This window comes from Chiloscyllium plagiosum, unplaced genomic scaffold, assembly GCF_037043375.1.
Source record: "Chiloscyllium plagiosum isolate Xiang-an unplaced genomic scaffold, Cpla_swu_hap1 HiC_scaffold_48, whole genome shotgun sequence".
In the NCBI taxonomy this organism is placed as follows: domain Eukaryota; kingdom Metazoa; phylum Chordata; class Chondrichthyes; order Orectolobiformes; family Hemiscylliidae; genus Chiloscyllium; species Chiloscyllium plagiosum.
The window spans coordinates 36,101,944-36,390,301 of NW_028270186.1; positions in this window are offsets into that span (position 1 = coordinate 36,101,944).

A 288,358-nucleotide genomic window follows, 5' to 3' on the forward strand; every position below is an offset into this window, starting at 1 on the left:
CTGAGGAAAGCCAAGAGGGGACACAAAAAAAGCTTGGCAGGAAGGATTAGGGAGAATCCAAGGGCATTTTACACGTATGTGAGGAATACGAGAATGATCAAAGAAAGAGTAGGGCCGATTAGAGATAGCATAGGGAACTTGTGTATCGAGTCTGAGGAGGTAGGGGAAGCCCTAGATGTGTTTTTCGCTTCTGTCTTTACTAATGAAAAGGACCTTGTAGTAAATGAAACCATTGAAGAGAAGGTAAGCATGCTGCAACGGATAGAGATTGAGGAAGCTGATGTGCTGATAATTTTGATAAATATTAAGATTGTCTAGTCGCAAGGGCCAGACCAGATTTGTCCTCGGCTGCTTTGGGAAGCGAGAAATGTGATTGCTTCGCCGCTTGTAAACATCTTTGCATCCTCGCTCTCCACCGGAGTCATACCTGAAGACTGGAGGGAGGCAAATGTAATTCTTCTCTTCAAGAACGGAAATAGGGAAATCCCCGACAATTACAGACCAGTCAGTCTTGCGTCTGTCGTCTGAAAGGTGTTAGAAAGGACTCTGATGGATAGGATTTATGACTATATGGAAGAGAATGGCTTGATGAAATGCAGTCAGCACGGCTCAAACTTATTGAGCTCTTTGAGGATGTTAAAAGACACGTTGTTGAGGGTAGAGCTGTGGATGTAGTGTATATGGACTTCAGCAAGGCATTTGATAAGGTCCCTTATGGTCGGCTCGTTCAGAAGGTCAGGAGGAATGGGATACAGGGAAATTTAGGTGTCTGATACAGAATTGGTTGGTCGACAAAAGACAGCGAGTGGTTGTTGAAGGAAGGCATTCTGCCTGGAAGTCAGTGGTGAGTGGTGTTCCACAGTGCTCTGTTCTTCGGCCTCTAATCTTTGTAATTTTTAATAATGATTTGGATGGGGAGATTGAAGGATGGGTTATCAAGTTTGCAGACGACACAAAGATTGGAGGTGTCTTTGACAGTATCGACGGCTATTGTAGGCTGCAGTGTGACATTGACAGAATGCAGAGTTGGGCTAAAAGGTGGCAGAAGGAGTTTAACCTCGACAATTTTGAGGTGATGCATTTTGGAAGGTCGAACTTGAAATTTGAGTATAGGATTAAAGACAGGATCATTGGCAGTGTGGAGGAACAGCGGGATCTTGGTGTGCAGGTACATAGAACATAGAACATAGAAAAATACAGCGCAGTACAGGCCCTTTGGCCCTCGATGTTGCGCCGATCCAAGCTCACCTAACCTACACTAGCCCACGATCCTCCATATGCCCATCCAATGCCCGTTTAAATGCCCATAAGGAGGGAGAGTCCACCACTGCTACTGGCAGGGCATTCCATGAACTCACGAATCGCTGAGTAAAGAATCTGCCCCTAACATCTGTCCTATACATACCACCCCTTAATTTAAAGCTATGCCCTCTCGTAATAGCTGACTCCATACGTGGAAAAAGGTTCTCCTTGTCAACCCTATCTAAACCCCTAATCATCTTGTACACCTCTATAAAGTCACCCCTAAGCCTTCTTTTTTCCAATGAAAACAGCCCCAAGTGCCTCAGACTTTCCTCATACAATCTTCCTACCATACTAGGCAACATCCTGGTAAAACTCCTCTGCACCCGTTCCAGTGCCTCCATATCCTTCCTATAGTATGGCGACCAAAACTGCACACAATACTCCAGATGCGGCCGCACCAGAGTCTTATACAACTGCAACATGACCTCAGGACTCCGGAACCCAATTCCTCCACCAATAAAATCCAGTATGCCATATGCCTTCTTCACAGCACTATTTACCTAGGTGGCAACCTTCAGAGATCTGTGTACATGGACACCAAGATCCCTCTGCTCATCCACACTACCAAGTATCCGACCATTAGCCCAGTACCCCATCTTTTTGTTACTCTTACCAAAGTGAATCACCTCACACTTGCCTACATTGAACTCCATTTGCCACCTTTCTGCAGCTTATCTATATCCTGCTGTAACCTGACACATTCTTCCTTAAAATTGCCACCCAGGCGGACAGGGTTGTTAAGAAAGCAGATGGTGTTTTGGCTTTCATTAACAGGGGGATTGATTTTAAGAGCCATGAGATCTTATTGCAGCTCTATAAAACTTTGGTTAGACCGCACTTGGAATACTGTGTCCGATTCTGGTCGCTGTATTATATGAAAGATGTGGATGCTTTGGAGAGGGTTCAGAAGAGGTTTACCAGGATACTGCCTGGAATGGAGAGCTTATCTTACGAAGAGAGGTTGACTGAGCTCGGACGTTTTCAATCGAAACAAGAAGGAAGAGAGGGGACCTAATTGAGATGTATAAGATAATGAGAGGCATAGATAGAGTTGATAGCCAGAGATTGTTTCCCAGGGCAAAAATTGTTAATACCTGGGGTCATAGTTTTGGGCTGTTTGGTGGAAAGTATAGAGGGGATGTCAGAGGCGGGTTCTTTATGCAGAGAGTTGTGAGAGCATGGAATGCGTTGTCAGCAGCAGTTGTGGAAGCGAGGTCATTGGGGATATTTAAGAGACTGCTGGACATGCATATGGCCACAGAAATTTGAAAGTTCCTACATTAGGTTTACCTTACATGAGGATAAATGGTCGGCACAATATTTTAGGCTGATGGGCCTGTTCTGTGCTATATTGTTCTATGTTCTATGAAGTGTAGAAGCACTGTTTCAAGATATTGTTAGTAAATAAGTGTGTGAGAAAGTGGATACTTCCAAGTTCAGAATGAATTTGTCTGGAGCTATTGAACAAAAAGTATTAAGTCACACACTGTGAGGGACCGTCTGTAGTCCACCAACTAGTGAAAGGCGTACAGAAATGGCAACGTGATAGTGTTGAGAAACTTGCATTTCCTGATACAGACTGGGATACTGACCGTGTCTGGGCTGTGAAGGATTGCATGGAGGAGAGCTTACTGCAGGAGTATGTGCCCACCCCAAGACACCATGTAATGTTGAACCTTGGAAAAGAGGTGGGGAAATTGGATCCAGTATCAGGCGGGAACATTTTCAGGCATGATGATCATTTTATTGTAACGTCCAGAATGATGGAAGAGAATATTATGCATTGTCTGAGTTTGAGAAAAATCAATGGACTGGGATCTGCCTTCACTGGGGCACTAATGAATCTGGGATGGTATGACCGGAACACCAAGTTTGTCAGAAAAAGAAAAATTGAACAATTGGCTCCCTTCAATGGCTCGGCTCCATTGGAGAAAGAGTTCCTCACACAGGAGAGGGAGGGTAAATAAATCCAATGCTGCCTCGGTGACAGTGGAGCAAACTGTTAAGGTGAAGAAGAACAATTGAATAGATGACATATAGAGAAAAGAATTGTGAACCAGGAGAAATACTGAAGGTTTAGGGTAGAGATGGTAGAGGGAGGGATTTATGAGGAAACTGAGAGCCAACATAAAGTTGTCACACCTTTAGGGGAGGTGCGAAAAGGTGGAGTAAGGCTGGTTCAACACTTGAAAGAGGATTTATACTGAGAAGAAGGGGAATGGCTGGGTGTGAGATGAATACTTCATCTCTGTCTTTACGAAAGTGGCCGAATCCACCCAGGCCATGGTGACAGAGGAGGAAACACTGTCACTAGAAAGGTACAAAATTGATGAGGAATATCTTTGTGGCACAGGCAACAAACGTGTTTCACTATTTTTCCCTCGATATATGTGACATTAAATCATTCATTCATTCATGGAATAAAAGGGACTGTAACAATGTTGATACAAAATTGACTGATTGGTAGGAAATCGAGAGGAATGGTCACTAGATTTTTAATTCAGGCAGGAGAAAGATTTTCTGTAAAGTTCTGCAGGATTCAGTTTTGGGAACCTCATTCATTTGGATATGAATGAACGATGTACATCTGGTGTGCAGGGACCCATTCAAAGTTTACAGTTGACACAGCACTTAAAGAAATTGTAAACTGTGAAGAAAACATTATAGAACTCTAAACTTACATTACCAACTTCTTAGAAACAGTAGAGAGGTGATTGATGAGGTTTGGCACATTGAAACATGAGATAATGCAAATTTCCAGCACGAATATTAAAAGACAACATAAAATAGGCAGGAATACAGAAGCACAGGATGTGCAAAGACCATTGAAGTTTGTAGGACATTCATCATAGGCAAAGCATACAGTGTTCCTTTCTTTATAAATACTGACAGTTCAAGAGTAACGAGGTGATGTTGAACTTGCATCAAACACATTCGACTTCAACTGTGTCAAATGATCGGACGGATATGAACACATTGGAAATGATGAAGTACTGATCGAAAATAATATTTCCAGGAATGAGTAAGACCAGTTATGAAGTCAGACTGTTGCAACTGTTCTCACTGAAGTGAAGGTGGCTAAGAGGAGATCGGATGCATTTTTTCAAACTCATAGGCAGACTGAATAGATTAGATTGGAGAAAACTGTACCCACTCACAAAACGAAAGGACACATATTTCAGGATACGTACAACAGGAGAACTATGACAGAAGTAAGAACCTTTTCACTTGGCGAGTAGTTAGGATACACTTGGATGTGTTGTAAATGGATGTTCAATGGAAATGTTCAAGAGGGGATTAGATGATTATTGCGACTAAAAAAATGTGTTATGGTATGGGGGAAAGCAGGAGATCACTATTCTGTAATGAACTCAGATGAAGAGTTCGTGCAAACACCATGCGTCAAATGACACCCTTCTTGTCTTAAGATTTCTGTGTGGATTGGTGCAATGTCTCCAGAGTTCTCCAATTCTAATAATACTGTGTCTCCATAACTTCATTGATCCTGTGCAATGATTTTTTTACCTCTGAAACCTCTGTCATTCAAAGCACCTCTCCTTATCTCTGTAACTCATACAGGCCATTTTATAAACCTCCCTTCTCTGCAATCGCCTCTAAATGCTCTCTCCCTATCTAATAAATCTCAAGGCCTGACAGCTTTCCCTTTGTCTGTAATTACTCCGATACATAGAAAGCTCGTAATGTTCACCATCTCTTCCAGCTCACGCAATCATCAGTCTATCAATGTTACTAATTCCCTCCCGCTTGACAAATCTCACGATCTCCATAATTTCCACCGGCCAATATACTGTTCATTATTCAGTGCACTTTTCTCCGTCTCTTACAACTCTGCCCATCTGTTAAACCTCGTCAAGTCCCTACAATTCTCCCTGTTGTCTAACGTGCTCCAATGTGTAATCTGCTGTGTAAAATCCTGTTGTCCCTACAGCACTCTGTAACCACCGTCCAATGTGTAATCTGCTGTGTAAAATCCTGTAGTCCCTACAGCACTCTGTAACCACCCTCTGTCCCGACACAGCTCCCTCTCTCTGCAGCGCCCACATTCTAATTCCCACCCTATCTTTGGAAACCCCTCCAGCTCTCCTTATCTCCTTAATCTCCACCAAATCAGAAGAACCCTCTGTGTATCTCGAATCTTCATTAGCACCTTCAAATCTCATTGTCTCTGAAATTCCTCCAACTCCTCTCTATGAAATCTTTCAATAAAAGTCGCATTCTTTTCAGGAGAATCTCATCTTATTAATCTCCTGCAGTGCCAGATAAGGTTTTATTTTGTCTTCTGGAAGCTCTCTATCTTAAACCCTTTACCTATAACGTCCTTACTATCTCTAATTCACAAACCTAATCTGCCTGTATGTCTGTGATCTTCTGCAGGATGAGGAATGGTTTTTCGGGAGTAGGGTAGATTTTGTGTTTGGAGAATGTCGTAAACATATGACTGTTTGTAGAAATCAGAGGATTTACAGAGATGGGAAGGGTGACAGAACATGAGGGATATCAAAGACACTGTGTTTGTAGGCACAGAGAAAATAATCTGTGGTTTGCCTGTTTGGCTGTAGTTTGAAGAAGAAACATGCCATTAAACTGCAAATATATGGGCCTATTATTGAGTTTGGGATCTGCCTGTTCTAACTGTAGGATACTATACTGTAATAGGAGCGAGCAGCTGACCCTACAAAGTCTGTAAACTTCCAAATCGTATTTGGGAGATCAGTTCCAGGATAGGTGAGATCAGCTGTCAATATTCAGGCAAGGCAGGAAGCATGGGATTTTCCTGATCTGATTATACGACTCCTTTTCAGAACGGATGCGAGTAGCTATAAATACCTAATGCGCTGGGCTTGTTCAGTGCTGAATGTATTTACCTATTCTGTATCCATATCTGCATGTGATTCCGAACTGACATTGTTACAACAGAATGACTGCTGAAAGACAACAATTGCCAGGTAGGAATCCTTGACCAGGATCAATTCAACAGAGCCTCAGATAAGACTAAATTCTCACTTCCTGAAATGTTGCAATTGTAAATAATTTTATGAGAACAAAACGTGCTTCATCTGGTGTGAATTCAGTCTGCATCATTGACCCGAATCTCTATGGTAGAACAGATCAGTTTATCTGTCACAGTGTGGGCTCTATCTGTAGGCCTTGTGTGTCTTAACCACTTCTCACAATACCACCCAGCTCTCTCACCATCTCCCACATCTGTTGTATTTTTCTTCTGATACAGACAGACACGGATATAATTTTCATCAGGTTTTTGTGGAGAGTTTCTCTTTGTAAGTTTACGGTAGACAAAATATTGATCTGTATGTTCCAGCTCAATTTTCACTTCAACCAAAACCTAAAACTATCTTTGTCCTTGTAATGTCCTTCAGCCCCTAGAACAATCTATATCTGTGTAATATCTCACTGTTTTCGCACGCCTTCCTATCTCAGGAAACGTTTCCCAAATTTACATTCATCATGGTTTCTGGTACTTGGTATCATCTCCAAATTCCTTCCTGTTTTTGTTCAACAAGGCCAATGGAACAGTCGAACAAATAGAATGAAACAAGACAGATATGGCTGCAGTGTGTCCAAGACTGAGAACCGAACAATCAAAGGCTTTCAGCATTTATACAAGAAGAAAAAGGCCACCACAATGAAGCATCATTGTATATAAAGGCTGGGATCAGTATTTTTGTGATGCTAATCAATTTACACACTACTCCTCTCTGTCCTCTCCCTGATCCCTTTACATTGATTCTCTAGATATTGTCCAAATATCAGAAATTTCTACAACATCGATTACTCTCAAAATTGTATGCCCTGATTTAAAAGAAGGTGCCACCCAGCTTCATCCTTTCAAAAAAAAGTTATGATTTCACAGAGACCGTAGGACTTCAGGTTCAGATCTAGGCACGTATTTAAATTTTTCAGAGTTTCTGACTCGACTCTGCTTCCATGCATGACTCCCAGATCCCTTTCTTAATCTGGGTGAAGTAACAACTTTCCTCACCACTTCTCTAATATTTCAACCAATTACATTAAATATCTTCTGCTGGTAACTGAGCTCTCCAATAAGAACAAGACACCTCTCCCTCTCTATCCAGGCACTTGACAACATGTGCAGGTTAATCAAATCTGCTCTCAGCATCCTCCACTTCGACCTTTCCTCATAATTGCATTATCACTTTTCCAGGATAACAAATCTCTTCTGTACCATCTCCAAGAGAGCAACATGCTCGAAATTTCATTTCTCCTGGCACTCTGATGCTACCTGACCTGCTGTGCTTTTCCCACATCACACACTTTGATTACTGTCCCTAAATGACTTGACTTGCACTTCTCCAGTTGCTTGGTACATTCAACTGGAGCTCAAAGCTCCATTTTTAAGCAGACTGCTTAGTGCTCCCTCATTCAAATCAAGTAAGTCACATGAAATGTACGAGTCTCTGCATGAAAACCAAACAGCCAGATTAATTACATACAGCTTTCCCTGCAGAAATTCAGGCTGACAGTCCTGGATTTCTTTGCGATTTTCTAATGGTCTATTCTTCGTGACTTGTTGAATTCCGATCTATAAGTATTAAGTCCGCCCCTTGTTTCGTAATAAACTAAGCTACAATATCAGCAGGTCTCTGATAATTTGCCTCTATTCGGTGAGGAACCGAAAATGATGAACAATAAACAAACATGGCAGGGGATTTTTCTCCCCAGCTTCTTTTAAGGGTGTGAATCTCTTTTATAAGTCCTCTCTCTCTTTATAACTTCCAATACTTTGCACGACAAAATCTGCACAAAACGAGGGCCTGAATCTTTTGACTTGGCCAATTTCATTTCTGTCAGTTTCATGGTGGGTTTGCCTCCGCAAGTCTAAATGAATGTTCTCATAATAACAACATCCTGAATCTGCCTCATTAACTACCTGCCCTGCACCTTCGTCCCTTCTTTCATCTGGTACGAGCCCAATGAGTATTTTCCGCTTTGATATAGGTATAAAACCTGCCCACTGCCCAGATATCCCAGAATGCACCAGATTCCCTGCTACAATACTATTTTAAAAACGTCATTGCAGTCTTGGATTGACCGTCCGAAACTGCCCTGGGCGGGGAAGGGGGGGGCTGGTGAGAGGGATTGGGAAAGGTACTAAACTGAGGGTCCTACTTTGTGGCTGAGCCCCTGAGGTTCTGGTGGATGGCATGGTGCAGGACAGGGACATTATCTTCCTCCAGGATAAATAGACAAAGTCTTTTCCCTGGGGTCGGGGAGTCCAGAACCAGTAGGCATAGGTTTAGGGTGAGAGGGGAAAGATATGAAAGAAACCTAAGGGGCAACCTTTTCACACAGAGGGCGGTGCGTGTATGGAATGAGCTGCCAGAGTATGTGGTGGAGGCTGGTACAATTGCAACATTAAAGAGGCATTTGGATGGGTATATGAATAGGAAGAGTTTGGAGGGATAAGGGCTGGCTGCCTCCAGGTGGGACTGGATTGGGTTGGGATACCTGGTTAGCATGGACGGGTTGGACCGAAGGGTCTGTTTCCATGCTGAATATCTCTATGACTGGCAGGGAAAGCTATGACACGAGATCAGCTAGATTGTCTGAGATTGACCCGTGAGCCACTGAAGTGCCAGCCTTCTGGGTGAGCGCCCAACAGTGTAGGAACGACGTCAGTGACCAGGGTAAGTGCCATCATCTGCACTTTGTGACCTTGCCCTCTCTCTCTCTCTCTCACTGTTACTGCACCCACCTCCCACCAAGACCCATGTTATCCTACTCTCACTGAATGCAGCACCTTCTCTCGGTTTCTCTCTAACCTCTTCTCTGTCCCGCTTGCCAGCTCTGCCTGGTATCTGTGCTGCCCGCTCAATCACTCAGAACACCTCCCATTCTTTCTCTCAGCTGTCCCAGCACTAACAGCTGTACCACCCACTTCCATCTCCCTAATACCTCTTGATAATTCGTTCATTCCAAGTGGAACTATCCCACAATAGGGCAGAAAGAGCCAAGAGCGGTATGAGACAGCCCAACATTCAGCTCCTCACCCCCTCACAGGGGAAGGATCTGACCCTAACAACCAAGAGTGGCTGACTGACTGTATCCAAACTCCCGCACTGGGATCTGAGACTTCCCTTGACTGAGTGTGTTGGGCACCGTGACTGACTGTGGACAATGATATTCAGGTTTCTGGTTTTGTGTCTGTGCTAAACATCATGGCAATACAGCAGGCGGGTGTGCATAGTAGCTCGAACTTAGGGGAAGCACTGTTGAGGGCAGGGTAAGACAAGGCAATAATTCTGTGAGCATTCACGTCCGCTCAAAGTGAGTGTGTACAGAAACGGATTGAGCAGCCCAGAGGGACAGTCCATGAGCTGGGTGTGTCCCTGAGCATAGTGTCCCTGCAGCGGTATTGAGTATTTACAAAAAATGAGTGAGAAGCCCAGAGAGACAGTCCATGACCTGGGTGTGTACCTGAGCACAGTATACTTGCCGCAGTATTAGTGTGTGCAAACACAGATTGAGCTGCCCCGAGGGACAGTCCATGAGGTGGGCGTGTATCCCTGAGTACAGTGTCCTTGTAGCAGCATTGCACTGAGAGTTGTCAGTGCACCCTGCGCTGCAGCATTGAAGTACAGAAGCGTACTGTCAGTTCGTAGTAGATGTGCTGGGAATGCATGTTGAGGCTGGCATGTAACAGATGCCAGCATTCGTGGGTGTGGAGTACATGCAGCTTCTGTTCATGCTGTGTCCCCCGAGACGTTGATGTCCAGGACCGAAGACTGCAGGAGCGAGCAGCGAGATGGAGTCACCAGGTCCCAGGTCTGACTTTCATGTCAAATTCTCTATATTGAGTTTCCCCACATTGGGGGAGGATAAGAAGCTGCAAGTTGATGGGCGGGGATCCACAACAATGTTGATGATCATCAGTAATCGGTCAGTCAGCATTTCGCCACTCCCGCGCTCAAATCTTGACTTAAGGAATAGTCCAACACAGGAACAGGCCCTTCATCCCAGCAAACCCGCACTGGCACATGATGTCATTCCAAAGTTAAAACAAAAGTATTTGCTCCAATACGTTCTATGTCATTCTATTCCCTACTTCCTCATACTTGTGCCAAGATCTGTTTTGAACCTTGCTATAGTGGCTTCTTCCCCTCTATCAGTGCATTTCAGGCACTTTCATATTCTGTCTGGAACAGCAAAAAAACTTTACCTATCACATCTCCTGAACTTTCTCCATTTTACATAAAATCTACGGTCCTGAGTAATTGATAATTCTACCCCGGGGGAAAAAAGCCCCTTACTGCCCTTGTATCTATGCCTCTGATAACTTTTTAAATATTTATCAGGTAGCCCCATAGCCAATGATGCCCAGATGCAAAGAACCATGTGTGTTCAAATTCTCCTTCTGGTTTATACCCTCCAAACCAGACAACATCCTGGTAAAACTTTTCCGTACCCTCTCCAACTTTTCAACATCGTGTGGCAACCAGTACTGTACACAATATTCTAAATGTACCTCGATTTAAATTTCTCTACAGCTGCAATATGACCTGTTAATTTTCATACAACATGCTCCGATGCCTGTCTGCAAGTTTGCCGTCAGTCTTCTTGATCACCCTTTCCACCGTGTTGCCACTTTCCGGGAACCGTGGAGCTATACACCAAGGTGCCTTCGGATGTTGATGCGGCCAGTAGTTTTTCCATCCACTTTATACTTCTCTCCTGCAATGGACCTTCTAAAACGCATCACTTCACAACTGTCCATATAAAGTTACATCTGTGATTTCGCTGTTCAAGTCTGCAGCTGACCTATATCCTACTGTATTCTCAGGCAATCATCCTAACAATCTGCAAATCCGCCAATTTATTTACAGATCTCCAGTCACAAAATCGCTGTTCCATCACTACTCTGTCTTCTATGGCCAAGCAGTTCTCTATCCATCTTACTAACTGACTGCTGATCCCAATTCACTTCACCTTCTATACGAGCCTGCCAGAAGGAACCATATCAAAGGCCTTCCTAAGGACCAATCGGTCAACATCCAGTCCGATGCCCTCATCAAAGAATTTTGTTACTTCCTCAATTTAATCAATCAATTTTGTGAGATATGATCCTCCCAACACAACTGTGTTGACTGTTGCTAGTACTTACTAGAGTACTGTTGGAGCTGCACTCATTCACCCAAGTTATTATTGCATAATATTGCTGACTTGAACCTTGGAGGTAGATTACATTCCTGACAACATGGAAACAGGCCCTTCGGCCGAACCAGTCCACATCAACCCTCCTAAGAGTAACCCACCCACATCCATTTCCCTCTGACGAAAACACTTGACAATCTAGTATGGCCAACACATCTGGCTGGCACATTTTTGGACTGTGGGAGGAAACCCACGCAGACATGGGAAGGGGTGAGGGGGTGGGCAGTATGCAAACTCCAAACAGACAGTCGCCTAAGGCCAGAATCGAACATACGACTTTGGCGCTGTCAGGTAGCAGTGTTAAACACTGAGCCACGGTGCCTCTCTTGATGGCTCCTGTAGAGTGGGAGATATGTCGGGCGGTGACGGTTGCTGTACAGTCGGAGGTACGTCGGGCCATGACGGTTAGTGTACAGTGGGAGGTATGTCGGGCGGTGACAGTTGCTGTAAAGTGGAAGGTATGTAGGGCATTGACAGTTACTGTACAGTGGGAGGTATGTCGCGCTGTGATGATTACTGTACAGTGGGAGATATGACGGGCCGTGATGGTTGATGCACAGTTGGAGTAATGTCTGGCCGTGACGGTTAATGTACAATGGGACGTATGTCAGGCCGTGATGGTCACTGTACAGTGGGGGCTATGCCAGGCTGTGAAAGTTATTGTGAAGTGGGAGGTATGTCAGGCCGTGATGGTTAATGTACACTGGGAGGAATGTTGGACGGTGATGGTTACTGTAAAATGGGAGGTATGTCAGGCCGTGATGGTTACTGTGCAGTGGGAGGTATGTCGGGTCGTGATGGTTACGGTACAGTGGGAGGTATGTCTGGGTGTGATAGTTACTGTACAGTGGGAGGTATGTCGGGCCGTGATGGTAACTGTACAGTAGGAGGCATGTCGGGCCGTGATGGTTACTGTACAATGGGAGGTATGTCAGGCCGTGATGGTTACTGGACAGTGGGAGGTATGTCGGGGTGTGATAGTTACTGTACAGTGGGAGATATGTCGGGCCGTGATGGTTACTGTACGGTGGGAGTATGTCGGGCCGTGATTGTTACTGTGCAGAGGGAGGTGTGTCTGGCCGTTACATTTACTGCACAGTGGGAGGTATGCCGGGACGTGATGGTTACTGTACAGTGGGAGGTATGTCGGGCCGTGACGGTTACTCTACAGTGGGAGGTGTGGCGAACCGTGATGGTTACGGTACAGTGGGAGCTATGCCGGATGGTGATAGTTACCCGACAGTGGGAGGTATGTCGGGCCGTGATGGTTACTCTACAGTGGGAGGTATGCTGGGGCGAGATGGTTACTGCACAGTGGGAGGTATGACGAGTCGTGATGGTTACTGTACAGTGGGAGTATGTCGGCCCGTGGTAGTTTCTGTACAGTGGGAGGTATGTCTGGCCGTGACGGTTACTGTACATTGGGAGGTATGTCGTGCCCTGATGGTTACTGTACAGTGGGAGGTATGTCGGACCATGGTAGGTATGTCGGGCCGTGATGGTTATTGTGCTGTGGGAGGTATGTCCGATCGTGATGGTTACTGTACAGTGGGAGTTATGTCGGACCATGATGGTTACTGCACTGTGGTAGATATGTTGGGACGTGATGGTTACTGTACTGTGCGAAGTATGTCTTAACGTAATATATACTGCCCAGTGGGAGGTACGTCAGGCCGTTTGTTTAATGTACAGCGGGAATTATTTTGGACCGTGGTGGTTTTTGTACAGTGGGAAGTCTGTCGGGCCGTGACGGTTACTGTACAGTGGTAGGTATGTCAGGCAGTGATGGACACTGTACAGTGGGAGGTATGTCGGGGTGTGATGGTTACTGTACAGTGGGAGATATGCCGGGCCGTGATGGTTACTGTACAGTGGGAGTATGTCGGGCAGTCATGGTTACAGTACAGTGGGAGGGGTAAGTAGGGCCGTGACGGTTAGTTTACAGTGGGAGGATGTCGGGCAGTGATGGTTACAGAACAAAGGGAGGTACTTCGGGCTGTGATGGTTACTGTACAGTGAGAGGTCTGTCTGGCCGTGATGGTTACTGTACAGTGGGAGTTATGTTGGGCCGTGTTAGTTACTGGACAGTGGCGGGGTATGTCGCGCTGGGACGGTGACTGTACAGTGGGAGGTATGTCGTCTTGTGACGGTTATTGGACAGTGGGAGATATGTCATGGAGTGATGGTTATTGTACAGTGGGAGGTATGTCGGGCCGTGATGATCACTGTCTAGTGGGAGATAAGTCGGGCCGTGAGGGTTACTGAACACTGGGAGGTATGTCGGGCAGTGATGGTTACAGTACAGTGGGAGGAAAGTAGGGCCGTGATGGTTACTGCACAGTGGGAGATACGTCGAGTCGTGATGTTCACTGTAGAGTGGGAGGCATGTCGGGCCGTGATGGTTACTGTACAGTGGGAGGTATTTCCGACTGTGATGGTTACTGTAGAGTGGGAGGCATGTCGGGCCGTGATGGTTACTGTACAGTGGGAGGTATGTCGGTCCATGATGGTTACTGTACAGTGGGAGGCATGTCAGGCTTTGTAGGTTAATGTATAGTGGGATGTATGTCAGGCAGTGATGGTTACTGCACAGTGGGATGTATATCGGGCAGTGATGTTTACTGTGGAATGGGAGTTATGTTGCGCTGTGACGGTTACTGTGCAGTGGGAGGTATGTCGGGCAGTGATGGCTACAGTACAGTGGGATGTAAGTAGGGCCGTGATGGTTAATGTACAGTGGAAGGTATGTCGGGCAGTGATGGTTACAATACAGGAGGATGTAAGTAGGGCCGTGATGGTTACTGTACAGTGGGAGGTATGTCTGGGTGTGATGGTTACTGTACAGTGGGAGGTATGTCGTTGCCTGATGGTTACTGTACAGTGGGAGGTAGGTCTGGGTGTGATGGTTACTGTACAGTGGGAGGTATGTCGGGCCGTGATGGTTATTATACTGTGGGAAGTATGTCGGGACGTGATGGTTACTTTACAGTGGGAGGCATGTCAGGCTTTGTAGGTTAATGTATAGTGGGATGTATGTCAGGCAGTGATGGTTACTGCACAGTGGGATGTATATCGGGCAGTGATGTTTACTGTGGAATGGGAGTTATGTTGCGCTGTGACGGTTACTGTGTAGTGGGAGGTATGTCGGGCAGTGATGGTTACAGTACAGCGGGATGTAAGTAGGGCCGTGATGGTTACTGTATAGTGGGAGGCATGTCATCGTGTGATGGTTACTGTACAGTGGGAAGTATGTCGAGCCGTGATGGTTACTGTACAATGGAAGGTATGTCGGCCCGTGATGGTTACTGTACAGTGGCAGGTATGTCGGCCCGTGATGGTTACTGTACAGTGGGAGGTATATCGGGCCGTGATGGTTACTGTACAGTGGGAGGTATATCGGGCAGTGATGGTAACAGTACAGAGGCAGGTATGTCGGCCCGTGATGGTTACTGGACATTGGCGGGGAATGTCAGACCGTGATGGTTACTGTACAGTGGAGGTATGTCGGGTTGTGATGGTTACTGTACAGTGAGAGATACGTCGGGGAGTGATGGTTATTGTACAGTTGGAGGTATGTCGGACCGTGATGGTCTCTGTATAGTGGGAGGTATGTCGGGCCATGATGGTTACTGTACAGTGGACGCTATGTCGAGCAGTGATGGATACTAAACAGTGAGAGGTATGTCCGGACGTGATGGTTACTGTACTGTGGGAAGTATGTCGGCACCTAATGGTTACTGTACAGTGGGAGGTGTGTCAGGCCGTGTGTTTAATGTACAGCGGGAGGTATGTCGGTGTGGTGGTTTTTGCACAGTGGGAAGTCTGTCGGGCCTTGACGGGACTGTACAGTGGGAGGTATGCCAGGCAGTGATGGTTATTGCAGAGTGAGAGGTATATCGGCCGTGATGGTTACTGTACAATGGGGGCTATGACGGGCTGTGATTGTTACTGTACAGTGGGAAGTATGTTGGGGTATGATGGTTACTGTACAGTGGGAGGAATGTCGGGCAGTGATGATTACAGTACAGTGGGATGTAAGTATGGAAGTGATGGTTACTGCACAGTGGGAGGTATGATGCTGTGTGATGTTTACTGTACAGTTGGAGGTTTGTCAGGCCGTGATTGTTACTGCACAGTGGGAGGTATGTCGGGCCGTGATGGTTACTGTACAGTGGGAGGTATGTCGGACCATGATGGTTACTGTACAGTGGGAGGTATGTCGGGCCGTTATGGTGACTGGACAGTGGCTGGGTATGTCAGGCCGTGATGGTGACTGTACAGTGGGTTTTATGTCGGTTCGTGATGGTTACTGTACAGTGAGAGATATGGCGGGGAGTAATGGTTATTGTACAGTTGGAGGTATGTCGGACCATGATGGTCTCTGTATAGTGGGAGGTATGTCGGGCTGTGATGGTTACTGTACACTGGGAGGTATGTCGGGTAGTGTTGTTTACAGTGCAGTCGGGTATGTCGGGGTATGATGGTTATTGTACAGTGGGAGGTCTGTCGGGCCGTGATGGCGACTGTATAGTGGGAGGTATGTCGGGCCGTGACGGTTACTGAACTGTGGGAGGTATGTCGGGACGTGATGGCTACTATACAGTGGGAGGTATGTCGGGCCGTGATAGTTACTGTACAGTGGGAGGTAGGTCGGGACGTGATGGTTACTTTACTGTGGGAAGTGTGTCGGGACGTGATGGTTACTGAACTGTGGGAGGTATCTCGGGCAGTGGTGGTTACTGTACAGTGGGAGGTATGTCGGGCCGTGATTGTTACTGTACAGTGGGAGGTATGTCGATCCGTGATGGTTACAGTACAGTGGGATGTATGTCAGGATGTGATGATTACTGTATAATTGGAGGTATATCGGGCCGTGATGGTTACTGTGAAGTGGGAGTTATGTCGCGCTGTGATTGTTACTGTACAATGGGAGATATGTCAGGCCGTGATGGTTACTGTACAGTGGACGCTATGTCGAGCAGTGATGGATACTAAACAGTGAGAGGTATGTCCGGACGTGATGGTTACTGTACTGTGGGAAGTATGTCGGCACCTAATGGTTACTGTACAGTGGGAGGTGTGTCAGGCCGTGTGTTTAATGTACAGCGGGAGGTATGTCGGTGTGGTGGTTTTTGCACAGTGGGAAGTCTGTCGGGCCGTGACGGTACTGTACAGTGGGAGGTATGCCAGGCAGTGATGGTTATTGCAGAGTGAGAGGTATATCGGCCGTGATGGTTACTGTACAATGGGGGCTATGACGGGCTGTGATTGTTACTGTACAGTGGGAAGTATGTTGGGGTATGATGGTTACTGTACAGTGGGAGGAATGTCGGGCAGTGATGATTACAGTACAGTGGGATGTAAGTATGGAAGTGATGGTTACTGCACAGTGGGAGGTATGATGCTGTGTGATGTTTACTGTACAGTTGGAGGTTTGTCAGGCCGTGATTGTTACTGCACAGTGGGAGGTATGTCGGGCCGTGATGGTTACTGTACAGTGGGAGGTATGTCGGACCATGATGGTTACTGTACAGTGGGAGGTATGTCGGGCCGTTATGGTGACTGGACAGTGGCTGGGTATGTCAGGCCGTGATGGTGACTGTACAGTGGGTTTTATGTCGGTTCGTGATGGTTACTGTACAGTGAGAGATATGGCGGGGAGTAATGGTTATTGTACAGTTGGAGGTATGTCGGACCATGATGGTCTCTGTATAGTGGGAGGTATGTCGGGCTGTGATGGTTACTGTACACTGGGAGGTATGTCGGGTAGTGTTGTTTACAGTGCAGTCGGGTATGTCGGGGTATGATGGTTATTGTACAGTGGGAGGTCTGTCGGGCCGTGATGGCGACTGTATAGTGGGAGGTATGTCGGGCCGTGACGGTTACTGAACTGTGGGAGGTATGTCGGGACGTGATGGCTACTATACAGTGGGAGGTATGTCGGGCCGTGATAGTTACTGTACAGTGGGAGGTAGGTCGGGACGTGATGGTTACTTTACTGTGGGAAGTGTGTCGGGACGTGATGGTTACTGAACTGTGGGAGGTATCTCGGGCAGTGGTGGTTACTGTACAGTGGGAGGTATGTCGGGCCGTGATTGTTACTGTACAGTGGGAGGTATGTCGATCCGTGATGGTTACAGTACAGTGGGATGTATGTCAGGATGTGATGATTACTGTATAATTGGAGGTATATCGGGCCGTGATGGTTACTGTGAAGTGGGAGTTATGTCGCGCTGCGATTGTTACTGTACAATGGGAGATATGTCAGGCCGTGATGGTTACTGTACAGTGGACGCTATGTCGAGCAGTGATGGATACTAAACAGTGAGAGGTATGTCCGGACGTGATGGTTACTGTACTGTGGGAAGTATGTCGGCACCTAATGGTTACTGTACAGTGGGAGGTGTGTCAGGCCGTGTGTTTAATGTACAGCGGGAGGTATGTCGGTGTGGTGGTTTTTGCACAGTGGGAAGTCTGTCGGGCCGTGACGGTACTGTACAGTGGGAGGTATGCCAGGCAGTGATGGTTACTGCAGAGTGAGAGGTATATCGGCCGTGATGGTTACTGTACAATGGGGGCTATGACGGGCTGTGATTGTTACTGTACAGTGGGAAGTATGTTGGGGTATGATGGTTACTGTACAGTGGGAGGTATGTCGGGCAGTGATGATTACAGTACAGTGGGATGTAAGTATGGAAGTGATGGTTACTGCACAGTGGGAGGTATGATGCTGTGTGATGTTTACTGTACAGTTGGAGGTTTTCAGGCCGTGATTGTTACTGCACAGAGCGAGATATGTCGGGGAGTGATGGCTATTGTACACTGGGAGGTATGTCGGGCCGTGACGGTCACTGTATAGTGGGAGATAAGTCGGGCCGTGATGGTCGCTGTACATTGGGAGTTGTGTCGGCTCTTGACGTTTACTTTACAATGAGAGACATGTCGGGCTGTGATAGTTACTGTACAGTGGGAGGTATGTCAGGCTGTGATGGTTACGGTACTGTTGGAGGTATGTCGTGCCTTGATGGTTACTGTACAGTGGGAGGCATGTCGTGCCATGATGGTTACTGTACGGTGGTCGTGGTGTCGTTTCTTGACGTTTACTTTACAACGAGAGACATGTCGGGCTCTGATTGTTACTGTACAGTGGGTGGTATGTCGGGGTGTGATGGTTATTGTACAGTGGGAGATATGTCGGGGAGTGATGGTTATTCTGCAGTGGGAGGCATGTCGGGCTGTGATGGTCACTGTAGAGTGGGAGGAATGCCGGGCCATAATGGTTACTGCACACTGGGAGGTATGTCGGGTCGTGATGGAAACAGCACAGAGGGAGGGAAGGAGAGCCGTGATGGTTACGCTACAGTGGGAGGTATGTTGGATCGTGTTGGTTATTGTACACCGGGATGTATGTCGGACCGGAGTGGCTATTGTACAGTGGGAGGTATGCCGTGCCGTGATAAATACTGTACAGTGGGAGCAATGTCGTGACGTGATGGTTAGTATACAGTGGGACGAATGTCGGGCCGTTGTGATTACTGTACAGCGGGAGGTATGTCGGACTGTGGTGATTACTGTACTTTGAGAGGTATGCAGGGCCGTGATGGTTACTGTAAAGTGGGAGGTATGTCGGGCCGTGATGGTTACTGTACAGTGTGAGGTATGTCGGGCCGTGATTGTTACTTTGGAATGGGATGCAGGTCAGGCTGTGATGGTTACTGTACAGTGGGAGGTGTATTGGGCCACGATGTTTAACGTGGAGTTATGTCGCGCTGCGATGGTTACTGTACAGTGGGAGGTATGTCGGACCGTGATGGTTACTGTACAGTGGGAGGTATGTCGGGACGTGATGGTCACTGTACACTGTGAGGTATGCCGGGACATGATGGTTACTGTACAGTGGGAGGTATGTCGGCCGTGCTGGTTACTGTACAGTGGGAGGTATGTCGTGTCGTCATGTTTACTGTACAGTGGGATGTATGTCAGGCCGTGATGGTTACTGCAAGGTGGGATGTATGTCAGACAGTGATGGATACTGTACAATAGGAGCTTTGTCGTGCCGTGATGTTTACTGTACAGTGGGAGGTATGTCGGGACGTGATGGTTACCGTACTGTGCGAAGTATGTCGGGACGTGATGGTTATTGTACACTGTGAGATATGTCGGCCCGTGATGGTTAGTGTACAGTGGGATGTATGTCAGGCTGTGATGGTTACTGTACAGTGGGAGATATATCGGGCCGAGATGTTGAATGTGGAGTGGGAAGTATGTCGCGCTGCGATGTTTACTGTACAGTGTTAGGTATGTCGTTCCGTGATGGTTGTTGTACAGTGGGAGGTTGTCGGGTCCTTGACGGTTACTGTACAGTGGAATGTTTGTCGGGCCGTAATGGTTACTGTGCAGTGGGAAATATGTCGGGGAGTGATGGTTATTGTACTGTGGGAGGTATGTCGGCCCGAGATGGTCACTATATATTGGGAGGTATGTCGGGCCGTGATGGTGACTGTACACTGGGAGGTATGCCGGGTTTAATGGTTAATGTACAGTGGGAGATATGTCGGCGAGTGATGTCTATTGTACACTGGGAGGTATGTCGGGCCGTGATGGTCACTGTATAGTGGGAGATAAGTCGGGCCGTGATGGTCGCTGTACATTGGGAGTAGTGTCGGCTCTTGACGTTTACTTTACAATGAGAGACATGTCGGGCTGTGATAGTTACTGTACAGTGGGAGGTATGTCAGGCTGTGATGGTTACTGTACAGTTGGAGGTATGTCGTGCCGTGATGGTTACTGTACAGTGGGAGGTATGTCGTGCCATGATGGTTACTGTACGGTGGCAGTGGTGTCATTTCTTGACGTTTACTTTACAATGAGAGACATGTCGGGCTTTGATGGTTACTGTACAGTGGGAGATATGTCGGGAGTGATGATTATTGTGCAGCGGGAAGCATGTCGTTCTGTGATGGTCACTGTAGAGTGGGAGGAATGCCGGGCCATAATGGTTACTGCACACTGGAAGGTATGTCGGGTCGTGATGGAAACAGCACAGTGGGAGGGAAGGAGGGCCGTGATGGATACGCTGCAGTGGGAGGTATGTCGGATCGTGTTGGTTAGTGTACACCGGGATGTATGTCGGACCGTGGTGGTTATTCTACAGTGGGAGGTATGTCGTGCCGTGATAAATACTGTACAGTGGGAGGTATGTCGTGATGTGATGGTTAGTATACAGTGGGACGTATGTCGGGCCGTTGTGATTACTGTACAGCGGGAGGTCTGTCGGACCGTGGAGATTACTGTACTTTGGGAGGTATGCAGGGCCGTGATGGTTACTGTACAGTGGGAGGTATGTCGGGCCGTGATGGTTACTGTACAGTGTGAGGTATGTCGGGCCGTGATGGTTACTTTGGAATGGGATGCAGGTCAGGCTGTGATGGTTACTGTACAGTGGGAGGTATATCGGGCCACGATGTTTAACTTGGAGTTATGTCGCGCTGCGATGGTTACTGTACAGTGAGAGGTATGCCGGGACATGATGGTTACTGTACAGTGGGAGGTATGTCGGCCGTGCTGGTTACTGTACAGTAGGAGGCATGTCGTGCCGTCAAGGGTACTGTACAGTGGGAGGTATGTCAGGCAGTGATGGATACTGTACAATAGGCGGTTTGTCGTGCCGTGATGGTTACTGGACAGTGGCAGGTATGTCTGGACGTGATGGTTACTGTACAGTGGGATGTTTGTCAGGCTATGATGGTTACTGTACAGTGCGAGGTATATCGGGCCGAGATGTGAAATGTGGAGTGGGTGGTATGTCGCGCTGCGATGGTTACTGTACGGTGGGAGGCATGTCGGACCGTGATGGTTGTTGTACAGTGGGAGATTGTCGGTCCTTGACGGTTACTGTGCAGTGAGAGGTATTTCGGGCCGTGATGGTTACTGTACAGTGCGAGATATGTCGGTGAGTGATGGTTATTGTATTGTGGGAGGTATGTCTCGCCGAGATGGTCAATATATATTGGGAGGTATGTCGGGCCGTGATAGTGATTGTACACTGGGATTTATGTCGGGCCGTGATGGTTGCTGTACATTGGGCGGTATGTCGAGTAGTGATGGTTACAGTACAGTGGGATGTAAGGTGGGCCGTGATGGTTACTGTACAGTGGGATATATGTCGAAACGTGATGTTTACTGTACAGTGGGAGGTATGTCGGGCCGTGATGGTTACTGTACTGTGGGAGGTATGTCGGCCGTGATAGTTACAGTACAGTGGAAGGTATGTCGGTCCGTGATGGTTGTTGGACTGTGGGAGGTATGTAGGGACGTGATGGTTACTTTACAATGGAAGATATGTCGGGCCGTGGTGGTTACTGCACATCGGGACGTATGTCGGACTGTGTTGGTTACTGTACAGTGGGAGGTATGTCATGCCGTGATGGTTACTGTACCGTGGGAGGAATGTCGGGACGTGATGGTTACTGTACTGTGGGATGTATATCGGGACGTGAGGGTTACTGTACAGCGAGAGGTATGTCGGACCGTGGTGGTTACTGTGAAGTGGGAGGGATGACGGGCCGTGATGGTTACTGTACAGTGTGAGGTATGTCGGGCCGTGATGGTTACTGTACTGTGGGAGGTATGTCGGGACGCGATGGTTACTGTACAGTGGGTGATATGTCGGGACGTGATGTTTACTGCACGGTGGCAAGTATGTCGGTCCATGGTGGTTACTGTACAGCGGGAGGTATATCGGACCATGGTGGTTACTGTACAGTGTGCGGTATATTGGTCCGTGATGGTTACTGTGGAGTGGGAGGTATGATGCGCTGTAATGGTTACTGTACAGTGGGAGGTATTTCGGACCATGATGGTTACTGAATAGTGGGAGGTGTGTCGGTCTTTGACGGTTACTGTACAGTGGGGGGGGGTGTCGAGAGGTGATCGTTACTGTGCAGTTGGAGGTATGTCGGTCCGTGATGGTAAATGTGCAGTGGGAGGTATGTCGGTCCGTGATGGTTTCTATACAGTGGATGGTATGTCGGTGTGTGATGTTTGTTGTACAGTTGGAGATACGTCGGGACGTGATGGTTATTGTGCAGTGGGAGGTATGTCGCGCTGTAATGGTTACTGTACAGTGGGAGGTATGTCGGACCATGATGGTTACTGTAGAGTGGGAGGTGTGTCGGTCTTTGACAGTTACTGTACAGTAGGAGTTATGTCGGGCCGTGATGGTTACTGTCGAGTGGGAGGTGAGTCGGTCCTTGACGGTTACTGTACAGTTGGAGGTATGTCGTTGCGTGATGGTTAATGTACACAGGGAGGTATGTCGGGGTATGATGGTTACTGTACAGTGGGAGATATGTCGGGGAGTGATGGTTGTTGTACAGGTGGAGATATGTCGGTCTGTGATGGTCATTGTATAGTGGGAGGTATGTCGGGCCGTGAATGGTTATTGTACAGTGGCAGTTATGTCGGGCCGTGATGGTCACTGTATAGTGGGCGGTATGTCGGGTCGTGATGGAAACAGAATAGTGGGAGGGAAGGAGGGCCGTGATGGTTACCCTACAGTGGGCGGCATGTCGAGTCGTTATGTTTACTGTAGAGTGGGAGGTATGTCGGGGAGTGATGGTTATTGTACAGTGAGAGATAAGTATGGCAGTGATGGTTACGTTGCAATGGGAGGTATGTCGGGCCGTGATGCTTAGTGTTCTGTGGGAGGTATGTCGGGACGTGATGGTTACTGGATCAGTGGTGCTGGTAAAGCACAGCAATTGAGGCAGCATCCGAGGAACTGTACAGTGGGACGTCTGTCAGGCCGTGATTTTTAATATACTGTGGGAGTTATGTCGGCCGTGATGGTTACCTGCACAGTGCGAGGTATGTCGTGCAGTGTTGGTTACTGTACTGTGGGAGGTATGTCGGGACGTGATGGTTACTGTACAGAAGGAGGTATGTCGGGACGTGATGGTTACTGTACAGTGGAAGGTATGTCGGGACGTGATGGTTACTGTACTGTGGGACGTCTGTCGGGCGGTGATGTTTAATGTACAGTGGAAGGTATGTCGGGACGTGATGGTTACTGTACTGTGGGACGTCTGTCGGGCGGTGATGTTTAATGTTCAGTGGGAGGTTAGTCGACCGTGATGGTTACTTTACAGTGCGAGGTATGTCCGGAAGTGATGGCTACTGTGCAGAGGGAGGTATGTCGGGCTGTGGTTGTTATTGTACAGTGGGTGGTATGTCGGACCGTGGTGGTTGCTCTAGAACGGGAGGTTTGTCGGACCGTGGTGATTACAGTGCAGTGGGAGGTAAGACGGGCCGTGATGGTTACTGCACAGTGGAAGGTATGTCGGGACGTGATGGTTACTGTGCAGTGCGAGGTATGTCGGGACGTGATGGTTACTGTACAGTGGGAGCTATGTCGGGCCGTGATGATTACTGTACAGTGGGAGGTATGTCGGACCGTGGTGGTTACTGTACAATGTGAGTTATGTCGCATCATGACGGTTACTGTACATTGGGAGGAATGTCGCTCCGTGTACGTTACTGTGCAATGGGGGTTATCTCGGGCTGTGATGGTTACTGTACAGTGGGAGGCATGTCAGGCTGTGATGGCTACTGTAGAGTGGGATGTATGTCTGGCTGTGACAGTTACTGTACAGTGGGAGGTATATCGCGTCATGATGGTTACTGTGGAGTGGGAGGTATGTCGAACCGTGATGGTTACTGAACAGTGGGGGGTTTGGCGGGACGTGTTTGTCACTGTATACCGGGAGGTATGTCGTGCCGAATTGTATACTGTACAGTGGGAGGTATGTCGGGACGTGATGGTTATTGCATAGTGGGAGGTATGTCAGGCCGTTGTGGTTACGGTACAGCGGGAGGTATGTCGGACCGTGGTGGTTAATGTACAGTGTGAGATATGTCGGGCTGTGATGGTTACTGTGCTGTGGGAGGTATGTCCGGACGCGATGGTTACTGTACAGTGGGAGGAGTGTCCGACGTGATGTTTACTGCACAGTGGGAGATATGTCGGGCCGTGGTGGTTACTGTACAGCGGGAGGTATGTCGGACCATGGTGGTTACTGTACAGTGGACGTTATGTCGGGCCGTGCCGGTAACTGTACAGTGTGAGGTATGTCGGGCCGTGATGGTTACTGTACAGTGTGAGGTATGTCGGGCCGTGATGGTTACTGTACAGTGTGACGTATATCGGTCCGTGATGGTTAGTGCGGAGTGGGATGTATGTCGCGCTGTAATGGTTACTGTACAGTGGGACATATGTCGGACCATGATGGTTATTATAAAGTGAGAGGTACATCGGGCCGTGATGGTTACTGTACACTCGTGGGTATGTCGGGCAGTGATGGTTAAAGTACAGAGGGAGGTAAGTATGACCGTGTTGGTGATTGTACATTGGGACGTATGCCAGGCTGTGATGGTTATTGTACAATGGGAGGTATGTCCGGCACTGATGGCTACTGTGCATTGGGAGGTAGGGCGGGCCGTGATGTTTACTGTATAGTGGGAGGTATGTCGGTCCATGATGGTTACTGTACAGTGGTAGGTATGTCAGGCTGTGATGGTTACTGTACAGTGGGATGTATGTCAGGTTGTGATGGTTACTGGATAGTGGGAGGTATATCGGGCCGTGATGGTTACTGTGGAGTGGGAGGTATGTCGCCCTGTGATGGTTACTGTACTGTGGGATGTATGTCGGGTGCTGATAGTTACTGTACAGTGGGAGGTATGTCAGGCCGTGATGGTTACTGTATCGTGGGAGATATGACGGGCCATGACCGTTACTGTACACTGGGAGGTATGTCGTGCAGTGATGGTTACAGTACAGTGGGAGGTTAGTAGGGCCGTGATGGTTCCTGTACAGTGGGAGGTTTGCCAGGCACTGTTGGTTACTGTACAGAGGGAGGTATGTCGACTCGTGATGGTTGCTGTAGAACGGGAGGTATGTCGGGCTGTGATGGTTATTGTACAGTGGGCGGTATGTCGGTCTGTGATAGTTACAGCTCTGTGCGAGGTATGCCGGGACGTGATGATCACTGTAGAGTGGGAGGTATGTCGGGCAATGATGGTTACTGTACAGTGGGAGGCCTGTCGACCGAGATGGTTACTGTACATGGGAGCTATGTCGGGCCTGATTATTACTGTACTGTGGGTGGTGTATTGTCCGCGATGGTTACTGTACTGTGGGAGGTATGTCGGGCCGTGATGGTTACTGTACCGTGGGAGGTATGACGGGACGTGTAGGTTACTGTACACCGGGAGGTATGTCGGACCGTGGTGGTTACTGTACTTTGCGAGGTATATCGGGACGTGATGGTTACTGTTCAGTGGGAGGTTGTCGGGCCCTGATGGTTACAGTACAGTGGGTGGTATGTCGCGACGTGATGTTTACTGTAACCTGGGAAGTACGTCGGGACGTGATGGTTACTATACAGTAGGAGGTATGTCGGGGAGTGATGGTTACAGTACAGTGGGAGGTAAGTAGGGGCGTGATGGTTACTGTATAGTTGGAGGTACGCCGATCCGTGATGGTTACTATACAGTGGGAGGTTTGTCGGGGTGTGACGGTTACAGCACTTTGGGAGGTAAGTAGGGGCGTGAGGGTTACTGTATAGTGGGAGGTACGCCAGTCCGTGATGGTTACTGTACTGTGGGAGTTATGTCTGGCCGTGATGGTTACTGTACAGTGGGAGTTATGTCGGGAAGTGATGTTTACTGGACAGTGGTGGGGTATGTCAGGCCGTGATAGTTATTGTGCAGTGGGAGGTATGTCGGGCCGTGATAGTCACTGTATACTGGGAGGAATGTCGGGCCGTGACGGTTACTGTACAGTGTGAGGTATGTCGGGACGCGATGTTCGCTGTAGAGTGGGAAGTATGTCGGGCCGTGATGGTTACGGAACATTGGCGAGGTATGTCGGTCTATGACGGTTACTGTAACGTGGTAGGTATGTCAGGCTCTGATGGTTACTGTACAGTTGGATGTATGTCAGGTTGTGATGGTTACTGTATAGTGGGAGGTATATCGGGCCATGATGGTTACTGTGGAGTGGGAGGTATGTCGCCCTGTGATGGTTACTGTACTGTGGGAGGTATGTCGGTACCTGATGGTTACTATACAGTTGGAGGTATGTCGGGCCGTGGTGGTCACTGTATCGTGGGAGATATGACGGGCCGTGAACGTTACTGTACACCGGGAGGTATGTCGGACGGTGGTGGTTACTGTACAGTGGGAGGTATTTTGGTCCGTGATGGTTACTGTACTGTGTGAAGTAAGTCAGGCCGGGAGGTATGTCGGCCCGTGATGGTTACTGTACAATCGGAGGTAAGTCCGGCCGAGATGGTTACTGTACAATGGGTGGTATGACGGCCGTGATGGTTACTGTACAGTGGGAGGTATGTTGGGCCCTGATGGTTACTGTACTGTGGGGGGTATTTCGGGTTGTGATGGTTACTGTACATTGGGAGGTCTGTTGGTCAGTGATCGTTACGGTACATTGGGAGGTATGTCTGGTCCTGATGGTTAGTACTGTGGGAGATATGTCGGGTCATGATGGTTACTGTACAACGGGAGGTATGTCGGACCGTGGTGGTTACTGTACAGTGAGAGGTATGTCGGGACATGATGATTACCGTAAATAGGGAGTTATATCGGGATGTGATTGTTACTGTACTGTGGGAAGTATGTCGAGCCGTGATGGTTGCTGTATAGTGAGAGGTATGTCGGTCCGTGATGGTTACTGTACAGTGGGGGGTATTTCGGGCTGTGATGGTTACTGCACAGTGGGAGGTATGTCGGGCAGTGATGGTTACTGTACAGTGGGAGGTATATCCGTCCATGATGGTTACTGTACAGTGGTAGGTATGTCAGGCTGTGATGGTTACTGTACAGTGGGATATATGTCAGGTTGTGATGGTTACTGTATAGTGGGAGGTATATCGGGCCGTGATGGTTACTGTGGAGTGGGAGGTGTGCAGCCCTGTGATGGTTACTGTACAGTGGGAGGTATGTCGGGCCATGATGGTTACTGTACAGTGGGTGGTTTTTTGGTCCGTGTTGTTTACTGTACAGTGCGAGTATGTCGGGCCGTGATGGTCACTGTACAGAGGGAGGTATGTCGGGCCATGTTGGTTACTGATCACTGGGATAGAGGTTGGTCCGTGATGGTTGCTGTACAGTGGCTGATATGTCGGGCCGTTATGGTTACTGTAAATTGGGAGGTATGTCAGTTCGTGATGGTAACTGTACAGTGGGAGATATTTCTGGCCATGATAGTTGCTGTACAGTGTGAGGCATGTCGGTCCATGATTGTTACTGTACAGTGGTAGGAATGTCAGGCTGTGATGGTTACTGTACAGTGGGATGTATGTCAGGTTGTGATGGTTACTGTATAGTGGGAGGTATATCAGGCCAAGATGGTGACTGAGGAGTGGGATGTATGTTGCCCTGTGATGGTTCCTGTACAGTGAGAGGCATGTCGGACCGTGATGGTTACTGTACAATGGGAGGTATGTCGGGCCATGATGGTTACTGTAGAGTGGGAGGTGTGTCGGTCTTTGACAGTTACTGTACAGTAGGATTTATGTCGGGCCGTGATGGTTACTGTAGAGTGGGAGGTGTGTCGGTCCTTGACAGTTACTGTACAGTTAGAGGTATGTCGTTGCGTGATGGTTATTGTACACAGGGAGGTATGTCGGGGTGTGATGGTTACTGTACAGTGGAAGATATGTCGGGGAGTGAAGGTTGTTGTACAGGTGGAGATATGTCGGTCTGTGATGGTCACTGTATAGTGGGAGGTATGTCGGGCCGTGAATGGTTATTGTACAGTGGCAGTTATGTCGGGCTGTGTTGGTCACTGTATAGTGGGAGGTATGTCGGGTCGTGATGGAAACAGCATAGTGGGAGGGAAGGAGGGCCGTGATGGTCACTCTACAGTGGGAGGCATGTCGAGTCGTTATGTTTACTGTAGAGTGGGAGGTTTGTCGGGGAGTGATGGTTATTGTACAGTGATAGATATGTCTGGCAGTGATGGTTACGGTGCAATGGGAGGTATGTCGGTCCGTGATGCTTACTATACTGTGGGAGGTATGTCGGGACGTGATGGTTACTGGATCAGTGGTGCTGGAAGAGCACAGCAATTCAGGCAGCATCCGAGGATCTGTACAGTGGGACGTCTGTCAGGCCGTGATTTTTAATATACAGTGGGAGTTATGTCGGCCGTTATGGTTACCTGCACAGTGCGAGGTATGTCGTGCAATGATGGTTACTGAACTGTGGGAGGTATGTCTGGACGTGATGGGTACTGTACAGAAGGAGGTATGTCGGGACGTGATGGTTACTGTACTGTGGGACGTCTGTCGGGCGGTGATGTTTAATATACAGTGGAAGGTATGTCGGAATGTGATGGTTACTGTGATGTGGAACGTCTGTCGGACGGTGATCTTGAATGTACAGTGGGAGGTTAGTCGACCGTGATGGTTACTTTACAGTGCGAGGTATGTCCGGAAGTGATGGCTACTGTGCAGAGGGAGGTATGTCGGGCTGTGGTTGTTATTGTACAGTGGGAGGTATGTCGCGCCGTGGTGGTTGCTCGAGAACGGGAGGTTTGTCGGACCGTGGTGATTACAGTGCAGTGGGAGGTAAGACGGGCCGTGAAGGTTACTGCACAGTGGGAGGTATGTCGGGCGGTGATGGTTACTGTACAGTGGGAGGTATGTCGGGCCGTGATGGTTACTGTACAGTGGGAGGTATGTCGGGACGTGATGGTTACTGTACAATGGGAGGTATGTCGGGCCGTGATGGTGACTGTACTGTGGGAGGTATGACGGGCCTTGATGGTTACTGTACAGTGGGAGCTATGTCGTGCCGTGATGATTACTGTACAGTGGGAGGTATGTCGGACCGTGATGGTTACTGTACAGTGGGAGGTATGTCGGACCGTGGTGGTTCCTGTACAATGTGAGTTATGTCGCATCGTGACAGTTACTGTACATTGGGAGGAATGTCGCTCCGTGTACGTTACTGTGCAATGGGGGTTATCTCGGGCTGTGATGGTTACTGTACAGTGGGAGGCATGTCAGGCTGTGATGGCTACTGTAGAGTGGGATGTATGTCTGTCTGTCACAGTTACTGTACAGTGGGAGGTATATCGCGTCATGATGGTTACTGTGGAGTGGGAGGTATGTCGAACCGTGATGGTTACTGAACAGTGGGAGGTTTGGCGGGACGTGTTTGTTATTGTACACCGGGAGGTATATCGTGCCGAATTGTATACTGTACAGTGGGAGGTATGTCGGGACGTGATGGTTATTGTATAGTGGGAGGTATGTCAGGCCGTTGTTGTTACGGTACAGCGGGAGGTATGTCGGACCGTGGTGGTTAATGTACAGTGTGAGGTATGTCGGGCTGTGATGGTTACTGTGCTGTGGGAGGTATGTCCGGACGCGATGGTTACTGTACAGTGGAAGGTGTGTCCGGACGTGATGTTTACTGCACAGTGGGAGGCATGTCGGGCCGTGGTGGTTACTGTACAGCTGGAAGTATGTCGGACCATTTTGGTTACTGTACAGTGGGCGTTATGTCGGGCCGTGCCGGTAACTGAATAGTGTGAGGTATGTCGGGCCGTGATGGTTACTGTACAGTGTGAGATATGTCGGTCCATGATGGTTACTGTACAGTGGTAGGTATGTCAGGCTGTGATGGTTACAGTACAGTGGGATGTATGTCAGGTTGTGATGGTTACTGGATAGTGGGAGGTATATCGGGCCGTGATGGTTACTGTGGACTGGGAGGTATGTCGCCCTGTGATGGTTACCGCACTGTGGGATGTATGTCGGGTGCTGATGGTTACTGTACAGTGGGAGGTATGTCAGGCCGTTGTGGTTACGGTACAGCGGGAGGTATGTCGGACCGTGGTGGTTAATGTACAGTGTGAGGTATGTCGGGCTGTGATGGTTACTGTGCTGTGAGAGGTATGTCCGGACGCGATGGTTACTGTACAGTGGGAGGTGTGTCCAGACGTGATGTTTACTGCACAGTGGGAGGTATGTCGGGCCGTGGTGATTACTGTACAGCTGGAGGTATGTCGGACTATGGTAGTTACTGTACAGTGGGCGTTATGTCGGGCCGTGCCGGTAACTGAACAGTGTGAGGTATGTCGGGCCGTGATGGTTACTGTACAGTGTGAGGTATGTCGGTCCATGATGGTTACTGTACAGTGGTAGGTATGTCAGGCTGTGATGGTTACAGTACAGTGGGATGTATGTCGGGTGCTGATGGTTACTGTACAGTGGGAGGTATGTCAGGCCGTGATGGTCACTGTATCGTGGGAGATATGACGGGCCATGACCGTTACTGTACACTGGGAGTTATGTCGGGCAGTGATGGTTACAGTACAGTGGGAGGTTAGTAGGGCCGTGATGGTTACTGTACAGTGGGAGGTTTGCCAGGCACTGTTGGTTACCGTACAGAGGGAGGTATGTCGACTCGTGATGGTTTCTGTCGAACGGGAGGTATGTCGGGCTGTGATGGTTATTGCACAGTGGGAGGTATGTCGGGCCGTGATAGTTACAGCTCTGTGCGAGGTATGTCGGGACGTGATGATCACTGTAGAGTGGGAGGTATGTCGGGCCATGATGGTTACTGTACAGTGGGAGGCCTGTCGACCGAGATGGTTACTGTACATGGGAGCTATGTCGGGCCTGATGGTTACTGTACTGTGGGTGGTGTATTGTCCGCGATGGTTACTGTACTGTGGGAGGTATGTCGGGCCGTGATGGTTACTGTACAGTGAGAGGTATGTCGGGACATGATGATTACCGTAAAGAGGGAGTTATATCGATATGTGATTGTTACTGTACTTTGGGAAGTATGTCGAGCCTCGATGGTTGCTGTATAGTGAGAGGTATGTCGGGACATGATGATTACCGTAAAGGGGGAGTTATATCGGGATGTGATTATTACTGTACTTTGGGAAGTATGTCGAGCCGTGAAGGTTCCTGTACAGTGGGAGGTCTGCCAGGCACTGTTGGCTACTGTACAGAGGGAGGTATGTCGACTCGTGATGATTTCTGTAGCACGGGAGGTATGTCGGGCTGTGATGGTTATTGTACAGTGGGAGGTATGTCGGGCCGTGATAGTTACAGCTCTGTGCGAGGTATGTCGGGACGTGATGGTCACTGTACAGTGGGAGGTATGTCGGGCCACGATGGTTACTGTACAGTGGGAGGCCTGTCGACTGTAATCGTTACTGTACAGTGGGAGGTATGTCGGGCCATGATGGTTACTGTACTGTGGGTGGTATTTCGGGACGTGAAGTTTACTGTACAGTGGGAGGTATGTCTGGCCTTGGTGGTTACTGTACACCGGGAGGTAAGTCGGACGGTGGTGGTTACTGTACAGTGGGAGGTATTTTGGTCCGTATGGTTACTGTACTGTGTGAAGTACGTCAGGCCGGGAGGTATGTCGGCCCGTGATGGTTACTGTACAGTCGGAGGTAAGTCCGGCCGAGATGGTTACTGTACAATGGGTGGTATGTCGGGCCGTGATGGTTACTGTACAGTGGGAGGTATGTTGGGCCCTGATGGTTACTGTACTGTGGGGGGTATTTCGGGTTGTGATGGTTACTGTCAGTAGGAGGTGTGTTGGTCAGTGATCGTTACTGTACATTGGGTGGTATGTCTGGTCCTGATGGTTACTGTACTGTGGGAGATATGTCGGGTCGTGATGGTTACTGTACAACGGGAGGTATGTTGGACCGTGGTGGTTACTGTACAGTGAGAGGTATGTCGGGACATGATGATTACCGTAAAGAGGGAGTTATATCGGGATGTGATTGTTACTGTACTTTGGGAAGTATGTCGAGCCGTGATGGTTGCTGTATAGTGAGAGGTATGTCGGTCCGTGATGGTTACTGTACAGTGGGGGTATTTCGGGCTGTGATGGTTATTGTACAGTGGGAGGTATGTCGGGCAGTGATGGTTACTGTACAGTGGAAGGTATATCGGTGCAAGATGGTTACTGTACAGTGGTAGGTATGTCAGGCTGTGATGGTTACTGTACAGTGGGATATATGTCAGGTTGTGATGGTTACTGTATAGTGGGAGATATATCGGGTCGTGATGGTTACTGTGGAGTGGGAGGTGTGCAGCCCTGTGATGGTTACTGTACAGTGGGAGGTATATCGGGCCACGATGTTTAACTTGGAGTTATGTCGCGCTGCGATGGTTACTGTACAGTGAGAGGTATGCCGGGACATGATGGTTACTGTACAGTGGGAGGTATGTCGGCCGTGCTGGTTACTGTACAGTAGGAGGTATGTCGTGCCGTCAAGGGTACTGTACAGTGGGAGGTATGTCAGGCAGTGATGGATACTGTACAATAGGCGGTTTGTCGTGCCGTGATGGTTACTGGACAGTGGCAGGTATGTCTGGACGTGATGGTTACTGTACAGTGGGATGTTTGTCAGGCTATGATGGTTACTGTACAGTGCGAGGTATATCGGGCCGAGATGTGAAATGTGGAGTGGGTGGTATGTCGCGCTGCGATGGTTACTGTACGGTGGGAGGCATGTCGGACCGTGATGGTTGTTGTACAGTGGGAGATTGTCGGTCCTTGACGGTTACTGTGCAGTGAAAGGTATTTCGGGCCGTGATGGTTACTGTACAGTGCGAGATATGTCGGTGAGTGATGGTTATTGTATTGTGGGAGGTATGTCTCGCCGAGATGGTCAATATATATTGGGAGGTATGTCGGGCCGTGATAGTGATTGTACACTGGGATTTATGTCGGGCCGTGATGGTTGCTGTACATTGGGCGGTATGTCGAGTAGTGATGGTTACAGTACAGTGGGATGTAAGGTGGGCCGTGATGGTTACTGTACAGTGGGATATATGTCGAAACGTGATGTTTACTGTACAGTGGGAGGTATGTCGGGCCGTGATGGTTACTGTACTGTGGGAGGTATGTCGGCCGTGATAGTTACAGTACAGTGGAAGGTATGTCGGTCCGTGATGGTTGTTGGACTGTGGGAGGTATGTAGGGACGTGATGGTTACTTTACAATGGAAGATATGTCGGGCCGTGGTGGTTACTGCACATCGGGACGTATGTCGGACTGTGTTGGTTACTGTACAGTGGGAGGTATGTCATGCCGTGATGGTTACTGTACCGTGGGAGGAATGTCGGGACGTGATGGTTACTGTACTGTGGGATGTATATCGGGACGTGAGGGTTACTGTACAGCGGGAGGTATGTCGGACCGTGGTGGTTACTGTGAAGTGGGAGGGATGACGGGCCGTGATGGTTACTGTACAGTGTGAGGTATGTCGGGCCGTGATGGTTACTGTACTGTGGGAGGTATGTCGGGACGCGATGGTTACTGTACAGTGGGTGATATGTCGGGACGTGATGTTTACTGCACGGTGGCAAGTATGTCGGTCCATGGTGGTTACTGTACAGCGGGAGGTATATCGGACCATGGTGGTTACTGTACAGTGTGCGGTATATTGGTCCGTGATGGTTACTGTGGAGTGGGAGGTATGATGCGCTGTAATGGTTACTGTACAGTGGAAGGTATTTCGGACCATGATGGTTACTGAATAGTGGGAGGTGTGTCGGTCTTTGACGGTTACTGTACAGTGGGGGGGGGGGGGTGTCGAGAGGTGATCGTTACTGTGCAGTTGGAGGTATGTCGGTCCGTGATGGTAAATGTGCAGTGGGAGGTATGTCGGTCCGTGATGGTTTCTATACAGTGGATGGTATGTCGGTGTGTGATGTTTGTTGTACAGTTGGAGATACGTCGGGACGTGATGGTTATTGTGCAGTGGGAGGTATGTCGCGCTGTAATGGTTACTGTACAGTGGGAGGTATGTCGGACCATGATGGTTACTGTAGAGTGGGAGGTGTGTCGGTCTTTGACAGTTACTGTACAGTAGGAGTTATGTCGGGCCGTGATGGTTACTGTCGAGTGGGAGGTGAGTCGGTCCTTGACGGTTACTGTACAGTTAGAGGTATGTCGTTGCGTGATGGTTAATGTACACAGGGAGGTATGTCGGGGTATGATGGTTACTGTACAGTGGGAGATATGTCGGGGAGTGATGGTTGTTGTACAGGTGGAGATATGTCGGTCTGTGATGGTCATTGTATAGTGGGAGGTATGTCGGGCCGTGAATGGTTATTGTACAGTGGCAGTTATGTCGGGCCGTGATGGTCACTGTATAGTGGGCGGTATGTCGGGTCGTGATGGAAACAGAATAGTGGGAGGGAAGGAGGGCCGTGATGGTTACCCTACAGTGGGCGGCATGTCGAGTCGTTATGTTTACTGTAGAGTGGGAGGTATGTCGGGGAGTGATGGTTATTGTACAGTGAGAGATAAGTATGGCAGTGATGGTTACGTTGCAATGGGAGGTATGTCGGGCCGTGATGCTTAGTGTTCTGTGGGAGGTATGTCGGGACGTGATGGTTACTGGATCAGTGGTGCTGGAAAAGCACAGCAATTGAGGCAGCATCCGAGGAACTGTACAGTGGGACGTCTGTCAGGCCGTGATTTTTAATATACTGTGGGAGTTATGTCGGCCGTGATGGTTGCCTGCACAGTGCGAGGTATGTCGTGCAGTGTTGGTTACTGTACTGTGGGAGGTATGTCGGGACGTGATGGTTACTGTACAGAAGGAGGTATGTCGGGACGTGATGGTTACTGTACAGTGGAAGGTATGTCGGGACGTGATGGTTACTGTACTGTGGGACGTCTGTCGGGCGGTGATGTTTAATGTACAGTGGAAGGTATGTCGGGACGTGATGGTTACTGTACTGTGGGACGTCTGTCGGGCGGTGATGTTTAATGTTCAGTGGGAGGTTAGTCGACCGTGATGGTTACTTTACAGTGCGAGGTATGTCCGGAAGTGATGGCTACTGTGCAGAGGGAGGTATGTCGGGCTGTGGTTGTTATTGTACAGTGGGTGGTATGTCGGACCGTGGTGGTTGCTCTAGAACGGGAGGTTTGTCGGACCGTGGTGATTACAGTGCAGTGGGAGGTAAGACGGGCCGTGATGGTTACTGCACAGTGGAAGGTATGTCGGGACGTGATGGTTACTGTGCAGTGCGAGGTATGTCGGGACGTGATGGTTACTGTACAGTGGGAGCTATGTCGGGCCGTGATGATTACTGTACAGTGGGAGGTATGTCGGACCGTGGTGGTTACTGTACAATGTGAGTTATGTCGCATCATGACGGTTACTGTACATTGGGAGGAATGTCGCTCCGTGTACGTTACTGTGCAATGGGGGTTATCTCGGGCTGTGATGGTTACTGTACAGTGGGAGGCATGTCAGGCTGTGATGGCTACTGTAGAGTGGGATGTATGTCTGGCTGTGACAGTTACTGTACAGTGGGAGGTATATCGCGTCATGATGGTTACTGTGGAGTGGGAGGTATGTCGAACCGTGATGGTTACTGAACAGTGGGGGGTTTGGCGGGACGTGTTTGTCACTGTATACCGGGAGGTATGTCGTGCCGAATTGTATACTGTACAGTGGGAGGTATGTCGGGACGTGATGGTTATTGCATAGTGGGAGGTATGTCAGGCCGTTGTGGTTACGGTACAGCGGGAGGTATGTCGGACCGTGGTGGTTAATGTACAGTGTGAGATATGTCGGGCTGTGATGGTTACTGTGCTGTGGGAGGTATGTCCGGACGCGATGGTTACTGTACAGTGGGAGGAGTGTCCGACGTGATGTTTACTGCACAGTGGGAGATATGTCGGGCCGTGGTGGTTACTGTACAGCGGGAGGTATGTCGGACCATGGTGGTTACTGTACAGTGGACGTTATGTCGGGCCGTGCCGGTAACTGTACAGTGTGAGGTATGTCGGGCCGTGATGGTTACTGTACAGTGTGAGGTATGTCGGGCCGTGATGGTTACTGTACAGTGTGACGTATATCGGTCCGTGATGGTTAGTGCGGAGTGGGATGTATGTCGCGCTGTAATGGTTACTGTACAGTGGGACATATGTCGGACCATGATGGTTATTATAAAGTGAGAGGTACATCGGGCCGTGATGGTTACTGTACACTCGTGGGTATGTCGGGCAGTGATGGTTAAAGTACAGAGGGAGGTAAGTATGACCGTGTTGGTGATTGTACATTGGGACGTATGCCAGGCTGTGATGGTTATTGTACAATGGGAGGTATGTCCGGCACTGATGGCTACTGTGCATTGGGAGGTAGGGCGGGCCGTGATGTTTACTGTATAGTGGGAGGTATGTCGGTCCATGATGGTTACTGTACAGTGGTAGGTATGTCAGGCTGTGATGGTTACTGTACAGTGGGATGTATGTCAGGTTGTGATGGTTACTGGATAGTGGGAGGTATATCGGGCCGTGATGGTTACTGTGGAGTGGGAGGTATGTCGCCCTGTGATGGTTACTGTACTGTGGGATGTATGTCGGGTGCTGATAGTTACTGTACAGTGGGAGGTATGTCAGGCCGTGATGGTTACTGTATCGTGGGAGATATGACGGGCCATGACCGTTACTGTACACTGGGAGGTATGTCGTGCAGTGATGGTTACAGTACAGTGGGAGGTTAGTAGGGCCGTGATGGTTCCTGTACAGTGGGAGGTTTGCCAGGCACTGTTGGTTACTGTACAGAGGGAGGTATGTCGACTCGTGATGGTTGCTGTAGAACGGGAGGTATGTCGGGCTGTGATGGTTATTGTACAGTGGGCGGTATGTCGGTCCGTGATAGTTACAGCTCTGTGCGAGGTATGCCGGGACGTGATGATCACTGTAGAGTGGGAGGTATGTCGGGCCATGATGGTTACTGTACAGTGGGAGGCCTGTCGACCGAGATGGTTACTGTACATGGGAGCTATGTCGGGCCTGATTATTACTGTACTGTGGGTGGTGTATTGTCCGCGATGGTTACTGTACTGTGGGAGGTATGTCGGGCCGTGATGGTTAATGTACCGTGGGAGGTATGACGGGACGTGTAGGTTACTGTACACCGGGAGGTATGTCGCACCGTGGTGGTTACTGTACTTTGCGAGGTATATCGGGACGTGATGGTTACTGTTTAGTGGGAGGTTGTCAGGCCCTGATGGTTACGGTACAGTGGGTGGTATGTCGCGACGTGATGTTTACTGTAACCTGGGAAGTACGTCGGGACGTGATGGTTACTATACAGTAGGAGGTATGTCGGGGAGTGATGGTTACAGTACAGTGGGAGGTAAGTAGGGGCGTGATGGTTACTGTATAGTTGGAGGTACGCCGATCCGTGATGGTTACTATACAGTGGGAGGTTTGTCGGGGTGTGACGGTTACAGAACTTTGGGAGGTAAGTAGGGGCGTGAGGGTTACTGTATAGTGGGAGGTACGCCAGTCCGTGATGGTTACTGTACTGTGGGAGTTATGTCTGGCCGTGATGGTTACTGTACAGTGGGAGTTATGTCGGGAAGTGATGTTTACTGGACAGTGGTGGGGTATGTCAGGCCGTGATAGTTATTGTGCAGTGGGAGGTATGTCGGGCCCTGATGGTCACTGTATACTGGGAGGAATGTCGGGCCGTGACGGTTACTGTACAGTGTGAGGTATGTCGGGACGCGATGTTCGCTGTACAGTGGGAGGTATGTCGGGCCGTGATGTTTACGGAACATTGGCGAGGTATGTCGGTCTATGACGGTTACTGTAAAGTGGTAGGTATGTCAGGCTCTGATGGTTACTGTACAGTGGGATGTATGTCAGGTTGTGATGGTTACTGTATAGTGGGAGGTATATCGGGCCATGATGGTTACTGTGGAGTGGGAGGTATGTCGCCCTGTGATGGTTACTGTACTGTGGGAGGTATGTCGGGACCTGATGGTTACTATACAGTTGGAGGTATGTCGGGCCGTGGTGGTCACTGTATCGTGGGAGATATGACGGGCCGTGAACGTTACTGTACACCGGGAGGTATGTCGGACGGTGGTGGTTACTGTACAGTGGGAGGTATTTTGGTCCGTGATGGTTACTGTACTGTGTGAAGTAAGTCAGGCCGGGAGGTATTTCGGCCCGTGATGGTTACTGTACAATCGGAGGTAAGTCCGGCCGAGATGGTTACTGTACAATGGGTGGTATGTCGGCCGTGATGGTTACTGTACAGTGGGAGGTATGTTGGGCCCTGATGGTTACTGTACTGTGGGGGGTATTTCGGGTTGTGATGGTTACTGTACATTGGGAGGTCTGTTGGTCAGTGATCGTTACGGTACATTGGGAGGTATGTCTGGTCCTGATGGTTAGTACTGTGGGAGATATGTCGGGTCATGATGGTTACTGTACAACGGGAGGTATGTCGGACCGTGGTGGTTACTGTACAGTGAGAGGTATGTCGGGACATGATGATTACCGTAAAGAGGGAGTTATATCGGGATGTGATTGTTACTGTACTGTGGGAAGTATGTCGAGCCGTGATGGTTGCTGTATAGTGAGAGGTATGTCGGTCCGTGATGGTTACTGTACAGTGGGGGGTATTTCGGGCTGTGATGGTTACTGCACAGTGGGAGGTATGTCGGGCAGTGATGGTTACTGTACAGTGGGAGGTATATCCGTCCATGATGGTTACTGTACAGTGGTAGGTATGTCAGGCTGTGATGGTTACTGTACAGTGGGATATATGTCAGGTTGTGATGGTTACTGTATAGTGGGAGGTATATCGGGCCGTGATGGTTACTGTGGAGTGGGAGGTGTGCAGCCCTGTGATGGTTACTGTACAGTGGGAGGTATGTCGGGCCATGATGGTTACTGTACAGTGGGTGGTTTTTTGGTCCGTGTTGTTTACTGTACAGTGCGAGTATGTCGGGCCGTGATGGTCACTGTACAGAGGGAGGTATGTCGGGCCATGTTGGTTACTGATCACTGGGATAGAGGTTGATCCGTGATGGTTGCTGTACAGTGGCTGATATGTCGGGCCGTTATGGTTACTGTAAATTGGGAGGTATGTCAGTTCGTGATGGTAACTGTACAGTGGGAGATATTTCTGGCCATGATAGTTGCTGTACAGTGTGAGGCATGTCGGTCCATGATTGTTACTGTACAGTGGTAGGAATGTCAGGCTGTGATGGTTACTGTACAGTGGGATGTATGTCAGGTTGTGATGGTTACTGTATAGTGGGAGGTATATCAGGCCAAGATGGTGACTGAGGAGTGGGATGTATGTTGCCCTGTGATGGTTCCTGTACAGTGAGAGGCATGTCGGACCGTGATGGTTACTGTACAATGGGAGGTATGTCGGGCCATGATGGTTACTGTAGAGTGGGAGGTGTGTCGGTCTTTGACAGTTACTGTACAGTAGGATTTATGTCGGGCCGTGATGGTTACTGTAGAGTGGGAGGTGTGTCGGTCCTTGACAGTTACTGTACAGTTAGAGGTATGTCGTTGCGTGATGGTTATTGTACACAGGGAGGTATGTCGGGGTGTGATGGTTACTGTACAGTGGGAGATATGTCGGGGAGTGAAGGTTGTTGTACAGGTGGAGATATGTCAGTCTGTGATGGTCACTGTATAGTGGCAGTTATGTCGGGCTGTGTTGGTCACTGTATAGTGGGAGGTATGTCGGGTCGTGATGGAAACAGCATAGTGGGAGGGAAGGAGGGCCGTGATGGTCACTCTACAGTGGGAGGCATGTCGAGTCGTTATGTTTACTGTAGAGTGGGAGGTTTGTCGGGGAGTGATGGTTATTGTACAGTGATAGATATGTCTGGCAGTGATGGTTACGGTGCAATGGGAGGTATGTCGGTCCGTGATGCTTACTATACTGTGGGAGGTATGTCGGGACGTGATGGTTACTGGATCAGTGGTGCTGGAAGAGCACAGCAATTCAGGCAGCATCCGAGGATCTGTACAGTGGGACGACTGTCAGGCCGTGATTTTTAATATACAGTGGGAGTTATGTCGGCCGTTATGGTTACCTGCACAGTGCGAGGTATGTCGTGCAATGATGGTTACTGAACTGTGGGAGGTATGTCTGGACGTGATGGGTACTGTACAGAAGGAGGTATGTCGGGACGTGATGGTTACTGTACTGTGGGACGTCTGTCGGGCGGTGATGTTTAATGTACAGTGGAAGGTATGTCGGAATGTGATGGTTACTGTGATGTGGAACGTCTGTCGGACGGTGATGTTGAATGTACAGTGGGAGGTTAGTCGACCGTGATGGTTACTTTACAGTGCGAGGTATGTCCGGAAGTGATGGCTACTGTGCAGAGGGAGGTATGTCGGGCTGTGGTTGTTATTGTACAGTGGGAGGTATGTCGCGCCGTGGTGGTTGCTCTAGAACGGGAGGTTTGTCGGACCGTGGTGATTACAGTGCAGTGGGAGGTAAGACGGGCCGTGAAGGTTTCTGCACAGTGGGAGGTATGTCGGGCGGTGATGGTTACTGTACAGTGGGAGGTATGTCGGGCCGTGATGGTTACTGTACAGTGGGAGGTATGTCGGGACGTGATGGTTACTGTACAATGGGAGGTATGTCGGGCCGTGATGGTTACTGTACTGTGGGAGGTATGACGGGCCTTGATGGTTACTGTACAGTGGGAGCTATGTCGTGCCGTGATGATTACTGTACAGTGGGAGGTATGTCGGACCGTGGTGGTTCCTGTACAATGTGAGTTATGTCGCATCGTGACAGTTACTGTACATTGGGAGGAATGTCGCTCCGTGTACGTTACTGTGCAATGGGGGTTATCTCGGGCTGTGATGGTTACTGTACAGTGGGAGGCATGTCAGGCTGTGATGGCTACTGTAGAGTGGGATGTGTGTCTGTCTGTCACAGTTACTGTACAGTGGGAGGTATATCGCGTCATGATGGTTACTGTGGAGTGGGAGGTATGTCGAACCGTGATGGTTACTGAACAGTGGGAGGTTTGGCGGGACGTGTTTGTTACTGTACACCGGGAGGTATATCGTGCCGAATTGTATACTGTACAGTGGGAGGTATGTCGGGACGTGATGGTTATTGTATAGTGGGAGGTATGTCAGGCCGTTGTTGTTACGGTACAGCGGGAGGTATGTCGGACCGTGGTGGTTAATGTACAGTGTGAGGTATGTCGGGCTGTGATGGTTACTGTGCTGTGGGAGGTATGTCCGGACGCGATGGTTACTGTACAGTGGAAGGTGTGTCCGGACGTGATGTTTACTGCACAGTGGGAGGTATGTCGGGCCGTGGTGGTTACTGTACAGCTGGACGTATGTCGGACCATTTTGGTTACTGTACAGTGGGCGTTATGTCGGGCCGTGCCGGTAACTGAATAGTGTGAGGTATGTCGGGCCGTGATGGTTACTGTACAGTGTGAGATATGTCGGTCCATGATGGTTACTGTACAGTGGTAGGTATGTCAGGCTGTGATGGTTACAGTACAGTGGGATGTATGTCAGGTTGTGATGGTTACTGGATAGTGGGAGGTATATCGGGCCGTGATGGTTACTGTGGACTGGGAGGTATGTCGCCCTGTGATGGTTACCGTACTGTGGGATGTATGTCGGGTGCTGATGGTTACTGTACAGTGGGAGGTATGTCAGGCCGTTGTGGTTACGGTACAGCGGGAGGTATGTCGGACCGTGGTGGTTAATGTACAGTGTGAGGTATGTCGGGCTGTGATGGTTACTGTGCTGTGAGAGGTATGTCCGGACGCGATGGTTACTGTATAGTGGGAGGTGTGTCCAGACGTGATGTTTACTGCACAGTGGGAGGTATGTCGGGCCGTGGTGGTTACTGTACAGCTGGAGGTATGTCGGACTATGGTAGTTACTGTACAGTGGGCGTTATGTCGGGCCGTGCCGGTAACTGAACAGTGTGAGGTATGTCGGGCCGTGATGGTTACTGTACAGTGTGAGGTATGTCGGTCCATGATGGTTACTGTACAGTGGTAGGTATGTCAGGCTGTGATGGTTACAGTACAGTGGGATGTATGTCAGGTTGTGATGGTTACTGGATAGTGGGAGGTATATCGGGCCGTGATGGTTACTGTGGACTGTGAGGTTTGTCGCCCTGTGATGGTTACCGTACTGTGGGATGTATGTCGGGTGCTGATGGTTACTGTACAGTGGGAGGTATGTCAGGCCGTGATGGTCACTGTATCGTGGGAGATATGACGGGCCATGACCGTTACTGTACACTGGGAGTTATGTCGGGCAGTGATGGTTACAGTACAGTGGGAGGTTAGTAGGGCCGTGATGGTTACTGTACAGTGGGAGGTTTGCCAGGCACTGTTGGTTACCGTACAGAGGGAGGTATGTCGACTCGTGATGGTTTCTGTCGAACGGGAGGTATGTCGGGCTGTGATGGTTATTGCACAGTGGGAGGTATGTCGGGCCGTGATAGTTACAGCTCTGTGCGAGGTATGTCGGGACGTGATGATCACTGTAGAGTGGGAGGTATGTCGGGCCATGATGGTTACTGTACAGTGGGAGGCCTGTCGACCGAGATGGTTACTGTACATGGGAGCTATGTCGGGCCTGATGGTTACTGTACTGTGGGTGGTGTATTGTCCGCGATGGTTACTGTACTGTGGGAGGTATGTCGGGCCGTGATGGTTACTGTACAGTGAGAGGTATGTCGGGACATGATGATTACCGTAAAGAGGGAGTTATATCGATATGTGATTGTTACTGTACTTTGGGAAGTATGTCGAGCCTCGATGGTTGCTGTATAGTGAGAGGTATGTCGGGACATGATGATTACCGTAAAGGGGGAGTTATATCGGGATGTGATTATTACTGTACTTTGGGAAGTATGTCGAGCCGTGAAGGTTCCTGTACAGTGGGAGGTCTGCCAGGCACTGTTGGCTACTGTACAGAGGGAGGTATGTCGACTCGTGATGATTTCTGTAGCACGGGAGGTATGTCGGGCTGTGATGGTTATTGTACAGTGGGAGGTATGTCGGGCCGTGATAGTTACAGCTCTGTGCGAGGTATGTCGGGACGTGATGGTCACTGTACAGTGGGAGGTATGTCGGGCCACGATGGTTACTGTACAGTGGGAGGCCTGTCGACCGTAATCGTTACTGTACAGTGGGAGGTATGTCGGGCCATGATGGTTACTGTACTGTGGGTGGTATTTCGGGACGTGAAGTTTACTGTACAGTGGGAGGTATGTCTGGCCTTGGTGGTTACTGTACACCGGGAGGTAAGTCGGACGGTGGTGGTTACTGTACAGTGGGAGGTATTTTGGTCCGTATGGTTACTGTACTGTGTGAAGTACGTCAGGCCGGGAGGTATGTCGGCCCGTGATGGTTACTGTACAGTCGGAGGTAAGTCCGGCCGAGATGGTTACTGTACAATGGGTGGTATGTCGGGCCGTGATGGTTACTGTACAGTGGGAGGTATGTTGGGCCCTGATGGTTACTGTACTGTGGGGGGTATTTCGGGTTGTGATGGTTACTGTCAGTAGGAGGTCTGTTGGTCAGTGATCGTTACTGTACATTGGGTGGTATGTCTGGTCCTGATGGTTACTGTACTGTGGGAGATATGTCGGGTCGTGATGACTACTGTACAACGGGAGGTATGTTGGACCGTGGTGGTTACTGTACAGTGAGAGGTATGTCGGGACATGATGATTACCGTAAAGAGGGAGTTATATCGGGATGTGATTGTTACTGTACTTTGGGAAGTATGTCGAGCCGTGATGGTTGCTGTATAGTGAGAGGTATGTCGGTCCGTGATGGTTACTGTACAGTGGGGGTATTTCGGGCTGTGATGGTTATTGTACAGTGGGAGGTATGTCGGGCAGTGATGGTTACTGTACAGTGGAAGGTATATCGGTGCAAGATGGTTACTGTACAGTGGTAGGTATGTCAGGCTGTGATGGTTACTGTACAGTGGGATATATGTCAGGTTGTGATGGTTACTGTATAGTGGGAGATATATCGGGTCGTGATGGTTACTGTGGAGTGGGAGGTGTGCAGCCCTGTGATGGTTACTGTACAGTGGGAGGTTTTTTGGTCCGTGTTGTTTACTGTACAGTGCGAGTATGTCGGGCCATGATCGTCACTGTACAGAGGGAGGTATGTCGGGCCATGTTGGTTACTGATCACTGGGATGGAGGCTGGTCCGTAATGGTTACTGTACAGTGGGAGATATGTCGGGTCGTTATGGTTACTGTAAATTGGGAGGTATGTCAGGTCGTGATGGTAACTGTACAGTCGGAGATATTTCTGGCCAAGACAGTTGCTGTACAGTGTGAGGCATGTCGGTCCATGATGGTTACTGTACAGTGGTAGGTATGTCAGGCTGTGATGGTTACTGTACAGTGGGATGTATGTCAGGTTGTGATAGTTACTGTATAGTGGGAGGTATATCAGGCCAAGATGGTGACTGAGGAGTGGGATGTATGTTGCCCTGTGATGGTTACTGTACAGTGAGAGGCATGTCGGACCGTGATGGTAAACGTACAGTAGGAGGTGTGTCGGGCCGTGATGGTTACTATACAATAGGAGGTATGTCGGGCCGTGATGGTTACTGTACAGTGGGAGGTATGTCGGGACGTGATGGTTACTGTACAATGGGAGGTATGTCGGGCCGTGATGGTGACTGTACTGTGGGAGGTATGACGGGCCTTGATGGTTACTGTACAGTGGGAGCTATGTCGTGCCGTGATGATTACTGTACAGTGTGAGGTATGTCGGACCGTGGTGGTTCCTGTACAATGTGAGTTATGTCGCATCGTGACAGTTACTGTACATTGGGAGGAATGTCGCTCCGTGTACGTTACTGTGCAATGGGGGTTATCTCGGGCTGTGATGGTTACTGTACAGTGGGAGGCATGTCAGGCTGTGATGGCTACTGTAGAGTGGGATGTATGTCTGGCTGTGACAGTTACTGTACAGTGGGAGGTATATCGCGTCATGATGGTTACTGTGGAGTGGGAGGTATGTCGAACCGTGATGGTTACTGAACAGTGGGAGGTTTGGCGGGACGTGTTTGTTACTGTACACCGGGAGGTATATCGTGCCGAATTGTATACTGTACAGTGGGAGGTATGTCGGGACGTGATGGTTATTGTATAGTGGGAGGTATGTCAGGCCGTTGTGGTTACGGTACAGCGGGAGGTATGTCGGACCGTGGTGGTTAATGTACAGTGTGAGGTATGTCGGGCTGTGATGGTTACTGTGCTGTGGGAGGTATGTCCGGACGCGATGGTTACTGTACAGTGGGAGGTGTGTCCAGACGTGATGTTTACTGCACAGTGGGAGGTATGTCGGGCCGTGGTGGTTACTGTACAGCTGGAGGTATGTCGGACCATGGTAGTTACTGTACAGTGGGCGTTATGTCGGGCCGTGCCGGTAACTGAACAGTGTGAGGTATGTCGGGCCGTGATGGTTACTGTACAGTGTGAGGTATGTCGGTCCATGATGGTTACTGTACAGTGGTAGGTATGTCAGGCTGTGATAGTTACAGTACAGTGGGATGTATGTCAGGTTGTGATGGTTACTGGATAGTGGGAGGTATATCGGGCCGTGATGGTTACTGTGGACTGGGAGGTTTGTCGCCCTGTGATGGTTACCGTACTGTGGGATGTATGTCGGGTGCTGATGGTTACTGTGCTGTGGGAGGTATGTCCGGACGCGATGGTTACTGTACAGTGGGAGGTCTGCCAGGCACTGATGGTTACTGTACAGAGGGAGGTATGTCGACTCGTGATGGTTTCTGTAGCACGGGAGGTATGTCGGGCTGTGATAGTTATTTTACAGTGGGAGGTATGTCGGGCCGTGATAGTTACAGCTCTGTGCGAGGTATGTCGGGACGTGATGGTCACTGTACAGTGGGAGGCATGTCGGGCCACGATGGTTACTGTACAGTGGGAGGCCTGTCGACCGTAATCGTTACTGTACAGTGGGAGGTATGTCGGGCCGTGATGGTAACTGTACTGTTTATGGTATGTCGGGACGTGATGTTTACTGTACAGTGGGAGGTATGTCTGGCGTTGGTCGTTACTGTACACCGGGAGGTATGTCGGACGGTGGGTGGTTACTGTACAGTGGGAGGTATTTTGGTCCGTGTTGGTTACTGTACTGTGTGAAGTACGTCAGGCCGGGAGGTACGTCGGCCCGTGATGGTTACTGTACAGTCGGAGGTAAGTCCGGCCGAGATGGCTACTGTACAATGGGTGGTATGTCGGGCCGTGATGGTTACTGTACAGTGGGAGGTATGTTGGGCCCTGATGGTTACTGTACTGTGGGGGGTATTTCGGGTTGTGATGGTTACTGTACATTGGGAGGTCTGTTGGTCAGTGATCGTTACTGTACATTGGGAGGTATGTCTGGTCCTGATGGTTACTGTACTGTGGGAGATATGTCGGGTCGTGATGACTACTGTACAACGGGAGGTATGTTGGACCGTGGTGGTTACTGTACAGTGAGAGGTATGTCGGGACATGATGATTACCGTAAAGAGGGAGTTATATCGGGATGTGATTGTTACTGTACTGTGGGACGTATGTCGAGCCGTGATGGTTGCTGTATAGTGAGAGGTATGTCGGTCCGTGATGGTTACTGTACAGTGGGGGTATTTCGGGCTGTGATGGTTATTGTACAGTGGGAGGTATGTCGGGCAGTGATGGTTACTGTACAGTGGGAGGTATATCGGTCCATGATGGTTACTGTACAGTGGTAGGTATGTCAGTCTGTGATGGTTACTGTACAGTGGGATATATGTCAGGTTGTGATGGTTACTGTATAGTGGGAGGTATAACGGGCCGTGATGGTTACTGTGGAGTGGGAGGTGTGCAGCCCTGTGATGGTTACTGTACAGTGGGATGTATGTCAGGTTGTGATGGTTACTGTATAGTGGGAGGTATATCGGGCCATGATGGTTACTGTGGAGTGGGAGATATGTCGCCCTGTGATGGTTACTGTACTGTGGGAAGTATGTCGGGACCTGATGTTTACTGTACAGTGGGAGGTATGTCGGGCCGTGATGGTCACTGTATCGTGGGAGATATGACGGGCCATGACCGTTACTGTACACTGGGAGTTATGTCGGGCAGTGATAGTTACAGTACAGTGGGAGGTTAGTAGGGCCGTGATGGTTCCTGTACAGTGGGAGGATTGCCAGGCACTGTTGGTTACTGTACAGAGGGAGGTATGTCGGGCCGTTATGGTTACTGTAAATTGGGAGGTATGTCAGGTCGTGATGGTAACTGTACAGTCGGAGATATATCTGGCCATGACAGTTGCTGTACAGTGTGAGGCATGTCGGTCCATGATGGTTACTGTACAGTGGTAGGTATGTTAGGCTGCGATGGTTACTGTACAGTGGGATGTATGTCAGGTTGTTATGGTTACTGTATAGTGGGAGGTATATCAGGCCAAGATGGTGACTGAGGAGTGGGATGTATGTTGCCCTGTGATGGTTACTGTACAGTGAGAGGCATGTCGGACCGTGATGGTAAACATACAGTAGGAGGTGTGTCGGGCCGTGATGGTTACTGTACAATGGGAGGTATGTCCGGCCGTGATGGTTACTGTACAGTGGGAGGTATGTCTGGCCCGGATGGTTACTGTACTGTGGGCGATATATCGGGTCGTGATGGTTACTGTACAGTGGGAGATATGTCTGGCCCGGATGGTTACTGTACTGTGGGAGATATATCGGGTCGTGATGGTTACTGTACTGTGTGCGGTATGTCGGGCCGTGGTGGTTACTGTACAGCGGGAGGTCTGTCGGACCGTGGTGGTTACTGTACTGAGAGATATGTCGGGACGTGATGATTACCGTAAAGAGGGAGTTATGCCGGGCCGTGATTGTTACTGTACTGTGGGAAGTATGTCGAGCCGTGATGGTTGCTGTATAGTGAGAGGTATGTCGGTCCTTGATGGTTTCTGTATAGTGGTGGGTATTTCGGGCTGTGATGGTTACTATACAGTAGGAGGTATGTCGGGCAGTGATGGTTACTGTACAGTGGGAGGTATGTCGAGCCGTGATGGTTACTCTATAGTGAGAGGTATATCGTTCCATGATGGTTACTGTACAGTGATGGGTATTTCGGGCTGTGATGGTTACTGTACAGTGGGAGGTATATCGGTACATAATTGTTACTGTACAGTGGTAGGTATGTCAGGTTGTGATGGTTACTGTACAGTGGGATATATGTCAGGTTGTGATGGTTACTGTATAGAGGGAGTTATATCGGGCCGTGATGGTTACTGTGGAGTAGGAGGTATGCCGCCTTGTGAAGGTTACTGTACAGTGGGAGGTGTGTCGGACCGTGATTGTAACTGTACATTAAGAGGTGTGTCGGTCCTTGCTGGTTACCGTACAGTGAGAGGTATGTCGGGCCGTGATGTTTACTGTACAGTGGGAGGTATGTCAGTCCATGATGGTAACTGTACAGTGGTAGGAATGTCAGGCTGTGACGGTTACTGTACAGTGGGATGTATATCAGGTTGTGATGTTTACTGTATAGTGGGAGGTATATCTGGCCGTGATGGTTACTGTGGAGTGGGATGTATGTCGCCCTGTGATGGCTACTGTACAGTGGGAGGCATGTCGGACCGTGATGGTTAGTGCAGAGTGGGAGGTATGTCGCGGTGTAATGGTTACTGTACAGTGGGACGTATGTCGAACCATGATGGTTACTGTAGAGTTGGGGATGTGTCGGTCTTTGACGGTTATTGTACAGTGGAAGGTATGTCGGGTCGCGAAGCTTACTGTACAGCAGGAGGTATGTCGGTGTGTGATGTTTATTGTACAGTGGGAGATATGTCGGACCGTGATGGTTATTATAAAGTGGGAGGTATATCGGGCCGTGATGGTTCCTGTACACTGGTCGGTATGTTGCGCCGTGATGGTTACGGAACAGTGCGCGGTATTTCGGTCCTTGACGGTTACTGTAGAGTGAGAGGTATGTCGGTGTGTGATGGTTACTGTACAGTGGGAGGTATGTCGGGGTGTGATGGTTACTGTACCGATGGAGGTAAGTCGGGCCGTGATGGTTACTGTACTGTGTGTGGTCTGTCGGAACGTTATGGTCACTGTATAGTGTGAGGTATGTCTGGCCGTGGTGGTTACTGTACAGTGAGAGGTATGTCGGTTTATGACGGTTACGGTAAATTGGTAGGTATGTCAGACTGTGATGGTTACTGTACAGTGGGATGTATGTCAGGTTGTGATGGTTACTGTATAGTGGCTGGTGTATCGGGCCGTGATGGTGACTGTGGAGTGGGAGGTATGTCGCCCTGTGATGGTTACTGTATTGTGGGAGGTATGCCGGGACTTGATGGTTACTGTACAGTGGGAGGTATGTCGGGACGTGATGGTCACTGTATCGTGGGAGATATGACGGGCCGTCACCGTTACTGTACAGTGGGAGGTATGTCGGGCAGTGATGGCTACAGTACAGTGGGAGGTAAGTAGGGCCGTGATGGTTCCTGTACAGTGGGAGGTCTGCCAGGCACTGTTGGTTACTGTACAGAGGGAGGTATGTAGACTCATGATGGTTTCTGTTGGGGGAGGTTAGTCGGGCCATGATGGTTACTGAACAGTGGGAGGTCTGCCGACCGTGGTGGTTACTGTACAGTGCGAGGTATGTCGGACCATGATGGTTACTGTACTGTGGGTGGTCTGTCGGAACGTGATGGTCACTGTATAGTGTGACGTATGTCTGGCAATGGTGGTTACTGTACAGTGGGAACTATGTCGTGCCGTGATGGTTACTGTACAGCGGGAGGTATTTTGGTCCGTGATGGTTACTGTACTGTGTGAAGTACGTCAGGCCGTGGTGGATCCTGTACAGTGAGAGGTATGTTGGCCCGTGGTGGTTACTGTACAGCGGGAGGTATGTCGGATCGTGGTGTTTACTGTACAGTCGGAGGTATGTCCGGCCGTGATGGTTACTGTACAGTGGTAGGTATGTCAGGCTGTGATGGTTACTGTACAGTGGGATATATGTCAGGTTGTGATGCTTACTGTATAGTGGGAGATATATCGGGCCGTGATGGTTACTGTGGAGTGGGAGGTATGCCGCCCTGTGATGGTTACTGGACAGTGGGAGGTATGTCGGACCGTGATTGTAAACGTACAGCAGGAGGTGTGTCGGTCCTTGCCGGTTACTGTACATTGAGAGGTATGTCGGGCAGTGATGGTCACTGTACAGAGGAAGGTATGTCGGGCCATGTTGGTTACTGATCACTGGGAGGGAGGTTGATCCGTGATGGTTACTGTACATTGGGAGATATGTCGGGCCGTTATGGTTACTGTAAATTGGGAGGTATGTCGGGTCGTGATGGTAACTGTACATTTGGAGATATGTCTGGCCATGATGGTTGCGGTACAGTGTGAGGTATGTCGGTCCATGATGGTTACTGTACAGTGTTAGGTATGTCAAGCTGTGATGGTTACTGTACAGTGGGATGTATGTCAGATTGTGATGGTTACTGTATAGTGGGAGGTATATCAGGCCAAGATGGTGACTGAGGAGTGGGATGTATGTTGCCCTGTGATGGTTACTGTACAGTGAGAGACATGTCGGACCGTGATGGTAAACATACAGTAGGAGGTGTGTCGGGCCGTGATGGTTACTGTACAATGGGAGGTATGTCGGGCCGTGATGGTTACTGTACAGTGGGAGGTATGTCTGGCCCGGATGGTTACTGTACTGTGGGAGATATATCGGGTCGTGATGGTTACTGTACAGTGTGCGGTATGTCGGGCCGTGGTGGTTACTGTACAGCGGGAGGTATGTCGGACCGTGGTGTTTACTGTACTGTGAGAGATATGTCGGGACGTGATGATTACCGTAAAGAGGGAGTTATGTCGGGCCGTGATTGTTACTGTACTGTGGGAAGTATGTCGAGCAGTGATGGTTGCTGTATAGTGTGAGGTATGTCGGTCTTTGATGGTTTCTCTACAGTGGTGGGTATTTCGGGCTGTGATGGTTACTGTACAGTGGGATGTATATCAGGTTGTGATGGTTACTGTATAGTGGGGGGTATATCGGGCCGTGATGGGTACTGTGGAATGGGAGGTATGTCGCCCTGTGATGGTTACTGTACAGTGGGAGGCATGTCAGACCGTGATGGTTAGTGCGGAGTGGGAGGTATGACGCGGTGTAATGGTTACTGTACAGTGGGACGTATGTCGGACCATGATCGTTACTGTAGAGTTGGGGGTGTGTCGGTCTTTGGCAGTTATTGTACAGTAGGAGTTATGTCGGGCCGTGATGGTTACTGTACAGTGGGAGGTATGTCAGGCTGTGATGGTTACTGTACAGTGGGATATATGTCAGGTTGTGATGGTTACTGTATAGTGGGAGGTATATCGGGCCGTGATGTTTACTGTGGAGTGGGAGGTATGTCGCCCTGTGATGGTTACTGTACAGTGGGAGGCATGTCGGACCGTGATGGTTAGTGCGGAGTGGGAGGTATGTCGCAGTGTAATGGTTACTGTACAGTGGGACGTATGTCGGACCATGATCGATACTGTAGAGTTGAGGGTGTGTCGGTCTTTCGCAGTTATTGTACAATAGGACGTATGTCGGGCCATGGTGCTTACTGTACAGCGGGAGGTATGTCGGAGCATGGTGGTTACTGTACAGTGGGCAGTATGTCAGGCCGTGCCGGTAACTGTACAGTGTGAGGTTTGTCGGTCAGTGATGGTTACTGTACAGAATGACGCATATTGGTCTGTGATGGTTAGTGCGGAGTGTGAGGTATGTTGCGCTGTAATGGTTACTGTACAGTGGGATATATGTCAGGTTGTTATGGGTATTGTATAGTGGGAGGTATATCGGGCCGTGATGGTTACTGTGGAGTGGGAGGTATGCCGCCCTGTGATGGTTACTGTACAGTGGGAGGTATGTCGGACCGTGATTGTAAACGTACAGTAAGAGGTGTGTCGGTCCTGGCCGGTTACTGTACAGTGAGAGGTATGTCGGGCCATGATGGTTACTGTACAGTGGGCGGTTATTTAGTCCGTGTTGTTTACTGTACAGTGCAAGTATGTCGGGCCCTGATGGGCACTGTACAGAGGAAGGTATGTCGGGCCATGTTGGTTACTGATCACTGGGAGGGAGGTTGGTCCGTGATGGTTACTGTACAGTGGGAGATATGTCGGGCCGTTATGGTTACTGTAAATTGGGAGGTATGTCGTGTCGTGATGGTAACTGTACAGTGGGATTTATGTCTGGCCATGACGGTTGCTGTACAGTGTGAGGTATGTCGGTCCATGATGGTCACTGGACAGTGGTAGATATGTCAAGTTGTGATGGTTACTGTACAGTGGGATGTATGTCAGATTGTGATGGTTACTGTATAGTGGGAGGTATATCAGGCCAAGATGGTGACTGAGGAGTGGGATGTATGTTGCCTTGTGATGGTTACTGTACAGTGACAGACATGTCGGACCGTGATGGCAAACGTAGAGTAGGAGGTGTGTCGGGCCGTGATGGTTACTGTACAATGGGAGATATGTCGGGCCGTGATGGTTACTGTACAGCGGGAGGTATGTCTGACCATGGTGGTTACTATACAGTGTGAGGTACGTCGGTCAGTGATGGTTACAGTACAGTGTAACACATATCGGTCCATGTTGGTTAGTGCGGAGTGTGAGGTATGTTGCGCTGTAATGGTTACTGTACAGTGGTGGGTATTTCGGGCTGTGATGGTTACTGTACAGTGGGAGGTATGTCGGACCGTGGTGGTTACTGTACTATGAGAGATATGTCGGGACGTGATGATTACTGTAAAGAGGGAGTTATGTCGGGCCGTGATTGTTACTGTACTGTGGGAAGTATGTCGAGCAGTGATGGTTGCTGTATAGTGAGAGGTATATCGGTCCATGATGGTTACTGTACAGTAGTGGGTATTTCGGGCTGTGATGGCAAATGTACAGTTGGAGGTATATCGGTCCATGATGGTTACTGTACAGGGGTAGTTATGTCAGGCTGTGATGGTTACTGTACAATGGGATATATGTCAGGTTGTGATGGTTACTGTATAGTGGGTGATATATCGGGCCGTGATGGTTACTGTGGAGTGGGAGGTATGCCGCCCTGTGATGGTTACTGTACAGTGGGAGGTATGTCGGACCGTGATTGTAACTGTACAGTAGGAGGTGTGTCGGTCCTTGCCGGTTACTGTACAGTGAGAGGTATGTCGGGCCGTGATGTTTACTGTGCAGTGGGAGGTATGTCGGTCCATGATGGTTACTGTACAGTGGTATGCATGTCAGGCTGTGATGGTTACTGTACAGTGGGATGTATATCAGGTTGTGATGGTTACTTTATAGTGGGAGGTATATCGGGCCGTGATGGTTACTGTAGAGTGGGAGATATGTCGCCCTGTGATGGTTACTGTACAGTGGGAGGCATGTCGGACCGTGATGGTTCGTGCAGAGTGGGAGGTATGTCGCGGTGTAATGGTTACTGTACAGTGGGACGTATGTCGGACCATGATGGTTACTGTAGAGTGGGAGGTGTTCGGAATTTGACAGTTATTGTACAGTAGCAGGTATGTCGGGTCGTGATGGTTACTGTACAGTGGGAAGTATGTCGGTGTGTGATGTTTCTTGTACAGTGGGAGATATGTCGAGCCATGGTGCTTACTGTACAGCGGGTGGTATGTCGGACCATGGTGGTTACTGTACAGTGAGCGGTATGTCGGTCCGTGCCGGTAACTGTATAGTGTGAGGTATGTCGGTCAGTGATGGTTAATGTACAGTGTGACGCATATCAGTCCGTGATGGTTAGTGCAGAGTGGGTGTATGTCGCGCTGTAATGGTTACTGTACAGTGGGACGCATGTCGGACCATGATGGTTACTGTAGAGTTGGAGGTGTATCGGACTTTGACGGTTATTGTACAGTAGGAGGTATGTCGGGCCGTGATGCTTTCTGTACATTAGGAGGTATGTCGGTGTGTGATGTTTATTGTACAGTGGGAGATATGTCGGACCGTGATGGTTAGTATAAAGTGGGAGGTATATCGGGACGTGATGGTTACTGTACACTGGTAGATATGTCGGGCCGTGATGGTTACGGAACAGTGCGCCGTATGTCGGTCCTTGACGGCTACTGTACAGTGAGGGTTATGTCGGGCTGTGTGATGGTTACTGTACAGTGGGAGATATGTCTGGGGAGTGATGTTTATTGTACAGTGGGAGGTATGTCGGGCCGTGATAGTCACTGTATAGTGGCAAGTGTTTCGGGAAGTGCTGGTTACTGTACAGTGGGAGTTATGTCGAGCCCTGATGGTTACTGTATAGTGGGGGGTGTATTGGCCGTGATGGTTACTGCACTGTGGGAGGTATGTCGGGTCGTGACGTTTCCTGTACTGTGGGAGGTATGTCGGGATGTGATGGTTACTGTACCGTGGGAGGTATGACGGGACGTGTAGGTTACTGTACACCGGGAGGTATGTCGGACCGTGGTGGTTACTGTACTTTGGGATGTCTATCGGGACGTGATGGTTACTGTTCAGTGAGAGGAATGTCAGGCCGTGATGGATACAGTACAGTGGGTGGTATGTCGCGACGTGATGTTTACTGTAACGTGGGAAGTACGTCGGGACGTGGTGGTTACTATACAGTGGGAGGAATGTCGGGCAGTGATGGTTACAGTACAGTGGGAGGTAAGTAGGGGCGTGATGGATACTGTATAGTGGAAGGTACGCCAGTCCGTGATGGTTACTGTACAGTGGGAGGTTTGTCGGGGTGTGATGGTCACAGCACCTTGGGAGGTATGTCAATGCGTGATGGTTACTATACTGTGGGAGTTATGTCGGGCCGTGATGGTTACTGTACAGTGGGAGTTATGTCGGGAAGTGATGGTTACTGGACAGTGGCGGCGTATGTCAGGCCGTGATAGTTATTGTGCAGTGGGAGGTATGTCGGGCCCAGATGGTCACTGTATACCGGGAGGTAGTCGGGCCGTGACGGTTACTGTACTTTGTGAGGTATGTCGGGCCGCGATGTTTACTGTACAGTGGGAGGTAAGTCGGCCCGTGATGGTTACTGGACATTAGCGAGGTATGTCAGGCCGTGATGGTTACTTTACAGTGGGAGGTATGTCGGGTCGCGATGGTAACTGTACAGTGGGAGATATGTCGGGCCGTGATGGATATTGTGCAGTGTGAAGTTTGTCGGGCCGTGATGGTCACATTATAGTGGGAGGTATGTCATGCCGTGATGGTCACTGTACACTGGGAGGTATGTTGGGCAGTGATGCTTACAGTACAGAGGGAGGTAAGTATGACCGTGTTGGTGATTGTACAGTGGGAGGTATGTCGGTCTATGATGGTTACTGTAAATTGGTAGTTATGTCATGCTGTGATGGTTACTGTACAGTGGGATGTATGTCAGGTTGTGATGGTTACTGTATAGTGGGAGGTATATCGTGCCGTGATGGTTACTGTGGAGTGGGAGGTATGTCGCCCTTCGATGGTTACTGTACTGTGGGAGGTATGTCGGGACCTGGTCGTTACTGTACAGTGGGAGGTATGTCGGGCCGTGATGGTCACTGTATCGTGGGAGATATGACGGGCCGTGACCGTTACTGTACACTGGGAGGTATGTCGGGCAGTGATGGCTACAGTACAGTGGGAGGTAAGTAGGGCCGTGATGGTTCCTGTACAGTGGGTGGTCTGCCAGGCACTGTTGGATACTGTACAGAGGGAGGTATGTAGACTTGTGATGGTTTCTGTAGAACGGGAGGTATGTCGGGTTGTGATGATTATTGTACAGTGGGAGGTATATCGGGCCGTGATAGTTACTGCACTGTGGGAGGTATGTCTGGCCGTGGTGGTTACTGTACAGTAGGAGGCATGTTGGCCCGTAGTGGTTACTGTACAGCGGGAAGTATGTCGGACCGGGGTGTTTACTGTACAGTCGGTGGTATGTCCGGCCGTGATGGTTACTGTACAATGGGTGGTATGTCGGGCCGGGATGGTTACTGTACAGTGGGAGGTATGTTGGGCCCTGATGTTAACTGTTCTGTGGGAGATATGTCGGGTCGTGATGGTTACTGTACAGTGGGGGGGTATTTCGGGCTGTGATGGTTACTGTACAGGGGGAGGTCTGTCGGGCTGTGATGGTTACTGTACAGTGGGAGGTATGTCTGGCCCTGATGGTTACTGTACTGTGGGAGATATGTCGAGTCGTGATGGTTACTGTACAGTGGGCGGTATGTCGGGCCGTGGTGGTTACTATACAGCGGGAGGTATGTCGGACCGTGGTGGTTACTGTACTGTGAGTGGTATGTCGGGACGTGATGATTACCGTTAAGAGGGAGTTTTGTCGAACCGTGATTGTTACTGTACTGTGTGAAGTATGTCGAGCCGTGATGGTTACTGTACAATGGTAGGTATGTCAAACCGTGGAGATTACTGTACTGTGAGCGGTATGTCGGGACGTGATGATGACGTAAAGTGGGAGGTATGTCGGTCCGTGATGGTTACTGAATAGTGGGAGGTATGTTTTGACGTGATGGTTGCTGTACTGTGGGAAGGATGTCGGGACGAGATGGTTACTGTACAGTGCGAGGTATGTCGGGCCGTGGTGGTTACTGTACTGTGGGAAGGATGTCGGGACGTGATGGTTACTGTACTGTGGGAAGGATGTCGGGACGTGATGTTTACTGTACAGTGCGAGGTATGTCGGGCTGTGGTGGTTACTGTACAGCGGGACGTATGTCGGACCGTGGTGGTTACTGTACAATGGGAGGTATGTCGGGCCGTGACGGTTACTGTACATTGGGAGGTATGTCGGGCCGTGATTTTTACTGTACAGTGGGAGGTAAGTCGAGCCGTGATATTTACTGAATGTTGAGAGGTAAGTCGGTCCGTGATGGTTACTGTACAGTGGGGGGTATGTTGGTCCATGATGTTACTGTACAGTGGTAGGTATGTCAGGCTGTGATGGTTACTGTACAGTGGGATGTATGTCAGGCTGTGATGGTTACTGTACAGTGGGATGTATGTCAGGCTGTGATGGTTACTGTGCAGTGAGAGGTATATTGGGCCGTGGTGGTTACTGTGGAGTTGGAGGTATGCTGCCCTGTGATGGTTACTGTACAGTGGGATGTATGTCGGACCATGATGGTAACTGTACAGTAGGAGTTGTGTCGGTCCTTGCCGGTTACTGTACAGTGAGACGTATGGCGGGCCGTATTGTTTACCGTACAGGGGGAGTATGTCGGGCCGTGATGGTCAGAGTACAGAGGGAGGTATATCGGGCCATGATGGTTACTGTTCACTGGGAGGTATGTTGGCCCGTGATGGTTACTGCACAGTGTGAGATATGTCGGGCCGTGACGGTTGCAGTACAGTGGGATTGATGTCGGGACGTGATGGTAAGTGTACTGCGGGAGGTATGTCGTCCCATGGTTGTTACTGTACAATGGGAGGTATGTCGGGCCGTGTCGGTTACTGTACAGTGGAATGTATTTCGAGGAGTGATGATTTACTGTACAGTGGAAGGTCTATCGGGCCGTCATGGTTACAGTGGAGCGGGAGGTATGTCGCCCTGTGATGGTTACTGTACAGTGGGATGTGTGTCGGTCCTTGCCAGTTACTGTACAGTGAGAGGTATGTCGGGCGTGATGGTTACTGTACAGTGGAAGTATGTCGGGCCGTGATGTTCACTTTTCAGAAGGAGGTGTGTCGGGACATGATTGTTTCTGTTCTCTGGGAGGGAGCTTGGCGCATGATGGTTACTATACATTGGTAGGTATGTCAGGTTGTGATGGTTACTGTACAGTGGGAGATATGTCGGGCCGTGACGATTGCTGTAAAGTGGGAGGTATGTCAGGGCGGGATGGTTACTGTACAGTGAGAGGTATGTTGGGCCATGACGGTTACTGAACAGTGGGAAGTATGTCGTGCCGTGATGGTTACTGTACAGTGGAAGGTATGTCGGGTTGTGATGTTTATTTTTCAGTGGGATATAAATCGGGCCATAATGGTTACTGTACAGTGGACGATATGTCGGGCCATGACGGTTACTGTACAGTGAGAGTTATGTCGGTACTTGACGGTTACTGTAGAGTGAGAAATATGTCGTGTCGTGATTGTTGCTGTACAGTGGGAGGTATGTCGGTCCGTGATGTTTACTGCACAGTGGGAGTATGTCGGGCGTGATGGTCACTGTACAGATGGAGGTATGTCGGGCCATGATGGATGCTGTTCACTGGGAGGTAGGTTGGCCCGTGATGGTTACTGTACAGTGGGAGGTATGTCGGGGTGTGATGGTTACTGTACCGATGGAGGTAAGTCGGGCCGTGATGGTTACTGTACTGTGTGTGGTCTGTCGGAACGTTATGGTCACTGTATAGTGTGAGGTATGTCTGGCCGTGGTGGTTACTGTACAGTGAGAGGTATGTCGGTTTATGACGGTTACGGTAAATTGGTAGGTATGTCAGACTGTGATGGTTACTGTACAGTGGGATGTATGTCAGGTTGTGATGGTTACTGTATAGTGGCTGGTGTATCGGGCCGTGATGGTGACTGTGGAGTGGGAGGTATGTCGCCCTGTGATGGTTACTGTATTGTGGGAGGTATGCCGGGACTTGATGGTTACTGTACAGTGGGAGGTATGTCGGGACGTGATGGTCACTGTATCGTGGGAGATATGACGGGCCGTCACCGTTACTGTACAGTGGGAGGTATGTCGGGCAGTGATGGCTACAGTACAGTGGGAGGTAAGTAGGGCCGTGATGGTTCCTGTACAGTGGGAGGTCTGCCAGGCACTGTTGGTTACTGTACAGAGGGAGGTATGTAGACTCATGATGGTTTCTGTTGGGGGAGGTTAGTCGGGCCATGATGGTTACTGAACAGTGGGAGGTCTGCCGACCGTGGTGGTTACTGTACAGTGCGAGGTATGTCGGACCATGATGGTTACTGTACTGTGGGTGGTCTGTCGGAACGTGATGGTCACTGTATAGTGTGACGTATGTCTGGCAATGGTGGTTACTGTACAGTGGGAACTATGTCGTGCCGTGATGGTTACTGTACAGCGGGAGGTATTTTGGTCCGTGATGGTTACTGTACTGTGTGAAGTACGTCAGGCCGTGGTGGATCCTGTACAGTGAGAGGTATGTTGGCCCGTGGTGGTTACTGTACAGCGGGAGGTATGTCGGATCGTGGTGTTTACTGTACAGTCGGAGGTATGTCCGGCCGTGATGGTTACTGTACAGTGGTAGGTATGTCAGGCTGTGATGGTTACTGTACAGTGGGATATATGTCAGGTTGTGATGCTTACTGTATAGTGGGAGATATATCGGGCCGTGATGGTTACTGTGGAGTGGGAGGTATGCCGCCCTGTGATGGTTACTGGACAGTGGGAGGTATGTCGGACCGTGATTGTAAACGTACAGCAGGAGGTGTGTCGGTCCTTGCCGGTTACTGTACATTGAGAGGTATGTCGGGCAGTGATGGTCACTGTACAGAGGAAGGTATGTCGGGCCATGTTGGTTACTGATCACTGGGAGGGAGGTTGATCCGTGATGGTTACTGTACATTGGGAGATATGTCGGGCCGTTATGGTTACTGTAAATTGGGAGGTATGTCGGGTCGTGATGGTAACTGTACATTTGGAGATATGTCTGGCCATGATGGTTGCGGTACAGTGTGAGGTATGTCGGTCCATGATGGTTACTGTACAGTGTTAGGTATGTCAAGCTGTGATGGTTACTGTACAGTGGGATGTATGTCAGATTGTGATGGTTACTGTATAGTGGGAGGTATATCAGGCCAAGATGGTGACTGAGGAGTGGGATGTATGTTGCCCTGTGATGGTTACTGTACAGTGAGAGACATGTCGGACCGTGATGGTAAACATACAGTAGGAGGTGTGTCGGGCCGTGATGGTTACTGTACAATGGGAGGTATGTCGGGCCGTGATGGTTACTGTACAGTGGGAGGTATGTCTGGCCCGGATGGTTACTGTACTGTGGGAGATATATCGGGTCGTGATGGTTACTGTACAGTGTGCGGTATGTCGGGCCGTGGTGGTTACTGTACAGCGGGAGGTATGTCGGACCGTGGTGTTTACTGTACTGTGAGAGATATGTCGGGACGTGATGATTACCGTAAAGAGGGAGTTATGTCGGGCCGTGATTGTTACTGTACTGTGGGAAGTATGTCGAGCAGTGATGGTTGCTGTATAGTGTGAGGTATGTCGGTCTTTGATGGTTTCTCTACAGTGGTGGGTATTTCGGGCTGTGATGGTTACTGTACAGTGGGATGTATATCAGGTTGTGATGGTTACTGTATAGTGGGGGGTATATCGGGCCGTGATGGGTACTGTGGAATGGGAGGTATGTCGCCCTGTGATGGTTACTGTACAGTGGGAGGCATGTCAGACCGTGATGGTTAGTGCGGAGTGGGAGGTATGACGCGGTGTAATGGTTACTGTACAGTGGGACGTATGTCGGACCATGATCGTTACTGTAGAGTTGGGGGTGTGTCGGTCTTTGGCAGTTATTGTACAGTAGGAGTTATGTCGGGCCGTGATGGTTACTGTACAGTGGGAGGTATGTCAGGCTGTGATGGTTACTGTACAGTGGGATATATGTCAGGTTGTGATGGTTACTGTATAGTGGGAGGTATATCGGGCCGTGATGTTTACTGTGGAGTGGGAGGTATGTCGCCCTGTGATGGTTACTGTACAGTGGGAGGCATGTCGGACCGTGATGGTTAGTGCGGAGTGGGAGGTATGTCGCAGTGTAATGGTTACTGTACAGTGGGACGTATGTCGGACCATGATCGATACTGTAGAGTTGAGGGTGTGTCGGTCTTTCGCAGTTATTGTACAATAGGACGTATGTCGGGCCATGGTGCTTACTGTACAGCGGGAGGTATGTCGGAGCATGGTGGTTACTGTACAGTGGGCAGTATGTCAGGCCGTGCCGGTAACTGTACAGTGTGAGGTTTGTCGGTCAGTGATGGTTACTGTACAGAATGACGCATATTGGTCTGTGATGGTTAGTGCGGAGTGTGAGGTATGTTGCGCTGTAATGGTTACTGTACAGTGGGATATATGTCAGGTTGTTATGGGTATTGTATAGTGGGAGGTATATCGGGCCGTGATGGTTACTGTGGAGTGGGAGGTATGCCGCCCTGTGATGGTTACTGTACAGTGGGAGGTATGTCGGACCGTGATTGTAAACGTACAGTAAGAGGTGTGTCGGTCCTGGCCGGTTACTGTACAGTGAGAGGTATGTCGGGCCATGATGGTTACTGTACAGTGGGCGGTTATTTAGTCCGTGTTGTTTACTGTACAGTGCAAGTATGTCGGGCCCTGATGGGCACTGTACAGAGGAAGGTATGTCGGGCCATGTTGGTTACTGATCACTGGGAGGGAGGTTGGTCCGTGATGGTTACTGTACAGTGGGAGATATGTCGGGCCGTTATGGTTACTGTAAATTGGGAGGTATGTCGTGTCGTGATGGTAACTGTACAGTGGGATTTATGTCTGGCCATGACGGTTGCTGTACAGTGTGAGGTATGTCGGTCCATGATGGTCACTGGACAGTGGTAGATATGTCAAGTTGTGATGGTTACTGTACAGTGGGATGTATGTCAGATTGTGATGGTTACTGTATAGTGGGAGGTATATCAGGCCAAGATGGTGACTGAGGAGTGGGATGTATGTTGCCTTGTGATGGTTACTGTACAGTGACAGACATGTCGGACCGTGATGGCAAACGTAGAGTAGGAGGTGTGTCGGGCCGTGATGGTTACTGTACAATGGGAGATATGTCGGGCCGTGATGGTTACTGTACAGCGGGAGGTATGTCTGACCATGGTGGTTACTATACAGTGTGAGGTACGTCGGTCAGTGATGGTTACAGTACAGTGTAACACATATCGGTCCATGTTGGTTAGTGCGGAGTGTGAGGTATGTTGCGCTGTAATGGTTACTGTACAGTGGTGGGTATTTCGGGCTGTGATGGTTACTGTACAGTGGGAGGTATGTCGGACCGTGGTGGTTACTGTACTATGAGAGATATGTCGGGACGTGATGATTACTGTAAAGAGGGAGTTATGTCGGGCCGTGATTGTTACTGTACTGTGGGAAGTATGTCGAGCAGTGATGGTTGCTGTATAGTGAGAGGTATATCGGTCCATGATGGTTACTGTACAGTAGTGGGTATTTCGGGCTGTGATGGCAAATGTACAGTTGGAGGTATATCGGTCCATGATGGTTACTGTACAGGGGTAGTTATGTCAGGCTGTGATGGTTACTGTACAATGGGATATATGTCAGGTTGTGATGGTTACTGTATAGTGGGTGATATATCGGGCCGTGATGGTTACTGTGGAGTGGGAGGTATGCCGCCCTGTGATGGTTACTGTACAGTGGGAGGTATGTCGGACCGTGATTGTAACTGTACAGTAGGAGGTGTGTCGGTCCTTGCCGGTTACTGTACAGTGAGAGGTATGTCGGGCCGTGATGTTTACTGTGCAGTGGGAGGTATGTCGGTCCATGATGGTTACTGTACAGTGGTATGCATGTCAGGCTGTGATGGTTACTGTACAGTGGGATGTATATCAGGTTGTGATGGTTACTTTATAGTGGGAGGTATATCGGGCCGTGATGGTTACTGTAGAGTGGGAGATATGTCGCCCTGTGATGGTTACTGTACAGTGGGAGGCATGTCGGACCGTGATGGTTCGTGCAGAGTGGGAGGTATGTCGCGGTGTAATGGTTACTGTACAGTGGGACGTATGTCGGACCATGATGGTTACTGTAGAGTGGGAGGTGTTCGGAATTTGACAGTTATTGTACAGTAGCAGGTATGTCGGGTCGTGATGGTTACTGTACAGTGGGAAGTATGTCGGTGTGTGATGTTTCTTGTACAGTGGGAGATATGTCGAGCCATGGTGCTTACTGTACAGCGGGTGGTATGTCGGACCATGGTGGTTACTGTACAGTGAGCGGTATGTCGGTCCGTGCCGGTAACTGTATAGTGTGAGGTATGTCGGTCAGTGATGGTTAATGTACAGTGTGACGCATATCAGTCCGTGATGGTTAGTGCAGAGTGGGTGTATGTCGCGCTGTAATGGTTACTGTACAGTGGGACGCATGTCGGACCATGATGGTTACTGTAGAGTTGGAGGTGTATCGGACTTTGACGGTTATTGTACAGTAGGAGGTATGTCGGGCCGTGATGCTTTCTGTACATTAGGAGGTATGTCGGTGTGTGATGTTTATTGTACAGTGGGAGATATGTCGGACCGTGATGGTTAGTATAAAGTGGGAGGTATATCGGGACGTGATGGTTACTGTACACTGGTAGATATGTCGGGCCGTGATGGTTACGGAACAGTGCGCCGTATGTCGGTCCTTGACGGCTACTGTACAGTGAGGGTTATGTCGGGCTGTGTGATGGTTACTGTACAGTGGGAGATATGTCTGGGGAGTGATGTTTATTGTACAGTGGGAGGTATGTCGGGCCGTGATAGTCACTGTATAGTGGCAAGTGTTTCGGGAAGTGCTGGTTACTGTACAGTGGGAGTTATGTCGAGCCCTGATGGTTACTGTATAGTGGGGGGTGTATTGGCCGTGATGGTTACTGCACTGTGGGAGGTATGTCGGGTCGTGACGTTTCCTGTACTGTGGGAGGTATGTCGGGATGTGATGGTTACTGTACCGTGGGAGGTATGACGGGACGTGTAGGTTACTGTACACCGGGAGGTATGTCGGACCGTGGTGGTTACTGTACTTTGGGATGTCTATCGGGACGTGATGGTTACTGTTCAGTGAGAGGAATGTCAGGCCGTGATGGATACAGTACAGTGGGTGGTATGTCGCGACGTGATGTTTACTGTAACGTGGGAAGTACGTCGGGACGTGGTGGTTACTATACAGTGGGAGGAATGTCGGGCAGTGATGGTTACAGTACAGTGGGAGGTAAGTAGGGGCGTGATGGATACTGTATAGTGGAAGGTACGCCAGTCCGTGATGGTTACTGTACAGTGGGAGGTTTGTCGGGGTGTGATGGTCACAGCACCTTGGGAGGTATGTCAATGCGTGATGGTTACTATACTGTGGGAGTTATGTCGGGCCGTGATGGTTACTGTACAGTGGGAGTTATGTCGGGAAGTGATGGTTACTGGACAGTGGCGGCGTATGTCAGGCCGTGATAGTTATTGTGCAGTGGGAGGTATGTCGGGCCCAGATGGTCACTGTATACCGGGAGGTAGTCGGGCCGTGACGGTTACTGTACTTTGTGAGGTATGTCGGGCCGCGATGTTTACTGTACAGTGGGAGGTAAGTCGGCCCGTGATGGTTACTGGACATTAGCGAGGTATGTCAGGCCGTGATGGTTACTTTACAGTGGGAGGTATGTCGGGTCGCGATGGTAACTGTACAGTGGGAGATATGTCGGGCCGTGATGGATATTGTGCAGTGTGAAGTTTGTCGGGCCGTGATGGTCACATTATAGTGGGAGGTATGTCATGCCGTGATGGTCACTGTACACTGGGAGGTATGTTGGGCAGTGATGCTTACAGTACAGAGGGAGGTAAGTATGACCGTGTTGGTGATTGTACAGTGGGAGGTATGTCGGTCTATGATGGTTACTGTAAATTGGTAGTTATGTCATGCTGTGATGGTTACTGTACAGTGGGATGTATGTCAGGTTGTGATGGTTACTGTATAGTGGGAGGTATATCGTGCCGTGATGGTTACTGTGGAGTGGGAGGTATGTCGCCCTTCGATGGTTACTGTACTGTGGGAGGTATGTCGGGACCTGGTCGTTACTGTACAGTGGGAGGTATGTCGGGCCGTGATGGTCACTGTATCGTGGGAGATATGACGGGCCGTGACCGTTACTGTACACTGGGAGGTATGTCGGGCAGTGATGGCTACAGTACAGTGGGAGGTAAGTAGGGCCGTGATGGTTCCTGTACAGTGGGTGGTCTGCCAGGCACTGTTGGATACTGTACAGAGGGAGGTATGTAGACTTGTGATGGTTTCTGTAGAACGGGAGGTATGTCGGGTTGTGATGATTATTGTACAGTGGGAGGTATATCGGGCCGTGATAGTTACTGCACTGTGGGAGGTATGTCTGGCCGTGGTGGTTACTGTACAGTAGGAGGCATGTTGGCCCGTAGTGGTTACTGTACAGCGGGAAGTATGTCGGACCGGGGTGTTTACTGTACAGTCGGTGGTATGTCCGGCCGTGATGGTTACTGTACAATGGGTGGTATGTCGGGCCGGGATGGTTACTGTACAGTGGGAGGTATGTTGGGCCCTGATGTTAACTGTTCTGTGGGAGATATGTCGGGTCGTGATGGTTACTGTACAGTGGGGGGGTATTTCGGGCTGTGATGGTTACTGTACAGGGGGAGGTCTGTCGGGCTGTGATGGTTACTGTACAGTGGGAGGTATGTCTGGCCCTGATGGTTACTGTACTGTGGGAGATATGTCGAGTCGTGATGGTTACTGTACAGTGGGCGGTATGTCGGGCCGTGGTGGTTACTATACAGCGGGAGGTATGTCGGACCGTGGTGGTTACTGTACTGTGAGTGGTATGTCGGGACGTGATGATTACCGTTAAGAGGGAGTTTTGTCGAACCGTGATTGTTACTGTACTGTGTGAAGTATGTCGAGCCGTGATGGTTACTGTACAATGGTAGGTATGTCAAACCGTGGAGATTACTGTACTGTGAGCGGTATGTCGGGACGTGATGATGACGTAAAGTGGGAGGTATGTCGGTCCGTGATGGTTACTGAATAGTGGGAGGTATGTTTTGACGTGATGGTTGCTGTACTGTGGGAAGGATGTCGGGACGAGATGGTTACTGTACAGTGCGAGGTATGTCGGGCCGTGGTGGTTACTGTACTGTGGGAAGGATGTCGGGACGTGATGGTTACTGTACTGTGGGAAGGATGTCGGGACGTGATGTTTACTGTACAGTGCGAGGTATGTCGGGCTGTGGTGGTTACTGTACAGCGGGACGTATGTCGGACCGTGGTGGTTACTGTACAATGGGAGGTATGTCGGGCCGTGACGGTTACTGTACATTGGGAGGTATGTCGGGCCGTGATTTTTACTGTACAGTGGGAGGTAAGTCGAGCCGTGATATTTACTGAATGTTGAGAGGTAAGTCGGTCCGTGATGGTTACTGTACAGTGGGGGGTATGTTGGTCCATGATGTTACTGTACAGTGGTAGGTATGTCAGGCTGTGATGGTTACTGTACAGTGGGATGTATGTCAGGCTGTGATGGTTACTGTACAGTGGGATGTATGTCAGGCTGTGATGGTTACTGTGCAGTGAGAGGTATATTGGGCCGTGGTGGTTACTGTGGAGTTGGAGGTATGCTGCCCTGTGATGGTTACTGTACAGTGGGATGTATGTCGGACCATGATGGTAACTGTACAGTAGGAGTTGTGTCGGTCCTTGCCGGTTACTGTACAGTGAGACGTATGGCGGGCCGTATTGTTTACCGTACAGGGGGAGTATGTCGGGCCGTGATGGTCAGAGTACAGAGGGAGGTATATCGGGCCATGATGGTTACTGTTCACTGGGAGGTATGTTGGCCCGTGATGGTTACTGCACAGTGTGAGATATGTCGGGCCGTGACGGTTGCAGTACAGTGGGATTGATGTCGGGACGTGATGGTAAGTGTACTGCGGGAGGTATGTCGTCCCATGGTTGTTACTGTACAATGGGAGGTATGTCGGGCCGTGTCGGTTACTGTACAGTGGAATGTATTTCGAGGAGTGATGATTTACTGTACAGTGGAAGGTCTATCGGGCCGTCATGGTTACAGTGGAGCGGGAGGTATGTCGCCCTGTGATGGTTACTGTACAGTGGGATGTGTGTCGGTCCTTGCCAGTTACTGTACAGTGAGAGGTATGTCGGGCGTGATGGTTACTGTACAGTGGAAGTATGTCGGGCCGTGATGTTCACTTTTCAGAAGGAGGTGTGTCGGGACATGATTGTTTCTGTTCTCTGGGAGGGAGCTTGGCGCATGATGGTTACTATACATTGGTAGGTATGTCAGGTTGTGATGGTTACTGTACAGTGGGAGATATGTCGGGCCGTGACGATTGCTGTAAAGTGGGAGGTATGTCAGGGCGGGATGGTTACTGTACAGTGAGAGGTATGTTGGGCCATGACGGTTACTGAACAGTGGGAAGTATGTCGTGCCGTGATGGTTACTGTACAGTGGAAGGTATGTCGGGTTGTGATGTTTATTTTTCAGTGGGATATAAATCGGGCCATAATGGTTACTGTACAGTGGACGATATGTCGGGCCATGACGGTTACTGTACAGTGAGAGTTATGTCGGTACTTGACGGTTACTGTAGAGTGAGAAATATGTCGTGTCGTGATTGTTGCTGTACAGTGGGAGGTATGTCGGTCCGTGATGTTTACTGCACAGTGGGAGTATGTCGGGCGTGATGGTCACTGTACAGATGGAGGTATGTCGGGCCATGATGGATGCTGTTCACTGGGAGGTAGGTTGGCCCGTGATGGTTACTGTACAGTGGGAGATACGTCGGGCCGTGGTGGTTACTATACTTTGAGAGGTATGTCGGATCGTGATGATTACTGTACAGTGGGAGGTATGTCGGGTTGTGATGTTTATTTTTCAGTGGAATATAAGTCGGGCCATAATGGTTACTGTACAGTGGGATCTATGTCGGGTGTTATTGGTTACTGTACAGTGGGAGGTATGTCGGGCCATGACGGTTACTGTATAGTTAGATTTATGTCGGTACTTGACGGTTACTGTAGAGTGAGGGGTATGTAGGGTCGTGATGGTTGCTGTTCAGTGGGATGTATGTCGGCCCGTGATGTTTACTGAACAGTGGGAGTATGTCGGGCGTGATGGTCACTGTACAGATGGAGGTATGTCGGGCCGTGATGGTTACTGTTCACTGGGAGGTAGGTTGGCCCGTGATGGTTACTGTACTGTGGGAGATACGTCGGGCCATGATTTTACTGTACATTGGGAGGTATGTCGGGTCGTGATGATTACTGTACAGTGGGAGATATGTCGGGCCGTGACGGTTGCTGTACAGTGGGATGAATGTAGGGCCGTGATGGTTACTGTACAATGGGAAGTATGTCGGGCCGTGATGGTTACTGTACAATGGGAGGTATGTCGGGCCGTGACGGTCACTGTAGAGCCGCAGGTATGTTGGGCCATGACGGTTTGTGGACAGTTAAAGGTATGTCGGGCCGTGATGGTTACTGTGAAGTGGGAGTATGTCAGGCCGTGACGGTTGCTGTACAGTGGGAGTAATGTCGGTTCGTGACGGTTAATGTGCCATGGGGCGAATGTCAAACCGTGACGGCCACTGTACCGTCGGGGCTGTGTCGGGCTATGATGGGTACTGAGCAGTGGGAGGTAAGTCAGGCCGTGATGATTACTGTCCAGTGAGAGGTATGGTTGGGCGTGATGATTACGGTTCAGTGGGGGGTAGGTTGGCCCGTGATGGTCACTGTACAGTGGCACTTATGTCGGGCCAGGATTTTACTGTACAATGGGAGGTATTTCGGGCCATGGCGATGACTATACAGTGAGAGTTATGTCGGGCCGTGATAGTTACTGCACAGTGGGATGTATGTTGGGCCGTGATGGTTACTGTACAATGGGAGTTATATCGGGCCATGACGGTTACTGTACAGTGAGAGGTATGTCGTGCCATGATGGTCACTGTACAGTGGCAAGTATGTCGGGCCATGACGGTTGCTGTACAGTTAAAGGTATGTAGGGACGTGATGGTTGCTGTACAGTGGGAGGTATGTCGGGCCCTGATGGTTACTGTACAGCGGGAGGTATTTCGAACCGTGGTGTTTACTGTACAATGGGAGGTATGGTGGGCCGTGACGGTTACTGTACAGTGGGAGGTATGTCGGGCAATGATGGTTATTGTACAGTGGGAGGTATGTCGGGCAATGATGGTTATTGTACATTGGGAGGTATGTCAGGGTGTGATGGTTACTGTACAGTGGGAGATATGTTGGGCCGTGGTGGTTACTATACATTGGTAGGTATGTCGGGTTATAATGGTTACTGTACAGTGGGAGATATGTCGGGCCGTGACTATTGATGTAAAGTGGGAGGTATGTCGGGGCGGGATGGTTACTGTACAGTGAGAGGTATGTTGGGCCATGACGGTTACTGAACATTGGGAGGTATGTCGTGCCGTGATGGTTACTGTACAGTGGGAGGTATGTCGGGTTGTGATGTTTAGTTTTCAGTGGGATAAAATTGGGCCATAATGGTTACTGTACAGTGGGAGATATGTTGGGCCGTGGTGGTTACTATACATTGGTAGGTATGTCGGATTGTGATGGTTACTGTACAGTGGGAGATATGTCGTGCCGTGACGATTGATGTAAAGTGGGAGATATGTCGGGGCGGGATGGTTACTGTACAGTGAGAGGTATGTTGGGCCATGACGGTTACTGAACAGTGGAAGGTACGTCGTGCCGTGATGGTTACTGTACAGTAGGAGGTACGTCGGGTTGTAATGTTTAGTTTTCAGTGGGATATAAATCGGGACATATGGTTACTGTACAATGGGATCTATGTCGGGTGGGGATGGTTACTGTACAGTGGGCGATATGTCGGGTCATGATGGTTACTGTACAGTGAGAGTTATGTCGGTACTTGACGGTTACTGTAGAGTGAGAAATATGTAGTGTCGTGATTGTTGCTGTACAGTGGGAGGTATGTCGGTCCGTGATGTTTACTGCACAGTGGGACTATGTCGGGCGTGATGGTCACTGTACAGATGGAGGTATGTCGGGCCATGATGGATGCTGTTCACTGGGAGGTAGGTTGGCCCGTGATGGTTACTGTATAGTGGGAGATACGTCGGGCCGTGGTGGTTAGTATACTTTGAGAGGTATGTCGGGTCGTGATGATTATTGTACAGTGGGAGGTATGTCGGGTTGTGATGTTTATTTTTCAGTGGAATGTAAGTCGGGCCATAATGGTTACTGTACAGTGGGATCTATGTCGGGTGTTGATGGTTACTGTACAGTGGGAGGTATGTCGGGCCATGACGGTTACTGTATAGTTAGATTTATGTCGGTACTTGACGGTTACTGTAGAGTGAGAGGTATGTAGGGTTGTGATGGTTGCTGTACAGTGGGATGTATGTCGGCCCTTGATGTTTACTGAACAGTGGGAGTATGTCCGGGGTGATGGTCACTGTACAGATGGAGGTATGTCGGGCCGTGATGGTTACTGTTCACTGGGAGGTAGGTTGGGCCGGGATGGTTACTGTACAGTGGGAGTTATGTCGGGCCATGATTTTACTGTACATTGGGAGGTATGTCGGGTCGTGATGATTACTGTACAGTGGGATGTATGTCGCGTGTTGATGGTTACTGTACAGTGGGAGGTATGTCGGGCCATGACGGTTACTGTATAGTTAGATTTATATCGGTACTTGACGGTTACTGTAGAGTGAGAGGTATGTAGGGTCGTGATGGTTGCTGTACAGTAGGATGTATGTCGGCCCGTGATGTTTACTGAACAGTGGGAGTATGTCCGGGGTGATGGTCACTGTATAGATGGAGGTATGTCGGGCCGTGATGGTTACTGTTCACTGGGAGGTAAGTTGGCCCGTGATGATTACTGTACAGTGGGAGATATGTCGGGCCGTGACGGTTGCTGTACAGTGGGATGTATGTCGGGCCGTGATGGTTACTGTACAATGGGAGGTATGTCGGGCCGTGACGGTCGCTGTACAGTGGCATATATGTTGGGCCATGACGGTTTGTGGACAGTTCAAGGTATGTCGGGCCGTGATGGTTGCTGTACAGTGGGAGGTATGTCGGGCCCTGATGGTTACTGTACAATGGGAGGTATGTCGGGCCGTGATGGTCACTGTACAGTGGCAAGTATGCCGGGCCATGACGGTTGCTGTACAGTTAAAGGTATGTAGGGACGTGATGGTTGCTGTACAGTGGGAGGTATGTCGGGCCCTGATGGTTACTGTACAGCGGGAGGTATTTCGAACCGTGGTGTTTACTGTACAATGGGAGGTATGGTGGGCCGTGACGGTTACTGTACAGTGGGAGGTATGTCGGGCAATGATGGTTATTGTACATTGGGAGGTATGTCGCACCGTGATGGTTACTGTACATTGGGAGGTATGTCGGGCAATGATGGTTATTGCACATTGGGAGGTATGTCAGGCCGTGATGCTTACTGGACATTGGTGGGTATTTCGGGCTGTGATGGTTACTGTACAGTGGGTGGTATGTCGGTCCATGATGGTTACTGTACAGTGGGATGTATGTCAGGCTGTGATGGTTACTGAACATTGGGAGGTATATTGGGCTGTGATGGTTACTGTGGAGTGAGAGGTATGTCGCGCTGTGATGGTTACTGTACAGTGGGTGGTATGTCAGACCGCGATGGTTACTGTACAGTGGAAGGTGTGTCGGTCCTTGACGGTTAATGTACAGTCGGAGGTATGTCGAGCCGTGATGTTTTCTGTACAGTGAGAGGTATGTCGGGCCGCGATGTTTTCGGGGCAGTGGGATGTATGTCAGGCTGTGATGGTTACTGCAAATTGGGAGGTATATCGGGCCATGATGATCAATGTACAGTGAGAGGTATGTTTGGCCATGATGGTTACTGTTCACTCGGGAGGTAGGTTTGCCCGTGATGGTTATTGTAATGTGGGAGTTAAGTCGGCTCGTAATGGTTACTGTAGAGTAGGAGACATGTCGGGCTGTGACGGTTACTGTACAATGGGAGGTATGTCGGGCTGTGATGGTTAGTGTACAGTGGGAGGTATGTCGGAGTGTGATATTTATTGTGCAGTGGGAGGTATGTCGGGTCGTAATGGTTACTGTACAGTTGGAGGTATGTTGCGCTGTGTTGGTTACTGAACAGTGGGAGTTATGTCGGGCCATGATTTTACTGTACATTGGGAGGTATGTCGGGTCGTGATGATTACTGTACACTGGGAGCTATGTCGGACCATGACGGTTGCTGTACAGTTAAAGGTATGTAGGGACGTGATGGTTGCTGTACAGTGGGAGGTATGTCGGGCCCTGATGGTTACTGTACAGAGGGAGGTATTTCGAACCGTGTTGTTTACTGTACAATGAGAGGTATGGTGGGCCGTGACGGTTACTGTACAGTGGGAGGTATGTCGGGCAATGATGGTTATTGTACATTGGGAGGTATGTCGCACCGTGATGCTTACTGTACAGTGGGAGGTATGTCGGGCAATGATGTTTATTGCACATTGGGAGGTATGTCAGGCCGTGATGGTTACTGTACATTGGTGGGTATTTCGGGCTGTGATGGTTACTGTACAGTGGGTGGTATGTCGGTCCATGATGGTTACTGTACAGTGGGATGTATGTCAGGCTGTGATGGTTACTGAACATTGGGAGGTATATCGGGCCGTGATGGTTACTGTGGAGTGAGAGGTATGTCGCGCTGTGATGGTTACTGTACAGTGGGTGGTATGTCAGACCGCGATGGTTACTGTACAGTGGAAGGTGTGTCGGTCCTTGACGGTTACTGTACAGTCGGAGGTATGTCGAGCCGTGATGTTTTCTGTACAGTGAGAGGTATGTCGGGCCGCGATGTTTTCGGGGCAGTGGGATGTATGTCAGGCTGTGATGGTTATTGAACATTGGGAGGTATATCGGGCCATGATGATCACTGTACAGTGAGAGGTATGTTTGGCCATGATGGTTACTGTTCACTGGGAGGTAGGTTTGCCCGTGATGGTTATTGTAATGTGGGAGTTAAGTCGGCTCGTAATGGTTACTGTACAGTAGGAGACATGTCGGGCTGTGACGGTTACTGTACAATGGGAGGTATGTCGGGCTGTGATAGTAAGTGTACAGTGGGAGGTCTGTCGGAGTGTGATATGGTTACTGTACAGTGGGAGGTATGTTGCGCTGTGATGGTTACTGTACAGTGGGAGTTATGTCGGGCCATGATTTTACTGTACATTGGAGGTATGTCGGGTCGTGATGATTACTGTACAGTGGGAGATATGTCGGGCCGTGACGGTTGCTGTACAGTGGGATGTATGTCGGGCCGTGATGGTTACTGTACAATGGGAGGTATGTCGGGCCGTGATGGTTACTGTACAATGGGAGGTATGTCAGGCCGTGACGGTCACTGTACAGTGGCAGATATGTTGGGCCGTGACGGTTTGTGGACTGTTAAAGGTATGTCGGGCCGTGATGGTTACTGTGAAGTGGGAGTAATGTCGGTTCGTGACGGTTAATGTGCTATGGGACGAATGTCAAACCGTGACGGTCACTGTGCCGTCGGGGCTGTGTCAGGCTATGATGGGTACTGAGCAGTGGGAGGTAAGTCAGGCCGTGATGGTTACTGTCCAGTGAGAGGTATGGTTGGGCGTGATGATTACGGTTCATTGGGAGGTAGGTTGGCCCGTGATGGTTACTGTACAGTGCGACTTATGTCGGGCCAGGATTTTACTGTACAATGGGAGGTATTTCGGGCCATGACGATTACTGTACAGTGAGAGGTATGTCGGGCCGTGATGGTTACTGCACTTTGGGAGATATGTCGGGCCGTGAAGGTTACTGTACAGTGGGATGTATGTTGGGCCGTGATGGTTACTGTACAATGGGATGTATATCGGGCCATGACGGTTACTGTACAGTGAGAGGTATGTCGTGCCGTGATGGTCACATTACAGTGGCAAGTATGTCGGGCCATGACGGTTGCTGTACAGTTAAAGGTATCTAGGGACGTGATGGTTGCTGTGCAGTGGGAGGTATGTCGGGCTGTGATGGTTAGTGTACAGTGGGAGGTCTGTCGGAGTGTGATGTTTATTGTGCAGTGGGAGGTATGTCGGGTAGTAATGGTTACTGTACAGTGGGAGGTATGTTGCGCTGTGATGGTTACTGTACAGTGGGAGGTATGTCGGACCGTGATGATTACTGTACAGTGGGAGGTGTGTCGGTCCTAGCCGTTTACTGTACACTGGGAGGTATGTCGGGCCGTAATGGTTACTGTACTTTGGGAGGTATGTCGGGCAGTGATGTTTACTGTACAGTGGCCGTATGTCTAGCCGAGATGGTCATTGTACAGAGGGAGGTATGTCGGGCCATGATGGTTACTGTACATTGGAAAGTATGTCGGGTCGTGATGGTTACTGTACAGTGGGAGGTATGTCGGGCAATGACGGTTACTGTACCGTGGCAGGTATGTCAGGTTGTGATAGATACTGTATAGTGGGAGGTATATCGGGCCAAGATGGTGACTGAGGAGTGGGATGTATGTTGCCCTGTGATGGTTACTGTACAGTGGGAGGCATGTCGGACCGTGATGGTAAACGTACAGTAGGAGTTGTGTCGGTCCTTGCCGGTTGCTGTACAGTGAGAGGTATGTCGGGCCGTGATGGTAAACGTACAGTGGGAGGTTTTTCGGTCCGTGTTGTTTGCTGTACAGTGCGAGTATGCCGGGCCGTGATGGTCACTGTACAGAGGGAGGTATGTCGGGCCATGTTGGCTACTGTTCACTGGGAGGGAGGTTGGACCGTGATGGTTACTGTACAGTGGGAGATATGTCTGGCCATGACGGTTGCTGTACAGTGTGAGGTATGTCGGTCCATGATGGTTACTGTGCAGGGGTAGGTATGTCAGGCTGTGATGGTTACTGTACAGTGGGATGTATGTCAGGTTGTGATGGTTACTGTATAGTGGGAGGTATATCAGGCCAAGATGGTGACTGAGGAGTGGGATGTATGTTGCCTTTGATGGTTACTGTACAGTGGGAGGCATGTCGGACCGTGATGGTAAACGTACAGTAGGAGGTGTTTCGGGCCGTGATGGTTACTGTACAATGGGAGGTAGGTCGGGCCGTGATGGTTGCTGTACAGTGGAAGGTATGTATGGCCCTGATGGTTACTGTACTGTGGGAGATATGTCGGGATGTGATGGTTACTGTATAGTGGGCGGTATGTCGGGCCGTGGTGGTGACTGTACAGCGGGTGGTATGTAGGACCGTGGTGGTTACTGTACTATGAGAGATATGTCGGGACGTGATGATTACCATAAAGAGGGAGTTATGTCGGGCCGTGATTGTTACTGTACTGTGGGAATTATGTCGAACAGTGATGGTTGCTGTATAATGAGAGGTATGTCGGTCCGTGATGGTTTCTGTACACTGGGGGATATTTCGGACTGTGATGGTTACTGTACAGTGGGAGGTATGTCGAGCCGTGACGGTTACTGTATAGTGAGAGGTATGTCGGTCAGTGATGGTTACTGTACAGTAGTAGGTATGTCAGGCTGTGATGGTTGCTGTACAGTGGGATGTATGTCAGGTTGTGATGGTTACAGTATAGTGGGAGGTATATCGGGCTGTGATGGTTACTATGGAGTGGGAGGTATGCCGCCCTGTGATGGTGACTGTACAGTGGGAGGTATGTCGGAGCGTGATGGTAAACGCACAGTAGGAGGTGTGTCTGTCCTTGCCGGTTACTGTACAGTGAGAGGTATGTCGGGCCGTGATGGTTACTGTACAGTGTGAGATTTTTCGGTCCGTGTTCTTTACTGTACATTGGGAGAATTTCAGGCCGTGATGGTCACTGTACAGTGTGAGGTATTTCGGACAATGTTTGTTACTGTTCACTGGGAGGTAGGTTGGCCCGTGATGGTTACTGTACAGTGGGAGATATGTCAGGCCGTTATGGTGACTGTACATTGGGAGTGATGTCGGGTCGTGAGGGTTTCTGTACAGTGGGAGATATGTCGGGCCGTGATGGCTACTGTACAGTGGGAGGTATGTCGGGCGATGACGGTTACTGTGCAGTGGGATTTATGTTGGGCCGTGATGGTTACTGTACAGTGGGAGGTATGTCGGGCCATCATGGTTACTGTACTGTGGGAGGTATGTCGGGCCATCATGGCTACTGTACTGGGGGAGGTATGTCGGGCCATCATGGTTACTGTACTGTGGGAGGTATGTCGGGCCATCATGGCTACTGTACTGGGGGAGGTATGTCGGGCCATCATGGTTACTGTACTGTGGGATGTATGTCGGGACGCGATGGTTACTGTACAGTGGGAGGTATATCCGGCCGTGGTGGTTACTGTACACCGGGAAGTATGTCGGACCGTGGTCGTTACTGTACTGTGGGAGGTATGCCGGGCCGTGATGGTTACTGTACAGTGGGAGGTATGTCGGGCCGTGATGGTTACTGTACAGTGGGAGTTATGTCGGGGTGTGATGAATACTGTACAGTGGGAGGTATGTCGGGCAGTGATGGTTACTGTACAATGGTAGGTATGTCAAACCGTGATGATTACTGTACTGTGAGCGGTATGTCGGGACGTGATGATTAACGTAAAGTAGGAAGTATGACGGTCCGTGATGGTTACTGAACAGTGGGAGGTATGTCGGGCCGTGATGGTTACTGTACTGTGGGAAGGATCTCGGGACGTGATGGTTACTGTACAGTGCGAGGTATGTCGGGCCGTAGTGGTTACTGTACAGCGGGACGTATGTAAGAACCGTGGTTTCTACTGTGCAATTGGAGGAATGTCGGGCCGTGACGGTTACTGTACATTGGAAGGTATGTCAGGCCGTGATGTTTACTGTACAGTGGGAGGTAAGTCGAGCCGTGATGGTTACTGAATATTGAGAGGTAAGTCGGTCCGTGATGGTTACTGTACAGTGGGGGGTATGTTGGTCCACGATGGTTACTGTACAGTGGTAGGTATGTCAGGCTGTGATGGTTACTGTACAGTGGAAGGTATGTCGGGCAATGACGGTTACTGTACAGTGGCAGGTATTTCAGGTTGTGATGGTTACTGTATATTGGCGATATATCGGGCCAAGATGGTGACTGAGGAGTGGGATGTATGTTGCCCTGTGATGGTTACTGTACAGTGGGAGGCATGTCGGACCGTGATGGTAAACGTACAGTAGGAGTTGTGTCGGTCCTTGCCGGTTACTGCACAGTGAGAGGTATGTCGGGCCGTGATGGTCACTGTACTGAGGGAGGTATGTCGTTCAATGTTGGTTATTGTTCACTGCGAGGTAGGTTGGCCCGTGATGGTTACTGTACAGTGGGAGATATGTCGGGCCGTTATGGTTACTGTAAATTGGGAGGTATGTCGATTCGTGATGGTTACTGTACAATGGGAGATATGTCTGGCTATGATGGTGACTGAACAGTGGAATATATGTCAGGTTGTGATGGTTACTGTATAGTGAGAGGTATATCAGGCCGTGATGGTTACTGTGGAGTGGGAGGTATGTCACCCAGTGATGGTTACTGTACAGTGGGAGGTATGTCGGACCGTGAGGGATAAACGTACAGTAAGAAGTGTGTCGGTCCTTGCCAGTTATTGTACAGTTAGAGGTATGTCGGTCCGTGATGTTTACTGTACAGTGGGAGGTATGTCGGTCCATGATGGTTACTGTACAGTGGTAGGTATATCAGGCTGTGATGGTTACTGTACAGTGGGATTATGTCAGGTTGTGATGGTTACTGTATAGTAGGAGGTATATCGGGCCGTGCTGGTTACTGTGGAGTGGGAGGTATGTCGCCCCGTGATGGTTACTGTACAGTGGGAAGCATGTCGGACCGTGATGATAAACGTACAGTAGGAGGTGTGTCGGGCTGTAATGGTTACTGTACAATGGGAGGTAAGTCGGGCCGTGATGGTTCCTGTACAGTGGGAGGTATGTCTTCCCCTGATGGTTACTGTGCTGTGGGAGATATGTCGGGTCGTGTTGGTTACTGTACAGTGGGCGGTATGTCGGGCCGTGGTGGTTACTGTACAGCGGGAAGTATGTCGGACCGTTGTGGTTACTGTACTGTGAGAGGTATGTCGGGACGTGATGATTACCGAAAAGAGGGAGTTATGTCGGGCCGTGATTGTTACTGTACTGTGGGAAGTATGTCGAGCCGTGATGGTTACTGAATAGTGAGAGGTATGTCGATCTGTGATGGTTGCTGTAGAGTGGGGGGTATTTCGGTCTGTGATGGTTACTGTACAGTCGGATGTATGTCAGGTTGTGATGGTTACTGTATAGTTGGACGTATATCGGGCCGTGATGGTTACTGTACAGTGGGAGGTATGTCGGACCGTAATGGTAATCGTACAGTAGGAGGTGTGTCGGTCCTTGCCGGTTACTGTACAGTGAGAGGTAGGTTGGCCCGTGATGGTTACTGTACAGTGGGAGATATGTCGGGCCGTTATGGTGACTGTACATTGGGAGTGATGTCTAGTCGTGAGGGTTTCTGTACAGTGGGAGATATGTCGGGCCGTGATGTTTACTGTACAGTGTGCGGTATGTCGGCCGATGACGGTTACTGTGCAGTGAGATTTATGTAGGGCCGTGATGGTTACTGTACTGTGGGAGGTATGTCGGAGTGTGATGGTTACTGTACAGTGGGATGTCTGTCGGCCGTGATGGTTACTGCACAGTGGGCGGTATGTCGGGCCCTGATGGTTACTGTACTGTGGGATGTTTGTTGGGGCGTGATGGTTACTGTACAGTGGGAGGTATATCCGGCCGTGGTGGTTACTGTACACCGGGAGGTATGTCGGGGTGTGATGGTTACTGTACAGTGGTAGGTATGTCAGGCTGTGATAATTACTGTGCAGTACTCTACTTTTACCCCTTACCTAACACTACGGGCAATTTAGCATGGCCAATTCACCTGACCCTGCACATTTTTGAACTGTGGGAGGAAACCGGAGCACCCGGAGGAAACCCACGCAGACACGGGGAGACCGTGCAAACTCCACACATTCAGTTGCCTGAGGCGGGAATTGAACCCGGGTCTCAGGCGCTGTGAGGCAGCAGCGCTAACCACTGTGCCACCGTGCCGCCCACTGAAGTTGCAGACTCTATGAGCTTTTCAGAGTATGATTCTGCTGCTGCCAATGACCCTATACACCTCATAGCTGCATCAATCTGTGGTTATTCAATCTTGTAAATCTGTTCCATTCAGTTCTCACGGGGCTACATATCATGGTGAGGAGGCTCTGCAAATTGGGAAGCTAGCTCTTCCCCCCCCCCCCCCCCCTTGTGCAATGACCCATTCTTACTGATACTTTAAATTGAGAGGTGTATCCACAGCAGGCAGATCGGTGACGATGTGATCAATTGTATGTTTCCCTTTCATTGATTCCACCATAACCTGCCACAGAGCAGTCTCGCAGCCACAGTATCCAGCATCCATGTTGAGTACTATCATTAGATTAGATTCCCTACAGAATGGGAACAGGCCCTTCGGCCCAACCAGTCAACACCAACCCTCTGAAGAGCAAAACACACCTCTCTGACTAATGCACTGAACAATATGGACAGTTTAACATAGCCAATTCACCTGAGCTGCACATCTTTGGACTGTGGGAGGAAACCCACGCAGACACAGAGAGAATGTGCAAACGCCGCACAAGCAGTTGCCCACGGCTGGAATCAAACTTGGGACCATGGTGGTCTAAGTTACAATGCCAACCACTGAGCCACCATGCCAACTTCTATTGACTATTTACCAAGGAACTGTTCCCCTCTACCTGGCTGTGTCCTGTCAGTGGGATAGAACCTAACAGAGAGGGTGATGATGTTGCCTAGGACATATTCCTGTTCACAGAATCCTGCTTTACAGTCAATATCTGACTGTTTCTTGATTCGTCCATGGGAAATATATACCAGGTCACTTTCACATTTTCGATAATGAAGGGTTAATATCACTTTATTTCTTATTTATTTTAAAATAAACCAAATATCATTGTTTTTCAGTTGAAAACAAATGAAGTGATCAATAATTGAACTAAAAAGGGCACACCTGTTACACAATTCAGTAACTGTAGTAAACAGCCGCTTCATTTTCAGATCAGTGAATCCAGCATCTTGCAGTTCGTAATGTCTTCGAGGAAAAAGCTGAATTCAGATACAGTGTTACTGGCCCTCACCACTGACCATCTCCAAAATCTGTACAGAGAGCTCCCAAATTGGAGCTGGGCAGTTACTCTCACAATCCCTCACAATAGACTGGTTCGAGACATAGCTGAACAACAGGGATATGTGTGTGGGACAGACTGGTCAATGAACTAGAAAATGGCGCTGATCCAGACGCAGTTCAATATTTATAACAACGACCTGTAAACAGCCACGTCTTGCAAGTATATCTCTTCTGGTGTGCCACCTACAATCTGTAATTCTGAACCTTGGACCCGATCCTGAATGAAGGTGTTATAAATGTGACGGATTTCCGCAGCACATGGCATCTTACATTGAATCCCTCATAAACCATATCCAGTGTATGTTAGCCCCACAATGTCAGTATCCAAACAGAATTGTACAGGTCCATTGATGTCCAGCGTGATCCCAGCCCAACGTCCTTGTGTGTGACTTGAGCTGGAAATCTATGTGTAAATGTTTGCAGCATTGTTCTAACAATTAACAGCAAAGTCTCTTTAATGAAGGTACGATAACGTTTCATAATACTAACTTTTAGATTGCCCAATAAGCACAAAATCACCCATTTATTCAGTACACTACTATAACTACAACATGATGAAAACTCACAGTAATTAACATAGAAATGATGAGACTCATTGCCACACACAAGACCAAATTATTATAAAGTACACGGACTTTAAAAATATACAATCATTTTCCCTTGCATTATTATTGTTAACTAATAGTCGATTCTACTGCTCCTCAGATGCTGCCTGAACGTCTGTGCTTTTTTTTCAGAACCACACTTTTTGACTCTGATCTCCAGCATCTGCAGTCCTCACTTTCTCCCTGCTAATATTCACTCACAATTATTTTCGTGGCTACAATGTCACTGTTTGTTTAAACATATTCCAATCAGATATGAGTAAGTTTTCAGTTGCTTCTGTCTGTCTCAGAGCTCAGTAATGTGGGATGAAAATGCCTTTGTCTGAGTGCTCGGTATGTAGGCCATGCTTCTGAGAGACTGACAGATTGTTTCAAACATCCCATCCCTTCAGCTGTTCCCCACAAGCAAGATACTGCCTGGACCAACCACCCTGAGCTCACAAAACCCAAAACACAGTGTCCAAAATTGAATAGATCTAGACAATATTTTTTGTGTTAATTTATTCATGAAATGTGATTGGGATGGCATGTATTGATAGATAGGGAACTTGAAGCAGTGACACTGAAGGAACGGCAATATACTTCCCAATCACGATGGTAAATGGCTTGGAACAGAACGCGAACATAGTGGGGGTCCCGTGTATCTGTTTTCCTTGTCCTTCTTGGTGGTCGGGGTTTCAGAGGTACGTTGTAATGAGCCTTGGTAAATTTCTGCAGAGCACCGTATAGATGGAAGTTATTGCTGCTACTGAGTGTCAGTGGATGAGGGGTGAAGCTGCACTCACCCAGCCAAATGGAAGTATTTAATCAAAGACATTCAACATGTGTCTTAGCAATAGGGGCACAGGATTTCGGAAATTTTGAGGTGAGTTATTCCTCCAGAATTTCTAGCCCCGACATATTCTTTTAGCCAAGGAATTTATATGCTTCAAACAGTGCCGCTGGAAAAGCAAAACAGGTCAGGGAGCTTCTGAGGTACAGGATAAGTCAATGTTTTAGTATAAGCCCTTTACAGGACTGGGTAATGAAATCATATGGCCAGTCCAGTTCAGGTTAACGGTAATCCCCGCGATATTGCTTGGTGTGTGTTCAGCTATGGTGGTGGCATTGAACATTAGAATATGTGGTTCAATTTTCCATTGCTGGAAGTAATCGTTGTCTGGCACATGTGTAATGGACATGGTATTGTCACTGTTACGCACATACCTACATATCTCCAGGTCCTGTTACATTTGGTTAAGGACTGCTTCAGTATCTGAGTAAATACCGAATGCTGTTGAACACTGTGCAATAATTGGTAAAAATCCCCAGTTGTGATTTTACTGTCATTTATGAAGAAGCTGAAAATTATTGGGCCTAGGGCGGAGAGCACTCTAACAGGTCACTGATGCTGTCCCTCTCTCTGAGCGAGGAAGCTTGCTTCTTGCTCCACCTGCTCCAGAGTTGTCTAACAACATATCTGAATGGAATAATATTATAATATCGACCACAAGGAGCTGAGTGAGGACTTAGTTACCTCAATAGGTTGGACGGCTGGTTTGTAATACAGATTAATACAAACAATGTGGGTTCAATTCTGCACTGACTGAGGTGACTGAAAAGGGCTATCCTATTCAACCTCTCCCTCAATTGAGGCATGATAACTGTCCAGTTAAATTACCGCCAGTCGTCTCTGTCTAAAGGGAGAGCAGCCCCATCATCCCGTATGAATATGGTGTCTTAATTTTCCATTTCTAATCTACAGGCTTACTCAAACAACAACACAGGGGACCTGCTGCGGAGCTGTCCTGGAGTTGAGATGGCTGCTCTCTTCCAACCCCAGCCACTTTCCTTTATACCAGGTATAACTTCAGCCAGTGCAACCCATTCCTATTTGCTCCAGTTTTGCCGTTAATCCTGGATACGACACTTGGTCAAATGCAGTTATGATGATGTTAAGTGCTGTCACTGTTGCCTCACCTCTGGAATTCAGCTGCGTAGTCTCTTGTTGTACATCGTTAAACCAAGGCTTCAATGAGCCCAAGGGATGTGAACCCAAACTGAGCTTCAGTGGGCAGGTTATTGCTGAGGAAGTACTGCTTGATCCCACTGTGTGTGACATCTTCCATCCCTTTATTAATGTTAGCGATGAGAGCAATGGGGCAGTCATTGATTGTCTGATGGTTTGGCTGTGTCTGTACAGGACACACTCGGATAGTTTACCCCATTGATATTTCGATACCAGTGCTGTATCTCAGCAGGAACAGCTTGAATGGAATGTTATCAGAGCCCACAGCCTTTGCATTCCCTATCCCTCCAGCCATTTGGAATTACCACAAACAGCGAATCGAATTAGCTGAAGACTGCCATCTGGAGATGACTAAAATATATCATCCTATCGATACATATGTCTGAACATTGTTGTGGTCGTTTCAGTCTTAGCTTTTCTATTGCTATGTTGGGCTCTTCCATCATTGAGGAAGGAGATATGTGGGGATCCTCATCCTCCAGTGAGTTGTTTGATTGACACCATCATTCAACCTGACTGCATGTGACAGGATTGAGGAGATTAGGTCAGATTTGTTAGTTAGATCTGTCTGCCATTAGCTGTTTATGCTATTTCGTGAGTAAGTGGTGCTGTTTGGTAAAGTCACCTCATTGTAAGGTGCACCTGGTGCTGCTCTTGGTCAGCCCTCCTGTATTCTCAATTGAACAAAGGTTTATCGCCTGGCCTGATGGTCAGGGTAAAGTGGACCATATGCCAAGCAGTGACAGTGAAAATTATGCTGAGGTACTATTTTGCTGCAGTTGGTAATGACCCAAATCACCTCACCTAGGCCAGCGCTGAGTTCTAGTTCTCTTCGAAATCTGTCCCGTTTAGCATGGTCATAGCATCTCTCACATGTGCGCTCACGTATGTGTACACTCACACACTATTCACAATTGGTCTTTATCTCCAGAAATAATGTGTGCAGTAGTCATTGTTCTCAATATGGGCATCAATCAATGTCTCTGCAGCCGTGGTGAATATGAGATCAAGTATGTTTCTCCCTGTCAGTCGTTCCCTCCCCTCCTGGTGCAGACCCAGTCTCGCAGCTATGTTGCTTTGGACACGGCCATCTTATAGAACATAGAACATAGAACAGCACAGAACAGGCCCTTCGGCCCACGATGTTGTGCCGAACATCTAACCTAGATTAAGTATCCATCTATGTACCTATCCAAATGCCGCTTAAAGGTCGCCAAAGATTCTGACTCTACCACTCCCACGGGCAGCGCATTCCATGCCCCCACCACTCTCTGGGGAAAGAACCCACCCCTGACCTCTCCCCTATACCTTCCACCCCTCACCTTAAATTTATGTCCCCTTGTAACACTCTTTTGTACCCGGGGAAAAAGTTTCTGACTGTCTACTCTATCTATTCCTCTGATCATCTTATAAACCTCTATCAAGTCACCGCTCATCCTTCGCCGTTCCAACGAGAAAAGGCCGAGAACTCTCAAACTATCCTCGTACGACTTCCTCTCCATTCCAGGCAACATCCTGGTAAATCTTCTCTGCAACCTCTCCAAAGCTTCCAAATCTTTCCTAAAGTGAGGCGACCAGAACTGCACACAGTACTCCAATTGTGGCCTAACCAATGTCCTGTACAGCTGCAACATCACTTCACGACTCTTGAATTCATTCCCTCTGCTAATGAACGATAATACTCCATAGGCCTTCTTACAAACTCTATCCACCTGAGTGGCAACCTTCAAAGATCTATGTACATAGACCCCAAGATCCCTCTGTTCCTCCACCTGACTAAGAACCCTACCATCAACCCTGTATTCCGCATTCTTATTTGTTCTTCCAAAATGGACAACCTCACACTTGGCAAGGTAGAACTCCATCTGCCACTCCTCAGCCGAGCTCTGCATCATATCTAAGTCCCTCTGCAGCCGACAACAGCCCTCCTAACTGTCCACAACTCCACCTATCTTCGTATCATCCGCAAATTTACTGTCCCACCCTTCGACTCCCTCATCTAAGTCATTAATAAAAATTACAAACAGCAGAGGACCCAGAACCGATCCCTGCAGAACTCCACTTGTAACTGGGCTCCAGGCTGAATATTTACCATCTACCACCACTCTCTGCCTTCGACCGGTTAGCCAGTTTTCTATCCGATTGGCCAAATTTCACTCCATCCCATGCCTCCTAACTTTCCGCATAAGTCTACCATGGGGAACCTTATCAAATGCCTTATTAAAATCCACGTACACTACATCCACTGCTCTACCCTCATCCACATGCTTGGTCACCTCCTCGAAGAATTCAATAAGACTTGTAAGGCAAGACCTACCCTTCACAAATCCATGCTGGCTGTCCCTAATCAAGCACTGTCTTTCCAGATACCCGTAAATCCTATCCCTCAGTACCCTTTCCATTACTTTGCCTACCACAGACGTAAGACTAACAGGCCTGTAATTCCCAGGGTTATCCCCATTCCCTTTTTTGAACAGGGGCACAACATTCGCTACTCTCCAGTCCCCTGGTACCACCCCCGTTGCCAGTGAAGACGAGAAGATCATTGCCAACGGTACTGCAATTTCCTCTCTTGCTTCCCACATAATCCTAGGATATATCCCGTCAGGCTCACGGGACTTGTCTATCTTCAAGTTGTTGAAAATTTCCAACAGATCTTCCTTCCTAACAGGTATCTCTTCTAGCTTACCAGTCCATTTCACACTCTCCTCTTCTACAATACGGTCCCTTTCGTTCGTAAATACTGAAGAGAAGTACTTGTTCAAGACCTCTCCTCTCTCTTCCGACTCAATACATAGTCTCCCACTACTGTCCTTGATCGGATCTACCCTCGTTCTCGTCATTCTCAGGTTTCTCACATAGGCATAAAATGCCTTGGGGTTATCCTTGATCCTATCCGCCAAGGATTTTTCATGCCCTCTCTTAGCTCTCCTAATCCCTTTCTTCAGGTCCTTTCTGGCTATCCTGTATCCCTCCACTGCTCTGTATGAATCCTGTTTCCTCATCCTTATGTAAACCTCCTTCTTCCTCTTTACCAGACATTCAACCTCTCTCGTCAACCAAGGCTCCCTCACACGACCATTTCTTTCCTGCCTGATAGGTACATACATATCATGGACACGTCGTATCTGCTCTTTGAAAAAGTTCCACATTTCCACCACATCCTTCACTGACAGCCTATGCTCCCAACGTATGCTCCTCAAATCCTGCCTTACAGCATTGTAATTTCCCTTCCCCCAATTATAAAATCTACCTTGTTGTGCGCACCTCTCTCTCTCCATAACCAAGGTGAAAGTCACAGAATTGTGGTCACCATCACCAAAATGTTCACCCACTAACAAGCCCAGCACTTGTCCCGGTTCATTACCGAGTACCAAATCCAATATGGCCTCCCCTATGGTTGGACAATCTACATTCTGCATTAGAAAAGCTTCCTGGACACACTGCACAAACACCGCCCCATCCAATCTACTTGATCTAAAGAGCTTCCAATCAATATTTGGGAAATTGAAGTCGCCCATGACTACGACCCTGTGGCTTCTGCACCTTTCCAAAATCTGTTTCACAATCTGTTTCTTCACATCTCTGCTGCTATTGTGGGTCCTATAGTAAACACCCAACAAGGTGACTGCACCTTTCCTATTTCAGACTTCAGCCCATACTACCTCCAGAGGCAGATCCCCCTCAAACATCCTTTCAGCAGCCGTTATACCATTTCTAATTAGCAATGCCACCCCCCTCCTTTTTTCCCACCCTCCCTAATCTTACTGAAACACCTGTAACCAGGAATATCCAACAGCCATTCCTGTCCTTCATCTATCCACGTTTCCGTGATGGCCACAACATCGTAGTCCCAGGAATGCTGCTGCTGAACCCCTCTTGGTGGTGATTTTGAAATAGCCCACTCAGTATGCATTCTCCAGCTCATTCACTCTGTCAGTGCGTCGTCCAAGTATCGTTAAATGTAGAGGGACACTGATCCATCAGCTGAGGGAAAGGTGTCAGCAGGATGTTTCCGTGTCTGTGTTTGATCTGACATATGAGGCTTCGTTATGTCACTTTGTTGCCTGAGGAGTCTGGAGGACGCCTCTCTCACATTTAGCCCTAGCCCCCAGACGTTATGAAGGAGGGATTTCCAGTGTCTGCAGGGCTTTTACCTTTTTGTCACTATCAATCGAAGGGCCTCTTCTGTGCTGTATGACACTCACTGTATAACTCTTGTGATTGGACAGTCCAATGTCTCACTCCTTCAGTTCCTTCAAGTGCCTTGTCTATTCCACAGATTTCTACAACATTTTCTCGATTAAGACATTGCACAATTCCATTTTTAAACTATCCACGTGTATCTCTATATCTTTCCCTGTCATCTCCTCCAGCCGCTATATCCATCTGTTTCTCAGTAACTCTCCGTATCACTACAACCTTTATATCATACTACAGCCCCATCTATCACTGTAAACTCTGCCAGTCCCTACACACCTACATATCTCTCTAACCTCCAACTGCTTCACCTTTCCCCATATCCCGTGAACGAGTTCAGAATTATCTCAGTAACCTATTCTATCATGTACAGATCACACTATTTCTGTAAAACCTCCAGCCTTGCTTTCCTCTCTCTGTAACATTTCAAGCCTTGCTTTCCTCTCTCTCTGTAACATTTCCATCCGTTTTATCCTCTCTCTGTAACGTGTCCATCCTTTCTTTCCTACCTCTGCTGGATCTCTAATCTTGCTTTCCTCTCTCTATAACATCTACAACCTTGCTTTCCTCTCTCTGTAACATCTCCAGCCTTGCTTTCCTATCTCTGTAATATCTACAGCCTTGTTTTCCTCTATTTATGTAACATCCCCAGCCTTGCTTTCCTTTATTTCTGTAACATCTCCAGCCTTGCTTTCCTATCCCTTTAACATATCCTGCCTTGCTTTCCTATCTCTGTAACATCTCCGGTCTTACTTTCCTGTCTCTGTAACATCTCAAGCCTTGCTTTCCTATCTCTGTAACTTCTTCGGACTTGCTTTCCATCACACCTCAGTTAATTGGGTTTTACACACCTCAGTGAATTGGTTATATATTTGCTCCTGCATTTTCTTGTGTCTGGGGCTCTTTAAAATATCCCCAGCAGTGTGTATGTCATCGTTTGGACCCTAACCTCAACACCTAAACTCTCATTTGAAGACATGTACAAGGTATTGTCCCTCCTCACTGAAGTAACTATTCCTTAATTAATAATGCAACACCACCTCATTTTTAACACCCTATCCTGTACTGTCCTGCGTGTAGTTCCAGTACAACAGAATATTGAGTTGTTAGCCCTGACCCCTCTCAAACACGTCTCTGTGCTGGCAAAAACGCTCTAACGCCACATGTCAACTCATGCCATTATCGCATCAGTCTGTCTGATAATACTCCCTGCATTAATGTAAGCTGGAATATAACAACTGGAATACTCTGTACCTCGGAGTTCCTCAATCATTCACTATTTGCTATCAGGCTGCCCAAACCGTGAACCAAAATTGTAACTCTGGGACTGACTGAATATTTGTTGAATTGCAATTTCTTTTTTCAAAAGAATGTAATCGTCAAGTACAACTTTCCAGAACTGAGAAGTCAGTCTCTCATATAATGAGTCCTGACGGTTAATTCCCTGTCAGTGTGCAGTAATGGAGAAACTGAGGACTGCATTTGTTGGAGATCAGAATTGAAAAGTGTAGTGCTGGAAAAGTACAGCAGGTCAGGCAGCATTCGAGGAGCAAGAGAGTCGATGGTTCGAGCGTGAGCTGTTTACAGGAAGGGATTGGTGCATTCCTTTTTGTTTGATTCCGTGATTTGCAGGGCGTTGGGAACTGTACTTGCTCAGGAAGGCAGCACTGCGTATAGCACTGAAATGGAAAGCATTCAATCAGTTGGTTGGACAGGGTGTAGACAAGTTGTGGGGAAGTACAAACATAAGGACAGATAAATCCCTGGGTCAGATGGGGTATACCCTAGCAAATGATGGAAGAGATTGCCGTGCCTTTGGTGATAATCTTTGCATCCTCACTGTCCACTGGAGTAGTGCCAGATGATTGGAGAGTGGCAAATGTTATTCTCTTGGTCAGGGAAGGGAATAGGGATAACCCTGGGAATGAGAGAACAGTAGTCTTACACCAGTGGTGGGCAAAGTATTGGAAAGAATTCTGAGAACAGGATTTACAATTACTTAGAAAACGATAGTTTGATTAGAGATAGTCAGCATGTTTTTTTTTGAGGAGCAGGTCATGCCTCGCAAACCTTATTTAATTCTTTGAAGATGCGAAAAAACACTTTGACAAAGGTAGACCAGTAGATGTGGTGAACAAGAATTTTAAAAAAGCAATTGATAAGATTCCCCATTGTAGTCCCATTCACAAGGGAAAGAGGCATGGGAAGCAGAGAAAATTCTTTGTCTGGATACAGGCGTGTCTGGCCCATGAGCACAGAGGATGGTAGCAGATGGAATGTATTCAGCCTGGAGCTCAGTGACCAATGGTGTTCCACCGAGATCGACTCTGGGACCTGTGCTCTTTGTGATTTTTATAAATGACTTTGCTGAGGAAGTGGAGTGGTGGGTTGGTAAGTTTGCCGATGACATGAAGGTTGATGGAGTTGTGAATAGTGTGGTAGGCTGCAGTAGGTTGCAATAGGACTTTGACAGGATGCAGAGCAGGGCTGATAAGTGGCAGATGGAGTTAAAACTTAAAATGTGTGAAGTGATTTCTTTTGGAAGATTGCATTTGCATACAGAATATAGGGTTAAAGGCAGAATTCTTGGCAATGTGGAGAAACAGAGGTATATTGGGATCCATGTCAATAGATCTTATAAAGTTGCCACACAAATTGATAGGGTTGTTAAGAAAGTAATGGTCTGTTGGCTCTCATTATCAGGAGGATTGAGTTTAAGTGCGGCGAGATTAATGCTTAGCTCTATAAAGCTGTGGTTCAACCACACTTGGAATATTGTGTTCCTTTCTGGTTGCCTCATTGAAGGAAACTTGTAAAAGCCTCAGAGAGTGTGCAGAGGAGATTTACCAGGATACTGTCAGGACTGGAGGGCATGTCTTAGGAAGAAAGTTTGAGGGAGCTAGGACCTTTCTCCCTGGAGAGAAGAAGAATGACAGCTGACTTGATAGAGGTGTATAAGATGTTGAAAGACAAAGATTGGATAGCCAGAGTCTTTTCAACATGGGGCGAAATTTAAGTTGATTGGAGGAAGGTTTTGTGGGGATGTCAGAGGTATGTTCTTTATACAGAGAGTGGTGGAGCCAGTGTGCAACGCCAGTGATGCTAGCAGAGTCAGATACATTAGGGATAATTAAGAATACCCTTGGATAGACACATGGAAGTTCGTACATTGAGGTTATGTGGGATAGTCTGATCTTAAAGTCGGATAAAAGGCCGATAAAGCATTGAGGGCTAAAGGGCTCTAACTGTGCTGTACCGTTATATATTCCAAGTTTCACTCATTTTGTGGAATCTCGTCAATTGGTGAAAGTGTGAGGGAGTGAGGTGTGTGAAAGAGTGAGGTGTGTGAGGTCAGGAAGCTGGGGAGGGACGTTGGACCAAGACTTCCAGTTATGGTGTGCATGGTTACATTCCCCTGAGTGTCAACACAATATGTGCGATTACGTAGACCAGACAATATCCCTGAGGTTCAATTATTAAACTGATTTTTGACTTGCCGTTAGCTCCTGGTTTCTTCAGATGCATTCTGTTTGGTGACCCAATCATTAATATCTCACCATCCACAGACATGTACAAATTTATTTTGATACTGGTGAATGTGAAGGTACATTTACTGGATATAATTTCAGAGGGTTCACTGTGCGACACAAAATGCTGCCAAATACTGTCAATTGTGAACATTTTCACCCAGTGTCTGGACCAGGGAGCAGATGTATGGAGTATGGGGGACATGCCAGGTGTCAGCAGCATAAGCATAACCATGTGATTCTGACACTCCATGTCCATAAAACTGCTGTCTGGGTCTGGATTTCACTGGGGATGACATTGTAAGATCTAGTTCTTGGTCAATCATTGGTATCTAGTTTAGACAGTATTTGTAACTACACTGAGAACAGTGATAACCTGTTGGCTAGTTTGCTACTGCCCAAGGTGGAATCCAAATGATTTACTTTGAAGGAATGTTTGAATGATTGCCCTGACCCAGGTTGGAAAGATTCAGGAGCAGGTCAGTGTCTCACTGAGTGCCACAGGCAGCTGTGAGATCCAGTAGCACTGTGTCGGAATTGAAGCCATTGGAATCCACTTTTAATGTCGGACATGATTGTGACGTGGTGGGTTTACCGACCTGAACAATAATCAGGTGTTTGCCATGTTTGTGATTGGGCAATGATGAAATATTAAATGCAATTATTCAAGTGAACAATAATTGCATCATCTCTGAAAACCATTAAGTTGACTCTATATTGATGGAACTAAAATATAAACACTTAACAACATTTCATGACGCAAAAGTAAAGAGTGTACATTTTGTTTTGTACTGCAAAACAGCATGTTGTCTGACTAGATCGCCTGAATCCTTAGAAGAGTACAAAGGCAGTAGGAGTATACTTAAGAGGGAAATCAGGAGGGGAAAAAGAGAATATGAGGTAACATTGGCAAATAGAATTAAGGAGAATCCAAAAGAAGTTTACAAAAACATTAAGGTAAATAGAGTAAATAGGGAGAGAATAGGGTCCCGTCAAAAATCAGCAAGGAGGCCTTTGTGTGCAGCCGCAGGAGGTAGTGGACCTAATAATGAGCATTTTGCATCAATGTTTAATGTGGAAAATGACATGGAAGATATAGAATGTAGGGAAATAAATGGTGACATCTTCGAAATGTTTATATTACAGAAGAGGATGTGCTGGATGTCTTGAAACGCATAAAAGTGGATAAATCCCCAGGAACTGATCAGGTCTACCCGGGCAGCAAGGGAAATGGTTGCAGGGCTTGTTACTGAAATATTTGTATCATCGATAGTCACAGGTAATGTGTCAGGGGACTGGAAGTTGGCGAATGTGGTGTCAAAGTTAAAGACGGACGGTAAGGACAAGCCAGGGAACTATAGACCATTGAGCCTGACATCGGCGGTGGGCCGGTTGTTGGAGGGAACCCTGAGGGACAGGATGTACATGAATTTGGAAAGGCAAGGTCTGATTCGGGATAGTCAACATGGCTTTGTGCGTGGGAATTCATGTCTCACAAACTTGAGTGAGATTTTTGCAGAAGTAACAAAGAGGATTGATGAGGGCAGAGCGGTGGATGTGATCTATATGGACTTCAGTTAGACGTTCGACAAGGTTCCCCATTGGAGACTGGTTAGCCAACTTAGATGTCATGGAATACAGGGAGAACTAGCCATTTGGATACAGAACTGGCTCAAAGGTAGAAGGCAGATGGTGGTGGTGGAGGGTGTTTTTTCAGACTGGATGCCTGTGACCAGTGCAGTGCCACAAGGATCGGTGCTGGGTACTTTACTTTTTGTAATTGACATAAATGATTTGGATGCGAGCATAAGAGGTACAGTTAGTAAGTTTGCAGATGACACCAAAATTGCAGGTACAGTTGACAGCGAAGGTTACCTCAGATTGCAACAGGATCTTGAACAGCTGGGCCAATAGGCTCAGGAGTAGCAGATGGAGATAATGTACATAAATGCGAGGTGCTGCATTTTGGGAAACCAAGTCTTAGCAGGAGTTATACTCTTAATGGCGAGATCCTAGGGAGTGTTGCTGAAAAAAGAGACCTTGGAGTGCAGTTTCATTGTTCCTTGAAAGTCGAGTCGCAGATAAATAAGATAGTGAAGTAGACGATTGGTGTGCTTTCCTTTATTGTTCAGAGTATTGCGTACAGGAGTTGGAAGGTCATGTTCTGCGTCAACAGGGAGTTAGTTAGGCCACTTTTGGAATATTGCGTGCAATTCTGTTTTCCTTCCTATCAGAAGGAAGTTGTGAAACTTGAAAAGGTTCAGAAAAGATTTACAAGGATGTTGCTAGGGTTGGAGTATTTGAGCTGTAGGGAGAGGCTGAATATGCTAGGGCTGTTTTCAGTGGAGCGTCGGAGGCTGAGGGGTGACCGTATAGAGGTTTATACAATCATGAAGGACATGGATAAGGTAAATATATAACGTGTTCTCCCTGGTTTGTGGGCGTCCAGAAGCAGAGGTCATATGTTACGGTGAGAGGGGAAAGATATAAAAGAGACCTAAGGAGCACCTTTTTCATGCAGAGGGTGGTATGTGTATGGACTGAGTTGCCAGAGGAAGTGGTGGAGGCTTGTACAATTGCAACATTTAAACGGCATCTGGATGGCGATATGATAGAAAGGGTTTGGAGGGATATGGCCTGGTTCCGGGCAGGTGGGAGACTAGTTTGGGTTGGGATATCTGGTCGGCATGGATGGGTTGGACCGAAGTGTCTGTTTTCCATGCTGTACATCTCTTTGACTCTGTGACTCCAATTTAGAAATGACAATAATTTAACATGCACTGTCAAATAAATAAATGTTTTACGTTTTTAAATTGTAGCATACAGTAAGTTGAAAGCTTGCAATTTTGAAAATGAATAATAAAGAACGAAGAACAAAGAAAATTCCAGCACAGGAGCAGTCCCTTCGGCCCTCCAAGCCTGAACCGATCCTGATTCTCTGTCTAAGCCTGCCGCCAATTTTATAAGGATCTGTATCCCTCTGCTTCCTGCCCATTCATGCATCTGGCTAGATATATCTTAAATGATGCTCCCACAAATACTCCAAATATGCTCCGATTAGAGCCTTGTAAAGACTCAGAAATCTGTCCCTGAGTTAATATTCAAGTCCTCTCAAAAGAAATACCATCACTTTATTTGTCTTTCTGACCGGATAGGCTACCCGAAACAATGAACATATGATGGACATTAATAATCTTATCATGGAGTTACAAAAACAAACAGTGATTAAAGCATGCTGGCAAATGGATCCCAGGCTGCTTGTCTAAAGTCTCTGTGTTAATCCACATGCTGCAGAACCCAGACAGGCTGCAGCTCCCTATAGACGCTTTGCAAACAAACCTGACAACGAAAGACCCTGCAATACCCTCCTGAAGATGGACTTTAATGGGACATTGGAATGTCGCCCTTGGATCATCAATATACCAACCCCTGGTTGAGTCTGATTTATCAGGGTAAATTAACCTGATCAGTCCACTGGCAGATTATCCATACCCTCCCAAGGGATTGAAGACTTGGAAGGATAAGAATCACCTCAAAACCCCACAGAGTGTGGCAACTGAAGAATAACCACTGAGAAAGAAGACAATTCCAAGACCATCCGAAGAATAAGAAGGCATCACCAAATCTGTCTCTATGCTATTGGTTTCCTTAGAATAATGGTGTCAAACAGCTGGAATAATGTTAGTGCTTTTGATGGACGATGCTTGCACTGAATATGTGAATTATCCTGGATGTTTTCAGAGATGGCTGGGCTGTCCTAGGTTGAGTAAGTGCTGATAATCCATGGGATGATGCTGGTTAGGAATCTCGCCACTGACTGAGCACAGTTCGATGGAACAAACCAACAAGTCCCATTGGCTCGTGTATCACAATATAACAAAGCTTTCATGGCTGTAACCACATGGAATCATGTAATAAAGACAAGGCCCATCGAGTCTGCACCATCCAGTACTGATACAGGTGTTTTATACATTTTGTGAGGTTACATTCCTAAACCATCCTCCCAGGCAATGCATTCTTGACACATATCGTCCTCTGGGTTCAAAACAGACATTGCTCCACAAATCCTCTCTTAGTATCTTCTTTTTCATTTCAAACCTATGTGCCCTTGTTTTTGACGTTTTGACTAAGGGGAACAGCTATTTTCTGTTCACTCTGCTCATACCTCACATGCTCTTATACACCTCTGTTAGGTTCACCCCTCACCCTTCTCTACTACATAAGAAACTTTAGCCTATCTTCATGGTTTGAGTTCTCTTTTGTCTTGTTACATCTTCCAAAGTTCAGTATCTCACATATTTCAGTGTTACCGTTCATCAGTCATTGATCTGACCATCTGACAATCCATTTGTACCTTCTTGTAACCAACGCGTTTCTGCTCACTATGACCCACGCGGCTAATCATTTTGTCATCTACAACATGGTTTATAATTCGCCAACATCCCCTCCATCTCCCACATTCTTATCATCATCATTTATGAATGTCAGAAACAAAGCTTGATTTTCTTCCTGTTCGACAGATGTTGTTGCAGAATTAGGAATTCCAGTCTCTTGTTTACCCTATTTTGGTGAATTTACAGCGTGAATCAGTTGTGGTCTTTTGTGAGGGAGCCACAAATAGTATTTTGGACATGGAGCTGAATTCTGCTTTAATACCCCGTCCCTCCGCATGTATTTTTCTTAAGGCTTGGAAATCATCAACTTTGGGCTAGCTTTTGGCACCTTGCCCTGCAAAATGTCCATTTGATGTGGGCCTGGAGCTTATTCTTTACAATATTCGCTGCAGTAGTCAGAGCTGAAAGATCTTTTTCATTTGCAGGATGGACACAGGCTCATTCATTAACTTTGTTTGAAAGAGATAAAGCAATGATGATAGAGGTTGATTTAAATTCTGGATTATAAACACATTACAGAAGATCAAGTCACGTTCACATTTCTACGTTGAATTGGAAGCAAATTAAAAGAACAAACACCAACCGATTTGAACATTGTTTAAAAAATGATGTCATGAAGTAATGCATTAAGGAAGACCATGCATCAGTTTTCTTTTGAATATTGTGAGCATATTGTTCAAACGAACAGTGTTCTTGTATTTTGCTCCTTATTCTTTCAACTGATCTTCCAATGTAATTTGAGGTGAGATCAGAGTGACTTCCCTTTCAGTTGAAACAGGACTTGACTGAGACCCTGAGTAAAACTGTGATTAGTGGGAATTAGAGAACATTTTGCACTGGTTCTTGGAACAAAGGGAAATGCAGGCTCTTCAAGGTATCTTCCAAGTTGCATGTCGTCCTGAATAGGGAATAATTTGCTGTTCCTTCACAAGTATATGTTAAAAATCTTGGAATGGTCCTACAAACAGTTCTGTGTGAATCTGCATCACTTTGGATTGAAGAGGTAAAACAGGGCAAGTCTGTGTCGCTTAGTTCAGAGCCACTGGGGAAGACAAATAAACTCTGCCATGCTAGTGCTTTCCCAAACCCTGGATGAATATATCCTGTGACATCAGGAGCATGATAACATTTCGGATCAGTACTTCAATCTGTTACTTTCAGATGATTGATCGTATGAAGTCATGACCACCGAGTTCATCATTTTCAAAATGCATTATGACAGTGGCAATAAATTATCGGTAGTTATGAAGCTGTCATGCAGAGTTTTTAATTTGTCATTCAAAAACTATAACCAAATACTTGAGAGTCAACAGAAATGGTAGCTTCACTTTTCCCTTTCAGATCAGACAAGTATCCACAGACCAAAAGAGTAACTATGCTGAAAATGCTGGTTCTGAGCAGAGGGAAAAACACTTAAACTTTTGAGTCCGATACGAGTTTTTCAGAAGAGGATCCTGTCAGACTCAATATGCTCCCTATGCTTCTCCCTTCAGATCCTGAAGCATCTGTGGGGTTTTGTCACTGTTTACTGTTTGCATTTCACGGTTACATTTGCCACAGTATTCCCAAGCACAGTGACTTCGTTTGTGGGGGGAGGGGGAGTGGGGCATGGTGTATCAGTGGTTCGCACATCTGTCTCACAGTACCAGGGACCCCATTTGGGAGAGTGGGAGGGGGACATGGTGTCACAGTGGTTAGCACGGCTGTTTCGCAGTAACAGGGACCCAGTTTGGGGGAGGGGGACGGGGGGGCATGGTGTCACATTGGTTAGCACGGCTGCCTCACAGTACCAGGGACCCGGTTTGGGGGAGGGGGAGGGAGGGCATGGTGTCTCAGTGGTTAGCATGGCTCTCTCACTGTACCAGGGACCCAATGTGGGGGGAGGCAGACCCTCTCTCCTCCCCCCTCAGGACTGTTTGTATTGAGTTTTCACATTCTCCCTGGGTCTGCAAGTATTTCCTCCAGGTGCTCCATGTTCCTCCCAGAGTCCAAACTGGTTCTGTAGATTGACCATGCTCAATTACCCCTCGTGTACAGCTAGGTGAGTTAGCTGTGGGCCATGCAGGGATAGGGTAGGAGGCAGGATAGCCATGGGAAATGCAGGAGGAGGGGATGAAGTGGCTCTGCGTACAATATCCTGCAGAGGGTCAATGCAGACGCAACGGGCCAATGTCCCGTAAAATAACACAAATAGAAGTTAAAACAAGCTAAGAAAGATTTTGGAGATCTGAACAATACAGTAACAAACATCTGGGGAAATGGAGCAGGTTTGGCGGCCTCTGTCGAGAGAACAACCTAGTTAACATTTAGAGTAAACTGACCATGTATCAGGTCTGAAAGCAGCTGGGAAATAGTATATTGTGTGTTGGTGGAGTGAGGTAACTAGATGGAGAAATAGAGAGATAGAAAAAAACAAAGGGATCATTGATCATCAGCTGGGATAGAAATAAAATGTGAGATCATTTTCATTTATTGTTCACCTTTTCCCAGATTCCTGAGTATTATGCCCACATCAGTGTATATCAAAGTCCTGTTTGAAATGCGTTCTGTCCCCTCTGTCTCTCTTTCCTGAAGGTGGTCATCTTCATTTCTTCATAAATGGGACATGGGTTTAGTTGGATGGGTCCCTTTCCTAATTGCTCGTGAGAAGGTTTTGGGGAACTGCCTTTTGTGGACCACTGCACTTCGACATGCTTTTGGCTGCCACTGCTTGGGTCTGTCTGCTTTTACATCTTTGAGACCTTTAGTGTTATAACTGAATGGCTGGTTTGGCCATTTCAAAGGACACTTGAGAGTCTGCCATTGTTGTGGGTCCGGAATAACATGTAGGCCAGAACAGTGAAAGGAACAAGTTTCCTTCCCGGAAGGGCACTAGTGAGGCAGGTGTTCTTAGTTTTAACAATCATCAACATTTCATTAGATTGTTAGTTCCAAATACTTATTGAATTCAAATTCCACCATCTACTGTGGATCAATTTAAGTTCGGGTTTGGGTCATTACCTGATTCCCTGGATTTATAGTCTATAGAAAATACCACTAGATCATCACCCCCCTAGTATCTCCAGCAGCAATATCAGTGTTGCTATTATCGTGACTGAGGTACAGAAAATTGTCAACTACTTTCATGGAGAGCAGAACTATTCATATTTCAGGTCACTGACCCTGCACAGTCACGTAACGGTTTATCGGCTAGGAATAGAAATGGGGGAGATGTAGGCATTTTCAACACTGAGTGGGTGTGCCATGTATATAGGTATTGACTTGCTCCTGTCAATGGAAAGTCAGTGGTGGTTCGGTGGATGGTTTTCTCGGATTTGTGTTGTTAGCTGCTACATTCATTCAGCGAGAACTGAGGGCCTGGTGCCCCTACTCTGTGCAAGGTATGGGGATAGCTCCCTATAGGTCTGTACATACTGCATAGGGAGGACCAGGATACTGCAGTATCCTTTCTGAGATTTCCACAAATATTTCCCAATGTTGAAGCTTTTCCAGTGCAAAGTGTGAAGCCAGTTTATTTCAAAAATGCGGAGGTCACAGAACTGTGTAACCTCCTCCAGCATAACCTGCAGTCTCACATCAGAGAGAGGATTTTATTCAAAATGTCCATCATCTATTTTGATTCTGGAACTTGCCAGGCAGGAGTGGGTGACATATCTATTTTGCCATAGTCCCATCCTCTCATGTATTCACGAGGTGACAGAGGTCATTTCTTTCCTGTGAGGTGAATACGTTGGTTCTGTCCAAACAGAGGAAGCAACAGAAAATATTTTTTGTAAATATTAGAGAACAGGGTGACGGGTGAAAGTGAGGAAGTTAAGAAATTTAGAATTAGTAAAGTCGAAGTACTGGAAAAAACTCATTGTGTTGTCGATTGGTAAGCTTCTGGACCAGATGAGTGACGAATTTATAGGGTTGCAGAGATAGGGTTGGAGAATTGAGCTTGCTGGATAACTCTTATCGGAGCTGGTGCAGACATGATGGATTGATGGTCTCCTTCGTCCTGCCTTTTCCTTGAGTATATAAGGAGGTCAAAGCTCTTTAGATTATGCAAAGTATCCTGAAAACTGGAACGCAGCTATTGTGACCATAAATATTTTAAAAAGGACGGAGGTTGAAAACAGAAAATCAACTGGTGGATAACTTGATGTCAGTTGAGAGGAAACTATGAACATTTTTTGTAATTAATGATAACTAGATTCTTGAACAATAATGATATGATTGAGCAGCGTCAACCTAGATTCAGGACTGGAAAACTATCTTTGCTAAATGTACCGGAGTTTGTGGAGGATGATGGTTGTGACATTGATGAATGAGTACTGCTAGAAATGGTGCAGTTGAATTTTCAGAAGATTGACATGGTGTCATACAGGTGAGTGAACAATGTTACAGTCCTTGGTTAAGTGGGAATATCCTACATGGATTGAGAATTGGGTGATCGAGAGAATACGGAGACTAGGGTCCTCCTTTTTACAGAAGGCTACTGCCCATTGGGTATCACATGTATCGGTGTTTGGAACACCGATATTTGTAAAGCAGAGAAATGATTTCAACGTGAACAACGCATACAGTCTTTTTCATGTTGCATTTATTAGAAGGTGAGAGGTTGGGTGAGTGCTTTTTGCAAAAAGAACTGGAATGTCCTTGGTCACAATTCACAAACAGGATTCATGCAGAGCATCCATTAATCAGGACAGGAAATGGATTGGCAGCGTCCATTACAAAATGAGTCATATGTCGGTGTAAAAACACCTTCCTGCAGTTGTGGAGTGTTGTTGAGGCAGTATTTTGGCTGTTGTGGACAGACGTTCTCTCCTTTATAAGCAATGATCTCCTAATCATAGAGACAGTACAAAGGAGTTTAATCAGAATAATATCTGGGATGATAGTAATATGAGGAGAGTGTGTAGGAAATGAATGTTTAATTGGTAGCACGGTGGGAGAATAAGAGTTGACTGCATTGCAACTTGAAGATTATGGACAAACACACATTATGTCCAGAGAAAGACATTGATGGCATAAGGAATTACATTTTGCCCATGATACCTACATGGTAGTCAATGTAACTCTGTGGAGCTCCCATGTTGATTGACAGAGAGCTTCAGGCTCTGAATAAACTCTCACCACCTCAATGTGCAGTTGGTGTGTGACCCTGCACTGAGCGTCACATTGTTCACAAGCCTGTCAGCAGCTGCAAAGCCGAGCTCCTAAATGATTTAGCGATTCCCAACATCTATTGACCTCCATAGGGAATATCGGTCTGCCTTCTCGGAGATGTCCTCCCTCCTCACTGTCAACAAACCACATTAATGTATTCGTTGTGTACCATTAGCAATGGAGCCAGGAGGAACGGCATGGAGCAGTCTATCCGTGCAGTTTCTGTTTCATTGGTTTGTCATGTTGGGGCGTCGATAACACCCTCCTATTTCTGTACAAGGGGCTTCAGTGGCTGAATGACCGTCTCCCGATCTGTTTAGCCTTTTCTAAGTATTGGCTGAATCTTCTGACTAGGTTTATGTCGCTCATGTACCGGAATGCACAAATCTTTCTGTACCAATGAGTTTTACATTTTTCTCCCCATTTAAGTATGTTACTGTTATTTTCTCTGTTCAACACAGCACTGATTTCTCTGAACCCATATTATACTGTTTTCTGCCAATTCTTTGCTCACTAACTTCCCCTGTCACTATCCCATTGCAGAGTCTCCAAGTCCAGTCAAATAACTATCTTGGTAAATGATCAAACTGATCTCCAATCGAATCAGTCCTCTCAACCAAGTCATTGGTATAGATTGTAAATAGTTGATAATCTCACACTGATCCCCAAGGAACTCCAATAGTTACAACTTTACAACCTGAATATAAACATTTATCCCTAATGTTTATTCCCTATAGTTCACTGGGTTTCCCCTGTTGCTGGGCAGAAGGCTTGAAAGGTTAGATGGCCTCATCCTATACTTTGTAATGTACATAGTAGGCTGAATGACTTCAATCTATTCGTGCATAAATCCTTAGAGGGCAGAATGGTCTCCTTCTGTCTCATTATAACGATGCTGACTTGCTGAATGGGATATTTCTTTATCTCTGTAGCATTACTGAGTGCTTGAGAGAGCAACACATAGGTTATTTGCAACAACTGGCCATTCAGCCCTCGAGACTGCTGCACCATTCAGAATGTTCATTGTTGATGTGATTGTAACTAAACATTACTTTCATGTCTGTTACCAATAAATATGGATCCTCTTGTTCATCAAAGATTTATTGAACTCAACCTTGAGTGTTTTCATTAACCTAGTCTTCACTGCTCCCTTTGGATGAGAACACCACAGTTTACACAACCCTAAAGATAAAAGGAATCTCACTGCCTCAGTCTGGAATCGGACGGTCCTTATTCTCAAATGTGTTCCCCTCAAACCAATCACCACTCTTTTGATATATAAGGAGTCGACAATTAGAAGCAGATATCGACCACTCAGCCCCTCAAACTTGTCCACATTAATTCTCCTAAATCAAATACTTATCAAATTCAGTCTCTACTGACCTCGTGGAAAGACCATTGCAGGCACCACAGGATCATATGAACAATGAACACTAGAACAGAATTAGGCCATTCAGTCCATCTAGTCTTCATGACATTTGATCGCGGCTAAAATATTTCTGAATTCCATTGTCCTGTCTTCTCCGACTGACCATTGATCACTTATTAATAAACAACATATATATCTTTGTGTTAAAGACCGTGTATGCCTGTATGCGGGGGTAGGTTCATGTATTTTTGTGTAAATATCTATGTCTGTGTGTGTATCTCTATCAGTGTTATGTATATTAGTTCCCGTATCTAGGTTTGTGTGTACGTCTGTCTGCATCGCTGTGCAATTCTGCTTTTGAAGTAAATATATTGAAATTGGATTCAAAGTCTCCCTTCTCCTTTCTCTCTCTCTGTCCCTAGAGGTTCATAGAGTTCACAGAATCGCTACAGTGTGGGAACAGGCCTTTCAGCCCAACAGGTCCACACTGACCCTTAGAATAGTAACCCATCCAGACCCGTTCAAATACAATCCTACGTTTACCCATGACTAATGCCCCTAACCTACGCATCCCTGGTCACTACGGGCAATTTAACATGGTCAATTCATATAACATCCACACAGTGTGGGAACAGGCCTTTCAGCCCAACAGGTCCACACTGACCCTTAGAATAGTAACCCATCCAGACCCGTTCAAATACAATCCTACGTTTACCCATGACTAATGCCCCTAACCTACGCATCCCTGGTCACTACGGGCAATTTAACATGGTCAATTCATATAACATCCACACCTTTGGACTGTGGGTGGAAACAGGATAATCCGGTGGAAACCCAGGCAGGCAAGGGGAGAATGTGCAAACTCCACACAGATAGTCGCCAGAGGCTGGAATCGAGTCCGGGTGTCTGCCGCTGTGAGGCAGCAGTGCTGAACACTGAGTTTTGTGATTAGATTCATACAATACTACACTCTGCTAGCCTCCCCACACCACTGCATCAGTGGTAGAGTTTTTTTTTACTCTCTGAGAAGACAACAAATATTTTACTGTAAATCTCTCACATTGCACAGATGTTTGGTTTCTCAAATAATATCTTTGAAAACATAGAGCAGATTCGTCTCATGCTGAGCGATGTTGCTCCTGTGATATTACCACCACTACTGGGCCTTTTTCAGGACTATTCAATACTTTCTCACATAACTTGTAAGCATTGCAAGTCACAAAACGAGAAATAAATTCATCACATCTCTTGACAAAATGGTTCACTCGGAGGTGAGAATTTCCATTCTGACAGGCCCAAGTATATTTGCAACCCTCCATCTACCAGCATTGTGTGTGTGTGTGTGTGTGTGTGTGTGTGTTGATGATACTGTCAATGTGGATGGTGCTGTGAGCTGCTGCTCTCTCTCCGTCACAGACTGAATCCTCGAAGGTTATTATCCTCTGCCACTGTCGCTGCATCAGGGTGGGGAGGCCAGCTGAAGGAAAGGTTGTGTCATTTTAAACACCACAGATGCTGTCAGACCTGTACCTACACATGGATACTCACGGATACAAATAGAGACACACAGGTACAGGGGTGGGGGCGAGATTGATATTGGGCATTCCACCACCCGACTTGGCCCTTTCTGTCCTATTCCAAGCTGTTTCTCCTGGAATGCAAGAAAGGGAGGGAGTGGAGGGTGGAATGTGTAGCCCTGTTATTAGCGTGGTGTAAGTGGGAGTGGGGATATAATGATGTGTCCAGAGGGAGTCAGTCCATAGTGTTGCATCCATGCAGTGCTATTAGTGAGGGAGATATAGTAGAGGCGAAGGAGACAGAGAGGGAAGTGAGTGTGAAGGAGCAGAGAAAATACGATGTACCTTATCCTGACAGAGTGGGAAGGTTATTAATGCTTGTCCGGTATTGCTGGACATTTCTTTAGACCGCAGATACTGCACTGAGCTGGTTGGTGAGCTCAGACCATGCTCGGGGGGTCTGGTGGTATGGCCCACTCTGGGTGGAGAATGGCCCCCCCCTCCGTATTAGCTCACCCACCAGGACTTTCGTGCTCCTGTCAACACACCGTGGTGTAATTGCCCCTTATCTGCCATGTTCAGAGTAAGCTATGCAGGGCAGCTCCAAACTGAGAAAGCTAAACCGCGTGAACATTGGCCAGTTAATGATGGCACGAATGCCAGTGATCACAGATTTTTCAAGGGCATCCGAGCGATGGTGAGTACCTCCAGCCATGAAGGGTGCGTTAATTGGGCTGGCATTGAATTAGAGGGACACCATGGGGCGGGGTAAATAGTTAAAGAGGTGGGTTCGATAAGATAGCACCAGCACACTAGATCGGCCTTGTGCAGTCGATCCCTTTGTCACGCTCAATGAAAATGACACAGAGACAGTTTTTATTGTTAGATTCAACAGCCCATTGAGTTGAAGACTGTACTAACCCCATTCCCAGTTAGATATCTGCAGCTGCTTGACCAACGCTCTCTGTCACAGAGAAGGAGCTTAACATGACCTCCGCTTGGGAAATAAGGCAGTGGGGAGAGAATGGTTGAGATATCAATGAGGGATTTTGTGGCAAGTCATCGCAATCCTATTAGCTTTTAAGAAGAAATGAAAAGGATGAAACGGGTCTAAAACTTAAAGTTCTAAATTTTTGAACAGCCAATTCAATAACTTTCCAAAGTCGGTTGGCATAGATATTGCCAGATAAGGGGCCAGCTGAGAAGTGGGAAGCCTTCAAAAATGAAATGTCAAGAGCACAGAGATGGTATCTCCCCGTTAGGGTGAAGGGTAATACTGATAGGTGTAAGGAATGCTGGATGATTGGAGAAATTGAGGCTCTTGGTCACGGATAAGAACAAAGCATATGTCCGGGATAGACTGCATGAATCGAAAGGCTTTTCTTAATTCATTCGTGGAATGAGGGCGTCACTAGCTAGGCCAGCACCTATTACTTATCCCTAATTGCTCAGAGGGCAGTTAAGGGTCAACCACATTGCTCTGCGTCTGGGGTCACATGTGGGCCAGACCAGGTATGGATTACAGATAGATTCCTTCAAGGACTTTAGTGAACCAGATAGATTTTCCCACCAATAGAAATGGTCAAAATTAGCTTCTTAATTCCTGATTTAAAGTGAATCACTAGAAGTGTCTGAAGGCCACATGAGTATAGTTAAGAGGGAAATCGGGAGCGCAAAAAGGGGGCATGTGATAGCTTTGGCAAATAGGGTTAAGGAGAATCCAAAGCAATTCTGCAAATACATTAAGGACGAAATAGTAACTAGGGAGAGAATAAAGTCCCTTAATGATTAGAAAGGCCGCAGATGTGCAGAACTGCAAGAGGTGGGGTTGGTTCAGAGTGAATATTTTGTGTCAGTATTAACTGTGCAGGATATGGAAGCAAGAGAACTTGGGAAATAAATACTGATATCTTGTAAAATGTCTGTATTACAGAGGAGATGCTGGAGGTCTTAAAATACACAAATGTGGATAAATATCCACGACGTTATTAGATGTATGCTAGAACTTTGAAGGAAACTGGGAAGTGATTGCTGGGCCCCTTTCGGGGATATTTGTGTCATCGATAGCCACAGGTGAAGCGGAAGACAGAGGTTGTCTAATATGGTGCCACTACACAAAGGATTTAAGAAGGGTGATAAAGAAAAGCCAGTCAGCTTGATGTCAGTAGTGGGTACGTTGTTGGAGGGGATTATGAGGCATAGACTCTGCACGTATTTTGAAAGGCAATAACTGATTAGGGATTCTCAACATGTCTTTGTGCAAATGATATTGTGTCTCACTAAATTGTCTGAGTTTTTTGAAGCAGTGACTAAGAAGATTAGTTGAGGCAGAAAGGCGTACATTGTCGATATGGACTTTGGTAAGGCGTTTCATAATGTTGTGCATGGGCATGGCTAAAAAGGTTGGTTCATATGAAATACATGAAGAACTAGCCATATTGATACAAAATTGGCTCAAAGGGAGGAGAAGAGGGTGGTTTTAGAGGTTTGCAATATACTGACAAAGGTTTGCAATGGTCCTCATGTTGGGCAGATAGTCCAGTTTAGGGAGTAATCCACTAGCACGGTCGGCACAGTTCTCCATCCTGGCTTTTACCTTGTCCCAGTTTAGTGCCTGGGCTGGTTCTGTGCAGCAGATTCAGACTTTGAGGCAATGGACCATTTCAGCTGAACTGGCAATGTCTTTATTCAATGTTTGAATTCTTGTGATTTGACCCATAATTGTCTCCCTTCTCCAGTTACTTCCTCTCCCCTGTCTCCGCAATCATAATTTCACGAAATTATCAGTTACGTTTTTATTTATTTTTCTGTTTCTTTCCCGGGCCTTTGTTCTTGGTTCCCTCATGCCTGTTTTTGGTCTGTGCCTGTCCACTGAACACCTGTGTTTGTCCCGCTCAGCTGATCGTGCGGTCAGTAACACGAGGAAGACCCTTGCGTATAATTGTAAAGGACCAGGTCGCTAAATTGTTGCTGAGGGGCTTCTGACTGACTCCTGTTATTGAAAGATGAGTGGAGGGGCTGGGAATGGTTTGCTGGAAGGTGTGCTGTGAGCTCCCTCAGATATTCAGGGAGACCTGAGGATTTGGTGACCTGGCACTGGATGGAGCATGGGGACTGTACTTACAGCATCTGGGTGTGTAACATGAACAACAAATGGAGCAAAGGCTGCAGAGAGGGGAAGCTCTGAAACCAGGCAGTGAGTGTGTGTTTGGGGAAAAGGATTGCCAAATCTGTCTGTGTCTTAGCCTGGACAAGCACACATTCTCACTCTCCCCTTTACATAGATTGATGGACACTTTCCTATCTGCTCCACACACACACAGACTCACAATCCTCCTCTCTCACATGTGCACACGCACACTCTGCTCTGTCACACCCATGCCCACACCCACTCTGTTGCCCTCCTGTACTCACACACACACACTCCCCCTTAGTCTGTCTCCCTTACACACATTGTCTCTCTGCCCTTCACACGGACACCCTCCTTCACACACACACGTATGCACGTATAAATTTCTGGGGTGAATTTGCATGTGCATATTTGTATTTGCAAATACACTTTATTTTGTACCAAAAACATACAATTTGGAGACAGTCAGTCAATGCTGTATTTTATGAACTCGTACTTTGGGAACAAGCCAATCTGACTTCAGGTGAAGACACAAACAGACTCCAAACACGACCCCTCGCCTGAAATACATTGTCTGACCGGAGAAGTGACCTCTTTTACATCAATAATGCCTGAAGGTATCTCCAGGAAGTGACTTGAAATAAATTCTGCAATTTGCATTTTAATCATTCAAGACCTGAACCTCGATTCTAAGTGATTAAGGATTTAAGGCTCATCTTAGGTGCATACCTTTCATGCACATGAGTTGTACAATCCTTTTAACTTCTGTGTTTAAGGTATTTCTCTCTCTCTAACACTTAACGAAGGAGCAGCGCTATGGAAGCTTGTGTTTTCAAATAAACCCGTCGGACTCAAAACTACTATCGTGTGAATTTTGACCTTGTCCAACCCAGTCCAAAACCAGCGGCTCCATATCATAGCTTTTTATTGCATAGCCAATCATCTTTCTTAACAAATAAATCTTTCCTTTCCCGATGTGATCTTCTCTTGGAAATGCATCTTTTGTGAAGCACGTTACACACTGCTGTATGGAAATCCAGCTACAATACATCAATCTTATCCCCATTATCCAACTTGTTTGTCAATTTTTAAGAAAGCTAGTCAAATCTTTCAAACATGATTTATCCTTCATAAAGTTATGTTGACTGTGTTGGATTGTGTCTTGACTTTGAAAATATCTTGCTATTAATTCCTTCATAACGGATTCTAACAATTTGTTTTCAATATCAATAGATTTCTCATTAATTTTCACTCTCTAGAGTAGCTGGTTATTCTAAGTTCTTTGCTTTCTATCACCTCTACGTTTCCTTTCACAATTCCCATGTAACAGGAACAAGGCTGTAAAAGATCTGCTCCAATTGCTGTGTAAGAGGCATGAGTGGCTGATTGGACTCATTCTGTTCCTGCATTACAAACTCACTAGGCTGAATGTCCTCCTGCTGTCCCTATATTATAGTCTCGATGGCTTGCATGCCCTGCTCCTGTTCCAAACCAAGCTGTTCAAGATTTCAATGCCCTCCTCCTGTCGCTCAACTACAGTATTGGGGACTTATGCAATCTCCCTACTCAACTGTCACTTTTCAAGAGCTGACATATGCAGGCAAGTTGTGTTGCTCACATTGGGTAGCTCAGTGGTTAGGAGAAAGTGAGGACTGCAGATACTGGAGATCAGAGTTGAAAAACGTGTTGCTGGAAACGCGCAGCAGGTCAGGAAGCATCGGAGGAGCAGACGAATCAAAGTGTGCTGTCGACGGGAATCCTGAAGAAGTGCTTATGCTCGAAACGTTAATTCTCTAGCTCAATGGTTTACACTGCTGCCTCACTGCATCAGAGATTCATGTTCAAATACGTCTCCAATTTCCTCGCACAGTCCTAGGATATGCAGGTTCGGTGGATTGGCCTCGCTAAATAATGCATAATATCCAGGGATGTGCAGGCTAGGTGCATCAGTCACGGAAAATGCCAGGTTATAAAGATTGGGTGGGGTGTGTGGTGGGGTTGGGATGGGATGGTCTTCAGAGGATCATCGTGTTGTCGATGGACCAAGTGGCCTGCTTACATACTGTAGAGAATCTTGCACAAATCAATTGAGGGAACAATCTTCGAGTTAATTCCGATATCCTTTCCTTAATGAGGAAATTAACTCTGGACACACTACTCCAGATGTGATCTCACTGAGACCCTATACAGCAGCAGCAAACTTTACCAGCCTGCTGTAAGGTTCCCACCCAGGTTAGAGCTGTCTCAGCTCTCTGGGGAATACACAGCATTGCTGAAAGATTATTGTCCTTCTTAACTCCACCAGCATAACGGGAGATCTGGTGATAAAATCACAATGACACTTGAGAAGAACAGGTCAGGTGTGTTGAGATGATATCAATGATGAGATATGCCTCGCCAAACTTTTACTGCTCCTCTGATGCTGCCTGAACTGCTGTGCTCTTCCAGCACCACTAATCCAGAATCTCGCCTGAATCTACCGTTAATCTCCCCAGAGCCCACGTCACTCAGATTCCATGTAATCAGCAAGGTGAAGCAAACATTGATGAGAGTTATACATCAAAGTCAAAATTGTGATACAAATGTTCGGTACGTTATAAAACAGGAAATTAGATACACAAGTTTGTGGGTACTGCAGGAATAATGGACAGCTTCAAGTTACACCTGAACAAGTTCACCAAAGTGAATGTTAATGCTGGGAAAATGGATTGCGTGACCATGCATGAGATGGGTTGTTTTGACAATATGTTGAATTGATGATGTGTGATCAGAAGAGGTCATTAAAGACTTTGTCGTAAAAGAGGTTTTGTGAATAGTAAGCTTAATATTCTGAATTTTAATGACATCTGAATACAAAGCAGTTTTTTTCTTATATTACTGAGTCATAGACGCTGTTAAGATACAAGGATAAAGTTGGTTTCAGTGAATTTGAAAAGTATATTAAAATGATTTAATAAAAGACAGACAATGGCTGTTATTTATCTAAAAATTGTAAGGTGTGTAAGGACATTCTCGGGATTAATCCCTCAGGTAGCAAGATTGTCTGATGAGGGAAGTCCGGCTGTGTTCCAGAGAGTTTCAGAGAATGAGAGGTGATCTAAATGAAACATTTTTAAAAGTTCAGACAGAGGGGAGTGATGAACGCAGAGGCATTGACAAGTGAGAGCAAAAGTACCGAGAATCCCAAGGTATTCCACAAGGACATCAAGCAGAACATAATAACCAGGGAATGTTTGATCGGGGATAGTCAGCATGAACTTGTCAGTGGGTGGTCGCGCCGAGAAGGTGGTTTATATGTTTTTCTTTTCAGCAATGCCTTGGACAAAGCCTCACATGCAAAACTGATAAAGAAAGTACAATTTCATGGTATCAAGGATAATTTGGTAATTGTCTTCGGGGCAGGAGATAGAGGGTGGTGCAAAAAGACTGTTTATGTGACTGGAGACCTATGACCCCTGGTGTATACCAGTGCTGTATCCTTTATCATTTGTGGTATTCATAAATGATGTAGATGTGAATGTGGTGGGGGTGTTAAAGTGTGATAAATAAGTGTATGTTAGACACAAAGATTGACCAGGTGATTGGCAGTGAGGACGAAGGCCTAATCTTACAGGAAGATAGAGATGGAATGGTCAGATGGGCAGATCATTGGCAGATGAAATGTAACCCTGATAAATATGAGGTGATGCACTTTGGAAGAAGGAACCAGGCAGGGGAGTACTCAATGACTGGCAGCTCACTAAGAAACTGAGTTAGTGCTTCTCCACACATCTCTGAATGTGACTGGCCAGGGTCACAGTGGAGTTAAGAAGACATTGGGAATTGTAAATAGCCTTGACTCATCGGGACAGAGATTATAAGAGCTATACAGGACTTTGGTTGGGCCAAGATGGAATATTTTGCGGTGATCTCGGAGCCACATTACAGGAAGGATGTGGTTCCACTGGAGGGGGTGCAGAGGAGATTCACCAGGAAGTTCCAGGGAATTGAGCATATCAGCTATGGAGAGAGGCTGGATAATATCGGGTTATTTACTTTGGAGCAGCGAAAGTTGAGGGGACGTGATTCAGAAGGATAAGATTACGAGGGGCTTCAACAGGATGGATAGACAGCAGCTGTTCATTTTAGTCAAAGGGGCAAGAACAGGGGAGCACACTTTTAAAGTGAAGGGTTTGAGGATTAGAGAGGATTTGCGGATTGTTTTTCACCCAGAGGACGTTGGGGTCTGCAATGTACTTCCTGAGGTGGAGTTGTCATAGTAACCTCATAACTTCTAAATCGGACTTGGACAAGATCTTGAAGTGTCATAACATTCACAGCTATGGACTTCATGTCGGAGAGTGGGACTAGTGTAGACCATGCTGTATTTCTGAAGGTACAAAGACTATGCTCCAGTGATTCTATGGTGTTGACACAAATTGATTGGTTTCTGAAGAGAATGTTATCAGAATTATAAGAGTGAAATGTCAATCGAAAAGGTTAGAGAAAAGAAGTGCACCTTCGTTGTAGTCTGAACCCAGAGGAAGGAGAATAGAGAACAGGGCAGTAGCAGAACTATGAAGCAACTACTTCAGTTCATTCTTCACAGACGAAAACAAACCAAACAAATCAAATCTTCCCAGCAAGACTAGAAAACCTAAGTCAAGAGTGAAAAATAATGCAATTAGTAAATAAGTGTTTTAGGAGATATTAGTGGGACTGAAAATATGGTTGAATTTAGATTGAAGGTGAGAAGATAAAGTCCAATGCCAGGGTCCTATGCTGAAACAAAGGAGACTACAATAGGATGAGAGAGGTGTTGGCTAAGGTTGGCTGGAAGCAAAGACTTTAAGGTGGATTCATTGATGAACAGTGGCAGGCTTTTCAAGCAGTTTTTCCAAATGATCAGCACCAGCATATAACTGTGAAATGGACGGACTGTCGGAAAAGAGTAATCTGCCATGGATGTCTCATGAAATAAGGGAGGCTTTCAAAATAAAATAAATGGCATAAATAATGGCAAAGACCAGTGGGAAACTAGAAGATTGGGAAAAAATATAAATGTTAAAAGAAAGCAACAAAAAATCTATCTAGAAACATAACGTCGATAGATCATGAGAGCAAACTACCTCAGAATATAAAAACAGATAGAAAAAGATTCTAAAATTATATAAAATGAAAAGAATGGCTAAGGTAAGCATTGGTCCTTTAGAGGGTGAGAAGGGGTTTTCAGTGAGGAAATGGCCGAGGAATTGAACAGATATTTAGTCGGCTTTCACAGTGAAGGACACCAATAACATGCCAGAATTGTCAAAGAGTGGAAGGTAGGTTAGGACCTGGAAACAGCCATTCCCACGAGAGAGATACTGTTGGGGAAGCTAATGGATCTAAATGTAGATAAACCTCTTGGCCGTAATGGAATGCATCTCAATGTACTGTCAGAGGTGGTGAAAGAAATAGCAAACGCATTTGTGGAAATTTTTCGAAATTCACTGGACTCTGGTGCAGTTCCTGCAGATTAGAAAACAGGAAATCAGACACCATTGTTTAAAAATGGTAGAAAAAAGTGGGGGATTATAGAGCGGTTAGCTTAATATGTGTAGTGGGGAAAATGCTTCCATCTGTAATCAAGGAAAAAATAGCAACGCATCGAGTTAGAAAAAATTCCGTTGGACAGGCACAGCATCAGTTCATAAAAGGTAGGTCATGATTAACAAATTTCCTGGAAATCGATGAAGACATTATAACCAGGGGGATACCAGACGATGTGGTGTATCGACATTTACGAAAGGCATTCGACAAGGTGCCACCACAAAAAGCTGCTGCATAAGAGAAAGATGCGTGGCGTTACTGGAAATGTATTCACATGGATTGGTTAAGTAACAGGAAACAAAGAATGAGATTAAATGAGTGTTTTTCTGGCTATTAATCAGTGACTAGTGGTGTGCCTCTGGGATCAGTGCTGGGACCACAATTATTCACAACGCATGGACGATTTGGAGTTGGGGACCACGTGTAATGTCTCAAAGATTGCAGATGATATGGAAATTAGTGGCAGAGCAAATGTGCAGAGGACTGATAAACTTTACAAAGTGATATAAATAGTTTAAGTGAATGGGAAAATGTCTGACAGATGGAGTACAATAATAATAAATGTGAAGACATCCATTTTGGCCAGAATAATAGTAAAAAAGACTATTATTTGCATGGTAAAAAAATGCAGCAAGCATCTGTACAGAGGGACCTGGGTGTCCTTGTGCATGAATCACAGAAGTTGGTCTGCAGGTGCAGCAGGTTATTATCACATCAAATGGAATGTTGTGCTTCTTTGAGAAAGGGATTGAGTTTAAACACAGGGAGATTATGTTGCTGCTGTACAGGGTGCTGGGGAGGTCACACCTGCAATACTGTGTGAAGTTTTGGTCTCCCTACTTGAAAAGGTATATCCTGGCACTACAGTGGAAGCAGAGGAGGTTCGCTAGATTGGTTCCGGAGTTGAGGCATTTGGTGTATGAGGAGCGACTGAGTACACTGGAATTATATATTGATTGGAATTTGAAAGAATGAGGGAGGATCGGATAGAAGCAGATGTAATTATGAAGGGAATGGATAAGATAGAAATAGAAAGGATGTTTCCAGTAGCAGGTGAAACTCGGACAAAATCTCAGAATTAGGTGGAGCAGATGTAGAATTGAATTGAGAAGGAACTTCTTGACCAAGTAGGTTGTGAATCTGTGGAATTCTCTGCCCAGTAAAATAGTTGAGGCTTTATCATTGAATGTTTTTGAAGCTCAGATAGATATTTTTTGAGCAGTAAAAGAACAAAGGGTTCTGGTGAGCAGGCGGGTAAGTGGTGCTGAGGCCATGGAATGATCAGCCTTGATATCATTGATGCTCCTAATTCTTATGTAATGGGGGGGGGGTTAATATGTAATGAGAACCGTATTTGAGAAACGGACTGGTTGATACATATGGAGAATCAATGGATGCAATGCATTTGAGTTTTCAGAAAGATAATTGTACAGACTCTGGCTTATTGTGCAAAGTCAAATGTTACAGGATTGGGGCTAAAATACAAACATGGTTTTAGAATAGGAGAGCTGACAGGAAACAGTGAAAGGAATAAACAATATGTTTTGAAGTAAAGGAACATGGCGTGTCGCAGGGATTTGTGCTTGGGCCCTTACTGTTCCCAATGCATGTCAAAAATCGAGTTGAGGGAATCATATGCAATATTTCCTAGTCTGCTGACAGCACTAAATGAGGTCGGATTGTGAGTGAGTGAGGAGAATGTAAGAAAATCTCCAGGGTGATTAAGACAAGTGGCAGATGGAGACCAATGGGGGTGGATGTGACGGTGTGTACTTTGCTGGGGGAACGATAGAACGGCATTTGAAAAGGGATTAGTTGAAACATGTTAATCTTTAAAGGTATTTATTCTCTTCTTTTGTTTCTTCCGTGCAGACCTCCGAGGTCAGTGCAGGGCAGTGAGTTCTTAACCTCGAAATCAATACTGGAAATGACATTGGCATTCTGATCAGTGTGCAGAGACACACCAAATGGGGAGTGTAACATTGAAAATGATCTGGATCTCCCTGTACATCAGTCACTGACAGCAATATTATCGCAAAGAAAGCAGGTAGGAAGATAAATAGTTTATTTACCATCACTTCAGGGATATTTGCGTCCAGGAGTAAGGGTGTCTCACTGCAGCTGTACAGGGCCTCAATGAGACCCCATCTCGAACATTGTACTGTGTTGCGTGCAAATTTGGTCTCCTCACTTCATAAAGGACAAACCTGACATTGAGGGAGTGCAGTGAATGATGACCAGACTGATCTCTGAGGTGACAGGCTTGTTGTGGGAGCAGAGATTGGGGCAACTGGGCCTGATTTCCATGGTCTTTAGAAAAATGAGTGGCGAGCTCAGTGAAATGTGTAAAACTCCGACAGATTGGAAGTAGAGCTGATAATTTTCCTGTCTTGGACGTCTAAAACAAAGGGACACAGTATTACGTACAGGCAGTTCACTCTGCATTGAGATGTGAATAAATGTTTGTACTCAGAGACTGGTTAACCTGGGGCGTTTTCTCCACATAAGGTTGTGGAAGCCAGGACACTGAACATAAATAAGAATTTCTGGACACTAAAGGGATCAGGAGACATTTGGAATACAACTGTCACATGGTCTCAGATGTTAAAAAGGAGATCTCTGCAATGTCAACAGGACTGTGTTTCCGTTCCCTTTTCTGATACCGAGTTTGCTGTCTGTTTTATACTTCCAAAAGTTTGATACATTGGAGTATCTTGCTTGACTGTTTTAGCGACCATTGAAGAGTTTATCACACGTCTATGTGTCTGGAGTCACTTTTAGGCCAAACCAAGGAAGTGCAGAAGATTCACTTCCTGAAAGTACATTCAGGAAGGAAACTGATGTTTACAATCAACATTGACTTCAAGGTCACTATTAATGACACCAGATTTTAAATCTCGATATGTTATTAATTGTTTTTAACTTCCACCAGCTGCCAGAGCATTATCCTGGACTGGATTAGTAATCCAGTGACATTTCCACGACAGCACCATCTCCACATGGTGACCCATCGGAAACCACAATGGGCAGGTTATTTCTGTGCTGCTTGACAGCTCTGTCAGAAAAACAGCCACTAATTTGACACTTATGATGGCATTGAGTGTGTGGTAATTGGTCAGATTGAAACTATTCCTCTCTTTGTGAATTGGACATAGCTGAGTAATTTTCTGCTTTGTGAGGGAGATGTTAGAGTTGTTAGCTTGGTGGTACTGGTAGACTGAGGGATTATCCCTGTCAAAAAGTTACAGATTGTGCTTGAATATAGTACTGCTTCTGCTATGATCTACAGCACCACATCAATGTCATTAATTGTGTATTTAAGAAAGTTCACAGAGTTATATCATTGAATATATTTATAGAGAGGTTTGACTTGGAAATGGTTTGAGTGCAATGAAGAATTAGTGTTGAAAGAGGAGTTTGCAAGTCATAGACTCTTAGTCATACAGTGTGCAAACAGACCATTCGGCCCACCTCGTCCATACTCACCAGGTTTCCTAAACTGAACGAGTTCTATTTTTCTGCTGTTGGCACTTTACCCTCCAAACCTTTCCTATTCATGTACACATTAGATTGTCTTTCAATTGTTGTAATTGCACTCACCAATACCTCTTCCTCTGACATCTCGCTACATATACGTACCACTCACTGTAAGACACAGCTGCCCATAGATCTCTTTTAAATTTCTTCCCTTTCACCTTAAACCAATCTTGTCTAGATTTGGACACTCCCACCCTGGGATAAAGACCTTTGCTATTCATCCTCTCCATGCCCCTCAAGATTTTATGTAAGGTCAACCCTCAGCCTCCTACGCAAAAGGAACAAACTTCCCTCCTTTCTATATATCTAAAAACCTCCCGTCTCCGTCACATCATTTTAAATACTTTTGTCCCCTTTCCAGGTTATAACATCCTTCCTATAACATGGCGACAAGAATTGTACTCAGTACACCAAATGTGGCTTTACCATTCTCTTGAACAGCCACAAAATGATGTCCCAATTTCTGTAGTTAATGCTCTGACCGATGAAGGTAAGCGTGCCTAACGCTTTCTTCACTACACCGTCCACCTGCGACTCCACTTTCAAGGAACTATGTACCTGCACCCTGGGTCTGTCTGTTTGATTACATTCCCCAGTGCCCTACTGTTAACGATATAAATCCTGCCCTAGTTTGTCTAACAAAATGGAACATCTCACATTTATTTGCATGAAACTCCATCTGCCAATCCTCAGCCCATTTTCGCAGTTGCTCAATATATCATTGGACATTCCTCAAGTTAAATTGGACAATAAGGAAGTTGTCTAAAACTGAGATAAATTATTGTGTTACCTTCCTCAGAAAAATCGAAATGAACGAGTTATTACTATAACATGGCGAGCTATGCGGAAATTGACTGGGAAGTACTTACCTAATTGTGCATAGATATAGGAGATGCTGTTATGATTAAGACACATCCTTATAGGCATAACCCTCTAAAGTTGGCACAGGTTCAGAAGGGGTTTGAACACATTCTCCAAGATGGCAGAATCGAAGTGAGTTACAGTGACTGGAACTCACCCTGAGCCATGGTGCCAAAGCCAGATAGTGCCCAACCGTTATGTGTGGACTATCGCAAAGTCAATGCAGTTACAGAATTGGTTTGACAGTAGGAGGTAGATGGTGTTTTCTTTGTTCTAATCAGTAATACCTTCTCCTCTTGCTTTCCTTCCCTGTCAAAATACCTTTTGAGCATATTCACATGACACACTGTAAGATTTCTTCCTGTCTGGAGTTACTATTAAATTACCCTCACTCAATTTCCTTTGCATTTCATAAGGTCCACCAAACCTTGCATTTCAAGGTTCACCTATTACTGGAAGTAACACAAATTCATTATCCCCAATAGCAAAATTGCAAATTTTGATTTCCTATCCGCTTCCTGTTTCATTGAATGCCGCAATACTTCTAACTTCTGACGAGTCAACTCCCCAGCGCTATTATTCGTTCCCCGTAAAATTTGAGACCTATTCCAAATGTGTGGCCTTTGAATTCTTATTTACTAATTTCTCCTTAACCAATTTTATCGGCACCCTCACTTGATTCCCAAAACCTTATTCCAATGGACAAAATTTGGTGCATACAATTGATGCATCTCTGATCGCAAAAAACACACGTAGAATTCCCTTACCCGAATCATCAGGATAATCCTGACCATAAGCCCTCAACATGGTCTTCAATGTTTGATGTCACCTTTCTAGTGCTCCCTGCGATTTTGCATGGGACGCAGTCGATTTTAATTCCTTTATTCCTAAGCGGCCCTTATCTTCCTTGAATAGTTTGGATGTGAAATTTGAACATTGATCTCACTGTATCTCTATTGGTAGACCTCTACAATTCTTTTAGCTGTAATATTGCATCTGGGAATGGCCTCTGGAAATCTAGTCGATACATCCATTATTCAGAAGTACTGATTCCCAGTTTATTGTTTGAGGTTGGCGACCTAATCTGTCAATTAATACACTTGTAAAAAGTTCGTCAAATGCAGGAATACATTTTAAAGGTGCAGGTTTTATTACCACCTGTGATTTTCCAATTACCTGACATCTATGCCACAGCTGGCACACTTCAACGACATGCTGGTCAGTCCAGGTGTGTAAAAATGTCTTTGTATTTCAGCCAGGGTTTTCCTCACTCATAAATGACCTCCAAGAGGTCGCTCATGCGCCACTCACAACACCACTATTCTATACTGCATTAGCAATACAATTTGATGCATTAATGTCCATTTCTCCTCTCCTTGAATATGTGATAGTCTCCATTTCCTTAATTGGAACCTCATTTGTAAGGTAATTACAAACAGTGATACATTCACAATACCTACTGTACAAGCTTTTTTTTTATAACAGCTTTAAATTTTCATCTTTCTGCTGTAACTTAAATAGTTTAGCTGAGCTAAAAAAAATTCCATGAGACCCTGTTTGCTCCTGTTTTGTCTCAACTAACGGATGGAATAAAGTGTCCGCTAATGCCATTTCAGTTTCCTTTTCTTTACATTTTTGATCTCTCTTGTTTCAACTGGTGACATTGGGACCTTGTTAACCCACAACCAGGATGATTACAGGATCAGACTCTTGCATTGCTTCAGTTGCCTGTGTCTCTGTTGGCTTTTCAATCAGAGTAGGTAGAACGTCTATAGATAAATCAGCTATATACTTCGCAAAGACAGTTTGTATTCCTGGAGCTGATAGTGTGTCCAAAACTCCTATCACAATTTCTCCACACTTTTCTTGACATTCCGCACTTGTTTTACATAATTTTGTTCTTTCTGTCTCACCGTGGATTCCCTTTAGCAGTACGTTTTCTGGAAATAGTCCTTCAGGAGTACATATCTCCTTAGCTTTCAGCATCACAGACTGAGAGGATCCTGCGTCCCTTAATATCGCATTTTCTTTACCTGCTACTCTTGGACTATGTGAATACACTTGGTTGGTACATTTTATTAGCAGATCCGGCACTTCCTCGTTAATCAACCTCCATTAAGCTTGACACTCTGATGCAGCTTTCTAGCTTCCACTGTGCTTTCTGTTGCCGCTCCAACAAAACTCCCAGGCTTATTCTGTTTTCCTACATCTGTTTTCTTTTTGCTAGCCCACCAACAGAGTGATTTCATGTGACCTAAGTTATAACAATGAAAACATCGGAGCTTTTCTAACTTCATTGTGCTCTTCACCGCTTTCCGTTTTATCCTATAGTAAGTTGTTCTTATGATCTTCACTGTGATCTACCTTTCCCTTTTCCACGTGAGGATTTATCATTGGCCCAATTTCTATCCCTCATGGGTTGAAATTGATTCTGGAAGCCAAACCGTGTTGTATAGGTCAATTCATAATCATGAACCACTTCAGCTGCTAACCTTGCTGTTTTAACTCTCTGCTCTTCCAAATAAGTTTGCTTTATGTCAGGCAAGAGTATTTGAACTCGTCCAAATTAATTGTCTCTCGACGAGCATCGTAGATATGTTTTATTTTAAAAAATCTTATCCATCTATTAAAATTACTTTGTTTGATCCTTTAAAACTCAAAATAGGTTTGACCAGGATGCTCCTTAGATTCCTGAAACATTGTCTGTAGGCTTCTGGCTTACATGTTATGAGGTCAGAAGGGCAGAAGGAGGGGAATGCATTCAATTTCAACATTGACCCTGACTTAACTAACCCCAGACTGAGCCAACCTGCCCAACTAGAGAGCTGACCACGCCCTCTTGATTATACAAACTTCTTTTTAAAGACGGGAAAGTTGTCTGCCCACGACATTATTGATATGTGTTAACGAAAGGACACAAATGGACCTTTCAGAATTCAGACATGTTGATCATTCAGAACGTTTATAAAAAATATCACGAACAACATAACCTTGTAAAGAGACAGGCTTTGTGCCAACATGTCACATTTCGCTATGGACCGAATCAAATAAATCTAAGTCTTATTGTTTTGAAGCCAATAAAGTGCATTAAGGTGTTTGTGAATTTATATAAAAATGCTGAAGCGCATTGTGCATTGAAGATACGAAACTGCCTTATGAGAGCAATTAGAAGAATGCCCAGGCAAATCCACCCTTCCTGTGCATGGTCAGGGCAAATATGTCCACTGCAAATCTATTGGTTGGTGCCTGTTTGAGTGGAAGGGATCACGCTAACCCCAACAACGAGATGTTGTTTTTGGAGTTGGTGGTGAAGGTCCAGGTGGTTACAGCATTGAAATGAACAACACAACAGAATAATCTAGCCTGTGATAAGAAAATATCCATCATTATCCCTCATAACTGACTTCAATTGAGCAATTGGTGATGGGAGATATGACCGATATTCTGCAATGCCAGAATTCAATCCAGTCCAGTTGTTATTGAGATCTGAATGGACCATACTGAAAGGAGCTAACTGATCTGTTTATTCAGTGACTGTGATTGATGACTGTTTCCATGGATTCCAATTGTAACACTGGATGGTTTCCCTCTTCTATTAGTAAGGGGCTTCTTTCAATGCTTTGTCCCATTGTAGCAGCAGGTGTATCACCTCCAACACTAACAGGGATCAACAGCTTCAGAGACGGGAAGAGGAGTGATAAACATCTGAGATAAGTTTGGATTATTACATTAATGGATCAGAATCTGAGAACATTAGACTGGAATGCTGCAACAATGGACAGGATTTTATCCTCGGGTCCTTTCTATCTTTCGTCGTATTGGTCAACATTACCAGATCGAATATACACCGTATATTCGATCTGGTAATGTTGACCAATACGACTAAAGACAGAAAGGACCCGAGGATAAACTCCTGTCCATTGTTGCAGCATTCCAGTCTAATTTTCTCAGATTCTGATCCATTAATGTAATAATCCAAACTTATCTCAGATGTTTATCACTCCTCTTCCCGTCTCTGAAGCTGTTGATTATCCAGGCGGGTTACTATCCCATGCTCGCTATTGTTGGTATTCCTGGTAAGTCTTTCATCTCTATCCATTTATTAGTCCCATAAATCATGCTGAACGTCATTGCTATTTCTGTTATCTATATGTGACAAAGACAGAAACTACTGTCCTCAGTTTTAAATGCAAATTCCATTCATTACCATAAACTTCCGAACCACCCAACACCCCAGTCCTCACAAACATCAGAGAACTAGAATGTTCACAATCACAAATTACGTTTTGCCTTGAATTCATTTATTTCTCTGTATTTTCTCCATCACCAAACATCCCCACGACCAGCTCCAGAATATTGCCAGTCCCTATCTTGACATCAGTGCAAGCCCTAAATACACCATTATCTATGCCTTGGCAAAATTCAGATTTTATGTTTCCAGTTCTCTTCTCAGCACTTTGTCTGTTACAAATATGTCCATCAGAACCTTGTTCTTGTCTCTAAAGTAAATTCATGACAGGCACAATGTGTCAGAGAAGCAACGTCGCTGGACATGTAACTCAGAAGCATGGGTTTCTACACAAAAGACACTGTTTCAAATCCTACCTCAGATGATGTCAGAACGTAAATTCAAATGACTAGAGTTGGACATCAAAGCTAATTTAATTAATATCAACAATAACCACAACAGCTTTTTTCAATAAGTTTATCCATTTCACTGATGTTCTTTGGTAAAGAAATCTAACATTATTACCTGGTCTGGCCTCAGACTGATGTCAGACCCATAGCAATGAGCTTGGCTCTTTACTGCCTGAAGGAATGACCTCACTGTAAAGAGCATTTAGCGAGGTTATTAAATACTGACTTACGAACGATACACACATACCATGTCATAACAATATGGAAATTTAAATAAAATAAAGTATGATGCAAGAGATCAGAAACAAAATAGCAAGAGATCGAGAAACTGCCACAGAAACCGAGCAAATTTTGCACCCTTAGGTCGAGAGAAAAATAGAATTGACATTTCGAGTCCATTGCCCATACATCATAACTGAACAGTTTGAAAATATTGTGATAGATGTTGGTCACAGTGATGTCTATTATCAGGAGAGAAGGAGAGATTTGAATAGATACATAAAGAGAGAGATAAAATAACATTTGTTGCATGGGGAGAAGAAGTAAGTTGAATAGACAAAGAGATGGAGAGAGAACAAGGCAAACCTTCTTTGTAAAGGTGACCAAACAGGTAGATGAGAGTCTACCAGTTGATGTGGTGCATATGGATTTCAGCAAGGCGTTCGATAAGGTTCCCCACAGTTCGTTATTGTCTAAAATGGGGAGAAATGGGATTGTGGGAGATATAGCAGTTTGGTCAGTAATTGGCTTGCTGAAAGACAACAGGATGGTGGTTGATGGGAAATGTTCATTCTTGAGTCCAGTTACCAGTGGTGCACCGCAAGGATCGGTGTTTGGTCCACTGCTGTTCGTCATTTTTATAAACATCCTGGATGAGGGCGTAGAAGGGTGGGTTAGTAAACTTGCAGTCAACAAGTTCGGTGGAGTTGTGGATACTGACGAATGATGTTGTAGCTTATAGAGAGACATAGCTAAGCTGCAGAGCTGGGCTGAGTGGTGGCAAATGGAGTTTAATGCATGCAAGTGTGAGGTGATTCACTTTGGTCTGTGTAACCGGAATACAATGTACTGGGCTAATGGTAAGATTATTGGTAGTGTTAATGAGCAGAGAGATCTCGGTGTCCAGGTACACAGATCTTCGAAAGTTACCACCCAGGTTGACAGAGTTGTTAAGAAGGCATACAGTATCTTAAGTTTTAAAAATAGAGGGATCGAGTTCGGGAACCATGATGTTATGCTACAGCTGTATAAAGCGGGCGCACTTGGAGTATTGTATACAATTCTGGTCACCACACTATAACAAGGATGTGGAAGTTTTAAAAAGGGTGCAGTGGAAATTTACTAGGATGCTGCCTGGTATGGAGGGAAGGTCTTAAGAGGAAAGGCCGAGAGATTTGAGGCTGTTTTCGTTAGAGAGAAGGTGGAGAGTTGACTTAATAGAGACATATAAGATAATTAGAGGGTTAGATAGGGTGGACAAGGAGAGCCTTTTTCTAAGAATGGTGACGACGAGCACGAGGGGGCATAGCATTAAATTGAGGGGTGATAGATATAGGACAGATGTCAGAGGTAGTTTCTTTACTCAGAGAGTAATAAGGGGTTGGATTGCTTTGCTTACTAATGATAGTAGACTCGCCAACTTTCAGGACATTTAAGTCGTCGTTGAACAAGCATATGGACATACATGGAATAATGTAGGTTAGATGGGCTTCAGATTGGTATGGCAGGTCAGCACAACATCGAGCTCGAAAGGGCCTGAACTGCGCTATAATGTTCTGTGTTCTATGTTCTATGTTCAAACAAGGGGTTTGATGATGATCATCTGGAATGGAAATTAAAAAAACGAGATTTATCTTATTTATTTTTATTCTGTTCCCATATTACTGAAAATTATGCCCATGTCGGGCATACACCAAAGTCACTGTTTAAAGTGAGCTATGTCTCTTTGTCTCTCTTCCCTGAGTGTATTCATTATCTTCCTGTATTCATTAGTGGGACTCTGGGTCAGTACTTAATTCCCTTTCCCCATTGTCAATGAGAAGGTGTTGGTGAGCTGCCTTTCAGACCCACTGCAGTCCGTGGGATGTAAATAGTCAGTGCTTACGTACATGTGGTTTCATTTCATTGAGATTTTATAGTGAGTGATACAGCTGAGTGGCTGCCTTATCCATTTCAAAGGGCAATTGAGAGTCAAATGCGTACCTGGAGTCACATGTAAGCCCGACCAGCTGAAGGTGGTAAATTTCATTCCCTGAAGGACATTAGAGTGCTTGGTAGGATTTTCTGACAATTGACAATGGTTTCATAGCTTCATTTGACTTTATTGAATTCAGATTCCGAGGTGGGGTTCAATTCCGGGGTGGGGATCAGCACCTGGGTCCCTGGATTAATAAACTGGAAAAAATACCACAAAGACATCACCTTCCAAGCATCTCCAAACTTCACCACTGGAAATAGTGATGTTGCTGTTGGTGTGGCTCTGATTGAGTTCTCCAATTTCAGGTAATCTTTCTTCTAATCCACAAACTCCCTTCCCAGCCCCTCCCCTCCCTTCCATTCATCTGACTAACCCCTTTTCCAGCTACCACCCAGATTCAGTCCTCCCGTGGTCCAACCCAGTGGTATCCCTGTACCTGTGTTCACCTATCCCCACCTCACCACCCTGCCTCCTCTTCTCTCTCCCCACCTCTTTATCTTTAGCCCCCTTACTGTACGTGCAGTCCTGAAGAAGGGTTATACCAAAGGCGTTGTCTTCTCCACCTGCTGATGCTGCCTGGCTTGTTGCAATCTTCAGCCTCCTGCCTGTCTACTTTGGATTCTAACGTTTGCAGATCGGTTTTCAAATTCTTTTCCCGTGTAGTCGGCTGGCGATAGCAAATAGGCTGTGTCTCTTCTTATCCAATAGTTTTGATGGGTTGAATGGTTTTCTCACATCTCTGTGAAACCAGCGTGAGATGCTGCATAAGCTTCTTTTTATAAACATGGAAATGTGCAGGATCTGATCGCACTATTACATGATTGTGGCCGACACTTTAACAGCACAAGTTTGAATGTTGTCTGATATTGATACTTTAGCACCTGAGGAGGAGACACATTTTTCTGAACATTATTTGATCTTCACTGAACATTCCCACTTCTGATCGTATGATAGAGGGAAAGACATTGATGAATCAGCTGAAGTAATTTATGCCGAGAACGTTTCCCTGAGGATCGCCTACAGAGATATCCAGGACTGAGAGGTTTGATCTCCACCAGCCACATTGTATTCTGTATGACCCAAACAGTGGGGATTTCAATTTTGTTCAGACTCCTTGAAACCTTGCTCAGTCAAATCCTGCCGTGATGTCAGGGCCAGTCACTCTGACGCTGTGTTTATTAGTTTGTTCAAATCAATAGGCCAAGCTATATGTGTAGGGAGTGTTTTCTTCTCTCAGAGGTTAGTGACTGTTGGGGCCTCTCTATTCCAGACAGCTACATCGCTGAAACGTATAACGGCGCGGGGTGGTGTAAATGGATGTTGAGGACTACAAAGGAGTTTAGGACTACAAAGAATTGGGCATGAAAGAGAAATTCGGGTCAGGAACATTTCAGCCATGACCTTACTGAATTGAAGGGCAGGCCTGAGGGGCTATGTAGTCTGATGTTATTCCAGTGTACCCCGTTCCTGTGTTACTGACTTGAAGTAGCTGAATAGACTGATACTGTTGCTGCATGATCTAAACTGGGTCTAGTTTAATCGACTTGACGGACTGAAGAGTCTCCCTCTGTTCCTGCATATCAGGATCCATGGGCTGAAAAGTTCATCTTGTTCTGGTGTAACTGAAATCCATATAGTACTTCTCTATCACCATTGGAGAAAGTGAGCACTGCAGACGCTGGAGATCAGAGTCGAAAGGTGTCACACTGGAAAAGCATGGCAGGTCAGGCAGCATCCAAGAAGCCGCAGAGTCGATGTTTTGGACATTCCTAATGATGTGTTTATGCCCGAAACGTCGATTCTCCTGCCCCCCCCCCCTCCCCCGATGCTGCCTGACCTGCTGTACTTTTCCAGCACCACACGTTTCGACGTCTACCGGCTCACCCTTGTCAAAGCTCCTGGTCATGTCATAAAAACTTTAACAAATTCATCAGGCGTGAGCTTCCATTCATGCTTGCTATTCCTAATCAAACCCCGTTTTCCAAATGCATCTTATCCCTCAGAATCTTCTTAAGTAATTTACCTTCCACAGATGTTAAACTTACTGGTCTATAGTTCCCTGGCTTTATTTTCCAGTCCTTTTTGAATAAGGGTGCAACATTTGCAATCCCCCAGTCTTCTCGGATCTCTCTTTTGGTAAATGATGATCAAAATTATCAGCCAGGACCACCGCTAATTCTTCTCTAGCTCCTTGCAGTGTTCTTGAATATATCTGGTAAGGACGATGAGATTTATGCAACTTCAAAATTCCAGTACATCCGGTACCTACTCTACTGTGATATGGACTGTCCCTAAGATACCATATTCAACTTCCTCAAATTCCCAAGTATTCATGTCTTTCTCCACGTTAAACACGGAGAAGAAATATTTGTTAAGGACATCGCACATTTCTTATGATTACACACATACGTGTTCACTTTGGTATTTGAGTGGTCCTATTCTCTCAATAGTTAATGCTTTTCCTTAAATATACTTAAAGTACCTCTTTGGAGTCACCCTGATCTTCTCAGCTAAGGCTATCTCATAGCCCTTTATTGCTGTCCTGATTTCCGTCTTCAGTAAAGTCCTGTATCACTTATAAACCTCCAGGAGTTCCATTGATCGCACTTGCCTGGACTTGAGCCACACCTCCACATTTTTTCAGATCAAAGCCTCAATAATTCTTATCATTCAGGGCTCCCCATTCCTGACAAATTTCTTTTCACAGGAACTCTACAATATATGCTCACAGGAACATATATTGTAGATTTTGAACTCTAGCTGTCTCCTATTTGCCAGTTTCCTTTGCCTGCAAACCAACTACTCCAACCACTCTACAAGCTCCTGTATAAATCCATCAAAATTCATTTTGCCACAATTTAGAACTTGAACGTGTGGAGCAGTTTCATCTTCACTCTCCATAACCACTTCAAAATTAATAGAACTATGGTTATTTGTCGCATAATGCTCACCCACTGTCACCTCCGTCACCTGTCCTGCCCTTCTTCTTAAGAGTAGATCAAAGTTTGCCACTTCTCGAACAGGACCCTCTATATAATGCTTGAAGAAACTTTCCTGACACACTTAATGGATTTCATTCCATCAAATCACTTAATGCTCTGGCAGTCCCAGTCTGCCCTATTAAAACCCCTATTATTACAACACTATTGTTCCTGCAAGTCTCCCCTCCCTCCCTGCATATTTGTTCCTCTAATTACCATTGACTATTCGGGGACCTATAGTACAAACCCAATAATGTCACCATCCCCTTCCTATTTCTTAGCTCCACCCACAAACCCTCACTGGTAGATCCTTTATATATATCATCTCTGATCACCGCTGTGATACTCGCCTTCATCCAAAATGCAACGCCCACTCACCTCCTTCCACCACCTCTGTCCCTCCTAACGCACGTTACCCTGGTACATTAAGCTGTTAGTCCGATCCCTCCTTTAGCCATGTTTCTGTAATGGCTAAAATATCCCAGCCCCACGTACGTATCCATGCCCTGAGTTAACCGGCCTAACCAGTCAGCTCTTTTGTATTGAAATAAATGTAATTTAATCCAGCAGGAATTCCTTCCTCCCTATCGTGTTCCATCCTGAACTGTCTCTCCATCTTAGTGTTTCTGATTACTATATCCTTCCAGCCTTGCATTTTCATCCATGATCTTGAGGATAACTCACCACCCCACCACCCACCTCGCCAATCTTGTTTACACTTTCCCGTGTTGCACAGTTAAAACTGTCTGCCAAGTTGTTGGTCCCCGATCCATTGCATGTGCCACCTGTCCCTCTTGAAGAGGTCAACTCTGTCACAGTAAAGATCGCAATAATCTAAAAATCTGAATCCCTCCTCACTGCATCGATTCGTTAGTCACATATTTATCTGCCATTTCCTCCTTTTCTTACCATCACTACTTCAAGACACTGAAAATAATCAGGAGATGACCACTGTCAAGGTCCTGGATTTTAGCTTTACTCCAAGCTCTCTGTAATCACTCTATAGGACCTCATTCCTATATCTACCTGTGTAATTTGTGCCAACGTGCACAATGACTTCTGGCTGATCACCCTCCCCTTCGAGAATATTCTGCAGCTGATTGGAGACATCCTGGAGCCTGACACCTGAGACGCAATATAACATCCTGGTTTCCCATTTGAGGACACAGAATCTCCGATCTGTCCCCCTAACAATCGAATCACCTATACCTCAGACCATGTTTTCCTTTATCCTTTCCTGCTGCTCCCCAGAGCCAATCATAGTCCAACCAACCTTGCTACTGCTGCCCTCCGCTGAACGGTCATTTCCTGACACCCATCCCCCATCTCCCAACACAAACAAAACCAGTATCCAAAATGTTATACTTGTTTCCGAGAGGAAGGGCCACAGGGGATTCCTGCACTCCCTGCCTACTCCCTTCGCCATTCATGATGTTCGCTCAGCTACTCTCTGCCTGGAACACGACAGGAAGCAAGGAACGCCTGTTGGATTAAATTGCGTTTATTTAAATGAAACGGGGCTGACAGGTAAGGCTGATGAACTCAGCGCGTGGAGCTTTACATGGGACTGGGATATTATAGTCTTAACAGAAACTTGGCTAAGGAAGGGACTTAGGTGTGGCCACCTCGTGAAAGCTCTTATCTATGAAGTGCTCTGTATCTGGGTGATCCGAAAAGTAGCCAGGTCCAGGTCCCGAACATGGTCCCCCAGGAGCTACAGCTGGTTATACTGCCCATACGTGTAGTCATCAGGGACGGTGGAAATCTCCCTGAGATTCCACATCTTGCAGGAGGAATGTGCAACTGCCCTAACAGCCAGCCCAACTGTTGCCAGACTAGCGTCAAAAGGACTTTACCTGAGCTTACCTGTACTTTGTGGTGAGTTGCTGCTCACTGAACCATAAGACCATAAGACATAAGAGCGGAAGTAAGACCATTCAGCCCATCGAGTCTCCCTTGTCATTCAATCATGGCTAATGGGCATTTCAACTCCACTTATCGCATTCTCCCCGTCGCCCTTAATTCCTTGTGACATCAAGAATTTATCAGTTTCTGCTTTGAAGACATTTAGCGTCCCAGCCTGCAATGCACTCTGTGGCAATGAATTCCACAGGCCCACCACTCTCTGGCTGAAGAAATGTCTCCGCATTTCTGTACTGAATTTATCCCTTCTAATTCTAAGGCTGTCCACGGGTCCTAGTCTCCTTGCATAACAGAAACAATTTCCTAGCGTCCACCCTCTACAAGCCATGTATTATCTTGTAAGTTTCTATTAGATCTCCCCTTAATCTTCTAAACTCCAATGAATACAATCCCAGGATCCTCAGCCATTCCTCAATGTTAGACCTACCATACCGGGGATCATCCGTGTAAATCTCGGCTGGACACGCTCCAGTGCCAGTATGTCCTTCCTGAGGCGTGGGACCCAAAACTGGACATAGTACTCCAAATGGGCCCTAACCAGAGCTTTATAAAGTCTCTGTAGCACAACGGTGCTTTTTATATTCCAAACCTCTTGAGATAATTGACAACATTGTATTCGCTTTCTTAATCACAAAATTAACCTGCATGTTTACCTTTATAGAATCCTCAACTAGCACTCCCAGATCCCTTTGTACTTTGGCTTTACGAATTTTCTCACCGTTTAGAAAGTAGTCCGTGCTTGTATTCTTTTTTCCAAAGTGCAATACCTCACATTTGCTCACATTGAATTCCATCAGCCATTTCCTGGACCACTCTTCCAAACTGTCTAGATCCTTCTGCAGCCTTCCCATTTCCTCGGTACTACCCTGCCTCTCCACCTAACTTTGTATTCTAGGCAAACTTCCCTAGAATTCTCCCAGTCCCTTCATCTAGATCATTAATATATAATGTGAACCGCTGCGGCCCCAACACTGAACCCTGCGGGACACCGCTTGTCACCGGCTGCCATGCCAAAAAAGAACCTTTTATCCTAACCCTCTTCCTTCTGTCAGACAGCCAATCCTCAATCCATACCAGTAGCTCACCCCGAACACCATGTGCCCTCACCTTGCTCAGCAGCCTCCCGTGTGGCACCTTATCAAAGGCCTTTTGGAAATCTAGGTCGACCACATCCACTGGGTTTCTCTTGTCTAACCTACTTGTCACCTTTTAAAAGAACTCCAACAGGTATGTCAGGCACAAAATTCCCGTACTAAATCCATGTTGACTTGTTCTAATCTGACCCTGCTCTTCCAAGAATTTAGAAACCTCATCCTTAATGATGGATTCTAGAATTTTACCAACAACCGAGATTAGCCTAATTGGTCTATAATTTCCCATTTTTTGTATTGATCATTGCTTGAACAAGGGGGTTACAACAGCGATATTCCAATCTTCCGGGACTTTCCCTGACTCCAGTGACTTTTCAAAGATCTCAACCAACGCCTCCGCTATTTCATCAGCCACCTCCCCTAGAAATCTAGGATGTAGCCCATCGGGGCCAGGAGGTTTATCAATTTTAAGACCTTTTAGCTTTTCTAGCACTTTCTCTTTTGTAATGAACCCTCTCGGACCAAAACATTACTACCTACTCAGCTACTAACAGCACGTCAATAGACCAGTCCACGTTTAGTTTGGGTGAGAGAAGGAGGGAGACTCTAGACTGATGTAACATTTGGGCCTTATGCACTCTTTTACATCAGGCCCATACGTGGACTTGGGGGGTGTTTTGCTGAGGTCTTCCTTCCAGTAGTGGTGACTGCGCTGATGCAAATATTCGCCCCGACAGCTAATCCACGTTGTCGCAGTCCTTTGGTCTTTTCTGTCTATTAGTACTGCATTTATGAATTTATTCAATCCATCGATTGCATTCCAAACTGTGTCTCACTCCGGAGGGAGAGAGATTGATTGTCCAGTGAACACAAGCTATTACAAAAAGTTTGCAATTTGACATATTGACGACAGCATACCCATCTGCTCGCTGAGTCTGCTTTTCCTTTCAGTTCGCGTATATATATTCTGATAACCTTCCATTCCATTTTCCTGCGTTTTCCACATAACTATTGTTTAAAAATATGTCCATCTCAGCCTTAAAGGTACTTAGTGATCCAACCTCAAAAACCTTCACAATTTTCTCCAATTGTTCCCTCCCACTGATGTGAGACTTGGTGGTCTTTAATCCCATGGCTTTTTTTTCTAGCACTCTGTGTGGAAGTTGAACCTACATTAGATGTTCGATTCCGGTTCGATCACACCACCTCTTTGGCCAGAGACAAAACAATAAACAATACTAAGCTGAAGTGCCTTTAATCTCCTCCCTCATCTTCCAAATACAGTTCATCCAGATCGAGGGATTTGCCCACTTTTTATCCTGCATCAACATTCAATCCTTCCTCAGCTTCTGTGTCAATTTGCTTCAGTTCACTCTGGCAGGAACAGACAGCGAATCCAGGAGCTGCTTCTCCAAATTGAAGAACAATATATAGTAAGCGTTTGACATATTATCTGGCTTTATGTACAGGTTGCATCCTCGATCCCTAATACTCTCTATTCTTTCTCATGTTACCTTCTTACCCTTAATAAACCGACAAAATATCTTTGGATTCTTGAAAATATCGCCCAGTAATGCTTTTATCAAGCCCCCTCTCCGCTTTTTGCTCTTCTACTTACTTTCTTGAGTTTTGCCCTACGTTGTCAACTACTCTTCTGGGACCTCCATTGACCTGCTCACTTTATTTCTCCTTAGAGCTTCTCTTTCATTGTTAATTCCGTTCTGAATATTTGTAGACCTCCAAGCGTCACTGGGCTGGTTATTCTACATTTCACCTTTCGTGTAACATCGGTGATACTCTCATCAATTCCATTTTGAGCATGTGACACCCCCACGCTGTTTTGCTGGAGTTTCATCAAGAAGTAACTGTCCTGTGGCCAGATCCTGCCATTTTTTTGATAAAATCTGCCTCCTTCATCCAAGTTATTCTTATTTTTCAAACATTTTCGTTTTGGTCTTTTCTTTAAGAAGCTAAAGTACACGAGTCACAGTCACTAATCCGACAATGTTCTCCTAATTCTTACGCAACACCTGACTGGCTTTGTTCCCCACAGTGAGGCCTGGCACAGTCCCGCCAATTGTATCTGCTACATGTTGATATTAGAGGCTCTCTGGAATAAATATCAAGACATCTGCCCCATCTTTAAAAATTATCACTGCCCGAATGAATGTTTGGAATTGCAATGCCAGAATACAATGATCCTATTATTGTATTTACACACATGAGTGAATTGGTTATATATCTGCTCCTGTATTTTCTTTTACATGGGGGTCTATAATATCTCCGCAGCAGTGTGTCTGCCATTGTTTTGATCCTAACCTCAACCCAGAAGGCGTCATTTGAATACCCTTCCAAGATATCATCCGTCCTTACTGCACTCATTCACTCCATAACTAACAATGCAACACCACCTTCTCTTTTACCCCTCTCCTGTGCTGCCTATTGTTCTTGTATCCCAGAATATTGAGTTGTCAGCCCTGGCCTCCCTCAAACACCTCTATGCGATCGGAAAAAAGTCCACTTCTCTATGTCACCATTTTCACATCAGTCGGTCCGATAATATTCCCTGCATTACGGTAAAGGACATCCAGTCTGGAATATAGCACTGGAATACTCTGTACCCCCGAGTTGTTCTGTTATTTACTGTTTGTTATCAAGCTGAATTTCCATGATCGAGAACTGTAACTCTGGGACTGAATGAATAATTGTTGAGTTGTAATTTCTTTTTTAATTAATCAAATTCAATGTTCCACATCTGAAAAGCCAGCTCCACAAACAATGAACGTCTGCTGATTAATTCCCTGCTCAGTGTGCAGAGGAGGCAGCCCTCAATAATGGAGAAAGTGAGGACTGCAGATGCTTGAGATCAGAGTCGAAAAGTGTGGTGATGGTAGGTCACAACGGGTCAGGCAGAATCCGAGAAGCGGGAGAGTGAAAGCTTTGAACATAAGCCCTTCATCAGGAAGACATTGGTGTGGTCACATTTCTTTTCCATTCCATGATTCGCAGGGTATTTGGAACTGTGTTTGCTCAAGAAGGCAGCAGTGTATATTGCCCTGAAATGGAAAGCAGTCAATCAGTTGTTTGGACAGGGAGTAGACAAAGTTAAGTGAAGTACAAACTGATTGAAGTACAAACATAAGGATAGATAAGTCCCCTGGACCAGACAGGAAGCACTCCAGGTTACCAGAGGAAGTGAGGGTCGAACAACTTAGTGGGCGGCACGGTGGCACAGTGGTTAGCACTGCTACCTCACAGTGCCAGAGACCCGGGTTCAGTTCCCGCCTCAGGCGACTGACTGTGTGGAGTTTGCACGTTCTCCCCGTGTCTGCGTGGGTTTCCTCCGGGTGCTCCGGTTTCCTCCCACAGTCCAAAGATGTGCAGGTCAGGTGAATTGGCCATGCTAAATTGTCCATAGTGTTAGGTAAGGGGTAAATGTAGGGGTATGGGTGAGTTGCGCTTCGGCGGGGCGGTGTGGACTTGTTGGGCCGAAGGGCCTGTTTCCACACTGTAAGTAATCTAATCTAACTCTTTTCGCGATCAGAATTACACACACAATGTCAGGATTGAAAGCAGTGCATTGTCACTCCAACATTTTGAAAATGGTTGGCTTCTGAATGAATACATGTTCAGGGCGAGCAAACAATTGAACAATCAAATTAAATTAACGTTCTTATACATTTATAAATGACCAATCAGCTTAATTTCTCACTGAAATGTATAAGCTTCAGCTATTTGTCAGCGAATTAAAAATGGCTATAGTTCAACATGCTCTGTGAATATTAAACTAAATAAATGATTTGTGCTATCAAATTTTAGTGAACAATAATTTGAAAACGTTTAACTTTTAGAAAGATTTTTATTTAATTTGAAATGCAGACAGTGAACAAAAACGATGAATATATTAATGTGTGAGTGAAAAATCAAACCTTTTCAAGGAGATTTGTGCCAAAGCAATGACAGATTTGTTTGAGTAATTGGAATACATCATTTAAATTATTCATATTCTGAGCAATACTTAAACTATATAGTGAAACTGGCCTTGCAATACTTGCATTTTAAATGCTTATGCTGCACTAAACAATCAGATATTCGCGAGCATTTCCAATGGATCGTTAGCTGTCTTCCTCTCTGTCCTATGTAGTGTTTTGTGAGGTCCTTGCATGGGATTTTGTATACTACTTTGGTTTTACTCATGCTAGGTATCAGGTACTTCGTTCTGGTGAGTTGTTGTCTGAGAGTGGCTGTTTTTTTGTGTGCTGTTATGAGTCCTAGTGGTCGCAGTAGTCTGGCTGTCAGTTCGGAAATGTTCTTGATGTATGGTAGTGTGGCTAGTCCTTTGGGTTGCGGCATGTCCTCATTCCATTGTCTTTCCCTTAGGCATTTGTTGATGAAATTGCGCTGGTATCCGTTTTTGGCGAATACATTGTTTTCGTGTTCTTCTTCCACTTTTTGCAGTTGTGGTATACTGCAGCGTGTTGTGGCCCTTTTGAATAGTGTCTTTATGCAACTTCTTTTGTGTTTGTTGGGGTGGTTGCTTTCATAGTTCAGCACTTGGTCTGTGTGTGTGGCTTTTCTGTATACCTTTGTGGTGAATTCTCCGTTATGTATTCTCTGTACCATCACGTCTAGGAATGGGAATTTAGACTGGGTCTGCACATCCATCTAGGACAAGCCATGCAGGGACACGCACGTGAATTCCTAGAAGAATAGCATTCCAATCTGAACTCTATCAACAAACACATCGATTTTGATTCCATCTAACACTCTCTGACAAAAAGTACCGGACATAAAATCACCAATACTGGAAATTACATCACTGACTCAAAGAAACCTAAACACATAAATAACAACCATGACATAATACTAGCACTTCACCAGAGGCTCACTGATAATGTTCCCTAGTACAGTGATGAACCATCTGAAAATGAACTCTGCAGCTCAGCGAGCAAACTGACATCCAGAAGAAGTGCAATTTCTCTCATCCTCTCTTTAACTAAATACTTCATTCGACTTGTCATTCCGATTATTTTAAGGTTATTTGTATTCTTCTGTAAAGTAATATCATGTCTTTCTCTGTGTGTTTGAATGTGTGTGTTTGTGTGAGAGATAGCGAGAGAGAGATAGAGAGAATAATCCTCTGTAATCTCTGGATTACTCCCCGTGTCATGTGGAAAAGAGGGAAGGATGAGGAAGATAGTAAAGCTTAACATTTTGTTAAAAATCTAGTTCAGAGGTGAGGGTTCCAGATTGTTCGATCATTGGGATCTCTTCCAGGACAGGTGGGGACCTGTACAAAGAATATAGGTTGTATCTTAACTGGACCAACATCCTTGTGGGGAGGTGTGCTAGTGCAACTCAGATGGATTTGAATAAACCAGGAGAATGAGAACCAAAGCAGATAATCAGGAAGTGAGCAGAAGGTAGGGTGAATAGGAGATCAGGCACGACCAGTCTAATGACTATGCCGAGAGAAGGAATCAAAACAGTGAGTTGGGAATTGGAATAAATTATCGAGATGAGGCGCAGGTTTTACAGAGATTAACAAGTAAGGGTGAAGAGTGTGGGGGATTTGAGGGAGCGAGGGGTGTGAGATTAGGGAGACAGTGCACAAGAAAATGTTAAAGGGAAAAGAAGTTGGGCTGGGGAATTCTGTGATAAACAACTGGCAGCAAAAACGGGAAAACTTGCTGTTTGTCAAAGTGAATACCTGGGAAAGAATTGTTTTTCCTTCAGATAAATGCCACCCTTATTGCTAGAGTTCTGTGTTATAATGGAGGAAAAACTGTGTTCATATTATGGCTGTAGCTTCAATAAAGGTGGCAAACAGTTAGAATAGTGTCAGTGCTGTTGTTGGACAATGCTATCACTGAGCATAATAATTACACGGGATATTCCCAGAGATGGCTGGATTGCCTTTGATTGAGTGAGTGCTGAAGTTGCATGAGATGATGTTGGTTTGTAATATAGCCACTTACTGAGTACAGTCAAAGGAACAAAGCAGCAACTGCCATTGTTTATTGTTTCAGAATACACCAGAATTTTCATTGTTGCCACTGCAAAGAATCATGCGATGAAAAACAGGTCTGTCACGTCTGTGACAGCAAGTGCATATCCGAAGACATTTTAAACCTTTGTGGGTTTACCCGCCTCACCGACACACCTAGACAACGCATTCCAGATTCATACCATCGTCTCAGTTCTAAACATATTCCGCAAATCCTCTCTTCATCCCCTGACGTTCAGTTTAAAAGTGTATCCATTTGTTTTTGATCCTTTGACTAAGGAAAACAGCTGCTGCCTGTTCGTCCTTCTCATACCCCTTTTGCTCTTGTACACCTTACCATATTCCCTCCTCAACATTCCCTGCTGCAAAGAAAAAACGAACAAATTTAGCCCTCCTCTTTCATACTCACTTTTGAGTACCCTCTTGTCTTGCTACTTCTGACTTGCATCTTCCCAATTTACCGGTGTTACATTTCATCAGGCCATTGATCTGATTATCTGAATAATCTGTTTCTATCCTTCTGTAGCCTAACACTTTCCTCCTGACTATGATCCAACCAGCTCATTGGTCATCATCCCAATGCTCCCCACCTTCCACATTCTCGCAATCGTCATTTCTGAACATCACAACGAACCGTGATTTCCTTCCTGTTCTCCAGATGTCAGTCAGAGGATGACTTGACAATTCCAGTCTCTTGATTTTCCTATTTTGGTGAATTTGAGTGATGTAGTTAACACATTTTATGAGGGAGCCCCAAATAGCATTTTCGACACAGAGTTGAATTCACCTTTTACATTCTGCCCCTCTGCATATTTTATTTATAGGCATTGTAAATAATTTAGGATAAACTAGTGTTTGGCACCTTGCAATAGAACATTAGCATTTTGCGTGGCACTGTTCTTTGTAACATTCCCTGCAATAGCTAGAGCTGAATAAATTTTTAATCTGCAGGATGGACATGGACAAACATTCATTGCTCGTTTAAATCAGCGAATGTGATGAGGATAAATATTCCATGAAGTTCTGTGTTAGCGGCAAACTGCAGAAGATCAAACCATATTCTCATATCCATCTTGAATTGGAAGCAAATATATACTTTAAACAAATCAAAAATATTGAATTACCACAGTAGGGGAGAAAGGAACATGTCGTCTGCACTTGATGGAGATATAGAAATATATAGTACATGTCCAACCTGAACAAGAATCAAGTGGTAGAAGAGAAAGTACAAGGAATCCTTTCTACATTTTAAATGGAATCCAGAGCCCGATTTTCTTGTACAGTGATGTTTTCTCATCCAATCTCACTTCCTCAAAAACAAGCTTTTCCCTATCACTCTAACGTCATCTGCCATTCTTCCTCTTCCGTCCTACTCTTTTCTGACATTTCTACTCCCCTTGCACTACCCCTTCTGCTGCTACATTCTCGTCCACTGATGATCTCCCTTCACATTATTCTTCTGCCACTCCCACTGTAAGTTACACCAATTCCCCAGTTACTCCCACTTTCACTGGCCATCCCTTCCCCTTTTTGCTTTCCAACTGGGATGATGGGAGCCGCTGGCTTCTGGGCTGCTATTTGTCATCAGTCAATGATGAGATTGAAATGATCAATGTCCAATATAAACAGACAATAGTGTGTTTCTGTCAATATCTGATGCACCGTGAACAGGCTGGTTTTGTTCCTCATGGTACAGAATGGAATGTCTTTCAGTCTCTCTGTCACAGCATTTAACCAAACAGCTTCATCACAAATAGGACAAACCTCTCCTCAGAATCGGAAAATCCATGCATCAGTTTTCCCTTAAACATTGTGAGGAGAGTGAGCACATTGTGCAAACAGGCCGTGAACTATCCTTTTGTTCTTTATTTATTTAATTGATTTTCCAATGTAAGTTGAGGTGAGGTCAGAGTAACCTGCGTTGCATCAAAGTAGTATTTGACTCATGTGACATCAGGGATCCTGAGTAAACTGTAGTCAATGGGAATCACAGGAAATTCTGCGCTGGTAATTTCCTCACTGAACAATGACACTTTCCCCAGAGCTATTGGGAATGCCTCTGCCCTTGCTAGTGCTTTCAAAAACCATGGATACATTTGTCATGTTTATAACATCAAGGTATATTATGTTTTCAGATATATCTAAAGTCTCCAAAAAGTAAGATCTTGCTGCTTGAGTGTAAATGCAGTGAAATCAGGACGTTGCAATAAGATTACCTTCCCAAATATTTTCAGTCAGTTGCTTTCTGAGGACTGATCGCACGATATCAGTACCACTGAGATCAACGTTTTCTCTGTCCAGAAGCATCGTATCATATTGTCTCAAAGCTGCAACACTCCACAATTCTAATTTAATCACGGGCTTATTCGTCGTGATAACTAGGTGTACTGGGCACACAATTTGCAACAACGTGGAGATGCCCTTGACCCTCTGGAACCTTCCTCCCCTCCCATACCTGCCCTCTGACTCTCTGCCCTCCCCAACCACCACCTTCTGTCGTTTATTCACAATCCCTCCTTAACTTCCACTCTCTGATGCTGAATGTTCTGCACTTAGCAAATATCTGAACTTTGCCTATCTATGCCCCCACTTTAATGAATTTAAGGCATGACATTAAGTTGAGCTCTTCTGCTGTCTTCACCTCAGTGCCCATTTCGTTCGGCAAGATTCCTCTCCCTGTCCCATATACCCGTTACCCAGCTGCAACACTCTCCCTCCACCTGGACCCCTCCCTCTGGCCTTTACCTGAACTAAATCTGTTCATTGAGAAATCTCCACATGGCATTAGTTTCCTTAATTTCTCTGCACTCTCCTCACCAAATCCAACCTGTCACTGTCCGAACAGCCTACACTGCATGTACTTAACTTCAACCCTGACTGCGTTACTCAACCTGTCCCGATACGTCTGGTGGACTGATTTCGAAATTTCAGAGGTTGAACGCCCAATCTCAGATACCTCCTCTAATCTCCCCCTGCACCATGATCCTACCATGGCACATCAGGCTATGGTATCAACTATGATAACTGACCATATTTCATTTGGAGATTCCTGCCCCACTCATCCCTCCCCCCAACTGCCCCCAAGTTGATGGTCCTCTGATAACAGATCTCGCTTCTATCTCCCCAGCAAAAAAGATTCACAGACAGAACTGCCTAGGCTGACCGATTGATTTCATCCTGCTCCTGCCACACAGTGGAAGTGCATGGATACACACTTGGGCTCCTGTTATGCCTGTTTCTTCTTGGGGTACGTCGGCCCTGTTCCAGTTCTCCTCCAGCACCCATCCACAACACTTTGTCCGATACATAGATGATATAATCGCTGCTGCATCTCTCTCTTGTCCGGAATTGAAAAAGTTCATCGATTTCGCTTGGGATTTGAACCCTCCATCACTTTCACCTGGTCGATCTCTGGCTCCTTCCTTACTTTCCTCAACAGGGTCCTCAACCGAGTCTGACCCATCTCCTGCACTTCAAGCCTATCCCTCCCCTTCCCTCTAGCAACGGAGTTTCCCTTGTCCTTGCCTAATATCCCAGCAGCATTAACATGCAGAGGATCAACAGCTCGCATTTCCTCCACATCCAGCGAGATGTCCCCACCTGCACATATTCACCTCTCTTCCCTTGTCCACCTTCTAGAGGGAGTATTCCCTACTCTTTATTCACTTCCACCACAGGAGCACTTCACTTTCCCGTGCCGGAGGAGTGACACATTCCCATTTACCTCCCTCCTCATCAGTATGGAAGTGTCCAACTATACCTTCGAGGTGAAGCAGCACCTTACCAACAATTCGCACAATCCGGTCTACTACATGCACTGCTCACAATGTGATCTCCTCTACATTGGGGAGATGAACGGTAGATTGGGTGACCGCTTCACAGAACATCCAATTTGGACCGCTGCAAATGACTCTGAGCTTTCAGTTGCCTGCCGGTTTAACAGCCCATCGTGGTCCCTGGCCAATATCTCTGTGTCAGGCTTGCTGCAGTGTTCCAGGCAAATACAGCGCAAGCTGAAAGAACTACACCTCATTTTCAATGTGCGGACTCTGCAGCCTTTTAGACTCAAAGTCTAGTACAATAATTTTCGGGTCTGAACTCCCCAATGTCCGAGCCCCAGACCCATACACCAGGCCGAGTTGTCACATAGCCTTCCATTACTCACACCCTATTTTTAGCTACTAACAGTCTCCATTAAGAGTTATCCGGTCTCTTCTGCATATAAACCAACATGTTCCGTGTTACTATCAGTTCTGAGGAAAGGGCACTGGACCTGAAACGTTAACTCTGATTTCTCTGCACAGACGCTGCCAGACCTGCTGAGCATTCACAGCAACTTCCGTTTTGTTTCAACATTTTCATCGCAAGTTCTCACAATGCAATACGTCATCGATATTTAGAGCCCTGTCAAGCATAGGAACTTTGTAATTTCTCATTTAATGTCGATAACAAATCACTCGAGATTCAACTGAGGTAACAGCTTTGCTGCTATCATTCAGATCAGACACTTTGTCACAGTTCAGAAAGAAGAAATAAACCAAAAGAGCTGGAATGATACTCAGTAGATCTGGCAACATCTGAGCAGAGATGCAAAAAGTTAATCCTTGTTTCTAATAGGACTTTTCAGAACAGTGTCACATCATATTATATATGTCAATTCTGTTGCTCTCCAAATGCTTCCTCATCTTTTTCGTTTCTCCAGCATTTTCTGTTTGTATTTCATGTTTCCATTATCTCTATATTTATGTTGCTTGACAGGTTTACATATTGCACTTGGTTACACTTGGAAAATGTGGTTATTTCCTATTCCTATTACAGTTGGTGTGTCTGTGAAACCTGAATTATGGGCGAAATCTGTTTCTTCTTGATGATACAAAGTAAAAAAAATCTGAACATCCCGTAAATCTCAGGAAATCTATTTTCTTTGAAAATACATTTCAGAGGCAGCTGAACTGCATGAAATAATAGGGATAAATTATTGATGATGGAATACTCTGTGTCCTTCACTGAACAAGCTTGTCTCCGCATTCTCCAAAAGCTATAAATGTGTAACATAGAATTATTACAGCAAAGGTGGTGAAACTCAGCATATTGTTTCTTCCATGTTGGTCAGTGCAATACGGCACGGTAGCACCGTGGTTAGCACTGCTGCTTTAATGCGCCGGACACCCAGGTTCCATTCCCGCCTCAGGCGACTCTGTTGTGGAGTTTGCACATTCCTCTGTTGTCTGCGTGCATTGCCACCGGGTGCTCTGGTTTCCTCCCACAGTCGCAAAAATGTGCAGGTTAGGTTAATTGGCCATGCTAAATGGTCTGTAGTGTTAGTTGTAGGGGAATGTGTGTGGACTTATTGGGCCAAATGGCCTGTTTCCACACTATAAGCAATCTAATAGCTCTACTGTCATTGGCGCCATAGCCCTGCACATTTTGTGACACGTATCTGCTTTTAATTGTAAATTTTCTGCCAGATATGAACAGTATGATCAATCGCAATCAAAAACAGACGTTGGAGGTAAAGTTCAGCAGGTCGAGTAGTATCTGTGAAGAGAAATCAAAGTTAATGTTTCAGGTGCGGTGACCCTACTCAATCTGTATTCCAAATGATTAAATTATGTGCAAATAAAAATATAGTTCACTTTATCACATTTAATTTTTTCCTGTTCAGCTCACATTGTCATTCAGCATTGCATCTCCCAAACGTTGGCTGATTCCTTGTTGGACATTATATTTAATTCTATGTCAGAAAGAGAGATGATGATTGGGGAAATACCATTGTACTCCCCATGTAGTCTCCACAGCTACTGCCCCCATTCCGCCCTATCTCCCAGCCAATGTTATTTTCATGCGAACCTGACTCATTAATTCATAATTCTTAATCAATAAGTCCATTGTACTTATCACGTTTGGTTGTGGACTGAGGGGAAAAAGCGTAAAAATTATTGCTTCACGCAAATAAAACTGCATTAGGCTGTTTGTCAATTTGTATAAATAAGTTACTGAAGCATATTCTGCATGGAAGTGCCAACGTTTCCGTATTAGAGCAGGGAGAGGAACATTCAGAGAAGTTCACACTTCCTGTATATGTTCAGGGCAACTGTGCCCAGTGACAGGGTGTTGGCTGGCGTTTGTTCCCGTGGAGGAGAGATCAGCACAGTAACAACATCCTGATTGTGTTTCTTTTTTTTTGAGGGGCGGGGATTCGGGGAAAGATGGTTACAGCATTGCAAACGTACAAGAGAGCAGAGTCACCGAGCCTGCAATAAGAAAACATCCATCATTCTTCGTCACAACTCACGTCACTTGAGGAATTGGTGATGGGAGATGTGACCAATAGTCAACGATGTCAGCACCCGGTCCAGGCCAGTTATATTGTGAACTGAATGTGCTGTGTTGAAAGCTGGAACTGTTTGCTCAGGGACTGTGATTGATGTCAGTCTCCATGCATTGCAACTGTGTCGCTGGAGGGTTTCCCTCTCCTATTGGTGAGGGGCTTCACTCAGTTCGCTATCCCAGTGTAGGAATTGATGCATCAGCTCCAACAGTAACAGAGATCAGCAGCTGCACAGACGTAGAGAGGACAGATCTGAATTTGTGGATAATGGATTCGATAATTACACCAATGGAGAGGAAGCTTTCCTTGGGTCTTTTCAACATTTCCCTCTCTTGGGAATTTCTACCATATCGGATATTAGCGGTGCTGATTATTATTTTGGCAGGGGTGGAGGGTGTGTTACTAATCTATTCTCGCTATTGTCGGTGTTCTCTACTTCTGTCCATTCATTAATCCCATAAACAATTTTGAACTTCATTGCAATTTCTGTTATCTATATTTGTCAAAGAAACGTTTATCTGCAATTCCAATTGCAGTCTCCATTCATCTGAATTGCAGACCAGTCCCTTATAGACATCTGAGAACAAAACTGTGGACAACCTCGGGATCCCTTTTTGCCCTGAACTGATTTGTGTCTCATGTTCTCACTGTCACCAACCCTGTCCACTACCAGCTTATAATATCCCCAATCTCCATCTCTGCGTCAATGCTGTGGCTGAACAAACCATTGTCTGCACGTTGGTAAAATTCAGACTTTATATTTCAAGCTCTCTTCTGGCAACCTGTCCAGTTACAAGTATTTCAGTCACAAAATTGTTCTTGTCTCGGACGTTACTTCATGATTAGGACAATGTATCAGAGTCGGAATGTCGCTGGTTGTAATTCAGGAGCAATGCTTATCAAACGAAAGATATTATTTCAAGCAATTTGTTTCAAGTCCTACCACAGCTGATGGCAGAACTTCAATATAAATGATAAGAATTGGAATAAAAGTGAATTTCACGAAAAACAACCATAAAACGCACATGTTGTCTGAAAATCTTCATGTTTCACTGATGAACTTCGGTAAATAAATCTAATGTTACTACCCGGTCTGGTCTAAGTGTGACTTCAGACTTTACATTGGCTGGTGGAATGGCCTCACGGTAGGACAATTAGTGATGATTAACAAATGCTTGGCAGAGATGCCGACTTCCCATGGAATAACAAATTTGAAGGTTAAACCAAATAAAAAAAGATGCTGGAGATCTGAAATTGCATAAAAATGCCAAGAAAAGAACAGAAAGTAGTGGGGAACTTTTATGAACTGAAAGCAGCTGGAAAATAGTGTAAATAATGCTGGTGACACGGACATCTGCTTTGAAGGGGAGGAGGAATGAGTTGAATCGATAGAGATCGAGATAGAAGAAAAAGAACAAACAAAGGGAATGATGATCAGCTGGGATGGAAATAAAATGTGAGATTCATCTCATTTATCCCATCTTCCTGAATATCATGCCCATGTCAGTATGTGTATCGCCCGCTATTCAAACGTGTGCTTTTTGCCACTTCCCTTTCCGAAAAACCTCCGTCAGGTCCTGTTGTCGCTACCCAAAAGAAATCTGAAGAGGATTTTCACTTTTACCAAGAAAGGTGAATTTGTCCCACATAAATTAATGTTACTTCGCTTTACGCCATATCAGATTACTTTCAGTTACTGAGGGAAACCTGTGTGTACCTAAGATCATGTTTAAAGCGATTTGATCCCAACTGTCGGTCTTCCCTGAGTGTCATCATTTTCTTATATTTATTAATGGGATATAGGTATCGCTGGCTGGGCCAGCATTAGTTCACTTATTTGATTGCCCTTGAGAAGACCTTGAGCCTCACAGGGCACTTAGACAGAGTGAGGCATGCAAGGTGACAGCTGCATGGGAGCTGTGCAAAGCAAGATCGACGTTAGCAAGGTTATTATTATTTGAAAAGTAAGAGATGTCAATTCGTCAGTGTAATTACGGTAGGGAAGAAGGTGTTCCTGAGCATGCTGGTCCATGTTTTCAAGCCTCTGTATCTCCTCCCTTTTGGAAGAGGTTGTAGGAGATCATTACCGGTTTTGGAGAGATATTTGATGTTGCCAGCCTTTCGCTGACAATGAGAAGTCTAAATGGATGGGAGATTGTCTTCCATGATAGTCTGGGCTGTGCACGCAACCGTCTGCAGATTCGTTTGGTCCTGGGAATAGCAGTTACCGTCACACTATTATGCACGTGAATAAAATGTTTTCAGTTGCCAGTATGCAGAGCACTGGGAGAAGGCAGTTCCAAAATATTTAGATGTAACAATTGGTTGTTAAATGGATATCCAAGTTCTGGTTGCTGTTTTGACAACAATTGAAGTTTAGCCAATAAATTTAAATTATGACCACGATACCAAAGCACAATTAAATTTATTGTATTGCCAACGTCCAACCAAAGAGCCATCACATGCTTCAAAAGAATACAGAAGCCATCACCATCACAACAAGGGAGAAAGAGACAGACACGTATAAGGAGAGAGAGAAAACATAGCGAGGACAGTCAGTAAAACAGAGCAAGGAAACAAAACAAACAGTCATAAAAACAGGAAGAAGGGGAGATAGTAAGTTCTGGGAAAGAAACAGAAGACAGAGAATAGGAAAACACGGATACAGACAGTGTGAGAGAAATAGTGAGATACAAAGCACACAGGGAGCTAGGGATTGGGTCACAGTGTGCTGGAGGTGGGGAGTGGGAGGTTCTGGGGGTGAGGACCTGAGACAGCTGGGAGTGAGCACTGGAGGAACTGGGGGAAGGGAGGTGAGGATTTACTTTGACCTGTACCAAGATATATAGGCAAACCATAGTAAACAATTATGTAGAGAACAATGGCTAAAAATATGTTTGAGAGCCATGCAGGTTACGATGCACAGGGCGTGTGCGAGGCGAGATCAACAGGAACAAGATCAGCATTTTCTGAGATAAGAGAGTACACTCATCAGTCTAATAACAGTCAGAAAGAAGCTGTTCCTGAACCAGCTGCTCAGTGTTGTCAAGCTTCTCTACCTTTTAGACTGATGGAAGAGGTTGGAGGAGACCATTACTGGGGTCTGATGGGTCATTGATAATGTTGTAACAAAGAACGTTCCAGCACAGAAACAGGCCATTCGGTGGTACAAGCCTGTGACGATCCAAATCCTCCATCTCAGCTTGGCTCCAATTTTCTAAGGATCTGTATCCCTTTGTTCCCAACACATTCATGTATCTTTCCAGAAATATCTTAAAATAAACCACTGCTCACAGTTCTCCATTTTGAGAAACTCCCTCTCCAGACTATGCTCTGCCTCCTGTTGCCCAGCCAGTTCTTTATCCACCAGCTAGCACACCATGTGACTTCACTTTCGCCATACCCCGACCATGGGGAAACATACCAAGCGCCTTCCTGAAGTCCGCGAACATGACACCTACAGTGCCTCCCTCATCAATCAACTTTGTCACATCCTCAAAGAATTCCATTGATTTGGTAAGACATGACCTTCTCTGCACAAAACCATGTTGCCTATCACTGATACGCCTATTTTCAGTCAAATAAGAATAATTCCAATGTCTGGACCCTGTTTTTGTGGAGTTTTCTTTACAATCTCCCCGTGTCTGCATTGGGAGAATTAACTCTTTTCTCTCTTCACAGTATGTTTCTATGTTTGTTTCAGGTTTCTGCCATCTGCAGTATATTTACTTGTATTTGAGGAGAATTGCTGCAAATATGACGGGTTTATTGTAAACGTGGCAGTGACGCTCGGGCTCCCTAGCTACTTATGTGAGTGCATGTCTCTGATTACCTGCGCTGTCTCTCTCAATCCCTGAGTCCATCTGTCACTGCATGCAGCCTTTCATCGAGCCACTCCGGGATTCCCCACACCCCATCGCCTGGCACTGGATGCTCCCTACGCAAGGAACGCACAAAGACTCTGGGCACTGTCTGACCCACTAGGGATGCGAGGCAAAGTCTCTGCCATTAAAAGGAACAGAATAGCTAAAATCCAATTGAACAGCAAAGCAGAGTAAACAGGCTGATTGGCAGCCATCTGTTCTGACATTTTCTGGTCTTTCGGACTAATTCTGTTTATCCTCGTCCATCTACAAATAGATGCTCCATATGTAAACCTTGTCACACAGTTTTGGTGAAGGTGATAGATAACAGATCCTATGGTCATTGCGAGTGATTCAGTGGGCTCCACTTTCCTGGTTAATGAGATCACACTAAGTTTTTATTGTCAAGTGTATCCATTTCAAGGAAAAGGTCTTGCCAGAGTTGTGCTGAAAGGATTTTTGAATGTTGGAAAGACTAAATTATGCCACGTGCCAGTGAGGTTAGGAATAGGAAGGTAGTACAGTTAAAAACATGACCAAAGAGCTGGTAGGGTCGGCAGCCCTTCCAATATGTGGATCATTCGCATTCCCGGGTCGGTAGGATGTACACAAGAAGGACAGGATGCATCTGAACTGGCAGCAATCTCCGATATGAGGGTCATTGGGATTCCTGGGTCAGTATGAAATACACAAGGAGGACGGGATGGACGTGAACTGTCAGCAATCTCCTGGCAGGCAGGTTTGCTATCGTCACTCAGGAGGGTTTAAACGTGTGCGGCGGTGGGGGCAAGGAGCAATGCATCCACAAGCACAGTGACTGAAGAGGAGTTGGAGACTAATCCCAGTACAACTAAGACCAACAACAAACTGGCAGAGGGGAGTGAACACAATGGGACTAGAAGTCTGAAGTTTGCTGACTTTAATGTGAGCAGTGTGACAGGCAAGACAGATGAGTATATATAACTATGATATAAATATTACAGAGATTTGGTTGAGAGAGGGATCAGAAAACAGTCAATCCAATGGGTCCAGAGAGAGGTGAAGAATGTGCATTGAGAGGCTGGAGACTGTTGTTTGAAGTAGAATAATTATCCAGCAGTTTAATGGAATTGGACAGTGTGTGATGCAATGTACAGATTGAAGAGACAAGGGAGGTAACTGAAATTGTCTGTTTACAATATTTTCTGCTTTACTGATAGTCCTTTGTAATCTTATGTTACCAGAGATTAGACGAGGAGAATTTACATCAGGGAAATTCAAACCAAATATCAGGTCAGAATCTGATGGAGTTTGGCTGAAGTGTATTTATTTCAATGCAAGAATTGTTATGGGTATGGACTATGAAGTGGGAGCCTGAATCCATACATGGGACTATGATGTTGCGGCTTGACAGAGACTTGGTTGAGAGAGGGAAAGGATTGGCCGTTTAAAGTACCCAGGGGTTCATTGGTTTCGGCGAGATCGAGAAGAAGCTAAAACAGATGGACGAGTTATTTTAGTGATCAGGGAGAATGCTACATCTGCACGTGAACGGGACATACACGACGGATTATCCACTGCAGCAATATGGGTCAAGTTCAAAAATAAAATGAATGCAAGCAATGCATTACTATAATCCCCGCAACAGCCACGGAGGGATTGAGGAACATACATGTATGTCGATCAAAGAAAGGTGTATTAAAAAAAGAGTGGTCATAATGAGTGATTTTAATATCCCCAATAATGACTGGAAGTCCATTAGAGCAAGGGGCTTAGACGGGGCAGAATTTGCTAACTGCAGCGGTATGTGGATAGTCCAACGATAGGAAGAACCATACTCGACCTCGTATTGGCTAATGAGCATGGCCAGGTGACTGACCTTTCAGTGGGACATAATTTTATAAACAGTGGTCACAGTTCCTTCAGATTTAAGATTGCTATGAACACGGAAATGTCAGGACCTTGTGGGAATCTACTAAATTGGCGGAAGGCGATATACATCGGTATCAGACAGAGCTAGGACATGTCAATTGGGAGGAGCTGCTATCAGTCAAATGCAATTTTGTGCGTGGGAACTGCTTGTTATATCCTGACAGAAAAGTCATCTCGTGAACGTTCTCCCAACTACTCGAATTTCTATCTTTTTTTTGAACTGATATTTCAAGGCCGCTGCATATCAGACAACAGGAAGAGATAAAGGATGATTCTGCACCGTGTCCTTCGCAGGACCAGCTTGTCTGTCCAGGCACCTGAAGTCTTTATTGTGCGTCAGAGAACTTCAGAATTGATAGAGCACTGCAGGAGGCCATTTAGCTCATTGTACACCGACGAGATCTCCAACAGCACAATTTGTTAACAGAGAGAACAGAATGTGTGCGTCTGTGCGTGTGTGCGTGAGAGAGAGAAAAATTAATAGAGAAAAAAAGAAGTGAAGAGAGATAAAAGGAATGGAGAGAAAACGGAGCCACAGAGTGAGTGAGAGCAAGAGGTGTCAGACGAGTCTGAAATTAAATCAGAATTCAGCATGAGGAGAAATACACAGAAATTCCATTTAGAAACTCCCACAGACCGCAAGCCCTTTGTCTGGTGCCGTAACCTGTGAGCACTATGCTGTCATCCCAGATCACTTATCTCCAATAATTTCACAGCACCGGGGTGCTGACGCTGAACAGGATTCAAAAGAACAATAGATTAGTTCCAGGGAGAAGGTGAATTAATTTTAATATTCTTGGCCAATGGGAACTTGTCGTCCCTCCAGACACGGTGTGAGAGACAGGGCGAGAGATTCTCAGTGAGGGGGATCACTGACAGGGGGGAGATCAGCATCTCAGCTGTGGGTCAAATAATGACTGATAAAGGTTGAAAACCTCGTCCGGGGTTTTTAAATTCACATTTCAATTCATATAACTCCACATCGTAAGTGTATTTTAACAAACTTGCATCTTTGTAGTTTTCATGTTTTGGTAGGTACAGAAAAGCTTGTTTTTTGTCCCTTTATTTTGTGCTGGGACCAGAGTCTGATTGAATCCTAACTACGGCTGTAGACAGAGGTTTAAACTGATTAGGAGTGTGTGTGTGTTGGCAGGGTGGGGGGTCCGTTATAAGGTTTAATTAGAAAAGAGGAGGTAAATGTACAGAGCTCGGGAGAGGTTATTAACATCTCTAGCACAGACGCAAATAAGACAAAGTGTATGGAAAGTGCAAGCAATCAGACTTCAAGCACACTGGACAAACAAATAACAATGAGAAGAGGAACTGTTAATACAAGATTGAAGGGGTTATATCTGAATGCACGCAGTATAAGAGGGAAGCATGGATAGAAGTTTGGCTGCCTGAGAGAAAGCATAGAGTGGAGATAAAAGTGTTCTTCTCAGGATGGCAACCAGTGACAAGTGGCGTTCCACAAAACTCAGTGTTGGGACCACAACTTTTCACTTTGTACATTCATTATCTATATGAAGGAACTGAGGGCATTCTGACTAAGCTTTCGAACAGTGCAAAGATAGATAGAGGGACAGGTAGCATTGAAGAGGTGGTTCGGCTGCAGGAGGGTGCTCTCGCAAATCTCAACTTCCCAAAGCTCCGCCCTTGCACTCCACCCCTCCAACGACAACAAATTAGAAACTCTCTGGTGTTCGCCTTCCATCCCACCAACCTCAGGATACAACGCATCATCCTCCGCCATTTCTGCTTCCAAAAGTCAGACCCAACACCAGAGATATACTTCGCTCCCTACCCCTATCATCATACTGATGAGACCATTCCCTCACAACTCGCTCGTTAGGTCCACACGCCCCCAACAAGCCACCTTCCACTCCCAACACCATCTCTTGACGCTGCAAGAGATATGAAACCTGTGCCAACACCTCCCTCCTCACTTCCACCCAAGGCCCCAAAGAATCCTACCACATCAAACAGTGAACATCCTGTGCATCCAAACACCTCTTCTAGTCAGTCCATTGCTCCTGTCTCCTATAAATTGGCGAGACAGGATGTCAACTTACAGAACGGTTCAGGGAACACTGTTGGACCCATAAACCCAACAACCCTACTTCCCTTTGGCCGAATATTTCAACTCCCCCTCCCACTCCGCCAAAGCCCTGCAAGCGTTTGGCCTCCTCCACTGCCAAATTCTAACCACCTGACTTCTGGAGGAAGAACGCATCATCTTCTGCCTTGCGACCCTCCAAACACAAGGTATCAAGGACAATTTCACCAGTTTTCTTATCTCTTCTCCCTCCACCTTATCCCAGATCTAACCCTCAACTCAGCACCGCCCTATTGAATATCCTACCTGTCCATCTACCTTCCCAAGTATCAAATCCACCTTCCACTCTGACCTATCACTATCATCACCCACCTTCATCTAGCTGTCGCCTTCCAAACTACCTTCCTCCCAGCGCCACCCCCCTCCCCTCATTTATCTCTCTGCCCGCTTCAGCCCACCTCACATTCCTGATGATGGCTGTATGCCTGAAACGTCGATTCTCCTGCTCATCGGATTCTGCCTGACAGGCTGTGTTTTTCTATGATCACACTTTTTGACTCTGATCTCCAGCCTCTGTGGTCCTCACTTTTACCTGCTGAAGGACTTTCACAGGTTTGGAGAGTGAGCAAAGAAGCGGCAGTACAATGTAGGAAGGTTTGGGAAAGCATTTTGCCAGGATGAATAGAGGCATGGCATATTCTCTAAATAGCGAGCAAATTCAGAAGTCTGAAGGGCAAAAAGACTAGGGAGTTTAGTCCAGGAGTCTTGAAAGGTAAACTTGCAGTTTGTCAGCAGTTTGGCAGGCAAAACAATGACGGTACTTATTTCAAGAAGGCTTCAATGTAAAAGCAGGGATGTACTTCTAAGGCTGTATAAGACTTTGTTCATGCCACATTTGGATTCTTGTGCGCAGTTTTGCTTTCCATATCTCAGGAAGGATGCACTGGTCCTGGAGCGTTTTCCAAAGAGATTCACGAGAATGGTGCCAGGAAATAAAAGCTTAACATATAAAAAATATTTGAGGGCTCTGCGTCTGTATTTGGTAGAATTCAAAAGGATGTTAGGAGGTCTAATTGATACTTACAGAATACTAAATGACCTGGGAAAGAGGGGATTTTGAGAAGATGTATTAAATGTCGGAGAGACTATTACCCGAGGTGACAGTGGAAAGAGACAATCTTTTCGAACAAAGATAAGGAGAAACCTATTCAGCCAGACAGCGGTGAATCTATGGAATCCACTGCTACAGAGGAATGTAGAGTCCAGGTCATTGAGTATATTTAGGAGTGAGACAGATAGATTCTTGACTGTAAAGGGGATCAAGGGTTACAGGTAGAAAGTGAGAATGGGGTTGAGAATCTTAACAGCCATCATGGAATGGTGGAGCAGGCTCAATGGGTCTAATGGGCAAATTTCTGTTCCAATGTCTTCTGGTTCTGTGGTTAATATTGGCTCTCCTCATTCCATATTGGAGATGTACCCTTGAATCTGATCTTCATATGATTTATGAAGAATAAAATTCCAACACTGATGGCTGATAAATATCATGTTCCCTCCCTCCACTCTCAGCAGCCATGCCCCGATATCATAATCACACTGCAATTGAAATCCAGTGAAATTTACTTCAATAAAGTTGATTGACATCGATAACATTAACAGCACGACCCTTACCTGCCCTCTCTGATCCTTGAATAACCATCTGAATTGTGTGTCACATTATATTCTCTGTTAACATACCATGCCATTTGTCTGTTATCACTCATGTTGTCAGAAGCAATTTTCTGTCAGAGTATGGGCTAAAAAGTTCTCTACATATTTTACGGACATTATAGTCACTGATCAGTAGTCACAGACTATATGTTTCGATTTATAAGCCGAGAAACTTGGTTAAGTTCTGACATTCCTTTGACATTACTGCCATATCTACGGCAGATTGAATGATTACGTTCAATCAAACTATCATCTCAAATATTTCTTCCTGTTCACACCACACACATATCCCATGCCAAATGTGTAAAGTTTAAAAGTTCTTTTGAATTTTAATAAAATCATTATTGAATTCAAAGGGGTTAACTGGAGTTATTTGTTCAGTGACTGTGATTAATATCAATCTCAGTGGATCCTAATTATGGCAGTGGAGAGTTTCCATGGTTGCAATATAAATAGGCTTTGTTCAATTTGCTATCACATAGTGTGAGTTGGAGCATCATTGACAGCACTTACAGGGATCAGCAGCTCGAGAGAGAGAGAGAGAGAGAGAGAGCGGGAGGAGAGTTCAGAATCTGAAAACATTAGACTGGCACGTTACAAAAATGATTCATAATCTGAGGACCATGGATTGGACTGTTCCAACAATGGATCAGAATCTGAGAACATCAGACTGGAATGTTCCAACAATGGACAGAAGTTTATCCTCGGGTCTTTACTGGCTTTCTCTGCCTTGGATATCATTAGCATCACGGATCCAGGATATCCTTTGGATTATTCAAGGTGGTTACTATCCCATCCTTGCGATAGTTGGTGTTCCTGGTAAGTCATTATATTTGTCTACTAAACCGGGTTGAACTCAATTTCTGCTCATGATACACAAATCTTGGAAAGTGCAAGTCAATGTCTTCAGTTCCAAACAAAAAAACCTTTCCTTATTACTGCATTGGATAAATCTTTTCTATGTTGCTGGTCTTAATTAAGCAGGAGAATTTATCCTGAATTGTAAGACTACAAACCCCCAGCAATGTGTTTTACTCTTTACTGTCCTGTGGGACAACTGAACCAGCCACTCAGTGTAAGATGCTGCCCTGACCAGGGCTGCAAACGTCCTGTGATATAAGAACAAAAGTAAAGATAGCTCCCTTCCTCTACCTGTTTCCCGTATTTGTACAGCTCATTTCTATTCAGGTAGCTGATCATTACATCTTTTAGGTGTATTCGATCTCATTGAAATTCTCCCCGAGTGTGATGCACATCTCCATAGGCAACTCTGGTGCTGGCTTTATTAATGCTGACGTCGAGCTATAAGGAACTTATAAATTCCATGTCAGTCGTAGTGCATAGATAAATAGTGGTGTTTCATAACACAGGAATGAAACGACGATGTCTAAGTGAGAGAAAAGGATTATTGTGATCATCCCTGAGTGTGTTGAGGCAGTATTTGAGGTACTGTGGATAGACTTTCTCTCAACTCTCACCAGACTAATCCATGGGATCATGGCAACATTAACAGTGAGTGAAGCTCAGTGAGAGAATAAGGTGATTGCATTGAACATTAAGGGGGATGTAAAATCACTTATGATATTCTAAACAGACACTGTTACGGTGATAAACTCCGTGGCTTTTTTTCACTCGGGTTACATGATTCTCAATAGTTTAAGAGCCTCTGAGAACGTTTTACCCAACCACCCTCACTCCCTATTTCGGTTCAGAGAGAGAGAGAGGTTCAGGCTTTTGAAAAAAAACTCTCCCAATGTTAATACAGATCAATTGGTGCGTGATCCTGCAATGAACGTCCTGCTATCCATAATTCCGACAGCAGCAGCAGTAACTTCATTATAAAAGAGTTAACTCTTCCCAGCAGCTTCTGACCTACATAGAGCACATGGGAGTGTCTTCTCGGAGATAGAAGATGCCTCCTTGAGACTTTACACAAAATATTTGGTTTCCCTTATCACTGCCAGCAAACCATGTTAAGGTAGCACACGTTCTACACACAATGGAAACATGATTAACACCATGGAGCCCCCTATCAATGCAGTCTCGGTTTCATTGTTTTGTCATGTTAGAGTATCATTGACGCCCTCCTGTTTCTGTATAACTATCTCGTGGGGCTGAATAGCCTCCTCCTGGTCTCATGGAACAGGTTTAAGGGTCTGATTAGGCTCTGCCTGTTCCTGTTTAACAGCTCGATGTACTGACCAGACCCTTTCTCATCCTGTGGAATAGGCAGGTGGATTGAATGTCCCTCTTCTTGTTCAGTAGTTTCCACGGGCTCAATGGCTTCCACATATCAGTGTGCAACCAGCCTGGGATGCTGATTGAGCTCCTCTATTAACTGCGGAAATGCGGAACTGCGGGAGCGCTGTTACATGAATGTTATCGACACTTTAACAGCACAAACTGAATGCTTCCCAGGTCTTGCTGCACATGGACACAAGATGGTTCGGAGCTGAGGGGGCACAAAATCTCTGAATATTGTGTGATCTTCAGTCATCATCCTTACTTCATATCTTATGATGGGGAAAGACATTGATATTGCAGTTGAATATGTTTGTGCTGAGGAGGCTAACCTGAGGATCTCCTGCAGAGATGTCCCGGAGCTGTTAGCGCTGGAGGCCTCCGACTACAAGCATCTTTCTTTGTGCTCGGAAAGACCCAGACAAGTGGGAGATTACACCTGATTTCCATTCAGCTCAAATAAGTGATTGTTCCTGATGCCATCCTCAGTCAAATACTCACTTGATATCAAAGCCATTCACTGTTTGCTGAGCCCATGTGTTCACCTCTCGTTCATATCAATTAGTTGATGATGTATGTGTAGGGAATGTTTTCCTCTCACAGCGGGTAATCAATGTCAGGAATTATCTGGGCTAGGGAGCTACGGGAGCTATATCACTGAAAGTATTTAAGGAGGAGGGAGGTGGATTTTTGACCTGTCAGACAGCTATGGGATGCGAAGAATTGGGCATTAAAAAGGAGTTAATGCCAATAATAGATCAGCCATGATGGTAGACAATAGCTTGATCGTCCGACTTAGCTGATCCGGTTCCTTACGTCCTTATATTCTGTAATTACAAAGTTAATGGTTGTAATTTTCCTGAACGTTCTGTTATTGGATGTTGCAATCAGACAGAGCAAAGTATTTTGTGAGTCATATCTGGGTGAGATATGAGTTTTGTACTCACAGTGAATCTGGGCCTGTATTATGACCAACAAATAAAGCACAAGTTGCAGAGAGGAGACAATCTGCAAAGAGACCAGGGGCGTCTTTTGAACCCAGCCTGGATTTCCAAATACCATTTTTCAACCCACAACCGCGTGTGTGTGACAGTCTTGAGGGACTGAATGAGATGCTGTGTTACTGTGGATCAGGTATTTGGAGCAAGTGGCCTCCAACTGCTCCTTGCAGACCTCACCAGCTCGGATAGGCCTTTAGGCAAATAACCCTAACCCTAACCCTAACCTCATATCCACAGGAGCAGCGGGTGAGCATGAGCTATTGGAACCTGTTCCTCAGGAGCAGGAGGAGGACATGTATTTTAACAAACTTGGGATCAGAAGGGAATCAGTCAACTGCTTGAAACTGGTACACAGGGACAGGAGACTCAACTGTTCGAGACTGGGACACAGGAACAGGAGGCAGTCAGTCAACTGCTCAAAACTGGGGCACAGAAAAATCTGGAGGCTAGTGAGGCCCGAGGATCCCGTCACGCAGGAACAGGAGGAGGTGACTCACTCCCCACCAGTATGGGACACTGGGAGAGAAGGGGAGTTTGCTTGGAACAAACAGAATTATATGGAATAAATTGGGTCAGTGGTCCATTCAATCCTGCGCCAACATTCACTAAGACCACGGCTGATCTGATTGTGTGTCCCTCTGCTCAATTTGTTGGTCATGTTGCCGACTCAGATGCTGTAACAACAGTCACCAACACCCATCCAGAAAGATGGGTCTAACCGGATAAGTCAGGATTTGAAGAGTCCAATCACAAGAATTAAAACACAAAATAAAGGCATTGCCAGATGTTTAGTTCTCTCACATTCGCAATCCAACTCACATAACCAGCCCATTACATATTCAGGATGGAGCACAGTGTAGATCCGGCTAGTGTACTGCTGAATGCAACCCAGCTATGTGCAGAGTGAAACTCCTGTATCCCCTGTGTACCTCCAGAGAGTCCCTTGATCCCAGCTGCCTGTACCTGAGCGCCGCCTCCTTTTTCGACCCAACAAGTCCACACCGACCCTCCGAGGAGTAACCTACACAGACCCATTCCTTTACCCTATTATTACACATTTTCCTCGACTAAGTCTCCTAACCCACACATGCCTGAAAACTATGAACAATTTAGCATGGCCAATTTAACTGACATGCACACCTTTGGATTATGGGAGGAAACCAGAGAATCCAGAATAAGGTCTATCAGACACTGGAGATTATGCACCGGGAGACTATTGCGTTCAAAGGTAGTGTATGGTTGTGGGTGTGAATTCGGTTGGTTTAAATAGTGGTTTGTGTATAAAGATTCTTTCAGTCATTAACTGGGTGTGGCGGAAGTGAAGTTGGTGGTTTTACAAAAGGTAATGAAGGCAAAGGTGTAGAAATTGACAGACAAGTTAGGGTTGCGTTTGTATGTGAGAAAATGAGAGATAATTAAAGCGAAAGCTCGGCAATTACATTTGGTAGAACTGCCATCAGACTCTTTGGAAACGGCTGGAATTCAATTTCAAATAAGGCACTTTGAACATGAGAAGGAATTGAAACAGTTTGAATTATGAAAAGTAGAAATTAAAAAAGGAAATGAAGAAGAAAGAGAGAAAAGGACAGAAGAAAAGCAAAGAGTTTCAACTTAAAAAGTTAACAGTTAGAGAGGAAAGTTGACATAGAAGGCGGAGATGAAGGCAGACGGTCGGCGGGATGAGGAGGATAGTGAGGTTGAACAACCGTATTGTAACCAATGGTCTAATGGGGTTCTGCTTAACTGCATCCAGGCATTATCTAAATTTGATGAGAAGGATGGGGAAGCCTTTTAAATTTCATTTGAGAAAGTGGCTAAATAAATGCAGTGACCAGTGACCATGTGGATTTAGTTTATCAAAACAAAGCTGATAGGTAATTGCATCCCTATCTGAGGAGGTATCTGGCCAGTATGAGGAGGTGAAGAAAGCCATCTGAAATGCATATGAGCTTGGGCCAGCAGCCGACAGAGAGCATTTCAGGAATCTGAAAAAAATGGTCCCTGGTTAAACGCACATTGACTTTGAAAGGATCAAAGAAAGTAATTTTGAAAGGTGGGTAAAGATATTAAAAACAGAGCAAACCTATGACACTCTTAAAGAGACTATTATTTTGGTGAAGTTCAACAATTCACTTCCTGCAGTAGTGAGAAGTCGTGTGGAAGAGCAGAGAGTTAAAATGGCAAGCTTAGAAATGGCTGATGATGATGATTGGGTTCAGAAATCAAAGATTGGTTTCTTTGAGAGGTTGTGAAGAATGTGTGAGATCTTCTTAAAATATATACCTGTGAGAGTAAGAGTAACTGGCATAGGCCAGGAATAGAAGGTAAATAGGTTAGAGCATTAAGAGGTACAGAAGTATGTAACTCTTTTATGCTGAGACATGAGGAGCTATGTCTTTCAGAAGGACTATTGGAGAGATGAGAAGTGCTCCGTTATGTAATCTGTGTTTGGAGTGTCCAGTAGAAATATCAACAGATTTATTTCACAATGGGGAAGGATGCATTGAGCTTAGTGTTGGTGTTACATTTCAGCATTTAAATTGCGAATAACATACATGAGACAAATCTTTATCACTGATCGTGACTCACTAAAGTTTTTGCAGAAGTCTAGAGAGAAAAATACCAGTCTGTTTCGATTGAGCTTATTATTGCTGCCATTCAGTTTGAAATTACACAGGTGACAGGGCGAGAAACTCTACGTTTTGACACGTTGTGGAGACTTGGCAGGAATAAAATGCCTGAAATCGAAACTAGTTGTGAACATTTATATCCTCACAGTCAATGTAATGTATATGCATTTCAGTCTACTAATAGAGGAAGATTAGGAGATCTAAAATGAATCCAACTTTGTGTATTGATGGATTATTGTATTAAAGATGGAGTTGTGAATTCTCTCACTGTAAAAAGGTTATGTTCTCTTGGGTTTTTTTTGAAGAGAGGTTTTACAGGCAGAGGTGCAGAACTTCTGTCTGAAAACAATTTAAGTAAATAACTGAGATTTTAGGTTTCATTAAAACGATGATAACAATGGAAGGGCAGTGGCCAGCTCTCCCAGACCAGGGTTTCTCATTTTGTTTTTTGCTGCAGCATTCAGAAGCTGCTGGGTATCTCAAAAAGGTTGGAAATTTTAATACATGATCCCCAGCTGCTTTCCTCTCTGAGATCTCTGTTGATCTTGTTTCCTCCTGGATTGGAAAATTGCTATAAGGATCTGTATTTGAATATATCTTTGTGCCAAGCGGTGTAAACCAAAAATGTACGGTATCTATTGTTTATGTAAGTGTTCCAACATATAAGCCCTCCCGAAATGATTTTTTTCTTTGATTGTATTTTAAATAAAGCATTTGAATCGATTATATTTTGCTTAATATCGAGTGGTGTGACCAGTCACAACATATCTGTAAGGCACACTTCCCATCTATATTCAAAATAAGGAAACGTTTGGGTCTAAGTGGCCATCTTACAATATTTTGCGGGGTTCTGGTCTGGTTCTCAAAACTTGTACCGAGGGGTTTCTGACTGGCTCCAGTAATTGAATATTTCGTGGAGGGGCAGGGGATGGTTTGCTGGAGGTTGTGCTGTAAGTTGCCTCAGACTATAAGGAAAACCTGAGGATTTGACGACCCGACTCTGGATGGAGCATGGGGACTGTAGTTACAACATCTGGGTCTGTAACATGAACCACAAATGGAGCAGAGGCGGCAGAGAGGGCAAGCTCTGAAACCGAGGAGTGAGTGTGTGTGGGGAAAGGGATCTGCTCTATTAGCCCCGAGTTTTCCAGGACCAGCTTCCCAAGCTCCACTTGACCCAGGAGCAGAGTGTGAGGGCACTAAATGAACAAGGAGCTGGTCACAGAGCGGTGTCACCTCCTTCAACACGACCTGCAGCTTCACACCAGGAGGAGGATGGTGCTGCCAGTGGCTGTTAGGTTCACTGTTTCATTCAGCTTCTATGATCCAGAACTTACAGGCAGGACTAGGTGACATATCCATCATTTCCCAGTATCTCAACATCAATGTTAACTATTCGATGATGGAGGATATATATGATGAATGAGAAGCATTGTTTCTCCCTCAGCAGGGAGCTGCCGGGTTTATTCCGTGTAGTGGGATTCGCAATGGTGTACATTGCATCTGCAGAGTGCCCATGTCAATGGGGAGAGGTAGAGGAACTGAAGGAGCTCTCTCTCTCTCTCTCTCTCTCTCTCTCTCTCTCTCTCTCTCTCTCTCTCCCTCCCTCTCTCCCTCCCTCTCTCTCTCTCTCTCTCTCTCTCTCTCTCTCTCTCTCTATATTAATGTTACAGTGTGCCCATCACAGTACATCATATTGGTGAATACCCACTGTCCTCGCAGTCACGAACTCTTCATTCAGAAGCAGTCAGCCATTCCCATCGTCATCGGGTCTTCACGTAGAAAGAAATGAATATATCTTGGATAAAGGACGTCACCATGATGCACGTTTCAAAACACCATCCCCACCACCAATCAACCACATCAAAGTATTCCATATGTACGGAGAGCAAAAGGGTCACTTGGAGTGTCTAGGAGCTGACGGTCAGGGATGGAGAAAAACCTCCCATTTCTGAAGGATCTGAGTGAACCCCCTAGTACACAGTATCAATAAGTCCTGTAATCCCTTTCCATTTCAGTAACATATTGCTTTCTATTATTCCTGTGAATGAAATGACAGTTTATATCATCTTAAATTCCACCTTCCTAACTATTATCGATTGCATTTAACTCTCTGAATCTATTTGCAGACTCTCCACCTTCTCTTGATAATTTAATCTCTTGCTTACCACAGCGAGATCACCAAACGCAGCATCTGTATGTCTGTTCCATCCTCCTGATCATTAATATAAATTATAAATAGTTGAGAACCCAGCGCTGGTCACTGTGTGACCTTACTGGTTACGTTCTCTCTAACAGAGTGAGACTGATTTATCCTGAGTGCCTGCATCTTGTATGATACACATTTCTCACCCATTCCTGTCCAACACAGTAGAAGAGTTGAATAAGAACAAGGAGCATCTGTGAGGTATCCAACCCCTCGATGAGGCTGATGTCTACTCGGCCTCAGTTCCACTCTCCTTGCTTGCATTTCTCATTACTCGCAGCACCCGCAGGCATGTTTTCTGTGAAATGCATGTGTTTACCCAGATCCCTCTGCACCTAAACACTTTGAACTTTATCTCTATTTAGATAATAAATTGTCTTTCTGTTATACTGGCCAACTTGAATAGCCCATACTTATTCACTTTAGTTTTCCTTACCAAACGTTGGCCCATTCATCCAAAGTATCCATATAGTTTTAAATCTCTTGCATCATCATTCCGAATTAATTTCCTACCAATGCTAGTGTCGTCTGAAAATATGGCACCGTATTTTCTATCAACTGAGCACAATAATGCCATCGATTGCAAATGGTTGAGCCATCAGAACTGAAATCAATGGCACCCCACAAATTGCATTTGCCAAAAGAAAATGACACATTTATTCCATCTGACTCCATTTTGTTGGTTAACGAATCCTCCATCCAAGCTAATAAATACTCCTCAAATCATGTTGTCTGATCTTACCACTTACTCATTGGAGAAACGACATATCCGATGCCTTCAGGAAGACCAGATATGTTCCATCACCAGGATTCCCACGATCCATATTGTTTGTGACATCTTCAAATAACTCAAGCAAACAATTCAAACACGATTTAGCCTTCGTAAAACCATATTGACTCTGACGAATTGTGGTTTACCTTTGCAAACGTCCTGAACAATGGACTTTAACCATTTGCCTTAAATTACAATAGTTTATTGTTACACTTTAGTCCCTAATGTATAACATTATTATAAGTACTTCCCTTACGAAAGCCTTTGCGTTTTCATTGAATTCCTGTTTCATGGACAAACGTTTTTACACAGCTCCAAATGCTGTGTAAGAGCCATGTGTGGCTGAATGGACTCATCATCCTGCTGGTGGACAAACTCGATGGACTGAAGTCTTTCTGGTGTTCCCATGTTGTCATCTCCAAGGCCAGAATGACCTCCTCCTGTTGATGCTTTAGAGGATTAGGAGATTATGGAATCATCCTGTTGCTGTCTAACATTTTGAGAGGCTGGTGGGTCTTCTCATACTTCTCCATAACAGATGGAAATAGTGAACGGTCTCCTCATACATCCCGGACATGGGACCGAGGGATTGATTGGTCTTCTCTTGTTCTCTACAACAGACACGAGTGTAAATTACCTCTTCCTTTTTCATGAAAGAAGTCTCAGATAGTCTTTATCCTCATCCAATTCCCCCGGTGAATCTGAATGGCCTCCTGTTATCCCAGTGTAATAATCTCCAGTCACTGTGTGACCTCTTCCAGTTCCTATGTTACAGACCTGAGGAGGCCGAATGGACTGATCCTGTTGCTGTTTAACAGGATACTGGTGCAGCATGGCCTACTGTTATAGGCTCGAGTGGCTGGTTGGCCTCCTTCTGTAAATGTTTATCAGGCTCCAGGGACTGAATAGCTTCGTCCTGTTTTGGTGTAACAGGTTTGAAGACCTGGATATCCTCCTGTTGTTCCTGAGATTCCTCCACTATCTGTGTAATTCACTTCACTTGTTGACTCCTTCTGCCATCTATGTTGAAATAAGATCATTCTTTATTTTTGTAAATTCCAATGGCGACTGCGTCAACCTTATCATCATTTCGTTATAAGCTAATACCTTCATTGCAGGAATCAGTTGAGGGAACTATCTCTGAGCTGCTTCCAGTATAACAACATCCTTTCTTCATTGAAGAGATTAAATCTGTACACATTACTCCGGATGTGATCTCGCTAAGACCCTGTACAGCGGCAGCAACACTTTACCAGCCTGCTGTAAATTCCCACCCAGGTTAGAGCTGTCTCAGCTCTTTGGGGGAAATACAGAGCATTGTTGGAAGATCATTGCCCTTCTCTACTTCACCAGCATAACGGGAGATCTGGAGAAATTAATGTTTGAGAAGATCATAAATGATGTGGCAAGATGATCTTTGTAATTAACCTCCCCAGAGCCCACGTCGCTCAGATTCCACAGAATCTAGTAAGGTGGAGCGCAAAAACAGCAAGTAGGAGCAAACGTTGATGGGAGTTATATATCAAACTGAAAGCTGCATTACAAATCCTGGACATGTTATTAAACAGGAAATGATATATACACATTTGTGGGCACTGCAGTAATAATATATGTTTAAAGTATATCTAAACGGTGTTAACCCAATTGAATGCTAATGCTGGGAAAATGGATCTCATGGCCAAATATGAGATGGTTTACATGAACATTATGTCGAGCACTGAGCTCGAGATCAGGTAATTTAGGAAATGGTGTTGAGTGATCAGAGGAGCTAATTGAAAATTTTGCTTTAAAGGACCTTTTGGGAACAGTGACCACAATGCATTGGTTTTCTTTTATGCTGTTTGAGTACACGACAGTTTTTGTTTTATTTGAAGTAACTATTATAAATCTGATTCATGCAGCCATGAAGGTGTGAGGAGAAAGTGGGGACTACAGATGCTGGACATCAGAGTCGAAGACTGTGGTGCTGGAAAATCACAGTCAGGCAGCATACTAAGAGCAGATAAATCGATAAATGAAGCTTATGGGCCAAGGGGGCTGAAAGATAAATGAGAAGGGGTGCGGCAGGGGGGAGGTTAGCAGGGATTGCGATAGGTAGATGAAGGTGGGGTTGAAAATAATAGGTGATAAAGGGAGACAGAAAGCCTCATCTACTGCATCCATTAAACCCAATGTGGTCTTCTCTCGATTGGCGAGGCAGAAAGTCAACTTGTGGATCATTTCAGAGAACACCTCTGGGACAGCCACATTGAACGACACCATCGCCTTGTGGCTGAGCACTTTAACTCCCCTTCCCACTCTGCCAAGGACATGAGGGACCTCGGCCTGCTCCATCACCAAATTCGAGCCACCAGAAGCCTGGAGGAAGAAAGCCTCCTCTTCTGCCTTGGGACCCTCCAACCACAAGGGATCATAGTGGATTTCACCATTTCCCCATTTCCCCTAATCCCACCTTATCTCACTCCAACCTTCCAAGTCAGCAACTCCCTTTTGAATGATCCAATGTGTCCACCTTCCTTCTTATCAAGCTGGTCCACCCTGCTCTCCGACTAATACTTTCAACACCACCTTCATCTAGCCATTAGATGAAAGGAGGCAGCTTAGAAAAATGCCAAGCGTTGCAGTAAGTGGATTCAGTGAAATGTAGGACCCAGCAAAGGATGACCAAGAAAATGAGAAGAAAATCAAAAACAGAAAAAAGCATGCAAACGAATGAAAAACATACAGACTGCTAAAAAGCGTCTATCAATGTATGAAAAGAAATAAAAACAAGGTCAAATGTGGAACAGTTGTTGTGCGTTCAGGATAATTTATTGCAGAGCACAGAGAAATTGCAGGGAAAAGAAACAGTTTGTTGCATCTATCTTCATGGAAGAATGTCCAGAAACTCTTCCAGAAATACCAATTGACCATGGGATTTGTGTAAGTAAAGTCTAAATTAATTCTTATCAGTGTTGAGGTTAACTTTGGAAAAAAACTGGATTGAGTATTTATAAATCTGTCAGACTAGATGTACTGCATACAACAATTTCAGGAGGAAGCAGCAATATACATGTTGATTGCATCGCGGATTTTCACTGTATTTTTCGACACATTCCCGGAAGGCATTTAGCGAATCTGGATAAGGCACAGGTTATAAATATTATCCAACAGTTTAAGAAAGGAGGAATTTGGAGAGTGGTGAACTACATCCCAGATATCTTGTCATCCGCAGTCAGGTGTCTGTTGGACTCCATTACAAAGAACATGCTACTAGATATATAGAAGGTAATAACATAACTGGGGAGTGTGAGAATGTACCGATGAATGGAAAACCAGAAGTGGCAAACGTTTTTTTTGGAATGGTTTGCAGATGATTCTTGTGGACATAGGTATTGAAGAACCAATTGATAGTTGGATATTCATGGGCTTTATTTTTCAAAGAACTCACACAGTAAGCTCATAAGAAACGTTAAAGCGAGAGGTATTGGGAAGAATATATACAAATGGGAAAGTAAAAAATAGGTTTACATTCATGTGAATGTAATTTGAATATAGAGGATGTCGTGCACCAGTTGTATCGAGTGTTCATGAGACTAAATTTAGAGTATTGTGTATCATTCGGAGTCCCAATCTAACAAAGAATATACTGAGTGCAGAGGAGCTTCAAAATATATTATCCAGATTAATCCCTAAAATGGCAAGATGGTCTGATGTGGAAACTCAGCCTGTGATCTTAAGTTTCAAAAATTGAGAGGTAATTGCAGTGAAACTTAGAAACAGAGGGGACTGAATAACAGAGGGACATGAAAAAGTACAAGTAGGCGAGATCAGGAAGAATCCCAGGATATTCTACACAGACAAATAGAACAGAATAATCAGCAAACAGTTAGTGTCAATTAGACACGAAAGGGGCAATTTGTGTGTCAAGCTGGAGAACATTGATGGATTGTTCCATGAGACCTTCACATCTATTTTACTTGGGAGAAGAAGAAGCAGGTACAGAATTCAAGAAGATGGACTAGGACGCTCTTGAACAGATTGATGTAAAATACGAGCAGGGATTTGAGGCTTTGTTCTGTATAAATTTGGACCAATCTCCATGTCTGAATAAATTGTATCACAGACGGCTATTGGGGTCAAGGGAGGAAAGACCCTGACTGAATATTTTAATTAGAATCTGACCATGGGGAGGTGCCAGAAAACTGGAGCGCTGCTAATACGATTCCTCTTCACAGTTAGGGTGGGAGAGATAGATTAGGGAACTAGAGACGAGCGAGTATTATATCCTGTTAAGGAAACTACTGGAGAAAATAGGAAAGGAGAAAATTGAACTCCAATCAGAGTCGCAAGGTTTGATCAGGGATAATCACGATGTCTTTATCAGAAGGAAGTCACAACCAATGCGTTTGATTGAATGAGTTTGAGGAGATTTTTTTAGGAAGCCCTTTGACAAATTTGCACCTGGGAAACTGAAAAATAAAGTAAAATCTCACAATATGAAGCAAAACTTTACAAGTTACAATGAAAATTGTCTTAGTGGCAGGAGGCAGAGGGTGGTGAGAGAAGGCTGCTTATGTGACTGGAGACCAGTGTCTCCTGGTGTACCACAGGTAACAGTGCTCTGTCCCTTATTGTTTGTGTTATTCACAAAAAATATATAGATGTGAACGTGGAGTGGGCTAGGTGGAGATTGGGGGAGTTGTGATAAGTAAGTGTATGTTTGACATGAAGATTGGCTGGGTGGTTAGCAGTGAGGAGGAAGGCCTAAAGTTACCGGAAGATGCAGATGGAATGGCCAGATGGGCAGATGAATGGCAGATGGAATGTAACCCTGATAAATATGAGGTGATGCACTTTGGGAGAAGGAACCAGGCAGGGGAGGACTCAATGAATGGTAGCACACTGGGAACCTCAGAGTGTGCTTCTCCACACATCCCTGAATGTGGCTGGACATGTTAATGCACAACTTAAAAATTGGACCTTGGTAGATTCTAACAACAATACAGGGCTTTGGTTCGGCCAAAATGGAGTACTGTATGTAGCCCCGGGAACCACATTCCAGGAAGGATGTGATTGTACTGGAGAGGGTGCAGAGGTGATTCCCCAGGATGTTTCCTGGGATGGAGCATATCAGCTATGGAGAGAGGCTGGCTAAGCTCGGGTTGTTTAGTTTGGAGCAGAGAAAGCTGAGGGGTCAGTGATTCAGAAGGGTAAGATTATGAGCGACACGGACAGGGTGGATAGATAGCAACTGTTCCTTTTATTCAGCGGGTCAAGATCAAATGAGCACACTTTTAAAGCGAAACGTTTGAGGTTCAGAGAGGATATGAACATTCTTTTCACCTGGAGGGTGTTGGGTTCTGGGATTACATCCTGAGAGGGGAATTATCATGGATAATCTCACAATCATTAAAAAGTACTTGGATAAGCAGCTAGAAATGTCATATCATTCCAGGCTATGGGACTTCTGTAGGAAATTGAGACTAATATAGATCGTGCTTTACTTCTGTCGGCACAAAGTCTTTGCTCCTGTGAGTGAATGGTGTGGAAGGTCAATTATTGAGCAGTTTAAGGCAGGAATAGATGAGTTTCTGAAGCGTATATTCACAAGGGTTATAAGAATGAACAGTAATAACTTGTTAAATTATGTCAATGTGAGAAATATGAGCAAACAAGTGCAGTTTCCTTACAGTTTGAAACCAGAGAATGCTGAATGTGGAACAGCGAAATGGCAGAACTATGAAAACACTACTTCGGTTCTGTCTTCACCGAACTTTCTAACAATACAAGAAAAAACAAGTCTAGTGTGGGAAAATGATAGAATACATGGAACAGTGAACATAGTAAGTAAATGGTTTAGGAGAAATTATTGGGGCTGAAAGAATTGGTCATAGACAACACTAACATAGATTTATGAACTGGGAATCATGTTTGAGAAACAGACTGAGAGACAAATGAAAGAGAAGCAATGGATGTAAAACATGTGGATTTTTATAACAACTTTGGTAAAGCTCCAAGCCCAGATTTCAAAATCAAACTGCGGGACATCTGCGGGTATGGGACTTCTCTGACTGGCTTGAAAGGCTGTTGGAGCGGGAGGGGGAGGATCCAGTTGTTGTGGTCCATGTTGGGGCTAACAACATAGGCAAAGCTAGGGTGGAGGACCTGTTTGGGGATAATCAAGCACGAGGAAGGAATTTGAAGTACAGGTCCTCAAAGGTCATAATCTCCGGAAGACTTCCCGAGCCACGTGCCAATTGCCATAGGGAGAAGAAAATTAGGGAAGTAAACACGTGGCTAAGGGATTTGTGCGGGAAAGAGGGATTCCATTTCATGGGGCATTGGCATCAATTTTAGAACCGTAGGGATCTGTACCGTTGGGATGGTCTCCACCTGAACCGATCAGGTACCAATGTTCTAATGAAGAGGGTAAATAGGGTGGTCAGTAGGACTTTAAACTTCTGAGTTGGGGTGGAAGGGCAAGTGAAAGCGACAGGGAGCTTGGAGTTAATGGAAAGATATGCAGGAGGATAGCATGTGTGCAGGTTGATTTAAGCTTGAGGCAGACTAGGAATACAGCAAAAAGGAAGGATAACTTAGGACATCTTATGACTTCCAATATATCTAACGATAACAAAGTTAGCATTAGAGCACTTTACCTGAATGCTTGTAGCGTTCGTAACAAAGTAGATGAACTAATGGCACAGATCATTGTGAATGATTATGATGGTGGTAGGCATCACAGAGTCGTGGTTGCAGGGGTTCAGGACTGGCAGTTGAACATCTAAGGATTTACAACTTATCGAAAAGACAGGGCGGTGGGCAGAGGAGGCGGGGTTGCCTTGTTAGTTAAGAATAAAATTAAATCGATGGCACTGAATGACAAAAGGTCGGATGATGTGGAGTCTGTGTGGGTGGAATTCATGAACCACAAAGGCAAAAATACAATAGTAGGAGATATGTAGAGACCTCCTAACAATGGTCAGGACCAGGGCCGCAACATGTACCGGGAAATAGAGAGGGCATGTCAGAAAGGTTTGGTCACGGTGATCATGGGGGACTTCAATATGCAGGTGGGCTGGGTAAATAATGTTGCCCGTGGATCCAAAGAAAGGGATTTCATGGAAAGCCTTTTGGAACAGCTTTTGGAGCCTACAAGGAATCAGGCTATTCTGGACCTAGTAATGAACCAGACTTTATAAAAGATCTTAAAGTAAGGAAACACTGAGGAAGCAGTGATCATAATATGGTAGACGTCAGTCTTCAGTTTGAAAGAGGGAATGAAAAATTGAATGTAATGGTGTTACAGTTAAATAAAGGTAACTATGAGGGCATGAGAGAGGAACTGGTGAATATCGACTGGAAGCAGAGCCAAGCTGGGAAGACAATTGACCAACAACGGCAGGGAGTTTGCGGATATAATTGAGGACACAGTACAGAAGTTCATCCCCAAGAAACAAAAGATAATCTGGGGAAGGATTATACAGCCATGGTTGACTAAGGAAGTGAGGAACGAAAATGTGTTGCTGTAAAAGCGCAACAGTCAGGCAGCATCCAAGGAGCAGGAGAAGCGACGTTTCGGGCATGAACCATTCTTCAGGAATGAGGAGAGTGTGTACAGCAGGCTAAGATAAAAGGTAGGGAGGAGGGGCTTGGGGGAGGGGCTTTGGAAATGCGATAGGTGGAGGGAGGTGAAGATGAAGGTGATAGGCCGGAATGCGGGTGGGAGCGGAGAGGTTACTGAGAAGATTGCAGGTTAAGAAGGCGGTGCTGAGCTCGTGGGATTTGACTGAGACAAGATGGGGGAGGGGAAATGAGGAAACTGGAGAAATCTGAGTTCATCCCTTGTGGTTGCAGGGTTCGTAGGCGGAAGATGAGGCACTCTTCCTCCAGCCGTCGTGTTGCTATGGTCTGGCAATGGAGGAGTCCAAGGACCTGCATGTCCTTGGTGGAGTGGGAGGGGGAAAATAAAGATAGAAAAAAAGGAAGGAAGGATCAAATATGAAGGTAGCTTAGCCAGTAATGTCAGAAATGATAAGAAAAGTCTCTTTCAATATATAAGAAACAAACGACAGGCAAAAGTAGACATTGGACCACTTCAAACAGATGCTGGAAGGCTAGTGATAAGAGATAAGGAAATAGCTGGAAAACATAAAATGTACTTTGCGTCAGTCTTCACAGTGGAAGACATGATGAATATCCTAACAATTATAGGGAGTCTGGGGGCTGAGTTGAGTATGGTTGCCATGACAAATAGTAAAGTGCTAGAAAAGCTAAAAGGTCTTAAAGTTGATAAATCCCCTGGCCCAGATGGGGTACATCCTAGAGTTCTGAGGGAGGTGGCTGAAGAAATAGCGGAGGCGTTGGGTGAGATCTTTCAAAAGTCACTGGAGTCAGGGAAAGTCCCGGATGATTGGAAGATCGCTGTTGTAACCCCCCTTGTTCAAGAAAAGATCAAGACAAAAGATGGAAAATTATAGGCCAAATAGCCTAAACTCGGTTGTTGGTAAAATTCTACAATCCATCGTTAAGGATGAGGTTTCTAAATTCTTGGAAGGGCAGGGTCGGATTAGAAGAAGTCAACATGGATTTAGTAAGGGGAGGTCATGTCTGACCAACATATTAGAATTCTTTGAAGAGGTGACAAGTAGGTTAGACCAGGGAAACCCAGTGGATGTGATCTATCTAGACTTCCAAAAGGCCTTTGATAAGGTGCCACATGGGAGACTGCTGAGCAAGGTGAGGGTCCATGGCGTTCGAGATGAGCTACTGACATGGATTGAGGATTGGCTGTCTGACAGAAGGCAGAGAGTTTGGATAAAAGGTTCTTTTTAGGCTTGGAAGCTGGTCACAATGGTGTCCCGGAGGGTTCAGTGTTGGGGCCGCAGCTGTTCACGTTATCTATTAATGATCTGGATGAGGGTACTGGGGGCATTCTAGCGAAGTTTGCTGATGATACGAAGTTAGGTGGACAGGCAGGTAGTACTGAGGAAGTGGGGAGGCTGCAGAAGGATCTAGACAGTTTGGGACAGTGGTCCAGAAAATGGCTGATGGAATTCAATGTGAGCAAATGCGAGATCTTGCACTTTGAAAAAAAAAAGAAAATAAGCATGGACTACGTTCTAAACGGTGAGAAAATTCATAAAGCCAAAGTACAAAGGGATCTGGGAGTGTGATTAAGAAAGCGAATGCAGTGTTGTCTCTTATCTCAAGAGGGTTGGAATATAAAAGCAGAGATGTACTGCTAAGACTTTATAAAGCTCTGGTTAGGCCCCATTTGGAGTACTGTGTCCAGGTTTGGGCCCCACACCTCATGAAGGACATGTTGGCACTGGAGCATGTCCAGCAGATATTCACACGGATGATCCCTGGAATGGTAGGTCCAACATACGAGGAATGGCTGCGATTGTATTCATTGGAGTTTAGAAGGTTAAGGGGAGATCTAATAGAAACTTACAAGATAATACATGGCTTGGAAAGAGTGGATGTTAGGAAATTGTTTCCGTTAGGTGAGGAGACTAGGACCCGTGGGCACAGCCTTAGAATTAGAGGGGGTCAATTCAGATCAGAAATGCAGAGACATTTCTTCAGCCAGAGAGTGGTGGGCCTGTGGAATTCATTGCCGTGGAGTGCAGTGGAGGCCGGGACGCTAAATGTCTTCAAGGCAGATTTTGATAAATTCTTGATGTCACAAGGAGAATGCAGGTAAGTGGAGTTGAAATGCCCATGATTAAATATAGGAGTGGACTCGATGGGCCGAATGACCTTACTACCACTACTATGCCTTATGTTCTTATGGTGTAAATCTTAGTGGATTGGGGCTAGTGTATGTACATGTTTCTAGAATGGGACAGCTGGCAGGAAACAGTGAATTGAAATAAACAGATTCGTGAAGCAACAGCCTGACATTGTCTGTAAGGTATGATTTTGTGAGCATGACTATATCCCAGATAGCCCATCACCTCCCACAGATATCTCCTGCCTCACCAGCAGGACAGACACAGCAGAAGTGGCGGCACAGTGGGATACAGTTGGAAGGGAATTGTTTTGGGAGTCCTCAACAGTGTCTCTGTATCCCATGAAGTCTCATGGCGTTAGTTTACACATGGGAAAGGAAACCTCCTGCTGATTACCATGTACTAGCCTCACTCAACTGATGAAAAGGAAACATTGCGGGTAGCACGGACGCAAGATGCACTCTGGGTGGAGGATTTCAATGTCCACCTCCAAGAGTATCTCAGCTACAGCAATACTGATCGAGCTGGCCGGGTCCTAAAGGATATAACTGGTAGACTGGTTCTGCGGCAGGTGGTGAAGGAACCAACAAGAGGAAAATACATACTTGACCACAGCCTTACTATTCTGCCAGTTGCAGAAGTATCTGTCCATGAAAGTATCGGTAAGAGCGGCAACTGCATAGTCATTGTGGAGACAAAGTCACATCTTCACATTGAGAATAACCTTCACCATTGTGGGTGCTACTATCACGGTGCGAAATTGGGAAGAATTCGAACAAATCTAGCAGCTCAAGTCTGGGTGTCCATAAGGTGTTGTGGGACATCAAAAGCAGCAGAAGCAGCAGCAGCCACACAACCTTATGGCTGGCATTTACCCCTCGCAACAATTACCATCAATCCACAGGATCAAACTTGGTTCAGTGGAGTGTGCAGGATGGCAGGAGCAGCATCAGGCAAACCTGAAAATGAGGTTTCAGCCTGGTGAAGCCACCAAACAGGACTATTGTGTGCCAAACAGCATAAACAGTAAGTGATAGACAGAGCTCAGAGATCCCACAAGCAAAGGATCAGATCTAAGCTCTGCAGTCCTTTGATACCCAGTTGAGAAATGTTGGGGACAAGTAAACAATTCACTGGAGGAAGAGGATCCACAAATAACCCCTTCTTTCATGATGGAAGAGCACAGCACTTCAGTGTATAAGATAAGGCTGATGCATTCACAACAAACTTCATTCAGAAGTACTGAGTCGATGATCCATTTCAGCCTCCGCCAGTGGTCCCCAGTGATTTAGTTACCAGTTACCAACCAATCTGATTCAGTTCATGTGATATCCAGAAATGGTTGGAGATACTGGATACGATTCTGGATAGGGTAAGGTGACAGAGTAAGGCATACAGGTTACACTGCACAAGACAAGCACTCGACAAGATCAACATGAGCAAGATCAGCATTATTTGAACATACAGAGTCGATTCATCAGCTTAACGTGACTTTCCTAATAGTTGATATGCCTAAATTAACTATCCCCATGTTATTGTGCAGTCAGCATGTGAGCCCGTACTGAACGTCAGGTTGCATACAATCCCCAACCGCAGCCACAATACCTTCGATCTGAAACAGGTAGCCATTCGCACCAACTTCCGCCCTACATAGAGAACACCAGGCTGGCTTCTTGGAGATGGAAGGTGCCTTCATGAGACTTCACATAAGACGTATGGCTTCCCTCCTCAACACTAGAAAACCACATTAAAGTCCCACGTGTGTATCATGAGCAACGGAGCCAGGAGGAACAACGTGGAGCAGTCTGTCTGTGCAGCCTCTGCTCCACTTGTTCATCATGTTGGAGCATCAACCTGGAGCATCAACCTGGACTGCCGATGCTGGAGATTGCAGTAGAGAGTAGATTGCTGGAATAGCACAGCAGGTCAGGCAGCTCCGAGGAGCAGGGGAATCCACGTTTTGGGCATAAGCCATTCATCAGGAATCAGCATCAATTACCTTTGCAAGTGCGTTGAGGGGAAATGGCCTCGTACTGTTCCTGTGTAAGTGACTTAAGGGCTGAATGGCCTCCTGTTCCTGTGTAAGTGACTTTAGATGCTGAATTGCCTCCTTCTGTTCCTGTGTAAGAGACTGATGGAGCTGAATGGCCTCATCGTGTTGCTGTGGAAGTGGCTTTAGGGGCCGAATGGCCTTCCACTGTTCCCGTGTAAGAGACTCCAGGGGCTGAATGGCCTCCTCTTATTCCTGTGTAAGTGACACAAGGGACTGAATGGCTTCTTCCTCTTCCGATTGGACAGGACCAAGGGCCTGATTGGGTTACCCCTAGTTCCTGTTTGACAGCTCGATGTGCTGACAAGTGTGATGATGCTGTAGGCTTTGAGAGGTTATTTTGTCCTGGTTTCTTTTCAGAGAGAGATTGAATGATCGTTACAAACTGGTTAGTTAAGGCCACTGAGTAAACAGCTAGGGAGGTTTTGGGTTAATTTCAATGCAGACTGAATGGGTGTGGCCAGCTCTCACAAATAACGATCTCTGGGTTTTGGTTTCTAAGTAGCATCAGAAACTATTGGGGTCTCCACAGAGTTGGAAGCTTCAGTGACTATCTCCTGGCTGCTACTATCTCTGAGTTTTCTCTTGGTGCTGTTTTTAAGTCCTGGATTAGAGAAATGTTTTTGACAATCTGTGTCTGAATTTTCCTTTTTGCCAGGGGCTGTGTTTATGGGATTTTCCTATATTGGTTCAGTTAATTAGTAATAGTTCCTAGATTTGTTGTTCTGTTAACTTGCCCAATAGAACTACATTTTTCTAAATTCCTCTTTCTTTGCTTTCATTTTATCTTTTGTATTTCAATAAATAGTGTTTAGCTTCACACCGAGTAGTTTAACCTGTCACATTGCATCTGGAACAATCACTTTTTATTCCGTTTAAAATTTAAAAAAGAGTCTAGGTTACCGCCTTCCAATATTTTCGAGGGGCTCTGGTGTGGTCCATCACATTGGACTCCTTCTCTTCCTGAGTAATATGCTGGAGGCACTGAATGGGCTGTCCCTGTTCTTCTCCAATAGTGTCAATGGGCTGAATGGCTTCCCCATATTCCTGTGAAACCAGCGCGAGGTGCTGAATGAACTCTTGTTTTACTGTGGCAATGTGCAGTATCAGGCAGTGCTGGTAGATGAATGTTATGGACCATTTAACAGCACATGTCTCAATGGAGTCTGGGTCTTGCTGCACATTGACACAGACTAGTTCAGGAACTGAAGGGGGTACAAAATGTTCTGAACATTGTGGAATCTGCAGTGACCATCCCCACTTCTGATCTTATGTTGGTGAGGGTGGGGACGGAAGACTGATGAAGCAGCTGAAGCTGTTTGTGAAGAGGAAGCTACCCTGAGGATCTCCCACAGAGGTGACCCAGGACTGAGATGATGAACATCTTCCTTTGTGCCATGTTTGACTCCAAACACTGGAGAGTTTACTCTGATTCCCATTAAGTCCAGTTTTGTTTAGCTCATTGATGTCAACAGACGTCAACCACTGCCTTGATATCAGGGCCAGTCATTTGTACCTGAACCCTTGTCTCAACCTCTGTTGTTTATATTAATAAACCATGATATAGGAGCAGCAATTGTTTTCTTCAAACGGGTGGGATTGAATGTCAGGATTTCTCGTCTCAAGAGTGTTGGGGTGAAAAAAATGACTGAAAGTATTTGAAGAGGAGGTAGATAGATATTGACCTGTCAGAGAGTTGAGGGCAATGATAAATTGGGTATGAAAGAGGATTTGAGACAGAGAGCAGATCAGTAATTATCTTAGTGAAGGGCAAGGCAGGTTTGGGGAGTGAACGACCGGTTCCTGTTTCTGATGTTCTCACAGTCTGTTATTGGAACGTTCGTGGGTGTTATTTTCATGAATGTCTGTGATGGAATGTTGCACGCAGGGAGACCAGAGGATTTTGTGAGCCATCTTTGGGTGAGGTATGGCGGTTGTATTCTCAGTGAATCTGAGTCTGAACATAACCAACAAATGAAGCATAAGTTGCAGAGAGGGGAAGCTCTGTAAAGAGAGATGAGGTGCGTCTTTCATACCCGTGCCTGGATTTTCCAATTACATTTCCCAAATCACTTCAAAGCGTATGCGACAGTCTTGAGAGGCTGAATAGTCTCCGCTGTTTCTGTGCAACAGGTTATAGGAGTAAGTAGCCTCCAACTGTTCCTGTTCAGCAGGTATGCGGGGCTGGATGGAATGCAGAAACATGGGACTGAGGAGCAGGAGTGGGACATTAGGTACTTTGAGCCTTCACCACCAGGTACTAAGATTGTGAACTCAGCCCCACTTTCCTGTTTGTACACTATTACCGGTGACTCACTTCCCTGTCAAATGTTTAACTAAACATAGAGGCACAATAAAATTCCAGTGAAAAGAATTCACACTTGAAAGGTCCTTTCAGAATCCTTTGCCATCCCTCTTATAGAATCTGACAATCATGCAGAACGGAAACAGACCCGTTAGTCCAATCTGTTCACTCCGATCAGATATCGACTCTGACCTAGTCCGATTTGACAGCATTTGGTCAATATCCCTCCTCTTTCAGATACAATTTAAATGTGCAATTGTAGCCGCCGTCACCACTTCCTCTGGCAGCACGTTCTGCATACACACTACTCTCTGTGTGAAACATTTACCTTCAGGTCCATTCTAAATTATTCGCCCTCTCATTTTCAAACTATGCCCTCTTGTTCGGGACTCCCCTATCTTGGGGAGCAGAACATGGCTGTTCAGAATATCATGCCTCTGATGATTCTACAACCCTCTATAATGTCACCCTTCAGCCTCTGACACTCCAGGGGGAAACACCTCAACCTAATCAACATTTCCCTGAAGCTCAAATCTCCAGGTCTACAACCGAGTTGTACGCAGTATTCTTAATGTGGTCTCACCAACATCCTGTACAGAGGCAACATGCCACCACGACTCCTATACTCAATGCTAATCTGATTAAGGCAAATGTGTACTGCAGTACTCTGTCTACCTGCGACTCCACTTCCAAGGAACTATGTACCTGCAGCCCTATGTCCCTTTGATCCACAAAAGGACCTGACAATTCAGTGTATAATTTCTGCCCTGATTTGCCTTCCCAAAATGCAAAAGCTCGTATTTATCTAAATTTAACTATACCTGTCACTCCTTGTCCCTTTGTCCCATCTAATTGTGGTCTCGTTGTACTCTGAGATAATCTACCACACCACCTTTCTGATGTAATCTGTAACCTTACTAACTTTGGCCCCAATATTCACATCTAAATATTTTACATAAATGATGAAATGCAATGAAGTCAGTACCGATTCTTACAGCACACTGCTGCTCACAAGCCTCCAGTCTGCAAAATATCCCTCTTCCTTCAAGCCAATTGTGACTAGCTTCCTCTGTATCTCGTGTGACCGAACCTTACTCATCTGCCTACCAATTGGAATACTGTGAGCACCTTACTGTGGTCCATGTAGACAATGTCTACTAAAATGCCTTCATCAATCTTCTTTGTCACCTCTTCATAAAACTCAATCAAATTAATGGAACATGATTGCCCATGGAGAAATCCACGTTAACCACCCCGATCAGCCCTTGCATTCCCAAATGTATGAGCTGAAAAATGTGTTGCTGGGATAGCGCAGCAGGTCAGGCAGCATTCAAGGATCAGGAGAATCGACGTTTCGGGCATAAGTATGAATGTAAATCCCTTCCGTTAGAATCCCCTCCAAGAACTGACCCACCACTGACATCAGGCTCACTGGTCTATAGTTTTCCGACTTTTCGCGTTATGTTTCCTTTTCAATTCCCACTGCATCCACTGCTCACAACAATGTCAAATGTAACCAGGTTTGTGATAAGACCGAAGATATCGATCTCAGACTGGGTCAGGGTCAGTTTTAGCAACAAGTCAGGCTAGTTTCTTTAATCTGCTAAAATAGCACGTTTATGATCCAGGGCAATGTCACTTAAACTATGGTGGCAAACTGTTTGGAAATTTCAAATAAAGAATCGATATTTCCCTTTTTAAAAACACTGACAAAACAAACACAGACACACACACACACACACACACACACACACACACAATCTCTGCAATTTCAAGTTGAACGCGCTTTGTCCATATATTATTGTAACTCATGACAAAAGGAAAAATTGAGAAATTGTTCAAATTATTATTCTGCTTCTGAAGACATTCTACTCACACAAACTGCTAGCAATGGAATTTCATCTTGGAACAGTTGGATTTGGCTGAATTCCCTTTACATTAGGCAGTGGAGAGATTCCAATGAATTCTGGCCAGGGTTCGCCCAAGAGTATCACAGTGGCTCAGTGGTTAGCACTGCTGCCTCACAGCACGAGGAACTTGCGTTCAATTCCAGACTCGGGTGACTATTTGTGTAGAGGTTGCACATTCTCCCCTTCTAATGGTTGCTCCAGTTTCCTTCCACAGCCCAAAGCTGTGCTGGTTAGATGGATTGGTCGTGATAATTTGTCCGAAGTGTTCAGGGGTTTCTAGGTTAGGTGCATCGGTTGGAGTAAATGTAAGTGAGCGGGCCTGGGAAGGTTGGTATGGACGTTTTGTGCCGAAGGGCATGTTTGCACACAGTAGGGATTCTATAAAAATAAGAATGGTAACGATGACTGTAGATGTTTTGTTTTAGCTCGCACACATTGCTGTCATGAGGAACAATGAAGGAGAGAGAGTGTAATCAGTCATTCCTTCTCAGGCAGATTACATTTTCTCTCTATCTGAGCGGAATCACACAATAATGTCATCATCTCCCAAACTGGACCATGTGAGGTCTCCTTGTACGTTGTCCAAACTATGTCTCCATCACATTCCCTGTTTCATGTTGATGCATCATTGCTACTGTCATACACAGAGCCATACCCTTAGCAGAAAATGGTCTCGGTCTATTTGAAGATATGTTTAAATGTCGCTGCGTCATTAAAAAACGAAATGTTTAATGTATTCCGAATATTGTGTTAAAATTAATGCATTTTGCAACAAATACAGTCATTGCTGGAAAAGCTCGGCAGGTCTGTCAGCATCCAGACGTCTTTTACATGCTGTATTTGTACCAGCCTCCACCAGTTCCTCTGGCAGCTCATTCCACATGCACAACCTCTGTGTGAAATGGTACTCGTGGGCTCGTCAAAAACGTTCCCCTCTCAATTTCAACCAATGCCCTCTAGTTTTGTATGCCCCAATCTGGGGAAAAATCCTGACTACTCACTCTATCCATGACCATTTTGATTTTATAAACCGTTACTGCTGCAAAATGTGACTCCAATCAACACGAATGGCTGTTCTTTCAGACATCCTGGGCCTAAATTCTGAAATGCAATACTGACTCTTCCTTCTCCATCAAGCCACAATTCTAAATCCGTTTTAATCAGTTTGTTCAGGTATGTTATGAAACACTTCTGTGGGATTTGCACCTGGACCTTTGTGCCCGGAGGTAGGGACACTAGCACCATTCAGCAATACCCATAAAGCTGTACCATTATTCTCCTGTGTGTTTGCTCATCAGCCTCTTCTGACATGCTGTGACATACCTCTGCAACAGGCAGGAATTGAATCCAGAACTTCTAGTCCAGAGCTTGGAACACCAGCACGCACGTTCAGCAATCAAATCCAGACCTCTGGCTCAGAGACAGGGACATTACCCAAGACACTACCATATCCAGATTTTGGGTCATATTTTAAGCGTCAGCTTTCAGCTCGGTGTGGATTTATTATAATCAGGCTACCAATACAGAATTACACAAAACACTTTGTATTAAACCAGTGCAAAATATTTGTCTTAACTGTAGGATGTTGAGTGTACGGGATTAGTGGTGCTGGAAGAGCACAGCAGTTCAGGCAGCATCCGAGGTGCAGTAAAATCGACGTTTCGGGCAAAAGCACTTCCTGATGATTTTACTGCTCCTCGGATGCTGCCTGAACTGCTGTGCTCCTCCAGCACCATTAATCCAGAATCTGGTTTCCAGCATCTGAAGTAATTGCTTTTACCTTGTTGGGTGTACGTGCTGTGCCATCGAAGTTAACTATGAACTTTGGATTTTGTTTCGTTCTTTTTTTATGGTTTTAGCTTTGGAAAGTTTTGAGAGCTTGTGAGTTGCAGTAGTTTTAGTTTGTACAGATTTAAGGTTCGATGAGTCTTTTGTCATTAATGCTCATTCGTTATGAATTCTCTGGAGTTCAAATGTTGCTGCAGTGTATTATGGATAATGATGTGCTTAAATGGTGTACCTGGAACATTAAGGGGAGCCATCTGCCAGTAAAGAGGAAAAATATTCTTTCTCATCTTAAAAAAGAGAGAGTTGTCCTATTGCAGGAGATGCACCTTGATGACACAAACATTTGACATTACAGCAGGGCAGGTTCGATCGGGTTTATTTCTCGTCTTTTAATACTAAGAGTGGGGGAATGGATGTGAGGAATCTTCCATTTAAATTACTAGATTGATTTAAACACCCATGGAAGGAACATAATCGCAAAGTCTTGAACTACGGGAATTAATACAGTATTTTAAATGTTTATTGGCACCCGGTGCACCCTTTTAAAATCCTGGTAGATGCATTTTCTACATTCACTTATCTTGCATCTTGGCACATGATTGCAGAAGGAAATTTCGACTGTCTTATGGCCCCACGATGGACTGAATGTCCAAATCTCCCTCAATACCCTCGTTATAATGTAAGCAATTAATGGATTTGTCTAGAACTAGAGCTGGTGGATGTCTGGAGGCAGATCTACCTCACAAGTAGGGATTTTATTTTCTTCTTTAACACGCAGAAATGGCACACGAGGGTTGATCTCTTCCCCATCCCTGCAACAATCTTAGATTCGGTGGCATCATGCACAATTGGGAATATTACCCCAACATGCCTGCCCCAGAAGTGGGGTAAAAGTCACATGTAATTGTCTTGTATTCAGATTGTCTTAAGTTTTTTTCAAATCCCGCAATTTCGGCAGCTCACGTGATGCAATGCAATAATTCGCTTGCCGCCTTTTCGGGCTCTATGATTAATTTTACAACATTGGAGGCCATGCCTGTGGGAAGTCTTGGGGAAATTCCTGATGAGGGCAAACCCTGGTTTCCTTTTAAATGGTCACGGTGGTGTAGGGGGGCGAGGTTCTCTATTTCAGTATATTTATTACGTCCTTCTTCGATCATATATTTAACGTGAACTATGTCCATTTGTTTGACAAAATTAACCAAAACCTTCGAAGATGGGAGGCACTTCCATTATCCTGGCGTGGTCGGATAGGTCTTATTAAAGAATGTCCTTCCTCATTTACTGTACCCCGTGTGAATGCTTCCTTTAATATTTCCCACATGGGTATTTAGGAGACATAATGGCTTGTATAGCTCTTCTATTTGGCAGCATGAGCGACTCTTTATCAAGCTAACCAAATTGCAACTACCCCACAGATTGTGGGGAGTAGATCGCCCAGATAAAAGCTATCAATTATGCTCATTTTTATCCTATGTTAGTGACTGGGCTGCTGAGGACTCGGCTTCAATACTGTGAGATATTGAACCCTATCAGATAAAGTGAACTCTTATTAGTCTGTTTTTCTTAACTAAATTGACAACATTTATGAAGCATTGTCATAACCTAATAATTATCAATATTGTTAAAACATGAATGACAATTCGTCAGATTGGGGCAATACAGCCAAAACCATGTTTCTTACCCCTGTCATTGGCACACCGGGTTGTCATCCGGGAATATTGGAATCCAGGTTTAAACTGTCGACAGCAAGGGATGTACATTGCTGGAGTGATTTAGAATTAGTAGAATCCCTACAGTGTGGATACAAGCCCTTGGGCCCAACTTCGACCTTCTGAAGAGTAACCCACCCAGACGCATTCCCTTACCATCCCATATTTACCATGACTAATGCACAAACCTACACATCCCTGAACACTATGGGTGATTCATCAATCACCAATTTATCTAACATGCGCATCTTTGTACTGTGGGAGGAAATCCACACAGACACGGCTAAAATGTTGACTCCATACAGCCAGTCACCCAAGGCCAGAACCAAAGCCGAGACCCTGGTGCTGTGAGGCAACAATGCTCACAAATGAGCCACCACGTGTTATTTGATGGAGAAACAATGATATCATTTGATCAAATAACACGTGTTATTTCTTCTGTTTTCTTTTCCAGATCACAGATTTGATTAAAGAAAAACACACTTTTACCACACTCTTACAGATCCGATAAAGGGAAGAGGGCGCTTCTTGCTTAGAATACACTCTCTGTCAGTACCCTTTATCATTAGTTGGAGAGTGTCCCCTCAGATAAGACTGTGCAGCGTTGTGATGTCTGCGAGAGAGTGTTGGGGTTCAGAACAACTCGGAGACATGGGAGCATATTTGTGAAAATGATAGAAGGATTTTGATCTGTAATAGGACCCATTCCATGCAGTTGAAAATTATTCGTAGTGTCTCTCAAAATGCAAAGTGGGATTATCATCAGCATGTCCTAAATGCAGAATGTCTACAGGCACTGTTACTCATTGCATGTGGTCCTCCTGCAGACTTCATCTATATTGGAGCACTGTGTCAGATGTGACAGAGTGTGTATTGGGGACTGAATTGGAGATGGACTTGGTTTCTGTTTTCCTGGGCCTTCCCAGGGTACTTTCCACAGATGAATATGGGAACAAATTTATATCCTATCATTCTGTACTTTGCGTGCTAGGAAAAATATTCTGTTGCGATGGATGCCTGAACTCCCCCACCCGCAGAGACGAAGAACTATGTACATAAAAATGTGTATCAGTTAATGCTCTTGATGAACAAGAGCTGTCCTTTTGTTATGCTGAGCTGTATTATTTATTCATTATTGTTTGTTTAGTTTTGTTTTTTCTTCTCTCTGTGTAGTGTTTTAATTTGTTTTGTATGTACATGAAATTGGATGTTTTTTTGTTTTCCGTTCGTTGAGTTGTGTTGTTATTGGTTTATTATAACACTAAAAATTTCTTCTTATTTTTTTTTAAATTAAAATGATAACATTGATAGAATACAGACCCAAAAAAACTCTCATGAGAAAGAACACTCATGGTGGTTCATCCTGAGGATCACCACATCTCAGATGATGGGGTGAGGCTGAGAGACTGTCCCATTCATGGTAATCTTTGTCAGTGTGAGGGATTCAACCTGCGCTGTTGCTCTGCCTCTACATCAAAAACCTGCCCGTCCTGTCAACTGAATGGCAAACCGTGTAACTGTTACAAACAGAAACAGTCACAGACAGATTTTAAGAGAAACATGCATAATAAGGAAAGTGGTACAGTTCAGATAACGGTCAAGATAACGCCTGAGGGTAAAAATGTTTTTTTGCTCGAAATTGTATTTATAACGAGACGTGTTTAGAAGTTGTTTTTGGTTTAATATCATTAAGGTGAGTCAAGTAACTCTTATGTGTTACAAAGTGGCACACTACCATTTTCCTGAAACTGGGAAATATTTAGAAAATTATCTGGAACATTCTATAATTGGCATTCTCCAGAATATTCTATGACTGTGTGGGAGGTATTGCAAAGGAGAGAGAGAGAGAAGGTGTTGCATGTAGTAGTGAGAGTGGGGGACCATGAGCCTTGTTCGGGGGTAGTTGCAACCACAGATATACAGTGATTGTGAGGGAGCAGAGAGATTATGGTGACCCTTATCCTGACAGAGCGGGAAAGTTATTGATGTTATCCTGTATTGCTGGACATTTCTTCAGACCTCAAATACTGCACTGAACTCGGTAGTGAGCACAGACCATGCTCGGTGGGTCTGGTGGTGTGGCACCTTCTGGCATGGGAATGTTCCACCTCTGTACTCGCCCATCCAATACGCCCACCATGCTCTGTCAACAAACCATGGTGTAATTGCACGTTATCTACCAATTTGCCATTTCCCTGTCTTTGCTCTGTATCCATCTAATCCTTTCCTATCATTGTATTTGTCCAAATGCCTTTTCAATGTTGTTATTGTACCCACCTCATCTACTTCCACTGGCATCTCAGTCTAATCTGACAGTTCACCTTGGATTCCGTGCGATCGAGCCTTCTCGAGCGGCCTACTATGTGAAACCTTATCAAAGGCCTCACTGAAATCCATATATAATATGTCTACAACCCTGCTCTCATCAACCTTCCTGGTCACTTTCTCAAAAATCTCTAACAAAATTTGTAAGGCATGATCCGCCACGCACAATGCCATGCTGACTGATCCAAGTCAAACTCTGTCTTTCCAAATGCATGCACATCTTCTTTCTCAGAACCTTATCAAGTGGTTCACCGAAAACAGGTGTGAAACCGACTGGTCTATATTTCCTAGGCTTTTCTTCGCAGCCTTTCTTGAATAAGGGCACAACATTTACTACCGCCCAGTCTTCCAAGATCTTGGTCCCTAAGCTTTTTCTCTCGCCTCTTACAGTGATCTTAGATATATCTGGTCAGGACCAAGAAATTTGTCTGACTTTCTGCGTTCTAATATGTCCAACAGCACCACTACTGTGATATGGACAGTACCAAGATATGGCAACTAACCTCCTAAAGGTCACAGATCTTCATGTATTTCTTCATGATAAACACAGAGGGGAAATTGAGGACTTTACCCACCTCCTGAGGTTTTACACATGCATGCCGGTTTTAGATTTTAAAGCATCCTATTCTCTCTCTAGATGCTCTTTATCTTTTCTATACTGAATTTGGATTCACTATAATCTTCTCAGCCATGACTACCTCATACCCCGTTATGGTCCTGCTGATTTCCTTCTTCAGAAATCTCCTCTATCCCCTGTAATACTCCAGGGATTCCCTTGATACGAGGTGCCTGAACATGAGCCACGCCTCCTTTTTTCAGGTCAAAGCCTCAATATCTCTTGACATCCACAGTTCTCTCTTCCAGCCTCACATAACCTTCACCCTCTTAGGAAAATGGAAACCTTGATCTCGAGCTATCTTACTTTTAAAGTCCTCCCACTTGCCCAAGATCCTTTTACCTGGAAACAAACAACTCCAATCATCCCCTGCAATCCCCTGCCTAACCTAGTCTCGTGCAGTTGAATGACTGCCTCCTGCTCCTGTGTGCCAGTTTCAAGCAGTTGAATGATTCCCTCCTGATCCCAAGTTGTGAAAATGGATGTCCTCCAACTGCTCCCGAGTAACAGGCTCCAATAGCTCTGTGCTCAACTGCTGCTCATGTGGAATGGAATTGGGGGACTGAATGGCCTCTTCACATTCTTTACAGCTTTTCTTGACTAAAAGACTTTCTCCTGTTTCTGTAAAACACCATCAAAATGTGAATGATGTATTTTTGCATTTGACTGTCAGTAATTGAGCAAACACGCTGACTGATAAACTTCAGAAGCTGCATAGCCTCCTCCTGCTCCCATGTTAAACACTCAAGAGTCAATCGACTCTCAGAGATGTATAACATGGAAGAAGATCCTACGAATCTGGTCATCTATACCAACCAAATATCCTAAAGTTATCTCGTCCCCATAGCCAGCAGTTGGCCCATCTCGCTCCAAACACTTCCCGTACACATACCCATCCAAATGCTGGAACTGTACCTGCCTCCACCACCTCTTTTGGCTGTTCAATCCATACGCGCAGCAGTCTCTGTGTGAAAATGTTGTCCTTCACGTCCCTTTTTAAATCTTTCTCCTCTCACCTTAAGCCTTTATATTCTATATTTGGAATCGTCTATCCTGGGAAAATACATTGACTGTTTACTTTTTCTATGCTCCTCATGATTTTATGTACCTCTTTAAGGTCCACCCTCAGCCTCAACACTTGAAAATAGCCTCAGCCTATTCAAACTCTCCCTGTAACTCTAACTCTCTAACACCTGCAACATTCTATTAAATCTCTTCTGCACCCTTTCAAGTTTGACAACATCTTTCCGACAGCAGGTTGACCAGAATTAAAGGCAATATTACAAAAGTGACCAAACCAAAATGCAACGTTTCACGCAATTGCTTAAACTCAAAGCACGCACCAAAAAAGGGAAGATCACCAAGTGCCTTCTTCACTGCACTGTCTACCTGTGATGGCACTTTCAAGGAACGGAGAACCTGCACCACAAGGTGACACAGTAGCACAGTGGCTACCATTGCTGCTTCAGAGCGCAGCGATCTTCGTTTAATTCCATCCTTGAATGACTGGCTGTGTGGAGATTGTACATTCTCCCCATGTCTGTGTGAGCTTCTTCGGGTGCTATGTTTCCCTCCGACAGTATAACTATATACAGGTAAGGGTAGATTGGCCATCCTAAATTGTACATAGTACTCTTAGATGGGTGGGCAACGTGCATTAGCCATGGGAAATGCAGGCTGAGAGGGATAGGGTAGGGGTTTGTCCAGTGTGATACTGTTTAGTGGGACGGTGCGGCCTCGATGGGCCGAAAATCCTGTCTCCTAACTGTAGGAATTCTATAATTTCTATGGACTTTTCTTTGATTGGCAACTTTCTACAGGACCCTACCTATATGTCTGACCCTGACTTTTCTTGCCAAAATGCAACACCTCACATTTATCTAAAATAAACTCCATCTGCCACTCCTCAGCTCATCTAACTAAGTTCCCATTATATTCTGAGAGCTCATTCTTCATGTCGACTACACGACCAAATTTGGAATTATCGACAAACTTACTGACAATTCCTCATATACCCAAGTGCAAATGATTTGTATAAGTAACAAAAGGCAGTGGACCCACTATTGATCTTTGCGAGCAGCACCACTGGTCACAGGTCTACAAGTTAATGAACAAATGCCAACTGTCACACCCTGTCTCCGATATTCAAGAAAAGTTTGGATCTAAATTGCATGCTCTCCCTGGATTCCAGGCAGTCTGACGTTGCTAACCAGTCTACCATGTAGAACATTTTGGTTTTCTTACTGAATTCCATAAAGACAACATTCACTGTCCTGCCTTCATCAACCATCTTCATCACTTCCTCAAAATATTCCACCGAGTCAGTGAGACGTGATCTCCAATGTACAAAGCCCTCTTCAGTCCTTGTCTTTCCAAATGCATATACATCGTTTCCCTCAAAATCCCCTCCAACAATTTAGTTACCATTGACGTCAGGCTCACTGATCTATAGTTACCTGGGTTTTCCTTAATTTCTGAAACAATGACACTATGTTAGCAACTCTCCAGTCTCTTGCCACCTCACCTGTGGAAATCAATGTTTCAGCTTAATCAGCAAAAGGCTGAGCAATTTCTTTCCTAGCTTCCCACAATATTCTCTGATACAACTGATCAGGACCCTGGGCTTTGTTCACCTTTATAAGTTTTTAAATGTCCAACATCTCCTTGTAATATAGATACTTTTATGAGATATCACTATGTATTTCTTCATTCTCTCGCTCTTGTGACCTCTTCTGCATTAAATACGAGGCAAAATACTTGTTTACTTTCCCTTCCATCTCCTATGGTTCCACACATGGGTAGCCTTACTGACCTTTAGGTGCCCTATTGTCTCCCTAGTTAATATTTTGCCATTAAAGGATTTGTAGAATTTCTTCAATGCCTCATTAATACTATCTCTGAAGCCATCTCATGTCCACATTTTTCTGGCCCAATTTCCCCATTGACAATACACTTATTGCCCTTATACTCCCCTCGGGATTCACTTAATCTTAGCTCTGTTTTCCTGACATATGCCTCCTTCCTTACCTTGACCATAACATCAATATATCTAGCCATCCAGCACTCCCTGCACCCACCAGCCTTGCCCATCTCACTAATAGGAACATGTTGGCTCTGGACTCTCTGAAACCACGTTTTGATGGCGTTGCATTTTCTAACCATCCCTTTACCTGTGAATAGCGTATTCCAATCTCCCTTTCACAGGGCTCGCCTAACACTTTCAAAATTGGCCTTATTCAAAGTTAGAACTTTAATGTTTACATCAAGTCTTTCCTATTCCACAACTAGTTTGAAACGAATATTTATGCGTAACAGACTTGAATGTTAAATAAACATTTCCTGCCCCTCTGCAACAGGCTCGAGAGGCTGAGTGGTCTCCTTGGGTCCCTCTGTAATAGAATGGAAAGGCTAAATGACCTCCTCTTGTCCCTCTGAAATAGATTCACGAGGCTTCATGGCCTCCTCCTGACCCTGTGTAACAGATCCGAGACATTAAATGAGATAGCAACCCGTGGATTATGAGCAGCCGTTAAACTGTATCTGATGGAGTTACAGAAACACAAACAACATAATGTACTCCAGGTGCCCTCTCAGTAACACTTTATACAGCTGCAGCGACACATCTCTTTGTTTTGAATGAATCTTTCGGCAAAATGTACCAATATTCCAGCTTACCACCTTTTCAAGTAGCACCAGGCTAATATGGGCTGAATGGCCTTCTCTTATCCCTCTGCAAGAGGCCCATAGGGACAGAATTACTTCGGTCTGTTCCTGAGCAGCAGTCTCAATGCACTGTCTCAAGGGTATGAAAGGATTTGACAACAGGGCATTAACTCCAGGAGTAGCCTCACACTGGTCAATAAGTACCGTACTTTTTGTTCAGGTATCGAGAAACTTGCCCACCAGACTTTTTTTTATGCAGCTGATCTGTTATTTTATAACTGCCTCCATTCATAAACAGAGTGGAACATATATAGACCCCTGCAGTGTCCTGTTAATACTCTCACACACAAATTAATAAAAAGAGTTAAAAGATTGAAAGGTTTATGATCCATCCCTCAGCAACCCTCATCCATTCCATCCAAACCCAATAAATGAAAAGTGATGTTTTGAACAGATTAACTGAGCCTATTTGTTCAGTGACTGCGATTAATGCCAATCTCCATGGATTCTAATTATGCCAGTGGAGGGTTTCCATCTTTTAATGATAAATGGGCTCCATTCAAAGTGTTATTCCATAACATGAGCGGGAGCATCACCGACAGCACTGATCAGGATCAGCAGATCCAGAGAGAGGGGAAGGAGAGATCAGAATCTGAGAACATTAGACTGGAATATTCAAACAATGGATCAGAATCTGAGAACATTAGACTGGAATATTCAAACAATGGATCAGAATCTGAGAACATTAGACTGGCATGTTCCAACAATAGACAGGCGCTTATCCAATTATGTTTGGTATCTTTCTGCATTTGATTGGTTGCCATTATCATTGCGGATCTATTACGCTCTTCTCATTATTCAATACTTTTATTATCCCTTCCTGGCTATCATTGGTGTTCCTGGTGAGTGTCACTGTCCAGATGTTGTTTCTATAAACCAGTTATGACTGTATTACTGTTATTTCATATAGTCTACACTTCCTGCCACTATTATTGTTCCTGTTGAATCTCTCAATCCAGATATTCACTCTACAAACCAGTACTAACTACATGAATGAATGCGTTCAATTACTGTCTCGCTCTCTGCTCTGGCAGTGTTACTCCGGGCCTTTATGTTAATTATTCAGTTTCAGGGGAGAACCATAATGCATTGTATCATTGCCTTTGCTATTAAGAGTATAGAGGTCACCGTCTACTGCTCTGGTTATAAATTCCACTTCATTCCACTGTTTCCATCCCATCCCTGGCCAATATCTACAGCTGAAGCAGACAAGTCACAACTGTGGGTGATCCCTTTGACCATGCGCTGATTCCTGACACCATGTCCTGACCATTTCTAACTTGTAATACTCACCACTCCAGAATATATCTCACTGCTTATTCCATCTGCTGTTTGAATCTTGAGCTATGAAATACAGGCTTAATGAAGCGAATAATCTGCTGCTGACGGTCCCGGCTTCAAACCTGCCGAAGCAAATCTGATTCGAATTCACACCAAACCCCCATCCATCTGTCAGTCATGTGCACGCCGATGTATATTGCTGTTGTGTCTGGCAATGACTTTATTTTAATATTCTCAAACACTTTATCTCATCTGTCCATGAAACCTCCCTCGTTCTCTCTGTTGATTAATAAAAAGCCTGCCAGTTGTTCGTATTTAAAAGTTTCCTACATGCGCGTTCCTTCTCAAACAGTGAGTTTCGCATTCAACCACGCCAATCGCGCACACACACACACAGAGAGCAAACCTTCCCATTGCAAGCAGTAATCTGATGCGAGGAAAGTTAGCATATGATAGCAAAGTTTGCAATACTTTCTATGCTGGGCAGACAGTGCAGTTCACTGAACAACACACTAGCATGGTCTGCACAGCTCTCCATGCTGGGCTGTCATCTTGTCCCAGTTTATGTTGTTTGTGGTGTTCTGTCAAGCAGATTCAGAATTTGATGTAACAAACCATTCCAGCTGATCTGACAATGTCTTTATTCAATGTTCTCATTCTTGTCATTTTACTCTCGAAGATCTCACTTCCCCAGTTAGTCCCACTGCCCTGTCTTTTTCCCCGTATTTCCACAACATCTTTTCAGTTAATTCATTGTCTGTTTCTGTCTTTAATGTGAATCTCTCTGTCCCTCTGTATCTTTCCCTGGCCTTGGGTTTTGGCTCCCTAGTGTATCGAGTGCTGACATTGTGTCGCTCAGAAATACTCAAATGGTGTGTGTCAAACTGTTGTTCACTTCCTGGTATGTTCCATGTTATGGTCCATGGGCAGGTGTGTTTCAGAAGTTATGAGACACATCCTTGTAACTTGGTCTGTACCTGCGGTTGTCCCTCTCAGGTGACCTTGCAATCAGTAACAGGAGCAAGCCCACTGAGTGAAGGACCAGGCATCTAAATTGCCTGACAATGTTGTTACTTTTTAAATAAAACGTTAGTTTCTCTTTTTTTTTTAGTAAGAGGTCTTAAAGGCCAAAGTGCCTACTGAAAACGGCTCAAGTAAGTAATTTATGGGGCATTTAGGGCTTTTAATACAGAGTAGTAACAATGGACAGCTCGCACAGACCAGGTTTTCTAGTTTGTTTTTTCTTGCAGCTGTAACAATCACCGGGTGTTTGGGGTCCCAGAGGGGTTGGAAGTTTTAGTAAATTATCCCTAGCTGTTACTCTCTCTAAAGCCTCACTTGATAGTGTTTCCTCCTGGATTGGAGAACTGTATGCAAGAATGCATGTCTGAATGTTCCTTTTTGCCAAGGCCTGTGTTTAGGTGATGTTACTAGATTGAACAGTTCATTTGTAGAACGTACTGTATCCATTATTCGGTTAAGGTTTACAATAGTTAAGTTATTCTAAATTCCTCTTCATTTTGTATGGATTTTCATTAGAGGATAGTGAGGTTGAGCAACCATATAGTAGCCAAAGGTCTGATCAGGATCTGTTTAAATATATCCAGGCTTTATCTAAATTTGATGAGAATGATGGGGGAGCCTTTTTAATTTCATTTCAGAAAGTGGCTAAACAAGTGCAGTGGCCAGAGAACATGCGGATTTAGTTTATCCAAACAAAGCTGATAGGTATTTGCATCCCTTATCGGAGGAGGTGAAGAAAGCCATCTGAAGTGCATAGGAGCTTGTGCCAAAAGCCGCCAGTGTTTCAGGAATCTAAAAGAGCATTCCTGGTTAAACGCACGTTGTGTTTGAAAGAATTAAACAAAGTAATTTTGAAAGGTGGGGAAGGGTATTAAAACAGAGCAAAGTTATGGCACTCGAGAGAGACTCTAATTTTGGAGAAGTTCAAGAATTCACTTCCTGCAGCCGTGAGAACTCGTGTGGAAGAGCAGAGAGTTACTATGGCAAGATGAGAAGCTGAAATGGCTGATAATGATGATTGGGTTCAGAAATCAAAGTTTGGTTTCTGTGAGGGACTGAGAAGAATGTGCAAGATCTTCTTAAAACATATCCCTGTGAGAGTAAGGTTTACTGGCGTAGGCCAGCATTAGCAGGTGAAGCGGTTACATTATAAAGTGGTACAGAAGGATGTAATATTTTTATGCTGAGACATGAGGAGCTATGTCATTCGGAAGGACTATTGGAGAGATCAGAAGTGCTCCATTATGTAACGTGTGGTTGGAGTGTACAGTAGAAGCATCAACAGATTTATTCCACAATGGGGAAGGAGGCCTTGAGCTTGGCGTTGGCGTTACAACATTTCAGCATTTACATTGAGAATAACATACATGAGACAACACTTTATCACTGATCGTGACCCTTAAAGATTTTGGAGAAGTTTAGGGAGAAAAATGCCAGTCCGTTTTTATTGAGCTTATTGAAATTATAAAGTTGACAGGACGAGAAAACCTAAGTTTTGACATGTTGTGGAGACTTGGATGAAGAAAGACAAAAGGCATTCTGTGGCAGGAGTGAAATGACTGAAATCGAATCGAGTTGTGAACATTTGTATGCTCAGTGTCAATGTAATATATGTTCATTCCAGTCTACTAATAGTGGAAGATTAGGCGGTCTAAAATGAATCCATTTGTGTATATTGATGGATCATTTTATTAAAAGTGGAGTTGTGAGAATACTATCACTGTAAAAACGTTATTTTCTCTCCGGTTTTTTTTTTGATGAGAGCTTTTAAAGGCAGAGGTGCAGAACTGCTGTCTGAAAACAGTTTAAGTAAATAACTGAGAAATCCTTTAGGTTTTATTAAAACGGTGGTAACAATGGAAGGGCAGTGACCAGCTCTCCCACACCAGGTTTATTCGTTTTGTTTTTAGCTGCAGCATTCAGAAGTTGTTCGGGTCCCAGAATGGTTGGAAGTGTCAATACTTGATTCCCAGCTGCCTTTCTCTCTGAGATCTCTATTTATGTTGATTTCAGAAAACTACAATGTAAGGATCTGTATTTGAATATATCTTTGTGCCAAGCGGTGTATACCAATAAGGTATGGTATCTATTCTATGTATAATTGTTCCAACATATAAGTCATCCCGAAATGGTCTTTTCTTTGATTGCATTTTAACTAAAGCATTTAAATAGATTATATTTTGACTAATGTCGAGTGGTTTGACCAATCACAACATATCTGGCAAGCACACTTCCCATCTATATTCAAAATAAGGAAACGGCCTTCTTAAAATATTTTGGTGGGATCTGGTCCGGTCCACAAAACTTGTAGCCAAGGGGTTCCTAACTGACTCCTGTTATTGAAAAGTTAGTGCAGCAGCTGGGGATGGTTTGCTGGAAGTTATGCTGTGAGCTGCCTCAGACATTCAGGGAGACCTGAGGATTTGGTGACCCTGGGGTGTCTTGGATGGAGCCTGGGGACTGGAGTTACAACATCTGGGTCTGCAACATGAACAACAAATGGAGCAGAGGTTGCAGAGAGGGGGGGCTCTGAAACCACGCAGTGAGTGTGTGTGGGGAAAGAGAACTGCTGCGTCCACCCCGGATTTTTCTGGAACAGCTTCCCAAGCTCCACTTAACCCAGTAGCAGAGTGTGAGGGGACTCTGATTGAATAAGGAGCTAGTCACAGAGCGGTGTCACCTCCTTTAACACGTCCTGCAGCTTTACCCCAGGGGGAAGGACGGTGCTGCCAGTGGCTGTTCGGGTCACAGTTTCATTTAGCTTCTATGTTCTGGAACTTTTCTAACAGGACTGGGTGACATATTCTTCATCTCCAGTATGTTGCCATCAATGTAACCATTCAGTGACGGAGAATATATATGGTGAGGTAAATACGTTGTTTCTCCCTCAGCAGGGAGCTGCCGGGTGTATCCAGTATAGTGGGATTCCCGATGGTCTACATGGCATCTGCAGAGTAGCCGTTTCAATGGGGAGATGTAGAGGAATTGAAGGCACACTCTCTGTATTAATCTTGCAGCGTGCCCATCACACTACATCATGTTGGGGTGAATACCCCTGTCCTGACAGCAGCCACAGCCGCTTCATTCACAAGCAGGCAGCCATTCCCATCGTCTTCAGATCTCCATGTAGAAAGGAATGAATGTATCTTGGGTAAAGACCATCCCCTTGATACATGTTTGATAACAGCATCCCCCATCACCAACCAAACACTTTAAAGTATTCGATGTGCACGGAGAGCAATGGGGTCACTTGGAGCGTCAAGGAGCAGACAATCAGGGATGGAGTAAAACCTCCCATATCTGACCGGGTCAGAGTGAACCCCCCCAATACACAGTATTATTAATCCCTGTGATCCCTCTCCATTTCAGTAACATACTGCCTTCCATTATTCCTGTAAATGAAATGACAGATTATATCATGTAATATTGCAACTGCCAAATTATTATCCATTGCCTTTACCTCTGCATCTATCTGTAGACCCTCCACCCTCTCTTGATAATTTAATCTCTTGCTTATCACAGCAACATGACCAAACTCAGTATCTCTCTATCTGCTCCATCTTCCTGATCATTGATATAGATTGTAAATAGTTGAGGACCCAGCACTGGTCACTGTGTGACTCCTCTGGCGACGTTGTGTCAAACTGATTTAGACTGATTTATCCGGAGTGCCTGCTTCCTGTTTGATACATAATTCTACCCCATTACTGTGTAACACAGCCATAAAGCTGAATATGAACAAGGAGCATCAGTCAGGAATCCAACCCTTCGAAAATGCTCTGCTATGGAATACAATCATGACTGATGTCATTGCGGCCTCTGTTCCACTTCCCTGCCATCTCTCAATCCTAAAACTGTAGTCTCTTGTTGGAGATTGCGCCACATGAAAAAATATCCACTCCACATCTACACTTTCAATTACGTTTAGCATTTTACAGACCTCAATGAGATCTCATTTCATTTTTATAAACTCGACAGTATAGGCCTGAACTGCTCAATTCTCTTCATAAGACAAACACATCAAATATGGAATCAATCTGATGAAGCTCTTCTGAATTGCCTCCAATGGAAATACCTCATTCTGCAGGACACCCAAACTGTCCTCCAGTTGCAGCCTCACTAACGCCTTGCATAGCTACAGCAACCTTTCTACTCTATCCTTTTACAAATAAACGCTCAAGTTATGCTTGCATTCCTCATTACTTCAAGTACCCGCAAGTAAGTTTGCTGTGATATGCAAGCAGGCACCCAAATCCCTCTGCACTTAAGCACTTTGAAGTTTCTCTCCATTTAGATAATAATTTGCCTTTTTATTAGGTTGGCCAACTTGAATAACCCCATATTTATCCACGTTAAGTTTCATTGCCAAATGTTTGCCCATTCACCCAATCTATACATATAGTTTTTAAATCTCTTGCATCATCATTCCGATGTAATTTCCCACCAATGTTAGTGTCATCTGAAAATGTAGCTATAGCATTTTCTATCCCGTCAACCGAGTAATAATGTCGATCACAAATGGTTGAAGCATGAGAACTGAAATCTATGGCACCCAACAAATTGCATTTTCTAATAGAAAATCACACAATTAATTCATCTGACTGCATTTTGTTGATTAACCAATCCCCCATCCAAGCCAATAAATTACTCCTAAACCGATGCTATCTGATCTTACCACGCACTCTTTGGAGAAGCGACGTATCTGAATTCTTCACGAAGACCAGATATATTCCATTTCCAGGATTCCCACTATTCACCTTGTTTGTCACATCTTTGAATAACTCAAGAAAACACTTCAATCATGATTTATCCTTTGTAAAACCACGTTGACTCCGATGAATTGTGGTTTACCTTTGCAAATGTCCACAACAACGGATTCTAATAATTTGCCTTAAATTACAATAATTTATTGTTACATTTTACTCCCTAATGTATGCAGTTATTATAAGTTCTTCCCTTTCTAAAACATTTACGTTTTCTTTGAATTCCTGTTTGATTGGCAAAAGGGTTTTAAGAGATGTGCTCCACTTGCTGCATAAGTGGTGTGTGTGGCTGACTGGACCCATCCTCCCGCTGGTGTACAAAATCGATGGGATGAAGTATTTCTGGCGTTCCCATGTTATCATCTCCAAGGCCAGAATGACCACCCCCTGTTGATGCGTTAGAGGAGTGGGGGATTATGGAAACTTCCCGTTGCTGTGCAACATTTTGATGGGCTGATGGGTCTTCTCATATTTCTCCATAAAAGGTGTACGTACTGAACGGTCTCCTCATGTATCCCAGAGATGGAACTAAGATGGCGATTGGTCTTGTCTTGTTCCCATAAAACAGACACGTGTCTGAATTACCTCCTCCTTTCTCATGAAATAAGTCTCAAATAGTTTTTATCCTTATCCAATTCTCTTGCAACAGACTCGGTGGGTATGAATGGCTTCCTGCTATCCCAGTGTAACAAATATCCAGTCACTGTGTGACCGCTTTCAGTTCCTATGTTACAGACTTGAGGAGGCTGAATGGACTGATCCTGTTGCTGTGTAATAGGATACTGGTGCAGCATGGCCTACTCTGGGGCCAGTGTTGTAGATTCCAGGGGCCGATTGGCCTCCTCCTGTAAATATACATCAGGCTCCAGGGGCTGAACAGCCTCGTCCTATTCTGGTGCAACAGGGTCAAAGGCCTGAATATCCTTCTGTTGTTCCTGTGTAACAGGCTGGAGAACGGAATGGATTCCTCCATTATCTGTGTAATTCGCTTCAGTTGTTGACTCCTTCCTGTCATCTATGTTGAAATAAGATCTTCTTTCATTTTTGTAAACTCCAATGGCTACTGGGTCAACCTGATCTTCCTTTCGTAATGAGTTAGCACCTTTGTTGCAGGAATCAGTTGAGGGAACCATCTCTGAGCTGCTTCCAAGATAATAACATCCTTTCTTCATCGAAGAGACCAAATCTGTACACACTACTCCAGATGTGATCTCACTAAGGTCCTGTACAGCAGCAGCAATGCTTTACCAGCCTGCTGTAAGGTTCCAACCCAGGTTAGAGCTGTCTCAGCTCTCTGGAGGAAATGTAGAGCATTGTTGAACGATCATTGTCCTTCTCTACTCCATCAGCATAACGGGAGATCTGGAGAAAATGTCACGATGATGCTTAAGAAGATCATAGATGATGTGGCAAGATTATCTCTACCATTAATCTCCCCAAAGTCCACGTCACTCAGATTCTACAGAATCTTGTAAGGTGGAGCGTAAAAACAGCAAGGAGCAGGAAACATTGATGGGGGTTATATATCAAAGTGAAAGCTGCAATACAAATGTTGGGCAGGTTATAAAACAGGAAAATGAGATATACACAATTGTGACTACTGCAGTAATAATGTACTGTTTCCATTATATCTAAACTGTGTTAACCAAACTGAATGCTAATGCTGGGAAAAATGGATTTCATGAGCATGTGTTAGATAGCTGGCATTAACATTTTGTTGAGCACAGAGCTAGAGATCAGGTTATTTAGAAATTGATGTTGGATGATCAGAAAAGCTAATTGAAAACTTTACTTTAAAAGGGCCTTTTGGGAACAGTGACCACAATGCATTGGTTTTCTTTTATGCTGTTTGAGTACACGGTACTTTTTGTTTTATTTGAAGTAACTGTTATAAATCTGAATCATGCAAACCCTGAAGGTGTGAGGAGAAAGTGGGCACTGCAGCTGCTGGAGATCAGTGGCGCTGGAAAAGCACCGTCAGGCAGCGTACGAGGAGCAGGAGCATTGTCGTTTCGGGCACAACCCTTCATCAGGAATGAGGCTTCTGGGTCAAGGGAGCTGAGAGTTAAATGAGAAGGGGGTGTGGCAGGAGGCAGGTAGCTGGGAATGCGATAGGTAGATGAAGGTGGTGTTGAAAGTGATAGGTGATGAAGGGAGACAGAACGCCTCATCTACTGCATCCTTTAAACTCAGTGTGGTCTTCTCCACATTGGCGAGACACACGTGGATCATTTCAGAGAACATTGCTGGAACAGCCACATTGACCAATTCCACCACCTTGTGGTTGAACACTTTAACTCTTCATTCCACTCTGCCAAGGACATCAGAGTCCTGGCCTCCTCCATCGCCAAACCCTAACCGCCCGAAGCATGGATGGAGAAAGGTTGTTCTTCTGCCTTGGGACCCTCCACAGGGGATTAATGTAGATTTCGCCAGTTTTCCCATTTCCCATATCTCCACTTTATCCCAGTCCAATCTTCCAACTCAGCACACTCCCCCCTTTTGAACGTTTCTATGTGTTCATCTTCCTTCCATAAATCTGGTCCACCCTCCTCTCCGACCTAACCCCTTCAACCTCACCTTTACCTACCTATTAGGTCAAAGAAAGCAGCTTAGAAAAATGCCAAGTGTCGTAGTAAGCCAGTGGATTCAGAGAAATGTAGGACCCAGCAACGGATGACCAAGAAACCGAGAAGGAAATCAAAAAGCGAAACAGAATGCAAACAAAAGAAAAACATACAAACTGCTAAAAAAACATAAAGATTGCTAAAAAAATAAAGACTGCTAATAAAAAAGTACATCAGTGTATGAAACTAATGTAAAAACAAGGTCAAATATGGAACCGTATGCGTGCGGGCAGGGTAATTTATTGTAGAGAACAGAGAAATCACAGGGGAAAGAAACAGTTTCTTTGTGTCTATCTTCAAGGCAGAATATCCAGAAATTCTCCCAGAAATACCAAGTGACCATGGGACTTGCGTAAGTAAAGTTAAAGATCATTCTTATCAGTGTTGAGGTCATCTTTGAAAAGAAAACTGGATTGAGTATTTGTAAATCTGACAGATCAGATGTACTTCATACAAGAATATCAGAGGAAGCAGCAATAGACGTATTGATTGCATTGCGAATTTTCATGTTATTTTCCAATATATTCCTGAACGATATTTAGCCAATTTGTATATGGCAAAAGTTATAAATGTTATCCAACAGTTTAAGAACGGATGAAGTTGGAGAGTGGTGAACTACAGATCAGTTAACTTGTAATCCGCGGTCGGGTGTCTCCTGGGCTGAATTACAAAGAACGTGTTACCGGATATACAGAAGGTAATGGGAAAACCGGGGAGGATGATCATGCATCGATGAAACGAAAACCATACGTGGCAAACATTTTTTGGAACGGTTTGAAGATGATTCTTGTGGACGTAGGCAACGCGGAGCTAATGGATAACGTATGGTTGGATATTCAGGAGGATCTTTTTTAAGAACTCTCCCACTAACTTCATAAGAAAAGTTAAACTGAAATCAATTGGGAAGAACGCGTACAAATAGGAAACGAACAATTAGATTTACATTCATGTGCATGTAATTGCCATATAGAAGATGTCATGCACCAGCTGCATAGAGTGTTGCTGAGAGTGAAATTCGAGTATTGCGTACCACTTGGAGTCCCAATCTAAGATAGAATATACTGACTACAGAGGAACTCCAAAAGGTATTCTCCAGACTAATCCATAAAATGGCAAGATTGTCTGATGGGGAAACTCAGTCTGTGATCTCGAGTTTCAAAAGATGAGAGGTGATTGTAGTGAAATTTAGAAGCTTAGGAACATAGAGGGGACTGAATAACAGAGGGACATGGAGAAGTGCAAGCAGGCGATATTAGGGAGAATCCCACGGTATTCTACACGGACAAGTAGAACAGAATAATCAGCAAACAGTTAGTGTCCATTAGAAACCAAAGGGGCAATCAGTGCGTCAACTCGGAGAACATTGGTACATGGACACATCACAGCTGTTTTACTTGGGAGAAGGAGGATGCAGGTACAGAATTCAAGAAGATGGACCGGAAAGCTCTTGAAGAGATTGATGTAAAATACGAGCAGGGGTTTGAGGCTTTGTCTGGTATAAAATTGAACAAATCCGCAGGACACTGTTGGAGTCAAGGGAAAAAATTTTAATTGGAATCTGACCACAGGGGAGGTGCCAGAGGACTGGAGAGTAGCTAATATGATTCCACTTCACAGTAGGCGTGGTAGATATTTGCCAAGGTAACTACAGATGAGCAAGTATTAGATCACTGTTCGGGAAACTACGGGAGAAAATAGAGAAGGAGAAAATCGAAGTCCAATCAGAATCGCAAGGATTGATCAGGGATAATCATCAGGACTTTATCAGAGTGAAGTCACAGCTAATGAATTTGATTGAATTAGTCTGAGAAGGTCGCTTCTTTAGTTTTGCAGCAAGGTCTTTGACAAAGTTCCACATGAAAAGTTAAAAAAAATAATGTAAAATCTCACAATGTCAAGGATAACTTGACAAGTTACAACGAAAATTGTCTTAGTGTCAGGAGGCAGAGGGTGGTGGGAGAAGTCCGTTTGTGTGACTGGAGACCAGTGTCCCTGTTGTACTGCAGGGATCAGTGCTTGTCCCTTATTATTTATAGCATTCATAAATGGTATAGATGTGAATCTGGAGGGGGAGGGGGTGGGTGGAGGGTGGGAGTTGTGATAAGTAAGTTTGTGTTTGAAACAAAGATTGGCCGGGTGGTTGGCAGTGAAGAGGAAGTTCTGATTTTACAGGAAAATACAAGTGGAATGATCAGATGGGCAGATCAATGGCAGATGGAATGTGATCCTGATAAATATGAGGTGATGTACTTTGGAAGGAGGAACCAGACATGGGGTGTACACAATGATTGGCAGCACACTAGAGAGCTCACAGGGTGTTTCTCCACACATCCCTGAATGTGACTGAACAGGGTAATGGACTAGTTAAGAATTGAACCTTGGATGTAGCGTTTATTAATCAGGGAGTAGATTATAAATGCTACACAGGGCTTGGTTTAGTCCATGATGGAGTACTGTATGTCGTTCTGGGAGTCTCATTACAGGAAGGATGCGATTGTAATGGAGGGGTTGCAGAGGAGATTCACCAGGATGATCCCTGGGATGGAGGATATCAGCTATGGAGAGAGGTTGGATAAGCTCGGGTTGTTTACTTTGGACAGAGAGGCTGAGGGGGATGTGATTCAGAAGGATAAGTTTAGAAGGGGCATGGACAGGGTGGATAGACAGCAGCTGTTCCTTTTAGACAGAGGGTCAAGAACCAGGGAGCACACTTTTAAAGTGGGCGGCACGGTGGCACAGTGGTTAGCACTGCTGCCTCACAGCGCCAGAGACTTGGGTGCAATTCCCGACTCAGGCGACTGACTGTGTGGAGTTTGCACGTTCTCCCCGTGTCTGCGTGGGCCCCCTCCGGGTGCTCCGGTTTCCTCCCACTGTCCAAAGATGTGCAGGTCAGGTGAATTGGCCATGCTAAATTGCCCGTAGTGTTAGGTTAGGGGTATGGGTGGGTTGCGCTTCGGCGGGCGGTGTGGACTTGTTGGGCTGAAGGGCCTGTTTCCACATTGTAAGTAATCTAATCTAAAAGTGAAGGGTTCGAGGTTCAGAGAGGATTTAAAGATTACCTTTTTTCACCCAAAGGGTGTTGAGGTCTGCAATGTACTTCCTGTGAGGGGAGTTATCACGGCTAACCTCTCAACCGTTAAAAGTACCTGGAAGTTTCATACCATTCCAGGCTATGGGCCTGGTGTTGAAAAGTGGGACTAATATAGATCGTGCTGTATTTCTGTTGGTACAGAAACTATGCTCCTGTGAGTGTATGATGTGGAGCTGAGCAGTTTAAGACATGAATTGGTGGGTTTCTGGAGATTATAAGAATGAACTGTTATAGCTTGTCAAATTATATCAATGTGAGCAGTATGAAAAAACAGTGCAGATTTTTTTCCAATTTGAAACCAGAGAATGGAGAATGGGAAACAGGGAAATGGCAAAACTATGAATCCACAACTTCAGTTCTGTCTTCACAGAACTTTCTGACAATACCAGGACAACCAAGTATGGTGTGGGAAAACGAAATAGTACATGAAACACAGAATATAGTAAGTAAATTGTTTGGGAGAAATTATTGGGACTGAAAGTAATGGTCATGGATACACTAACATAGATTTATGAAATGGGAATTATGTTTGAGAAACTGACGGGGAGACAAATGAAAGAGAAACAATGGATGTAAAACACATGGATTTTCAGAAAAATGTTGATAAATCTCCCAGCCTAGTTTGCAAAAATCAAATCTTAGTGGATTGGGACGAATATATGGCCATGTTTCTAGAATGGGACAGCTGGCAGGAAACAGTGAATAGAAAAAAAACAGACACATGAAGCAACAGCCTGACCTGATATTTAAGGTCTGATTCTGTGAGTATGACTATGTCCCAGACACACCATCACCTTCCCCGGATATCTACTGTTTCACCAGCAGGACAGACAAAGCAGACGTGGTGGCACAGTGGCATACAGTTGGAAGGGAATTGCTCTGGGAATCCACAAAAGTGAACTGTATCCCAGGAAGACTCATGGCATTAGTTTACACATGAGAAAAGAAACCTCCTGCTAATTACTATGTACCAGCCTCTCCCAACTGATGAGTCAGTACTCCTCCAAGCTGACCAACACAGGAGGAAGCACTGAGGGTGGCAAAGACACAAAATGTACTCTGAGTTGGGGGTGTCAATGTCCACAAAAAGAGTGGTTCAGCAGCAGAATTACTGCTTAAGCTGGCCGAGTCCTAAAGGATATACCGGATAGACTGAGTCTACGGCAGGTGATGAAGGAACCCACAAGAGGGAAAAGCTATATTTGACCACAGCCTTACTAATCTGCCAGTTGCAGAAGTATCTGTCCATGACATTATCGTTACGAGTGACCACTGCATAGTTATTGTGGAGATAAAGTCACACCTGCACATTGAGAATAAGCTCCACCAGCATAGATGGCACTATCACCATGCTAACTGGGACAGACTTCGAACAGATCTATCTGGGTTTCCATAACGTGTTACAAGTCATCCATAGCAGCAGAATTGTACTTCAGCATAACCTCATGGCCTGGCATATCCCCCTCACAACAATTACCATCAAACCAGAGGACCAACCTTGGTTCAATGGAATGTGCAGGAGGGCAGGAGCAGCACTAGGCATACCTGACAATGTGGTGTCAGCCTGATGAAGTCACCAAACAGGACAATCTGTGCGCCAGACAGCATAACCAGTAAGTGATAGACAAAGCTAAGTGATCCCACAAGCAACGGATCAGATCTAAGCTCTGCAGTCCTTCTAGTTCTAGATGAGAATAGTTATGGACAATTAAACAAGTCATTGGAGGAGGAGATTCCACGAGTATCCCAATCCTAAATGATGGAAAAGCCCAGCACTTCAGTGTATAAGATTAGGCTGGTGCATTCACAACAATCTTCAGTCAGAAGTGCTGAGTGGATGATGCACCTCCGCCTCCTCCAGTGGTCCTCAGCAATCCAGTTACCAGCCATCAGCCAATTTGATTAACTCCACGCGATATCCAGATTTAGTCGGAGATACTGGATAACCAGAGGGTACATACTCTGACAACATTCTGTCAATAGTACTGAAAAGTTGTTCTCCAGACCTTGTCACTGCCCTCACCAAGCTGTTCCAATACCGTTACAATTACATTTCCCCGATTACGTGGGAAATTACCCCAAGTATCTCCTGTACATAAAAAGTCGAACAAATCCAATCCGGCCAATTACCACTCCATCAGTCTATTCTCGACCATCAGTAAAGTGGTGGAATGTCTCAGTGCTTTCAAGCTGCACCTCCTCAGCAGTAACCTGGTCAATGACGCCCAGTTTGGGTCCCACCAGGGCCACTCAGCTCCTGACCTCATTACCTTGGTTAAACATGGACAAAAGAGCTGAATTCCAGAGGTGGGGTGAGACTGACAGTCCTTTAAACAAGACTGTCTTCTCCCAAGTGTGGCATCAAGGGGCGTAAACAAAACTGGAATCAATGGGTATCAGGGGCAAACTCCCCACTGGTTAGAATCATACCTGACCCGTAGGAAGATGGTCATGGTTGATAAAGGCAAGTCAACTCAGCTCCAGGGCAAGTCTGTTGGAGTCCCTCGGGCAGTGGCCTAGGCCCAAACATCCTCAGGGCTGCTTCATCAATGACATTGCCTCTATTCTAAGGTCATAAGTGGGGATGTTTGCCAATGATTGCACAATATTCAGCAACATTTGTGGCCCCTAAGATACTGAAGCAGTCCATGTCCAAATGCAACAAGATCTGGCCAGTATCCAGGCTGGAAAGTGGCAAGTAATATTCACGTCACAGAAATGCCAGACCGTGACCATCACCACTAAAATACAATCTAACCGCTGTCCCTTGGCATTCAATGGTGTTACCATCAATGAATCCACAGTGGGCTGCAGCGGTTCAACAAGGCAGCTCACCACCACCTTCCCAAGGGGCAACCAGGGACAGGCAATAAATGCTGGCCGAACCAGTCACACCCAGATTCACGAAATAAATAACAGAGGAAGGTTGCTGAGGTATCATAGGGATCGGTGCTCGGGTACCAGCTGTTCACAATATCCATTAAAAATGTGGTTGTGGGAATCAAATACAACATATCACAACCTGCTGAGAAAACTAAAGGATGTTGCATTGCGAGTGGGTGAGGAGGTTGAAAAAACGTTTTAAGGTGACTAAGGCAAGTGGAGTGAATGGGCAAATATGTGGCAGATGGAGAGCGATATGGGTAGAGGTGACGGTGTGTCCTTTGGTGGGAACAAGAGATTGGCAGCTTTTCATTTGAAAAGGGATTGTTTGAAACATGTTGATCTAAAAAGCGATATATGCTCATTTTTATTGTTTCTTTCTGCGCAGACCTCCGAGGTCCCTGCAGCACAGTGAGGTCTGAACCCAGAAGACAACACTCGGAATGGCATTCACACGCTGCCCAGTGTACATAGACCCACCAAGTGGGGAGCTGTAACATTGCAAAAGATCTGGATCTCCCTGTGGACCAGTCACTGAAAGCAATATTGCAGGAACAGAAAGCAGTTAGGAAGATCAATGATGTTCTGACCTTCATTTCAGGGGGATTTGAATCCAGGAGTAAGGGTGTCTAATTGCAGCTGTACAGAGTGTTGTTGAGACCCCCTCTCAAATATTGTGCAGTATTGTGTGCAGGTTTGGTCTCAGTATCTAATAAAGGACAAACCTGACATTGAGGGAGTGCAGTGAAGGATGACCAGACAGATCTTTGTGATGACAGGCTTGTTGTGGGAGCAGAGTTTGGGGCGACTGGGCCTGTATTCCATGGGGTTTAGGAAAATGGGTGGAGATCTCAGTGAGATATATAAAACTCGGACATGGTGAGAAGGATTGGAAGCAGGGATAATAATTCCCCAGGCTCTGATGTCTAAAACAAGGGTACAGAGTATTAGGTATAGACAGACCATTCTGCAATGAGATGACAATAAATGTCTGCCCTCAGCGTCTGGTGAACCTGGGGAATGCACTCGAACCTGGAAGCCAAGACACTGAATATAAATACGGGCGTAGAGACAGTAAAGGAATGGTGGGAGAGAAGGAGAACGATATGGAAATAAAGGGTCAGGTATCATTACATTGAATTGGGTAGAAAACTCGACAGACCAAATGGACTACTGCACTTCCCACTTTATTGCTTCCCACGGTTAAACACATTAACCGTGTACAGTGTGTGGGAAAAGTGCATTGAGGAGATGTTTGAACATGAACTGGAATGGGGAAGGCTCAATGTGTTGTATGGCCTACTCCATTCCCGATGTTTCTGTGCAGTCTGTAAATGTTGTCACAAGCTCTCAGATATTAGGAAGGAGGTCTCTGCAGGGTCAACAGGACTGTGTTTCTCATTGCCTTTTCCGAGACTGAGGCTGGGCCCGGGTGTTCTGTCTGGTTTTATCCTTTAGACCTCGGAACAGTTTGATGCAATAGAATGTCCTGGTTGGCGGAATCAGAGACCATTGAAAAGTTTACCACATGTCTGTGTGTCTGTAGTCACGTTTAGGCCAGACCAGGAAAGCACGGGAGATTCACTTTCTGAAAGTACATTTGTGAAGCAAATTGGTGTGTACAATCGACATTTACGGACACCAGGTTTTGCATCTTAATATTTTGTCAATTGTGTTTAACTTCCACCAGCTGCCAGAGCATTAGCCTGGTCTGGATTAGTAATCCAGTGACCTTTCCACAGCAGCACCATCTCGACACGGGGACCTATCTGAAATCATACTGAGCAGGTTATTTCTGTGCTGTTTGATAACTCTGTCAAAAAGAACTCACACCAATTTGACTGTCGTGGTGGGTCTGAGGGGGAGGTAACTGCTCAGATTGTAATTATAATTCTCTTAGGAACTGGATATGTTTGAGTAATTTCCCACATTACCAGGGCGATGTCAGAGTTGGAGCTGGAATGAAACAGCTTCCCCAGAGACACGGCTTGTTGTGCAGCACAAGTCTTCAGTTGTATTGCAGGAATGGGGTCAGGGACCATTGTCTTTTTCGTACGTACTGTGTTCAGCTGTTTCTTCATATCACGTACAGCAAATTGACTTGGTTGAAGACTGTCATCTGTGATTCTGTGGGTATCATGGCGAGGGTGAGGTGGTTCATCAACCCAACACTTCTGGCTGAGGTTGGTGCAGCTACCACATCCTGGTCTTTTACACTGATGTGCAGAGCTGTTTGATTACTGAGGATGGGGATATTTGTGGATCCCTTTGCTCCAGTCATTTGTTTAATCATTCACCACCATTTATGACAGAACGTGACAGGATTGCGGAGCTTCAATCAGATCTGTTAGTCAAGTGTTGTAGCTTTAATGGGTTCGTGTCAGGTTTAGGTTTACGTGGTTCTGATCCAGTCATGTTCACCCACAGTCATTACTGAAACATAGATCGTATTGATGGCAATGGCAGACTGAGGAAATTATTCGAGGCTAAAAGTTACAGGTTGTGGTTGAATGCTGTTCTGCTTCTCCTGCTGTTGTAGTCTGCAGCACTACATAAATACGCAGTTTTGAGCTGCAATATCTGCAATGCAATTCTGCTCTCTGTCACTTAGTTCACAACGAGACCCATTCACCCATCAGCCATGTACTCAGTGACCTACTCTGGTTTCCAATGTGGTAACACTTCCATTTTCATACTTTCATTCTGCTGAGGGTCTCTCCCCGGGTCATGCCTTCAATCTGACACATTCTGCAAAACCAATTAAATCATTTTAGTTCAATTGTTTAATTCATCTGAATCTTTTTCCTTAGTAATACCATCTTCTGTGTTTAAAGTGAATGCCTTTCCCTCTGTTTCTCTCCCTGACCATGATTAAGAGCTCTGCAGTGTCAGTGATGTCAGCCTTCTGATGTTTCAGAGCCAATGAATTCTCTGGATTCCCAATCATCTTCACCACATTGTATGTTTCCTCTTTTGGTTTGATGCCTTACTACTCATAGTTGCCTTGTCCTGCCATGAGTATGTTTCATCTCCTTTGGGAGAATATCTGATATCCTCCAAAATATCTCCAGAAATTCCAGCTTTTGTTGTTGCATGGTCTGCCCTGCTCAGTTCTCCTTCCACTTGACTGTGACCAGCTCCTTCCAAATGTCTTTGTAGTTACATTGCTCAATTATAATCACATTACATCAAGAAGAGAGCAATAGATATAAACCTGAAGAAGGAGCTTTAAGAGAAGGGACGCAAAGAATAATTGGTAAATTTCTTAACTCACTACAAGGAGAGAAAGAGATGGAGAGGGGATATAGATGATGACATGTGAAATATGAGAAAACTAGATTATTAAAAGAAGTAGTAGAACATCCCCAATGTTTTGGAAACATCCGTGTGCTGTGGTCCTTTGTACAGTACATGTACAACAGAGCAATATGTTCAAATGCTGAGTCTGATGCCAGAAATGTCATCTCCAATAATATGACAGACACTAGCTTTGGAAAGAACCCAACAGGCCAATATATTGAATTCTGGTTGAAAGGGGATTAATTGAAATAACCTGGGACACCAGAAGCAAGAATTTATAATACACATCCTGATAAGAATGAGAGATTGGACTGGAGATTTCCAGAAAAGGACGGAACGTTGAGAGAAGGGGAACATATCATTTTAGATGAGAATCAAATGATGTTTTAATGTTTTATAAATTTTAGACATCATATGCATCACTTTTCGTTAACTGTGTCTCCGTTGTTCATTTAGAATGTGTTGTGCACATATGAAAAATGTTACATATCTGCATACACACATTAATTAAACAGTGAGTATAAAATCATTTGTCCGCCATTGAAACTGTCCTGTTGTCGTGTTACCAGGATACATGTACACCAACTGTCCACCAAAAGACATGGCCCATTATCACTATGTTCCATACATACAGACAAAGAAGGGCACTACTTTGATTGGGACAACGCACGCACATACTAAGACATGCAAGGACGTTCTTAGAGGAATGGCATTCTGACCAGAAGTTCGTCAATAAACACAGCAATTTAGATCATATCTACCTTTCCTTGTAAAACAAAAGAACTGGAAATGACATCACCCATCTTAAGAACCCAAGACCTATAAATAGAGAGGCACGACATACCAGCAGCGCTTCAGCAGAGCCTCTCACTGATGATGTTAATTAGACATAGTGTCGAATCGTCAGGAAACAAACCTTCAAGCACAGCGAGCTAACTTGCATACATGTAAACTGTTATTTTTATTTTATTAGTGGAATTTGGGAGTTCTTGTCACTCATGTATAACAGATTACGAGGTGAGGTGAGCTTTTTTGGGTTTGTGGTTTTAATTAACATAAATGCTCGACAAAGATATCTTCATAGTTCGGGGCCCTGCCATAAGGGACTTGGGTAGATTTGAACAGATTTCGGGTACAAAATGTCCCAGCAAATTCCAACACGTTGCAATTAGTGACCTAGTTCTTCAAATAAAATCTGTTTAATTTTGTTTACTGGTGGTTGTTTAAATTAAAACTGATGGAAATGGCTCTTAACATTAGTAAAGAGGTTCCCAAATTTGCCAAGAAAGTTGAGAAAGACAGAAGCAGGACATTTATTAGAATTAGCAAATAGGTTGGAATTGGGTTTAACCACGGACAGAAGGAAAGCCGAAATTATAATGTAGTTGGTCAAGCACATTAATGTATCAGAGAAACAGACAAGTGCAATCGAGTTAGAAAAAACTTAAATTGCAAATATGGCAACTGAAGTTAGAAGATAAAGAAACAGAGTTAGAAAAAAGAGAAGGAGAGGAAAAAGAAAGAGAGAGAGTATTTGAGATTTAGAAGTTGTGAATTAGACAAGAAAGTTAAATTAACAGGATGGAGATGAAGGGAGAACATCGGTATATATACAACAATGTTAGTACTTTGCCATATTTCGGTGAGAAAAATGTCAAAACCTTTTTTATTTCATTTGAAAAAATAACTCGGCAGATGACGTGTCCAGTGAACTTGCGGGTAATGCTAGTTCAGACTAAGCTGGTGGGCACAGCTGGTGAGGCATGTGCAGCGCTGTCAGATGGAGGGTCAAGAGATTATGCAAATGTCAAATTAGCTATTCTGATTGGCTACGAAATGGTACCAGAAGCACATAGACAGAGGTTCATAAAAATTGAGACGGACCTTGGTCAGACTTATGTTAAGTTTGAAAGAATTAACTACAGTCATTTTGATAGATGGGTGTTGGATTTAAAAATAGGTAAGACCTGTGAGGCTCGAAGGGAGATTATTCTGCTGGAGAAGTTTAAAGACTCACTTCCAGAGATGGTAAGATTTCATGTGCACGAACAGGAAGTTCAAGAAGTGAGAAGCGCGGCAAAAATGGCAGGTAAATATGCGTTGGTGCATGAGATGAAATTGAGCTTCCGGGAGAATTTTCATGCGATGAGGGATAGAAATTGGGAGAAGGGAAGTTCACACATTACAAAGCGAACAGTAGCGCACAATAGTTTACCACAAGTGAAAAAAGAAGCCCAAAGGGATTGAAAGGCGGTGAAAGGCCTCAGGTGTTCTCAGTATAAGGCAGTGTAATACATAAAATGACAGTGCCGATGGTTTAAGAAGGGCGCTGGGAAAAGGTGTTTTCACTGCAGTAAGTAGGACACACTGTGATGGTAGTTGAAGGAAGGCATTTTGGGGAAAGATGTGGGAGAAGAGGCTAAGCCCAGTGGCATTAGTGAAACTGGTAAAGGAGACCCCAAGTAGAGCTGAGGAGCTGCAGGAGAGTATACAGCCAAGGCAGGGGCTGGGTATGGAGTCAGTACCTGATCGCTATAAAGAATTCACCTCTGCAGATAACGTTTACTCAGAAAGATCAGGGGGAGAAGGACAAGAAGTTATAATTTTGTGAGATATGGGATCTGCTCAGTCTCTCATAGTTGAGAAGTGAGGTTCCGGAAAAGCACAACAGATCTTGCAGCATCCGAAAAGCAGAACAATCGAATATCAGGAATGTGGTGGGGGGACAATGGGGCTGAAAGATAAATATGAGCGTAGCAGCTGGGCCTGTGGGAGGGTCACTGGGGAGGCGATAAGAAGATGTAGGTGGGAGTAATAATGAATCGAATGAAGCAGGTGACAGATAAAAAAGCTGAATCTTTGACGATTTCCCGTGGGGATGACATATTTGTATTGCCAGCAGTGGTAGGAAATCCCTTCAAAGCCAGGTTTAGTGGCCCCTTTCAACTTAAAAAAATGTTGAGTCAGTTAAACTATCTGGTAAAGGTACTGGATATGACAAAAATGCTAGAAACTGTCATGTGAATGAATAATGCTCCAGAAACATTGATGACTCCGGAACAGAGTTATGGCCAGCTGAATAAATTGTGCAGTGTATCTGTATGATGTAGTGATCTTTAGCAAGTGAATGAAAGCTCACGTGTTATATTTGGCAGAGCATGTTGAATGATTGCAAGAAGCAAACTTGGTAATAAACTTAAAGAAAACAGAATTCGCGAAGGTAGAAGTGATGTTCTTGGGACATTACATTGGACATGGAAGGTTGACCCCACGGAACACAAAGACGAACGGCTTTGAGGAATTTCCACGACCATCCTCGAAGAAAGAGGTGCTTCGATTTTTGGAACTGAGTGGATTCTATCGGAAGTTTATTGCAAACTTCAGCAGCATATTGGCACCCCTGATGGATTTATTAAAGAAGAACACAGTATTGTGGTGGACAGAACCATGCCAGGAGGCATTAGAGAATTTTAAAGCCGGATTAATCATCGCTCCAGTTTGAGCTGCACCAAATATTTTGAAAAAAATGAAAATTGTATTTGATGCTAGGGGTATAGGTGTCGGAGAAGTATTGATACAGCAAGATGATGTTGGCATTGAATGGCCAATTAGCTACTTGTCGGAAAAAACAATATCCACCAGAAGAAAAATACAAAATCTCCCTTATTGTAAAAGAATGATTAAGTTTCGCACGGGACTGACAATATTTTGATGTTTGGATTAGTGGTGCTGGAAGAGCACAGCAATTCAGGCAGTCTGAGGATTTTGCCTGTCCTCGGATGCTGCCTGAATTGCTGTGCTCTTCCAGCACCACTAATCCAGAATCTGGTTTCCAGCATCTGCAGTCATTGTTTTTACCTCAATATTATGATGTTTTTATGACAAACAAATTGTCAGAGATGGTTGTGGACAACGACAACCCTCTCGCAATTTTTTAATATTTAAAGAACAGAATATGAGACTATTTCATTGGAGTCTTATGTTACCGAATTTAACCTTACAAAACGTGCAGTGGGTCCTAAAATGTGATAGCAGATGTGTTATCCCAGATTTAAAGGAAAAAGTTTCAATAAGATTTGACTTATTGCAGTGCCGTATATTTGTGCAGAATTAATATGTATGGTATGGCTGAGATTAATACTTTTGGAATTCATAATAATGGGATTAAGAATTATAGGAAAAGAAATGAACCATTTTTTCATTCTGCTGGTTCATGTTTTTTTTTCTGAAGGGGGAGGTCTTATGACGCCGAAGGCATGTCCCGTCACTTTCAGACAGAACGGGTTTTGCTGAATAGAAAGTACAGCCACAGATGCCAGCTAAAGGTCACTCTGTTCCACATGTCACCATTAGCTGGGAAATGGTCACCTGAGATTTGGTTTCTGTATTGACAACAATTCAAATAAAACCAAATAGTTTAAATAACGCTCAGGATACCAGAAGCCAACGCAATTTGAATATTATTGTTTGGACATCTGGAAAGCAATCAAATTATGAGAATTATTGTATCATGGGGAGTGTATTATCCCAGCATTTTGAACACTAGAGGGGAGAGCCACTGCCATCCAACAGCAGTGTAACTGCTGTAGAGCAGGAGTGTTAACTGGCCATCTCAAACACTTTCTATCAAATATACATGTCCATTTAAAAGCTACTTGCAATATATAAAGAAAAATGACCCAGGGAGATCAGCAGCTGGAAGAGTGAACACAGCGGGGAAGATGGATTCTGTGTGGTCATGAGATTGCAATGTTTATTACGTGGGTTGTTGGAACAGCATATTTTTACAGAGTTGGAGTCAGATATTAAGTAGCTAAGAAAAGAGGGGCGTGTATTTGAGAATAGTTGTTGTTTAGTATTCACTATTAAATATAAGAAATTAACTTGTTATTTTTTGTTTAAGTAGTGGAATGTAGGAGATCTGTGTTGCTCATATTTTAAAAGATTACGAGCTTTTCTGGGTGTTTGGCTTTAATTAACATAGGGGTTCAACTCTACTTGGTAAATGTCCGCTCACGCTCACCCCATTTCCCTGCAGTTGGCCCATATCCTTCCAGTCCTTTCCTATCCACATGTTTATTCAAATGCTTTTGATATATTGTTAATGTATCCTCTCAACCACATCTTCTGGGAAAAGAAGTGACCCCCCCAGGTTCCCTTTTATTCCTTCCACTTTAACCTTAAACTGATCCCATCCAGTCCTCGATTCTCTACACCTTGGAAGAAGACTGAGAGCATTGACCCTATTCATATCCCTGGTGATCTTATATAGCTCTATTAGGACACCCTCATTTTCTTACACGCTAAGGAAAATGTCCTAGCTTGTCCAACATCTCCCTATAACTCAGACCATCGGGTCCTGGCAACGTCTTTGTGAATTTCTTCTGCACTCTTTCTAGTTTAATAACATCCTCCCTATAACAAGGTGACAAAACTGAACACAATACTCCAAGTGCGGCCTTACCAAAGTCCTGCGTAACTGCAACATAAATTCCCAACTCTATACTCAATATCCTGCCTGATGAAGGCCAGTGTGCTAACAGCCTTCTTCACTGCCCTCTCTACATGGGACTCCACTCTGAGAGAACAGTGCACCTGAACACCAAGGTCTCTCTGCTCACTACACCCCTTAAGGCCCTCTCAGTCACTGTGAAACTCCTACCTTGATTTGATTTCCCATAATGCAAGACCTCACATTTCTATATTCAATTCCATTTGCAATTTCTCGTCCCACTTCCCACCTGATTACGGTCCTGCTGCAATTTCTGATAATCTTCCTCATTGAACATATTCCCATTCACTTTAATGTCATCTGCAAACTTACTAATCATATTTTGTACATTCTCAACCAAGTCATAGATAACAAACAGCAATGGACCCAGCCTCCAGTCTGACAAGCACCCTTCCACTAAACCCTCTGCTTCCGATCAACAACCCAACTGTGTATCCAATTGGCCAGTTCCCCCAGCATTCCATGTGATGTAACCTTCCTGAGCAGCCTGCCATGTGGAAACTTATCAAAGGCCTTACTGAAATCCATAGAGACTATGGCTGCTGCTCTGCCTGCGTCAACTTTCTTGGTCACTTCATCAAAGAACTCTAACAAATTTGGGAAGCATGATCTCCCACTCACAAGTCTATGCTGACTGCTCCGAATCAAACCCTGTGTAAGTAATGGGTACAGTCAATGGTATGCTGTCCTTCAGTGTAAGATGATTCGAGTACATAAGTAAAGCCATCTTCCTGCTATTGTACAGCCTTGCTGAGAGATCATTTGGGGCACTCTGTGCAGATTTGATCTCCTTTGTAAGAAATTATCTCCTTACCAAAGATACGGGTGATGGTAACATGAGGATAGAGTGAAGAAGCTGAGTGTTTAATCAGTAGAGCTGTGAGAGACGAAGAAATGGTGATGCTGAAACACGAGGAGTGGCAGCGATCACTTATTTCCAAAAGAGACATTGATAGGGTGAGAAATTCCATACTTTACCCAGGATTGATTGGTTTGATTTATTGTCACGTGTACCTCAGTACAGGGAAACACTTTATTTATGAGCAGTGGAGGCAGGTCATAGTAAGGATGAACTGGCAGATCATAGGGTGGAAATAGGCTTGGACAGAATAAGGCGTTCAGGTTACACTGAACAGGACGTGCACTAGACAAGATCAACATGAGTAATACCATCATTATTTGAACTTAGAGAGTCCATTAATCAGTCTAACGTGACTTTCCTAATAGTTTATATGTCTTAATTAACTCTCCCCACGTTATTGTGCAGTCGGTGTGTGAACCCGTACTGAACGCCATGTTGCTCACAATCCCTAACAGCAGCCACAATACATTCCATCTGAAACAGGTAGCCATTCCCACCAGCATCCGCCCTACATAGAGAACACCAGGCTGTCTTCTCGGAGATGAAAGATGCCTTTTTGAGACTTCACACAAGACATATGGCTTCCCTCCTCACCACTAGAAAACCACGTTAAGTGTGTATCATGAGCGACGACGTCACGAGGAACAACGTGGAGCAATCTGTCTGTGCAGCCTCTGCTCCACTTGGTCATCATACTAGAGCATCATTAGGAGATAGTGAGGACTGTGGGTGCTGGAGATCAGAGTAGACAGTGGTTTGCTGGAAACGCACAGCAGGAGAGTCGACGTTTTCGGCATAAGCCATTCATCAGGATCAGCATCAATTATCTCATTCTGTCCCCGTGTAAGTGCATTGAGGTGGGAATGGCCTCCTGCTGTTCCTGTGTTAGTGACTCAAGGGATTGAATGGCTTCTTCATCGTCTGTTTGGACAGGGCCAAGAGCCTGATTGGGTTACCCCTGGTTCCTGTTTGACAGCTCGATGTGCTGACAAGTGTGATGATGTTGCAGCTTTAAGAGGTTATTTTGTTCTGGTTTTTTTTAAGAGAGAGATTGAATGATCGTTACCAAGCTGGCTAGTTAAGACCACTTGAGTAAACAGCGAGGGAAGCCTTGTGTTTATTTTAATAAAGACTGAATGGATGTGGCCAGCTCTCACAGATTAGGATCTCTGGGTTTTGCTTTCTCAGTAATAACAGAAACTATTGGGGTCTCCACAGAGGTGGAAGCGTCAGTGACTATCTCCTGGCAGCTACACTCTCTTAATTTTCTCTTGCTGCTGTTTTTAATTCCTGGATTGGAGAAATATTTGTGACATTCTGTGTCTGAATATTCCTTTTTGCCAAGGGCTGTGGTTATGCGATTTTCCTGTATTGGAACAGTTCATTAGTAATAGCTCCACGATCTATTATTCTGTTAACTTGGCCAATAGAATTAAGTTATTCTAAATTTCCCTTTCCTTGGTTTCATTTGATCTTCCGTGTTTAAATAAATGGTGTTTTGCTTCACAACGAGTAGTTTGACCAGTCACATTGCATCTGGAACAGACAGTTTACATTTCATTTAAAATATGGAAATATTAGAGTCTAGGTTACCGCCCTCAAATATTTTTGAGGGGCTTTGGTGTGGTCCATCACACTAGACTCCTTCTCTTCCTGAGTTATATGCGGGAGGCACTGAATGGGCTGTCCCTGTTCTTCTCCAATACTGTCAATGGTCTGAATGACTTCCTCATATTCCTGTGAAACCAGACTGAGCTGCTGAATGAACTCTTGTTTTACTGTGGCAATGTGCAGTGTCAGGCAGTGCTGTTACATGAATGTTACAGACACTTTACCGGAACAAACCTGAGTGGTGTCTGGGTCTTGCTGCACATGGACAGAGACCTGTTCAGGAGCTGACGAGCGACAAAACGCTCTGAACATTGTGGAATCTTCAGTGACCATCCCCACATTCTGATCTTATGGTGGGGAGGGTGGGGGCGGGGAGATATTGATGAAGAAGCTGAAGATGTTTGTGAAGAGGAAGCTACCCTGAGGATTTCCCACAGAGCTGACCACATGACTGAGATGATAAACATCTTCCTTTGTGCCATGTTTGACCCAAAACACTGGAGAGTTTACTCTGATTCCCAGTAAGTCCAGTTTTGTTAAGTTCCTTGATGCTTCAGAAGTTAACCACAGCCTTGATATCAGGGCCAGTCATTTTTGTCTGAACCCTTGTGTCAGCCTCTTTTGTTCATATCAAGAAGCCATGATATAGGAGCAGCGAGTGCTTTCTTCAAACAGGTGGTATTGCATGTCAGGAGTTCTGTTCTCAACACTGTTCGGGGAGCTAGATGACTGAAAGTATTTCAAGACAAGGTCGATCGATATTGACCTGTCAGAGAATTGAGGGCTATGAATAATTGAGAATGGAAGAGGATTTGAGACCAAGAGCATATCAGCCATGATCTCAGGGAAGGACAAGGCAGGCTTGGGGAGTGATCGACCTGCCCCTGTTTCTAATGTACTCACATTCTGTTATTGGAAAGTTAGTGGGTGTTATTTTCATGAATGTGCAATTACTGAATATTGAAGCCAGGGAGACCAGAGGATTTTGTGAGTCATCTGTGGGTGAGGTAAGTTGTCTATATTCTCAGTGAATTTGGGTCTACAATATGACCAACAAATGAAGCACAAGTTGCAGAGAGGGGACATTTTGTAAAGCGAGATGAGGGGCCTCTTTCATACCCAGCCTGGGTTTTCCAATTACATTTCCCAAATCACCTCAAAGCGTGTGGGACTGTCTTGAAAGGCTGAATGGTCTCCTCTGTTTCTGTGCTTCACGTTATAGATGTAAGTAGCCTCCAACTGCTCCTGTCTAGCAGGTATGAGGGGCTGAATGGAACACAGGAACATGGGACTGAGGAGCAGGAGTGGGCCATTAGACACTTTGATCCTTCTCCACCAGGCACTAAGACTGTGGCTGATCAGGTTGTGGTCTCAGCCCCACTTTCCTGTCTGTGTCCCATTATCCGTGACTCACTTCCCTGTCAAATATTTAACTAACGCAGTTTTCAGTCCATGTGAACATCGAGGCACAATAAAAACTTCCAGTGAGGAGATTTCCCACTTGAAAGGTCCTTTAAGAATTTTTCGTCATTCTTCTTATAGAATCAGAGTCCTGAAGAATGGAAACAGACCTGTTAGTCCATCTGTTCACTCCGGTCAGATATCAAATCTGATTTAGTCCCATTTGCCAGCATTTGGCCAATATCCCTCCTGTGGTTGTACCCAACGTGACCACTTCCTCTGACAGCAATTTCTGTACACACAACACTCTCTGTGTGAAACATTTATCTTCAGGTCCTTTCTAAATCATTCGCCCTCTCGCCTTCAACCGATGCTCTCTTGTTCTGGACTCCCCTATACTGGGATCAGAACGTGGCTATTCAGAAAATCGATGTCCCTGATGATTTTATACACCTCTATAATGTCACCCCTCAGCCTCGTACACTCCAGGGGGAAACACCTCAACCTAATCAACCTCTCCCCGAAGCTCAAACCTCCAGTCCTGGGTCATCTGTATAAATCTTTTCTGCAGACAACCGAGTTGTACGCAGTATTCTTAAAGTGGCCTCACCAACATCCTGGGAGAGTTGGATTTGGCTGAATTCCCTTTGCTTTAGGCAGTGAGGATATTCCAGTGAATTCTGGTTAGGGAATCACCCAAAGGGTAGCACGGTGGTTAGCACTGCTGCCTCACAGCACCAGGGAATTGGGTTTGATTCCAGCCTTGGGTGACTGTCTATGTGGCGTTTGCACATTCGCCCCTTGTCTGTGTGAGCTTCTAATGGGTGATCCAGTTTCCTACCACAGCTCAAACTGTGTAGGTTCGGTGGATTGGTCACGCTAAATTATCTGTAGTGTTCAGGGATATCTAGATTACGCTCATTCGTCAGAGGTAAATATAGGGAAATGGATTGGGATGGTGGATAAGGACTTGTTGGCCCAAAAGGCCTGTTTCCACACTGTAGGGATTATATTCTAATAAGAATGGTAACGATGACTTTAGAGTTTGTTTTTAGCTCACACACATTGCTGTGATGAGGAAAAATGAAGGAGTGAGAGTGCAAGAGGCCGTTCCTTCTCAGGCAGATTACATTGTCTCCCTCTCTGAGCTGAATCACACAGGAATGTCATCCTCTCCCAAACTGTACCATGTGAGCTTTCCTTGTACATTGTCCAAACTATGTCCCCATCACATTCCCTGTTCCATGTAGGTGCACCATTGCTGCTGTCATACATACACAGAGCCATACCCTTAGCAGAAAATGGTCTCGGTCACTTTGAAATATGTTTACATGTCCCTGCGTCATTAAAAAAATAAAATGTTTAATTTATTCAGAATACCTGTGTTAAACTGAACGCATTTTGAAAACAAATACAGAAATGGCTGGAAAAGCTCGCCAGGTCTCTCAGTACCCAGATGCTGTATTTGTACCAGCCTCCACCACTTCTCTGGCAGCTCATTCCATACACTCACCACCCTCTGTGTGAAAAGGTGTCATTTAGGCCTCATCAAAACCTTTCCCCTCTCACTTTCAAACAATGCCCCCTCGTATTGGACGCCCCAACCTGGGGAAAAACCCTGATACTCACCCTATCCATGACCGTTCGGATTTTATAAACCATTACTGCTGCGAAATATGGCCCCAATCAACACGAATGGCTGTACTTTCAGTTATCCTGGGCCTAAATTCTGAAAGTCAATACTGACACCTCTTCCTTCTCCATCAAGTCATAATTCTAAATCAATTTTAATCAGTTTGTTCAAATGTATCCTGAGACACTTCTGTGGGATTTGCACCTGGACCTTTGTGCCCGGAGATAGGGACACTAGCATCACTCGGCAATACCCATAAATCTGTAACATTATTCTCCTGTGTGTTTGTTCATCAGCCTGTTCTAACATGCTGGGACATACCTCTGCAACAGGCAGGACTTGGATCCAGTCCTTCTAGTCCAGAGCTTGGAGCGCTACCACATAAGTTCAGGAATTGGAATCAAATCCAGAGATCTGGCTCAGAGGCAGGGACACTACCCAGCACACTACCATACCCAGATTTTGAGTCATATTGTAGAGCCCACTTTCAGCTCGGTGTGGATGTATTACAATCAGGTTACAATTACTGAATTACATAAAACAATTTGTATTATTAATCAAATGCAAGATATTTGTCTCAACTGTAGGATGTTGAGTGTATGTGCTGTGCCATCGAAATTAACTATGACCATCTTTAATCGCTATTATCTGTAGTCTGCAATATTAGGGAAAGAAATACTGCAGACAGACTCTGCCCAATGAAGGGTCTCAAATAGATATTTATTACTGAACAGCAGAGACGAAGGAAGAGCTTAATTTCTGGTCCCAAAACACCGATCACTCTTAACCAACTCTAACGTGCGACTGCCTTCTTCCTAAAACAATGAAATGATACCAGGCCGGTTATTACTGTCCAGCCTCTGCTCCTCACTGACTGTGTCTTCAATCTGTCCCACCCCCCCCCCCCCCCCCTATCCACACAAGGCAACCCAAGCTCGGGGTCTTTGTGAAAATCAAGGCCGGAGTGTGCAGGCCTCCTGGAGAGGGGGATGGGCATTTTAAAACTGAAGGGGGTGGGTGAGGTGGCAATAATATCACACACTGGACTGAGGAGTGGCAGGTGGAGTTTAGTTTGGATTAATGCGAGGTATTGGATTTGGTAAATCAAACAAGAGCAGGATCTATACAATTAAAAGCAGGGCCTTTGGCAGTGTTGTAGGACAGAGACCTAGGCCGTCAGGTATAATTCTTCAAAATTAGCATCTCATACAAATATTGTGGTTAAGAAGTTGTTTAACACACTTGTCTTCATTGGTCAGACCTTTGAGTATCAGAATTGGGACGTCATGTTGTGGTTGTACAGAATATTGGTGAGGTCCCTTCTGGAATACTGTGTCCAGTCTGGTCTCCCTTCCCGCTCATTCCATATGCACACCACCCTCTGGGTGAAAAAGCTGCCCCTTAGGTCACTTTTAAATGTTTCCCCTCTCACCTTAAACCTATGTCCTCCAGCTTTGTACTTCCCGTACCCTTCGAAAACACCTTGACTGTTCACTTTGATATTATTGACCTTGATATAATTAAGATGGAGAGGGTTGAGAACAGATTAATCTGTATGTTGCTGGGAAAGGAGGGAATGAGCTATAAGTAGACGCTGGTAGGCCGGGACTTTTTTCACTGCAGAGTATGAGATTAAGGGGTAACTTTACAGTGGTTTATAAAATCATGAGGGGTACAGATAAGCTGAAGGGCTGATGTCCTTTCCCTCAAGGTGGGGATTCAAAACTGAGGGATATTTTATGGTGCGAGGAAAAAGATTTACATAAGTCATGAGAGGTAATTATTTTAGACAGAAGCTGGCTTGTGTGTGGAATGAACTTCCAGGGGAAGTGGTGAAAGCGGGAACAGTTACAACGTTTAAAGGACATTTAGATCAGTACATGGATAAGACATCAGTTTGGATGGTGCTGTGAGCAGCTGCCCTCGCCCTCCCCCTCTCTGAATGAATCCCTGTTGGTTTTCACCCTCTGCCAATGTCTGTGCAGTGGCGTGGGGAGGCCAGCAGAGGGTGGCATTGCATCACTTTAAGCACCACAGAGACAGCCAGACCTGCCCCACACAGACACACACAGATACACACACAGGGATGGTTAGGGCACTACGTGCAGCTCATCTGGTAACTTAAATGAAACATAAAGAAATGCTCAATTCGCCTCGTAAACTGTTAAAATATGAGTGTCAGATCTACCAAATCCCACTGTTTAAATAAAAACATCAATTTATTTTTTAACTCTGAAAGTGAGCATTTTACATTAACTATTCACAACTCTGGGACCCCCCTTTCTCTTAACTGCTTATTACCCGACTCCAGCTCTATAACAATATACTGTGTCTGGGTCTGCCATCCTCTCAAAGCACACGTGCTTGTAAGCACTCCGTTCAGAACACAATTCACCCTTGCTTAAAGGTACAGTACACGCTTTCAACTTCATCACATTATACCCTGATGAATATCAATAAGTGGGACCGATCCACATTTCTCTTGCTCTGTGGTTTGTCAATATTTCATTTGCTCCGTCTGGTGTGTGTCAGGACTTCTGTTGCTCTATTGACAGCATGTCATTATTCGACTGGGGGCTGTGACGCTGTAACAATCTCAATGTTTGTAGATGGCACCGAACCTGGAAGAACTCTGCAGTCGATGGAGGACAGTGTGGAACTCTAACAGGACAGTCACACGTTGGTGTAGTGTTCAGGTTTAAGGCAGATGGGGATCAGTGCAGAGCTGTGTGAGGTGATACACTTTGGTAGGAAAGACAATGAAAGACAGTTTAAAACAGGCTGTGCCATTATAAAGGGGCTGCAGGAACAGAGAGTCCTGGGTGTATATGAGCACAGATTGTTGAAGATGTCAGGACAAGTGGGGAGAGCAGTAACTGTCACAGATTAGTTTCAGTATCTGAGCTGTTTACAGGGGGAGGTGTAGGAGGGAGCCTCCATGCTCCCTTCCTGGGAGGTGGTGGTGACGATGTGTAGGTGGGGGACATGGTCATGGTGAGATGTCTGGAGGGAGTCAGTCCACAGTGTTGTATCCATGCCGTGTTATTAATGGGGGGGGGGTAATGTGGAGGGAGAGAGAGAACAGAAAGAGACAGACAGAGACAGAGACAGAGAGAGACAGAGACAGAGACAGAGAGAGAAGTTGCAGCATGCGGCAGTGAGAGTGATGGACCATGAGCCTTGTTCGGGGGTCGGTGCTATAACAGATATACAGTGAGTGTGAGGGAGCAGAGAGATTACGGTGAGCCTTATCCTGACAGAGCGGGGAAGGTTATTGATTCTTGTCCGGTATTGCTGGTCATTTCTTCAGACCGCAGATACTGCACTGAGCTGGGTGTGAGCTCAGACCATGCTCGGTGGGTCTGGTGGTGTGGCCCACTCTTGGAAGAGAATGGTCCCCCTCTGTACTAGCCCATTCACCAGGACCTCCGTGTTCCTGTCGACAAACCGTGGTATAATTACCCCTTATCTGCCATGCTCGGGGTAAACTGTGCAGGGCAGTCCCTAACAGAGAAAGCTCAACCGTGTGCTCAGTGGCCTTTTAAAGATGGTGCCAGTGTCATGGATCATGGAATATCCAGGGACACCCGGGTGATGGTGAGTACCTCCAGCCATATTGGGTGGGAGAATCGGGCTGGTATTGAATGAGAGGGACACCATGGGGTGGGTGGTTAATGAGGTGAGTTCGATAAGATAGCACCAGGAAACTAGTTCGGCCGAGTGTAGATGATCCCTCCGTCACAGTCAATGGAAATGGCACTGAGACAAATTATTGTTAGATTTAGCTCAATGAGCTAAAGACTCTGTTGACCCTACACCCAGATACAAAGCTGCAGAACAAATAATCATCCAAAACTCTGCATCATCTGAACTCCCACCAATATCATGTTCACCTACAATTCCTGGAAACACTTATGTTACAGGATGCTGTTAAAATGTTTTCATTTCTGCATTCTGAAACCTGGGAACACATCCTTCCATAACACTGTCTCTCAGTGTCCCCCTCTCTGTCTAATCTCATACCCCTCCCATTTGTTATTGTTTAAACTGATTCCCCCTCCATCTCTGTATCTCTGTGGCAGTGATGTTCACACTCACAGCATCCCCCTTGTCAGGGCACAATGGAAATATGGAGTTGTAAATGGGTGGGAGCTGTACATCCTGTCACTTCCAGCCCGGGCTGCAAGTTTCCCCGGGCTGGGCAGGGATCTCACACACTGTTACTGAGCAATGCAATGGGGAGGGGTACACAGCCCTACATGCTGGGAGGGTAACTGCTCCTGGGTTACAGATCAATGCACTGGTTTGGGGTACACAGCCCTACATGCTGGGAGGGTAACTGCTCCTGGGTTACAGATCAATGCACTGGGGTGGGTTACACAGCCCGAAATGCTGGGAGGGTAACTGCTCCTGGGTTACAGATCAATGCACTGGGGTGGTGTGCACAGTCCTACATGCTGGGAGGGTAACTGGTCCTGGGTTACACATCAATGCACTGGTTTGGTGTACACAGCCCTACATGCTGGGAGGGTAACTGCTCCTGGGTTACAGATCAATGCACTGGGGTGGGGTACACAGCCCTACATGCTGGGAGGGTAACTGTTCCTGGGTTACAGATCAATGCACAGGGGTGGGGTACACAGCCCTACATGCTGGGAGGGTAACTGCTCCTGGTATACAGATCAATGCACTGGGGTGGGGTACACAGCCCTACATGCTGGGAGGGTAACTGCTCCTGGGTTACAGATCAATGCACTGGGGTGGGGTACACAGCCCTACATGCTGGGAGGGTAACTGCTCCTGGGTTATAGATCAATGCCCTGGTTTGGTGTACACAGCCCTACATGCTGGGAGGGTAACTGCTCCTGGGTTACAGATTAATTCCCGGGTGATCACTGCGCAGGTCGCTGTGCTGGTCAGACTATCTGGTTGAGTTTTATAGATAATGCACTGATGTGGTCTGCACAGCTCCGCGTGTTGGACAGATATCTACTACGGGGTCATCGATCAGAGCACTGCTGTGGTCTGCACTTCTCACCACGCTGGACAGATTATAGGTCAATGCCCTGATCTGATCTGTGCAGTGCTCCACTCTGGAGAGATTGCTGGATTGTATTGACCAGTGCAATGGATGAATCTGGACAGATTGCTGGGTTGTACTGAGCAGGACACTGGCCTGGTCTGCACAGTGTTCCACGGTGAACAGATATCTCCCCTGGGTTGGTGTCTGGGCTGGTTCTGTGCGGTGGATTGAGAATGTGGTATGTCTAACCATTTCAGCTGATCTGGCAATGCCTTTAGTTCCCATTCCTGTGATTGGACCCTCCGTCTCTCACCCCATTAATGTTACAGTGTGTCCAGGTACAGGACATCATGTTGGTGGGGTGGGTAGGGGGAAAGGTGATGGACAGGTCAAGGAGATCCCCGGAACGTTCTGTCCCCGACATTCCATAACTGACATTCCCCGGAACGTTCTGTCCCTGACATTCTATAACTGACATTCCCCGGAACGTTCTGTCCCCGACATTCTATAACTGACATTCCCCGGAACGTTCCGTCCCCGACATTCTATAACTGACATTCCCCGGAACGTTCTGTCCCCGACATTCTATAACTGACATTCCCCGGAACGTTCTGTCCCCGACATTCTATAACTGACATTCCCCGGAACGTTCTGTCCCCGACATTCTATAACTCACATTCCCCGGAACGTTCTGTCCCCAACATTCTATAACTGACACTCCCCGGAACGTTCTGTCCCTGACATTCTATAACTGACATTCCCCGGAACGTTCTGTCCCCGACATTCTATAACTGACATTCCCCGGAACGTTCTGTCCCTGACATTTTATAACTGACACTCCCCGGAATGTTCTGTCCCCGACATTCTATAACTGACATTCCCCGGAACGTTCTGTCCCCGACATTCTATAACTGACATTCCCCGGAACGTTCCGTCCCCGACATTCTATAACTGACATTCCCCGGAACGTTCTGTCCCTGACATTTTATAACTGACACTCCCCGGAATGTTCTGTCCCCGACATTCTATAACTGACATTCCCCGGAACGTTCTGTCCCTGACATTCTATAACTGACACTCCCCGGAATGTTCTGTCCCCGACATTCTATAACTGACACTCCCCGGAACGTTCTGTCCCTGACATTCTATAACTGACATTCCCCGGAACGTTCTGTCCCCGACATTCTATAACTGACATTCCCCGGAACGTTCTGTCCCCGACATTCTATAACTGACATTCCCCGGAACGTTCCGTCCCTGACATTCTATAACTGACATTCCCCGGAACGTTCTGTCCCCGACATTCTATAACTGACATTCCCCGGAACGTTCTGTCCCTGACATTCTATAAATGACATTCCCCGGAACGTTCTGTCCCCGACATTCTATAACTGACATTCCCCGGAACGTTCTGTCCCCGACATTCTATAACTGACATTCCCCGGAACGTTCTGTCCCCGACATTCTATAACTGACATTCCCCGGAACGTTCTGTCCCCGACATTCTATAACTGACATTCCCTGGAACGTTCTGTCCCCGACATTCTATAACTGACATTCCCCGGAACGTTCCGTCCCTGACATTCTATAACTGACATTCCCCGGAACGTTCTGTCCCCGACATTCTATAACTGACATTCCCCGGAACGTTCTGTCCCTGACATTCTATAACTGACATTCCCCGGAACGTTCTGTCCCCGACATTCTATAAATGACATTCCCCGGAACGTTCTGTCCCCGACATTCTATAACTGACATTCCCCGGGACGTTCTGCCCCCGACATTCTATAACTGACATTCCACGGAACGTTCTGTCCCCGACATTCTATAACTGACATTCCCCGGAACGTTCTGTCCCCGACATTCTATAACTGACATTCCCCGGAACGTTCTGTCCCCGACATTCTATAACCGACATTCCCCGGAACGTTCTGCCCCCGACATTCTATAACCGACACTCCCCGGAACGTTCTGTCCCCGACATTCTATAACTGACATTCCCCGGAACGTTCTGTCCCTGACATTCTATAACTGACATTCCCCGGAACGTTCTGTCCCTGACATTCTATAACTGACACTCCCCGGAATGTTCTGTCCCTGACATTCTATAACTGACATTCCCCGGAACGTTCTGTCCCCGACATTCTATAACTGACATTCCCCGGAACGTTCTGTCCCCGACATTCTATAACTGACATTCCCCGGGACATTCTGCCCCCGACATTCTATAACTGACATTCCACGGAACGTTCTGTCCCCGACATTCTATAACTGACATTCCCCGGAACGTTCTGTCCCCGACATTCTATAACTGACATTCCCCGGAACGTTCTGTCCCCGACATTCTATAACTGACATTCCCCGGAACGTTCTGCCCCCGACATTCTATAACCGACACTCCCCGGAACGTTCTGTCCCCGACATTCTATAACTGACATTCCCCGGAACGTTCTGTCCCCTACATTCTATAACTGACATTCCCCAGAACGTTCTGTCCCCGACATTCTAGAACTGACATTCCCCAGAACGTTCTGTCCCCGACATTCTATAACTGACATTCCCCGGAACGTTCTGTTCCGACATTCTATAACTGACATTCCACGGAATGTTCTGTCCCTGACATTCTATAAGTGCCATTTTTGTCAGTAATTCCGACCTTCCCATTTGTTATTCCAGCTCCAATTATTTTAATAAATCCCTGAATACAGGGACACATTTGAAAATCTCACTGGGTCCCCGATCAAACGGGTCCCTTTGCCTCCAGGCTGATGGATAATGGATTTGTTTTCCTTCCTCACAGTTAACGTAGTGACCATCTACGTCCTGCTTTATAAAGATTGTGGATTGTCTCCATGTGTCAGACGTTACCTGGGGGCCATGGCAGCGGCGGATCTCCTGGTCATTATCCTCGACCTGATCCTGAGACACATTCCCATTGTTTATCGGGAACAGTTTTATTTCCTGTACTCCGTCCCCGTGTGTAATATCCACGCCGTCCTGGTTTATGCAGCCACTGACTGCTCTGTCTGGTTCACCGTCACTTTCACCTTTGATCGGTTTGTGGCCATTTGTTGCCAGAAGCTGAAAAGTAAATATTGCAGTGAGAAAACGGCGGCTGTGGTTCTGGGAGCAGTGACTGTGCTGAGCTGTTTAATGGACATTTCCTGGTATTTTATGCTCCAGGCTCGGTATTGGCTGTGGAACCGTCCCTGGTTTTGTGATGTAACAGTCGCTGTTCGATCCTCCATTGTCTGGGTCACAATCGAGTTCCTCCACCACATTCTAACCCCGTGTGTCCCATTTCTCCTGATTCTGCTGCTCAATGTTCTCACCGTCAGACACATTGTAGTGACCAGCAGAGCCCGCAGGAGACTCCGCGCTCACACCAATGGGGACGCTCAGTCTGACACAGAAATGAGAAACCGAAAAAAATCCATCCTTTTACTGTTTGTGATCTCGGCCAATTTCATCCTGTTATGGTCAATGTTAATGCTGTATTCTATATGGAGCCGGATGCATTGGATTGGGTATCGGTCTGTGTATCTCGATGCGTTTGTGCAGGAATTGGGCTTCATGCTGCAGCTCCTCAGTTGCTGCACAAACACTGCGATTTATGCCGTGACCCAGACTAAGTTCAGGCAGCAGCTGAAAAATGTGCTGAAATATCCCTTCACCCAAATCCATCCATCAATCAAATTCCCTCATTAATCAATCCATCCGGGATTTTCTCATTTCAGTTCAATGTTTCAGCGATGGAGCAGCCTGTCGCTATGGTAACAGATTGAGGGTAGCGCTGGTTTGTCTACCCTTATCCCACAGGGGGGTTACAGGGACACATTTCAATGTTTCTCACAACTCAGGGGCCAGTGAGAAAAGGCACCATCCCACTGACTGTATCCATCACTTCCATTTGTAAACAATAAAAATATTCATTAAAGCGTGCCGAGCAGCAGAGTGACCGATGTTGTTGTGTGTCTTTGTGTTGGAGAAGCTGAGCTGGAGAGAGACAGACTCAGCCCCAAGTCCTGGTCCTCAGGGAAGGGGAGGGGACCGCGCCCTGAGCTCAGGAGCTGGGTTTAACTCCCTCTGTCCCCCCCCCCACTCCAACCTGGCCTCCCCATTTCCTCTCCCCGATTCTTCCTCCTCAATTCTCTCCCTCTCTTTCTCTATATGCACATTCAGTTTTTCTCACCACCTCTCCCTTTCACTCTCTCTGGTCCCCTCTCAGAGACCGCCCCCAACCCCGGATTCTCCACCTGCTTCCACTATTCTTTCTGCCGCAGTCTCCCCCTCTCTCTCTCACACCCCCAACATGAGTTTCTCCACCTGCCTCCATTCTTTTCTCTCCCCCTCACCCTCACTCTCTCTCCTGCCGTCTCTCTCTCCCTCCCGCAATGTCGTCTCTACCCCATTTTCCCCACCTCCCACTTCCGACATCTCTCGATCATCTCACCCCCACCCCCACACGCAGCCTCACCACCAACCCCCAGCCTCTGGGTCAGAGGGAGAGGGAAGGACTAGGGAGACAGAGTGTGTCAGAGAGAGAGGAAAGGCAGGATAGGAGGGAGAGAGATTGAGTCAGAGAGAAACGGAGGGAGGTGGGGAGAGAGATAGACCAAGGTAGGGGGATCGAGAGTGGGAGAAGATGGAGAGAGCAAAGGAGCAGGGAGAGACAGAGGTTGAGAGAGAGGAAAGGGAAAGATAAGGTGAGGGAGGGAGAGAGAGAAATAGGGGAGGACATAATGAGAGAGGGGGACAGAGAGAGGGGGACAGAGAGAGGGGGTCAGAGAAAGGGGGGACAGAGAAAGGGGGGACAGAGAAAGGGGAGATAGAGAGGGTCTGAGAGAAGGAGACAGAGAGAGAGGGGAAAGAGAGTGGGGCACAGAGAGTGGGGGGATAGAGGGGGTCAGAGAGAGAGAGAGGGTCAGAGAGAGAGGGGGACAGAGAGAGAAGGACAGAGAGATGGTGACAGAGAGAGAGGGAGACAGAGAGAGGGGGGACAGAGAGAGAGGGGGACAGAGAGAGGGGGCAGAGAGAGGGCGACAGAGAGAGGGGGGCAGAGAGAGGGAGACAGAGAGAGGGGGACAGAGAGAGAGGGAGACAGAAAGAGAGGGGGACAGAGAGAGGGAAGATAGAGTCTGGCGAAGATAAAGGGGGACAGAGAGAGAGGGGGACAGAGAGAGACGGGGACAGAGGGAGGGAGACAGAGGGGGTCAGGGAGAGGGGGACAGAGAGAGGGGGATATAGAGGGGGACAGAGAGAGTGGGACAGAGTGTGGGGGATGGAGAGAGAGGGACAGAGAGGGGCAGAGAGCGGGGGAGAGATAGAGGGGACAAAGAAAGGGGGACAGAGAGAGGGGGAAAGAGAGGGGGGACAGAGAGAGGGGGAGAGAGAGGGGGGGACAGAGAGAGAGGGACAGAGAGATGGTGACAGAGAGACGGAAACAGAGACACGGTGACAGAGACAGGGTAACAGAGAAAGGGGCACAGAGAGTGGGGGAGATAGAGGGGGTCAGAGAGAGGAGGACAGAGAGTGGTGGACAGAGAGTGGGGTACAGAGTGGGGGAGAGAGGGGGGTTCAGAGAGAGGGGAACAGAGCGTGGGGGGATGGAGAGGGTGGGGGACAGAGAGAGAGCGGGGACAGAGAGGGGGCAGAGAGAGAGGGAGAGATAGAGGGGACAGAGAGAGGGGGACAGAGAGAGGAGGCAGAGAGAGGGGGCAGAGAGAAAAGGGGACAGAGGGAGTAGGCAGAGAGACGGGGCAGAGAGTGAAGGGGACAGAGAGAGGGGGACAGTGACAGGGGGGCAGAGAGAGAGGGAGAGATAGAGGGGACGGAGAGAGGGGGACAGAGAGAGGGGGAACAGAGAGAGAGGGGGACAGAGAGAGAGGGGGACAAAGAGAGAGAGGGAGAGATTGAGGGTACAGGGAGAGGGGGACAGAGAGAGGAGACAGAGAGAGGGGGCAGAGAGAGGGGGCAGAGGGAGAAGGGGACAGAGAGAGGGGGACTGTGAGAGGGGGACAGAGAGAGAGGCGGGTGGAAGAGAGAGGGCGACAGAGAGATGGTCAGAGAGCGGGGGAGAGAGAGAGAGGACACAGAGAGAGGGGACAGAAAGAGAGGGGACAGAGAGAGAGAGAGGGGACAGAGAGAGAGGTTGACAGAGATGTGGGGGAGAGAGAGTGGGGACACAGAGGGGTACAGAGTGGGGGGAGAGAGGGGGTCAGAGAGAGGGGGACAAAGAGTGTGGGGATGGATAGAGTGTGGGACAGAGAGAGAGAGGGTGACAGAGAAAGGAGGACAGAGAGAGGGGGGCAGAGAGAGACCAGAGAGAGAGAGGGCAGAGAGAGGGTGACAGAGAGGGGATCAGAGAGCGGGGGACAGAGAGAGGGGGCAGAGAGAGAAGGGGCAGAGGGAGAGGGGGCAGAGAGGGAGGGGCAGAGAGCGCGGGGGACAGAGAGGGGGACAGAGAGAGAGGGAGAGATAGAGAGGACAGAGAGAGGGGGACAGAGAGAGGAGGCAGAGAGAGGGGGCAGAGAGAGAAGGGGACAGAGAGAGGGGGACAGAGAGAGGGGCACAGAGTGTGGGGGAGGTAGCGGGGTCAGAGAGAGGGGGACAGAGAGTGGGGGACAGAGAGGGGTACAGAGTGGAGGGAGAGAGGGGGGTCAGAGAGAGGTGGACATAGATTGTGGGAATGGAGAGAGTGGGGGACAGAGAGAGAGGCGGACAGAGAGATAGGGGTGCAGAGAGGGGGGCAGAGAGAGAGTGACAGAGAGGGGGCAGAGACCGGGGGAGAGAGATAGGGGACAGAGAGAGGGGGACAGAGAGAGGGGGAGATAGAGGGGTCAGAGAGAGGGGGGACAGAGAGAGGGGGACAGAGAGAGGGGGGCCAGAAAGAGGGGGGACAGAGAGAAGGGGTCAGAGAGAAGGGGGACAGAGAGGGGGGGGCAGAGAGAGGGGGGACAGAGAGAAGGGGTGCGAGAGAGGGGGGACAGAGAGAGGGAGACAGAGAGAGAGGGTCAGAGAGGGGGGGACAGAGAGAGGGGGACAGAGAGTGGGGGGACAGAGAGAGTGGGGACAAAGAGAGGGGGGACAGAGAGTGGGGGGACAGAGAGAGTTGGGACAGAGAGAGTGGGGACAGAGAGAAGGGGTCAGAGAGAGGGAGGACAGAGAGAGGGGGTCAGAGAGAGGGGGACAGAGAGTGGAGGAACAGAGAGAGGGGGACAGAGAGAGGGGGGACAGAGAGGAGAGGGACAGAGAGAGGTTGACAAAGAGATGGGTACAGAGTGGGGGAGAGAGAGGGAGTCAGAGAGAGGGGGACAGAGTGGGGGGATGGAGAGAGTGGGGGACAGAGAGAGAGAGGGCGACAGAGAGAGAGAGATGGGGCAGAGAGAGATGGGGCAGAGAGGGGGCGACAGAGAGGGTATCAGAGAGCGGAGGAGAGAGAGAGTGGACAGAGAGAGGAGGACAGAGAGAGGGCGACAGAGAGGGGGCAGAGTGAGAGGGGGCAGAGTGAGAGGGGACAGAGAGAGGGCGACAGAGAGAGGGGGAGAGAGAGAAGGGACAGAGAGAGAGGGGGACAGAGAGAGCGGGGGCCGAGAGAGAGGGGGGAAGAGAGAGGGGCAAAGAGAGAGCGGGGACAGAGAGAGAGGGGGACAGAGAGAGGGGGGGACAGAGAGAGAAGGGGATAGAGAGAGGGGGACAGAGAGAGGGGGGGACAGAGAGAGAAGGGGATAGAGAGAGGGGGACAGAGAGAGAGGGGGCAGAGAGAGAGGGGGACAGAGAGAGGGGTTCAGGGAGAGGGGGACAGAGAAAGGGGGACAGAGAGAGGAGGCAGAGAGAGGGGGCAGAGAGAGAAGGGGACAGAGAGAGGAGGCAGAAAGAGGGGGCAGAGAGAGAGGGAGTGATAGAGGGGACAGAGAAAGGGGGACAGAGAGAGGAGGCAGAGAGAGTGGGCGGAGAGAGGGGGCAGAGGGAGAAGGGGACAGAGAGAGGGGACAGTGAGAGGGGGACAGAGAGAGAAGCGGGTGGAAGAGAGAGGGCGACAGAGAGTTGGTCAGAGAGCGGGGGAGCGAGAGAGAGGACACAGAGAGAGAGTGGACAGAAAGAGAGGGGGCAGAGAGAGAGCGGGGACAGAGAAAGAGGGTGACAGAGATGTGGGGGAGAGAGAGTAGGGGACAGAGAGGCGTACAGAGTTGGGGGAGAGAGGGTGTCAGAGATTGTGGGGTTGGAGAGAGTGTGGGACAGAGAGAGAGGGAGGGTGACAGAGAAAGGAAGACAGAGAGAGGGGGACAGAGAGGGCGCAGAGAGCGAGGGGGCAGAGAGCGGGCGACAGAGAGGGGGTCAGAGAGCGGGAGACAGAGAGAGAGGGGGCAGAGAGGGAGGGGGCAGAGAGAGAGGGGGCAGAGAGAGCGGGGGACAGAGAGGGCGCAGAGAGAGAGGGGGCAGAGAGCGGGCGACAGAGAGGGGGTCAGAGAGCGGGGGACAGAGAGAGAGGGGGCAGAGAGGGAGGGGGCAGAGATAGAGGGGACAGAGAGAGTGGTGACAGAGAGAGAGGGGGACAGCGAGGGGGTACAGAGAGAGGTGGAGATAGAGGGGGACAGAGAGAGGGGTGTCAGAAAGAGAGGGGGACAGAGAGCGAGGAGGACAGAGAGATAGGGGGACAGAAAGAGAGGGGGACAGAGAGAGAGGGGGACAGAGACAGGGGGGTAGAGAGAGAGGGGCAGAGAGTGAGGGGAACAGACATTGGGGGAGCTAGAGGGGGACAGGGAACAGAGAGAGGGAGACAGAGAGAAGGGTGACAGAGAGAGGGGGACAGAGAGAGGGGGCAGAGAGAGGGGTACAGAGTGGGGGAGAGAGAGGGGGACAGAGAGGGGACAGAGAGAGGGGGCAGAGAGGGGGGCAGAGAGAGAGGGAGAGATATAGGGGACAGAGAGAGGGGGACAGGGAGGGGGGCAGAGAGAGAGGGAGCGATAGAGGGGACAGAGAGAGGGGGACAGAGAGAGGGGGACAGAGAGAGAGGCGGGTGGAAGAGAGAGAGAGCGACAGAGAGGGGGTCAGAGAGCGGGGGAGAGAGATAGTGGACAGAGAGAGGAGGGCAGAGAGAGGAGGACAGAGAGGGGGGACAGAGAGAGGGGGGATGGAGAGAGAGGGTGACAGAGAGAGAAGGACAGAGAAGGGGTTACAGAGAATGGGGTAGATAGAGGTGGGCAGAGAGAGGGGGACAGAGAGTGAGGGGGACAGAGAGAGAGGCGGCAGAAAGAGGGCGACAAATAGAGGGGGACAGAGAGAGAAGGACAGAGAGAGAAGGACAGAGAGAGCGAGGGTCAGAGAGAGAGGGACAGAGAGAGGGGACAGAGAGAGGGCGACAGAGGGGGTGCAGAGAGAGGGGACAGAGAGAGAGGGGGGGGGCAGAGAGAGAGGGGAATGATAGAGAGGGGACATAGAGATAGGGGGATAGAGAGAGAGGGGTACAGAGAGAGAGGGGCAGAGAGAGAAGGGTCAGGGAGAGAGGGCGACAGAGAGAAGGGGACAGAGAGGGGGGACAGAGAGAGGGGGACAGAGAGAAGGGGTCAGAGAGAGGGGGACACAGAGAGGGGGACAGAGAGAGGGGGGACAGAGAGAAGGGGACAGAGAGAAGGGGTCAGAGAGAGGGGGGACAGAGAGAGGAGGACAGAGAGAGGGGGGACAGAGAGAGGGGGGACAGAGAGAGGTGGACAGAGAGAGGGGGGACAGAGAGAGGGGGGCAGAGAGAAGGGGTCAGAGAGAGAGGGGACAGTGAGAGGGGGACAGAGAGAGGGGGGACAAAGAGAGGGGGAACAGAGAGGGGGGGCAGAGAGATGGGGGACAGAGAGAAGGGTGACAAACAGAGGGAGACAGAGAAATGGGTACAGAGTGGGGGAGAGAGTGGGGGTCAGAGAGAGGGGGACAGAGATTGGGGGGATGGACAGAGTGGGCGACAGAGAGAGAAAGGGCGACAGAGAGAAAGGGGTGCAGAGAGAGAGGGGGACAGAGAGAGGGGCAGAGAGAGGGCGACAGAGAGGGTGTCAGAGAGCGGGGGAGAGAGAGAAGGGACAGAGAGAGAGGGGGACAGAGAGAGCGGGGGAAGAGAGAGGGGGGATGCAGAGAGGGGGGACAGATAGAGTGGAACAGAAAGAGAGGGGGCAGAGAGAGAGGGGACAGAGAGAGAGGGGGGCAGAGAGAGAGATGGGGGCAGACAGAGGGGGACAGAGTGAGGGAGGCAGAGAGAGTGGGGACTGAGAGAGGGGGAAAGAGAGAGAGGGGGCCAGAGAGAGAGAGAGGGGGACAGAGAGGGGAGCAGAGAGCGGGGGTGAGAGAGAGGGGACAAAGAAAGGAGAACAGAGAGAGGGGGACAGAGAGGGCGCAGAGAGTGAGGGGGCAGAGAGAGGGCGACAGAGAGTGTCAGAGAGCGGGGGAGAGAGAGTGAGGGGGGCAGAGAGAGAGGGGGCAGGGGGATGACAGAGAGAGAGGGGGGCAGAGAGAGAAGTGGGCAGAGAGAGAAGAGGGCAGAGAGAGGGGGACTGAGAGAGGGGGACAGAGAGGAGGGCAGAGAGAGAGGGGGACAGAGAGAGGGCGACAGAGAGAGTGGTGACAGAGAGAGAGGGGGACAGTGAGGGGGTACAGAGAGAGGCGGGTGGGAGAGAGTGGGGGTCAGAGAGAGAGCGAGAGAGAGGGGGGACAGAGAGTGGGGGAGATAGAGGGGGGTCAGAGAGAGAGGGGGTCAGAAAGTGAGGGGAGCAGAAAGAGGTGACAGAGAGAGGGGGACAGAAAGAGAGGAGGACAGAGAGAGAGGGGGGCAGAAAGAGGGCGACAGAGAGAGGAGGACAGAGAGAGAAAGGGACAGAGAGAGAGGGGGACAGAGAGAGAGGGGGACAGAGAGAGAGGCGGACAAAGTGAGACGATAGAGAGAGGCGGGTGGGAGAGATGGGGGACAGAGAGAGGGCGACAGAAAGAGGGGGCAGACAGCGGGGGAGAGAGAGGTGGGTGGGAGAGAGATAGGGTCAGAACGAGGGGGACGGAGAGAGCAACAGAGAGAGAGGGGGCAGAGAGCGGGGGAGAGAGAGAGAGGCGGTTGGGAGAGAGAGGGGGTCAGAGAGAGGGCGACAGACAGAGGAAGACAGAGAGTGCTGGTCAGAGAGAGGGCGACAGAGAGAGGGGGTCAGAGAGAGGGGGACAGAGAGAGGGGGCAGAGAGAAGGGTACAGAGTGGGGGAGAGAGAGGGGGACAGAGAGGGGGCAGAGAGAGAGGGAGAGATAGAGGGGACAGAGAGGGGGGGCAGAGAGGGGGGCAGAGAGAGAGGGAGAGATATAGGGGACAGAGAGAGGGGGACACAGAGGGGGGGCAGAGAGAGAGGGAGCGATAGAGGGGACAGAGAGAGTGGGACAGAGAGAGGGGGCAGAGAGAGAGGCGGGTGGAAGAGAGAGAGGGCGACAGAGAGGGGCTCAGACAGCGGGGGAGAGAGATAGGGGACAGAGAGAGGAGGGCAGAGAGAGAGTAGGACAGAGAGGGGGGGCAGAGAGAGGGGATATGGAGAGAGGGGGGACAGAGAGAGTGGGACAGAAAGAGAGGGGGCAGAGAGAGAGGGCGACAGAGAGGAGGACAGAGAACGGGGGAGAGAGAGAGGGGACAGAGACAGGAGGGCAGAGAGAGGGGGACAGACATAAAGGGGGACAGAGACAGAGGCGGACAGAGAGAGGGGGAGAGAGAGGGGACAGAGAGAGGGGACAGAGAGTGGGGGACAGAGAGGGGTACAGAGTGGAGGGAGAGAGGGCGTCAGAGAGAGGGGGACAGAGAGAAGGGTGACAAACAGAGGGAGACAGAGAAATGGGTACAGAGTGGGGGAGAGAGAGGGGGTCAGAGAGAGGGGGACAGAGATTGGGGGGATGGACAGAGTGGGCGACAGAGAGAGAAAGGGCGACAGAGAGAAAGGGGTGCAGAGAGAGAGGGGGACAGAGAGAGGGGCAGAGAGAGGGCGACAGAGAGGGTGTCAGAGAGCGGGGGAGAGAGAGAAGGGACAGAGAGAGAGGGGGACAGAGAGAGCGGGGGAAGAGAGAGGGGGGATGCAGAGAGGGGGGACAGATAGAGTGGAACAGAAAGAGAGGGGGCAGAGAGAGAGGGGACAGAGAGAGAGGGGGGCAGAGAGAGAGATGGGGCAGACAGAGGGGGACAGAGTGAGGGAGGCAGAGAGAGTGGGGACTGAGAGAGGGGGAAAGAGAGAGAGGGGGCCAGAGAGAGAGAGATGGGGACAGAGAGGGGGGCAGAGAGCGGGGGTGAGAGAGAGGGGACAAAGAAAGGAGGACAGAGAGAGGGGGACAGAGAGGGCGCAGAGAGTGAGGGGGCAGAGAGAGGGCGACAGAGAGAGGGTCAGAGAGCGGGGGAGAGAGAGTGAGGGGGGCAGAGAGAGAGGGGGCAGGGGGGTGACAGAGAGAGGGGGGCAGAGAGAGAAGTGGGCAGAGAGAGAAGAGGGCAGAGAGAGGGGGACTGAGAGAGGGGGACAGAGAGGAGGGCAGAGAGAGAGTGGTGACAGAGAGAGAGGGGGACAGTGAGTGGGTACAGAGAGAGGCGGGTGGGAGAGAGTGGGGGTCAGAGAGAGAGCGAGAGAGAGGGGGGACAGAGAGTGGGGGAGATAGAGGGTGGTCAGAGAGAGAGGGGGTCAGAAAGTGAGGGGAGCAGAAAGAGGCGACAGAGAGAGGGGGACAGAAAGAGAGGAGGACAGAGAGAGAGGGGGGCAGAAAGAGGGCGACAGAGACAGGAGGACAGAGAAAGAAAGGGACAGAGAGAGAGGGGGACAGAGAGAGAGGGGGACAGAGACAGGGGGACAGAGACAGGGGGGCAGAGAGAGAGGGTGGGATAGAGAGAGAGGCGGACAAAGTGAGACGATAGAGAGAGGCGGGTGGGAGAGATGGGGGACAGAGAGAGGGCGACAGAGAGAGGGGACAGACAGCGGGGGAGAGAGAGGTGGGTGGGAGAGAGATAGGGTCAGAACGAGGGGGACGGAGAGAGCAACAGAGAGAGAGGGGGCAGAGAGCGGGGGAGAGAGAGAGAGGCGGTTGGGAGAGAGAGGGGGTCAGAGAGAGGGCGACAGACAGAGGTAGACAGAGAGTGCTGGTCAGAGAGAGGGCGACAGAGAGAGGGGGTCAGAGAGAGGGGGAACAGAGAGAGGGAGACAGAGAGAAGTGTGACAGAGAGAGGGGGACAGAGAGGGGGCAGAGAGAGAGGGAGAGATAGAGGGGGCAGAGAGGGGGGCAGAGAGGGGGGCAGAGAGAGAGGGAGAGATATAGGGGACAGAGAGCGGGGGACACAGAGGGGGGGCAGAGAGAGAGGGAGCGATAGAGGGGACAGAGAGAGGGGGACAGAGAGAGGGGGACAGAGAGAGAGGCGGATGGAAGAGAGAGAGGGCGACAGAGAGGGGGTCAGAGAGCGGGGGAGAGAGATAGGGGACAGAGAGAGTTGGGCAGAGAGAGAGGAGGACAGAGAGGGGGGACAGAGAGAGGGGGGATGGAGAGAGGGGGGACAGAGAGAGTGGGACAGAAAGAGAGTGGGCAGAGAGAGAGGGCGACAGAGAGGAGGACAGAGAACGGGGGAGAGAGAGAGGGGACAGAGAGAGGAGGGCAGAGAGAGAGGGGGACAGACATAAAGGGGGACAGAGACAGAGGCGGACAGAGAGAGGGGCAGAGAGAGGGGACAGAGAGAGGGGACAGAGAGTGGGGGACAGAGAGGGGTACAGAGTGGGGGGAGAGAGGGCGTCAGAGAGAGGGGGACAGAGAGTGGGGGCAGAGAGGGGTACAGAGTGGCGGGAGAGAGGCAGTCAGAGAGAGGGCGACAGAGAGACGAGGACAGAGGGGGGGACAGAGAGAGGGGGATAGAGAGGGGACAGAGAGAGGGGGACAGAGAGTGGGAGACAGAGAGGGGTACAGAGTGGGGGGAGAGAGGGGTTCAGAGAGAGGGCGACAGAGAGACGAGGACAGAGAAGAGGGGACAGCGAGAAGGGGAGAGAGAGGGGACAGAGAGAGGGGGACAGAGAGTGGGGGACAGAGAGGGGAACAGAGTGGGGGAGAGAGGGGGTCAGAGAGAGGGTGACAGAGAGAGAAGGACAGAGAAGGGGTTACAGAGATTGGGGTAGATAGAGGTGGGCAGAGAGAGGGGGACAGAGAGTGAGGGGGACAGAGAGAGAGGCGGCAGAAAGAGGGCGACAAATAGAGGGGGACAGAGAGAGAAGGACAGAGAGAGGGCGACAGAGGGGGGGCAGAGAGAGGGGACAGAGAGAGAGGGGGACAGAGAGAGAGGGGAAAGAAAGAGAGGGGACAGAGAGATAGGGGGACAGAGAGAGAGGGGTACAGAGAGAGAGGGGCAGAGAGAGAGGAGTCAGGGAGAGAGGACGACAGAGAGAAGGGGACAGAGAGGGGGGACAGAGAGAAGGGGTCAGAGAGAGGGGGACACAGAGAGGGGGACAGAGAGAGGGGGGACAGAGAGAGGGGGGACAGAGAGAGGGGGGACAGAGAGAGGTGGACAGAGAGAGGGGGGACAGAGAGAGGGGGCAGAGAGAAGGGGTCAGAGAGAGGGGGGACAGTGAGAGGGGGACAGAGAGAGGGGGGAGAAAGAGGGTGGGAACAGAGAGGGCGGGCAGAGAGAAGGGGGACAGAGAGAAGGGGGACAAATAGAGGGAGACAGAGAGATGGGTGCAGAGTGGGGGAGAGAGAGGGGGTCAGAGAGAGGGGGACAGAGATTGGGGGGATGGACAGAGTGGGCGACAGAGAGAAAGGGGTGCAGAGAGAGAGGGGGACAGAGAGAGGGGCAGAGAGGGCGACAGAGAGGGTGTCAGAGAGCGGGGGAGAGAGAGAAGGGACAGAGAGAGAGGGGGACAGAGAGCGCGGGAGAAGAGAGAGGGGGGATGCAGAGAGGGGGGACAGAGAGAGTGGAACAGAAAGAGAGGGGGCAGAGAGAGAGGGGACAGAGAGAGAGGGGGACAGAGAGAGGGGGACAGAGAGAGCGGGCAGAGAGAGAGGGGCAGAGAGAGAGAGGGTCAGGGAGAGGAGGGCAGAGAGAGAGGGGGCGACAGAGACAGTGGTGACAGAGAGAGAGAGGGGGACAGTGAGGGGGTACAGATATTGGGGGTGATAGAGGGAGTCAGAGATAGAGGGGTACAGAGAGAGAGGGGGGGGCAGAAAGAGTCGACAGATAGAGGGCGACAGTGAGTGAGGGGAACAGAGAGAGAAAGGGACAGAGAGAGAAGGGGGCAGAGAGAGAAGGGGACAGAGAGAGAGGAGGACAGAAAGAGGGGACAGAGACAGAGGGGCAGAGAGAGAGGGCCAGAGAAAGAGGGGGGTCAGAGAGTGGGGAAAATAGAGGGGGAGAGTGAGAGAGGCGACAGAGAGAGAGGGGCAGAGAGAGTGGGGGACAGAGAGAGAGGGGTCTGAGAGAGAGGAGGGCAGAGAGAGAGGGGGCAGAGAGACGGGGTCAGGGAGAGGGAGACAGAGAGGGGGGACAGAGAGAGGAGGGCAGAGAGAAAGGGGGACAGAGAGAGGGCGACAGAGAGGGTGGTGACAGAGAGACGGGGGTACAGTGAAGGGGTACAGAGAGAGGTGGGTGGGAGAGAGTGGTGTTCAGAGAGAGGGCGACAGAGAGGGGGGACAGAGATTGGGGGAGATAGCGGGGGTCAGAGAGAGAGGGGTACAGAGAGAGAGGGGGCAGAAAGAGTCGACAGAGAGAGGGCGACAGAGAGAGAGGGGGGAACAGAGAGAGAAGGGAAAGGGAGAGAGAGGGACAGAGAGAGGGGGACAGAGACAGAGGGGCAGAGAGAGAAGACCAGAGATAGAGGGAGGGACAGAGAGTGGGGGAGACAGAGAGGGAGAGAGAGAGAGGGGACAGAGAGAGAGGGGGACAGAGAGAGGGGGGACAGAGAGAGAGGGGCAGAGAGAGAGATGGGGGCAGACAGAGGGGGATAGAGTGAGGGGGGCACAGAGAGCAGGATACAGAGAGAGGGGGACTGAGAGAGGGGGACCCAGAGTGAGGGGGCCAGAGTGAGAGGGGAAAGAGAGAAGGGGGGCAGAGAGAGGGCGACAGAGAGAGGGGCACAGAGAGTGGGGGAGATAGAGGGGGTCAGAGAGAGGAGGACAGAGAGTGGGGGACAGAGAGAAGGGTACAGAGTGGGGGAGAGAGGGTTGTTCAGAGAGAGGGGGACAGAGCGTGGGGGGATGGAGATGGTGGGGGACAGAGAGAGCGGGGGACAGAGAGGGGGGCAGAGAGAGAGGGATAGATAGAGGGTTCAGAGAGAGGGAGACAGGGGGGGCAGAGAGAGAGGGGGACAGAGAGAGAGGGGTCAGACAGAGAGGGGATGCAGAGAGGGGGGACAGAGAGAGTGGGACAGAAAGAGGGGGGCAGAGAGAGAGGGGGGACAGAGAGAGAGGGGGACAGAGAGAGGGGGACAGAGAGAGAGAGCGGGCAGAGAGAGAGAGTGGGCAGAGAGAGTGGTCGACAGAGAGAGGGGCGACAGAGAGAAGGGGTCAGAGAGAGGGGGACAGAGTGAGGTGGACAGAGAGAGGGGGACAGAGAGGGGGGGACAGAGAGAGGGGAGACAGAGAGAAGGGGTCAGAGAGAGGGGGACAGAGAGAGAAGGGGGACAGAGAGTGGGGGGACAGAGAGAAGGAGTCAGAGAGAGAGAGGACAGTGAAAGGGGGACAGAGAGAGGGGGACAGAGCGAAGGGGGGCAGAGAGAAGGGGGACAGAGAGAGGGAGACAGAGAGATGGGTACAGAGTGGGGGAGAGAGGGGTCAGAGAGAGGGGGACAGAGAGTGGGGGGATGGACAGAGTGGGGGACTGAGAGAGAGAGAGGGCGACAGAGAGAGAGGGGTGCAGAGAGGGAGGGGGACAGAGAGCGGGGCAGAGAGTGGGGGCAGAGAGAGGGGGAAGAGAGAGGGCGACAGAGAGGGTGTCAGAGCGTGGAGGAGAGAGAGAGGGGACAGAGAGTGGAGCACAGACAGAGGCGGACAGAGAAGGGGCAGAGAGAGAGGGGGCAGAGAGAGGGCGATAGAGAGGGTGTCAGAGAGCGGGGGAGAGAGAGAAGGGACAGAGAGAGAGGGGGTCAGAGAGAGAGGTGGGCCGAGAGAGAGAGGGGGGAAGAGAGAGGGACAAAGAGGGAGAGGGGACAGAGAGAGAGGGGAACAGAGAGAGAGAGGGGGACAGAGAGAGGGGTGACAGAGAGAGAGGGGGACAGAGAGAGAGGGGACAGAGAGAGAGAGGGAGAGCTAGAGGGTAGAGAGAGGGGGACAGAGAGAGGAGGCAGAGAGAGGGGTCAGAGAGAGGGGGCAGAGAGAGAAGGGGACAGAGAGTAGGGGACAGTGAGAGGGGGACAGAGAGTGTGGGGATGCAGAGAGTGTGGGACAGAGAGAGGGGGGCAGAGAGGGCGCAGAGAGAGAGAGAGGGGGCAGAGAGAGGGCGAGAGAGAGGGGGTCAGAGAGCGGGGGACAGAGAGTGAGGGGGCAGAGAGAGAAGGGTCAGAGAGAGAGAGTGGGCAGAGAGACAGGGGACACAGAGGGGGGCAGAGAGAGAGGGAGAGATAGAGGGGACAGAGAGAGGGGGCAGAGAGAGAGGGGGACCGAGAGAGAGGGGGACAGAGAGAGGGCGACAGAGAGAGATGTATAGAGAGAGGAGGGCAGAGAGAGAGGGGGCAGAGAGAGTGGGGACAGAAAGAGAGGGGGACAGTGAGGGGGTACAGAGAGAGATGGGTGGGGGAGAGTGGGGGTCAGAGAGAGGGCAACAGATAGGGGGGACAGAGAGTGGGGAGATGGGGTCAGAGAGAGAGGGGGTCAGAATGAGAGGGGGTCAGAGAGAGAGGAGGACAGAGAAATGGGGGGCAGAGAGAGGGTGACAGAGAGAGGGGGGACAGAGTGGGGGAGCTAGAGGAGGACAGAGAGAGAGGGGGCAGAGAGAGGGGACAGAGAGAGGGGCAGAGAGAGAGGGGGTCAGGGAAGAGGGCGACAGAGAGAGGGGGACAGAGAGAGGGAGGACAGAGAGAAGGGGGACAGAGAGATGGGGAACAGAGAGAGGGGGGACAGAGAGAAGGGGGACAGAGAGCGGCGGGACAGAGAGAGGGGGGACAGAGAGAAGGGGTCAGAGAGAGGGGGGACAGAGAGATGGGGCATAGAGAGGGGGGACAGAGAGAGGGGGGACAGAGAGAGGGGAGACAGAGAGAAGGGGTCAGAGAGAAGGGGACAGAGAGAGGGGGACAGAGAGAGAAGGGGGACAGAGAGTGGGGGGACAGAAAGAAGGGGTCAGTGAGAGGGAGGACAGTGAGAGGGGGACAGAGAGAGTGAGACAGAGAGATGGGTACAGAGTGGGGGAGAGAGAGTGAGTCAGAGAGATGGGTACAGAGAGTGGGGGGATGGACAGAGTGGGGGGCTGAGAGAGAGAGGGCGACAGAGAGAGAGAGGGGGACAGTGAGCGGGGCAGAGAGTGGGGGCAGAGATAGAGGGGGAAGAGAGAGGGCGACAGAGAGGGTGTCAGAGCGTGGAGGAGAGAGAGAGGGGACAGAGAGTGGAGCACAGACAGAGGCGGACAGAGAAGGGGCAGAGAGAGAGGGGGCAGAGAGAGGGCGATAGAGAGGGTGTCAGAGAGCGGGGGAGAGAGAGAAGGGACAGAGAGAGAGGGGGTCAGAGAGAGAGGTGGGCCGAGAGAGAGAGGGGGGAAGAGAGAGGGACAAAGAGGGAGAGGGGACAGAGAGAGAGGGGAACAGAGAGAGAGAGGGGGACAGAGAGAGGGGTGACAGAGAGAGAGGGGGACAGAGAGAGAGGGGACAGAGAGAGAGAGGGAGAGCTAGAGGGTAGAGAGAGGGGGACAGAGAGAGGAGGCAGAGAGAGGGGTCAGAGAGAGGGGGCAGAGAGAGAAGGGGACAGAGAGTAGGGGACAGTGAGAGGGGGACAGAGAGTGTGGGGATGCAGAGAGTGTGGGACAGAGAGAGGGGGGCAGAGAGGGCGCAGAGAGAGAGAGAGGGGGCAGAGAGAGGGCGAGAGAGAGGGGGTCAGAGAGCGGGGGACAGAGAGTGAGGGGGCAGAGAGAGAAGGGTCAGAGAGAGAGAGTGGGCAGAGAGACAGGGGACACAGAGGGGGGCAGAGAGAGAGGGAGAGATAGAGGGGACAGAGAGAGGGGGCAGAGAGAGAGGGGGACCGAGAGAGAGGGGGACAGAGAGAGGGCGACAGAGAGAGATGTATAGAGAGAGGAGGGCAGAGAGAGAGGGGGCAGAGAGAGTGGGGACAGAAAGAGAGGGGGACAGTGAGGGGGTACAGAGAGAGATGGGTGGGGGAGAGTGGGGGTCAGAGAGAGGGCAACAGATAGGGGGGACAGAGAGTGGGGAGATGGGGTCAGAGAGAGAGGGGGTCAGAATGAGAGGGGGTCAGAGAGAGAGGAGGACAGAGAAATGGGGGGCAGAGAGAGGGTGACAGAGAGAGGGGGGACAGAGTGGGGGAGCTAGAGGAGGACAGAGAGAGAGGGGGCAGAGAGAGGGGACAGAGAGAGGGGCAGAGAGAGAGGGGGTCAGGGAAGAGGGCGACAGAGAGAGGGGGACAGAGAGAGGGAGGACAGAGAGAAGGGGGACAGAGAGATGGGGAACAGAGAGAGGGGGGACAGAGAGAAGGGGGACAGAGAGCGGCGGGACAGAGAGAGGGGGGACAGAGAGAAGGGGTCAGAGAGAGGGGGGACAGAGAGATGGGGCATAGAGAGGGGGGACAGAGAGAGGGGGGACAGAGAGAGGGGAGACAGAGAGAAGGGGTCAGAGAGAAGGGGACAGAGAGAGGGGGACAGAGAGAGAAGGGGGACAGAGAGTGGGGGGACAGAAAGAAGGGGTCAGTGAGAGGGAGGACAGTGAGAGGGGGACAGAGAGAGTGAGACAGAGAGATGGGTACAGAGTGGGGGAGAGAGAGTGAGTCAGAGAGATGGGTACAGAGAGTGGGGGGATGGACAGAGTGGGGGGCTGAGAGAGAGAGGGCGACAGAGAGAGAGAGGGGGACAGTGAGCGGGGCAGAGAGTGGGGGCAGAGATAGAGGGGGCAGAGAGAGGGCGACAGAGAGGGTGTCAGAGCGTGGAGGAGAGAGAGAGAGGACAGAGAGTGGAGGACAGAGAGAGGCGGACAGAGAGGGGGCGGAGAGAGAGCGGGCAGAGAGAGGGCGACAGAGAGGGTGTCAGAAAGCGGGGGAGAGAAAGAAGGGACAGAGAGAGAGGGGGACAGAGAGAGAGGTGGGCCGAGAGAGAGAGGGAGGAAGAGAGAGTGACAAAGAGAGAGAGGAGACAGAGAGAGAGGGGAACAGAGAGAGAGGGGGACAGAGAGATGAGGCAGAGAGCGGGGTCAGAGAGAGGGGGCAGAGAGAGAAGGGGACAGAGAGAGGGGGACAGTGAGAGGGGGACAGAGAGTGTGGGGATGCAGAGAGTGTGGGACAGAGAGAGAGGGTGACAGAGAAAGGAGGACAGAGAGAGGGGGACAGAGAGGGCGCAGAGAGAGAGAGGGGGCAGAGAGAGGGCGAGAGAGAGGGGGTCAGAGAGTGGGGGACAGAGAGTGAGGGGGCAGAGAGAGAGGGGTCAGAGAGTGGGGGACAGAGAGGGGTACAGAGTGGGGGGAGAGAGGGGGTCAGAGAGAAGGCGACAGAGAGAGGAGGACAGAGAGGGGGGTCAGAGAGTGGGGTAGATAGAGGTGTGCTGAGAAGGGGGACAGAGAGTGAGGGGAACAGAGAGAGAGGCGGCAGAAACAGGGCGACAGATAGAGGGGCACAGAGAGAGGGAGGACAGAGAGATGGGGTACAGAGAGAAGGGGGACACAGAGAGGGGGGACAGAGAGAGGGGGGACAGAGAGACGGGTCAGAGAGAGGGGGGACAGAGAGAGGGGTTCAGAGAGTGGGGTAGAGAGAGGTGGGCTGAGAAGGGGGACAGAGAGTGAGGGGGACAGAGAGAGAGGGGAAAGAGAGAGAGGGATCAGAGAGATGGGGACAGAGAAAGAGGGGTACAGAGAGAGAGGGCAGAGAGAGGGGGTCAGGGAGAGAGGGCGACAGAGAGAGGGGACAGAGAGAGTGGGACAGAGAGTGGGGGACAGAGAGGGGTACAGAGTGGGGGGAGAGAGGGGGTCAGAGAGAGGGCGACAGAGAGAGGAGGACAGAGAGGGGGTGTCAGAGAGTGGGGTAGATAGAGGTGTGCTGAGAAGGGGGACAGAGAGTGAGGGGAACAGAGAGAGAGGTGGCAGAAACAGGGCGACAGATAGAGGGGCACAGAGAGAGGGAGGACAGAGAGATGGGGTACAGAGAGAAGGGGGACACAGAGAGGGGGGACAGAGAGAGGGGGGACAGAGAGAGGGGGCAGAGAGAGAGGAGAGAAAGGAGGACAGCGAGAGCGGGACAGAGAGGGCGCAGAGAGAAAGGGGGCAGAGAGAGAGCGACAGAGAGAGGGGACAGAGAGAGTGGGACAGATAGTGGGGGACAGAGAGGGGTACAGAGTGGGGGGAGAGAGGGGGTCAGAGAGAGGGCGACAGAGAGAGGAGGACAGAGACGGGGGTCAGAGAGTGGGGTAGATAGAGGTGGGAAGAGAAGGGGGACAGAGAGTGAGGGGGACAGAGAGAGAAGCGGCAGAAACAGGGCGACAGATAGAGGGGCACAGAGAGAGGGAGGACAGAGAGATGGAGGACAGAGAGATGGGGTACAGAGAGAAGGGGGACAGAGAGAGGGGGGACAGAGAGAGGGGGGACAGAGAGACGGGTCAGAGAGAGGGGGGACAGAGAGAGGGGGACAGAGAGAGGGGGTACAGAGAGAGGGGGCAGAGAGAGAGGACAGAGAAAGTAGGACAGCGAGAGCGGGACAGAGAGGGCGCACAGAGAAAGAGGGGCAGAGAGAGGGCGACAGAGTGAGGGTCAGAGAGCGGGGAGAGAGAGAGAGAGGGGACAGAGAGAGAGGGCAGAGAGAGAGGGGGACAGAGAGAGGGGGCAGAGAGAAAAGGGGGCAGAGAAAGAAGAGGGCAGAGAGAGAGGGGCACAGAGAGAGGGGGGACAGAGACAGGGGGGACAGTGAGGGGGTACAGAGAGAGGCGGTGGGAGAGAGTGGAGTTCAGAGAGAGGGCGAGAGAGGGGGGGCAGAGAGTGGGGTAGATAGAGGGGGTCAGAGAGAGAGGGGTTCAGAATGTCATGGAGACAGAGAGAGGCGGCAGAAAGAGGGCGACAGATAGAGGGTGACAGAGAGAGAGGGACAGAGAGAGAGAGGGGGACAGATAGAGAGGGGAAAGAGAGAGAGGGGTCAGAGAGATGGGGGACAGAGAGAGGGGTACAGAGAGAGAGGTCAGAGAGAGAGGGGGTCAGGGAGAGAGGGCGACAGAGAGAGGGGGACAGAGAGAGTGGGACAGAGAGAGTGGGACAGAGAGTGGGGGACAGAGAGGGGTACAGAGTGGGGGGAGAGAGGGGGTCAGAGAGAGGGCGACAGAGAGAGGAGGATAGAGAGGGGGTACAGAGAGTGGGGTAGATAGAGGTGGGCAGAGAAGGGGGACAGAGAGTGAGGGGGACAGAGAGAGAGGCGGCAGAAACAGGGCGACAGATAGAGGGGCACAGAGAGAGGGAGGACAGAGAGATGGGGTACAGAGAGAAGGGGGACAGAGAGAGGTGGGACAGAGAGAGGGGGACAGAGAGACGGGTCAGAGATAGGGGGGACAGAGAGAGGGGTCAGAGAGAGGGGGTACAGAGAGAGGGGGGACAGAGAGAGGGGGGACAGAGAGAGGGGGCAGAGAGAGAGGACAGAGAAAGGAGGACAGCGAGAGCGGGACAGAGAGGGCGCAGAGAGAGGGGGCAGAGAGAGGGCGACAGAGAGAGGGTCAGAGAGCGGGGGAGAGAGAGAGGGGGCAGAGAGAGAGGGCAGAGAGAGAGGGGGACAGAGAGAGGGGGGCAGAGAGAGGAGGGGGCAAAGGCAGAAGAGGGCAGAGAGAGGGAGACAGAGAGAGGGGGACAGAGAGAGGAGGGCAGAGAGAGAGGGACAGAGAGAGGGGGACAGAGAGAGGGTGACAGAGAGTGGGGTGACAGAGAGAGAGGGGGACAGTGAGAGGGTACAGAGAGAGGCGGGTGATCGAGAGTGGAGTTCAGAGAGAGGGCGAGAGAGACGGGGGGACAGAGAGTGGGGGAGATAGAGGGGGTCAGAGAGAGAGGGGGACAGAGAGTGGGGGAAAGAGAGATAGGCGGCAGAAAGAGGGCGACAGATAGAGGGGGACAGAGAGAGGACAGAGAGAGAGGGGAAAGAGAGAGAGGAGACAGAGAGATAGGGGGACAGAGAGAGAGTGGTACAGTGAGAGAGGGGCCGAGAGAGAGGGGGTCAGGGAGAGAGGGCGACAGAGAGAGGGGGAAAGAGAGTGGGGGACAGAGAGGGGTACAGAGTGGGGGGAGAGAGGGAGTCAGAGAGAGGGCGACAGAGAGAGGAGGACAGAGAGGGGGGTCAGAGAGTGGGGTAGATAGAGTTGGGCAGAGAAGGGGGACAGAGTGTGAGGGGGACAGAGAGAGAGGCGGCAGAAACAGGGCGAAAGATAGAGGGGCACAGAGAGAGGGAGGACAGAGAGATGGGGTACAGAGAGAAGGGGGACAGAGAGAGGGGGGACAGAGAGAGGGGGACAGAGAGACGGGTCAGAGAGAGGGGGGACAGAGAGAGGGGGACAGAGAGAGGGGGTACAGAGAGAGGGGGGACAGAGAGAGGGGGACAGAGAGAGGGGGCAGAGAGAGAGGACAGAGAAAGGAGGACAGCGAGAGCGGGACAGAGAGGGCGCAGAGAGAAAGGGGGGCAGAGAGAGGGCGACAGAGAGAGGGTCAGAGAGCGGGAGAGAGAGAGAGAGAGGGGACAGAGGGAGAGGGCAGAGAGAGAGGGGGACAGAGAGAGGGGGACAGAGAGAGGAGGGCAGAGAGAGGGGGATAGAGAGAGGGGGGACAGAGACAGGGGGGACAGTGAGGGGGTACAGAGAGAGGCGGTGGGAGAGAGTGGAGTTCAGAGAGAGGGCGAGAGGGGGGGCAGAGAGTGGGGGAGATAGAGTTGGGCAGAGAAGGGGGACAGAGAGAGAGGCGGCAGAAACAGGGCGACAGATAGAGGGGCACAGAGAGAGGGAGGACAGAGAGATGGGGTACAGAGAGAAGGGGGACAGAGAGAGGGGGGACAGTGAGAGGGGGGACAGAGAGAGGCGGTGGGAGAGAGTGGAGTTCAGAGAGAGGGCGAGAGGGGGGGGGCAGAGAGTGGTGGAGATAGAGGGGGTCAGAGAGAGAGGGGTTCAGAATGTCATGGTGACAGAGAGAGGCGGCAGAAAGAGGGCGACAGATAGAGGGGGACAGAGTGAGAGGGACAGAGATAGAGAGGGGGACAGAGAGAGAGGGGAAAGAGAGAGAGGGGTCAGAGAGATGGGGGACAGAGAGAGGGGTACAGAGAGAGAGGGGCAGAGAGAGAGGGGGTCAGGGAGAGATGGCGACAGAGAGAGGGGGACAGAGAGAGTGGGACAGAGAGAGTGGGACTGAGAGTGGGGGACAGAGAGTGAGTGGGCAGAGAGACAGGGGACAGAGAGGGGGCAGAGAGAGAGGGAGTAGTAGAGGGGACAGAGAGAGGGGGCAGAGAGAGAGGGGGACCGAGAGAGAGGGGGACAGAGAGAGGGCGACAGAGAGAGAGGGACAGAGAGAGAGAGAGGGGGACAGAGAGACAGGGGAAAGAGAGAGAGGGGTCAGAGAGATGGGGACAGAGAAAGAGGGGTACAGAGCGAGAGGGCAGAGAGAGAGGGGGTCAGGAAGAGAGGGCGACAGAGAGACGGGACAGAGAGTGTGGGACAGAGAGTGGGGGACAGAGAGGGGTACAGAGTGGGGGGAGAGAGGGGGTCAGAGAGAGGGCGACAAAGAGAGGAGGACAGAGAGGGGGGTCAGAGAGTGGGGTAGATAGAGGTGGGCTGAGAAGGGGGACAGAGAGTGAGGGGGACAGAGAGAGAGGCGGCAGAAACAGGGCGACAGATAGAGGGGCACAGAGAGAGGGAGGACAGAGAGATGGGGTACAGAGAGATAGGGGACAGAGAGGGGGGACAGAGAGAGGGGGGACAGAGAGAGGGGGGACAGATAGAGGGGGCAGAGAGAGAGGACAGAGAAAGGAGGACAGTGAGAGCGGGACAGAGAGGGCGCAGAGAGAAAGGGGGCAGAGAGAGGGCGACAGAGAGAGGGGACAGTGAGAGTGGGACAGATAGTGGGGGACAGAGAGGGGTACAGAGTGGGGGGAGAGAGGGGGTCAGAGAGAGGGCGACAGAGAGAGGAGGACAGAGAGGAGGGTCAGAGAGTGGGGTAGATAGAGGTGGGAAGAGAAGGGGGACAGAGAGTGAGGGGGACAGAGAGAGAAGCGGCAGAAACAGGGCGACAGATAGAGGGGCACAGAGAGAGGGAGGACAGAGAGATGGGGTACAGAGAGAAGGGGGACAGAGGGGGGGGGGACAGAGAGAGGGGGGACAGAGAGACGGGTCAGAGAGAGGGGGGACAGAGAGGGGGGGACAGAGAGAGGGGGTACAGAGAGAGGGGACAGAGAGAGAGGACAGAGGAAGGAGGACAGCGAGAGAGGGACAGAGAGGGCGCACAGAGAAAGGGGGGGCAGAGAGAGGGCGACAGAGAGAGGGTCAGAGAGAGAGGGGGACAGAGAGAGAAGGGGCAGAGAGAAAAGGGGGCAGAGAAAGAAGAGGGCAGAGAGAGGGAGACAGAGAGAGGGGGACAGAGAGAGGAGGGCAGAGAGAGAGGGGGACAGAGAGAGGGGGGACAGAGACAGGGGAGACAGTGAGGGGGTACAGAGAGAGGCGGTGGGAGAGAGTGGAGTTCAGAGAGAGGGCGAGAGTGGGTGGGCAGAGAGTGGGGTAGATAGTGGGGGTCAGAGAGAGGGGTTCAGAATGTCATGGAGGCAGAGAGAGGCGGCAGAAAGAGGGCGACAGATAGAGGGTGACAGAGAGAGAGGGACAGAGAGAGAGGGGGGGGACAGAGAGAGAGGGGAAAGAGAGAGAGGGGTCAGAGAGATGGGGGACAGAGAGAGGGGTACAGAGAGAGAGGGGCAGAGAGAGAGGGGGTCAGGGAGAGAGGGCGACAGAGAGAGGGGGACAGAGAGAGTGGGACAGAGAGAGTGGGACAGAGAGTGGGGGACAGAGAGGGGTACAGAGTGGGGGGAGAGAGGGGGTCAGAGAGAGGGCGACAGAGAGAGGAGGACAGAGAGGGGGGACAGAGAGTGGGGTAGATAGAGGTGGGCAGAGAAGGGGGACAGAGAGTGAGGGGGACAGAGAAAGGGGGGACAGAGAGAAGGGGACAGAGAGAAGGGGTCAGAGAGAGGGGGGGCAGAGAGAGGAGGACAGAGAGAGGGGGGACAGAGAGAGGGGGGACAGAGAGAGGGGGGACAGAGAGAGGGGGGACAGAGAGAGGTGGACAGAGAGAGGGGGGACCGAGAGAGGGGGCAGAGAGAAGGGGTCAGAGAGAGGGGGGACAGTGAGACGGGGACAGAGAGAGGGGGGAGAAAGAGTGGGGGAACAGAGAGGGTGGGGCAGAGAGAAGGGGGACAGAGAGAAGGGGGACAAAGAGAGGGAGACAGAGAGATGGGTACAGAGTGGGGGAGAGAGAGGGGGTCAGAGAGAGGGGGACAGAGATTGGGGGGATGGACAGAGTGGGCGACAGAGAGAAAGGGGTGCAGAGAGAGAGGGGGACAGAGAGAGGGGCAGAGAGGGCGACAGAGAGGGTGTCAGAGAGCGGGGGAGAGAGAGAAGGGACAGAGAGAGAGGGGGACAGAGAGCGCGGGGGAAGAGAGAGGGGGGACAGAGAGAGTGGAACAGAAAGAGAGGGGGCAGAGAGAGAGGGGACAGAGAGAGAGGGGGACAGAGAGAGGGGGACAGAGAGAGAGCGGGCAGAGAGAGAGGGGCAGAGAGAGAGAGGGTCAGGGAGAGGAGGGCAGAGAGAGAGGGGGACAGAGAGAGAGGGGACAGAGAGAGAGGGGGACAGAGAGGGGGCGACAGAGACAGTGGTGACAGAGAGAGAGAGGGGGACAGTGAGTGGGTACAGATATTGGGGGTGATAGAGGGAGTCAGAGATAGAGGGGTACAGAGAGAGAGGGGGGGCAGAAAGAGTCGACAGAGAGAGGGCGACAGTGAGTGAGGGGAACAGAGAGAGAAAGGGACAGAGAGAGAAGGGGACAGAGAGAGAAGGGGACAGAGAGAGAGGAGGACAGAAAGAGGGGACAGAGACAGAGGGGCAGAGAGAGAGGGCCAGAGAAAGAGGGGGGTCAGAGAGTGGGGAAAATAGAGGGGGAGAGTGAGAGAGGCGACAGAGAGAGAGGGGCAGAGAGAGTGGGGGACAGAGAGAGAGGGGTCTGAGAGAGAGGAGGGCAGAGAGAGAGGGGGCAGAGAGACGGGGTCAGGGAGAGGGAGACAGAGAGGGGGGACAGAGAGAGGAGGGCAGAGAGAAAGGGGGACAGAGAGAGGGCGACAGAGAGGGTGGTGACAGAGAGACGGGGGTACAGTGAAGGGGTACAGAGAGAGGTGGGTGGGAGAGAGTGGTGTTCAGAGAGAGGGCGACAGAGAGGGGGGACAGAGATTGGGGGAGATAGCGGGGGTCAGAGAGAGAGGGGTACAGAGAGAGAGGGGGCAGAAAGAGTCGACAGAGAGAAGGCGACAGAGAGAGAGGGGGGAACAGAGAGAGAAGGGAAAGGGAGAGAGAGGGACAGAGAGAGGGGGACAGAGACAGAGGGGCAGAGAGAGAAGACGAGAGATAGAGGGAGGGACAGAGAGTGGGGGAGATAGAGAGGGATAGAGAGAGAGGGGACAGAGAGAGAGGGGGCAGAGAGAGGGGGGACAGAGAGAGGGGCAGAGAGAGAGATGGGGGCAGACAGAGGGGGATAGAGTGAGGGGGGCACAGAGAGCAGAATACAGAGAGAGGGGGACTGAGAGAGGGGGACCCAGAGTGAGGGGGCCAGAGTGAGAGGGGAAAGAGAGAAGGGGGGCAGAGAGAGGGCGACAGAGAGAGGGGCACAGAGAGTGGGGGAGATAGAGGGGGTCAGAGAGAGGAGGACAGAGAGTGGGGGACAGAGAGAAGGGTACAGAGTGGGGGAGAGAGGGTTGTTCAGAGAGAGGGGACAGAGAGAGAAGGGGGACAGAGAGTGGGGGGACAGAGAGAAGGAGTCAGAGAGAGAGAGGACAGTGAAAGGGGGACAGAGAGAGGGGGACAGAGCGAAGGGGGGCAGAGAGAAGGGGGACAGAGAGAGGGAGACAGAGAGATGGGTACAGAGTGGGGGAGAGAGGGGTCAGAGAGAGGGGGACAGAGAGTGGGGGGATGGACAGAGTGGGGGACTGAGAGAGAGAGGGCGACAGAGAGAGAGGGGTGCAGAGAGAGAGGGGGACAGAGAGCGGGGCAGAGAGTGGGGGCAGAGAGAGGGGGAAGAGAGAGGGCGACAGAGAGGGTGTCAGAGCGTGGAGGAGAGAGAGAGGGGACAGAGAGTGGAGCACAGACAGAGGCGGACAGAGAAGGGGCAGAGAGAGAGGGGGCAGAGAGAGGGCGATAGAGAGGGTGTCAGAGAGCGGGGGAGAGAGAGAAGGGACAGAGAGAGAGGGGGTCAGAGAGAGAGGTGGGCCGAGAGAGAGAGGGGGGAAGAGAGAGGGACAAAGAGGGAGAGGGGACAGAGAGAGAGGGGAACAGAGAGAGAGAGGGGGACAGAGAGAGGGGTGACAGAGAGAGAGGGGGACAGAGAGAGAGGGGACAGAGAGAGAGAGGGAGAGATAGAGGGTAGAGAGAGGGGGACAGAGAGAGGAGGCAGAGAGAGGGGTCAGAGAGAGGGGGCAGAGAGAGAAGGGGACAGAGAGAAGGGGACAGTGAGAGGGGGACAGAGAGTGTGGGGATGCAGAGAGTGTGGGACAGAGAGAGGGGGGCAGAGAGGGCGCAGAGAGAGAGAGAGGGGGCAGAGAGAGGGCGAGAGAGAGGGGGTCAGAGAGCGGGGGACAGAGAGTGAGGGGGCAGAGAGAGAAGGGTCAGAGAGAGAGAGTGGGCAGAGAGACAGGGGACACAGAGGTGGGAAGAGAGAGAGGGAGAGATAGAGGGGACAGAGAGAGGGGGCAGAGAGAGAGGGGGACCGAGAGAGAGGGGGACAAAGAGAGGGCGACAGAGAGAGATGTACAGAGAGAGGAGGGCAGAGAGAGAGGGGGCAGAGAGAGTGGGGACAGAAAGAGAGGGGGACAGTGAGGGTGTACAGAGAGAGATGGGTGGGGGAGAGTGGGGGTCAGAGAGAGGGCAACAGATAGGGGGGACAGAGAGTGGGGAGATGGGGTCAGAGAGAGAGGGGGTCAGAAAGAGAGGGGGTCAGAGAGAGAGGAGGACAGAGAAATGGGGGGCAGAGAGAGGGCGACAGAGAGAGGGGGCAGAGAGAAAATGGGACAGAGAGAGGGGGACAGAGACAGGGGGGCAGAGAGAGAGGGGAGAGAGTGAGGGGGGACAGAGAGTGGGGGAGCTAGAGGGGGACAGAGAGAGAGGGGGCAGAGAGAGGGGACAGAGAGAGGGGCAGAGAGAGAGGGGGTCAGGGAAGAGGGCGACAGAGAGAGGGGGACAGAGAGAGGGAGGACAGAGAGAAGGGGGACAGAGAGAGGGTGAACAGAGAGAGGGGGGACAGAGAGAAGGGGGACAGAGAGCGGGGGGACAGAGAGAGGGGGGACAGAGAGAAGGGGTCAGAGAGAGGGGGGACAGAGAGATGGGGCATAGAGAGGGGGGACAGAGAGAGGGGGGACAGAGAGAGGGGAGACAGAGAGAAGGGGTCAGAGAGAAGGGGACAGAGAGAGGGGGACAGAGAGAGAAGGGGGACAGAGAGTGGGGGGACAGAGAGAAGGGGTCAGTGAGAGGGAGGACAGTGAGAGGGGGACAGAGAGAGGGAGACAGAGAGATGGGTACAGAGTGGGGGAGAGAGAGTGAGTCAGAGAGATGGGTACAGAGAGTGGGGGGATGGACAGAGTGGGGGACTGAGAGAGAGAGGGCGACAGAGAGAGAGAGTGGTGGCAGAGAGAGAGGGGGCAGAGAGAGGGCGACAGAGAGGGTGTCAGAGCGTGGAGGAGAGAGAGAGGGGACAGAGAGAGAGAGGGGTGCAGAGAGAGAGGGGGACAGAGAGCGGGGTAGAGAGTGGGGGCAGAGAGAGAGGGGGCAGAGAGAGGGCGACAGAGAGGGTGTCAGAGCGTGGAGGAGAGAGAGAGGGGACAGAGAGTGGAGGACAGAGAGAGGCGGACAGAGAGGGGGCGGAGAGAGAGCGGGCAGAGAGAGGGCGACAGAGAGGGTGTCAAAAAGCGGGGGAGAGAGAGAAGGGACAGAGAGAGAGGGGGACCGAGAGAGAGGTGGGCCGAGAGAGAGAGAGGGAGGAAGAGAGAGTGACAAAGAGAGAGAGGAGACAGAGAGAGAGGGGAACAGGGAGAGAGGGGGACAGAGAGAGGAGGCAGAGAGAGGGGTCAGAGAGAGGGGGCAGAGAGAGAAGGGGACAGAGAGAAGGGGACAGTGAGAGGGGGACAGAGAGTGTGGGGATGCAGAGAGTGTGGGACAGAGAGAGAGGGTGACAGAGAAAGGAGGACAGCGAGAGCGGGACAGAGAGGGCGCAGAGAGAAAGGGGGCAGAGAGAGGACGACAGAGAGAGGGGACAGAGAGAGTGGGACAGATAGTGGGGGTCAGAGAGGGGTACAGAGTGGGGGGAGAGAAGTGGTCAGAGAGAGGGCGACAGAGAGAGGAGGACAGAGAGGTGGGTCAGAGAGTGGGGTAGATAGAGGTGGGAAGAGAAGGGGGACAGAGAGTGAGGGGGACAGAGAGAGAAGCGGCAGAAACAGGGCGACAGATAGAGGGGCACAGAGAGAGGGAGGACAGAGAGATGGGGTACAGAGAGAAGGGGGACAGAGAGAGGGGGGACAGAGAGAGGGGGGACAGAGAGACGGGTCAGAGAGAGGGGGGACAGAGAGAGGGGGACAGAGAGAGGGGGTACAGAGAGAGGGGGCAGAGAGAGAGGACAGAGAAAGGAGGACAGCGAGAGAGGGACAGAGAGGGCGCACAGAGAAAGGGGGGCAGAGAGAGGGCGACAGAGAGAGGGTCAGAGAGCGGGGAGAGAGAGAGAGAGGGGACAGAGAGAGAGGGCAGAGAGAGAGGGGGACAGAGAGAGAAGGGGCAGAGAGAAAAGGGGGCAGAGAAAGAAGAGGGCAGAGAGTGGGAGACAGAGAGAGGGGGACAGAGAGAGAGGGACAGAGAGAGAGAGGGGGACAGAGAGAGAGGGGAAAGAGAGAGAGGAGTCAGAGAGATTGGGGACAGAGAGAGGGGTGCAGAGAGAGAGGGGCAGAGAGAGAGGGGGTCAGGGAGAGAGGGCGACAGAGAGAGGGGGACAGAGAGAGTGGGACAGAGAGAGTGGGACAGAGAGTGGGGGACAGAGAGGGGTACAGAGTGGGGGGAGAGAGGGGGTCAGAGAGAGGGCGACAGAGAGAGGAGGACAGAGAGGGGGGACAGAGAGTGGGGTAGATAGAGGTGGGCAGAGAAGGGGACAGAGAGTGAGGGGGACAGAGAGAGGGGGGACAGAGAGAAGGGGACAGAGAGAAGGGGTCAGAGAGAGGGGGGACAGAGAGAGGAGGACAGAGAGAGGGGGGACAGAGAGAGGGGGGACAGAGAGAGGGGGGACAGAGAGAGGGGGGAGAGAGAGAGGTGGACAGAGAGAGGGGGGACAGAGAGAGGGGGCAGAGAGAAGGGGTCAGAGAGAGGGGGTCAGTGAGAGGGGGACAGAGAGAGGGGGAGAAAGAGTGGGGGAACAGAGAGGGGGGGCAGAGAGAAGGGGGACAGAGAGAAGGGGGACAAAGAGAGGGAGACAGAGAGATGGGTACAGAGTGGGGGAGAGAGAGGGGGTCAGAGAGAGGGGGACAGAGATTGGGGGGATGGACAGAGTGGGCGACAGAGAGAAAGGGGTGCAGAGAGAGAGGGGGACAGAGAGAGGGGCAGAGAGGGCGACAGAGAGGGTGTCAGAGAGCGGGGGAGAGAGAGAAGGGACAGAGAGAGAGGGGGACAGAGAGCGCGGGGGAAGAGAGAGGGGGGATGCAGAGAGGGGGGACAGAGAGAGTGGAACAGAAAGAGAGGGGGCAGAGAGAGAAGGGACAGAGAGAGAGGGGGACAGAGAGAGAAGGGGCAGAGAGAAAAGGGGGCAGAGAAAGAAGAGGGCAGAGAGAGGGAGACAGAGGGGGGGACAGAGAGAGGAGGGCAGAGAGAGAGGGGGACAGAGAGAGGGGGGACAGAGACAGGGGGGACAGTGAGGGGGTACAGAGAGAGGCGGTGGGAGAGAGTGGAGTTCAGAAAGAGGGCGAGAGGGGGGGGCAGAGAGTGGGGTAGATAGAGGGGGTCAGAGAGAGGGGTTCAGAATGTCATGGAGACAGAGAGAGGCGGCAGAAAGAGGGCGACAGATAGAGGGTGACAGAGAGAGAGAGGGACAGAGAGAGAGAGGGGGACAGAGAGAGAGGGGAAAGAGAGAGAGGGGTCAGAGAGATGGGGGACAGAGAGAGGGGTACAGAGAGAGAGGGGCAGAGAGAGAGGGGGTCAGGGAGAGAGGGCGACAGAGAGAGGGGGACAGAGAGAGTGGGACAGAGAGAGTGGGACAGAGAGTGGGGGACAGAGAGGGGTACAGAGTGGGGGGAGAGAGGGGGTCAGAGAGAGGGCGACAGAGAGAGGAGGACAGAGAGGGGGGACAGAGAGTGGGGTAGATAGAGGTGGGCAGAGAAGGTGGACAGAGAGTGAGGGGGACAGAGAGAGGGGCGACAGAGAGAAGGGGACAGAGAGAAGGGGTCAGAGAGAGGGGGGACAGAGAGAGGAGGACAGAGAGAGGGGGGACAGAGAGAGGGGGGACAGAGAGAGGGGTGACAGAGAGAGGGGGGACAGAAAGAGGTGGACAGAGAGAGGGGGGACAGAGAGAGGGGGCAGAGAGAAGGGGTCAGAGAGAGGGGGGACAGTCAGAGGGGGACAGAGAGAGGGGGGAGAAAGAGTGGGGGAACAGAGAGGGGGGGCAGAGAGAAGGGGGACAGAGAGAAGGGGGACAAAGAGAGGGAGACAGAGAGATGGGTACCGAGTGGGGGAGAGAGAGGGGGTCAGAGAGAGGGGGACAGAGATTGGGGGGATGGACAGAGTGGGCGACAGAGAGAAAGGGGTGCAGAGAGAGAGGGGGACAGAGAGAGGGGCAGAGAGGGCGACAGAGAGGGTGTCAGAGAGCGGGGGAGAGAGAGAAGGGACAGAGAGAGAGGGGGACAGAGAGCGCGGGGGAAGAGAGAGGGGGGATGCAGAGAGGGGGACAGAGAGAGTGGAACAGAAAGAGAGGGGGCAGAGAGAGAGGGGACAGAGAGAGAGGGGGACAGAGAGAGGGGGACAGAGAGAGAGCGGGCTGAGAGAGAGGGGCAGAGAGAGAGAGGGTCAGGGAGAGGAGGGCAGAGAGAGAGGGGGACAGAGAGAGAGGGGACAGAGAGAGAGGGGGACAGAGAGGGGGCGACAGAGACAGTGGTGACAGAGAGAGAGAGGGGGACAGTGAGGGGGTACAGATATTGGGGGTGATAGAGGGAGTCAGAGATAGAGGGGTACAGAGAGAGAGGGGGGGCAGAAAGAGTCGACAGAGAGAGGGCGACAGTGAGTGAGGGGAACAGAGAGAGAAAGGGACAGAGAGAGAAGGGGACAGAGAGAGAAGGGGACAGAGAGAGAGGAGGACAGAAAGAGGGGACAGAGACAGAGGGGCAGAGAGAGAGGGCCAGAGAAAGAGGGGGGTCAGAGAGTGGGGAAAATAGAGGGGGAGAGTGAGAGAGGCGACAGAGAGAGAGGGGCAGAGAGAGTGGGGGACAGAGAGAGAGGGGTCTGAGAGAGAGGAGGGCAGAGAGAGAGGGGGCAGAGAGACGGGGTCAGGGAGAGGGAGACAGAGAGGGGGGACAGAGAGAGGAGGGCAGAGAGAAAGGGGGACAGAGAGAGGGCGACAGAGAGGGTGGTGACAGAGAGACGGGGGTACAGTGAAGGGGTACAGAGAGAGGTGGGTGGGAGAGAGTGGTGTTCAGAGAGAGGGCGACAGAGAGGGGGGACAGAGATTGGGGGAGATAGCGGGGGTCAGAGAGAGAGGGGTACAGAGAGAGAGGGGGCAGAAAGAGTCGACAGAGAGAGGGCGACAGAGAGAGAGAGGGGGGAACAGAGAGAGAAGGGAAAGGAAGAGAGAGGGACAGAGAGAGGGGGACAGAGACAGAGGGGCAGAGAGAGAAGACCAGAGATAGAGGGAGGGACAGAGAGTGGGGGAGACAGAGAGGGAGAGAGAGAGAGGGGACAGAGAGAGAGGGGGACAGAGAGAGGGGGGACAGAGAGAGAGGGGCAGAGAGAGAGATGGGGGCAGACAGAGGTGGATAGAGTGAGGGGGGCACAGAGAGCAGGATACAGAGAGAGGGGGACTGAGAGAGGGGGACCCAGAGTGAGGGGGCCAGAGTGAGAGGGGAAAGAGAGAAGGGGGGCAGAGAGAGGGCGACAGAGAGAGGGGCACAGAGAGTGGGGGAGATAGAGGGGGTCAGAGAGAGGAGGACAGAGAGTGGGGGACAGAGAGAAGGGTACAGAGTGGGGGAGAGAGGGTTGTTCAGAGAGAGGGGGACAGAGCGTGGGGGGATGGAGATGGTGGGGGACAGAGAGAGCGGGGGACAGAGAGGGGGGCAGAGAGAGAGGGATAGATAGAGGGTTCAGAGAGAGGGAGACAGGGGGGCAGAGAGAGAGGGGGACAGAGAGAGAGGGGTCAGACAGAGAGGGGATGCAGAGAGGGGGGACAGAGAGAGTGGGACAGAAAGAGGGGGGCAGAGAGAGAGAGGGGACAGAGAGAGAGGGGGACAGAGAGAGGGGGACAGAGAGAGAGAGCGGGCAGAGAGAGAGAGTGGGCAGAGAGAGTGGTCGACAGAGAGAGGGGCGACAGAGAGAAGGGGTCAGAGAGAGGGAGGACAGAGTGAGGTGGACAGAGAGAGGGGGACAGAGAGGGGGGGACAGAGAGAGGGGAGACAGAGAGAAGGGGTCAGAGAGAGGGGGACAGAGAGAGAAGGGGGACAGAGAGTGGGGGGACAGAGAGAAGGAGTCAGAGAGAGAGAGGACAGTGAAAGGGGGACAGAGAGAGGGGGACAGAGCGAAGGGGGGCAGAGAGAAGGGGGACAGAGAGAGGGAGACAGAGAGATGGGTACAGAGTGGGGGAGAGAGGGGTCAGAGAGAGGGGGACAGAGAGTGGGGGGATGGACAGAGTGGGGGACTGAGAGAGAGAGGGCGACAGAGAGAGAGGGGTGCAGAGAGAGAGGGGGACAGAGAGCGGGGCAGAGAGTGGGGGCAGAGAGAGGGGGAAGAGAGAGGGCGACAGAGAGGGTGTCAGAGCGTGGAGGAGAGAGAGAGGGGACAGAGAGTGGAGCACAGACAGAGGCGGACAGAGAAGAGGCAGAGAGAGAGGGGGCAGAGAGAGGGCGATAGAGAGGGTGTCAGAGAGCGGGGGAGAGAGAGAAGGGACAGAGAGAGAGGGGGTCAGAGAGAGAGTTGGGCCGAGAGAGAGGGGGGAAGAGAGAGGGACAAAGAGGGAGAGGGGACAGAGAGAGAGGGGAACAGAGAGAGAGGGGGGACAGAGAGAGGGGTGACAGAGAGAGAGGGGGACAGAGAGAGAGGGGACAGAGAGAGAGAGAGGGAGAGATAGAGGGTAGAGAGAGGGGGACAGAGAGAGGAGGCAGAGAGAGGGGTCAGAGAGAGGGGGCAGAGAGAGAAGGGGACAGAGAGAAGGGGACAGTGAGAGGGGGACAGAGAGTGTGGGGATGCAGAGAGTGTGGGACAGAGAGAGGGGGGCAGAGAGGGCGCAGAGAGAGAGAGGGGGCAGAGAGAGGGCGAGAGAGAGGGGGTCAGAGAGCGGGGGACAGAGAGTGAGGGGGCAGAGAGAGAAGGGTCAGAGAGAGAGAGTGGGCAGAGAGACAGGGGACACAGAGGTGGGAAGAGAGAGAGGGAGAGATAGAGGGGACAGAGAGAGGGGGCAGAGAGAGAGGGGGACCGAGAGAGAGGGGGACAAAGAGAGGGCGACAGAGAGAGATGTACAGAGAGAGGAGGGCAGAGAGAGAGGGGGCAGAGAGAGTGGGGACAGAAAGAGAGGGGGACAGTGAGGGGGTACAGAGAGAGATGGGTGGGGGAGAGTGGGGGTCAGAGAGAGGGCAACAGATAGGGGGGACAGAGAGTGGGGAGATGGGGTCAGAGAGAGAGGGGGTCAGAAAGAGAGGGGGTCAGAGAGAGAGGAGGACAGAGAAATGGGGGGCAGAGAGAGGGCGACAGAGAGAGGGGGCATAGAGAAAATGGGACAGAGAGAGGGGGACAGAGACAGGGGGGCAGAGAGAGAGGGGAGAGAGTGAGGGGGGACAGAGAGTGGGGGAGCTAGAGGGGGACAGAGAGAGAGGGGGCAGAGAGAGGGAGGACAGAGAGAGGGTCAGAGAGAGAGGGGGTCAGGGAAGAGGGCGACAGAGAGAGGGGGACAGAGAGAGGGAGGACAGAGAGAAGGGGGACAGAGAGAGGGTGAACAGAGAGAGGGGGGACAGAGAGAAGGGGGACAGAGAGCGGGGGGACAGAGAGAGGGGGGACAGAGAGAAGGGGTCAGAGAGAGGGGGGACAGAGAGATGGGGCATAGAGAGGGGGGACAGAGAGAGGGGGGACAGAGAGAGGGGAGACAGAGAGAAGGGGTCAGAGAGAAGGGGACAGAGAGAGGGGGACAGAGAGAGAAGGGGGACAGAGAGTGGGGGGACAGAGAGAAGGGGTCAGTGAGAGGGAGGACAGTGAGAGGGGGACAGAGAGAGGGAGACAGAGAGATGGGTACAGAGTGGGGGAGAGAGAGTGAGTCAGAGAGATGGGTACAGAGAGTGGGGGGATGGACAGAGTGGGGGACTGAGAGAGAGAGGGCGACAGAGAGAGAGAGTGGTGGCAGAGAGAGAGGGGGCAGAGAGAGGGCGACAGAGAGGGTGTCAGAGCGTGGAGGAGAGAGAGGGGACAGAGAGTGGAGGACAGAGAGAGGTGGACAGAGAGGGGGCGGAGAGAGAGCGGGCAGAGAGAGGGCGACAGAGAGGGTGTCAGAAAGCGGGGGAGAGAGAGAAGGGACAGAGAGAGAGGGGGACAGAGAGAGAGGTGGGCCGAGAGAGAGAGAGGGAGGAAGAGAGAGTAACAAAGAGAGAGAGGAGACAGAGAGAGAGGGGAACAGAGAGAGAGGGGGACAGAGAGAGGAGGCAGAGAGAAGGGTCAGAGAGGGGGGCAGAGAGAGAAGGGGACAGAGAGAGGGGGACAGTGAGAGGGGGACAGAGAGTGTGGGGATGCAGAGAGTGTGGGACAGAGAGAGAGGGTGACAGAGAAAGGAGGACAGAGAGAGGGGGACAGAGAGGGCGCAGAGAGAGAGAGGGGGCAGAGAGAGGGCGAGAGAGAGGGGGTCAGAGAGTGGGGGACAGAGAGTGAGGGGGCAGAGAGAGAGGGGAAAGAGAGAGAGGGATCAGAGAGATGGGGACAGAGAAAGAAGGGTACAGAGAGAGAGGGCAGAGAGAGAGGGGGTCAGGGAGAGAGGGCGACAGAGAGAGGGGACAGAGAGAGTGGGACAGAGAGTGGGGGACAGAGAGGGGTACAGAGTGGGGGGAGAGAGGGGGTCAGAAAGAGGGCGACAGAGAGAGGAGGACAGAGAGGGGGGTCAGAGAGTGGGGTAGATAGAGGTGGGCTGAGAAGGGGGACAGAGAGTGAGGGGGACAGAGAGAGAGGCGGCAGAAACAGGGCGACAGATAGAGCGGCACAGAGAGAGGGGGGACAGAGAGATGGGGTACAGAGAGAAGGGGGACACAGAGAGGGGGGACAGAGAGAGGGGGGACAGAGAGAGGGGGCAGAGAGAGAGGACAGAGAAAGGAGGACAGCGAGAGCGGGACAGAGAGGGCGCAGAGAGAAAGGGGGCAGAGAGAGAGCGACAGAGAGAGGGGACAGAGAGAGTGGGACAGATAGTGGGGGACAGAGAGGGGTACAGAGTGGGGGGAGAGAGGGGGTCAGAGAGAGGGCGACAGAGAGAGGAGGACAGAGAGGGGGGTCAGAGAGTGGGGTAGATAGAGGTGGGAAGAGAAGGCGGACAGGGAGTGAAGGGGACAGAGAGAGAAGCGGCAGAAACAGGGCGACAGATAGAGGGGCACAGAGAGAGGGAGGACAGCGAGATGGGGTACAGAGAGAAGTGGGACAGAGAGAGGGGGGACAGAGAGAGGGGGGACAGAGAGACGGGTCAGAGAGAGGGGGGACAGAGAGAGGGGGACAGAGAGAGGGGGTACAGAGAGAGGGGGCAGAGAGAGAGGACAGAGAAAGGAGGACAGCGAGAGCGAGACAGAGACGGCGCACAGAGAGAAGGGGGACAGAGAGAGGGGGGACAGAGAGAGGGGGCCAGAGAGACGGGTCAGAGAGAGAGGGGACAGAGAGAGAGGGCAGAGAGAGAGGGGGACAGAGAGAGAGGGGGCAGAGAGAAAAGGCGGCAGAGAAAGAAGAGGGCAGAGAGAGGGAGACAGAGAGAGGGGGGACAGAGACAGGGGGGACAGTGAGGGGGTACAGACAGAGGCGGTGGGAGAGAGTGGAGTTCAGAGAGAGGGCGAGAGAGGGGGGGCAGAGAGTGGGGTAGATAGAGGGGGTCAGAGAGAGAGGGGTTCAGAATGTCATGGAGACAGAGAGAGGCGGCAGAAAGAGGGCGACAGATAGAGGGTGACAGAGAGAGAGGGACAGAGAGAGAGGGGGACAGATAGAGAGGGGAAAGAGAGAGAGGGGTCACAGAGATGGGGGACAGAGAGAGTTGTACAGAGAGAGAGGGGCAGAGAGAGAGGGGGTCAGGGAGAGAGGGCGACAGAGAGAGGGGGACAGAGAGAGTGGGACAGAGAGTGGGGTAGATAGAGGTGGGCAGAGAAGGGGGACAGGGAGTGAGGGGGACAGAGAGGGTTACAGAGTGGGGGGAGAGAGGGGGTCAGAGAGAGGGCGACAGAGAGAGGAGGACAGAGAGGGGGGACAGAGAGTGGGGTAGATAGAGGTGGGCAGAGAAGGGGGACAGGGAGTGAGGGGGACAGAGAGAGGCGGCAGAAACAGGGCGACAGATAGAGGGGCACAGAGAGAGGGAGGACAGAGAGATGGGGTACAGAGAGAAGGGGGACAGAGAGAGGGGGACAGAGAGAGGGGGACAGAGAGACAGATCAGAGATAGGGGGGGCAGAGAGAGGGGTCAGAGAGAGGGGTACAGAGAGAGGGGGGACAGAGAGAGGGGGGACAGAGAGAGGGGGCAGAGAGAGAGGACAGAGAAAGGAGGACAGCGAGAGCGGGACAGAGAGGGCGCAGAGAGAGAGGGGGCAGAGAGAGGGCGACAGAGAGAGGGTCAGAGAGCGGGGGAGAGAGAGAGGGGGCAGAGAGAGAGGGCAGAGAGAGAGGGGGACAGAGAGAGGGGGGCAGAGAGAGGAGGGGGCAAAGGCAGAAGAGGGCAGAGGGAGGGAGACAGAGAGAGGGGGACAGAGAGAGGAGGGCAGAGAGAGAGGGACAGAGAGAGGGGGACAGAGAGAGGGTGACAGAGAGTGGGGTGACAGAGAGAGAGGTGGACAGTGAGAGGGTACAGAGAGAGGCGGGTGGTCGAGAGTGGAGTTCAGAGAGAGGGCGAGAGAGACGGGGGGACAGAGAGTGGGGGAGATAGAGGGGGTCAGAGAGAGAGGGGTTCAGAAAGTGATGGAGACAGAGAGAGAGGCCGCAGAAAGAGGGCATCAGATAGAGGGGGACAGAGAGAGAGGGACAGAGAGAGAGAGGGTCAGAGAGAGAGGGACAGTCAGAGGGGACAGAGAGAGGGTGACAGAGGCGTGGAACAGAGAGAGGGGACAGAGAGAGAGGGGGACAGAGAGAGAGGGGAAAGAGAGAGAGGTGTCAGAGAGATAGAGGGACAGAGAGAGAGAGGGGTACAGAGAGAGGGGTAGAGAGAGAGGGCGTCAGGCAGAGAGGTCGACAGAGAGAGGGCGACAGAGAGTGGGGGAAAGAGAGATAGGCGGCAGAAAGAGGGCGACAGATAGAGGGGGACAGAGAGAGGACAGAGAGAGAGGGGAAAGAGAGAGAGGAGACAGAGAGATAGGGGGACAGAGAGAGAGTGGTACAGTGAGAGAGGGGCCGAGAGAGAGGGGGTCAGGGAGAGAGGGCGACATAGAGAGGGGGAAAGAGAGTGGGGGACAGAGAGGGGTACAGAGTGGGGGGAGAGAGGGAGTCAGAGAGAGGGCGACAGAGAGAGGAGGACAGAGAGGGGGGTCAGAGAGTGGGGTAGATAGAGTTGGGCAGAGAAGGGGGACAAAGTGTGAGGGGGACAGAGAGAGAGGCGGCAGAAACAGGGCGAAAGATAGAGGGGCACAGAGAGAGGGAGGACAGAGAGATGGGGTACAGAGAGAAGGGGGACAGAGAGAGGGGGGACAGAGAGAGGGGGGACAGAGAGACGGGTCAGAGAGAGGGGGGACAGAGAGAGGGGGACAGAGAGAGGGGGTACAGAGAGAGGGGGGACAGAGAGAGGGGGACAGAGAGAGGGGGCAGAGAGAGAGGACAGAGAAAGGAGGACAGCGAGAGCGGGACAGAGAGGGCGCAGAGAGAAAGGGGGGCAGAGAGAGAGCGACAGAGAGAGGGTCAGAGAGCGGGGAGAGAGAGAGAGAGAGGGGACAGAGAGAGAGGGCAGAGAGAGAGGGGGACAGAGAGAGGGGGACAGAGAGAGGAGGGCAGAGAGAGAGGGTGATAGAGAGAGGGGGGACAGAGACAGGGGGGACAGTGAGGGGGTACAGAGAGAGGCGGTGGGAGAGAGTGGAGTTCAGAGAGAGGGCGAGAGGGGTTGCAGAGAGTGGGGGAGATAGAGTTGGGCAGAGAAGGGGGACAGAGAGTGAGGGGGACAGAGAGAGAGGCGGCAGAAACAGGGCGACAGATAGAAGGGCACAGAGAGAGGGAGCACAGAGAGATGGGGTACAGAGACAAGGGGGACAGAGAGAGGGGGGACAGTGAGAGGGGGGACAGAGAGACGGGTCAGAGAGAGGGGGGACAGACAGAGGGGGACAGAGAGAGGGGGTACAGAGAGAGGGGGGACAGAGAGAGGGGGGTCAGAGAGAGGGGGCAGAGAGAGAGGACAGAGAAAGGAGGACAGCGAGAGCGGGACAGAGAGGGCGCAGAGAGAAAGGGGGGGCAGAGAGAGGGCGACAGAGAGAGGGTCAGAGAGCGGGGGGGGGGAGAGAGAGAGGGGACAGAGAGAGAGGGCAGAGAGAGAGGGGACAGAGAGAGGGGGGACAGAGAGAGGAGGGCAGAGAGAGAGGGGGACAGAGAGAGGGGGGACAGAGACAGGGGGGACAGTGAGGGGGTACAGAGAGAGGCGGTGGGAGAGAGTGGAGTACAGAGAGAGGGCGAGGGGGGGGCAGAGAGTGGGGGAGATAGAGGGGGTCAGAGAGAGAGGGGTTCAGAATGTCATGGAGACAGAGAGAGGCGGCAGAAAGAGGGCGACAGATAGAGGGGGACAGAGTGAGAGGGACAGAGAGAGAGTGGGGGACAGAGAGAGAGGGGAAAGAGAGAGAGGGGTCAGAGAGATGGGGGACAGAGAGAGGGGTACAGAGAGAGAGGGGCAGAGAGAGAGGGGGTCAGGGAGAGAGGGCGACAGAGAGAGGGGGACAGAGAGAGTGGGACAGAGAGAGTGGGACAGAGAGTGGGGGACAGAGAGGGGTTCAGAGTGGGGGGAGAGAGGGGGTCAGAGAGAGGGCGACAGAGAGAGGAGGACAGAGAGGGGGTACAGAGAGTGGGGTAGATAGAGGTGGGCAGAGAAGGGGGACAGAGAGTGAGGGGGACAGAGAGAGAGGCGGCAGAAACAGGGCGACAGATAGAGGAGCTCAGAGAGAGGTAGGACAGAGAGATGGGGTACAGAGAGAAGGGGGACAGAGAGAGGGGGGACAAAGAGAGGGGGGACAGAGAGACTGGTCAGAGAGAGGGGGGACAGAGAGAGGGGGACAGAGAGAGGGGGTACAGAGAGAGGGGGGACAGAGAGAGGGGGGACAGAGAGAGGGTGCAGAGAGAGAGGACAGAGACAGGAGGACAGCGAGAGCGGGTCAGAGAGGGCGCAGACAGAGAGGGGGCAGAGAGAGGGCGACAGAGAGTGGGTCAGAGAGCGGGGGAGAGAGAGGGGGCAGAGAGAGAGGGCAGAGAGAGAGGGGGACAGAGAGAGGGGGGCAGAGAGAGAAGGGGGCATAGACAGAAGAGGGCAGAGAGAGGGAGACAGAGAGAGGGGGACAGAGAGAGGAGGGCAGAGAGAGAGGGACAGAGGGAGAGAGGGGGACAGAGAGAGGGTGACAGAGAGTGGGGTGACAGAGAGAGAGGGGGACAGTGAGGGGGTACAGAGAGAGGCGGGTAGTCGAGAGTGGAGTTCAGAGAGAGGTCGAGAGAGACGGGGGGACAGAGAGTGGGGGAGATAGAGGGGGTCAGAGAGAGAGGGGTTCAGAAGGTGATGGAGACAGAGAGAGAGGCCGCAGAAAGAGGGCAACAGATAGAGGGGGACAGAGAGAGAGGGACAGAGAGAGAGAGGTTCAGAGAGAGGGGGACAGACAGAGGGGACAGAGAGAGGGTGACAGAGGCGGGGAACAGAGAGAGGGGACAGAGAGAGAGGGGGACAGAGAGAGAGGGGAAAGAGAGAGAGGTGTCAGAGAGATAGGGGGACAGAGAGAGAGATGGGTACAGAGAGAGAGGGGCAGAGAGAGAGGGCGTCAGGCAGAGAGGTCGACAGAGAGAGGGGGACAGAGAGTGGGGGAAAGAGAGATAGGCAGCAGAAAGAGGGCGACAGATAGAGGGGGACAGAGAGAGGACAGAGAGAGAGGGGAAAGAGAGAGAGGAGACAGAGAGATAGGGGGACAGAGAGAGAGTGGTACAGAGAGAGAGGGGCCGAGAGAGAGGGGGTCAGGGAGAGAGGGCGACAGAGACAGGGGGACAGAGAGAGGGGGACAGAGATTGGGGAACAGAGAGGGGTACAGAGTGGGGGGAGAGAGGGGGTCAGAGAGAGGGCGAGAGAGACGGGGTTACAGAGAGTGGGGTAGATAGAGGTGGGCAGAGAAGGGGGACAGAGAGTGAGGGGGACAGAGAGAGAGGCGGCAGAAACAGGGCGACAGATAGAGGAGCTCAGAGAGAGGTAGGACAGAGAGATGGGGTACAGAGAGAAGGGGGACAGAGAGAGGGGGGACAAAGAGAGGGGGTCAGAGAGACTGGTCAGAGAGAGGGGGGACAGAGAGAGGGGGACAGAGAGTGGGGGTACAGAGAGGGGGGGACAGAGAGAGGGGGGACAGAGAGAGGGGGCAGAGAGAGAGGACAGAGAAAGGAGGACAGCGAGAGCGGGACAGAGAAGGCGCAGAGAGAGAGGGGCAGAGAGAGGGCGACAGAGAGACGGTCAGAGAGCGGGGGAGAGAGAGAGAGTGGGGGCAGAGAGAGAGGGCAGAGAGAGAGGGGGACAGAGAGAGATGGGGCAGAGAGAGAAGGGGGCAGAGAAAGAAGAGGGCAGAGAGCGGGAGACAGAGAGAGGGGGACAGAGAGAGGAGGGCAGAGAGAGAGGGGGACAGAGAGAGAGAGGGGGACAGATAGAGGGTGACAGAGAGTGGGGTGACAGAGAGAGGGGGGACAGTGAGGGGTACAGAGAGAGGCGGTGGGAGAGAGCGGAGTTCAGAGAGAGGGCGAGAGAGGGGGGGACAGAGAGTGGGGGAGATAGAGGGTGTCAGAGAGAGAGGGGTTCAGAAAGTCATGGAGACAGAGAGAGGCGGCAGAAAGAGGGAGACAGATAGAGGGGGACAGAGAGAGAGGGACACAGAGAGAGAGAGGGGGCCAGAGAGAGAGGGGAAAGAGAGAGAGGGGTCAGAGAGATGTGGGACAGAGAGAGGGGTACAGAGAGAGGGGCAGAGAGAGAGGGGGTCAGAAAGTCATGGAGACAGAGAGAGGCGGCAGAAAGAGGGCGACAGATAGAGGGGGGACGGAGAGAGAGGGACAGAGAGAGAGAGGGGGACAGAGAGAGAGGGGAAAGAGAGAGAGGGGTCAGAGAGATGGGGGATAGAGAGAGGGGTACAGAGAGATAGGGGCAGAGAGAGAGGGGGTCAGGGAGAGAGGGCGACAGAGAGAGGGGGACAGAGAGAGTGGGACAGAGAGTGGGGGACAGAGAGGGCTACAGAGTGGGGGGAGAGAGGGAGTCAGAGAGAGGGCTACAGAGAGAGGAGGACAGAGAAGGGGGACAGAGATTGGGGTAGATAGAGGTGGGCAGAGAAGGGGGACAGAGAGTGAGGGGGACAGAGAGAGAGGCGGCAGAAACAGGGCGACAGATAGAGGGGCACAGAGAGAGGGAGAACAGAGAGATGGGGTACAGAGAGAAGGGGGATAGAGAGAGGGGGGACAGAGAGAGGGGGGGCAGAGAGACGGGTCAGAGAGAGGGGGGACAGAGGGGGACAGAGAGAGGGGGTACAGAGAGAGGGGGCAGAGAGAGGGGGAACAGAGAGAGGGGGCAGAGAGAGAGGACAGAGAAAGGAGGACAGCGAGAGCGGGACAGAGAGGGCGCAGAGAGAGAGGGGGGCAGAGAGAGGGCGACAGAGAGAGCGTCAGAGAGCGGAGAAGAGAGAGAGAGAGGGGGCAGAGAGAGAGGGCAGATAGTGAGGGGGACAGAGAGAGGGGGGCAGAGAGAGAAGGGGGCAGAGACAGAAGAGGGCAGAGAGAGGGAGACAGAGAGAGGGGGACAGAGAGAGGAGGGCAGAGAGAGAGGGACAGAGAGAGTGAGGGGGACAGAGAGAGGGTGACAGAGAGTGGGGTGACAGAGAGAGAGGGGGACAGTGAGGGGGTACAGAGAGAGGCGGGTGGTAGAGAGTGGAGTTCAGAGATGGCGAGAGAGAGGGGGGGACAGAGAGTGGGGGAGATCGAGGGGGTCAGACAGAGAGGGGTTCAGAAAGTGATGGAGACAGAGAGAAAGGCCGCAGAAAGAGGGCAACAGATAGAGGGGGACAGAGAGAGAGGGACAGAGAGAGAGAGGGTCAGAGAGAGAGGGACAGACAGAGGGGACAGAGAGAGGGTGACAGAGGCGGGGAACAGAGAGAGGGGACAGAGAGAGAGAGGGGGGCAGAGAGAGAGGGGAAAGAGCGAGAGTGGTGTCAGAGAGATAGGGGGACAGAGAGAGAGGGGTACAGAGAGAGAGGGGCAGAGAGAGAGGGCGTCAGGCAGAGAGGTCGACAGAGAGAGGGGGACAGAGAGTGGGGGAAAGAGAGATAGGCAGCAGAAAGAGGGCGACAGATAGAGGGGGACAGAGAGAGGACAGAGAGAGAGGGGAAAGAGAGAGAGGAGACAGAGAGATAGGGGGACAGAGAGAAAGTGGTACAGAGAGAGACGGGCCGAGAGAGAGGGGGTCAGGGAGAGAGGGCGACAGAGACAGGGGGACAGAGAGAGCGGGACAGAGATTGGGGGACAGAGAGGGGTACAGAGTGGAGGGAGAGAGGGGGTCAGAGAGAGGGCGACAGAGAGAGGAGGACAGAGAGGGGGTACAGAGAGTGGGGTAGATAGAGGTGGGCAGAGAAGGGGGACAGAGAGAGAGGCGGCAGAAACAGGGCGACAGATAGAGGGGCACAGAGAGAGGTAGGACAGAGAGATGGGGTACAGAGAGAAGGGGGACAGAGAGAGGGGGGACAAAGAGAGGGCGGACAGAGAGACGGGTCAGAGAGAGGGGGGACAGAGAGAGGGGGACAGAGAGAGGGGGTACAGAGAGAGGGGGGACAGAGAGAGGGGAGACAGAGAGGGCGCAGACAGAGAGGGGGCAGAGAGAGGGCGACAGAGAGAGGGTCAGAGAGCGGGGGAGAGAGAGAGAGTGGGGGCAGAGAGAGAGGGCAGAGAGAGGGGGGACAGAGAGAGAGGGGGCAGAGAGAGAAGGGGGCAGAGAAAGAAGAGGGCAGAGAGAGAGGACAGAGAAAGGAGGACAGCGAGAGCGGGACAGAGAAGGCGCAGAGAGAGAGGGGGGCACAGAGAGGGCGACAGAGAGAGGGTCAGAGAGCGGGGGAGAGAGAGAGAGTGGGGGCAGAGAGAGAGGGCAGAGAGAGGGGGGGACAGAGAGAGAAGGGGCAGAGAGAGAAGGGGGCAGAGAAAGAAGAGGGCAGAGAGCGGGAGACAGAGAGAGGGGGACAGAGAGAGGAGGGCAGAGAGAGAGGGGGACAGAGAGAGAGAGGGGGACAGATAGAGGGTGACAGAGAGTGGGGTGACAGAGAGAGAGGGGGACAGTGAGGGGGTACAGAGAGAGGCGGGTGGTAGAGAGTGGAGTTCAGAGATGGCGAGAGAGACGGGGGACAGAGAGTGGGGGAGATCGAGGGGGTCAGAGAGAGAGGGGTTCAGAAAGTGATGGAGACAGAGAGAGAGGCGGCAGAAAGAGGGCAACAGATAGAGGGGGACAGACAGAGAGGGACAGAGAGAGAGAGGGTCAGAGAGAGAGGAACAGAGAGAAGGGACAGAGAGAGGGTGACAGAGGCGGGGAACAGAGAGAGGGGACAGAGAGAGAGAGGGGGACAGAGAGAGAGGGGAAAGAGAGAAAGGTGTCAGAGAGATAGGGGACAGAGAGAGGGGCACAGAGAGAGAGGGGCAGAGAGAGAGGGGGTCAGGCAGAGAGGTCGACAGAGAGAGGGGGACAGAGAGTGGGGGACACAGAGATAGGCGGCAGAAAGATGGCGACAGATAGAGGGGGACAGAGAGCGGACAGAGAGAGAGGGGAAAGAGAGACAGGGGACAGAGAGATAGGAGGACAGAGAGAGAGGGGTACAGAGAGAGAGGGGCCGAGAGAGAGTGGGTCAGGGAGAGAGGGCGACATAGACAGGGGGACAGAGAGAGGGGGACAGAGAGTGGGGGACAGAGAGGGGTACAGAGTGGGGGGAGAGAGGGGGTCAGAGTGAGGGCGACAGAGAGAGGAGGACAGAGAGTTGGGGACAGAGAGTGGGGTAGATAGAGGTGGGCAGAGAAGGGGGACAGAGCGTGAGGGGGGCAGAGAGATAGGCGGCAGAAAGAGGGCAAGAGATAGAGGGGGACCTAGAGAGAAGGAGAGAGAGAGGGGAAAGAGAGAGAGGGGACAGAGAGATAGGGAGACAGAGAGAGAGGTACAGAGAGAGAGGGGCAGAGAGAGAGGGGGTCAGGGAGAGAGGGCGACAGAGAGAGGGGGCAGAGAGTGGGGGTACAGAGAGAAGGGGGACAGAGAGAGAGGGGGGACCGAGAGAGGGGGGGCAGAGAGATGGGAGACAGAGAGAAGGGGTCAGAGAGAAGGGGACAGAGAGAGGGGGACAGAGAGACAGGGGGGACAGAGAGAGAGGGGCAGAGAGAGCGGGGGTCAGGGAGAGAGGGCGACAGAGAGAGGGGAACACAGAGAGAGGGGGACAGAGAGAGAGGGGGACAGAGAGAGGGGGGACAGAGAGAGGGGGGACAGAGAGAGGGCGACAGAGAGAGTGGTGACAGAGAGAGGGGGTCAGTGAGGGGGTACAGGGAGATGGGAGGGAGAGAGTGGGGTTCAGAGAGAGGGCGACAGAGGGGGGGGGCAGAGATTGGGGGAGATAGCGGGGGTCAGAGAGAGAGAGGTACAGAGAGTGAGAGGGGGCAGAAAGAGTCTTCAGAGAGAGGGCGACAGAGAGAGAGGGGAACAGAGAAAGAAGGGGACAGAGAGAGAGGGGGACAGAGAGAGGGGGACAGAGACAGATGGGCAGAGAGAGAGGGCCAGAGAGAGGGGGGGGGGGGACAGAGAGTGGGGGGAGAGAGGGGGAGAGAGAGAGAGGGGACAGAGAGAGAGGGGCAGAGAGAGAGATGGAGGTAGACAGACGGGGACAGAGTGAGGGGGGCACAGAGAGCGGGGTACAGAGAGAGGAGGACTGAGAGAGGGGTACCCAGAGTAAGGGGGCCAGAGAGAGAGGGGAAAGAGAGAGGGGGCAGAGAGAGGGCGACAGAGACAGGGGCACAGAGAGTGGGGGAGATAGGGGGTTCAGAGAGAGGGGGACAGAGCGTGGGGGGATGGAGAGGGTGAGGGACAGAGAGAGAGCGGGGGACAGAGAGGGGGGCAGAGAGAGAGGGAGAGATAGAGGGGACAGAGAGGGGGGGACAAAGAAAGGGGGAACAGAGAGAGAGGGGGGCAGAGAGAGAGAGGGACAGAGAGAGAGAGCGAGAGATAGAGGGTACAGAGAGACGGGGGCAGAGAGAGGAGGCAGAGAGAGGGGGCAGAGAGAGGGGGCAGAGAGAGAAGGGGACAGAGAGAGAGGGACAGTGAGAGGGGGACAGAGAGTGTGGGGATGGAGAGAGTGTGGGACAGAGATAGAGAGGCTGACAGAGAAAGGAGGACAGAGAGAGGGGAACAGAGAGGGCGCAGAGAGAGAGATGGGGCAGAAGGAGGGCGACAGAGAGGGGGTCAGAGAGAGGGAGACAGAGGGGGGCAGAGAGAGAGGGGGCCGAGATAGAGGGGGACAGAGTGAGAGGTGGACAGAGACAGGGGGCAGAGAGAGAGGGGCAGAGAGCGAGAGGGGACAGAGAGAGACATGGGGGCAGACAGAGGGGGACACAGTGAGGGAGGCAGAGAGAGTGGGGACTGAGAGAGGGAGACAGAGAGAGAGGGGCGGCCAGAGAGAGAGGGGGACAGAGAGGGGGTCAGAAAGCGGGAGAGAGAGAGAGGAGACAGAGAGAGGGGGCAGAGAGAGAGATGGGGGCAGACAGAGGGGGACCGAGTGAGGGAGGCAGAGTGAGTGGGGGACTGAGAGAGGGGGACAGAGAGAGAGGGGGCCAGAGGGAGCGAGGAGGACAGAGCGGGGGAGAGAGAGAGGGGACAGAGAGAGGGGGCAGAGAGAGAGATGGGGGCAGACAGAGGGGGACAGAGTGAGGGAGGCAGAGAGAGTGGGACAGAGAGGGCGCAGAGAGAGAGAGGGGGCAGAGAGAGGGTGACAGAGAGAGGGTCAGAGAGCGGGGGAGAGAGAGAGGGGGTGCAGAGAGAGAGGGGGCAGAGAGAGAGGGGGACAGAGAGAGAGGGGGCAGAGAGAGAAGAGGGCAGAGACAGAAGAGGGCTGAGAGAGGGGGTCAGAGAGAGGGGACAGAGAGGGGAGGGCAGAGACAGAGGGGGACAGAGAGAGAGGGGGACAGAGAGAGGGCGACAGAGAGAGTGGTGACAGAGAGAGAGGGGGAAAGTGAGGGGGTACAGAGAGAGGCAGGTGGGAGAGAGTGGGGGTCAGAGAGAGGGCGACAGGGAGGGTGGACAGAGATTGGGGGAGAGAGAGGGTGTCAGAGAGAGAGGGTACAGTTAGAGAGAGGGGGACAGAAAGAGTCGACAGAGAGAGGGGGACAGAGAGAGAATGGCAGAGAGAGAGATGGGGGTAGACAGAGTGGGACAGAGTGAAGGAGGCAGAGAGAGTGGGGGACTGAGAGAGGGGGACAGAGAGAGAGGGGGCCAGAGAGAGAGAGAGGGGGACAGAGAGGGGGTCAGAGAGCGGGGGAGAGAGAGAGGGGACAGAGAAAGGAGCACAGAGAGAGGGGGACAGAGAGCGGGCCAGAGAGAGAGGGGGCAGAGAGAGGGCGACAGAGGGAGGGTCAGAGAGCGGGGGAGAGAGAGAGGGGGGCAGAGAGAGAGGGGGCAGAGAGAGAGAGGGCAGAGAGACAGGGGGGCAGAGAGAGAGGAGGGCAGAGAGAGGAGGGCAGAGAGAGAGGGGGACAGAGAGAGGGGACAGAGAGAGGGCGACAGAGAGAGTGGTGACAGAGAGAGAGGAGGACAGTGAGGGGGTACAGAGAGAGGCGGGTGGGAGCGAGTGGGGGTCAGCGAGAGGGCGAGAGAGAGGGGGGACAGAGAGTGGGGGAGATAGAGGGGGTCAGAAAGAGAGAGGGGGTCAGAAAGTGAGGGGAGCAGAAAGAGGCGACAGAGAGAGGGGGACAGAGAGAGAGGGGGGCAGAGAGAGGGTGACAGAGAGAGGAGGACAGAGAGAGAAAGGGACAGAGAGAGGGGGGACAGAGAGTGGGAGACAGAGAGAGAGGCGGTTGGGAGAGAGAGGGGGTCGGAGAGAGGGCGACAGACAGAGGGGGACAGAGAGTGAGGGTCAGAGAGAGGGCGATAGAGAGAGGGGGTCAGAGATAAGGGGGACAGAGAGATGGGGGACAGAGAGAGGGAGACAGAGAAGGGGGACAGAGAGAGTGGGACAGAGAGATGGGGATAGAGAGAGGGGTACAGAGTGGGGGAGAGAAAGGGGGTCAGAGAGAGAGGGAGAGATAGAGGGGACAGAGATAGGGGACAGAGAGAGGGGGTAGAGAGAGGGGGAGAGAGAGAGGGGACAGAGAGAGGGGGACAGAGAGAGAGGTGTGTGGAAGAGAGAGGGCGACAGAGAGGGGGTCAGAGAGCGGGAGAGACAGAGAGGACACAGAGAGAGGGTGACAGAGAGGGGGTCAGAGAGCGGGGGAGAGATATAGGGGACAAAGAGAGGGGGAACAGAGTGAGGGGGAAGAGAGAGAGGGGACAGAGGGGGGGCAGAGAGAGGGGGGACAGAGAGTGGGGGATTGTGAGAGAGGAGGACAGAGAGAAGGGGGAAAGAGAGACGGTGACAGAGAGACGATGACAGAGACACGGTGACAGAGAGAGGGAGACAGAGAGAGGGAGGCAGAGTGGGGGAAACAGAGTGGGGGAGACAGTGGGGGTGAGAGAGGGGGCAGAGTGTGGGGGGACGGAGAGAGTGGGGGACAGAGAGTGTGGGACAGAAAGAAAGGGGGCAGAGAGAGACGGCGACAGAGAGAGGAGGGCAGAGAGAGAGGGGGACAGAGATAAAGGGGGACAGAGAGTGAGGAGCAGAGAGAGAGGGGGACAAAGTGGGACGATAGAGAGAAGCGGGTGGGAGAGATAGGGGGACAGAGAGAGGGCGACAGAGAGAGGGGGCAGAGAGCGGGGGAGAGAGAGAGGCGGGTGGGAGAGAGAGGGGGTCAGAGAGAGGGCGACAGACAGAGATGGACAGAGAGTGCGGGTCAGAGAGAGGGCGACAGAGAGAGGGGGTCAGAGAAAAGGGGGACAGAGAGAGGGGGGACAGAGAGAGGGGGACAGAGAGAGAGGGACAGAGAGAGGGGTACAGAGTGGGGGAGAGAGGGGGGGACAGAGAGGGGGCAGAGAGAGAGGGAGAGATAGAGGGCGACAGACAGAGGGAGACAGAGAGAGGGAGGACATAGAGAAGGGGGACAGAGAGAGGGATGACGGGGGGGGGGCAGAGAGAGGGGGACAGAGCGAGAGGCGGGTGGAAGAGAGAGGGCGACAGAGAGGGGGTCAGAGAGCGGGGGAGAGATAGAGGGGACAAAGAGAGGGAGAACAGAGAGAGGGGAAAGAGAGAGAGGGGTCAGAGAGAGAGGGGGGACAGAGAGAGGGGGGCAGAGACAGGGGGATTGTGAGAGAGGAGGACAGAGAGAATGGGGAAAGAGAGACGGTGACAGAGAGACGATGACAGAGATACGGTGACAGAGAGAGGGAGACAGAGAGAGGGAGGCAGAGTGGGGGAGACAGAGTGGGGGAGACAGAGTGGGTGAGAGAGAGGGGGACAGAGTGTGGGGGGATGGAGACAGTGGGGGATAGAGAGTGTTGGAAAGGAAGACAGGGGGCAGAGCGAGAGGGTGACAGAGAGGGGGACAGAGAACGGGGGAGAGAGAGAGGGGACAGAGAAAGGAGGGCAGAGAGAGAGGGGACAGAGATAAAGGGGGACAGAGACAGAGGCGGACGGAGAGAGGGGGAGAGAGAGGGGACATAGAGAGGGGGACAGAGAGTGGGGGACACAGAGGGGTACAGATTGGGGGGAGAGAGGGGGTCAGAGAGGGCGACAGAGAGAGAAGGACAGAGGGGGGGACAGAGAGAGGGGGAGAAAGAGGGGACAGAGAGAGGGCGACAGAGAGAGGAGGACAGGGGGGAACAGAGGGAGGGGAGAGAGAGGGGACAGAGAGAGGGGACAGAGAATGGGGAACAGAGAGTTGGGGGACAGAGAGAATGGGCCAGAGAGAGAGGGGACAGAGAGAGGGGGACAGAGAGAGGGGGGACAGAGAGAAGGGGTCAGAGAGAGGGAGGACAGTGAGAGGGGGACAGAGAGAGGGTGGACAAAGAGAGGGAGAACAGAGAAGGGGACAGAGAGAAGGGGAACAGAGAGAGGGAGACAGAGAGATGGGTACAGAATGGGGGAGAGAGGGGGGTCAGAGAGAGGGGGACAGAGAGTGGGGGGATGGAGAGAGTGGGGGGCAGAGAGAGAGGGAGTGACAGAGAGAGAGGGGTGCAGAGAGAGAGAGGGACAGAGAGGGGGCAGAGAGTGGGGGCAGAGAGAGAGGGGGCAGAGAGAGAGGACGACAGAGAGGGTGTCAGAGCGCGGAGGAGAGAGAGAGGGGACAGAGAGAGGAGGACAGAGAGAGGAGGACAGAGAGTGGGCAGAGAGAGAGGGGGCAGAGAGAGAGGGGGCAGTGAGAGTGCGACAGAGAGGGTGTCAGAGAGCGGGGGAGAGAGAGAAGGGACAGAGAAAGAGGGGGACAGAGAGAGAGGTGGGCCGAGAGAGAGAGGGGGGAAGAGAGAGGGACAAAGAGGGAGAGGGGACAGAGAGAGAGGGGAACAGAGAAAGAGGGGGACAGAGAGGGGGAGACAGAGAGAGGGGGGGGGACAGAGAGAGAGGGGGACAGAGAGAGGGAGGGAGAGATAGAGAGGGGGACAGAGAGAGAGGGGGACAGAGAGAGGGCGACAGAGAGAGTGGTAACAGAGAGAGAGGGGGACAGTGAGGGGGTACAGAGAGAGGTGGGTGGGAGAGAGTGGGGTTCAGAGAGAGGGCGACAGAGAGGGGGGGACAGAGATTGGGGGAGATAGAAGTTGTCAGAGAGAGGGGTACAGAGAGAGAGAGAGGGGGCAGAAAGAGTCGACATAGAGAGAGCGACAGAGAGAGAGGGGAACAGAGAGAGAAGGGGACAGAAAGAGAGGAGGACAGAAAGAGAGGGACAGAGACAGAAGGGCAGAGAGAGAGGGCCAGAGAGAGGGGGGACAGACAATGGGGAGATAGAGGAGGAGAGAGAGAGGGGACAGAGAGAGAGGCAGACAGAGAGAGAGGGGGACAGAGAGAGAGGGGCAGAGAGAGAGATGGGGGCGGACAGAGGGGGGCAGAGACGAGGGGGGCGCAGAGAGCGGGATACAGAGAGAGGGGGACTGAGAGAGGGGGACCCAGAGTGAGGGGGCCAGAGTGAGAGGGGAAAGAGAGAGGGGGGGGAGAGAGGGCGACAGAGAGAAGGGTACAGAGTGGGGGAGACAGGGGGGTTCAGAGAGAGGGGGGCAGAGGGTGGGGGACAGAGAGAGAGCGGGGGACAGAGAGGGGGAAGAGAGAGAGGGAGAGATAGAGGGGACAGAGAGAGGGGCACAGACAAAGGTGGGGACAGAGAGAGGGGGGGACAGAGAGAGAGGGGGGCAGAGAGAGAGAGAGGGGGAGATAGAGGGAACAGAGAGAGGGGGACAGAGAGAGGAGGCAGAGAGAGGGGGCAGAGAGAGGGGGCAGAGAGAGAAGGGGACAGAGAGAGGGGGACAGTGAGAGGGGGACAGAGAGTGTGGGGATGGAGAAGTGTGGGACAGAGAGAGGGGGGACAGAGAGAGGGGGGACAGAGAAAGGGGGGACAGAGACAGATGAGGTCAGAGAGAGGGGGCAGAGAGAGAGGGGGACAGACAGGGGACAGAGAGAGGGTGACAGGGTGCGTGGAGAGAGAGGGGGCAGAGAGAGTGGGACAGAAAGGGGGGGACAGAGAGAGAGGTGACAGAGAGGGGGCAGAGAGAGAGGGGAACAGAGCGTGGGTGTGTCAGAGAGGGGGGGACAGAGAGAGGGGGGACAGACAGAGGGGGGACAGACAGAGGGGGGGCAGAGAGAGGGTAACAGAGAGGGGGAAGAACGAGGGCGACTAACAATGCTGCACTCCCTCCACACTGATCCTCTGACAATGCTGCATTCACTCCACACTGATCCTCTGACAATGCTGCACTCCCTCCACACATACCCTCTGACAATGCTGCACTCCCTCCACACTGACCCTCTGATAATTCAGCACTCCCTCCACACTGAACCTCTGACAATGCTGCACTCCCTCCAAAGTGATCCTCTGACAATGCTGCACTCCCTCCACACTGATCCTCTGACAATGCTGCACTCCCACCAAAGTGATCCTCTGACAATGCTGCACTCCGTCCATTCTGACCTCCTGACAATGCTGCGCTCCCTCCACACGGACCCTCTGACAATGCTGCACTCCCTCCACACTGACCCCCTGACAATGCTGCACTCCCTCCACACTGACCCTCTGACAATGCTGCACTCCCTCCACACTGACTTTCTGACAATGCTGCACTCCCTCCACACTGACCCTCTGATAATTCAGCACTCCCTCCACACTGAACCTCTGACAATGCTGCACTCCCTCCAAAGTGATCCTCTGACAATGCTGCACTCCCTCCATCCTGACCTCCTGACAATGCTGCGCTCCCTCCACACTGACCCTCTGACAATGCTGCACTCCCTCCACACTGACCCTATGACAATGCTGCACTCCATCCACACTGACCCTCTGACAATGCTGCACTCCCTCCACACTGACCCTCTGACAATGCTGCACTCCCTCCACACTGATCCTCTGACAATGCTGCACTCCCTCCACACTGATCCACTGACAATGCTGCACTCCCTCCACACTGATCCTCTGACAATGCTGCACTCCCTCCACACTGATCCTCTGACAATGCTGCACTCCCTCCACACTGATCCACTGATAATGCTGCACTCCCTCCACACTGACCCTCTGACAATGTTGCAATCGCTCCACACTGACCCTCTGACAATGCTGCACTCCCTCCACACTGACCCTCTGACAATGCTGCACTCCCTCCACACTGACCCTCTGACAATGCTGCACTCCCTCCACACTGACTCTCTGACAATGCTGTACTCCCTCCACACTGATCCTCTGACAATGCTGCACTCCCTCCAAAGTGATCCTCTGACAATGCTGCACTCCCTCCATCCTGACCTCCTGACAATGCTGCGCTCCCTCCACACTGATCCTCTGACAATGCTGCACTCCCTCCATCCTGACCCCCTGACAATGCTGCACTCACTCCACACTGACCCTCTGACAATGCTGCACTCCCTCCACACTGACCCTCTGACAATGCTGCACTCCCTCCACACTGACCCTCTGATAATGCTGCGCTCCCTCCACACTGACCCTCTGACAATGCTGCACTCCATCCACACTGACCCCCTGACAGTGCTGCACTCTCTTCGCACTGATCCTCCGACAATGCTGCACTCCCTCCACACTGATCCTCTGACAATGCTGTACTCCCTCCACACTGATCCTCTGACAAAGCTGCACTCCCTCCACACTGACCCTCTGACAATGCTGTACGCTTTCCACACTGATCCTCTGACAAAGCTGCACTCCCTCCACACTGACCCTCTGACAATGCTCAATTCCCTCCACACTGATCCTCTGACAATGCTGCACTCCCTCCATCCTGACCCTCTGACAATGCTGCACTCCCTCCACACTGATCCTCTGACAATGCTGCACTCACTCCACACTGACCCTCTGACAATGATGCACTCCCTCCATACTGTCCCTCTGACAATGCTGCACTCCCTCCACACTGACCCTCTGACAATGCTGCACTCCCTCCACACTGATCCTCTGACAAAGCTGCACTCCGTCCACAGTGACCCTCTGACAATGCTGCACTCCCTCCACACTGACCCTCTGACAATGCTGCACTCCCTCCACACTGATCCTCTGACAAAGCTGCACTCCCTCCACACTGACCCTCTGACAATGCTGCACTCCCTCCACACTGATCCACTGACAGTACTGCACTCCCTCCACGCTGACCCTCTGACAATGCTGTACTCCCTCCACACTGATCCTCTGACAATGCTGCACTCCCTCCACACTGACCCTCTGACAATGCTGCACTCCATCCACACTGACCCTCTGACAATGCTGCACTCCCTCCACACTGATCCTCTGACAGTGCTGCACTCCCTCCACACTGTTCCTCTGACAATGCTGCACTCCCTCCACACTGAACCTCTGACAATGCTGCACTCCCTCCACACTGACCCTCTGACAATGCTGCACTCCCTCCACACTGACTTTCGAACAATGCTGCACTCCCTCCATACTGACCCTCTGACAGTGCTGCACTCTCTTCGCACTGATCCTCTGACAATGCTGCACTCCCTCCACACTGACTCTCTGACAATTCTGTACTCACTCCACACTGATCCTCTGACAAATCTGCACTCCCTCCACACTGACCCTCTGACAATGCTGTACGCCCTCCACACTGATCCTCTGACAAAGCTGCACTCCCTCCACACTGACCCTCTGACAATGCTCAATTCCCTCCACACTGATCCTCTGACAATGCTGCACTCACTCCACACTGATCCTCTGACAATGCTGCATTCCCTCCACACGGATCCTCTGACAATGCTGAACTCCCTCCACACTGACCCTCTGATAATGTTGCGCTCCCTCCACACTGCCCCTCTGACAATGCTGCACTCCCTCCACATTGATCCTCTGACCATGCTGCACTCCCTCCACACTGACCCCCTGACAATGCTGCACTCCCTCCACACTGATGCTCTGACAATGCTGCACTCCCTCCACATTGACCCTCTGACAATGCTGTACTCGCTCCACACTGATCCTCTGACAAAGCTGCACTCCCTCCACACTGATCCTCTGACAATGCTGCACTCCCTCCACACTGACCCTCTGACAATGCTGCACACCCACCACACTGATCCTCTGACAATGCTGCACTCACTCCACACTGATCCTCTGACAATGCTGCATTCCCTCCACACGGATCCTCTGACAATGCTGCACTTCCTCCACACTGATCCTCTGACAATGCTGCACTCACTCCACACTGATCCTCTGACAATGCTGCATTCCCTCCACACGGATCCTCTGACAATGCTGCACTCCCTCCACACTGACCATCTGATAATGCTGCGCTCCCTCCACACTGACCCTCTGACAATGCTGCACTCCCTCCACACTGATCCTCTGACAATGCTGCACTCCCTCCACACTGATCCTCTGACAATGCTGCACTCCCTCCACACTGACCCCCTGACAATGCTGCACTCCCTTCACACTGATGCTCTGACAATGCTGCACTCCCTCCACACTGACCCTCTGACAATGCTGCACTCCCTCCACACTGATCCTCTGACAATGCTGCACTCCCTCCACACTGACCCCCTGACAATGCTGCACTCCCTCCACACTGATGCTCTGACAATGCTGCACTCCTTCCACACTGACCCTCTGACAATGCTGCACTCTCTCCACACAGATCCTCTGACAATGCTGCGCTCCCTCCACACTGATCCTCTGACAATGCTGCAGTCCTTCACACTGATCCTCTGACAATGCTGCACTCCCTCCACGCTGACCCTCTGACAATGCTGCACTCCCTCCACACTGATCTTCTGACAATGCTGCACTCAATCCACACTGACTCTCTGACAATGCTGTACTCCCTCCACACTGATCCTCTGACAATGCTGCACTCCCTCCACACTGACCCTCTGACAATGCTGCACTCCATCCACACTGACCCTCTGATAATGCTGCACTCCCTCCACACTGATCCTCTGACAGTGCTGCACTCCCTCCACACTGTTCGTCTGACAATGCTGCACTCCCTCCACACTGACCCTCTGACAATGCTGCACTCCCTCCACATTGATCCTCTGACAATGCTGCACTCCCTCCACACTGACCCCCTGACAATGCTGCACTCCCTCCATACTGACCCTCTGACAATGCTACACTCCCTCCACACTGTTCGTCTGACAATGCTGCACTCCGTCCACACTGACCCTCTGATAATGCTGCGGTCCCGCCACACTGACCCACTGACAATGCTGCACTCCCTCCATACTGACCCTCTGACAATGCTACACTCCCTCCACACTGACCCTCTGACAATACTGCACTCCCTCCACACTGACCCTCTGACAATGCTGCACTCCCTCCACACTGACCCTCTGACAATGCTGCACTCCCTCCACACTGACCCTCTGACAATGCTGCACTCCGTCCACATTGATCCTCTGACAATGCTGCACTCCCTCCACACTGACCCCCTGACAATGCTGCACTCCCTCCACACTTATGCTCTGACAATGCTGCACTCCCTCCACACTGACCCTATGACAATGCTGTACTCCCTCCACACTGATCCTCTGACCAAGCTGCACTCCCTCCACACTGACCCTCTGACAATGCTCAACTCCCTCCACACTGATCCTCTGACAATGCTGCACTCCCTCCATCCTGACCCCCTGACAATGCTGCACTCTCTCCACACTGATCCTCTGACAATGCTGCTCTCACTCCACACTGACCCCCTGACAATGCTGCACTCCCTCCACACTGAACCTCTGACAATGCTCAACTCCCACCACACTGATCCTCTGACAATGCTGCACTCCCTCCATCCTGACCCCCTGACAATGCTGCACTCCCTCCACACTGATCCTCTGACAATGCTGCACGCACTCCACACTGATCCTCTCTCAATGCTGCATTCCCTCCACACGGATCCTCTGACAATGCTGCACTCCCTCCACACTGACACTCTGATAATGCTGCGCTCCCTCCACACTGACCCTCTGACAATGCTGCACTCCCTCCACACTGATCCTCTGACATTGCTGCACTCCCTCCACACTGACCCCCTGACAATGCTGCACTCCCTCCACACTGATCCTCTGACAAAGCTGCATTCCCTCCACACTGACCCTCTGACAATGCTGCACTCCCTCCACACTGATCCTCTGACAGTGCTGCACTCCCTCCACACTGATCCTCTGACAATGCTGCACTCTCTCCACACTGATCCTCTGACAATGCTGCGATCCCTCCACACTGATCCACTGACAATGCTGCACTCCTTCACACTGATCCTCTGACAATGCTGCACTCCCTCCACACTGACCCTCTGACAATGCTGCACTCACTCCACACTGATCCTCTGACAATGCTGCACTCAATCCACACTGACTCTCTGACAATGCTGCACTCCCTCCACACTGACCCTCTGACAATGCTGTACTCCCTCCACACTGATCCTCTGACAATGCTGCACTCCCTCCACACTGACCCTCTGACAATGCTGCACTCCATCCACACTGACCCTCTGACAATGCTGCACTCCCTCCACACTGTTCCTCTGACAATGCTGCACTCCGTCCACACTGATCCTCTGACAATGCTGCACTCCCTCCACACTGACCCTCTGACAATGCTGCACTCCCTCCACTCTGACTTTCTGACAATGCTGCACTCCCTCCACACTGACCCTCTGATAATGCTGCGCTCCCTCCACACTGATCCTCTGACAATGCTGCACGCCCTCCACACTGATCCTCTGACAACGCTGCACTCCCTCCACACTGATCCTCTGACAATGTTGCACTCGCTCCACACTGACCCTCTGACAATGCTGCACTCCCTCCACACTGATCCTCTGACAATGCTGCACTCCCTCCACACTGACTCTCTGACAATGCTGTACTCCCTCCACACTGATCCTCTGACAATGCTGCATTCCCTCCACACGGATCCTCTGACAATGCTGAACTCCCTCCACACTGACCCTCTGATAATGCTGCGCTCCCTCCACACTGACCCTCTGACAATGCTGCACTCCCTCCACACTGAACCTCTGACAATGCTGCACTCCCTCCACACTGACCCTCTGACAATGCTGCACTCCCTCCACACTGATGCTCTGACAATGCTGCACTCCCTCCATAGTGATCCTCTGACAATGCTGTACTCCCTCCACACTGATCCTCTGACAAAGCTGCACTCCCTCCACACTGACCCTCTGACAATGCTGCACTCCCTCCATCCTGACCCACTGACAATGCTGCACTCCCTCCACACTGATCCTCTGACAATGCTGTACTCCCTCCACACTGATCCTCTGACAATACTGCACTCCCTCCACACTGACCCTATGACAATGCTGCACTCCATCCACACTGACCCTCTGACAATGCTGAACTTCCTCCACACTGACCCTCTGACAATGCTGCACTCCCTCCACACTGACCCTCTGACAATGCTGTATTCCCTTCACACTGATCCTCTGACAACGTTGTACTCCCTTCACACTGATCCTCTGTCAAAGCTGCACTCCCTCCACACTGACCCTCTGACAATGCTGTACTCCCTTCACACTGATCCTCTGACAATGCTGCACTCCCTCCACACTGACCCTCTGACAATGCTGCACTCCCTCCACACTGACCCTCTGACACTACAGCACTCACTCCACACTGGCCCTCTGATAATGCTGCGCTACCTCCACACTGACCCTCTGACAATGCTGCACGACCTCCACACTGATCCTCTGACAATGCTGCACTCCCTCCACACTGATCCTCTGACAATGCTGCGCTCCCTCCACACTGATCCTCTGACAATGCTGCACTCCCTCCACACTGACCCTCTGACAATACAGCACTCCCTCCACACTGAACCTCTGATAATGCTGCACTCCCTCCACACTGATCCTCTGAGAATGCTGCACTCCATCCACACTGACCCTCTGACAGTGCTGCACTCCCTCCCTACTGAACCTTTGGCAATGCTGCACTCCCTCCATACTGATCCTCTGACAATGCTGCACTCCCTCCACACTGACCCTCTGACAGTGCTGCACTCCCTCCACACTGATCCAATGACAATGCTGCACTCCCTCCACACTGAACCTCTGACAATGCTGCACTCCCTCCACACTGACCCTCTGACAATTCTGCACTCCCTCCATACTTACCCTCTGACAATGCTGCATTCCCTCCATACTGACCATCTGACAATGCTGCACTCCCTCCACAATGACCCTCTGACAATACTGCACTCCCTCCACACTGACCCTCTGACAATACTGCACTCCCTCCACACTGACCCTCTGACAATGCTGCACTCCATCCACACTGACCCTCTGACAATGCTGCGCTCCCTCCACACTGATCCTCTGACAATGCTGAACTTCCTCCACACTGACCCTCTGACAATGCTGCACTCCCTCCACACTGACCCTCTGACAATGCTGTACTCCCTTCACACTGATCCTCTGACAATGCTGTACTCCCTTCACACTGATCCTCTGACAATGCTGCACTCCCTCCACACTGACCCTCTGACAATGCTGCACTCCCTCCACACTGACCCTCTGGCAGTGCTGCACTCCCTTCACACTAATCCTCTGACAAAACTACACTCCCTCCACACTGACCCTCTGACAATGCTGCGCTCCCTTCACACTGATCCTCTGACAATGCTGCACTCCCTTCACACTGACCCTCTGACACTACAGCACTCACTCCACACTGGCCCTCTGATAATGCTGCGCTACCTCCACACTGACCCTCTGACAATGCTGCACGACCTCCACACTGATCCTCTGACAATGCTGCACTCCCTCCACACTGATCCTCTGACAATGCTGCGCTCCCTCCACACTGATCCTCTGACAATGCTGCACTCCCTCCACACTGACCCTCTGACAATACAGCACTCCCTCCACACTGAACCTCTGACAATGCTGCACTCCCTCCACACTGATCCTCTGACAATGCTGCACTCCATCCACACTGACCCTCTGACAGTGCTGCACTCCCTCCCGACTGAACCTTTGGCAATGCTGCACTCCCTCCATACTGATCCTCTGACAATGCTGCACTCCCTCCACACTGACCCTCTGACAGTGCTGCACTCCCTCCACACTGATCCAATGAAAATGCTGCACTCCCTCCACACTGAACCTCTGACAATGCTGCACTCCCTCCACACTGACCCTCTGACAATTCTGCACTCCCTCCATACTTACCCTCTGACAATGCTGCATTCCCTCCATACTGACCATCTGACAATGCTGCACTCCCTCCACAATGACCCTCTGACAATACTGCACTCCCTCCACACTGACCCTCTGACAATTCTGCACTCCCTCCATACTGATCCTCTGACAATGCTGCACTCCCTCCACTCTGATCCTCTGACAATTCTTCACTCCGTCCATACTGACCCTCTGACAATGCTGCACTCCATCCACACTGACCCTCTGACAATGCTGCGCTCCCTCCACACTGATCCTCTGACAATGCTGAACTTCCTCCACACTGACCCTCTGACAATGCTGCACTCCCTCCACACTGACCCTCTGACAATGCTGTCCCCCCCCTCACACTGATGCTCTGACAATGTTGTACTCCCTTCACACTGATCCTCTGTCAAAGCTGCACTCCCTCCACACTGACCCTCTGACAATGCTGTACTCCCTTCACCCTGATCCTCTGACAATGCTGCACTCCCTCCACACTGAACCTCTGACAATGCTGCACTCCCTCCACACTGATCCTCTGACAATGCTGCACTCCATCCACACTGACCCTCTGACAGTGCTGCACTCCCTCCCTAGTGAACCTCTGGCAATGCTGCACTCCCTCCATACTGATCCTCTGACAATGCTGCACTCCCTCCACACTGACCCTCTGACAATTCTTCACTCCCTCCATACTGACCCTCTGACAATGCTGCACTCCCTTCATACTGATACTCTGACAATGCTGCACTCCCTCCACACTGACCCTCTGATATTGATGCACTCCCTCAGTTCTGACTCTCTGACAGTGTGGAAGTGGCCCATTACTGCCCTTCGGACAGTGTGGCCTAATCTCAGGACAAAAGCTCTGACAGTAGAGCACTCCATCATAACTGACACTCTGACAGTGCAGCACTCCCTCAGTACTGACCCTCTGACAGTGCAGCACTCTCTCAGTACTTACCCTCTGACAGTGCAGCAGTCCCTCAGTACTGACCCTCTGACAGTGCAGCACTCCCTCAGTGCTAACTCTCTGACAGTGCAACACTCTCTCTGTACTGACACTCTGAAATTGCACTGACTCAGAATTGACACTCTCACTGTGTAGCGCTCCCTCAGTACTGACCTTTTGATAATGCATGCTCCCTCAGTACTGACCCTCTGACAGTGTAGTGCTTGTTCAGTACTGACCCTCTGATGGTGCAGTGCTCTCCGAGTACAGAGCCTCAGACATTGCGGCATTCCCTCTGGACTAAACCTCTGACAGTGTGGTGCTCCCTCAGTACTGACCCTTTGACAGTGTAGTACTCCTCAGAGATGGCCCTCTGTTAATGCAGCAGTCCCTCACTCTTGACCCTCTGACAGTGCGGTGATCTCTCAGTACTCACCCTCTGGCAATGCAGCAGTCCCTCAGTACTGACCCTCTGACAGCGCAGTGATCCCTCAGTACTGACCGTCTGACAGTGGGGTACTCCCTCAGTACTGACGCTCACACACTGCAAAACCTCCTCAGTACTGACCATCTCACAGTGTGGCACTGCCCCCATACCGATTTTGTGAACGTGCGGTACACCCTCAGTGTAGATCCTCTGGCAGTGCATCTCTTTGACAGTGCAATGATCCTTTAGTTCTGACATTCTTACAGTGTAGCGCTCCCTCAGTACTAACCCTCTGAGAATGCACCGCTCCCTCAGTACTGATCCTCTGATAGTGCAGCACTCCCTCAGTACTGATCCTCTGCCAGTGCAGCACTCCCTCAGTACTGACCCTCTAACAGTGCATCACTCCCTCAGTACTGACCCTCTGACAGTGCGGCACTCCCTCAGTACTGAACCTCTGACAGTGCGGCACTCCCTCAGTACTGATCCTCTGACAGTGCAGCACTCCCGCAGTACAGACCCTCTGACAGTGCAGCACTCCCTCAGTACTGACCCTCTGACAGTGCGGCACTCCCTCAGTACCGACCCTCTGACAGTGCGGCACTCTCTCAGTACTGATCCTCTGACAGTGCAGCACTCCCTCAGTACTGACCATCTGACAGTGCGGCACTCCCTCAGTACTGATCCTCTGACAGTGCAGAACTCCCTCAGTGTTCACCCTCGGACAGTGCAGCACTCCCTCACGACTGACCCTCTGACAGTGCAGCACTCAGTCAGTACTGACCCTCTGAGAGTGCAGCACTCCCTCAGTACTGACCCTCTGACATGCTTCACTCCCTCAGTACTGACCCTCTGACAGTGTGGCACTCCCTCAGTACTGACCTTCTGACAGTGCAGCATACCCTCAGTACTGACCCTCTGAAAGTGCAGCACTCCCTCAGTACTGACCCTCTGACAGTGCGGCACTCCCTCAGTGTTGACCCTCCGACAGTGCAGCACTCCCTAAGTGTTGACCCTCCAACAGTGCAGCACTCCCTCAGTACTGACCCTCTGACAGTGCAGCACTCCCTCAGTACTGACCCTCCCACAGTGCAGCACTCCCTCAGTACTGACCCTCTGATAGTGCAGCACTCCCTCAGTACTGACCCTCTGAAAGTGCAGCACTCCCTCAGTACTGACCCTCTGACAGTGCGGCACTCCCTCAGTGTTGACCCTCCGACAGTGCAGCACTCCCTAAGTGTTGACCCTCCAACAGTGCAGCACTCCCTCAGTACTGACCCTCTGACAGTGCAGCACTCCCTCAGTACTGACCCTCCCACAGTGCAGCACTCCCTCAGTACTGACCCTCTGATAGTGCAGCACTCCCTCAGTACTGACCCTCTGATAGTGCAACACTCCCTCAGTGTTGACCCACCGACAGTGCAGCACTCCCTCAGTACTGACCCACCGACAGTGCAGCACTCCCTCAGTACTGACCCTCTGACAGTGCAGCACTCCCTCAGTACTGACCCTCTGATAGTGCAGCACTCTCTCAGTACTGACCCTCCGACAGTGCAGTGCTCCCTCAGTACAGACCCTCTGACACTGCAGCACTCCCTCAGTACTGACCCTCCGACAGTGCAGCACTCCCTCAGTACTGACCCTCTAAGAGTGCAGCACTCCCTGAGCACTGACCCTCTGACAGTGCAGCACTCCCTCAGCACTGACCCTCTGACAGTGCAGCACTCCCTCAGTACTGATCCTCTGACAGTGCAGCACTCCCTCAGCACTGACCCTCTGACAGTGCAGCACTCCCTCAGTACTGACCCTCTGACAGTGAAGCACTCCCTCAGCACTGAACCTCTTTTTTCTATTTCATAGAGTCTTGTGGAAATTTGGAGACATGGGGTTTGCAGATTCTGAGGAAGCGTGAGAGAGACACACAAACCAAACCCTGTCTTAAACTCTCTGTAATAGACTATTCAGAGGCACACAGTCACAGAGATGCACAGCTTGGAAACAGACCCTCCTGTCCAACTCGTCCATACCAACCAGATATTCTCATCTCATTTCATTCCATTAGCTAGCACTTGGCTGATATCCCTCTAAACCCTTCCTATTCACATACTCATCCTGATGCCTTTTAAATATCAGAATTGTACCAGCCCCTATCACTTCCTCTGGCAGCTACCTGCATGCCCTTGAATAAGTGCTCAAACATTCATACTGTCGATACAAACTCTAATAAACAGCAACCTACGAAAGGCTATCATTGTCATTTTCAACCCACCCTTTGCTTCTTCATTCCGCTGATTTCAACACAGGTAATGAAACAGTGTTAGTGACCATCCACCGTGACCCTGTTATAAAACTTATTTACAAATGTGGCTTGCATGTGATTCCCACACCCTCTAATAGTTGCCTGGAAGGTAGGGGTGAGAAGTACTCTCCTGCTGCAGTCCTCGGGTGTCCCACAGTGATGCTAGGGTGGGAGCTCCAGGATTTTGTGTTCTGTATCTCTCTTACTGGAGGGCCTTTTTAAAGTTGGGAAGTTAGTATAGCCCAGGATGACCCGAGAGCTGCTGTCTTGCCAGAGAGAGAGGCCTGGTGGGTCACCTGCCTCAGGTGAGGGGTGAGGTTGAGAAGCTGGGGTCTTCATGGTAATTTCAGACATGATAGAGATTGAGCCAACAATGTTGGCATCACGAACCTGTTAGCTGTGGTAAGTGACCCTCCTTTGTAGCAGAGGGATTCAATCCCTTTAATAGAGCAAGCTTGAGAATTCAACACTAAAATCAATCTGTACGGACGCGCTGGAGACCTGAAACATCAATATAGAGATTGCTGAAGGAGCTAAGCATGTCCGGCAGCATCTCTGAAGGGAGAGGGAGAAAGAGACAGAGAGAGAGTTCACCTTTCAATCCAGTGATTTCTGCGGGAAAGTTCCTTCAGAACAGACCGTTTTGAGGAAGGGTCACTTGAAATGCGAATTGTTCCTCTCTCTCTTCAACGTTGCTACCTGCTGAATTCTGCTGAATTTCCCCACCATCTGTTTGCTTGAGAATTTGACCTGATCCAAGCGTCACTGAGTAATTCAGTCTGTGTTCAATGTCCTGAGGCTGCTTCTGCTGAAAGTTGACAAACAGGTTTAAGGCTTTGTAAGGTATTGTATTCGGAGGGTGGGATACATGGGAGAACAGATACAGAACACAGGCACTTCACAAAGATCCTTCTGAATGTAACTTTGTGATGTTAATTCAGAAGGAACAGCTCAGACCTAACATTTCAGTTAATCAGCCAATGGGAGTATATATGTCATGACAAAGACTTGTTGTACAGACTGTACCGAACCGAACTTTAGTGACTATGTTTGTACGTAAAGTTCTTGTTGTGAATAAAGTCTCTTTTTGATATTGATATAAATATTTTTTCGAGGGGGACAAAGCATCTTGAGCTCGTGGAGGCATTGCCCTGGAAGGTAGGGGTGAGCTGTACTCTCCTGCTGCAGTCCTCGGGTGTCCCACAGTGATGTTGAGGTGGGAGCTCCAGGATTTTGACCTGAACCATGTAAAGAGCTCTCTTACTGGAGATCTCTTTCTTAAATAATCGTTAGACAAGTTCGATACTCCCCGGGTATAGACATCAAACGGTCATCAACGGGGAGGAGATGGTGGGATTGTTACCGGGGCTCAGTGTTGCCTCACCCCACCCGGGTTCGATTCCAGCCTCGGGCGACTGTCTGTGTGGAGTTGGCACATTCTCCCTTTGTCAGCCTGCGGGTGCTCCAGTGTCCTTCCACTGTCCAAAGATTTGCAGGCTGGGTGGGTTAGCCAGAGGAAATGAAGGGATCCAGGGATAGAGTGGGGGTTGGGCTGCTCTACTGGGGATCAATGTGAACCTGATAGGCCGGACGGCCTGCTTCAACATTCTATGATCAATCCAGAGACCCAAATAAAGTTCTGGGCCCTGGGCTCCAATCTTGGGGGTGGCTGTAGATCAT